The sequence below is a fragment of the Lagenorhynchus albirostris genome, chromosome 9, assembly GCF_949774975.1.
Source record: "Lagenorhynchus albirostris chromosome 9, mLagAlb1.1, whole genome shotgun sequence".
NCBI lineage: Eukaryota > Metazoa > Chordata > Mammalia > Artiodactyla > Delphinidae > Lagenorhynchus > Lagenorhynchus albirostris.
Window position 1 is genome coordinate 33,572,555 of NC_083103.1, and position 288,358 is coordinate 33,860,912.

Genomic DNA, 288,358 nt, shown 5'->3' on the forward strand with positions numbered 1-288,358 from the left:
TATGGTTAATTCAAAAGTGTGACTTTATCTTGTCCCTTTATGTGTGATCGTCCCTAATAGGACAAAAGTTCTATCAGTTAGACCCTTCTGTGTTATCTTTCTTGAGACTCTAGGATCTTGTGACTACTATCAGAATGAGTCTTAACTAGGATAACCTAAATGGTTTAATATTCTCCTTTTTTTAATGTAACATGTGATACATACACAAGGATATATGTAGCATACGTAACTTTACAGCAGGGTAACAAAATATACCTCCAATTTAAGAAAACATGAGTATCCTTGAACTCATCTAGGAGCCGCTTCCTTACTCAACCTCCCTGTGTCTCTCCCAGAGGTAACCACTACCTTGAATTTTATTTTTATCAAGCTAATCTCTTTCTTTAATAGTTTATCACCTATGTGCTTCTAAAAGGATATTGTTTTTCCTGGTTTTGAACTTTATAAACATAAGATCACACAAAATTCATTGTATGATTTATTCTTCCTTTTTTAAAAAAAATAAATTTATTTATTTATTTTTAGCTACGTTGGGTCTTTGTCGCTGTGTGCGGGCTTTCTCTAGTTGTGGCGAGCGGGGGCTACTCTTTGTTGCGGTGCGTGGGCTTCTCACGCGGTGACTCCTCTTGTTGCGGAGCACAGGCTCCATCGCTCGGGCTTCAGTAGTTGTGGCACGTGGGCTCAGTAGTTGTGGCGCACTGGCTTAGTTGCTCCGCAGCATGTGGGATCTTCCTGGACCAGGGCTCGAACCCATGTCCCCTGCATTGGCAGGCGGACTCTCAACCACTGCACAACCAGGGAAGTCCTATTCTTCCTTCTTAACATTGTTTTCTATTGTCCATATTGTGCACTATTGTGCACAGTTAATGAAGTGGAAATAAAGAGTAAATAGTTTCATTTGAAAACTCTACTGAGGTGGGACTTCCCTGGTGGTCCAGTGGTAAAGAATCTGTTCTGCAATGCAAGGGACGCGGGTTCGATCCTCGGTTGGGGAACTAAGATCCCACATGCCATAGGGCAACTAAGCCCGCGCACGCCATGACACTGAGCCCACGCATCTCAACTAGAGAGCCTGCATGCCGCAAACTACAGAGCCCACATGTCCTGGAGCCCGTGCGCCACAACTAGAGAAGAGAAAATCCGCACGCCACAACTTAGAGAAGAGATAAAACCCTCGCACCACTACTACAGAGAAGCTCACGCGCCGCAAGGAATGATCCCGCCTGCCGCAACGAAGATCCCATGTGCCCCAACTAAGACCACAAAAAAAAGAATACTGAGGCTCCAAAATGTTTTCTTCATCTATAAATCACACATTTGCAAAAAGTTTTTTTCCTATTTCTATGTAGCTATGTAAGCTGTATGCACTGATTGTGTTTATCTTTTTTTATGGACACAAACCAAAAATGTTGTCAGCATGCTATGCTGTTAACATTGTAAATGTCTTCTTTCCTTTTAATTTTCCCAAAGTCCACAGATAAACGTATTGAGTGTATGCAAAACCTAAGGAAACAGAAGAGGAAATTTAGTAAACGTTTTTCAAGGCCTGCCCCTGTTCCAGAACCAGGACTCCTAGTAAATGTGGAGACTCCACTAAAATGAACAGATCCTTAAATGCAAGAGGCATCCTCAATTTTTCATTTATGGAACACTCTAAATTTTGTTTCTTTCCTTTCCTTTGAGAAATCAGTAACTGCAGTCTGGGAAGATACCTTAAAACTCCTCTAATCAAATTCTCATCTGTTATTTAAATCTCTTTTGTAGTTGTCTCCTGGAGATGATGTGGTTTAATGGAAAGAGTGTGGTCTTTGAAACCTCAGTGCTCTGGATTCCAGTTTTTCCTTTGCGTATATTATCTGACTCCCTAAAGTTATTCACTTAAATCTTCTGGGTTGTATTATTTGGACAATAAATCACAAAACCTCCTGCCAAATAGGTTTTCAGCCTAGGCTTGAACCCTTGGCAACATCAGAAAACTCTACCATAGCTTATATTCCATCTTTGCATACCTTTGACAAGGATTTAAAAGTTCTTCCACAGAACATGGTTATATTGCCTCCATGAGCCTTTTACATGTGGTACCAATTACACGTCTAATAGCCAGTCATAAATCCAATGGCCCTTCCACTGGAAAGTCTTTCAGATATTTGAAGAAAGCTGTTACCTCCCTTCATATGCAGACTTTTCTTCAGGGTGAAAATCCCCAAATTTCCTCATCCATTCCTCTTCCACCTTAGTAGTGAGCCCTGGCCTTATTCAGGCAACTTCCAGGATCAGGATTATATTTCATTATAGAAAGATTACAGAAAGATTTGGGAAAAGTTATATTTCTGATCATTAAGATTTTTTTTCTGTTGGTTTTCTTTTTGAAAGAAAATATTTTATAAGCCCAGCTAATGGATAGCTATGTCAGTTAGGAATTTCTAACTTCATCTCCTTATGAGAGAAACTCAACTGCAATCATTTAACCAAATAGGAGTATTTTTTCTTCCAAAGGAGAACTCCTGACCTAGGTGGTCTAGGGTTGATAGGGTGGTTTCAAAAATCATCGAAGAAGTCTCAGGTTCCTTCTGTCTTTTTGATCCTTCACACTTTTCACATGATTTTTATTCTCATTGTCTCATAAAAGCTTCTACATAGGTAGAGATTGTGTCCACATTCCAAAAGAAAAAGATACAGGACAAAGGGCGAAAAGTATACACCTGCTGAATCGGTTCTTTTTGATCAGGAAAATAGCCTCTTTATATGTATGTATGTATTATCTTGTTTGTGGTGATGGTTTCATGGGTGTACACGTGTCAGAACATTTAAAAGTGTACACTTCAAATAAATATGTACAGTTTATTGCAAGTCAACTATACTTCAATAAAGCTGATAGACACTCCCCCACACAAACATATATATGTGTATATATATATATATATATATATATACACACACACATTTTATATACTATTACAATATTATACAGGAGATTGTTTACTGCCCTAAATATCTCCTGTGCTCTATATATTCATCCCTTCCCTCTTCCCTCACCCCTCTCAAGCCCCTGGCAATCACTGATCTTTTTGCTATCTCTATAGTTTTGCTTTTCCCAGAATGTCATATGGTTGGAATCATACAGTATGTAGTCTTTCAGACTGGCTTCTTTCACTTAGTAATACGCACTGAAGTTTCCTTCATATCTTTTCATGACTTGATAACATTTTTTTAATCCATTGTATGGATTCATTCACCTATTGAAAAACATCTTGGTTGCTTCCAATTTTTGGCAATCATCGATAAAGCTGCCATAAACCTTCATGAGCAGGTTTTTGTGTGGACATAAGCTTTCAACTCATTTGGGGAAGTACCTAGGAGCGCAATTGCTGGCTCATATGGTAAAACTATGTTTAGCTTTGGAAAAAAACTGGCAAAACTGTCTTCCAAAGTAGCAGTATCATTTTGCATTCCCACCAGCAATGAATGAGAGTTCTCTGTGGCTTCTCATCCTTGGCAACATTTGTTATCAGTGTTTGGGGATTGTAGCCATTTAGACAGTTGTGTAGTGATATCTCATTGTTTTAACTTGCAATTCCCTGATGATATGTACTCTTGACAATCTTTTCATATGTTTATCTGCATCTGTATAACTTTTTTGGAAAGGTGTCTGTTCAGACCTTTTGCCCACTTTTAAATTTTTTGTTGTTGTTGTTGAGTTTTGAGTCATTTGTATATTTTGGATACCAGTTCTTTATGTGTTTTGCAAATATTTTCTCCCAATCTGTGCTTTGTGTTTTTTTTTTTTTTTTTTTCTTTTTTTGCGGTACGCGGGCCTCTCACTGCTGTGGCCTCTCCCGTTGTGGAGCACAGGCTCCGGAGGCGCAGGCTCCGGACGCGCAGGCTCCGGACGCGCAGGCTCAGCGGCCATGGCTCACGGGCCCAGCCGCTCCGCGGCATGTGGGATCTTCCCGGACCGGGGCACGAACCTGTGTCCGCTACATCGGCAGGCGGACTCTCAACCACTGCGCCACCAGGGAAGCTCTAGTTTGGTTAATCTTTCTATCCCTTTTCCAGTGCTGATATCTTGTGTCATTGATCTCCTCCTTTTGTGCCTTGCTCTCAATACCAAACCATTTAGGGCATTCCATTAAAAAGCTCCTTTTTCTTTCTTGAGCTACCAGATGTGTCTTATAGAAATATCTACAAAATGTTCTTTATCAATTATCCCACCAACTCACTTGAGCTTTCAGAGACAACTGAAATGTCTCACAAATAAATACAAATATAAAAAATAAAATGCATGATCCATGAAAAACCTGAGCTCAGTCTGGTACTTAGTTTTCATTGTCATTAATACAAAAATTCTGGAGTTATCTTCAGAACATCCAGATATTTTCTTTTGGCAGTACTAGGCAGTCATGAAAGTTCTGATATTCTGTAAAGGAAAAAATACACGCTTTTCCCGAAAAAAAGAACGTCAGGGGCTCAAAGGTCCAAAGTATACACTATCCTAGTGTTTCTTCTATATATTGACCAAAATATATAATACCTCCTATTTAAGCTCAGGCTCTCCCTGCTTCTCAAATGTGGACTAAGATAAATTTTGTTTGGTTTAATTTCCAAACCATTGTGGACTGATCATTCTGTAACATACAATCTTGTTGCAAAGTAGTAATGTGTACTAATCTTGTTGCAAAGTAGTAATGAATTTAAGATTAGCACCAAAACCAGACCACACAGAATAACACTACTTTGTACATCTTAAATGGTTTGGGATGAAAATAAAGGTCTGAGTCCATACGTACAAGTCCTTTATTAACATGGAGTGTGCCCAGTAGAACAGAAGATGCAGGATGAGGCTAGAGCACTCAGTTGTGTTGTGAAAAGTTTGAAAAGGTAGTTTTTGTTTTCATTTTGTCTGTTTAAAATCTCTATAACAAAAGTTTTCTCCTAATTATATAATTATAATATTCATGCATATTAAAATTATCCTGAAATATTATTTTAAGGTTCAGTTCTTCCTAATAGTGATATACATAATCTTTCCATTTTCACTTATTTGTCCCTCTTGTTCACTTCATTTTGGGTCATTTCAAGACTTCAAACACTCAATAGATGCGTATAACATACCTTCTCAGTCAATCATATACCATAAGACTTGGGAAGAAAAATCCTTATGCTTAACATCTCTGTCAAATCCATTATGTTCAGAAATGCCTTTACCTTTTCTCCTGATCGTTAGTTTTGGTTTCTGCAAATTCTTTTTACTTGTAGCATTTGTTGCTTGACTTGTAGAAAAAAATGTTCATGTCATATTTATTCCCAGATATGATTTATTTGATAATAGTGCTTCTCATATCTGGCTTCTATCTGAATGTGACCTTGTTTTAATTTAGAATAGCATTTCTAGCTCTTTATACAATTCTTTTTGTATAAGAAAGGCTTCTCTCTCTGAGACATTTCCCAGAGGACTTACAGTTTGTATAAACTTTTCCTTATGTATATTTTGATTGAAGTTATTTTTCTTTGTGTATTTTAATCTCTTCTAGTGGACATAAAGCTGAAGTCTGTATGGAAGAAATCATGCCAGAACAAAATATGCAGATTTCTAACATCAAGTGGCATTTTGTGATTTGACTTCGTTTGAAAAATAAAGACAATGCTCTGCCATTTCCGCAAAATAAACAGTGCAACCGTTTAACATCCAAGCTACAGGGTCTAGACTTTTATTAAATACCATATCTTACTACCACTTTCTTTTCTGTGGTAATTTGAGATTTGCTTCTTTTCAACAAATAATAATATGCATAAGCCTTTGAAAATGATGTATTCATGTTTAAATTTTTACAATTGGATTTACAACTTATTTAGAGATTTAGAGTTATGATTTAATAATAGGGGGAAATAAATTTCCTCTGCTGTATATTTATAATGACTTGTGTTTAAACAAAATGTTTAAAATCTTTAAACAGTCCTAGGAGAGAGTTTTGTTTTGTTCTGTTTTGTTTTTTATTGAAGTATAGTTGATTAACAATATTAGTTTCAGGTGTGCAATGTAGTGATTCAATATTTTTAAAGATTATACTCCATTTAAAGTTACTATAACATATTGCCTATATTCTCTGTCCACATAGTGGAAACTATGTGTCTGTGTGTATATATTTATATATGTGTGTTGTAGAGGTGTGGTATTGCCAATATTAATTTGTAAAAGGACTCTATTTAATTGGCTTAAAGGAAATTAAGTGCTTATATAAATACTCAAATATAAAAGAAAGTAACCCAAATGAATTTTAGGATCACATGATCTAGAATTAATAGATTAAATGAAATAGATTTAATTTAAATGAATGAAAACAAGTTTCAGTTTGTTGGTTTAATTAATACAGACATTTCTTTAGGGTCATCAACATTAAGTATAATATTTTTATTGTACCTAGGTTTACTAGAAATCAAATAAGATCTTATCCCCATTACAAAATTTGTCAGCAAGAAAAATAACTTGATATGATGAAACTTTTAAGTAAATTAAATGTAAATAAGAGTTTTAAGCAAACTCTTTAGGAATAATTATGTTTTAAGTATATCTATCGAAAATAGGTCCTCCAGATTTTTTTTTTGTAACTTGAAACTGCTAAATTAAGTTCAATGATGGCAATTCATTGACTATCCAGATCATTTCCAAATAAGATACTGAAATATTAATTACCGAACATAGGTTTCCTTTTACAGAGAAACTAAAGATATTTAGGACTATTGATAAATATGTAATATCGTATACTAACGCACATATGTGGAACCTAGAAAAATGGTACAGATGAACCAGTTTGCAGGGCAGAAATAGACACAGATGTAGAGAACAAATGTATGGACACCAAGGGGGGAAAGTGGCGCGGGGGTGGTGGTGGTGGTGGTGGGATGAACTGGGAGATTGGGATTGACATGTATACACTGATGTGTATAAAATAGATAACTAAAAAGAACCTGATGCATAAACAAATAAATAAAATAAAATTCACAATAAATAAATAAATGTTTGGTGTCACACTGAGACATTTTCTTTAAGGAATCACCTATTTTTAGAAACTACAAATAGTATTCACAAGTTTGCCTATCTACAAAATGCTAATGTACAAGTTCATAAATTGCTTACTCCTTAGTTTTCACTAGAAACTAAGTTTTTTGAGGTTAAGAATTATAATAATTAAAATATGTAATTAAAACTAGTAAAAATTAATAAGGAAAACATCTTTGTATGGGAAAAAGAAGGTATAAAGAATGGAAATGCGTTTTGTTAAGGGAAAAGAAAGTAATTTTGTCCTAAAGCTGGTTATTCCTAAATGGGAAAGAAAATAAGGGACAAATTAATGTGGATATAGAAAGTTGTAGAAGATCGTGAGGGGAAAAAAAATGAATCTTTAGAAAGCCATTCTATGTGTGGTCAGGAGTGATAAAGATTAGAATCAATTTAATTGAGTAAATTAATTTTATTATGAAAGGTAAAGTGGTACAAAACCTGAATTTGGCTTTCTCTCTATTAAGAAGACAAAGTTTTCTTAAAATATTGATTTGCTTTGGATAACTGACTGCAAAGTTTCTTTACCTTTAACCAGTAATCTGTTACAACTTTTGACATTTGCTTTTGAAATCTTTTATTGTCACTGGTTAAGCAATTAAGTATTGTTCCACTGTGACATACAATCCTATGTGACCAAGTATTTTGAAACCTTTTTGATATTTTTGAAAAACTTCCCAAATATCAAATTCTAATCGAAGTTATTTTGACTTCTAGCTAACTCTAGGATGCTTCAGAGAGGATACCTGAAGCATCTGAGAAAGAGAAATATTAAACAAATTAGGCTTATTTGGTATGTTAAATTACATGGGAAGCATTATCAAATGAGTGCTGATAAACCTTCTTATTTTATATTGTATGGGTAAATGTTATTAATATAGATATACTGGAAATTATATGGAGCTCCTAAAAATCTGGTTATGTCTTAGTAAAATGTTAACAGCCATAATGTTAGTAATTATCTTGAATTGTTGTATGTCACAGCAGTAACCAAGTTTTTTTGTCAATTGCACTGTAATCAGATCTTCAATCATGTCTTTTTAAGTCCTTTGTCATTTACATATGGTCACTATTTCACTCGCATGCTCTTGCAAAAAATGCTTCATCTTCAAGAGGAGTCATAGAAAGGATTTTTTTGACAGGTGCAGGCTTCTGATAATTTTTAGACCATAGCACTGAACTGGGTAAGAAATTATAGAATTCTAAAGGAAAACTTTGTGGCTTCATAAAACTGTTAACAGAAGATTAAGATCAAGAACCCTGCACGCTTGCATCAATTTTCCAATGATACATCCATTTGGCTGTGAAATTTGTTAACTCATATGTTAATTCATTTAAGTAGATGCCCAGGTGATTCTTATGCCTATTAAAATTTGAGAAGCATTCAATGTAAATATTTCTGAATATATCAAACATTATTATTACTCTTGAATGGATAAATGAATCCAAAGCACCAGAAACTAATAGGAAACTCAACTAAAGGTGCATTCATGAGGCTCAATTCTAAAACACAGTGATGGATTTCACGTTCTGCCCTCTTAACTGAAGTAGTACTGAGTGGCACTTACAAAAAGGGGGCTGACATCAACTTGAAATCTTGGCTTTAATTTCTTGGAGGTCAGAGTCCCTTCTCACAAAAGGGGTAGCATAAACTATCCAGAGTCTTGTCACTCACTTATACAGGGCTAGCCAACTGGGCTAGCTTTGAGGCCATAGCCAAGCTTTTCCACCTCTCCTCTGCATGTCGCCCTCAGCAGGTGTTTCCTGGGATCAAGGCCCCGTCCTAGCAGAGCCTCTGGAAGTGTGGGTGGGGCGGCTACTCAGTGGGGCGGAGGCTAGCTTCAGGGGTGGGGTCCAGGCACGACCAGGCTGGAGGCTGGCATCAGGGGGGCGGAGCCGAGCCCCAGAGGAATGGTGGGGCGGGGGTGGAGCCGCGGGGCAGTGGTGGGGCGCTGCGGCAGAGGAGCGGGGCGGAGCCGAGCCACCCAGTCACCAAGCCGCCCGCTGAGGGCGGAGCGAGCACCGCATAACTGGGACTCGGGTCTGATCGCGCAGTTCGCACGGCCTGGTCTGGGGCGGACCCAGGAGGAGAATTCCCCAGCCGCGATCCCCATGGGGCTGTGTTTTCCCTGTCCCACGGAGGCCGCGCCTCCTTCGCCGGACCTGGTAAGTAAGACCACCTCCCAGCGTCCCCGCGTCCGCCCGCCGGCGCCGCGAGCACCTGTTCCCGGAGGGGCGCGCCGGAGGCCCTGAGCTGCGGCCCCAGGACTGGCCGTTGGAAGCGGCGGCATGGGCCGTGGAGCCCGTCGACGGGGACCTTGGTGGCGGAGATGGTGGCCGTGCTCCGAGGGACCTTGAGGTCCTGCCTGCCGGACCTGGGCTGCTGCCGCCGCGTCGGTGTCTTTCTAAAGGCGGCTCCAGCGTCTCTTTACCTTCAGCCGGGTGGCAGAATTGGCAGTTCGTAGGACGCAGGCGCACGTGGACGGTGCGATGTGGCGGCCATTCCTGGCGATGCGGTAGATGGAGTTAGGGTGCGAAAAGAAATCCTTCTTTCTCCGGGAACTGAAGTGTTTAATCTTGTAGGAGATGTGCATCTTCCTGTTTGTACCAGCTGTTTAAAGAAGGTGATCAATAAAGTCTCGTATATTTCTGCGCTTTATTGGACATTGTATTAATGATTTACCTTTAGTCTTTATCACTTTTAAGGGTTTTTTTTGAAGTATTTTATGTAGTACCGAGTGTACAGTTTGTAAAGTTGCCACGTTTAGCAAATAAAAATATAGGGCGCCCAGTTAACTTTGAAGTTTCAGATAAATAATATATTTAAAAGATACGTAGGTTTGTTCCATGCAATATTTGGGACATACTTGTACTAGAAAGTATTCGTTATTTATCTGGATAATTTCAGATTTAACTAGGTGGTTTGTGGTATAATACATTTATACTTTTTGTAGCTTTCTAATTTTTAACAGCATTTTTACCTTAATAATCCTTACAGGAAGTTGATAACGGAACACCTAAATTCCTCTCTTGTATCTGGCTAAAAATTCGTTGAAGGAAATGAGTTGTTTAGGGAAGTACATTAACTCTTCAGCTATTTGATCATAAATACTAAAAATGACCTGGAAGTTGATATGAGAAAGTTCACCTTGTCTTTCTTGCTACTGTTGCTTTTAAATGTTCTTAATTTTGTTTATCTAGCTATTGATAAAATACCAATCTGCCAGCATTTGTTAAGCCCTTCCTCCCCTCCCCCGCCCCAGATAACCACATTGCTTACTGCTTGAATGTCACTTTATCTTTGAGGCTTTTCTTCACCACCCTACATAAAGTAGATCCTCCACGCTACCATCCACCCATCCTTCCATTTCTTATTGACCATACTTTTCTTTATATTTCCCTAAAGCACTTACTTCAGTCTGACAGATGTATATTTATTTGATTATATGTGACTGTCCTCATTGGAATGTAAATTCCATGTGGGTGGAAACATTTATCTGTATTATTTCACTGCTGTATCTTCAGCATCTAGAAAAGTTCCTGAGGCATGATAGTTGCTCAATAAGTATTTATCCAATGGATGAAATGAATGAATGAATGTATTGTGGTATGGAAAATGGGGGAATTATTAACACAGCTCCCAAGAGAATGCTACTTACTGTCATATATTTACATAATTTATAACTTATTATTATGAATAATATAGATATAGAAAAATAATATTCACGTTTTCCCAACATGGAACAGTACATCTCATAAATTTCCTCTAGTCCTTCCTGTCCTACTCAATAAGATTCACTCACTTCATTCATGAACTTCTTCTGAAAATACCAGCCTGCTTCAAACTCCTTTTTTTTTTTTTTTTTTTTTCCAGTACGCGGGCCTCTCACTGTTGTGGCCTCTCCCGTTGCGGAGCGCAGGCTCAGCGGCCATGGCTCACGGGCCCAGCCACTCCGCGGCATGTGGGATCTTCCCAGACCGGGGCATGAACCCGTGTCCCCTGCGTTGGCAGGCGGACTCTCAACCACTGTGCCACCAGGGAAGCCCCAAACTCCTTTTTAATTGGCAGTACCAAACCGTGTATTTCCCTGCTTGTATTATTAAATGTCATTTGTTTTATTATTGCCCTGACTAGCTTGTAAGCTCTTTTTTTTTGAAAAAGCAAATAGATTATTTTATAGGCCACTCTGTGTGTGTATGTGTATGTGTGTATGAGATATATAATGTATATATAGATATAGATGTAGGTGTATGTCTCATCATGTGCTTATTTGGAGGGTTTTAAATTTGTTTTTAATTTTTATAAATTTATTTATTTTATTTATTTTTGGCTGTGTTGGGTCTTCGTTGCTGTGCGCGGGCTTTCTCTAGTTGCAGCGAGCAGGGGCTACTCTTCGTTGAGGTATGCGGGCTTCTCATTGCGGTGGCTTCTCGTTGCAGAGCACTGGCTCTAGGCATGTGGGCTTCAGTAGTTGTGGCATGCAGGTTCAGTAGTTGTGGCACGCGGGCTCTAGAGCACAGGCTCAGTAGTTGTGGCGCACGGGCTTTGTTGCTCCGTGGCGTGTGTGATCTTCCTGGACCAGGGCTTGAACCCATGTCCCCTGCATTGGCAGGTGGATTCTTAACCATGTGCCACCAGGGAAGTCCTTGAAGGTTTATTGATTGGGAGAATGAAATTCAGAAAGTTGAGTATTTTATAAATGTTATAAATAATGGCATTCTTAATAGGACATTTGGGGCCAGTACTATTTTTGTAAACTGCTATATTACCTATAAGATAAAAGTATAAAATATCAAGGATAATGTTTGGTTTTGTTTTAAACCATATTTCTTACACATTTTTCCTAGGAAGAAAAAAGAGCAAAGCTTGCAGAGGCTGCAGAAAGAAGACAGAAGGAGGTGAGAGTAAAAATAAAATTCTACCTTAGATAATCTACCTTAGATAATTAATCTACCTTAGATAATTATCTACCTTAGATAATTAAATTAGATAATTAAAAATAAAATTCTACCTTAGAAGAAAAAAGAGCAAAGCTTGCAGAGGCTGCAGAAAGAAGACAGAAGGAGGTGAGAGTAAAAATAAAATTCTACCTTAGATAATTAAATTTGCGTTTTGTTCTCTATAGATATCTATTACTAGTAGTATTCTCTAATGAAAATGGTATCTGATATCTTAGAAATTTAAATTAAAGGAAAACATTTTCAAAATGATTTCTGTTTCTATAAATTGGTTTAATGCATTTATGTCATTTAATGTATGAAAATTTCTATACACGTCTTCTGTTATGGGAGATGCCAAGGAAGAAACTTAATAACGTTCTTCCTTGAGATGAAATGACTGTGCCTTATAAAACACTGACAGATGTGAAGTAACTTTAGGGGGGAAATGTGTATGGTTGCAAAATACCCAATGAAGAAATCATATGTTGTATGTAAAGCTGTTGTAGAAATAATCTAATTCTTTGTTGCCAAAAATAGACCAACCCCATCCCCTACCCCCCAACTCCAAAGAAAAACCTAAAAGGCAGAAAACAAACAACACCTTTTGGTAACAGGAAATTAATTTTTGTTCTTTTTCTACACTCCTTAATAATTTTCCTGAAGGCTGCATCTCGGGGCATTCTGAACGTTCAGTCTGTGGAAGAAAAGAGAAAGAAAAAGGAAAAAATAGAAAAAGAAATGGCTGCATCTGGACCCCCACCAGAAGGTGGCCTTAGGGTAAGTATTAAAATTTACTTAAGGTTTTATTTACCTGGAATTTTTCAAAACTCCAGTAGCAATCCGTTCAATAATTTCCTCAGGAACTGGATTGTCAGAAAATTGTGAATTAATTTAAAAGCATGAACAATATAGATTGGAAGAAGTGTCAGCTTATTTGGACATTCCAACATTCATTGGAATAGATTTGCTTTCTTTTTCCCAAAATGAAAATAGACTTTTCCTGTTTATCTCAACCCTATATCATAATACTTCATACTTATATGATTAATGGCAATCTTAAATGTGTAGAAAACTTAAGCAAAATGGAAGGACACAAAGAAGAAAGTAAAAATCACCCCAATTCAGTGTCATTTTGACAGACATCATTTCTAATCTCATTTTATACTTCAATCTTAGAAAATTGGATTATACTGTAAACTACTTCAAACTCTTTGAGTTTTTTTCACTAAATGATTTGAGATTTTGAGCTTCCCATTGTCACTCATTATCATAGTTACGTTAATGTTAATTTGGACAATAGGGTGTACACAGGTGAGTCTGACACATGCCCATCCCAATAGCAGCAGTTGTAGCTCTTGACACTAGAAATATAATGATGGACAAGTTAAACAACGTCCCTGAACTTGGGGATCTTTACAGTCTATCAGGATTATAAAGGTTTTCTTTTACATGTTAAAGCTCAGGAGGCGAATGGTTCAGATATTAAGATTTTCTTCTTCCATTTTTAAAGGAAATACATTTCTCAAGGGTATTTGTGAAAAGGACAATGTCCTGAGTTTCATTTATATTTAATTTGTCAGTGATTTATGAGCACTTGTTTAGCTGATTCTCTGTCTTCTCCATTTGGTTTGGTTTTTGCTCTCAAAACTATCTGTATAAATACATATATGTACGTACCACCCCAAGTTGTGGGGCAGGCAGTTCAGGAGCATCCTGAGCAGACATGATTCTGACTCAGGAATTTCACATAGCAATAAGATTTATCTGTGTGCATTTTATCGTTATATGTTACTTCATCTAATCTCATTTAATAAATGAAATTAAAAGAAAATAATTTTTTATAGTTAACTTTTAACAATATATAAAATAATTGGTTTTGATATTAAGGTAAATAACTGACCATTGTGTTTGTTTGTTTGTTTATTTATTTATTTTTTAATATACCCCCATAATAGAATAGAATAAATGTAAAGTAAAACAGTTGGAAGATACAAGGTCAGATATTTATCAGAAGTATAGATGCTTACTTTCAATATTCTGTTGAGATGAAGATCTGTGTCACCAGGTTTACTTCATATAGAGTTCTCAAAGACAAAGAATTTGTGAAAATTAAATTATGGAACTGAAAATGATGCTGAGATCAACTATTTCATAGTAGAAGAAAAAGAAGTTCTGAATGACTTGAAGTCACATATAATGTTACAAAAGGGATACTTGATGTATAGTCAGAAGGTACTTATTTAACATGTTGTAACCTAACAAATTTAACCTCAGCTTTTGAACTCTTAAGGGAGAAAGGGGCTTTCTTAATTAAACCCAAAGCTTCTGTGCCCTGAAGCCTATAGATTAAAAATAAATTAGGCCCTATATTTCTTCTGGTCCCTTCAGAAGTGCTCAAAATGAAAAACATCTCAGTGTTAAATTTAGTACCTTTTTTCTTTGACCACCTGCATTGCTCATTGAGAGCATAAAGTGAAGTTCAAAATAAATTTTTGGAGTAACTTTAAAGAGTAACTTTAATGCTCAAACCCTTTGGCCTAGGCTCTTTTAGGGGCTGCTGTCAGGCCTGTTCTACAGGCTGGCCTTGAGTGTTCTGTGGTATAGCTAGATTCTTCCTAACCCGACTTCATAGTATGAGGAAAACATGTCCTTCCCTGTGTTCATGCCCTCCACATATTCATCTCCTGACTAGCTGCCTCTTCCTGGGACACCTGGCATTGGCCATGCTCACTGTGTTCTGGAAAGGCAGAACTTATTTTACGAAGTCAGTGTGATGATAGCATCAGGACACAAACTAGCATCCGTTCAGGATATACTAGTAGAGGAGTGGTGGCAGATGTCTAGAGCAGTGGCTCATGAGGAGCTTTCAAAAAAGACTGAACCTTGGGTCTGACCTTATATCATCAGAATCTCTGAGAGTGGGACTTAGCCATCAGGATTTTTAAGCTCCCCAAGGAGTCTGATGTCAAACCAGATTGAGAATCACTGCTCTAGTGTTTGTAACACTAGTCCTAAGAGATATTTTGTGGAAAATAGAATCCCATGGTAAAAATGTTTAAAAATCCTGAATATTGTGTTATATATTGAATTCCTTTCTTAGAGATTAAAAAAGGCACACCATTTAAGTCTGTAAGAAGTTCTAAAATAAAGAAAAGCAAGTTTACTTGGATTAATCCTTAATTTTCAAACTTTAAGTAAAGATTTTTTAAAAATATGTTAAAAAAAATTCCTTGAATGTACTTGGAAAACACTACTTTAGAGACTGGTAAATATCTCTGGTAATATCCCAATGGCTTTTTCAGAACTTACTATTGCAGATTTAATAAACTTGATTAAACAGAACACCAAATGGAATAGTTTCTCAAGTTAAGCAAGGAAAAGACTTTGCCAGACCATTATTTAATAATTTCTACCGTTTCTTCGCTCCCCTGCCTCAAACAAGAATTTCTTTATTTTTATTTTGTAGTTTCATTGTTGTTCTTGTTTTGTGATGTTTTGTTTTTCTTTTACTGATTATCAGGTATTTGGGAATCTAGCTACCACTCATTAATCTGCCCAGATAGTTTGTTTTATTTCTTTATATTTTTATACCATCATGTATCTTATTTCATACTATAATGTAAAATTTTACTAATCACTGCTACTCACAAAGATCATTTTACATTTGTATAGCCTATATTTCTCTCTTATCTGTTTGTTCACTAGAGTATAGTAACATAACTTTAAACAAAATTTACTTTTCTCTATATTTTTATCTTTTCTAGTGGACAGTTTCATAAAGCATAACATGAGTGGAAGAGTCTACTGCCAATAATTAATATCTGCAGTCAAGCGGACATCCTCAATTTAATTTCTTCTCTTTGAATAAATGAAGATTCAGACTTTGTAATTTTAGTGCTCTTAAATGCAGTGCTTTTTCAAAATTGAATATTGAAAATGCTTTTGATTGTTAGACTTAGAAAATGGCCAGACCTTTCATTAAATATTTATTTTCCCTACATTTGCTCTTCTGCAGACAGTGGGTGATTTGCCGTTTTTTAGTAGTTAAAACATGGGCCTAAATAGTGAATATATATTTATATATTGTATGGAAAAATTCTGCATACATCTCAGATATTAAAGTTTGCACTTGTATTTTCCCTCCTTTATAAAATGACCTAGCTATTTATAGTTTACCGATTAACCTTATATCTCTTTATTTCATTATATGTGAAGACTTTTGCTTAAACTTATGGACTTAGTGCCTTTAAACTGATCAGGGAAAATCTTGAAAAATCATTTGAAGGGCTTATATGAAGGAACACTGTAAATTTTTATAACTTACTAAGAAATTAATATTTGTAGAAAACATTGAATTTCCCCTAATTTATTTTCTACTTCTGTAGCTTATAAAATTAACATACTGTGTTTTACATTATAATATTTTTTGGATTTTTTTTGCTTGCTGAGTTTAAAATTATATATTAGTGGTACCATCAGAGGGCAGTGATGTACTATTATACAGTATCAGATTCAGCTCTATAAAGATCTTTGCAGTAATTGAATGAGTTAAACTAAGAATCTGGATGGGTTAAATATAACAACGTATAGTGGGAATGTGTTTGTCCAAATTTCATAGGTGTTTTTATTCTTTTGTATTTATTAAAGAATGATCATAAGATTTATATAGATGTCAAATTACCAAGGCAAGTATGAATATATGAAAGAGGAATATGTAAGTACTGTATTTAAAAAGGTCTACTTTAAACATAAAAATATTGTGAGGTAATTCTATATGGTACATTTCCATAAACTGTGTAGATTTTTGTTCATTTGTAACATGTATTATAATATATTTGGTTTTTTGAGTTTTTTAATATATAATAAGCTAAAATAGAAGAATTGCTGTGTCTTTTAATTTGGTTGCTCTTTTGGATGACAAGGCCACAGTCTGAGCCCTAAATTAGAATTTTCAAATATCAAGTACAATAGGGGCTGCAAATTAAATAGACCAGCTCATTTGATTTACAGAAAGGAAACTGAACCACTATCTCGCTCTTCCTTCCCACAAATCTTGTGTTATGTTGCAGTATGTTATATATGTTAATTTTAAAGAGTTTGAAGTAGAATATAGATCTCTTGACTCCTCACTGGAAACATCACTTCCTTCTATTACAGAATGAAATATCTGTGACTATCCAGGTAAGATATGTAGTTATAGACAGGTTCAATTTTAAGTTTTAGAGAATTAGTGGTATGTTTGTTCATAAAGGGTAGTGAAGCCATTGAATTATATTTTAGAAATATAATTTTTGACTTTTTCAACATGATTAATTTTTCCAAGGCAGAAAAGAAAAGGAACATTAATAGATGAATGGATATAGAACCAGAGCATACTATCCTAGAACTGTGCACGTCCTTGCTTCTGTTTTAGTATGGAAAGAACAATTTTATCTGTATTACAGCTTAGAGAATTACAGCTTGGGTTAGTGTAAACAAAAGGTTTGCATCTAGGGGATAATGCTCTATTTCTAATAGCAGTTTATATCCAAATACCATGCTTATTTCCTGTTGAACCAAGAATGCTGTGCTGATGAATTGCTTTCTAGGAACAGTGGGATACGCCATTCCCGCCAATCATGGCCTGCCTCCATGGGTGTGATCGTGTTTCCTCAAAACCACATGGGTTGCATGGGCTAAGGGGTGATACTCAATGTTAGGAATAGTGTTAGGAAGGGGAAGGAAAAAGGAGAGACTGGATGCGTGATAGGAAACCAATAAGTGACTACTTAAAAAAAAAAATGTATACACACATACACATATTCCAGGAATCTTCCTCAAAGTTATGAATCAGTTCCTGATGAAAACTTAGCCTAGAGCCAGTTTCCCATAATTCATAATTTAAATAGGAAAGCATTATAATGATTGATACGTCACCCAAACTCCCCAACCAAATTACTAAAATAAAACCAAACAGTAAAATGCTTATATGTAACTATCATGTTGAGATATAAAATGCTGAAATCACTACATCTTCATTCTAATCATTAAACTATTACTATGGTAACAAAGAGTTGTATATTACCACACAGCCCCTTTGCTAACGTGCTGCATGTTTTTTAAAACATCTGTATGTGATACTTTTGTTCCACTGATTGGAATGTAATTAATAGTTTTGTTATAAATGCTGTACTGCCTTACAGGGTACAAATATACATTTTCCTACATAAGAAATTGGCTTTGGCCATCTGTTTAACAAAAATTTATCTTTACTACATCTTAAATAATTTATAGGTAAGCATGTTTCTTTTCCAAAAAGAAATGCTATTGGGCTTCCTTGGTGGTGCAGTGGTTGAGAGTCCGCCTGCCGATGCAGGGGACATGGGTTCGTGCCCTGGTCTGGGAGGATCCCACATGCCGCGGAGCGGCTGGGCCCGTGAGCCATGGCCACTGAGCCTGCACGTCTGGCGCCTGTGCTCCTCAGCGGGAGAGGCCACAGCAGTGAGAGGCCCGCGTACCGCAAAAAAAAAAAAAAAATGCTATTATTAGTCTGGATTTTTCTTAGAGAAATACTATAGTAAAGGTTCTAACTATCATCCTTGGTACCTCAGAAGAATTGGCATAAGATATGAATTTTCTTTTTCTGCTCCAACATTTCAACTTGTTTATTTTCACTGATAAGAATTATGCTCTGCCCTTAGAAGAAAAGGTAACCCTTGTCAGTTTTAGATTTGAATAATATCTGCATAAACAGATCAGTAAGAGGTAGGTAGATATGTGTACCTATCTGGGTTGATATTTAAGGTATTTAAGGTATTCCTTTAACATCTCCAAGCAAGCATGTCAAATGCCCATGATTACTGTATGTACTTTAAGTTGATTGAGATGTGGTAGTTTTCTCTTTCTCAAAAGCCACTGAAACTGTCCATTTGCATATATAGCAGACTTTGAAACTAAGGTGATTAGCAAGGTTGCAGAATACCAAATCATTATATGGAAAAAATCATTTCTGTCTTCATATGCAAGTAATGAACAATCTGAAAATTAAAACAATATCAATCATACAGTATCATCACATAGGATAAAATACTTAGGAAAAAAGAAAAAGGTAAAAGATCTGAAGTAAAAACCACAAAACTGCTGAGAAAAATTTTTTTTTAAATATATGAATGGTGAGACATTCATGTTCATGGATTGGTGGACACAGTGTTGTCAAGATGGCATTCTCAAATTGATCAATAAATTAAATGAAACATCCTAGCAAACTCTGGCAGAGAAATTGACAAAACAATCTAAAATTTATATGGGAAATGCAAGATGTAGGATAGCCAAAACAAGTTTGAAAAAAGAACCTAGTGATTTTCACTAAGTCAATGAGTAAGAGCCATCTACACTTAGTCCTTTCCTTCTGAATATAGTCTCACTTTTCCATATTCTTTTTCAGTGCCATTCAGCTAGCAGCTAGACCCCAATGTCAATTGTGACCATGTCCTTAGCTCCATTTAAAAAGGCCATCATAGGGCTTCCCTGGTGGCGCAGTGGTTAAGAATCCGCCTGCCAATGCAGGGGACACGGGTTCAAGCCCTGGTCCAGGAAGATCCCACATGACGCGGAGCAAGTAGGCCCATGCACCACAACGGGAGAGGCCACCACAGTGAGAAGCCCGTGCACCGCAACGGGGAGTGGCCCCTGCTCGCTGCAACTGGAGAAAGCCCATGCGCAGCAACTAAGACCCAACACAGCCAAAGGTAATAAATAAATAAATAAATTTTAAAAAGACCATCATAAGATGTGTAGGCAGAAAGAATAACGCCACCCTCCCCAAAAGGTGGTCCCATCCTAATCCCTGGAATCTGGGAATATGTTATATAACACAGCAAAAGGTATTTTGCAAATGTGATTCAGTTAATGACATTAAAATGGGGAGATTATACTGGATTATCCAGGTGGACCCAATCTAACCATATGGATCTTAAAAGCAAAAAACCTTTCCAACCTGTGGTCAAAGAAATGTAAACAAAGAAGTAGCATCACTGCAGTACTCTATTGCTGGCTTTGAAGATAGAGGAAGGGAGGACATGTACCAAGGAGATCAGACAGCCTCTAGAAGGTGGAAAAGGCAAAGGAACGGATTCTCTCCTAGACTCCTCAGAAGGGAACATAGCCCTGCTGACATATTGATTTTACCCCATTGAGATCATCTCAAACTTCTGACCTACAAAACTATAACATAATAAATTTGTGTTGTTTAAGCTACTAAGTTTCTGGTAAGTTGTTACATCAGGAATAGAAAACTAAAATAGTAACTAAATTAATTAAATTAACTTTAATTATTAAAGACATAAATGTTTAGGAGAAAAATTTAAGCACAGTAAAAGTTTTGATGGAAATACTGCTGATTACTATACAGAGAAATTCAGTGTTAATATTAGTTGAGGAACATAAAAGCCAAGTCACTCGGGACTTTCCTGGGGGTACAGTGGTAAAGAATCCACACTGCAATGCAGGATGGGGTTCGATCCCTGGTCAGGGAACTAAGATCCCACATGGCAACTGTGTGCCACAACTACTAAGCTCAACTACAGAGCCCACGCACCCTGGAGCCTGTGCACCACAACTAGAGGAAATCCACAGGCCACCACTAGAGACAAGCCCACGCACCACAATGAAGATCCCATGTGCCTCAACAAAGATCCCATGAGCTGCAACTAAGACCCAAAGCAGCCAAAAACAAATTAAATAAATAAATCTTTTAAAAAAATCAAATCACTTGTATTTTAAAAGATATAACAATAGGGCTTCCCCGGTGGCACAGTGGTTAAGAATCCGCCTGCCAATGCAGGGGACATGGGTTTGAGCCGTGGTCCAGGAAGATCCCACGTGCCGAGGAACAACTAAGCCCGTGCGCCACAACTACTGTGCGTGCGCTCTAGAGCCCGCGAGCCACAACTACTGAGCCGACGTGCCACAACTACTGAAGCCTGCGTGCCTAGAGCCCGTGCTCCACAAGAAGAGAAGCCACTGCAATGATAAGCCCATGCACCACAAGAAGAGTAGTCCCTGCTCGCCACAACTAGAGAAAGCCTGCGCACAGCAACAAAGACCCAATGCAGCCAAAAATAAAATTAATTAATAAATAAAAAGATATAACAATAATCACTATTCCAAGATGATTTTATTTTCTACAAAACTTTAGTTTTTTTCCATAATGATTATCATGACTTCCAGCACCACCAAATTATACCAGGCCTGTTGTTTTTAAAAGGTTATGTCTGAGATTGGTTCAAGATTATGGAGTAGAAGGACATGCACTCACTCCCTTGTGAGAGCACCGGAATTACAACTAACTGCTGAACAATCATTGACAGGAAGACACTGGAACTCACCAAAAAAGATATCCCACATCCAAAGACAAAGGAGAAGCCGCAATGAGATGGTAGGAGGGGCGCAATCACAATAAAATCAAATCCCATAACCGCTGGGTGGGTGACTCACAAACTGGAGAACAATTATATCACAGAAGCCCACCCACTGGAGTGAAAGTTCTGAGCACAACATCAGGCTTCCCAACCTGGGGGTCTGGCAATGGTAGGACGAATTCCCATAGAATCAGACTTTGAAGGCTAGCAGGATTTGATTGCAGGATTTTGGCAGGACTGGGGGAAACAGAGACTACACTCTTGGAGGGCACACACAAAGTAGTGTGCACATCAGGACCCGGGGAAAGGAACAGTGACCCCATAGGAGACTGAAACAGACCTACCTGCTAGTGTTGGAGGGTCTCCTGCAGAGGTGGGGGCAGTTTGGGCTCACTGTGGGGACAAGGACACTGGCAGCAGAAGTTCTGGGATGTACTCCTTGGCATGAGCCCTCCCAGAGTCCGACATTAGCCCCACCAAAGAGCCCGTAGCCTTCAGTGCTGGGTTGCCTCAGGCCAAACACCAAACAGGGAGGGAACTCAGCCCCACCCATCAGGAGACAAAAAGATTAAAGTTTTACTGAGCTCTGCCCACCAGAGCAATACCCAGCTCTACCCACCACCAGTCCCTCCCATCAGGAAACTTGCACAAGCCTCTTAGATAGCCTTATCCACCAGAGGGCAGACAGCAGAAGCAAGAAGAATTACAATCCTGCAGCCTGTGGAATAAAAAACACATTCACAGAAAGATAGATAAAATGAAAAGGCAGAGGACTATGTATCAGATGAAGGAACAAAATAAAACCCCAGAAAAACAACTCCATGAAGTGGAGATAGGAAACCTTCCAGAGAAAGAATTCAGAATAATGATAGTGAAGATGATCCAAGACCTCGGAAAATGAATGGAGGCAAAGATGGAGAAGATGCAAGAAATGTTTAACAAAGACCTAGAAGAATTAAAGAATAAACACCTAGAAGAATTAAAGAACAAATAAACAGAGATAAACAATACAATAACTGAAATGAAAAATACACAAGAAGGAATCAATAGCAGAATAACTGAGGCAGAAGAACGGATAAGTGACCAGGAAGAGAGAAGGGTGGAATTCACTGCCACAGAACAGAATAAAGAAAAAAGAATGAAAATAAATGAAGACACCCTAAGAGACCTCTGGTACAATGTTAAAAGCACTAACATTCGCATTATAGGGGTCCCAGAAGGAGAAGAGAGGGAGAAAGGATATGAGAAAATATTTGAAGGGATAATAGTCAAAAATTTCCCTAACATGGGAAAGGAAATAGCCACCCAAATGCAGGAAGCACAGAGAGTCCCATACAGGATAAACCCAAGGAGAAATATGCCAAGACACATAGTAATCAAGTTGACAAAAATTAAAGACAAAGAAAAATTATCAAAAACAACAGGGATAAATGACAAATAACATACAAGGGAACTCCCATAAGGTTAACAACTGATTTCTCAGCAGAAACTCTACAAGCCAGAAGGGAGTGGCACAGTATATTTAAAATGATGAAAGGGCAGAACCTACAACAAAGATTGCTCTACAGGCAAGGATCTCATTCAAATTTGACAGAGAAATCAAAAGCTTTACAGACAAACAAAAGCTAAGAGAATTCAGCACCACAAAACCAGCTCTACAACAAATGCTAAAGGAACTTCTATAAGTGGGAAACACAAGAGAAGAAAAGGACCTACAAAAACAAACCCAAAACAATTAAGAAAATGGTCATAGAAACATACATATCGATAATTACCTTAAATATGAATGGATTAAATGCTCCAACCAAAAGACACAGGCTTGCTGAATGGATACAAAAATAAGACCCATATATATGCTGTCTACAACAGACCCACTTCAGACCTAGGGACACATACAGACTGAAAGTGAGGGGATGGAAAAAGATATTCCATGCAAATGGAAATCAAAAGAAAGCTGGAGTAGCAATACTCATATCAGATAAAATACACTTTAAAATAAAAGAATGGGGTGATCCCACATGCTGTGGAGTGGCTGGGCCCGTGAGCCATGGCCACTGAGTCTGCACGTCCGGAGCCTGTGCACCGCAACAGGAGAGGCCACGAGAGTGAGAAGCCCGTGCAAGGCAAAAAAAAAAAAAAAAAAAAAAAAAAAAAAAGTTACAAGAGACAAGGAAGGACACTACATAATGATCAAGGGATCAATCCAAGAAGAAAATATAACAATTCTAAGTATATATGCACCCAACATAGGAGCACCACAACACATAAGGCAAAGGCTAACAGCTATAAAAGAGGAAATTGACAATAACTCAATAATAGTGGGGGACATTAACATGTCACTTACACCAAACGACAGATCATCCAAACAGAAAATTAATAAGGAAACACAAGGTTTAAATGACACAATAGACCAGATAGATTTAATTGATATTTACAGGACATTCCAACTGAAAACAGCAGATTACACTTTCTTCTCAAGTGCACATGGAACGTTCTCCAGGATAGATCACATCTTGGGTCACAAATCAAGCCTTGGTAAATTTAAGAAAATTGAAATCATATCAAGCATCTTTTCTGACCAGAACGCTATGAGATTAGAAATAAACTACAGGGGAAAAAAACATAAAAAACAGACACATGGAGGCTAAATAATATATTAGTAAATAACCAAGATATCACTGAAGAAATCAAAGAGGAAATCAAAAAATACCTAGAGACAAATGACACAAAAACACAATGATCCAAAACCTATGGGATGCAGCAAAAGCAGTTCTAAGAGGGAAGTTTATAGCAATACAACTCTACCTCAAGAAACAAGAAAAATCTCAAATAAATAATCTAACCTCCCACCTAAAGGAATGAGAGAAAGAAGAACAAACAAAACCCAAAGTTAGTAGAAGGAAAGAAATCATAAAGATTAGATCAGAAATAAATGAAATAGAAACAAAGAAAACAATAGCAAAGGTCAATAAAACTAAAAGCTGGTTCTTTGGGAAGATATACAAAATTGATAAACCTTTAGCCAGACTCATCAAGAAAAATAGGGAGAGGATTCAAATCAATAAAATTAGAAACAAAAAAGAAGTTACAACAGACTCCGCAGAAATACAAAGCATCCTAAGAGACTACTACAAGCAACTCTATGCCAATAAAATGGACAACCTGGAAGAAATGGACAAATTTTTAGAAAGGTATAACCTTCCAACACTGAACCAGGAAGAAATAGAAAATATGAACTGACCAATTACAGGTAATGAAACTGAAACTGTGACCTAAAAATCTTCCAACAAAGTCCAGGACCAGATGGCTTCACAGGTGAATTCTATCGAACATTTAGAAAAGAGCTAACACACAACCTTCTCAAATGCTTCTAAAAAACTGCAGAGGAAAGAACACTCCCATACCATTCTATGAGGCCACCATCACCCTGATACCAAAACCAGACAAAGATACTACAAAAAAGAAAAAAAATTACAGACCAATATCACTGATGAACAAAGATGCAAAAATCCTCAACAAAATACTAGCAAACAGAATCTAACAACACATTAAAAGGATCATACACCATGATCAAGTGGGATTTATTCCAGGGATGCAAGGATTCTTCAATATATGCAAATCAATCAGTGTGATACACCATATTAACAAATTGAAGAATAAAAACCATATGATCATCTCGATAGATGCAGAAAATGCTTTTGACAAAATTCAACACCCATTTATGATAAAAACTCTCCAGAAAGTGGGCATAGAGAGAACCTATCTCAACATACTAAAAGCCATATATGACAAACCCACAGCAAACATCATTCTCAATGGTGAAAAAATGAAAGCATTTCCTTTAAGATAAGGAACAACACAGGATGTCCACTCTCGCCACTATTTTTCAACATAGTTTTGGAAGTCCTAGTCATGGCAATCAAAGAAGAAAAAGAAATAAAAGGAATACAAATTGGAAAAGAAGAAGTAAAACTGTCACTGTTTGCAGGTGACATGATACTATACATATATAATCCTAAAGATGACACCAGGAAACTACTAGAGCTAATCAATGAATTTGGTAAAGTAGCAGGATACAAAATTAATGCACAGAAATTTCTTGCATTCCTATACACTAACATCAAACAATCAGAAAGAGAAATTAAGGAAACAATCCCATTCACCATTGCAACAAAAAGAATACAATACCTAGGAATAAACCTACCTAAGGAGGTAAAAGACCTGTACTCAGAAAACTATAAGATATTGATGAAAGAAATCAAAGATGATACAAACAGATGGAGAGATATACCATGTTCTTGGATTGGAAGAATCAATATTGTGAAAATGACTATACTACCCAAAGCAATCTACAGATTCAATGTAATCCCTATCACACTACCAATGGTATTTTTCACAGAACTAGAACAAAGAATCTTAAAATTTCTATGGAGACACAAAAGACTCTGAATAGCCAAAGCAACCTTGAGGGTAAAAAACAGAGCTGGAAGAATCAGACTCCCTGACTTTAGACTATACTACAAAGATAAGTCATCATGACAATATGGTACCAGCATAAAAACAGAACTATAGATCAATGGAACAGGATAGAAAGCCCAGAGATAAACCTATGCACCTTTGGTCAACTAATCTATGACAAAGGAGGCAAGGACATACAATGGAGAAAGACAGTCTCTTCAATAAGTGGTGATGGAAAACTGGACAGCTACATGTAAAAGAATGAAATTTGAACACTCCTTAGCACCGTACACAAAAATAAACTCAAATGGATTAAACACCTAAATGTAAGACTGGATACTATTAAACTCTTAGAGGAAAACACAGGAAGAACACTCCTTGACATAAATCACAGCAAGATCCTTTTTGACCCACCTCCTAGGGTAATGGAAATAAAAACAAAAATAAACAAATGGGACCTAATGAAACTTCAAAGCTTTTGCACAGCAAAGGAAACTATAAACAAGACGAAAAGACAACCAACAGAATGGGAGAAATTATTTGCAAACGAATCAACGGACAAAGGATTAATCTCCTAAATGTATAAACAGCTGATGCAGCTCAATATTAAAAAAACAAACAACCTAATCAAAAAATGGGCAGAAGACCTAAACAGACATTTCTCCAAAGAAGACATACAGATGACCAAGAGACACATGAAAATCAGCTCAACATCACTAATTATTATAGAAATGCAAATCAAAACTACAATGAGCTATCAACTGACACCAGTTAGAATGGGCATCATCAGAAAATCTACAAACAACAAATGCTGGAGAGGGTGTGGAGAAAAGGGAACCCTCTTGCACTGTTGGTGGGAATGTAAATTGATACAGCCACTATGGAGAACAGTATGGAGGTTCCTTAAAAAACTAAAAATAGAATTACCATATGATCCAGCAATCCCACTACTGGGCATATACCCTGAGAAAACCATAATTCAGAAAGACACATGCACTCCAATGTTCATTGCAGGGCTGTTTACAATAGCTAGGTCATGGAAGCAATCTAAGTGCCCATCGACAGACGAATGGATAAAGAAGATGTAGTGCATATATACAATGGAATATTACTCAGCCATAAAAAGGAAAGATATTGGGTCATTTGTAGAGACGTGGATGGACCTAGAGACTGTCATACAGAGTGCAGGAAGTCAGAAAAACAAATATCGTATATTAACGCATATATGTGGAACCTAGAAAAATGGTACAGATGAACCGGTTTGCAGGGCAGAAACTGAGACACAGATGTAGAAAACAAATGTATGGACACCAAGGGGGGAAAGCGGCGGGTGGTGGGGGTGGGGGTGGGGGTGTGATGAATTGGGAGGTTGGGATTGACATGTATACACTGAGGTGTATAAAATTGATGACCAATAAGAACCTGCTGTATAAAAACAATAAATAAAATTCAATAAATACCAAAAGCAAAAAAAAAAGGTTGTGTCTGCTTTGATTAAATCATTCATGTGACAAACTGAAATACTTCCTCCCTGACTTTCTGGAGCAAGAAAGGTGGATTTTGTCTTTGTTGAAAAATGAGGAAATGACAAATTAATTTCGCCTATACTTTTTATTTCAGGGCAGCCCTTAAAGTACTGTTTATGATAAAACCTAGACTCTCTGCTAAGGAAAACAAACACCAGCACCACTCAGCTATCCAAAGTGAAGAAGTGCTAGGTAACCATGATTTGACTCTTCCTTTAACTCCCAGGGGACGTTGCCATTTGAATATGATCTTTATTTCAGAATGAAGCATTGATATAGAGACAGGTAAAATTTTTTAACATCTTTTTAATTCTTCAATCAGTGAGGACAATATTTTGCTGTTTATGGGTACAAAACAGCCCTGTCCTAGGTATACAAGGGTATACATAAGTCTGTAACATCATTAGCTACAGTGAAATTACTTTACTAGACAGCACAGCAAAGTTGGATTAACTAAAGATATAATAAGAAAATGCTTTGAAATAACATGAAGTCAATGGACATTTGACTGTACAATTTACTCTTTCAAAATATAAACGTATGTCAGCTTATGTGTGTGAATTACACTCAGTCTCAACACAGCCACGTGTCAAGGAATGTGTAATCAACTCATAAGCCATTCTCCAAGGGGTGCAGTGAAAACTTCCAAAAGTGCCCCAGGTGTTTGTTCAGAGATAAGGGATAAACTTTAAGGCATTCTTCCAAGTGAATGTAAACTTTTCTGAAGTGGCCTTTCCAGTAACGTATTACTGTCGTAGATACACTGTACTTTAATTTATAGTGCTGTTGGATATTTTTAGTAGCACATCATCACACTAATTGTCATTTTTAAAAAATCAGCTTAAAAATCCTGCAATTATAAAAAATGTCTGGGGTGTTGTTATTCTGTACACATTAGGCAGGCACTTTCTGTTGACTTAACTGTAAATCCTATTTTCTTCTAATAATTTTTATCTTTAGCTAGAATTGTATTGCTAGTATTGTGTTCTAAATACCATGTTCACATATTGAGAAACAATGATTTGCCTACAATTTGTCTAATTTAAATCTGAGTTGATAATTTCTTTTAATAGGTCATTTTCTACAGAAGCGTTCAAAATAAATAGTGCTACTCTTTGAGCATGTTTCAACATGATGACGTCTTTCTATCTGTTATGTCTTTTTCCAAAGTAATTTTCAGAGCATGTGAACTAAACTGACTACTGGAGATGTGGATACAGGCCATTATGAGAGTCCCCTTGTAGTGACCAACTAGTTTCATTTAATTTCCTTCTTTCCCTTATAATTGGCAGAGACCACCAGGTAATTATCTGGATTCATGTCCTTGAGGGTTGGAGATTTGCTCTGGATGGGGGATGTCTTGCCATCCACACGGGAGATCTGCAGCATCCGGCAGGGGTCGTGTTTCAACAAATACCCTGCAAAAGTTTCCCAACCTCCTCCCACACGGACCATGACATGCTTGTTGTGCAGCATCTGGAATGAAAAGAGAGCAAAAGAGTTAAATTCTGAGAATTCTTGCAGTATCTCAAATCAGCTTCCAGCTCTAGCGTTATTGTTTTCTGTTTTGTTTTTCAAGCCCCTATTGTCCTTCCACTTCTTGCACAGTGTCTGAGTTAGCATACAGTTTATGAGAGAAGCTTTGTTTTTCCCATGCAAGTGGATCATGCATGGTACATATCCCCAGGATCCTGCTTTGCCCTGCTGTGGGAATCAGGGTGTAGGTACAATCCCTTGCTTGGTTCAGCGAGTCTAGAGGCTCCTTGCTGACACTGACACCTGATTTTGCATCACAGCCTCATCATTGCCCAATTTCCTGCTTGCTGCCTCAGATCAGAGCTCTGTTCTCCCCACTGGGTTATTCCCCTCTGAACCAGGACTTAAAAGACCATGGAAATGCCTGCTATGGAATATAGCTTTTTTTAATTGAAGTATAGTTGATTTACAATATTGTTAGTTTCAGGTGTGCAGCAAAGTGATTCGTTTATACATATATATGTATATATATTCTTTTTTTTCAATTCTATCCCATTATAGTTTATTACAAGATACTGAGTGTAGTCCCTGTGCTATACAGTAAATCCTTGTTGTTTATCTATTTTTGGAATATAAAGTTAATAATCACACAAATAGTCAATGCAAAATAGAATTGAAAATGCACTCAGAAAAATTGAAATCTTCCCTAGTCACTGTCTGAGGCTTTCAAGGAAAGATATTATGGAATGGCCAAACATTTATGTTGTCTTTACTCTCATTCTTCTTAATTACGATAGAATACTTCTTTAGAAACAAAACAAAAACAAAAAAAAACAAAACCCTTACCTTCAGGGCCATGAACCATCTAGAGCTCCAGGGTTAACAAGGCTACAGATTGAAAAGGTGAAGAATATGTGGTTCTTTCTACCTAGTAAAAACATGTCCGAGTTGTGGAGGATTGGCACAGGGAGCCAAAGATTTGATCTTGGCTTCTTTCAAATATCACAAAATGTAAGAATAAGGGGGAATGTCGCACCTTCACCAAAGACCTCTCCACTGCCCGAAATACGATGAACACAGAGTGGCAATGTAATCTTGGGAAGGGAATATAGGTTTGGGAGGGGTTTGGTAAGTACTTTTCATGGTAGAGCCTATGAAATCTCTCTGAATTTCTCTCACTCTGTGTTACCTTCAGATCTGGATTTTTTTGACTCCTATCCAGTGGGGGAAGACTTTGCCCTTAGCTGTTGAGATTCTGATGAAAGTTTTGGATTCTCTTTCTGTATGCCTGTACCCACAAAATATTGCATATATATTTAGGGCTTTCACAGACTCCCCAAAATCCATCCATAGGCTCAAGGTATGAAATCCTGAAACATGGGGTTGACATAAGGCAGTTTTCAAAATCAAATATCGTGGAAAGTAATAAAAATGTGCTGAATAACAATAATTAAAACTATTAGACTCATGAGAATTAAGTGTAACTATACTGGTAATTCTCACTTAGAATATTAGAATTTTAGAATAGAAAGGATCTGGGGAGACATTTTCTAACAAGAAGGCTTCAAACTTATGTTAGCACCAGCATCTACTCATTAAATAAAATCTCAGTGGGAACCCATGAAATATAAAGCATATAAGAGGAGTCAGGATTTAGCTTATAACCATTCTGCCTCCCCAGGTCCGCCAGTGGTCCCATGTTCCTGTTGTTTAGGATGGAGATACTGAGGCCCAGATCTTTAATGTGATTTCCTGACTCCCAGTCTAGTACTCTTCCCACAACGGTTCCTCCTTATAAAATCCATCAAGTCTTTTATAATTTTACGGGCCTATTTTCATTGCCACAAGTTCCTGGGTGTGCCTCTACTTCCTGTTTTCAAAACTTGGGAGTTACTGGGACAAAAACTGCAAAGGCCAGGGTCAAAATAGCACTTTGACCCTTTCTCCCATTGTTCCAAGAGCACTGCTTTTGCCTATTATTGAAGTTCTGGTACCTCCTAGCCCTGTAAATTACATTTAAGAATTGTCTCTAAACGTCCTTGGTATGAATGTCCCTGGCAGAATGCCCAAGTTCACTTGACTGTAAGCAGGCTGTTTCAACCAGAAAGAACCGCCAGCCAGAAGCGTCTTTAAACAATTAGTGAACTCTGGGAAACAGTGACAGAAATGCTTTTCAGCCTGGAGTATATGATCATGAAGGTAAAAACTCTGCTTGCGGATTCTTTAATGAATCCATAGGACAATGCAAAGGGGATTCAACATGAGACAGAGTCATTCTGAATGTGAGTAACATAGGAATTAAATTTCTGCTCATCTCGTCTTCCAGAATCTTCCTATAGCTAATCAGCAACATATAACTTCCCAAAGAAAGCCAATGGTCAAACTGGACAAGTTTCAAGCATGGGATTAAGGTATCAGAGCTACAGGTATTCCTATAGCCTGATTGTAGAGATTTAAATTCCATGCCTTTTCTTAGAACATGCTCAGTCTCAAGAAAAAAAAAGGAAGAAACGAATGCCAACCTCATGTCCATAAACAAAATCCCTATTGTTTAACCTAAAAGCAAATCAACCTGCTATAAACTAAATTGCTCTCAACCCCTCCTTCCCTTCACAGTATTTACCGTGTCAAACTCCAACCTTGGATTAAGTGTATAATCTTCTTCCTAAATCAGGGCTGAGCTGCTGAGCTCTTCGGGAGGAACTCCTTCCACCTCAGAGATTAGTGACATTAGACCAAGTGCAATTAATTGAGCCTTTTATTTTTTGTTTTGGTCAGTCCCATTCCTTATTCCTCTCTATTATTCTCAAGTACACTACCCATTTCATCCTCATCAGTCTACCATGACTTCATCTTTGTCAGGCATGGCTTCCTCTCTCTTGGTACCTCCACCGACTAATTCACTCCAACCTATATTTATCCTTTACGCTGCCTTTCTTGTCACATAAATAAGTCCTTCTGTTCAAGGTCAAGTCCTCCCCCCCCCACCCCATCCTAATCCCCATTTCCGCTCATGAAGAACCCAGCTACATCAAACATCTCATCCCTCTTCTCTCTCTTTCCAATTTAGTGTATAATGGTCCTTACCCTTTAGGAAATAAACGTATCCAAGCCCCTCCCACTCTTGTGCAAAGAAAACTCTTCTTTCATCCCAGTCTACTTTGCTCTCATACCTTCTCCTTACACCTGAGCTTCCTGACAGTTAAGTTTACACTCAATGTTTTCACTTCTAATTTCCTATTTACTGTCCAACCAACAGTAGGCATTGCTTCTGCTTAACTGACTGCATGAGAAAGAAAACCAGATGACTTCTAGAATTATCAAATCCAGTGGACTGTCCCTAATCCTTGTCTTCTTTGATCATTCAATAAGGTATCTGATAGTACTGACACTCCTTCCTTGAAACTCCCTACTCTTTTACTCTCCATGACAAGACTCTCTTTCCTGGATGCCCTGCTACCTACCTGAGGGTTCTCTCTCTGCTTCCTTCACAAGTTGTATTTCTTCTACTTATTTTTAAGTTTTGCTTTTCCAGAGGATTCTGAAGTTATCTGTCCTTTCTCTACTGCTTTTCTCAGTCTAACCACTCTCTATTTGCAACCTCATGGTTTTCACTGCCATCTACTTTTGTGTCCCCAAACTATAACTCTAGCCCTTGTTTCTTCCTGGAGCTTCCAAATGCAAAGGCAACCTGCCCTTTTCCTTCCACTAGGGCCCCACAGGTCTTTCATCATAGGGTTGGTGACATGAGCAACCTCCGTACCTAGTCAGATACCAAAAACATTCATTTCCCACTAAATGTTTCTCAGGATTTTTGCTACCATTGCCACTACTTAGTTCAGGAATTCATCTTTCCCTGGTCTATTGTAGAGGGCTCACTGCCTCCAGGCTTGCTGTGTCCAATCCATTTAGTAAACTGCCACCAAATGGAATTCCATAAGTGCAAGTGTGATGGTGTCCTGCCTAAATACTCTCACGACCTCCCTCTCTCCTGTAGGGTGAGTCACTTTATTTGCATATGTTACTCTCCGTGACCACTCCTGCCAGCCTCATCCCTTCCCTGAGCCCTGGGACCCATGAATACTTGTAGTTCTATATTCCCAGATAACATACTCTTTCTTTCATGCTTTTTGCACATTTGCCCCTAAATGTGGAACGTCCTTTCTGTTCTTCCCTCCCTGCTCACCAGGACCATAAACATTTCCCCAATTCAAACATCACCTCCACCTGAAAAAATCTTCCAGGGTCATACCCCTCATGGATAAGGGAATCCTTCCTTGACATGTGCTGTTTAGTTTACACATGATTTCACTGCTTTGCTCATTCTACCGAATTGTAACTATTAATTTACCTGTATGCCCCTTTTAATAATATGGAGCTCTCTGAAAAGAGTGATGATGTACCTCTCATGTTTGGGCTCTCACATATGTGATCTCAGAACAGTGTCAATAGTATAACCATATAGTACTCCTTTTCATGCATCTTTCCATACTACTTACTTTGCCTAATGTAAGATATCAGTATCAGTATTACTCCCATTTTATAGATAGTAAAACTGATGCTCTTAGAAGAACTGATGCTCTTAAACAACTTGTGCAAGATCACACAACAAATCAGTGGCAGAACTGGGACAAGAATCCTTTTGTTTTTGTCTATTATACCATATCCACTTATTCTGTAAAGCTCCTAGATTTAGATTTTCATACCTGCTTAGTTACTTACAAGTGATAATTTAGCACAGGCAAGGAATTATCAATGTCAGGAATAGTTATAAGTTGCTTAAGCAGATTAAATGCTCACATAAAATGATTTATAGTTTTATGTCCTAATAAACTTTAAATAAATATTGCATTTAATTTAAGAAGGTTATCCTCTAAGTGGCCCTAATTATTTCAGAAATAAATATGTGTCAAGTACAGGTAATACAATAAAATATATTTATAGGTATCTGTTGGCATAAGGAGAGCTGGGCTTTGATTCTCTGTTCAGTGTGCATTTTACAGTTCCTTTATGTTTAATGCTTCACAATGTTGAACAATTTTGTGTTCTCCATTCCAAAAGATAACTCATTTTGGCTAATAGGGCTAATATACATGTGAATTGAGTATTCAGTGTAGTTTTCTATGTTGTTTGTTGCATTTTTCTCTTTTTTAAATATCTTTATTGGAGTATAATTACTTTACAATGTTGTGTTAGTTTCTGCTGCACAACAAAGTGAATCAGCTATGTGTATACATATATCCCCATCTCCCCTCCGTCTTGAGCCTCCCTCCCACCCTCCCTATCCCACCTGTCTAGGTCATCACAAAGCATCAAGCTGATCTCCCTGTGCTAGTTGCACTTCTCTTGAGTAAAGAAAAATAAGTTAGAGTTGCTACAAATATTCCCCAACACTGCACATTGCAAAGCAGTAGTTTTTGCGTATTAGGCTTATTCTAACATTGCTATTTTCTACAGTTGACCTCATTCCTCACCATGCCCCTGATTCTAACAAAGGGAAAAAGATTCTTTACCAATTTAGCAACATTTCTCAATGCTGAAGGGGAAAAGAACAAAATAACAAAAATCTTGTCTCAACATTTCTCCCAAAGGCCTTAATGAAGTTTCATAAGCAGATCTGGGTTATTGTAAACGTTTTTTTTTTGATGTCTTTGAGTGACATACATACTTTGCCCAGGGAAAAGAATCAGTAGGTCTCAAAGTTATGTTTTTTAATAATTTCTTCTAATATTGGGAAAAAGAACTCCCATTCTTACCAAGGGCATTTTGATTTCTGCCTTTGTTCTATTATGATATTTAACTACACGCTGTTTTCTTAGTAGGTCTCTTCTCTTGTGCCAGCAAAAGGGAAACTTTTTTCTTAGTTGACACAGAGTCATAATATTAGAGCACCTACTATGTGCCAGATAATCTACAAATATGCCTTCTTGAATTAAGGAGGATAAAAAAATTGAGGTCATTGGCAATGCTGTCATTTCACAGATGTACAAACTGGCAGACACAGGGTCACACAGGGGGTTCCCAGAGCCAGGCTAGAAATCACACCTCCTTTACTCCCAATCTAGTACATGGCCTTACAATTGAACAGCTATACTCTTCCAAAAATTATTATTCTAAAAATGAATCCAATCTTGAAAGGTGGATGAATCACTTAATATATTGACCCAGTAGTGGTTTATAACATGTCAGATAAGTCTTTTGATTTACTGGATTCAGTGCACATCCTGTCAGGCTACACTATGTTTACCTAAAGCCCACTTTCTAGTACCACCTTTCAATCTTATTTTCCTAACATAGTAAGGTAACAAACTATCCCATAAACAACAAATTCTGTTACTCATCCAGATACTTAATTTAAAGAAACAAATGGGTTGAAAGGAAATAAGTTAATTCTCTTATATCAACTTACAACATAATGGAAAATCCAAAATGTTGTAGAAATGATTAATCAATAGCTTCCTACAAATTCTGAGATCACTGCGGTATCAGGGGGTCTAGTGGTCTGGCTCTTATGCTGTGTGATAACAGGACTTCAGGAAGAAGATTTTTTTTTCCTTTCTAATTATTGGAGAGACAGACTGCAATCACATTATGTGCAGTTGTTAAGAACTTAAAGCAAGAAAAAATATGTAAAAAAAAAAAAAGAAAAAATATGTATTTTTCTTCTTCTTGGGCACATTAATCAGAATTACGTCGACTCACTTTTTGTTGACAAGGCAGAGCTGATATTTATGTATGGATCACAGAAAATCATATGTTTTACTAAATGAAAAAAATGGTCACATAAGAGAGCCAGGAAATATTATGGATTTCCTGGTAATGTATTTGGTTTTTAAGGTGACCAGGTTGTATAAATTTATATTATACAAACAAAAAACAAGCAAAATACCACCAACAAAAATAACTAACTAACAGGAAATGTCTTTTAGGTATGCAGAATTTAAAGTTAAATGCTTTAGGTCCATATTTGATAGCTTTATTTTATTAATTCCCCAGCACAGATCTGCTTGCATGTTCACATCTGTCCTAAATCATAATTCCTATGAAATGCTTCAGGTATCGCCACCTTCTCAGCAAAACACTGACACATCTCTTTCATTCTGATTTGAGTCTTTTGCCGGTGAACTTGAAAATGCAGGGAAGCAGGAGTGTCTCTCAAGTGCTCTGAATACAAATGTCATTAGACCCGGAGGATGTGAAAGCTTTCCAGCAGGATGCCCTCATCATCTCTCACACTTCACTAATCCACCCTCCACTCCAGTGCCAGAGTGATCTTTGAAAAAGGAAAATCTGATCAGGCTACTGCCTTGCAGTGGACCTGTGAGTGGTTCTCCATTGTCTGCAGTGTTCCTCAGCCATTTTTAGTTCCAGTCCATCTGAGGAATATGACTCTTTCTCATCAGAACAAAAGCCCATGGCAAAGATTCTGGGAAAGCAAGGGTGTGAGCATGCGAGCATGCATGGGTATGTGTGCTTGTGCGTGTAGGGATGGGGCAGGATCTGCATCTCTAGGGTGGGCAGAAGAACACATAATTTGAGGAAACAATTTGCCAGTGTTTCTGATATCCCTTCCCCTACCTCTGTCCCTCTCCTGCCCCCATGAGAACAACCACCCTGAGACACCAAGCACTTCACAGTCCAGTTCCTTTCCCACCTTCTTTCTCATTATGCCTTAATGATCACATACTGTTGTGCAGGTTGCACACTGCACAACTATGCGCTATACTGTGGCCCTACCTTTCTGTACCCATGACCACCTTCCAAATTATTTACCCAACAAATATTCTGAACTCCTTAGAATCCCCTGAAAGTTTCATCCCTTTCTACATGCAGAGAATTGTTCCACATTCACCAGGTGAATTAAAGTGAGTCTCTTCCATTGGCCATTCAACAAATATTTGTTGAGTGCCAGACAAGGTTATTCCTTGCTAAATTTTATGCCCTGAGGGCCTAGGGCAGTGAAAAGTACATAATAGGCACTCAATAAATGCTCATTAAATGGATGAATGAACAATGTTAACACCTACTAATGCTCCACCCAGGCATCACTGCCTTTATGGAAATATTTTTGCACTCTCTGACATTTAGATTACCTTCTTTGGACCTTGAGATTTTCCTGCACAGACCTCAAGCAAAGCACCTACAATACTTTGTTGCCTTATTTCTTGTCCATCTTTCTGACCTCTCTAAAGGGTACCTGGCAACTATTACCATGTGTGCTATGTAAAACATCACATATGGAAAGATAAGAAAAAAGAAAAGATGAAATGCTTTGTCTTTAGAAGGAAGAGTCTAAAAAAAAAAAAAAAACCAGGATGTGAATGATAATCCACATCAAACATTGTTTAAAGAATTCCTTTGAGAGAGACAGATTTTGGGTCAGAGAAGGAAGCTTTAACAGGGATCATATTTAAAAGGGGGAGATTGTATTGAGAATCAATAGAGCAATGGACAGAAGAGAGAGAAAGGAGAAGGGGAAAGGAGAGAAGAAAAAAGCGTCCTGAATGAATCCAAAAGTAAGTATATTATTCTCTTCGTTATCTCCCTTCACAAATTCTCATAACACCAGGAATGCATATTTTTTAAAAATATAGTTCACTATAGTAACAAATAACTTGATAAAAATTTCACCCCCTCCTCTTTCTCTTTCAGTGCTTAAGTGTTTGGGGCCACTCTCATTAAGCCCTTCCCCACTTAACTGACCACAGTGGCTCATATTTCTGCCCAATCTGTGAACTGCTCTCCACCTGAGCCATCCTTCTAAGAGGCAACCATCTCTGACACGGACTGAGGAGAGGAGACAACCCACCTAAATTTAGATCAGTTTGGCTTCCTGGGACATCATATGTTTCCAACCCTGCTCTCTGTATGCTTTTACAAGCCCTCATAACTTGAGTGAAAATATTGTTTTTAGAATGCAGTCATCCAGAGAAAGAGTGTTAAATTAATTTATAGGACAACAGACTCTGTCATCATCTAATGTTATATTGAAATGGCATACGCTGAAAATTGGGCAACTGGGAATTCAGCTCTCTGCCTAAGGTACCCTGACACCTGGAGGAGTAAGATGGCAGGTGTTCAATCCCTAGTTGAAAGGCTGAAACCTGCATTTTCAAGATACGTGTTGAGGTCGCCTGTGAATAGGGCAGCGGAGGCTCTGTTAACCACAGGTGACATAGGAAGGCTCCTTTTTGTCAAAGGTTGGGGATTCATCTCAACATCTCTAGCTACTTGAAATTATAAAGGGTTAAATACTACCCAAATAAACAAGCTTCTGGAATTATTGTTTACAAAGAATTTTTCATGTTTATTGTCTCATTTTTATCTACCGAACCATCCTTTTGTTCATTACGCCCTTTTCCTAAATAACGCTTCAGAGATTTGAACTACAGTCACCAGAGCAGAAGCTACCATCTGTTTTGTCTTTACCAGACTGCCTAGGTATGGTTAACACTAACTAGCTGTACAACCCTAAGACATTTATTGAATCTCTCTGTGCTTCAGTTTCGCAACTGTAAAATGATTATAGAGTTTTTTGGATAAAGATATTAATATGTGCAAGCGTTTAGCCACGTTGCCTGGGGCATGATACTCAATAGCAACCTGCCGTTATCATAATTATTATTAAAAGAATAATACTGTTATTGTGATAATGATGATAAGCTTCTTATGGATTTTATTTCAGTTACTTCTTGTAGCAACTCTAAGTGGCTTGCATTATTATTGACATTTACAGATGACAAAATGATAGCTCAGAAAGGTGAAGTAAATTGCCCAAAGTCACTTAGCTAGGAAGTGACAAAGTTTAGATTTGCACTTGAGTTTCTCTGACCTCGAAGGCAATACTCAGTACCCCTTAACTGTACATTCTAAAGGGGCTTCACCAGGAGTCATGGTTGCCTGAGTTCTTACCTAGACTCTTCCCACGGACAAACCTCTTTTCTTTAGGAATAGGTGTTGTCAACTTATGATGTCTCCATTTATGATCCTATCGCCCAGCTCTCAATGTACCCAGACCCAGAACATAAAGGAACTTAATACATGCTTGGAAGGATTTGTTTAAATTTGAACCTGATTGTTTAACCCATACAAAAATACTGAAAATTAGGTATACCCAGAGTGCTGTGCCCTGGGCCCCATACTCTGAAAGGAAACTGTAGAGCAGAAATCTCTGACAGCCTGCAGAATACTTTCACTTAAATCATTTCATTTTGTTATCACACCTGCTCAGTGGTTTGGCAGGTTAATATTTGTTCCCATTGCACAAATGGGGAAAAAGAGGTTAGGTGGGTAGCTCATGGACACACAGCAAGAACACAGACCTAGTCTCCTGATTCCCAGTTTTGTGATTTGCTGTCTTCAGTAATAAATTACAGCAGGGGGAATGTAATCCTCGAACCCTCATTTGAAGGGTGAACTGTTGCAGTGTCCTAATGATGAGAGCCAATCCTCCAGCATGAGCAGGGCCTTGAATCAGAAACCTTCTGGCTGTTGAGGCTGGCCAGAAAAATATTCCTGGCCTGCTTTTGTTGTTTCCCTCTGGAGGGGTAAAAAGTTTAATTCCCAGGCTCAATGTAGACAAATGACTCTCAGTAGCTTCTTTCTGGAAGCAAACATGAGAAGAGCAGCTAGCAGACGAATGTAACCATTGACTGGTAAAAAGTTCCCTTTGCATCTGCCTTGAAATATGTGCAGGAGCCCTTACTGCCAACTGTCTGTCAGTTCTCATCTCCTCGTTATGTAAGGTCTGCATTTTCCCAGTTCTGCACCAAAGGAAATGAAGAAGCCTTAGCCACAATCTAATTACCAGTCCATGGCAACATTTCAGACAGGGAAGGCAAAGTTACCATAAATATTTAATAGAATACTCAGCATAGTGAAAGCAGCGAGCTGGAAAATGATGGTGCCGGAAAGGGAACAGTTGTCTAGAGGAAGGATTTGTAGCTGGTATATACCCAACTGAAACTAGAATTCATCTACCCCAAAGATGCAACATCTATTCAGGAAGGGGAGCTGAGCTCCAAGAGGCAATGAAAGCCCAACCCTTCCACTAATCAAACAGGGCCATGTTTGTCTGACTCAATCTGAACTCCATTCTCTTCTACGTACTGATAACAAAACCCAACAGACTGGAATCAGTACTGGGAGAGCCAAAGGTTAACATTGCCAAAGGTGGCAATTCAGGTCCTGAAAAGTAACAACAGTGTCTGGAATCCAGACACTGGAAAAATTACTGCTTTGCCCCTGTTTTTAATGTATCTTTAGTATATTGGTAGACCCATTAAAGTGGAAAACCAAGTATTACTAAATATATTCAGAACTTTTATATTGACAAAATATTTGAAAACCTGAGTCTCCTTTTTCTCAAAGCCCCATTCAAATGAAAGGCAAGGAATAAAGATGTTATAAAGCTACCAGGGCAAAGAGAAATTAAGAGGATATAACAGTAGACAAAAAAGGTCAAACACAGTTTTAGAAGATGGAAAAAAGATAAATGAGTCATAACTGACTGAAGGTAGAGAGAGCTGAAACTAAAAACTTGAAATGACAGCTGACAAAGTGAAGCAAGTCAGATCAGGCCTTGAAACTATAGGAAACTCAGGTACTTCCATCAGGTAAGGAGAGAAATATAGCTGAAAAAAAAGAGAAATGGCTGAAAATCAGTATAAGGATCAGTTAGCCCCCAGATTTTTACTGCACCCCACTCCAGAGTTGCTATGCCTGTGACTATCTCCATGGTGCCAATGACCACATCATCACAGCAGGAGACTGAAGGTTTCTCTTTGTAGAAATTGAATCAGAGATGCTCCAGACTAGGGCTCAGGAACAGGATGAAAAGATGGACAGATACATGATAAAGCAAGTCCAGCAAAGTGTTCATTGTAGAACCAGATGGTAGTTCTATGGGTATTGACTTCTCTCTGAAATATTTTCACAATAAAGTGTTAGAGGAAAAATTCATCCCAAATCCGAATCCAATCTGTTCTCACCGTCTCCACTGCTATCTCCCTCATCCCAAGGTTCCTTCGTCTCACCTGGATTTACCACAATAACCTCCCAACTGTTTTTCCTGCTCCTGTTCTGCCCCTCGGTACACTCTCAACAGAGAAACTAGAGGGATCTTGTTCAAACAGAAGTTACCTTGGGTCACAGCTCCACTCGAGACACTGCCTGGCTTCCCATTTCACCGGGAACACACTACAGGGTCCTTCCAACAGCCTCCAAGTTCCTCCGTGACCTGAACTCCTGTTACTTCTCTGACTTTATGCGCTACCACGGGGCCCTTCATATGCTCTGATGCAGCCACATTGGCCTCCTTGCTATTTCTCAGACACTCCAGGGCTACTCCAGGCGCATTCTTGACCTGGTGTTCCTTCTGTCTAGAAAACATTTCCCCTAGACAACTGGAGAGCTAACTCTGCACCTCTTTCATGCCCTTGCTAATCTCTCATCTCCTCAGTAAGTTGAGCTTAACGACTCTTAAAACTGCAGTCTCTGCTCCCGGCACTCCCAGTCTACCTTACCCTGCTCTACTTTTCCTTTCCCACTCCAACACAAAACTTATCACTTCTAGCAAGCTCTATAATTTTCATATTTATTATATTTATGGTTTAGACAGTAGAATCCGTCCCAACTAGGGTTGCCAGATTTATCATATAAAAATACAGGGCACCCAGTTCAGTCTGAATTTCAAATAAGCAACAAACACTCAGTATAAGTATGTCCCCTGCAATATTTAGAACAAACTCATTCTAAAAGGTATCTGTTGTTTATCTGAAATTCAACTATAATTGAGCATCCTGTATTTAATCTGACGACCCTACACACACACACACGCACGCACACTCACAGGAATACAAGGTCCTCAAGGGGGCCAGGGATCATCTGTTTTGTTCTCTGATATATCCTCAGCTCCCAGAACACGGCATGTTTCAGAGTATATGTTGAATAAATATATGTTGGGTGAATGAATGATTACATTTTCTCAGGTGTGCTCTAAGAGTACAAGGGAGTAATCCCCAGAAGACACGTGATCCAGGAAATAGGGAATCCACCATCAAAGCAAGTTTAAAAAACATCAAAGCAAGTTAAAAAAAAAAGTCTCAGATGACACTGTGAGGCCAATCTGGGGGAGGAGGACACATGTGGAGAGGCCAGAAATGAAACCAACAGATGAACTGGTGCTTCTGCCTGTGACATGATCATAGTGATGGGCTTCACAGTTTTTTCAGGGCATCTGATAGGGGTTCTTAGTCATACTTAGGACCCAAAACAAGACATTATTGACTTCAAGGAAAATAAAAATGGTTACAAAAAATAAAAGTAATCATGGCACACTACAATATTTACGTGACCATTATAAAGTAAATACTGACTACAGTACTGATTTGACCAACATTGTGGTACCACCAATGATGCTCGGCAAATAGGAGGAAGGAAAGTGTATGTGTGTTGGGGGGTTAGGCGGAAGCATCAGATTGCTAAATTGTCATCTTCCTGCTCTTGCTACCTTGGGTTTATAAGCAGACCATAGAAAACGTCTAAAATTTAGAAACTAAGGAAGAACAGCATGATTACATAACTTAGAAATTTGGAGACAAATGAAAGAAGAAACAGCTTCCAGAGGTGAAACTAGCTGCCTCTAGGGAAAATTTGGGAGAAGAAGAATGGAAAAGGGTAGAAAGGGAAGGGGCAGGTTTGCTGTTTTAGGACATAAATCTTACAGCACCACCTTATTAACTATATATATATATATATATATATATATATATATATATTTACAAAAATTAAAATTTAATTTAAAACCCTCAGTTCTGCTACTTAAGGAAACAAAACTAAAAGGGGAAAAATAGAATTTCTAAAACATCAACATAGAAAACATATTTTATTATCCACAAAATTATATTTTTGCTATAAAAACTTTATTCTTCTTTTGCAAACTCGCTGGCAGGCTCTCATACACTTCACTATATAAGGATGCAATGTTACCTGAAATTACTACACATTTAATGATGAATCTTTTTTCCTCTTTGACATACTTCAGGAGTAGTAGATAATGGAAGAGTATTCAGACCTGAGTTCCAACCTGGCTACCTAATCTCAAATGTTTACTAACATTTTATTAAGACTTTTTGGTTTACAAAATCCTTTATACCACCATTTTGTTTGATCCTCTAATGTTACTTTAAAAGTTATTTTCATATTATACATATTTGGATTTCTCCCAACATTAAACAAAAACATCACAATTTCCTCAGATAAGATGGCTACATGAACTTAGGAGGGCAAAGCTTTGCTACTTGCATTGTTTCCTTATAGTTTGTTTTATCCTCCCCTGTTCTTTCTGACTCTTGAACAATTATAAGTCTACAATTAAAGCCTTAGCATTTCTTTTCCAGAAACTTTCCTTCCAAGATCACGCTTCCTGGTTCTTCCTATTTCTCCCTCCATGCTAATTAAATGCCAGTCACTGCTTTCCTTGTAAACTTCATTGTCTCCAAAAACCTTCTCTGAGGCACAAAGTATTGCTTTTCCTTTCAGTTTTTCATGCTATTAAAACAGTTCAAGAGCATAGAAGAAGAATATACACCAATCTCACTTACCAATATATATGTAAAAATATTACTTTTGCATATGGCTTTTAAAAAAATCTTTATCTTCCACACAGTTACTCTTTGCTACATCTTTTAAATAGATTGTACTATTTTGAACTCAAAAATCTTTCTTTATTGAATACTCTATTTCCAGCCTTCATTTTCCAATATGAGGAGGTGAAGTTTGGAGCTCACTTTCAAATTATTCAGTCTTCCTAAAGACCAAGTGCAGAACAATTAAACAATTCATCACTGACTGTGTCTACCCACCCTTGCTTCAGGGACTGGTCATATGTTCACTTATAAATGAGCCTACTGTTCCATGGGGCCACCCAGAGGTTCCCATAGGGAGGATGACACACACTCTCTTGATAAAAGCCACACCTAACTAATACCCTAGGAAACGATCACCTGAAACTGCTCAAATTCACCATTTTCAGACAAGAACTTCCAAAGCTCGCATATTGATTTTCTTTGCTCTTAAATTCACTTTTGTCTCCAAGAATTCAGGTATCTCTTTGTCTGTCCAAGTTTCCATGAAAGTTTTCAGCAGTCTATCTTTTCTTTTTATGTTTCCATAATTTTATATTTCTATTCTCTCATTTCTGTAATTTTACTCATGATTTTTTAAAGTCTTTCATACATGCATGCATGTGTGTGTGTGAGAGGTGTGTGTACAGGTATGCTATAGCAATAAAAGTTAGAGCAATAATTTTTATAAATGTATTCCAGCTGATATAAATATATATACATCCATCCCCATTACCATGTCTTTTCTTCCTTCAACTATTGTTGGAGGGATGTTGTTTGTCTAACTAGGGCCTGGCTGGAGCAATGGAAGACTTTCTTTCTGGTTTAGTCCATCTGTCTTAAATAATGTGAATTTTCTCATCACAAAATCCACAGAACCATTCCTCAGTCATGTGGGTTCCACTTCATTTTCTCTCCTCAACAACCCACTGCACATGATGACATGTTTCTGTTTACACAAGTGTCCTCACATATTTCAGGAACCTACCTGCACAGCTATACCTCTTCATGTCAATGAGAAATCGTGGTTTTTCTGATAAACACTTTCCTGTGTCCTTTTATTCCAAGTCAAATTATGATGTTGAAGGAGCAGCAATGCCCACTCCTCAGTGACAAATCTAGTCTGTACTTCCTAGTGCTTTGTTTCCAATTCAGCTAAGCCTCTGGTAATATGTGTGTTAATATAAGGGCCTCAGATACAGACTCTGTCCCTAGCTTGCTAATAAAAATGTCACCACTGTAGACAGGTTGAGGCCATCCCCTTATCTGCAGTGTAGGTCTACAAGAGGGAAAGCCACCAATGATGTAAGTCGCTCTGATTCTGCTCTTTCCTTCTTCAGTCTTAAATGTCCTCTTTTGTTTGTTCTAATAACTTTTAAGGCCACTCAAAGTTCTTTCCTGTCACTTTGTGATTCATGCCCCCTAGCATCTAACCAGCTTATGTTGCAAGATCAAAACCAAAAATTTTGTAATTAATGTTAGAGTCACATCAGTGGCCTTCAGAAATGGATACTCCATATTTTGCCCATTAAGTAGTTATTAAAAGCATGACTGTCTGAGATCTTGAAGACTTCAGCACTGAGGCCTACAAGCTGAGATGTACTTTCCATCTACATCAGCCTGGCAGTGGTCTTTGAAGTGTGACATCTTCACCTAATGCCCTCCTCTCCGTGCTTTGCCTAATTTTCCATTTAGAGAGCTCTCCCTGCCCTCTATACCTTTACAAGCTCTTTGTGCAATTTCATAAAACTCCATTAACCAGTCTCAGCACATTCACCATCTATTCATTCTTTTTTTTTTTTTTTTAAATTCAAACTCCACTTTTTTTTTTTTTTTTTTTGTGGTACGCGGGCCTCTCACCGCTGTGGCCCCTCCCGTTGCGGAGCACAGGCTCCGGACGCGCAGGCTTAGCGGCCATGGCTCACAGGCCCAGCCGCTCTGCGGCATGTGGGATTTTCCCAGACCGGGGCACGAACCCGTGTCGCCTGCATCGGCAGGCGGACTCTCAACCACTGCGCCACCAGGGAAGCCCTCATCTATTCATTCTTAACTCTCAAGTCTACCACCCTTTCTTCCCTGTCTCTCCCATATCCTAAGAGGTCTTCAGGAGGGTATTTAATCTTGCCTGACTTATCTTTTTTTTCTTTCCATTTTGAGCCTATTTGATCCTTTTATTCTAACATAATTTAAATTATCTCCCACATAGCTTTGTCAAGCTTATGCTGATAAAGGTTTGCAAAGGATGTTATGAAAGAATCTTAGAGATACCTTCAGCTTAGTCTTGAGGGGCAAGAGTTCTTGAGAATATTTCTTGGAGGAAATGATCTGAGTCTCAAAGAGAAGTAGGATTTCACTGGATATAGAAGGGCTAGAAGGGCATCCCGGGTTGGGGGAAAAGCACATGCAGAGGGACAGAAATATAAAGCAGCACAATCTGAACATAACACCAAGTAGTTCACTGCTACCATGGCTAAAATGTGAGAGGGATGAGGAGAGACTGTTAGGAGATGCAGCTAGTGAGGTAAAGAGTGATCAAGAATAAGATGACCCTCATGGAAGCAACCTACATGCCCATCGACAGACGAATGGATAAAGAAGATGTGGTACATATATACAATAGAATATTACTCAGCCATAAAAAGGAACGAAATTGTAGAGACGTGGATGGACCTAGAGACTGTCACACAGAGTGAAGTAAGTTAGAAAGAGAAAAACAAATATCGTATATTAATGCATATATGTGGAACCTAGAAAAATGGTACAGATGAACTGGTTTGCTGGGCAGAAATAGAGACACAGATGTAGAGAACAAATGTATGGACACCAAGGGGGGAAGTGGTGGGTGGTGGTGGTGGTGGTGGGATGAATTGGGAGATTGGGATTGACAGGTATACACTAACATGTATAAAATACATAACTAATAAGAACCTGCTGTATAATAAATTAATAAAATTAAATTAAAAAAAGAATAAGATGACCTTGAATTCTGTACACATGGGACAGGGAGGGCCACTCATGGGTTTAAAGCAAGGGATTGGCATTGCAAGATTTCTATTGCTCAAAGATCTCCAGCAGATCCATAGAAAAGTCAAAGCTTGAAGGAAGAGAGATTGGATAAGAGGTTTTTACAGTATTTAGGAAAGAGGTGAAATGACTGAGACTTGGATCGAGGTGAAGAGAAAGGGACAACTCAACTGATCTTGCTGGTGCTTTCTCAGCTTCGAGTAACTTCATAAGTTATCTCTTCCATCCTTGGACCTTTATTTTGATTCATAAGAGACAACATAAAATTATGAGCATTATGTTTCAACTCCTAATCTTGAAATCTCTTCTAGCCTGGGGTTAGGACACCAGGAGGTCACGGGATTTCAGGATTTGAAAGGGTTTATTCTTGGGAATGAGCTAGAAGAAACCTCAATGAGGAGTAAAGGAAGCTTTGGGGAATGTCTCAGAGAACATGGCTTTGGACAGGGGATGAGCAGTACAGACTCAAAACAAGACAGATAGCTGATAAGCCAGCCCACACTAAGAAGTTAAGACGTTGCCAAGCTCAATAGGCTTTAATTTCTGATATCTCTCAAATCAGTTCCATACTTTCTTACTTCCATCAACCATTATCAGATTTTTGTTCTCTTTTTGAACAAATAATTGCTTTCAGTTTCTCTGCCCTTCTTCTTAGGGCCACCGTACACACCGCTATGCGACTGAACTTACTGTGTACTGAGAAATCTTTGATACGTATATTCCAGGTTCTTAAAATATGGCCTGAACTCAACTCTTCAGCTTTCTTCCCCATATATACCTACCTTACGTAGACATTAGCCAAACTGTATCACTCACTGTTTCCTGAATACTGTCATTTTCTTTGAATAGGATACGTTCTCCCTGATGACATATAGATAGTCATCCTCAATTTACTTCTTATCTGGATGCTTTCATGGCTTTCATACTTTCCTATCTCCAAATCAGATACCATCTGTCCCTCCTTTGAATTGCCCTCTTGAAATTTTTTTTTAAATTATAATGACTTGTTTATTTGCCTTATCTCTTGTAAAATGCTTACTGTGAGCACCGAGTCTCACTCAACATTTTATCTTCCATGGTGCTAACTAGGTCCTTTGCACTCTTTATTCTTTCTTTCCAAAGATATTTATTAAGCAACTACTAGGTGGCAGATAATATATTAACCACTACAGAAAGCATATAGAATAAATCCAATACATCCTTGCCTTCATGAAGCTTAGAGTCTACTGAGGAAACAGACATTGAACCAATAAAGGTAAATATGAGTACCATCAAGGATCATTCCAGGGGGCTAAGGGATCGAAAATCATGTTTTGAAAGTCAATTTAGGTTAACGGACTCAGCAGCCATTCTCAATCTCCTTCTTTCTTTTTGCTTCTTTGCTAGAGACTGAGAAATCAAAACACCCACTTTCTCAGCTTTCCTTGCAGTGGGGGTGACTATATAACTCTACTGGCCAACAAGGGATGAGAAGATCTCCAGAAGGAAGTCATTACCAGTACCACTTCTTCCACCTTCCTCCTGTCTTAAACTCAGAACCACTGGCCCCAGCCATCTTACAACCACAGGGAAGAAACATGAACATGGAAGCCAATACACTCATGGCAGCAGAGCAGAAGATGTAAAAAGCCCATGTCCTTAGTGGGATATCGTGTTGGTGAAGAAGCAGCAGTGGTGATCTCTGAACTTCACTGTCTATGAAGTTTAAGGCACCATCAACGCATTTCTTTTGTTACATGTAATCAAGTGAAATCCAAATGCATCCAAAGGAAAACTAACAGTGTTGGGAAGTCTAAGAAGGCTGCCTGGAAGATGAACCTTTTGTGCTGAACCGTGAAAAATGTGTATATGTTAATCTGTCAAAGGAAGTTGGGGGCAGTAGTAGACAGAGAACATTGCAGACATAGGAATCAAGTTGGTCCCCGATGTGGGGCACTCGACTCACTGAAGATGCTACAGAGTGTATGTGGCGATGACATTGCAGAAAACAAAGGGAATAGTGTCATCATACCACCCTGAAGAACCAGGCAGGAGCCCTGTAGAGCCATTTAAGGCTTCTGGTCTCCAACTTCAGCGAAAAGCCTTCTACAGACTCTGAGGGGGGAAATAATGTGTTTGCATTTTTACAAGCACTCTCTAGCGGCACTGTGATGACTACATAGAAAGAAGGATGGAGTAGATGTAGTGGGCCAGCTTGGAGACTGTTGCAGCAGTCCAGGCTAAAGACGGTGGCCTGGGCCAGCAGGCTGTGCCTCATAGAATATTTTTCATAGTGTCCCAATTACCTCATTCCCTCACCCCCCAGGATTGATGTTATCTTCTTCCCAGAATGCACCCTGGATTCCCAGGTGGGAATCATGACATGATGTAAAGCAGATGAAATGGGGAGGGTATACATTCCCTATTTGACAGCAGAGAAAAGTTAGACACAGAAGGCAAACTGCCTTGGCAAACATTTCATCCCTTTAGAGCGACTTCCAGGACAGGTTCTGAGGTCCATGCTTGTATATCATGCCAAGTTAGAAGAACACTTTGTCATAATTAATGTGTTATAATAAACCTTCACTCTGAACTCTTATTTTATAACTCAGCATAAAACTGAGTTACAAACATAGGTAAAACATATTTCAGAGGTAAAACATATAGCTTTTCTGCTAATTAATTTCAGAGTGTATAAGGTGGTATAGGTTTTTTAGTCTAGGGGCCATGAGAAGGCTCCAGGAAGTAGGATTTTTCTCTACTTCAGTTGATTGATTATTGACTAGCAGTTGATTCTCTAAAAGCATCTCTGTCATGTTAGTATCATTCCCAGTAAAATGACACCTAATAGGGTCATGTTCTTCTCCTTCTTCTATCACAATAGCAATCAAAATAATTATGTAAATCTTTATTTAATTTCGTTCTCCACCACAACGTTAATCTATTTTGGAAAAATAGGTTAACCAGCATTATCTCTCTAGTGACTGGCATCATCCCTGGCACAGAGCATTTACTAAAAATATATGTGAAACAATAACCAACAATTATTGAGCAATTACTAATTAGTAGATACTGTGTTAAGGACTTTAAAGGCAACATCTCATTTATTTTCATGCTAATTTTATGAAGTAGATATAACTACTCTCTCCAGTTTAGAGTTGAAGAAAATGGAACCTAGAGATATCAAGTTGTTTAATCACAAAATTTAGTAAGTGGCAGAGCTGGATTCAAACTCAGACCACTTATTAATATATGATACTGCCTTTCTTGAATATATGAGTGAGTGAGTGACTAAATCAATGAATATTGACTGAATTTTCTGACAATGCACCAGGCATCATACAATCTGTTTCCAACTAGTACAAACCCTAGACTTAACTAAAAAGTATAAAAATCACCTGTTCGTATGTAATTACCATAACATGCTGTCACATTTGTGTTTCTCAACCCAGGAGACATTCGGCAATTTCTGGAGATGTATTTGGTTTTCACAGCTAGAAGGGGGAGTTGCCCTGGCATCTAGTGGGCAGAGGTCACAGATGCTTCCAAACCTCCTACAATGCACAGGACAGCCCCCCACGACAAGAAACTGTTCGGGGGCTTCTCTGGTCCCGCAGGGTTAAGAATCCATCTGCCAGTGCGGGGGACACAGGTTCAAGCCCTGGTCCAGGAAGATCCCACATGCCGCGGAGCAACTAAGCCAGTGCACCACAACTACTGAGCCTGCACTCTAGAGCCCGCGAGCCACAACTACTGAGCCTGAGAGCCACAACTACTGAGCCTGCGCACCTAGAGCCTGTGCTCTGCAACAAGAGAAGCCACCGCAATAAGAAGCCCGCACACCGCAACGAAGAGTAGCCCCCACTCGCCCCAACTAGAGAAAGCCCACGCACAGCAACGAAGACCCAATGCAGCCAAAAATAAAAATAAATCAATCAGAATATATCACTAAAAAAAAAGGAACTGTCTGGTTCACTATGTCAATTGTGCCAAAGTTGAGAAACCTTGTTCTATTATCATATGACTGTTCATATGAAGTTAGATTAAAATCATATTTAAACCACTCCTGTAAAAAAAAAAATTCTCATCAGATTAAATAACATGCAAGACTCTCACAAAATAACACTTTCCTATAGGAATAATAAGAGTGATAATAGAGGAAAAGTGGTGGGGACATTCCTTTTTCTTGTAGGTCAGCAGTGCCTTGCTAAAATGCAGAGCTGAGGAGGAAATGTACACCATTTCACTTTGTAGATACACCTTGACACCTTAAAGGCAGACAAGCCACATGACCAGCAAGGAGCCAGTAACCCATTCTGCTTGGGCCTGAAGCTATCAGCTATTACATACTTAAAAAGGGAAGGGGAACAAATAAATTCCCACAGACACATCTCAACGTTATTTAACATCTGTTTCAAAATAATTAACAAGGTACCAAGCTGTTTTACAACCTTGAAAAACCTGTCAAAGAAAGGAACGCGTAGCAAAATTGCAGTTGTTGAATCTAGGCACTAGGGGGAAGCAGCACATAAGAGCGTGGGTTCATCCCTGAAGAAAAATTTAGTGCTGCATTGCTTAAATTCTCTTGGAACAAAAGAAGTAAACATGCTTTTCCCCAACATTTCTCACCATTGCCCTGTATTTTTTTTTTATTGGACTTAAAATTATTAAGCTGCTTTTGTTTTCTAAATAAATCTTTTATTCTCGAATATTTGTTTCTCTGTGACAAATATGTAGTGTGTATGTGGGTATGTAGACATACAATTATGCATATTATATGAACATAAATTGCGTATATTGTATGTAATTATATAAATTATACATATGCCATTTATAATAATAATGCTGGTGAACAGAATCCAATAATATCTGTCACTCTCTGTTGAGCATTTTATCTCACTTAATAATTTTAACAATCTTATGGGGAAAGTATTAGTTTTTTCCTTTTGTAGTTTAATTTCCAAGGATCAGAGGGATCAAACAACTTGGCCAGGGTACCACAGCATAATGAACTACAGGAGTGGGATTCATGTTACACATTTCAGAGAACCCAAAGTCTGCGAGCATTTTGAGATCAGGGGTCTTGTCTTAATTTCTATTCTTCCTCACCAAAGTTAAGTGCTACAAATGTATCAGTTGTAATAACAGCTTGTGCCCATTTCATGGCATTAAAGAAAAGTAATTCATATGGGAAAATGAAGGAAATTACTAGGATGCATGTTAAAATGCAGATGACCAGGCTCACTCTGGACTAATTAAATCAGAATTTCTCATGAAGGGTATTTTCCTTAAAGGTCTCCAGGTGATTCTAATACATAACTATTACTGAGAATCCATAGGGTAGTGACTATGAGAGTCAAATTTTGAGTAGTTTGAGAAGCATTTTCTCACTTTTTGGTAAGTCCTCAAAGACAGAACTGAAAATGACAAATAGCTGTGGAGAAGGTTATGAAGGTGATGTTTGCCACTGAAGGAGACACAAGTTTGCAGCCCACCAACACTGCTAATGTCCCACTCAATTGTGTTCTAGTCCATTTGTGGTCAATTTTGTGACTTCAGTGACAGAGGCAGGAACCTATTCTTGTCTATTTCCATAAACAGCATTTCCATGCAAGGCCAACAACATTCATAGAAGTTCGTGGTAGATACAATTAGAATCATTTCTGTCCTACATCACTGATTATCTTCTAGAACTTCAGCAGAATGTCCAAGATACATCTCGAGATGTGATTTATCATTAATACTAACTCTAAATTACTATTATTGAACACAGATCCTTGTTCATTATGAACACATAATGAACAAGTGACAAGCTTTTGCTGTGTGGGTAAGTGGATAAATGGACTGACAGTGACTTATTAATTGATGAGATCCCTTGCTGGTCTTATTAGTTAATCTTCAAAAACCCACCACAAGGCTACTTAGTTATCTCTACCAGTACTTCTATCTACCCAATTGCTTAAAAAATACAAATCGATGTTGACAGCTCAGATAAGTTCTCCTTTTCCCATTTTTTTTAAACTCAACTGAGGTAAACGTAGATCTGAATTTAGAAATGAAGGAAGGTCTGAAAAGCTTTGTGATTGTTTTAACATAACTATGAGATACAATTAGGAACATTTTAAACTATTCTGAGGTGGCACAAGAAAAGTGGCTTGCCTTTGGGAAGACGAGAGGGTGGGGTTTTTTTTGTTGTTGGTTTCTGTTGGGTTTTAACCAAACCTCCCCATGAAAAAACGAAGTCATTCTACAGGACTTTTTCAAGAAGCCTCACTCCTATGTGTTGTACTCATTGTGTTCAGAATCCATTCAAATCACTACATATAACTAACTCATAGTCAGTATCAGCATGAAAGCAATTCCTGGATGTGCTAACATGTTGATATCTTCCAGAATTATCATGCCAATTCCCACATAAAAGTAAAACCGTCTATGCCAATTGTTTGTCTGTTGCTTTGTTTTGTCATTTATATTCCAATAGGCACATCATTCTGAAGAGTGGTACTCAGGAAGCTAACAACCCTTCCAGTGAAGGTGGCATAATATCCAGTACCTTGAATGGCAGAGAGCTCAGAGCAAAAACTCCAAGTGTTGCAATGTAGTAACAAAAAGTAAAGGTGGAGACACACTTAGCAGAGTTCCCAAAGAACCTTGTAATCCATACAAAGTGTCAAGGCACAGCTGTGGAGGTGACTGGGGCGTTCCCTGGTTCCCAAGACACCAGCAAAGTTCTTTAATCAGCACGAATACTGTTCTGTTCTGTGTGTAATATTGTTCTTAAATATTAAGCAGCTGCCACTTGGCAGCTCTGATACAGTAGGAACGTGTCAGGAGCAAGGAAGAACAGTTTCCAATGAGAATACTAGGTCAGAGTGAATCAGAGACTAAGTGAGTGTGTGAGAGAGGACAGACTACACACCCACCCAGGATTAATAGAAAAAGAGGGGGTGGGAGGGCACGAGATGCCTCATGCCACTGACCTTCTTTGTCCACCCAGCCTGCAAGGATGTACTTTCTGAGTATGTGGGTTGTTTGGCTTTCTTTTTCCATCAGCAAGGATGTTGTGCAGTGTTGAGTCTGTGATACACAGAGTAGGTTGGGTTTAGATGATAAAACAGCCACGACTCTCGCGGGCCAAACAAGCTGTCCTTGTCATTCAGAATTCTGAAGATGAATCATTGAGAGTGTGACAGAAGAATTTTAGAGTTTTTTCAATCCCCCCTGCCCTTTTTGTTCTCCAAGAGGAAAGATGTCCTTGCAATTTAACCACAGGCTTTTGCCTGTCTCAGGTTTACTGGAGCCTTCTGTGGCCAGGCCAGACGATGGAATATGGTCTGCCAATGACTCTAACCCATGATCTCAGACCTCACAGTTAGAGGCAACAACCAGTTGAGAAATAGTGTCAAGAGAGATGTCTCAGAAATGAAGCTTAAATGCCCTTACAGGAGAGTGGAGATCGAAGGTAGGCAGAGGACCTAGACCCCTTCTGAGAACATGTGTGCAGGACTGGGTCTGATTCCCAGGCATAGTGGGGGAAGGATAAAGCCCGCTTCAAGTGTGCCCAGAGGATGGCCAGGAAGGTGAAGAGCCTAGGAAACCTTGGTTGTGAGAAGGGCTGAGTGGACTCCTTAGAGCGATCAGCCTCCACTTACAGTTCAAGCAATTTCTACTATATGCCAGGCTCTTAATATGCAACAAATCCAGAAGGCACATGTTTCTATATCCATTTTGTAGATAAGGAAACTTAGGCTCATTGAGGAGCAGTTACCTGCAAGAAATCACTGTCCACGTAAGGCAGAGCTGGGGAGGGGAAGTCTTGGTTGGGCGGTGAGGAATATAAACTACCTAAGCTACAAAGTACCTTATAGATCAGCATCCAATACTTTCCTTTTCACAGATGGTGACCAGGAGCCCTTTAACAACATCATGACTTGCTCAAGCTGGCTTTGCCCACATCAGCTGAGTCTTATCTTTGTTGGGTCTTCAAACAGTGCTACCCAATAGGTTCTCAACTAAGGAAGTGATTTACTTTAATTTTCTTTTAAACCCCCATGTGTTGATGGAATGAGATAACTTTGAGGATGATGATGATGGTGATGATAACCATCCTTTAATGAAGTGACTACTATGTGCCCGTTGCTGGGCTAGCTTTCCTCTCTAGCTCCCACAATGACTCTGTCATAGATATCACTAATCCCCTTTGCATAGTTGAGAAAATTCATTCTCACCGTAGTTGCCTGATTCACTCAAAGTGACCAAACAGTATCAGGTCTCCATCTTATATTTTATTCTAAAATCTGCATTCTTTTTACATATCATGCTGAGAGAATTTGTCTGCAAAAATTATTCATTAAGAAATAACTTAGTCCCCATTTAAACTAATCAAAAACAAACAAAAATGCTATGTAGAACATCCATTGATTAGTATAAAGAAACGATTATTATACTGATTTGACCTAAAGCCTAATGCTTTGGTGAGCTCATGCACCCTTGCCTTTGATGAAGGTACAAGTTCCACTTTGCTTTTTGAGATACTAAAATTAGCCTATGAAGCCCCATTTCTGCAAGTACCAGACACAGGGAATCTAGATATCTCAAGCTGAGAACCACTTTGTTACAAAATATTAAAAATAATTCCTGCTGATTTTACACTTTTGGACTTTGTATTACACTGAATTAAATGATAAACCTCAAGGCGTTTACTCACACATTTTTGGCTAAAAGCACAGACCAGCATTGTGATTTGATTTCCATTAAGGTTACCAATGAAAATCTATGAGTTGCTAAAGGGTTACAAATCTCTTCCTGTAGCAACAAAAGCACTATAAATCCTCAAGAGCTTTTCCCTCTGAGGGAGAAAAATTGCAAAAGAGAAATGATAGATGGGGCTTGCTAGAAATTTTAATTAAAGGTGTGAGTGAAACATTCTGAATCAGGCCAGCGGCAGCTGCACTCAGACATGACCTGCCACCACAGCAGAGGCGGGGACACGTGTCGGGAAATAGCTATCCTGTGAGAACAGCCATAATACCCTTGAATTTCATTTCATATGGCTCTCCATAAAGCCTAGCTCTGAAAGGCCTTGTGTGAGACCTCCCTAGCTCAGAGAATAAGTCAGAATACAAAGAAATTGGCTCTTGGTTGCTCAGTGAAACCAGAGTGTAGACCACAGCATGTCTTTAGTGTGTGTGTGCTGTCCCTTGTTTGTCAAAGGACAGTATGCCCTGCCACCGTGCACTGCTTGCTGCAGTAATTAAGTAGTTAAAAGCCCTGGCCATGGAAGGTTCCGTATGAAACTTCTTTAAGAACTAGGATTGAAGAATATCAGCTACCCATATAAATATTGTAATGTCCTCCTCTTCTATTGCAGGCTTTACCAACAGGGCATTTAGGAGATGCATCGTTTCTTATCCATACTTCCACATGTTCACTCACCAGGTTTTGACATGCTTTGGGGGACAGGAAGAAGAACTTGAACTTAATATCACATGAACATGGTTCCATCTCGACTCCATCACTTATAAATTGTCCGACTCCGGTCTGTTAATTTCTCAGGTTCTCATCTATAAATCTCACTAGCCTTGAGGGCTATTTGTTATAAGGTCATATGCCCTTAATTCAAAGTGCTTGGTAAATAGTCAAGCATTAAATAAATATAAGATGCTGTGACTATTCTTTCCTTTATTTCTAAATCACACTTACTCTCCTTTACCATACTTATTGAAAGTTAAAGACTTCTACGGCTGATTGAATTTAATTTTGACTTTAAGTTAGAATCAGACCGCTTACAAGTCAATACATTTCATGAGAAAAGCATGCTACTCCTTATTACAATCATCCTCATCGTTAGTCTCCTGTATGGATTCCCCCAAAATAACAAAGCAAACACAAAAACCACTATTCAAAAGAACAGATCATTTTAGTAACAGTAATAAGTAACTCTTATGCCTTTAATTTTTGTTACAAATTATAGAATCAAAGCCTTAAATCCAAGGGCACAGGATGATCTGCTAAGTGGTCACTCAGATATGCCTGATCTCTGTGATGTGTACCCTGACCTCCTGGGAAAGACATGGTGGATCCCTAGACCCTCATATTTTCCTCCAGAGCAGGAGAAGTCTTAGTTGGGCACACAGCTGACTAGAATAAAGGCTACTTTCCTAGTCTCCCATGCAGGTAGATATGGCCACATATCTAAGTTATAGCCAATGAGATGTAAGTAGAACAATCAAGTGAATCAGGAACTCTCCTTAAGTGTCCCTTCTTCATCCTTCCCTCCATGTTTCTGCCTGGGACACAGAGCCACCCTGGACCATGTGTCTGAGATCCACCACTAGTGATGGTAGAGTGTTGAGCTGGAGCAACCGAGTCTCTGAGAACTTTGAGGAGCAGAGTCATGAAACCAGTGCTGGACTTTCATGATGGAGAAATAAACATCTATATTCTTTAAGACACTGATGTTTTTCTTGTTTCTGTCACTCACAGCCAACTTATGATGTTACTTTTCCACAGCTTTGTTTCCAGAGTCCCTCAACTTTCAAAAATCCTGCGTTATGCCTTAACATTTGTTTATTTCAGCGCAATACATTTGACAAATATTTATTAGGCAACTTTCATATGCAAGACCAAGTACTGGAGAGTATGTTGTACTGAGAGAATCAGTGAGCAACTCCAACACAAGTCACACCCCTAAGATCCTTAATAGTGAAAGAAGAAGAAGTTATAGGGTGCCTAGGATCAGTACCTCTTAACAGAGAAACCTAATCTATCAGGGGCCCAATGTGCGGAAGGAAGGTTTGTTGGAGGATGAAACATTAGGAGTGACAACTTAAAAATGAGATGTTAGGCAATGGGCAGTGAGTGGAGGTGCATTCCAGGAAAAGGAACAGTATTTCCAAAGGCCTTTGAGCAGGAAACAACATAGTGTGTTGAAAGAGGAGAAGTCAATATAGTTAGAGCAGAACAAGGGAGACACCAGATTAAGTGTAGAGGGAGTCAAGGTCGAAAACCTCTCACTCTATTCCTTTTTGTCTCTCTGTCACCTTCTAAACTATGAGAATGGACCGAACAATGAAAAAAAATGACTACAGTTCATAAAGAACAAAATTCTAGGGCCTGTTTTTCAGAATTTTCTCGTGGGTGAGGAGATGATAGAATGTAAACCCACACCAATCAAAGTATTTCCTGATTCTAGTGTTTGATTTTTTTTCCCCAAAAGGAAAAACACTGAAGTAAGCAAAGATAACACTTAATGGGGTCATTGTTTTGCCCTAGTTTATATAAGAATGAACAGACCAAACTGAAACATGCAAGTCATCCCTCAACAGAACACTGTTTGTTTCCCTCTGTTTCCAGTCCTTCTCATTTGCAAAAATAAATAAACAAATGGAACTCTCTTCTTTGACAGAAGCTGGCCTCTCAGAATTTTTTGTTTCCTACGTAAGAAAATATTAATGCATTTCACTGAACCAATGTGTGCATACATCCTTTTCTCCATGGTACTGAGAAGAGTTGGGGAAAGCCTATTACAAGGATTAAAATGATCCATGGAGCACACTAGAGGGCAGGTATCCCTTTTAAATCTGCTGTAATGTCCACCCACGGACTACACAGCCAACCACTACCATTGTAGATAGCGCTCCTAGAATGGCCCCATTTTCCCAGAATTGTTCAAATATAAGGTAAAAAATTTGCTACCTTGCTTCTCAAATAAGCCAAGCTTTGCTCTTGTTCCTCCTGTCACCTCTAAACTGTTTTCCCTGAATTCCTCAAGCCTGGCTCCTTCTCAACATCTAAGTCTCACTTCCGAAATCACCTCCTAGGAGAGGCCATCCCTTAGAGCTTTTCCTGAAATAACCCCTCCTGCTTTATGTTACATCACATGTTTCCTTCTAACATTTACCAACTTCCAAATTGCCTTGTTATATGTGCTTACTTAAAATGCATCTGTCTCTTCTAGAAAGTTACTCCTTAAAGGCAGTGACCTTGCCTTACTCACTACTCTATTTTCAGGAGGCAGAAAAAACTTTGTAGAGTATCTGGTGAATGAGTGAAACAATGGTCAGTCCTTTAAAATGAATATTATCATAATTCTCATTACAGATAACTCACAAAGATTTGAAATAACTTGATCAAGGTTATAGAGCAAGTTGATGGCAGAATCACTTGACCTCAGGGACTCTTTTAAGCTATCAATGTTTCTTCTCTTAAATTTTTTGGGAAAAAATAATGTACCTTAAGAAAATCTTCATTTTCAAAATTCTAGTCTCTTCTTTGCCTTTCCCTCTATTCTATTAATATCCAATCAAATCTACTTTCAAACTACTATTTACATTGTCCATCCTTTTTCTTTCTACTCTCTGCCACCATTTTAATTAATAGTCATATCCTATGAACAATTGGAATAGCCTCCTAATTAGTTGCATTGCCTTTAGTTTCTTCCTGCTCCTGTCTATAATTCTATATATGTCTCTCCCAGATTAATTGCCTTAAACTTCAATTTTATCATGCTATTGATCAGCATCTCCAGTTGTTGTCTGTTGCCATCAGGTTAAAATGTAAATTTTTTGGCTTACATTCAAGGCCCTTCACAGCTGCCCCCAACCTACCTTTCTCACATTATCCTCTCCTTAAACTCTCTACATGATCTCCAGCTAAACTGGCCCACTCACTATTCAAACATCTCTTGAGTTCTTCCTATTCTTCAACCACACTTACCCTATTATTCTCCAAAAAATGTCTCACCACATTCAAATTACATTTATTTCTCAAGACACTGGAGAATTTCCACCTTCTCTTGGAAAGTTTTCCAGATAACTCCAATGTACATGGATCCACCTGTCTCTAAATTCATCAGTACCTAGAACAGTGCCCAGCTCATTGTAGGTATGCAGCAAATTTTTGTCCAGTGAATTACTGAATCTGTGGTTGAAATCATGTTCTGTCTTATGGCAGCTTTTATTTTGTCTTATTTTATTTTACTTGTATGATTAAACCTCGGGTCCCTTTCCAACTGGGTCTTTGAGATATGAGGCCATGATTCCTATTCATCTCCTTACACACAAGAAGTAATGCCTCTTGTCTAACAGATTACTCCACATGCTTTAACCAAGTGAGCCAAATGTCACATTGTATTACTGATAAACGTACACTCTCTGATTTGTTTTATGGCTCAGGATTTAACAACTACTACACATAAAACAACCGACCCTACAGATTTTATCAGAGAGGCACTTGAGATTCAAAGTGTACCTCTCCTTTTTCTTCCGTGAGTATTTTACCATCATTGATACATTATGAAAGCAAATTCTCAATCTGAGCCATTTCTTGTTGGAATTCTAGCTGCATTCTTTTTTTAACTTTTCTGATCCTCATGAAATGATAACCCACAGTTATGGTGTGCCAACAATGTAAGGACACCAAAACACACTATAGGATAGGTACCTATAGCTATCTACCTATAGGATAGATAACTATTTCTATCCTATTCTATACTAGGATAGAAACTAGTATAAAACAGGGTCCATACACTTCTGGGCAGCACACACAAAAGGCAGCATATACAAAAGACATACTGACCAATATCACTTCTTCTCAATACTATGTGAGTATCGTCAGTTAATAAATGTCATGGAAATTCGAAGGAAGTATGAATTAATGAAGGCTGGGGCATTACAAGAAGATACCTGAAATTCTCTTCAACAACAGTGCAGTTATTTTTGAGTCCATGTACTTGTCAACCTGCTCTATACAGTCTCTACCTCCTATAAATATGTAATCTGCAATTTAACTTTACTACCTTCACGTATGTTTTTAAGAGAAAGAAAAGTAGATGATATTGACAACTTGCTCTTTAATCGCTTGGACATTGATTTAACGCAATCACAAAGAGGTCTTGCATCCACTGTAGCCAAAGCAGCTACACCCCATATATCTCTTCCACATTATCCTATTCTGTTCCATTTCTTACTAGTACATGAGAACAGCTAATTTATTTATTGACCTATGTCAGGGGCTGCCAAAATATAGCCCATAAAACAAATATGACCCTCATTCTACTTTTATAAATAAAACTTTATTGGAACACAGTCATGTTTACTCATTACATATTGCCTAAGGCTGCACTTGTGCTAACACAACAAGGTTGAGTAGTTGTGACTGAAACCGTATGGCCCACAAAGCCTAAAATATTTATATCTGGCTTTTTCCTATCTTACCCTTGGCCTATGAATCTCTTGTCTGTCTCCTCACTCTCAGAACTTGAAAAGAGACTTTTTTGTTTACTGCTTTGACCATGACATTTGTACCTGGGACATAATAGATGCTTCATTCCTGTTGCTGACCACTCTTGGGGACTTAACAGGAGGAGTGTAAATTGTGTTAACATGGACCCAAAGCTCTGAACTCAGCTGCACATCTGGAATCACTGCTTTCTGGGTATATATGTAATGAACTCATGTAAAGAAATTTTTAAATGGCCAAAGAATACTCTGGGGAGGATTCTTGGCCCAAGAAACAGTTTTATAGAAAATGTCTTGGCCTCACTGCTGGGCTTACTGGGAGCAGAGCACTGTATTTTTCATAGCCCTGCTATGCTAAACAAAACATGTACCAAATCACCAGGCAGGCCTGGAGCTGAGAATCTGGGTAATATTTGGAGAATAAGAGTTTAGGGTAACACATTTCTAAAAACTTGTTGATAGGAGCACCAGCCTGTGCCTTTTAATTAATTTATTTGACTCTTGTCAATTGATATTACCCAGAGGTTTTAAGAAAAACACACACACACACACAACAGTTGTAAAATATAAAAACACCACTTCCCATCATTCTCTTCTAGTTTCTAGGAGTAACTTACAATTTTATTCTATGCAACATTCTCACCAAAGAAACTCCTTATTAACAAGTGCAAAGTCTGACCTATTGAAACCCAGCCAATTCCTCTATGCCAGGCAGATGTGTCAGAACAAGTCAACACCAGCATGTCGATTTTTCGATACTCTATTTAAGGGACAAAGATGAACGTAACAGTGTCTCAACGTTAAATAACCTATACACCAAGATAGAGAGCCTTGCCCAGTAGATCAGAATATGTATTACATCTGGAAGTTTTATCAGATAGGTCTCCGGGTTGAGCTGCCCCTATCATGACCCATACACTCCTCAAGGCAATATGGGTGGACGGCATTCCTCCAATTTTACATCATTTCAATCCATTCTCCACTCTATAGCCTTAGCAATTTAAAATGTAGTCTACTCACATCTCTCCCCTTCAAAAAATTCTTATCTCCACACTGCCTTCAGGAGCTAAAGCTCTCATAATACAATATTATGGACATAATACATAATACTCATGAACTCATGGTTCATGAGTTAGCTCTGTGCGTCTGCCTGCCTGTCTCCCCTTTGCTACAAGCCTCTCTCCACCCACTCCCTCCCTTGTCCTCTGCTCTGAAGGCTGCACTTCTAAGAGTTTTGATAATGTCTCATTCTATCTCTGGCCCCCATTCCTCCCTTTCTATCTTTTTCCCTATCCCTTTTTCTCTGGCGCTTCTGAGCCTTTGTGTATGCTGTTTCTTTTCTGATTCTGATTGAAACACTCTCCTTTCTACTCTTTTTTGGCTAACCTAGACTTATTATTTTAGTCTCATTTCAGATTATTCTTTCTCCTGATAGCTCTTCCTGATTCCTGAAGTCCACATTAATAGAAAAACCCCATGATAGGTAACACTTTATTTGGAATTCCACCCCCAAATCTAACCCCCAAAAATGTTTTACCTGAAAAGACTAATGAAAGGTAGAGCTCTAACTTAACTGTGATGTCTCCCCCAACATGATCTAAATTCTTCATATCAATGTACTAAGTACAGCTTTAAGTACTCTCCCAGCTCTCCCAAGCAATTTAACTATGCATCTCTTGGATAAATCTTTAAATGCTTTGCTATTTAAAAAAAAACAAAACCACAGAGATTGTTCTATTAAAATATGGAAAAAGTGCTCTGTTTAAAATGACACACTAAATGTATTCTAATCAAGGACATAAGACTTGTTTTGAAAGCCTTTCACTTTAAGGAAATCAAAGACAGAACACAGATGAAGGCAAGCCACTTGTAATAAAAAGCTCCAATACCTATAGTAATATGAGAAAACACCTGTTATCCTGGAGACGTACTTGTAACAGAGTAAGTAGGCTTGCAGATAACAATATGAAGTTGCATGTAAAATAAAAATGGAGTGTTAATGTTTTTAACTGGACACGTCCGGGCAGCAAACACTGCGTGGAGGCATTTTAAGTACATCAACAGCTCCCTCACTAGCTTCTGGTTATGTGGATATTGCTGTAATCTAAGTGGTTAAAATGATGCTTGCCATCTTTCTTATAACCTGCTGTGGGTAGAGGGTCAAAAAGTGGTATCTTGGGAGTGAAGAAAATTGATCTCAGAAGTGCCAACAACAGTAGGCAGAAGAGGTAATCTTGCTTCAGAGAGAACCAAACAAATCCCAAAGCAGGCACCCAACTCTAGGCCTATACAGACCTGGCCAGATCCGAAGCTGGTGTAGATTTCAGAAACTAAGGTTGAGGTGTGGCATTGGGTATAAGGAGCAAAGATGACTAGAGCATAAGTCCCACCTGTGGAAAGGGGTTTGAAGGAGGCAGGGAGAACTGAAAACTGGGAACAGAACTGGGTGATGAGACTCGGGAATGAAGATAGCTTGGCAAGCCTCCCTGGCAAAAGTTGGAGGGGCCACAGGGCTGAGATTCCTGCAGGGAATAGTGTGAGAGCAAAGTGAGACAACAAGCAGCAGACTGCAGCCCCCAGGAGGAGGAAGGACTAGGGGCTTGGCCTCAGCTGGCCAAGCTGGTATTTCAGCCTGCAGGTCCAATGTACAGCAAAGTTTTCTAAACTGTGCTCGTCACAGCCTAGGAAGCTCTTACTGTTCTTCCAGAACCTCCTGCGTTCACGGGTGAAAGGAGAGGTAACTCCCAAGAGGGGCTGTACCCACCAAATGATAAAGCTCAGCTCCAAACTCTTGCTTTGGGCATCATAGGGTCTCTGAGAAATGCCTCCAGGAAGCAAGTCTGATTTTAGTGCATTTCACTTCAATTAAGACAATGTCCCTGTTGTCATTCTATGTCTGTATTTGAAAGAAAACCAAGAGACCAGAATGGGGATCCCACCCCCAAAACTTAGCAAAGTATGCTCTCTTCCTCTACTCATCTTCTTAGGGAAAAAAGGGAAGGTAAAGAAAAGGAGAGAAGAGAATTCTGCACCGTTTTTAGCCTTCCCAAAGGAGATGTTAACTGCCTGCAAAAGAACTAGCCTGCCAGCTCCATTGCAAACCTCCCCTATAAAATCCACGATGCCTACTGAAATGATACCAACTTCAAATATAGAGATCCACCCTAAAATGTGAAGAACTGTGATGAGGGTTATCAGATAACTATATTCCTGACTTTCTAGTTCAATACCCATGCCCTTTTAAAAGACATGTATGAAAAATTTTTTAAAAAAGAGAAAAGCAAAGAGAGGTGTGGCAATTTTAAGTCGTGAAAAGAACACAGACGTTCATGTTCTTTGAACAAAGAAAACCTGTCAGGCAACATCTTCCTCTTTAACCAAGTGACATCTGAAAAGTCAAAAGGGAAACTTCACACCCAGCTAGGAAGAGTGGTTCAGTCAATTTTGGTGATCGATGGGGGTCAAGGCTGTCGTAGTCAGATCAGAGCAACGGATTTAGGTTTCATGTTCATTTAGCAGTAAGTTGCTTCACAGGTCATTATGCAACGACTTTCAACAGGTCCAAGGAAAGTTCTGTGTGGTGTTTTTCTGCCACCCAAAACAGTCATGTGCTCTGTTGTTCTATAACATTTTCAGGTTCAGTGAGGAGATTTTAGAAGTGCTTCTAAGGGAACTCATCTCCTTCTCCTGCTTGTCAATTACTAATGTGGATAACCGGTTAAGTTATACTTCATTGTCAGAATTATCAGTAGTGTGTGACCAATTATTTATATAATTAAGCATGATCTTTATAAGGAAACACAGCTTACAGAGGAACTATATCCTTGAAATTTCTAAAAGTTCTTTGCACATGCCTCATACTCGTGCATTTGGTGAATGAGTGCAGAAATAAATTACACATAAGTAGATGCATTCAACAACACTTCTTCTGAAATCTAAACTAGTTCTCATAAAGTAGTTTCAAGATATATTCATCCTGTTTAAAGAAGAATTGACAAAATGAATCTTTTCTAACAGTTATTTGTTTATGTGAAATAGACAAGACTTACTCAAGTAAGCTATTCTTTCTAGATCATAATTATTAATACTTAAAAACTAAAAATGAGCTAATGTTTCTGTCTACACTGGAAACCTCAGGGCCTCAAATTCGAGTCCTATCCCATTCCTATCCCCTGTAACTTTTCTTATACTGAAGTAATAAATCACACGTGTTAATTTAAAGTACTACTGATATATCTGGAAGTTAGATATGGTGTCAGGAGCAGAAATTTGGCAAAGGTCCGTGGGGTTCCATGTGTTAAACCACACAGGGCAATTTGTGCTATGGGAGTAGAATGAAATTATAATTTCAGAATTAAATATTCTGAAATTATATGGTGTTTCATTTTTATTCCACAAGTGTATTATTTTAAATGTTTTAAAGTAAAGGCTAAAATGATATTGCATACAGAAGCTAAACTCAGGTTTATACTTTCAAATAATTTAAATAATAAGCTCAAGGAGGGAACACACTGGAGTATGGGAATTACACTAAGAAAAGACAAAAATTACTAGGTTACTGCCTACCACCTATCCACAATAAGCTCCAGATTGCCATTTTTACAAACTGCTACAGGAATACTAAAGGAGAAGCAGCATTTTAATACCTCACCAAAAAGAATAAAAAACTGGAAAAAGATTCACTTTTGGATGCCCAACTTCCCTCATTTGATGGGAGGCCAAGGCTCCACAGTGAAAGCAAAGTGGAGAGGTTTTCCCTTAAGGTTTTAAATTACTAAATCATTACTTAAATTATCTAAGTAATTACCTTAAACGTCTGCTTTGCTTTGGCTGTGGAGACATAGTCACAACCATGAAGACCCTACTGAAACAAGAAGATATGAAGTTCATAAAATGTTCTCCGTCTCCACTGCAGAAAGGAACACGAACGTTACCTGAAAATGCAAACTGTGATCTTTTGTGATGAGATTCAAGAAAACCTTTACTTTCAAGTTATAATGACTATTCCTATATTTCTTCATATCCTAGAGTCAAGGGAAATTTTATTGCCTATTTATCTACATTAAGTGATAACTAAAGCATACATAGTCTGAGAATTGTAGACTGTGTTAGTCATTCACATTTTAAAACATAAATGTTTAGAACTATCCATTTTCTGGGGTCCTTTGGTCTCTTGTTCCTTTCTGAGTTCTTACTATAACAATAAGAGATACATGTAAGGAAATAATTTTTCCCAAAAAATAACATCAAGTCTGTGTCTCGATTCCACAAGTGAAATATACCAGGCTCTAGAGAATGTTTCATGAAACTGTAGAGAAAATTGTTAAGTAAATGAAGTGTTTATTTTCTGTATGAAACTTCCTGTTTTAGGGGAATATCCTGCCATCTTGATCTTACTTCCCCACTTACTTGGTCTATTGCTTTTATTCAAGGCCTTACCATTGTATTTCCACTCAGAAAATTGTGACACGTGGGTACACTACCATTTCCTTCTGTTGTAATTAAAAAGGTATTTATGCAGTGTTCTAATCTCACAATGGTCACATACTCACACCGAGATGCCTAGTTTATTTGAAAGGTCATTGGTTGAAAGTCCTTCAGTCAGAATTGAAGGACAGGTCCCAGATTCTCAGCTTAAGCGTCAGGGTTCCAAAGTAAAGTTATCCTTGGGAAACATTCATTTCCCTTCCCATGATTAGATAGTATTATGTCTGTAACTTATTATTCAAGGCTATTTTCCATTTTATCCTTAGAATATTTCATCTTTACCTTTCCTCTAGCTGATATATATAATTGTGTTATCCACCAGTTCTATGGATGCTGTACGTGAAGAAAGACCTTACTCAATCCTTGGTGCCAGGATGTCAGTTTAAAAACCCAGGCTTCTTTGGAATTCTTTCAGTGCTCATTGGAGGATTTCTCTTTGTTATAAGACGTTGAGTAAATACAGGAGATAGATGAGCTTTCCAAGGTTGGATATGAGACACACTCCGCTCTTGGCTTCTGAGAACACTTTGGCTCCTTGTCATGTTGGTTGTAGATTGTTAGGGAACTTAGAAGAAGGTAGAAAGACATTTTGTAAACATCACCATGAGAGAGGGATTTTTTGACATATACATTTTGGTCCAAAGTTCCTCTCTGTGCAAGGCTGAAGCCTACCTTAGCCTTCGGTAGACAGGCTAATAAAACTCCTAAGGTTCTGTGTGCCACATGACTTTCCATAATTTTTCTATTAGCCCAGGACTTCTAAAGACCATGATTATCTAAAGAGTCCTAGACCGGGTGACATTATCATGGCTAACACACTGGTGGATGATGACAAATTAATGTGTTACTATTTGTCTGGGTGTTGCAGTTAGGGAATGGGATCCTTGGAGACGTTATGCCTAATGCCAAAGTTAGAAGTGAATTTGAAATCCCAGGTCTTCCCTTTACCTGCCTTCAAATGAGGCCTCAGAGAGACTATCCAATCATCTCTGCCCCACATGTTCTATGAGGCTGGATTTCAAGAAAAATACAAGTGACCATGTTTAGAGTAAAAGTTAAAGACTGTTAACTAAGGTGTCAGTTTCTGTGAAAATGAACCCCCAAAAATTATAGAGTTAGTTTAGAAAAAAGAGAGAGAATGAGAAAGCCCTTTACATGGTGATAGCTCAAATAATTATAATTTTTCCATGGAGTTTATAGTGCCCTAAAATGTAGCTGTATTACAAGTTAGGTTATAAAACCTCTGGACTAGAGAGAAGGCATTTCTCCATAATAGCCAAGAGCTCTGGAAGAACAAGTTGTGAGTATAGTGCAGGAGACTTAGAAGTTGGCAAGAGAAGCTAGTATGTGAAAGGAAATGAATATAAGAGAAAGCTGCAGCTAGAAGAAGAGTGATTTCTTGCTGATGTTCCTTTTAGAGAAACAGGGCAAATATCTCTAAATAACTCACTGTGATTTAAAATTTTTTTGGTAACATCAGGATTTTCATTATAGTAAAGCAAACTGAGTATATATTCTATTGAGTATATATCCTAAGGCCAATATTAAACCCAAATTCTTATACCTTGTTCCTCCCAAAATCTACAAAACGATTTCCTCAAGATCTTAGTATGCTTCTAACAAGATGGCAGGAAATGGCAGAATATATCCTAAACAACATACAACCAAGCTTCAGATGAAAATGTTAATACTGATAAGAGCGGAACACACCATTCCAGCGAATGAAAAGTTGACATGAATCAGTAAGATTCCTGAAATAAAAGTCTTGGCAGTTAGGTGGTGAAGGCACCTGCTGGGTCCAGAACCAAGATTCCATGTTTTTACTGAGGAACTGAAATTCAAAATGTCAAGTATTAGAAGATAAAGACAAAGCAAGGTCTAACATGACCAAGTCTGCAGAAATTTAACTCATTGATTTTATGAAAAAGATACCACTAAATAAATGAGCTCTAATTTATTATAGTCAATGTTGTAATGACAAAATTGCTACCATGCTTGACTACATTCAGTACAAACTCAAGATGGCCACAGTTGCAAAGTATGTTTCTTAATGAATCTGGCTGAATCCTGTTTATGCAACTTGAGCCCTTGGAAGGATTACATACAATTTATAATGACAGACATTTCCCAGGTTTGTTCTCTGGCTGCTAGAAGACTCATCAATAATTCAAGAACACAATACCCTTTGTGTATAATTGTTCCATTTCTTTTCCTTTTGCAAAAAATCATTCAGATTTCAATCATTAAAAAATCATTCCCATTTATACCAGCATAGAACATGTAAACCAAGAAATGTTCTTGTTGGGAAGACTACAAAAGGAAGAAAGAAAGATCTTATAAACTTTACAGTTTCATATTATTATGTAACACAATGATTCTTAAATCAAAAACATAAGGAACAACAAAGGGTTTTCAGTTATGTTAAAATTTATAAAAATTAAAACTTCAAAGGGAAATTTTATTGTGTGACATTTTAAATGTATGAATTTAGTATATAAAAATTATAATATGATTTAATCCTGGATCAACCACTTACTAGCTGGATTACCTTGGGAAAGTTCTTAAATCTCTATTATCTGCAGTTTCCTCATCAATAAGATATGTAGATTAACAATCACACTGATTTTTTTAAAGAGTAGTGATAAAAAAATGACATAATGTATAAGTAAGTGTACTTTACAAACCATATAAAAGTAAGAAATACTCTAGCTTCCATCAAGTAACACGATAAGGAAAAAATGTTATTTAAAAATTACTCAAAACTTATTTTTAGGAAACTTGCTTCAAAAACATTAATTGCCATGCCAAAAATTTTCAGTTCATACTTCGTCATAAGTCTAATTTAATCCCTTTAACAAAAATATTAAAAGGTACAAAAGGCAATTTCACCTCCCTACTCCACCACAGTATGTTCAGAAAATCCTTTCATATATAATCAAATTAAGGGGATTTAATCTTAATAACATAAAAGCAAACTGGAAATGGAAATATATAATTGCAGTAAATTGAGAATATTCCTTAGTTTGTTCATTCATCAAATAAATTGTTGCTTTGGGAAGACTTTTCAAGTATGGTCAATATATGAAAAAAAAATCAATAACTATGTTGAACAATGTGAAAGCTATCCTGGTTTTTCTGAATTGTTTGGGGGGGGGATGGTTTGCTATTGTTTTATAAGACTGTTTCCTGGGTACTCTCTTCTGTCTCTCTAACAGGGACTGGCTATTAAATTCCATGTTTTACCAAACCACATCAGCAAAGGAATAAGCAAATTAGGAGCTGCACATTAAGTACAGGTCAATCATTAGTGGATGTTGAAACGCTGAACAGCAATATTCACACCACCACATGCCAAATGACTAGATAGTCTGAAATAGAATGAATAGCATATAGTTAAGATCATGGGCTCTGAAATCAGATATATTGAATTCAAAGAAAGGTTTTGACTCCTACAGCTGCGTGACATTTGGCAAGTAATTAACTTCCTAATACTGGTTTCCTTATTGTTAAAATGGAGATAATAATTGCACCTATCTCAAAGAGTTGTGAGGGCTAAATAAAAGAATCCAAGGAAAGTACTTAGAAAAGCACCTGACACACAGAAAACAATCCATGAGTGTTAAATCGTATATGTAAAGAAATGTAGACAAAATAAAAGATTAATTTTTCTCACAAACTTCTTGATAAGGAATTCAAATCTCTGGCACAGAAAATCAACCTGAGATCTCTTTTAAAATAAAAAATGCCAAATCATTGGACTTATTTAACTCCCTAAATTGTGCTTTTTCACTACACACACGCGCATGTGTACATACACACACATACATATACCACTATATAAGATGCATATAGATGTGGGCTTCCCTGGTGGCGCAATGGTTGGGACTCCGCCTGCCGATACAGGGGACACGGGTTCGTGCGTTCGTGCCCCGGTCCGGGAGAATCCCACATGCCGCCGAGCGGCTGGGCCCGTGAGCCATGGCCACTGAGTCTGCGCTTCCGGGGCCTGTGCTCCAACGCAGGAGAGGCCACAGCAGTGGGAGGCCCGCGTGCCGCAAAAAAAAAAAAAAAAAAAAAAAAAAAAGATGTATATACATGCAACAAATTTATCTTAATGTCAGGAAGGGTATAGCAATGCAGAAATTGGGAATGCAGATCAGAGGACCTGTGCATTTCCTCAATGAAGCCATTTAATTTTTCAATGCTTCCATAAGTTTAAATAATTTTGATTTGTGGCTAGTGAAAAAAAATTGTCCATTTATTCCAGAGGCAGTGTACTGGCAAAAGAAAATGATTTAAGGTGGAATAGAGTCACACGTGTATTGTACAACTTAAAGGCATGCTAAACCTTGCTAATTCAGTTGGAGATGAATAAAAATGCTTATCAGTTCAGGTAAAAGGAAGACACAAAATTTAAAAAATCTACTCATTACTAAGTGGCTAATAATGGTAAATTCTCAGGGAAAAAGGATTTTTGGTTTTGAGCTCTCATTTATTTATTTTTCTTCACACTTGATGTACTTCCTAACAATTCAACAGGAAGAGAATAAGTGAATTCCCTAACTTAAATAGGAATATGGAAAATGGCCCAGATACACTACTCTTTCCATTCTTGTAAGAGATATCAAATTGCATTTTTTCTTGCTTTCAAATTTGGTGTCAAATGTAGTGTTGGGTGTAATCTTAGACAAAGTCTGGTATAAATTTTTCTATGTTTAAAGGTTTTCATTCTCAAGGAATAAATCTCAGAAGGGCAACATACCATCAGCTGATTTTTTTTTACAGCGGTGGTTGATCACTTTGTTTATTTTGCACTCATCCAAGATATATGCCTTTCTCCGAAAGAAGAGGTTAAGAAGACATTAACATTTGCGAAGTCCTTTGAGAGATGTGTTACCAAAGTGTAAATTATATCCTATTAGACCAGCCTTATTGAACATGAATAAATTACAGAGAAATGAGTGTCTTTAATAGAGCAAAGATATTATTAAAAAGAAATCTGAATTTAAAGAGTTTGAATATATTTAAAATTTTGAATATGCTTGCTTTTCCTGAATTAGTGTTCAGTTTTGAGGCAGCTGGGCAAAGAAAGGTACTAAGTCTGGAAATATTCATGTGCTAGTAACAGCCATGTTTCTCTCATCATGGATTAGAACACTTATAAATGTTTTGAGATTTTACATATATCAGAGGCAAACATAGCCATATTTTTTCCTAGAAATTAATATAAGCCATAGATAGTTTTGAAATCATAATCACTGCTCCCATAAATTGCTAAATTAGATGAAATATTTATATCCTTGTTATTCAAAAAAAGTGAATTTTCAACATTCAGCTGCTGAGTAATGGCTGTTTGTGCAATGTTTCCAGTAAGATAAATGAAAGTTTTACTCCCTGCTACTAGTTTAAAACTCCTTTGCATTTTTACACAAGAGCCCATTTTTCATTACCAGGAAAGGTATGCAATTTGAACCATGCTACTTTTTATTCACAGTAAATCAATATGTGTCATAAGAGCAGAAAAGAAAGTAATATTACTCGCTATCATTGGACCTTCCCTTACAGCAAGCCCTAGAAGACATCGCCAGGTTGGGTTGCTATAGCAACAGAGCTCTGGTACCTCTCTTGCTTGGCTTGTTATAGTGAGTTGATTTCTACCACACAGATATAACCCAGAAGAATTTTTATGGTAAAGAAGTAATTACAAAGAATCAACAGCAATGTGTGTGACTTTTCCATTGATCTGCGATGATTTAATTCAGAACTAGTATAATGACTCTATAACATTTCAAAGCCCTTTGCTGACTTCCAATTAAATTATTCATTGCCTTTTCTTTAGGCTTCTTAAGTAGTCAGATTTCTTAAAATGTGAAGGAAAAAAGAATACCGAGACCCTTTAGAGTGTTAGCATGAAACCTGATATGGTTTTACCCAACTATGAAAATCTGCTATTAAAATGTCTTGAAATAATATTAATCCACTTAAAAATATCAACAATTAGTGAGAAGACTCAAGAAGACTATACTGGCAATATAAAAAATTATCTTTTGACTTCTTCTAAAAAGATATCAAGACAGAAAAGAATATATCTTATTTTCTTATATAGGCCATATAAGCCATTTTGAAGAGTGTCTGACATACATGTAAACACCTAATAAATATTGTTATAATTTTATTACTATCCCAATACAGTCAAGCAAACAAATTCCTTACATTACATAGCACTACTGATTATGCAATTGTAATGCCCTTTGTATTCTGAATATATGTAAAGTAAAAATGATATAAGGAATACACTACTATACAGCTGAGCCTTAAACATATTGTAAAAAGTTGCAAGTCCTTTTTAGAGGACTAACTAACCTTGTGAATAAAAATCTGCATCTGATGGACATTCCATAGGGAAGCTGCTTGGAATGGAGTGTGTTACGGGTTTGGGAGACAGGATCTAGATTTTGTGTATCATACTATTTACTTGAGACCTTAACCTAAGTCTTTGTCTTTTTACTGTAACAAAAGGATAAAAACATTTTCCCAGCTGAGTGGTAGAGGATTCAGTGAGACAATGTATATAAAGCACCTGTTACAATGCCTGGCACAAATGATACTTTTAAAATTTTAGCTGCCTTTCCTTTAAAGTTTTCCAGTCATTTCCTTGAATCATAATTTCCAAATGGAACTTATAGGTAAAACTGAGTATAAATTCAGTATTTCTTAGAAGTACTTTGATATACATGGATTTTAGTTCTGGAAAATGTAGAAAACTTTCATTTCCGTATAATTCTATGTTACAAATTATTTTTTAATTGATTTGACTGATAATGTCTTTCCCAAAGTATGTTTTCATGACCCCCTAGCCCAGGATAATGCTCTGGGGAAAAAAAAAAAAAAGGGGCAGAGGGACCATTTCTACAGTCAGATACATTTGGAAAATGCTACATAATACATCTCATTCTAATGATTAATAGATCACATTAGTATATTCAGCCCTACAAGAAATCCCAGATAAATAAATCAGTCTTGCTTAGTGGTAAAGAGTGTAAATTCAGGAGTTAGGCTTTTGAACCTCACTTTCATCACTTATTCCCTTATAACCTGGGAAGTTACTTAACCTCTATGTTTCTCAGCTGTAAAATGGGAATGGCAACAGTGCTTCCCACACTGCAATGAGAGGTTAAAGTGAGATATATCATACCTGCTCAGACAGAGGCTGAGTCAATTATCAATAATAAGAGTTATTAAAGAAGCCTGTTTAAACCCATTACTATGGCCCTTCTTCTTTATGAATTATATTTTTGAACATCTTCTGGAACTATAATTCCTTGGAACACGCTTTGAACAATGCTAAAATTAGGGTAGTGGTAAATTGTAATTAAGTAAAAAATTATTCATCATATTAGTGCCCAAAGCAAGTAGCACCAAAAAAGTCAGCTACTTCACAACATGTGACCCCACTGGCTTGCTCTCATGCTTCTACTATCAGAACACTAGAGCAACTGTGTTAAGTGTAAAGATCCTACCCCCATGGATGTTCTACTCATTAGAGCCATTTACACCCATTTCATGCATTATCACAGATCAGTTTATTGCATAACATTAGATTATTTGCATGTCACTAAAAATTGAGCCTTAAAGGAAAGAGATATCAAATGATTAAAGCCTTAATGACTAGCAGAGAGAAAACTAAGCATATGGCTTACTCATGGGGTCTGCAAAGAGAAGGGACATTATTAAGATGTTTACACATTTCCTAGTGCTAACGGAAAACAACTTGAGTGAATTTTCAAAATGGAGAAATAAAATAGTACAGAACAATAAGGAAAGGTAAGAGGTTCATCCCAGGAAAAATATGGTACAAGTGCACAACAAAATGCAAAGCCCTCCCTGGTCTAGACAACATCATGTCTCCAATGAACTTCCTTACCCTTGTCCAGAAGATCGGAAGCTTAGGCAAAGGACCAAAAAAAACCAGCAGTCAGCTGATTAATCTGACACCTTTTAGAAATCCTTTTATTTATTCTCACATTTGCAACTGTATCAGGTTGCTGACTTCTCTTCTTTTAAAGAGTTCTTATTTTTCATCATCAGAAATAAATGCAAAACAGAAAAAAATAATCACTCATAATTTAATGACCTCTGAAAATTAAAAACCATTTTCAATTATTCCTGTTCACTTCAAGTCTTAATCATAATTATACATCATTTCTACACGGGTATTTTTATATGTAAACACAATTTCAAAGCCTGGGTTTTTTTCCACTTAACATTATATCTTCAGTTTTTTTCTCACAATGATACAGAGAAGTCTTCAAAACAATCCTTCCTAGTACCTGAATGGTTATATTCTTCCATGATCAAACATGCAAGTGATTGCCAATTGTGCTGTTATATTGATACAACAAATCTCTTCCTTCATATAGTTAGTTCTTTCTTTTAGATTAGTGGTTTCAAACTTTAGTATGCATCAGAATCACCTAGAAGGCTTGTTAAAGCACGGGTGTCTGGACCCCACCCTCAGAGCTTCTGATTCAATAGGTCTGGGGTGAGGCCTAGGAATTTGCATTTCTAACAAGTTCCCAGGTTTTTCTGGGAACCACTTTTAAAAATTACTGTTAGATTGTTTACATGGTCTATTATCATTGTTGCATTGGGGTTGACAAATCAAATAGTATAGACATTTTCATGGCATCTAACACATATTTCTGAAAACCTTCCTACAAGCTTATTCAGCTTTATATTGTCAAGTGACTTCTCAATACTTGAAGCCCGGGTAGATACCAACTAACTGAATGAACAAAAGAACAAAGGAAAATTCTTACTTCTCTCCTCCTCAAAATCATAACATTAGGCTGAGATTCATCTATTTACATTTCAAAGATACACAGCATATCTAAATAGTAATATCTAAATCTCTGTTACTACAGACATCAGCAAGGAGGTTTTATCATCACTCAAAAGTCAGTGAAAAATAGCTGTTATATTTAAACCTTGGAAGAGAGTAAATCTGTATCTGTACCACACAGTTAGAAATTAGCTGCATTTAGTTTTGTCCACTAGATAGTTCAAAAGCAGTGTTGTTCATTGCAAGGTGCAGGGCAAAAATCTGGCTATGAGAAATTGTGTTTGATAAACTAGAAACAAGAGAATTCCCACTTTAGCAGGGGATTATTGGCATATTTGCCTAAAAGCCACTGTCAGAAACCTTGGAGGCTTCCCCTTGTACTAAAGGATTCTTTATATTATATATAATATATTATATATATTCTTTATATTGAGATTACTTCTTCACCTTTAAGTGGAGACCTGTGCATATAAACAAACATGTCTACGTGAGAATATAGATGCATCTACATAAGTAACATTAGATAGCCATGTATGCAAAGTATCTATTCATACATTGGTTTCTAGAAACCCACAGATAAAACATATGCTTAGCAAAGATATCATCTGCAGAAATGTCTTCTGCACTCTTTCTCTGTAATCTGCACACATTCTTAATTTTTTCATTCTTTTGTGTTGTTATTGTGTTGATTTGAATGCATAATGAGAAAATGTGTTCATATATATGATAACCATAAAACCATACATAAGTCAAGTCATTGGGTGTTGTCAACAAACTTTGGAATTTGGTTAGACATAAAATTGTTAACTCTGGCTCACGTTAAGAAGAGTAAATCAGGAGTAATTGTGTTAGATAGAGACTTATTAATAGAATCATGTATTTATGACTTTCTAAGGGATAGTGTTTTCTATGTCAGTGTTTTTTGGTGATTGTGCTCTCTTTATTTTATTTTTTTTTAAACAGTAAGCAATTTATTATAATGTTAAAAATAAACCTGCCATACAAATCAGGCTTTGCATTCCTAGGTATTTACCCAACAAAAATTAAAGCATATGTCCATACAAAGATTTATACATAAATGCTCATAGCAGCTCTATTTGTAATAATCTCTAACTGGAAACCACCCAAATGTCTCATTGATATAAGTGAATGCATGGACAAATTTTAGTGTATCCATATAATGGAATGCTACTTAGCAATAACAATAAATTATTAACACAGGCAACAACATTGATGAATCTTAAAATAATTATGCTGAGTGAAAAAAAGCCAGAAAATAGAGTGTATATTGTAGAATCCCATTTATATATATATATAAACCTTGGTAAAATGCAAACTAGTGTGTTCTCTTTAACTAAAAGTAAGTCAACATTCTTAATAGCTTGAAAGGAACCTAAATTGTTTTTTTTGCATGGATAGGTTCATTATGACCACAGGAAGACATGGCTGCTCTCAGGACAGACAGAAAACTAGGAGACAGATGCTAAGATACCATATATATTTCATGTTATGAAATAATATGCATAAATGTATCCACTTACTATGTACTATGTCGTAAATATGACTATATTTGGAAGCCTCAGCAAAGAGGACAAAGTTTAAAATACACCAATGTTAAAAATGTGAACTTAAGAAACCCAGAACAGCAACGCAGATACCATGAGGCAATCATTCCCCTAGTGTGTCTGAGAATTTGACCAAAGGCACTCTCTACTTAATTCGGGTGTTCAAAGAAACTTAAAGTTAAGATATTAGCGGCAACAACCATCTAACTATCATTTGAAAATCAATACCTCTGAGCTTTTTTTGACTAATAACTGCCAACTCCTTATAATGTGTTAGTGCAGAATGACAATCAATTAAATATAGCCCCTGCCACAAATCCAAAAGTACTGGCCAAAGTGCGCACACATCAATGAGACATTTCTAGTTCATCCATTCAGTGCAGAGAAAGAAATAGGGAAAAATATATGTTGAAAGGTGCATATGGCCTGCCTGTGAAATTTCAATTCCTGAACTCCAGGGAATGAGAGGTAAAAAGTCTCTAGGGATAACCAGATACAAGAAAAGTTTTGGTAGAATCCCTTTACTCCATCAGGGTAGAAATGGACCCCTGACAAGCCAAAAGATAAGAATTGAAATGAAAATATATTAATGGATATTTTCCTTTTTTGACAAGTAGTTTCTTTTGCAATTTAGGCAGTAATAGATTCTTTCTTTTTAAAAAGTTAAGATTAAAAAAAAATGGGTCAGGGCTTCCCTGGTGGCGCAGTGGTTGAGAGTCCGCCTGCCGATGCAGGGGACACGGGTTCGTGCCCCGGTCCGGGAGGGTCCCATGTGCCACGGAGCGGCTGGGCCCGTGAGCCATGGCCGCTGAGCCTGAGCGTCTGGAGCCTGTGCTCCGCAATGGGAGAGGCCACAGCAGTGAGAGGCCCGCGAACAGCAAAAAAAAAAAAAAATAGTACAAATTAAAAAAAAAAAAATTTTATTGTGGTAAAAGTCACATAATATAAAACATACTAGTTTAACCATATGTAACTGTACGGTTCAGTGGCACTAAGTACATAAAAAATAAAATAAATAAAATAAAAAAGAAAAGCTGATGGGGCCTGAACTAAGGCTGTGGCTTTGGAGAAGAGGTAATTAGAATGGTTGCTTCACTCAAAACTGATGAGGTTAAAAAAAAAAAAAAAAAAAAAAACTGATGAGGTTACAAGAAGGTAGGAGGGTTTAAAAAAAGAACCAAAGGAGAACAATAAAAGAAAGTGTTGTTATTCCACAGGCAAGGTCATGCTCCTCTGAGATCTTTAGCCCTTTGTTGGGGGAAATGACTGAATGGGCCCTTTGGTTACACAAATATAAAATAAAGGTATGGTCTCTCCACCAAATGGGGAAGTTTCCACGAAAAAAAGAAAAAAAAGTACAGATTATATGTGGATGGAGCAAAATGAGAAAAAGTGAATGACTAAAATTCACTAAAACACTGTTTTAAAACATCTATCACAGCAACATGATGCTATAACTTGCTGGGCCAATCAGTGAATAACCACATTACAGTCAGTTCTCTTACTGCAGGCTCTCCTGGAACTATAGGAGCATGAAACTGCACATTATGTTCTACTGTGGTAACTGATATTAAATTCAAATGCTATCACTAAGGAATTTGATGAAATTTTCTTCACTAAAGTGAGTCTCAATTCCTTTACAAACAATACATGCATAGGCTTCACCAAAAGGAAACTATTTACTGAAAAGAAAAATGGAACATCAAAAAATATTTTAAATGTTAAATATGATACACTTATGTTATTCACAAATATAGACATCAAATTCTTTGAGAGTTGACTAAATATGGAAGACCAGATACAAATAAATGTATGTAATATATATATTTTTGCCTAAAGATATTAGGTTACATTAGAGGGAAAAACATCTAATTTATTAATCATGTGTTTTGTCAACACTTTCATTATAAAAAAGAATAATTGTTTAAATAAATAAAACCCTATGTTTTGATTCTAAACTTCAGGACTTAATAGTCTCAAGAAGTCTCAAGCTTCAGTTGAGAAAGGCCAACTTAGTAAAATTTAAACACATCTGTGGAGGTACTACTAAATCACCATTTACTAATGTGTTAAAGCAAAAGCAGGCTGGTTGGCTAAAATAAACATGTTATCCTTGTAACAAAAAACAATAAGTGATGACTGGGCCAATTGTCTACTCTAGGGAGGCCAATCTCCTAAACTGGTTCTCAAGCCCCTAATAATAACATATCATTATATCCCTTTCATTGCCTTTCCAAAGCAAAATAGCAATTATTACCTGAACATTTTTGTTAGATCAATAAACACTGACCTAATGTTAGATTAAAATACAAAATGATTGACATTATTTTTGAAGGCTAATTATAATTAAACTTTTCTTTAAATTACATCCTGTAGAGCCTTAAAAAATTGTCGTACAAATAACTTTCAGTCAAAAGTGGTCATTAAAAAGAAAACTTTACACTGGAAAAAATTTCTACTGGGTCATCACTGATTGGAGTATGTTAAGAATGTTCATTGATTGTATTAGATGTACACATCCAAATTATTCAGCTCTACAAAATAAAATAAAAAGGAAAATATTTTAACTTATTCAAATGACAAGACAATATAGCTTCTCAGAATCATAACCTCTATTCTTTAGGAAATGACTAAAAATAAGATAGAAGGACTCATACTTATTAACTGCAGATTTCTAGGAGTATATCAGTGCTTTATTTTTCACTTTCTTATTTTTGAAAAGAAGAATTCTTGGTCTCAGGAAAAGCAGCAAATGTAATTTGAGAGATTAAATTCTCTTGATTATTAACAAAACAGATCACAGCCTGAAATGCTACTTTATTGAGCCAATAATTACAGTCAAGAATTGTTCATGACATCTAGTCAGATTTTTCATTAGGATGATTGTAAAATGGATAGAGGCCACCAAATCATTCATTGGCACAGGCCCATGTTTCTTTATTCTAACCCAGAAAACCAGTAAAAAAATGGCAGTCATCATTTAACCATGCCGTTGTAATGAGTTTTGACTGTCTTCACTCTGGTTTACAACACAAACTTTTTGAAAAGTCATGTTCAAATAATTTGAAAGTTATCAGGACCTATAGGTTAATCATTTCCCAAACTTGAGATATGGAAAACCAGGGCAGAATACTGTTTTTATTACCCATTGAGGTGGATTTTCTTCCTTTGAAACTAAATGCATAGACAAAAAAGGAATTTGTTTTCTCTTCTTTTCCTCATTCTATTTGATTTCTATGACCTGTTTGGGGTATATGTTTGTGTATACATACAAAAAGATAAAGTTCTATTTATTTAGCTTTCAGTGATAATTATGTATGATAATAAAAAATTTTCATACCTCATGTCTTCAAATCCAATCGTAAGCACCATAAGGGAAGTTCCTGCTGAGTTACTGGTCATATTTTCCCTGTAACCTGCAACTTAAGTCCTGTATATGCTCTGAAAGGACAAGCTGTCAAGTGAAAAGTAAAACTTTACCCTAATGAAGAGGATCTTCTCTCCCACTCGGTATCTTCCTTGCGAGAGCCTCTCCACACAGAACTTGCTCGGGCATTTGCAAGGAGGATCTTCAGAAATCCGTTTCACCTGAAATAGAAGAGCAGGCAAGTTCATTCTCCTTAATCAGGTTGCCTTTAGATTAATTTGTTCCATGGGTTCAAAGGCCCCTGAACCATTAATGCTTTTAAATTTGTTCTATATCAGACTATGGACACGATGTGAGCATAGACATATCACATTAAATCTTAACTATGTAAAGGTCAGGCCCTGAAGGCACTTTGTGAAGGTCAATAGCTGCACTAAGGCATAAGCTGGATGATGACAATGATAATGATGCTGGAGGATAATCACAAGCAAATCAACTGGCAGTGTAGGGATGACGAGCTGGGTTCTCACGTTTAGAGGATTAAAAAGATCGTGTACATTGGATTGTCAAGATAAATATATTGAGAACTAGAATACAAGGCATGTTAACATAGTCCATTATGATGAGGAAACATATAGACGTAGTCTATATGTTTCCTCGTCATAACTTTAATATTAATTTTACTCATTTTCAAAATAAATGAGAATTTTAAAAGTATTATTATTTAAAAATGAGACTATTTAACCTTATTTTGAATCCTGAGACTTTCTTTAAGAAGTCATCTCTAATTCATCCAGACTAATCCAGCAATTCACTCCTCAGTAATTCCCACCTGCCAAAACCTATTTCTGTAGCAGCATCTTACAATTTGTATGTATTTTATAGAATCCATGTCTGAATATCAGATTTTCCCTATTTTATCTATCTCTGTACTCTTTACAAAACACATACACTAAATGATAAGTGCATAATGCTTATAGACAGTTGTGACTATTAAAGACAATGTATAGTGCTTGATTTTAGGAATAAGGTTTATTTATTTATGTTTTCCTTGGTTGGGAACCTGCCATGCTGTGTCTCATAACTGTCCTCTCTTCAACTAACCAACCAACCAAAAACCCAAAAGAATAATAGGTTGTGTTTTGAGTCAAAGTTTCCAGAGAAGACAGATCTAAATAATGTACAGCCTACATTTGAGAAGCTAGGCTGAACAAATTTAAATTCTGAAGGGATTGGCTTGGACACCCCTCACCCAAATTCTTGCTTCCACAAAGATATGATTCCTAGAGTTTTGTCATCAAAGCAATTCAATCATTTCATCAAATAATTCAAGGTCTGACTTCAATCAGTCTTCCACTAAGAAAAACTGTGGGAAGAGTCATGCAGGAACTCACTTTCCTGTTGGAGTAAAGGACTTAAGCATCTCGGTTTCCCTAGAATAAGCAAGGTTCCAGAAAGTATGGAAGCATAAGACACTAGAGGGGAAAGCTAGAAAGAGTGGGGGAATCCTGAAGCAAAACTTATATTGAGATAAGTTTGGATAAATAAATAAATAATAAATGGATAAATAAACACAGGGACCTAAAAAGGACGCAGGAGGAAATTAGTGTGACAGATTAAGCCTGGATTCAAAGAATCTTAGAGATGGCTTTCATTCAAACAGTGAGGGAACTGTCTAACATCGTTATGTGAGCGATTAGGCCCATGTCTTTGAGTTCTGAATTTCTCATACCATATGATACTTGGGCCATAGATATATCCACCCACTCCCCCAGTATTAATAGAATCCTACCCCTAGGGATTCCCTTCTATAATGCAGACCCACATTCTGGGGTGGGGGTGAGGTCACAGGACCAATGAATGTGTGCTGTCTTAAGTGTTGTAAGTGTTCCTCTATGTGTATCTCCTTCAATATGTATTTATAGACATGTTTTAAAAATATAAATGTGAGGAGATATGGGGATATATGTATATGTATAGCTGATTCACTTTGTTATACAGCAGAAACTAACATACCATTGTAAAGCAATTATACTCCAATAAAGATGTTAAAAAAAATAAATAAATGCTAAAAAAATATAAATGTGTGTATATATATATATATATATATACATATATATAAATTGTGTTTATTGCATACTATTGCTAGAAGCAGTACAGTTTTCCTTTGTACCACAATAATTCCATGAGAAAAGAAGGAAAGGAGGGAGGGAGGGTGGGAGAAGGACTTTGGCCACCCTGAAAAAAATCCAACAGTCAGCAACATAAAAGCACATGGCCCAGACTTTAGGAGAGTCACGCCTGGCACAGCTTTACCGTGATGTAGTAACTGAGCAGACAGTAAATTGGTGTTCAAGTGGTTCCTCTGCTAAGAAATGACAATCACAAGTATGGATGGAAAGTATTTCCATCTTGAAGTGTTTTTAGACAAAATACAGAAACTATTGGTACCAAATGAAATAAAATACAAGAAACACTTTCTCAAGTGGCCTGTCCTTCTCTAATGCCTTCCTAAGCTTTGAAAATATACTTGCTTTTTAAGATCAAGGGCTTTTGTGTGGCTGTGTGAGAGCTGGAAGCAGAAATGGAAGAGACAAGGCCAGGCTGTGGGGAGTTAAGTAAACAGTGACTGATGACATCTTGCTTCTTACATTACCTTGGGGTAAGTCAGTCTGGCAGGTGTTCTGGTTTTGGCCAGGAACCCAGCCAGCTTTTGTTGAAATGGGATTTCAAGAGGAGCCTGATTACTCAGAATTATACTATCTCTCATCCCCAGACTGAGGAAGTTGATGGAGAAGAGGAAGAAAGTAAGAATGGCTTCTTAGAACTGTATTCAACTCATTGTGTGGGAACAGGCTCAACACGAGGGCACTAAACCTGACCCCATCATTTTATCACAGCCGAATCACTCTATCAGGACATCAGGGGAATAAATTAATCCGAATGGACTCCACTGTGTTTCTCTTACGATGTCTGGCTTGATTAAAGAAGTTGGGATGTATTATCCACATAAAAGGTCACCTATTTTGTTTTTCAATTTTCCACAATTCTCCTAAGTAGCAAACAAAGAAATGTGAGGACACATTGAAAGTTTCAAAACTGGCAGTCATTGAAACTGTTCACTGGAATATGACATCTTAGCACAGGTCTGCGTCTCTTTCTTTTTCTTTTTTCTTTACTCTTTTCTCCTTTTTTTTTTACTCCCCTTCTTTATTCTCCTTCTTTTTTTTTTCTCTTTTTTTTTGATGTAAATAATAACTTTGCCAGAGTAGAAATAGCCAATAGTATTAACTAAACACAGGAACTTTGCAAGCAATATTTTATATCCCTATTCTAAAGAACATGTAGGAGTATATGAACTTCAACTCCCCAATGGCTATATATGCCTCATATGCAGTGAAGCAGTTGCCATAGGAACTATTTCCTTTTTATATCTGACATATGAAGCTCTGATTTAAGCCATTAGTGAGGTTCATATGTTTTTTCTCTCTGTTCCACTGTCCCTGAAATAAAACACTCAATGAGAAACTATCACTTAAACAGAATGCAAATATTTCAATGCAATTTCCCCAATGTAGAATGAAGAAGACTGTAAGAGGCTTCTGTGGCCAAATAAGCATGGAAAATTCCAGGTTAAACAAGATCTTATTACGGAACGCACTAGTGCCTTTGATATGCCAGAATGCATTGCCAAACTCTAGGTAGGGACTATAGTAAGCTGTATTTCTCAAACTAACCTAAGCATGGAATTCTTTTTCCACGGGTCATCTGGTGGTGTGAGTGTTTGATTAAACATTCAAACTAGCATGAGAAATGCTAGTTTGAAGACTGTGAACATAGTATTCTAGCTGGCAACAGTATAGAAATATATGCTTAGAACATTTCCTACATTCAATGAAAACCCCTTCACTATACAGATGGTCATGTTCCCAAACCCTGACAAACTTTAAAGCTTCTCTGAAACCCCCTTCATTGTTTCCAGCTAAGAGAACAGAACTTGGAGTAGGGAAGAACAACCACAGAGCGACAGTCTTGCCATTTTGAAGAGAGTCCCTATCTCATCTACCTCTTCTGGAGTATAGGTAAAACTTTTCCAAAATCCCTTTCATAGTTGTTTCACCACCTTCTCCCTCCTGTCCTTCTTCTCCGCTTCTCAAGGATGAGGGATGGCCACTTGTGAGACAAGCTGGTGAAGAAAGGGAACCATTCTAACTACTTTTCCCAGGCTCATGGAAATGGTTTCAAGGGGCAACATCTCCTTGCTCTGCAAAGCTACAGCAGAGCTGAGAAGTGCACATATTTCCAGAGCACATGGCCATTCCAGATAAATAGAAAAAGGGAGAGGCTTTTTTAAACTTTGATTACCCACATTAATAATTTATCCAATAAGCATGGTACTAGATCTAGCTGAATAAAATATGGTCCTTGTCTTTGAGAGCAAGGACCATACCTAGAGAAGAATAGGTATTTATGCCCAATAAGGTAAACACTTCATTAAATATATAAAAGAACTTGAGGTACCAAGGACAAATTTGTCAATTTTACCTGGGATGAGAGATGCCAAGAAAAGCTTTCTATAGAAGGCCACACAACCTGAATTTTAGAAGATGAAAAGGTGTCTAAAAGTAGATTTCAAAGATGAGCAGTGTGAGGAAGCCAAGTGAGGAAAAACACGGTATAAAAAATCCTTGGGAGTTTGGGATTAGAGTATAGGTTTACAACAGATACATCAGAATGCAAGAATGAATCCATAGGGCAAAAAAGTCTGGGAAAGACAAAATGGGCCAGAACATGGAGGGCTTATGTGACACATACCTGAGTCTGGGCTTTACCCTGGATGTTATAGAGCCCTTATACAATTTTAATCAATTCTGAGTTGCGTTTAGGTTGATCATTCTGGTAGCAATAAAGTTCATGGAGAAGAATTTCAAGAACAGAGTGCTCAACAGTGTCAAACACCAGAAAGTGGTCTCATAATTTGAGGACTAAGAAGTTCATTTGATTCAGTAATTCATTCATTAGGAGGTTAAGGGTCAGACCTCTGACTCTAATGCACTAAAGGAAGTGAATGGAGGTAAGAGCTGAGAGGAAAAGGCCTAAGATCAAGCATAGTAACCCCAGAAAAACACTTTTATGAGAGAAAGACTAAAAGGAAGCTCTTACTCTAAAGTAAGTCTAATCAAAAAAGTATAACTGAGAGAGAAGAAAAAATTGTTCTCATCAATATATAAATAATGTGCCATTATCTACTATTAGTACAATGTTATTCAATTACCTTACAAAATAAAAATGAAACAGCAGGATTCAAGACATGTGGCTGATCATTAAAAACATTCCTGTGATTTTAAAGTCCTTTTAGGTGTATTATTAAAATGCCCTGCCTATCCTTTCATTTCTGAGTGGACTGAACAAAGGAAAACTAAATTAAACTGGTATTGGATAAGATACCTTGATGGGCTAAGTTTATGTGTGCTACCCTTAGCAGAAATAGGAATTCTCAATCGGTCAGACAAATTGTTATATTTCTGCTCATTTAAATCTGCAGTATAGGTTATAGTGTCACATGGAAGAAAGAAAAGATGGGGGAATCTTTCTTTCTGCATCCTACAGCACCAATCAGCCATTTCCCCTGCTCTTTTCAGCTCAGACCCTTGGGAAGGAAACTCTCAGCTACAGGCTAGCTGTCCTTTTCAATCCTGCCTATTCCTTATAACTGGCATTATGGTTGGTGCTAGTTTCTAAGAACTCTCCTTGTGTATGTGAGACATACTTCAGTCTGACATCACCGAGGTTTCCATTTTTTATAAAACCCATAGGTTTTTGACATTTACGCTCAAAACATATGTGCTGGGAAGTAAATGCACACACATGACACACTACTTAAGACACAACAGAAGTAGCCAGAGAATTTTATTTCATCCTGTTTACGGTTACACCCAGAATCTGTTTTCTGTAATTATGAGGGTATAATGAAAATATCTCCTAATCTGCCAAAGATGGTATCTCAAGAACTCTGAGGGTTGGTGACCTCAGAGAGTTAGACAAAATTAGGTTGGAATCTAAGCTCCTCTCTTCCTCTCAGCAGGTATTTCAACTTCAAGTCTCAGGTTCCTCAATAAGAAACCTGCCCTAAAGATAACAAGAGCACTTGAAGAATACTGGCAGAACCCGGCCCATAGCAGGCAGTCAATAAAGGGCAGTTATCTTCTCCATGGTATTTTGCTTTTCCTTCTTTAAAGATCCTCAAGTCCCATGCCTCAGGCTTCTTATCAGTGAATAAGGAAACAGGAACCAATAGTATCAAGGCTTAAGTGTTTTCAAAGACAATTTTCGGGAGGATGACTTATCCTAAAATTTTAGATACTACTCAGCAGAATTAAGTGACGCTTTATTTTAAATAAGTGGCTCAGTTTTGAATCTCAAAATGAATTGCAGGACTATAAACTTCCTCATAGGATTTTTTTTTTTTTTTTTTTGCAGTACGCGGGCCTCTCACTGTTGTGGCCTCTCCCCGTTGAGGAGCACAGGCTCCAGACGCTCAGGCTCAGCGGCCATGGCTCACGGGCCCAGCCGCTCTGCGGCATGTGGGATCTTCCCGGACCGAGGCACGAACCTGTGTCCCCTGCATCGGCAGGCGGACTCTCAATCACTGTGCCACCAGGGAAGCCCCCCTCATAGGATTTTAAAATAAATTTCAATAACATTGGAATAGGTAAAGGTTAGACTGATCGAAGATTGTACAGAATAAGTTTTGAAGTTCAAAAAAGACCAAGTGTTGATAAGAAACTTGATAAGAAACTTGACCAATTTTACTTACTGCATCATCCAGTAAGTTTCCCGTACTCTTTTTTCCAGAAGACTTTGATGAAGGCGAAGGTGAAGGAGAAGGGGCAGAGAGTGTTTCTTCTTGTTCAATTTCTTTTTCCAACTTTATCAAACCAGGAGGCTCCACACCATACCTTTTTAAAAGACACCAGATCAATACACATGCATAAGTTGTAATAATGATACACTTAGCCGTATGTTGCATCCAATTATACCATAGGACCAAACTGCTAACTTTTCAAAACAACATTAACTTTTCTCTGGCATTGAAATAGTATGTTCTTAAATTGGCATACTTTTAAGCAGGGAAAAACATGCACACCCCCATACATATATATTTATAGTTACATATACATATGCATATATGTTTATATCTATATATGAACATATAAATGAATAGATGCATAACATACTAAAAATAAATTAAAATACTCCATAGATTAATGAGTCAATAACATGAATTACCATATTAATTTAGTCTTCAGCTTTCAGATTTACTAGCTTTAATGATATTAGTGCTATAATTGAATTCCTATTTTGAATATAAGCTTGTTAAAAATGGAAATAAAATCAGAGAGTCAGAGTCAAGTTGAAAACAGCAATTTCCCCAAATAAATGTCCTTAAATGAATTAACAGAGAAGAAATTCACTCTTATGTGTATATCTTTATGGACCCAGATCAAGGTAGAATGGGTAATACAGTACATTGGTTATGCTTTTAAGACCAACATAATGAAAGCATGTACAGTATTACTGAGGAAGAAAATGAATAAAGAAACAAAAAATAATTTAGACTAACAATATGTTAAAAATTATGTGTTGTAAATTGTAAATGCCACAGCAGTTCAAAGACAGAGATGTAGTTGTTAACAGCATTCTAATCTCCCATATTTTTCTTAGGCTAAGTTTAAATTTGGTTTGGTTTCCTAGATGCATATCAATTGTACCTAAGTGAAGGAGGCAAAGATAATTCCAGAATTTAAGAATTGGGAAGGATCTTTGGGTTCATGTAGTTATACCCTTTCATTTTTACAGAATAAATAAAACAGATCCAGAGGAAATATAGAACGAGCTAGGAACAGAATAAAGATGCAAATCTAGGTTTTCTTACTTCAGGTTTTCTCTGACATTTTAGTCAGGTGATCACGTGTTAGAAAGAAGAGGAAAAAGCCACTTGGAAATTTTTTCAAAATAGGCTGTGGACTACCTACAAAGTAAATAACCTATATAGAGAGAATAAATATGTTGGCAATATGTCTAATACCTTAGAGTGAGTGAATAGTATATTACACCATCATTAAATGTAAAAGCTTAGGCTATCGTCATCCTGTTCTAATGGCTTGTTATTTTAACTGACATCATCACACACGTCAGGTGGCCTTTGAGAGCTGGAAAACTTGTATCAGAATTCAGTACAAAACAGTGTGAGCCGGCACAACTCAAATAATAATTGCTGTTTTGCTAACTGCCTCCAGTGAACAGAGTAATTTTTAGTTACATAAATCATTAGCTAAAAGACTTTAGGCACTATTTATCACATTTCAAACCTTTTATACAGATTAGCCAGTTAACAGGACATTTGTAGAAACATGCAATAGACCGCAGATTCTGTAACAGTAGAGACTGTCTGATTCACAGCATACCTAGCAGCCAGTGTAGATCATGGCACACAATAGATACTTAATAGCTACTTTTTTTGAATGCAAAAAATTTCCATATTCTCATATAACAATGAGTTCAGGCTCCAAAGATGAATTAGATTTCATTGTTTTGGCCCTTTAAATGCATATCACTTTAATAAAACATATCGACATTAAATGTAAATAAGTGTTTTACCCCCCAAGAATGTTCTTCTAGAAAACTCTAAACCCTATTCAAAACTGAAATACATTTTTAACTTTCTAGCACTCATTAATAACACTTAACTCAACCCAGCATCTCATTACTGTTGACAAGTACCAGTAATATTCACTTGAAGATTTGGGTATCATTCTTCCCTGAGGCAGACTTGAGCTAACTATGCCATTAACTACTCTTTAAATTTAGCAAATCACTTAACCTCTAAGAGTCTGTTTTCTCTCAGGAAAACACAGATGAAAGTGGCCTGTCCTAGAGGTCTGATGTAGCAGGAGAGAGAGAGAGGGAGGGAGGGGAGGAGGGAGGAAGAAGAAAGTTAAAAGAGCAACTGTTACTGAACGTCTTCCATGTGTCTGGAACTTTTGGGCATCTTGACGTACATTATTTCTGAGCCTCAGTTTTAGTTCACTGTAAAATGCAAGTTCTAATTCCTGTGTTTTAATACAGTTAGAAGGAATTAAAACAGTATCCATTACACTCCCAGTACAGTGTCTGACACATGGCACCATCTCTGAGACGGCTGTTGATAACTGATGTATCAAAGCTTGCACAACCAGGAAACTGCAGCATTGAGGTCCTTTTGCCAAAGTTTTAACTTTTTAAAATATACCACCCAATGAAATTATGTAACAGCCTCAAAATTAAGATGTAGTGTTATTACTATTGTTATATTATTACTATTGTTGGTATCCTTTACAAAAAAACTCACCATAGGCTTTCTTTAAATTAATTTTCCTAGAATTGTAGGATGGCAGGAATATGTTGGTGCTGGAGCATAGCAGAACAAGTTATAAATTCATTTTTGCTGCTAACTCGCTGGATGAACTTCAACAGGCAACCCTTTTTAATCCCTCTAGACTTATGTGAATTCTTAGTTCCAACAAGGTATAACATTTTGCTACATTTAATGTTCTCAAGATAATAACATAAACTGGGCAGTGAAGCTAGAGGAATTTAACATGCTAGAATTCACAGCCAATTAAAAGTCAATCATAAATGAAAACATCATATTGGAAAGTATAAATTGGGTCAATTGGAAAATATGATTTCATTTGTAATTGTAGGTAGATTCGTGCCACCTTTCAGGAGCAGGCTGGTTGGGTTGCACAATTTTTTCTTTTTCTTTTTTTTTTTAACAAAGTGAAATAATAAGAAATATGTTATTAAAGTAACAACAAGCTCCACTCCATGTTGAATACAAAACAAAATTTGAATAAAGTTGGTAACAAAGTCATACATGGAAAACTTTGCCCTGGAGATTTTTCTTTATCTGGGAATGCTGAAAATTAGCTATGCCACTGCATAGAAAATCAACACTAAGCCCCAAATTTCTGCTTATATTGGCTTTTGAATACTTCAAGCTGCTTAAGGTACAGTCAGCCAGTCCTGAAATACACACTTCAATATGATTCATTGGCTTCCTGTCTGTCTGGAGGTGTCAACAGTCTGTAAATCACGAAATTCCCCTTGGGTTGGGGGCCTGCACCTGAAGCCAGCTTAGTCACCAGTAGGTCTTTTTTCTGCTCTCCAAAAGGCTGCTTCATTCTGGTTTCCATGATTAACTGCATACCACTCTACATTTTGATTTTGTTTATAAGGTTTTCAAAAATTTATAGTGTTTTCTATTCTTGTCCAACTACAAGATTTCAAAGCTTTGCGGGAGAAGGGGCAACTGTTGCTTTCAAACTGAATAAGGGTAAACTAAAGATAGCAAGAAGGCTGAATCCACTAAAACCAAATCTTTGCATCTGTATACCCCAGTGATGTGAAAGTAGGGGGGATACTGAAAGGGCAATATCATATTATAAATTTTTGGTCTCATTTCAAAAATGCATAGTGCTAGGGAAATGGTCTTATGGTTAATAACTTTATGATGAGATCTTAGAAAAGGACTTTTTAGTTTTCTGGCACAGGATATAGCTTTTGAGATTGGTCTAGATGAAATAATTGAGCCCCTAAACTAAGCCCTGAACTAGAAAATTTACTCAAACTATTTACTAGACTATAATTTTCAAAGAAAAGACATCTGGAGCCTATTTTACTAGAGTTGGAGGGATAAAGTTTAGAAACTCCCCCTTCTTAAGGCATACAACAGATAGTTTATAGATTCTTACAAGATGGTTTTTGCCCCATTTTCTATTCTGTTTTAAAGTTATTTAAAGATAGATTTAAATTTGGATGGAAATTTCACTCATATGAAAACAAATTTTATTCTTAGCAGTCAGAGTCAAGCTCTTTAAATAGGATGAGTTAATTAATAAGCCTTGTATAAGAATATTTTAAGTAACATTTCATTAAGGCATGGATTAAAATAGGAGACTAACAAAAATATTCACAAAGTACATTTCTTTTGAATGGTCATAAATTTTGTTGAAAATGAAGAAAACACTCAAAAATAAAAATATAAAAAGCTTCCCTCTGATGTTGACTATTCATCACAGCCCCAAACCAAAATATCAAAAGGTTTTTTTAGTTTTATCATAAAGCTAATCTTAATTCTGCAGTCTTAAAAAAGGTTGAATTCATAGTAACCTTTTTTAAACAATGAATATCAAAGCACCCTCATTAAAAAGATCTTTTTATTGACCTGTTTTTGCTGAATGTTTTATTTCGCAGAAGACAAACATGCATATTTTACACACAGAAACTGACATGGTTTCTGAAATATTAACAGAGGGATTTCACTCTCCAGTGATGACAGCTCTGTTTAGTTGAAAATAAAAGCAAGTTTCACCCATGAGAACAAAAATAAGTGGTCTCATTCTCCCACCCCACAGCTCTCAAAGGAGCTTCACGGAGTGTTCCCAGGCAAAAGAATACAGCAGGGAATTGGAAATATTTAGTGAATCATTTCTAAAGTGATGTTGATGCTTTTAAGATGACATCTATGTAAATTTGAGAAATAAATGTTTAGAATCAAGTGTAAAGAAACATCATCTATCAGTGGAAAAAACACAAAACTTGCAAGGTTGTATTAGGATTTTGTTATGGTCAAACTTCATCTGCTGTGTGTACAAATTAATGTGATTCTTGAGAGCTCTCCAAATACCACTTCTGGTTTTGTCTCATGCTGTCTTAATTCAATAATTCAATAACTCTGTCTTAATTCAACTCCATAGAGGAGTACAGGGAGGAGGAAGCACACATACAATGATCTAGATAAAGGTTTAATATATCTAAAGAAAAAATCAGGAGTAAAATAAGATGGAATGATGAATTTCCCTTTTTTCCTTCAACGATTATGCTTCAACACAGGGCTAAGGTAGTGATGTTTGGGTTTATTGGGTTACTGTTTTTAAAGCACAATTGAACTTCCATTAAAATTTTGATAAAATCTTCAAATGTGTACAGAGAGAAACTTAAATCGATTTATACTTAAATGTTCAATCTATCCATTTGGCATTCAGCTGTTTAACCTTATGCTGCACACAAAAGTGATGCCCTGAATAATCTGTTAGCATATTTTTTTCTTTTTCATGGTAAGTGTGCAATACTTGACATCACTTAAGTAGGTGAAGAAGATAAAAGGCAAAATTTACAAATTGAATATTGTAATGTATTGTCTTAATCCTTAGATCACTGCATTGTGAAATTAGTAATTTTCTTTTGTAATGTGAATAATCTCTGCTTTTATCACATGGTCATAAAGTGAGGTCAGAAATGTAGCCACCCATTCTTATTAATAATAATAATAATAATGATGATGATGATGATAATAAAGAAGGCAGCGGAAACTTTTGGAGGTGATACATATATTTATGGCATAGATTGTGGTGATGGTTTCATAAATGTATACTTATATCCAAACTCATCAAGTGGTTTGTATTAAATATGTACAGCGTTTTTTGTATGTCAACCGTATCTCAATAAAGTGGCTTAAAAAAAAAAATCGGGCTTCCCTGGTGGTGCAGTGGTTGAGAGTCCGCCTGCCGACGCAGGGGACACGGGTTCGTGCCCCGGTCCGCGAAGATCCCACATGTCGCGGAGCGGCTGGGCCCATGAGCCATGGCCGCTGAGCCTGCGCGTCTGGAGCCTGTGCTCCGCAACGGGAGAGGCCACAACAGTGAGAGGCCCGCGTACCACAAAAAAAAAAAAGAAAAGAAATGGAGCAACCCAGAATCTCAGTTTTAAAATATTTGGGGAAAAACACACACAAAGCACTTCATATAATGCTTCATCTTCAAACTGACCAGGCCATTATGATTCCCTTTCATTAACCAAGATATTAATTTGTTTTATATACGATGGCAAGGGGCAATTCATGACAGACTCAGTAGCTGGAGGAAAGGTGATTCCTAAGGGAATTTTGTCATTGGATAGCATGCCTTCTTCTTTGATGACTTGTCATAGTTAAAATGTTTAGTTCAGCAAGATTCCTAACAGTGTTCAGATAATAAAGAGTATAATTACAAAAAATAAAATAAATCCAGAAAATAGGTAAATAATGTACACCAAGCAAGAGGAAATGACAACTCCCAGCTAATTCTGTAGATAGCGCCACTCCTTTTTACCTCTATCACAACTTTCAGAATCATGATGCCTGTTTGATCCACATATTTAGGTTATCAAAGCACCAAAAGAGAATCTGGCATTTCAGAATATTCTAATGATATAATTTAAATAACCAAGTAAACAAAAAGTTTTCTGCCTAATCTCCTATTACCCAGGAACTCTAGACAATCTTTCTTTTACTCTAGCATTTCAGGGGCAGCAGCTCATTTACTGAGATTTTACTTTGTGTGTATTCCTCCCTCCTGTATTTTTAATATCACCTTTCTTAGGGGATATCTGCTGAGCCCAAGGACTCAAGGCTGAGTCCTTTGACTCATAGCTGTTTGTCCTGCAGGTCAGAAGGCTTAAGCATGGTAGAGGAGTGGCTTAGCGGAGTCCTAAAAGCAATAGGTACCTTTGTCTCGCTCCCTCTCAGAACCCAAGAAAGTGACAGCATTGAAGGGGAATGGGGTCCTAAGAAACAGTCAGATACTATGAACTATCCCTGAGTAGTAGAGACCTGAGTGGTCAGAAGACAAGGGGACCCTCTCCAGAGGCTGTCACACAATATAGCTGGGAAAGGTGTGGGAGAAAGTAGGGACATCCCTAAATGTCTCAAATTGATTTTTTTCACTCCTTATTGAGTGGAGCCTCATTCTTATTTAATTCAAATTTTTAAAAATTAAAACAATCTCTCTCATCCATGATAAAGTAAAATCCATACCCGATGAACAATTTGTTAAGATTATGTTGACTATGATGTTTTAAAGAACTTGGGGTTACTTCTGATTACAGTGAATTTTCCACTGGCTCAAAAAAAGGGCTATTCATTGGCAACAAGTTTTCTACCCATTGCTGTAATTTGCTGATGTGCTCACCTTGTCTTTTCTTTTCTTTATAGCTCTCCCTTTGAGAATTAACACCCAGAGCAAACTCTTACTTTGTCTTATTGGTTCATCTGATCTCAATGCTAGAAGTATAATCAGATCTGGATGAGAAATGAATTCTAATTAATTCTGAAGTTTTATTTTGCATCAAGATCTATTGAAACATTTATATCTTCATTTATAATTCTTTGGGCTTTATAAAACTGTCAGAAGCCTTGTTTGAGGATTTGCAATGTAATAAGGAGAAGACATGAAACCAAATCAAGTCAGCTGAGCTAATAAAGTCCCTTCTGCTTATTTAGCTACAGTTATGATTTCTACAATTACTTCTTGTTTTTCTTTTCTAGAAAAAAAAGATTCCAAAGATATCTCTACATATGAAGGATAATATTCTATCTTTTTCCAATCAAATTATGGAGAATAATTTTAAAACTATCCATCCACTCAGGAGTAGAAACCAAAAGAGTTGAGGGATGAGATGTTAAATGGGGAAAATGAGGAAAAAGGAACAAAAGAAGAGGCTGAAAATTATTAAAGAGTAAACAGGAAGAGAGGGGTGAAGGAGCTGAGAAAGAGAGAGAGTAATGGGAATAGACTTTCCACTAAGGAAAGCATAATTGTCACATACAGTTTCATGTACAAGATCCTCCCCAGCCTCCCAAGAAAGAGTTGCAAGGAAAATGTACTCAATTAAAGGATATTTAGAAAATGCTTAAACACAGTGACTTTGACGATAAGGCCACGATGTTAAGAATATTGGTGGTCCACTTTTTTAGTTTGAACAATTGCCCTCAAGATGTTTATACTGATCATATTTGAAGGAGTTGCTTCTCAACACCTAGGTTAAACATCAGCGATGAAAAGGCAGCAAGCTTCTCAGCTGCTTGGATGCTGAGATGGTCAAGTCTTAAGTAGCGGCAGTAGTATGACCTACCTGGCTGCAATCCGGCCAAGCTCCAGCAAACAGAGACACACTTCTCTGGGTTGCTTGTGGAGGACTGAAAGACAAGACAAAGGTGGACACTTTTACAATAGAAAGGACAGTAAAGCAGCTCAATGGGGAGCAGGATGGACTCCCTCATCGCTCATGGTCCCAGTAAATGAGCTAGTCTTCATTCTGATATTCATAGAAACCATCCTATCCCACAGTACAGTTAGCTTTACTAAAGTCCTAAAGCAGTTTTCAAAACTCTTTGCCCAACTTCCTCCCTAAAAGCCATGAGTCTCAGGAATCCCACCCTGAAAATATTTTCTTCAATTAGTTAATATTTGTAAGTCAATATTGGAAACAAATGTAGCTATAATTATGATATAAATAGTTGATGGATTACTTAAAAACAGACAGCAAACATAAGACTATGAAGCAAAGTCTGGTCTTTTAAAAATCCTAACTCTATCTTCACCAGTGATTTTAGCAGAAATAATGCAATGAATAAGGATTAAAAATGACACATCACGGTCCTTTGTTATCCTCCAAACAATAATGTCAAGTGAGCCCTCTGAAACTTGATGTCTTCTCCTAATGAAATTTGATTAAATGATACTTTAGAAAGAAACTTTCAACAGACTGAATTTTGTAAATATGTACAAATATATACCATCAGCCAGTTTTGCCCATAAAATGAGCAAATTAGAAGATGGTTCTTTGCATTGATATTTCTTTTCTAATATAATATGATTACTTAATAAAGCTGCTTTATCAATTGCTCTGGACACATTCAGTAATGTTGGCAAATCATACTTGCATTTGTCGAGCCTACCAGAGGAGTATGTACTGCTTATACTATTTTCTTTTTAAACTAAGATTAGAGAATTTTTAAAATGTTATTATATACAGCACCTAACAACAGATATTGGGGGGAAAAGATTGAATTGAGAATGGTCTTTACATAGACACAATATCCTGATAAAAGAAAATACTAGCTTATTGATAAACATTAAGAAAAATAGCAATATTGCTTCAATTCTTAAACATAGAATTTTATAGTAATTTAATTTCCCAGCTTTATTCTATTCCCCCCACTTAAATATCTAATTCCTTCTCTCCACAGGTTATGGCGATGGCAATATTTGCCACTGACGGCAGAATGGAATTTGTTGGGAGTGTGTGGTGAATAGAAAAATACATTTACTTAGATTATAAAAGTATATGATTTCACTTGGCTTTAAACAAACAAACATTTATTATCTTGCTATAAAATGTCATCTTTAAACCTTGTAAAATAAGTTCTAATATCATCAGCAATGTTCATTAAAATAGAATTGATTATGGGGAATCTGAATTACATTATCTTTCCATTCTTGGTAATATAAATTTGAGTTTCAGCTAACGCTTAGTGAATTGTCATAAAATCCAGGTTGGGGAAGTCTAAAATTACTTTTAACTAAAGGACCTTAAAGCAAAGATATTTACTACCTCCAATTTCAAGTGCGCCATTAGCTGACTCTGGCTAAATAATACAACTTTTGATATATTAAATCGACTTCAGTGCAATGAAATGTACGGACTGTAATATCACATAGGCACCAAATTCAAACAGAGAACAATAACAAAAATCATAAAACAAAAGCAAACAAATGAAAATCAATCTTCTTGTCTAGATAATCAGTTTCTTCTGATTTGGACTTTTTTTATCCTGTCCATGGTACAAAATAACAAACAGGAAAAAGGAATACATGAAAGCTGAAGTGAAGATGTTTAAGGCCCTGCTAATACCCTCATCTTCAGTGAAAGCTGTGTGAAGCAAGTAGCTAAAGCTCAAGGAGACTTGGATACAATCTCATGCATTTTGTGATGGAAAGTGTTAAAATATGAAAATTATTAGTGAACTGACCAAACTGTGCCAATATACAGTCAACACCAACTCTAAAAAGCAACACCTGACTCAACTATCATGATTCTTTAATCAACGTATTGTACTTAATTTGAGAGTATGTAAGAATTGGAAGTAAATACCAATAGATACATTCAATGGAAAATAAAATTCATTCTGAAGAAAAACAGTAATGTGGGTAATGTAAGAAAGACAATGTGATATGTAGGATGCATTGCTATTGTGTATTCAGCTATCAATTTAAAACAGCCTTTGCATGCCAACACTAAAATATTGAATCTACCATGGACTCATTAGAAAATCAATTTGGCAAACCGAAAAGTAACTGCATGATTCTCCTTTTTATATCCTTAACAGAACCAGCTTATAAAATTTAAGACAAATAAACATCTCACTCAGCATCATTCCTTAGGAAAATGATAATAGAAAGATGATGTTTTACTTCCCAGTTTTCTTGGAAGTGTTATCTTTAATAAAGCAATTGCTTTGTTGCTTCAAAACACACCTATAATATTGTCTCACTTGTTAATGGCATTTTGAATATTGGGCATATCATGCCTGATCCATAATGGCCAAAAATGTCATGTTTGATGACTTGTAAGCAATGAATGAGTTAAATCTGCAGAGAGGCATAACAGCACAATGACAAGAACAGAACAGAGTAATTACTCAGTAAACACCATGTCTCAAATTATCAAGGATGATGACAATTATGTCGTGATGATAATGGTTGTGACAATAAACTGAATAAAGGCTAAAATCTTACCTAGCATATTTAGAAAAGGCAAGAATTTAAATTATGTCAAAGTTTATTTAATTGTAAAAGCAAACACTCTTACCTTAGTCTATAAAATTAAATTCAAGTGTCTTTAAGTAGTATCTACATTATACCAAAGATGTGACACTGTTTCGTTTTTGCACTCAAGAAAGTTCTAAACTAAAGTTAACAGGTGGAAAGAGAATAGTGACCATGGGATTTGAGCCACAAAGATCTGGGTCTGAGTGTGAGCTCTAACATTTACTAGTTTGTTATTTTGGGAGATTATAAAATCTCAGTTTTCTGAGGGAAAATAATGGTGTGTATCTTGCAATATTTTTGTGCGGATTTAACACAATATTATTCATGTTATTCCTAGCCAATGTTTGGCACATAGAAAAGAATTCCCAAGGTTACTTTTCTTTCTTTATTATTATTTTTGTTGTAAATTATTTGCTTAAAGATTATCTTCATTTAGCTTAGTTAATATTAATACACTCTTTTTTTTTCCTATAAGCATTTTTTTGTCTGTGCACCTGTCATATGTAAGCCACCATACTAAGCAGTGGAAGAAACTTCAGAATTAAAAAAACTACTATGGATAGATGTGTATAATTTAAAGCGGTTATTATAATGAGTGTATTTTGAATATTTTGTCATTTATATTATATCAGAAATAGTTAATTCTAAATTTAATCAAATTTAAGGTTAAGTAGGTCAATTTGGCCGGCATATATAGACAGATATAAAGGAGAGAGCCTATCATTATTATGGGTTTGTGCTAAGCATAAAACTTAAGTAACAATTACATTAGAACATGTCATTTTATAAAACACTAAACATCTTACTGTCAATTTTTCTGCATCTCTGGGAATAAAATATATTTAGATGAACCCATTTTCAATAAGTTACCTAAGTTGATTATATATTGTATATATGTATGCATGTTTTTGTCAGGATGATTAGAAAGACAATTTTTAGTATATTGCATTTGAACTAAAGCCTTCATGTTGAGTTGTATGTACTACTCATTTTAAAGACATTTTACTGATTTGTCTTTTCAAAAATATAAGGAAATATATACTTATATTGAGGTTTATGGTAGGAAACATTTTTTCACTCTATCATTACAATATTAATATGGTCTTTTGCTTTGAGTTATGGTTAGAAGGGGGGATCACTATGGCTTTCTTTCCTCTGAACAAATTATCTTTAAAACAAAAAGCTGTCTAGTCACTGGTGATTATTATGCAAAAGGTCTTATCATTGGAGGCTTCTTTTTAAATAATCAAAACTGTTTCGAAGAAAAGTATAAGGCAGAACACCTCTGGGAAAAGTAACATAGATCCCTGTTCAAAATATGTGGCAATCTTATAACCTAGATTCTGTTAAAATCTCATGGGCATCAAATGTCAAATGGAATGCTGCTAGCTCCAGGAATAGAAAATGAGACCTTCTGCTAAGGCAAGGGGTAGAGTTTTAATGTCACAGAATCTGCAAGGATAAAATGCATTAGACCATGAATGTATAGTTTTCCTATATATATTAAGTTTCAACAGATGGACAAAAAATGAAAATAAGAAAATTTCATTATTTGGTTTATATACATTAGAGGCAATAGTATTCATTTTGGTTTTAAAGGAAACTATATTTTAGATTTATATTCAAGAAAATATTTGCAAAACTTTTATTTTTGACTGAATATTAAATTGTGAAAATATCATAAATTTAATAGCTTCCCACCTCCCCAGAGCAGAGAACAGATTCTCATACTCGGAAAGAGTGACATAGTAGAAGACATTAAACTAGATGTCAGAAGAACTGGTTTTACTCCTTTGCTACTTAAGTGATGGTCCACAGACCAGCAGCATTGGTATCAGCTGGGAGCCTGATAAAAATGCAAATTATTGGGTCCCACCCCAGATATATTGAGCAAAATTTACATTTAAGCAAGGTTTCCAGGTGATGAATATGCACATTAAAGTTTGAGAATCATTATATTAATCGTTATGATTATTACAATAAATGTCAATTATAATTCTATATCTATTTTGGTTAAAATATTAAAATGTGATTTGATATATGGAACATGTTCTAGAAATGTTTAAGATAACGGTGATGATGATGATGATGATTATGATGATGAAGATGATGATGAATGGAGGAAAAAATAATTTGTGAATTGGATTAGCCCTTAATGGGTATTATGGGCATTTATCACCTACCAGGATCTATAAGGTACAAAAGATGCCTCCCAAGAAAGTAAAGGGATGGCTGTCTACATCATGTCACTCCCAGAAAGTCACACGCAGAAATCCTTGAGTTTAAAGGTAGGGAGCAATTAGGAATAGCAAAGAAATTTAGGTGCCTTAAAACTGATCTGAGGGAAGCTAAAGAGAAGAAAAGGCAAACAAGAATAAACCTCACAAACTCAAGAATGCTGAGTGTGTGTGTATCCAAATTTCTCAGAATCACTGTTCGCATTTAAAACAGGATACAGCAGCCATACAATTCACATAAACAAAGAGAATTCATTCATAATCTCATCAGTGATGGAAGATATACAGAATAAAATATAGTTAATTGCCTTTGCCACTAAGTCAAAAAATGTCCCAGAGCAAGGAGTGCCCTTTCTGTCTCTAGCACCCAGACCTTATGTGAAATTAATGGATTATGTCACTATCACTCAGAGCAGCAATAGGAGTCAAGAGTCTCTTCTAATTTGGTTTTTATTTATATTTTACTTTTCCTTTTACTTGAAATCATCATATGAACTTCTAAAATTAACTCATACGAAGCATAACTTTCTGTAACACAGGGATATGATCTTTGAAAGTTAATGAAGCTGAATTCAAATCCTAGCTGGGTCACTGAGAAGTTGTTAATATTGGGCAAGTTATTTAATTCTCTTGGTCCTAACCTAGTATTTTCATTATAAAATGGTGGTTGTTGGGAAAGTAGATATGATAGCACATGTGCACTGCTAGGCTACCCTTATTGAGAATATAACTATTGTTATTTAATATCGCACAGTGAAAATTTGATTCTGGGAAAGCTAAAAGGCTGTCCCCTTTCCTAATTCAACCCTGACTCCATCAAATCCTTGATACTGGGAGACATTTTGTTCTCTCAAGGCGTGAGCCATGGCCGCTGGGCCTGCGCGTCCGGAGCCCGTGCTCCGCGGCGGGAGAGGCCACAACGGTGAGAGGCCCACGCACCGCAAAAAAAAAAAACAAAAAAACCCCAAGATGCTAATAAAGTACTTTATAAGAACAGGTGTCAAAAAATCCAAAGTCTAAAATAAATTGTTCCTGGGGAAGAAATAATGTGAATATAAATGATCCAGAGCTAATTTGGTATCCTGAAGTTGTTATTCTACATTAATATTAATAAAAGTAATATAACTTTTTTTCTACAGAAATACTCATAGTCCTCAATAGAGACAACAACACCACCAAGGGATGCTTTATCAAACACTGGAAGGCAGGCATAGATTCTTTTTCTGATGCAATATGTATAAAACAGAAAATGTTAATGTTTAAAAATCGACACACAATCCTTTTCACTTTTGTGCAACATCAGACCAATACTGTAGGTAGGTCAGTGCTTGACCAGTGTTCAATAGAACAAAGAATTGTATAAAACTACTCTTCAGAGTCATGCATCAAAAGAAGACAGTGCCACACAGCAAACACAAATACAAAAAATAAAAAACAAACCACACACATTTGCATGCTAGCACAGCAGATAGCAAACCCTTTTCTTGCTGAGTAGATTCTTTCTCAGAGAAATAGATGAAGAATAGTCACTGGCCTCCAAATCCTATAATCATCCAATAACATAATAATATTGACACAATTACAGCAAGCAAAAAAATGTGCATTTTTCAAATATTCCCTCCCCCATCCTTTTATCTTTTTCCATCTTCCAGCTCACCGGAATGTACATAAGTAAAGCAAAATAAACAAAGCTCTGAGGAAAAAATTAAGCTAACTTAACAATTTCTAAATCAGTGGGCTAAAGTAAATTACAAATAATAAATCCTCCATGCAAGAGTATCATTAATTTAAGGAAATAGTTTCTACTTAAAATATCCTAGAAAAAAATCATATAGGAGCATCAATTTTAGGGCTCATAACTTAAAATTTTTTTAAATTGAGAAAAAGTCATAGATATTTGGTCCTAATATAAAATAGCCCTTATAATACATTGATATATAAAATATACTGATGTATAATATACTGATGTCAATAAATCTCTACGCAACTTGGTTCAAATTATCTTAATATAAATAAAATTGTTCACGTTTCAGATTACATGCCACACCTGTTTACGGTCTAAAGTGTGTTAATAGAGAACTGAAGAAGAAAATGATATTACTTACAACCTAATTACTATTTATCTTACTTTCAGATTCTGAATATAGTATTTTTTTTGATATTTACTAATGTAAATGCTGAGACCTCATGTTCATATTATATCATAATTTTCCCATATTCTTAGTCTCAAAAATATTATGAATATTATTTTTGCTTGGTATCTATGAATGACTACAGTTTAAGCTACCACCAAATAGATTCATTTCATCCCCTTTTTTACTCTTATAAAAAATGTTTCAATGGACATTCTATTGCTTATCTGTACTTACTTCCTTCAAATAATCTTTTAGAAGTAGAACAACTTGATAAAAAGATATGAGCACTGACCTTACATAATGTCAAACTGCCCTCCAAAGAAGGCATGCCAACTTCCAGTTTTTTTTCAGCAATGTATAGAAGATCCCACTTTCCTCTATACTCAGCACTAAATATAAAATTGTTAATCCTCACTAATTTTTCATAGTTTTTATTTGCATTTGCCTTATTACTAAGGTGTCAAACATTTTTATCTCTGTTTTGGGCTTTTATAAGTCTTATATGAATAAGCTGTTCATGATATTTATCCATTTTTCTATTGTCTCACTTCTGAAACACTATTCTGAGATATTAGTAAACTTATAATCCAAGAACTGACGTTTGACAGAGGAAAAATTCTCTCTCAAGAATGTCTTAGAAGGTAAATGGAAGGTTACACCCTGTATGTGATTGCGTCATGTGGCATAGAAAGTTATCTGCCGAGAATCAAAACGACAAGCACGAGAGAAGCATATGGAATAAGATGCTGTCTATACTCCCTAGTTCATCCCTGGCATCCCTTCCCCACCCACTGAGATTTCTTGTCATTAGCTGTTGCGGAAAGAGAACAGATAGAGTGAGTCATGAATTAAGATCCTCCCGCAAATAATCGTACAAAAAAAGCACTGCAACAGAGGGTAACGTATCAGTTGCCACAAAGATAAGAATGCTTTATGCAGGCGAAGACCTTTGAAGAGCTAAAGACAGAAGCCTCTTGATACACATTCAGTACAATGATCTACTTTATCATTCATTCAAACAGATTTTTCCCCTTCATCAGGGCATCTTGTCCTTTTATTTGGTGTTCAAAACACTAGGACACAAAGGATGCTTTTCATCTTGTGTGCTACTGAAATGAAATCTTGAGGTAGGGAAAAAAGAAAACACCCTTGCCCTAAATTCCCTTTCAAAAGTGAAGTGTGAAAAGACATCAAGCAGAGTACACAGTATTATTGTTGCAAGAAAGTCAATTCTGCAAGTGCAGCGGCTCAATCACTTCCTCACTCACAAGCCAATAATAAGGAAAATCCAAGGAGAATGGGTTCCACCTGGGGAAATGGAATTTCTCATTGGGCTTCCTCCTGATTATCATTAACATCTATGGGTACAGCTGTTTCCTTTCTCTGAATAATCCTGAAGTCAATGCTATAGTATTGGCTCCCTTCTTCCATCTCCACAGAGCCTATTGTACATCACCTCATGCCCTATTCTGAGCAGCAGATATTTCAAATTTATCTTTTCATTGAGCAGCAAACTAGAAAGTCTAACTATTTGATTTGGTTTGGTACTGAGAGGATTCAAAATTATTTTAAAAATTTATAGCCTTGAAAATTTGGTCTTACTAAACCTTCTTGGCTATATAAATACATTTTAATTGCAAGGTATAAGTGAAGTTATACTGTAGAAGGTAACCAGAATCAAAGATATTTTAACAAACTACTCAACAGTTATGACATATAAATTATCATGTATTTAATTTTTATATAAAAATTTCTTGTTTATAAAGTCAGCTTTTTTCAAACAGGGTGAAGAACTCGACCATCTAAAAATTCTTCATGACATAATTTTATAAGCTACAGAGTATGTATTTATATACCAGGACCATTGTTACATGAGCTGCTTTATGCTTTATTGTTTCAAAATAAAATGTATTATTTATTACCTGAATGGGGTTTTAAAAAGCCATCCAAGCTTCTTGGAGTCCAACTGAAAGTTTGGTTAGTTCAATTAACAAAAGAACTCATGAATAGTAAGAAAATTGAGACAAGACCATATTTACATTCAGAGCTCCTAGTAGTCCACTTGGCCTACAGTAGTCACTGAAAAAATGCTTTTTTTAATGGAAACCTGTGTAGTAAACAAATTAACAAAAAATAAAGCAGTTTCCCCATGTGGCAGTTCTTCAGCAATGCAGGGGCACTCCAGAATTTTAAATCATGATGTTATTTGTCCACACATAAAGAGTGTGCTTCTTGTGACTAAGATTTGAGTTTTTTAAATTTATATATATAAAAATGTGTGTGTGTAGACACACACTCAGACATTTACTAGATCTTTCAAGGGTTTTTTTCACAACTCATCCACGTGCATAAACCTATAAACATGAAAGTTAAAATCTATTTGTAAAATTACCACTGCACTGAAAAAGAATTATATCCATACATATCCTCCACCAACTTCTTTTTACTTTGACATGAGGAAATGGTAAGAATACTCAAAGCTCACATATACAATGAGCATTCATAGAGCACACTGTTGTATACAGTATGCTTCTGTGCAATTTTTCTGGTTAAATTTTTCTTTCAGGTACAAAATGTTCTCCTAGTCTAAGTTCATGTTATTCTCTTCTCTGTTGGGAGACTTCTCAGAAATTTGATGACAGTATTTCCATATCACATCAACTCCTCTTAGTACAAATACAAGTTTCCTTAACCACATAAAATGAGTAAGACTTTAGCTGCTCTACCATCAATTTCCTAGGTTCAGCAGGGGAATGCTGTTTTGTGAGGTCTCAGGGCAAAGTGTATTCTCATTGTTCAGAAGGCAGTTTGTATACTTGTTCTCTCTGAAGGATGCTCAGCTTACTGTGATGTTAATATTTGTATTACGTGATTTTGTGAATTGATTTTTTAAAGCCTCAGGTAAAAGAACCAAAGCATTTTCCCCCCCTAAATGTCTCCTTTCTTCACTTAGTTCCACTTTACTAGAATTGGACTTTAATTCCAATACTTTCCATAGTAGAGTTCTACTGGGGTAGATCTTATATCGAAGGTTTGAACATTTAAGGGTATCAAGTAATGTCAAAACACTGAATGATCCAATGTATGTTTTCTCCCAAGGAAATACAAAACTATGGTATGGAAGTGGACTTGCCAAAATTCAATCATAAAACAAAACAAAAACCCCACAATTATCTGGGTAGGCCTAGGCACTAACGTATCTGTCTCTTGTTCCATCGTCTCCAATGATCCTAACCTCTTGCTTGTTTGCCTAATTTTTAACTAGCTAAAAAATAAGTTTCATTAACTAAAAATAAGCTTAACTAACTAAAAAAATCAGTTTCAAGAAAGATAGAACTTATGAGAGATGGTGTTTTCATACTTTTGTAGAGGTGAAAAGACGAAAATGCTCTTGATGGAGGGCTGGAACATATATAGCTACCCTTCTAGTCCTGGTAAGAGCCTGGTGGTAAAACTTAACCCTACATTTTCCAAATATCCCCCAATTTTGCATTGTATGTACTTATTTTTAACCAGGAAAGGATTCTGCTACTTAACGTTCCTGTTATTTTATGCACAAGGTGACCAAGATTAAGAGGGTGAATTTTTCTACCTTCAAAGACTCAAGTTTACAAAAAAACTGCAAGTTTACAACAAACTACAATTTTTTTTTAAAGTTAACAAAGCATGAAATGACATCACACAAAAAAAGTTAGGCTTGAGAGTTATACAGACAAACAATAATTTTAATATTATATCAGCTAAAATTCTGAAGGAAATGTACATACCCAAACCTTCCGATTCAAACAGACATGTTTCATCTACCCCTAAATCTCGGCACCAGGATAAGAAGTTTGCTGTATTGTCTCTGGCAAAAAAGGATCCTGAGGGTGCACTGGCCTTGCATGGAATCTTCTTTAAGGGCAGCTTCTGAAAAACAAAGAAATCTCACTCTGGTGGAATATCTGGCAGTCATCACAGTGACACGTTAAGTGTACATTTATGATTTCAACAAAACGCTTTGGTACAATCTTATGTCAATAAATAGGTTTGTAAAGAACTATAGGAAAGGACATGAAACTCAAATGAAACTTAGTTCTTAATTAAGAGACTAGGAAAATCTGTGCCTGTAAACATATACTTACCTTTTTAGTATCTAGAAGTAAACATACATAAATCCCTTCCCTGGCTCAGATTGCCTCTTTTCTTTCTCTTCTACTATTTTTTTTTTTGGCCTTCTCTTTCATCTAAGTATTCTGTCAGTATTTCTCATAAAGTATGTATAAATGAATTTCTCACTTGTGAAAGAAGAATGAAACACAAATGCAGTATATGAATATAGATAAAATGTAACACACACACCTGCATTTTTATGTGTATACATACGCACACACAATAAAAATTACAATAGAATTATAAAGTCAAAAGAAAGCAGCAGAATTGTCTAACATCCATAATTCTCTATCACCAATATAAGAAAAGGAAATATTAAAATTTTTTATCTTTCAACAATAACATTTTACCATCATTCTTCCAGACTATTTCCTTTTAAACCATAGATTATTGCTCTCTTATGTAATATAAAAATAATTCTGGTTGGATTTCTGCTATCTGACCTTGAAACATGTTTACATTCTGCATCATTTCTCTTCCAGGATAAGAAAATGCTTAAGAAAAGGGAGTGTGTGAACCCGGATAGACTTTTCTATTATCAGCCTCATAAAATTTTAGCCCTGGAAATCTCCCTTACCATACCAAATGTTATAAAGAGTTGTGTGAGGTTTTTTCCTTTAATAGAATATAACCAGTTTTCACGGCATTCCATGAAGTCACAGAATGTGATTCTATGTGATGTGAAAGATTGAGCCAAGTGTTTGGATGATCTGGGCTAAACAGAGCTTTGCCTCTGAGAGCAAAAAGATCAAGGGAGAAGCATTTTGTGATTTCAATTCACAGATAGGTTATTTCCTCTATTCTCTGTGAACAAGAAAATATAAACAAAATGTTGTGGATTGTTGAGGTCATTTACAAAGATGGTTATCAAAAAATGAAATAGTGGTCTTGGTGTACTGGTGAAGCCTACTATCATCAAACTATTACTAGGGCTTTTTCTGTCCAGGGATTTTATGGCTACATAACTAAAATATTCAGTTACTACATCACTCAAAGACTGTGTCTGTCCAATAGCAAAGGTCCATCTCTTTGTTGCTGACTGAATTTGTTTTAGGCTTAGACATAAAAAAATTTTTGCATGAATACACATATATTTATATATACATATAACAATACCCCTTAACCAATTTGGTTAAGTAGTGGTTTTCAAAGAAATGCTTTCCTATATGAATTGTAAAAAACAATAAGAAATAGCATAGTTTAATGTCCCCTTTATAAAATATTCATGAACATCAATTAGTCAATATTTATTAAACTTAAAAATCATATATCCCTAAATCTAGCAATTTACTCCTAAAAATATATCTTGCAATATAATAGTATTATTACTTCAAAACATATGGACAAGTATATTTGTTGCAACACTGAATAGGAAAAAAATAGACATAGAATGTGTCAAGAAAGGGCTGGTTGAATAATATAAAGTATACAAATACAGTGGAACTCTGTGCAATAATTTAAAAAGAATAAGATAAATATATATGTGTTGGACCATAAAAATGTGCAGTATATACTCTTAAGCAGAAACCAATAATTTGCAAACACATATGTACACTACAATTTCATTTTATGATGTGTGTGTATGCACATACATACTGGTGCATGTATATGTACATACACACACAGTATAGATGGTCATATATAAAGTTAAATTGCATATAAATATGTTGTATTATAAATATGAATATTGTATTTATTTATATAACATTCATTTAGGAAGAATTCAAGGAGGACATCCATCAGATTGATAGTAATTACCTTTGAGGAAGGTGATTGATGCATAGAGAATCATTTATATCTTAATCTACATAATTCCAAAATATGTAGTAGGATTTTGAGTGACTTTTACATTTTATCAATATTTTCCAATTAAATAATCAAATAAGGTAAATCATGTCAGCCAAAACATAACAAAAAGATCTGCTGAAAAAAAGTCTTCAAGAGGTGACTGTAAAGCTTCTTTATGATGCAAATAGGAAAAGAACATAAACAGAGTCAAACACTAAGCCATTTTAAAATCTACCACCTCTATCCCTGGGTGGGGGAAAAAAACCTTCTGAAACCACTTCAAACTGATGAATGAGTTTGCACACTTGCATACAGGAACTATAACCTAGGAACTATAAAATACTTGACATATATAAGGGCATGCCAAAGGACATGAGGTGCATGGGTTTCATGGCAAAAAGGAATACAATATCCAGATTGCACCAGAGAAGCTAGATTGATTTGACACTTAATCCACCAAAGGACATAGCTCATAGCTTGTAGAATCTAATATTATTCCTGGCTGCATACCAACCAAAAATCAAAGGGTCAACAGTCTTCCCAAGGTTGCTGTGCCATTTATACATAAGAGTCTTAGAGCAGATGTCATATTTCACTTGAATTAAAGAATAAATGATTCGATAATATCAGTACTCAATACCTTTGGAACTTATAAATATTTTTGACATATTTTACACAAAAATATTCATAAAGTTCCAAAAACCTTAGCAATTACTGTATAGCTCGCCAAGTTCTGTTATTTTTAAAAAATTATTAATTTCTCTAGGTTCTCATGAAAATCCTAGGAAAAATGACAGCTCTGAATCTCTTCTTTAATATCAGTAAATAAAATAAAAGCAAATTGATGTATTGAATAAAATCAGCTTTCACCTTGCCACAAAAATCTTGAAGAATAGAGAGCTGTCTTAAGTAATTATGACAGTGTCTACTTGAATAGCTAAAAAATTGACCACAGATAAGGAGACGAATACTTCAGATGTAAAGAACTAGGGATTCAAAAGAGAACCTCCACATATAGCTCCTCTTCCATATTAGTTTTCCCTTTACTGCTTAACTCTCCAAAGAACTCCTATGGAATTTAAATACCATCTCTAATTATTTACTCAGATGAGTTTTTCCAGACAATGCTGCTATATATTATGTCCTCAGAACCTGATTGATGAATACACGAATGAATGGTTAGATTTGACCCCTCACACTAGATCATAATCAACGTGAGGGCAGGAGCAAACACTCTGCCTTAGAGATTTTACATCTCCAAGGGACATGTTTCCAGGGCCTTCAAAATTCACTAAATTTATAGTACACATAAAATGCTTCCCATAAATTAAGAAAAGTATAACTGAAAAATAGAATAAAACCTTTGAACATTTTTTGAAAGTTACTGAATATGGAATGAGTTGAGAATAGTTGCCAAGCTGAGCTGAGATCCGGTAGAAATTTAGGCTCGCTTCCTCACTAGCAAAAGTCATGCTACCGTCCTCCAGCCTCCATGCTATAGGTTTCAATATTTTGTGTTAGCAAAAGGAGAAATGACTACCAATAAAACATTAGAATCATGTACAAGTAGGATACATGTTAATTTTTCTTTCTTTTTTTAAAAATGAAATGTAGTTGATTTACAATGTTGTTAGTTTCAAGTGATTCAGTTATCACACACACACACACACACACACATATTCTTTTTCAGATTCTTTTCCCTTATAGGCTATTACAAAATGCTAAGTATATCTCCCTATGCTATCCAGCAGGTTGGTTATCTGCTCTATGTATAGCAGTGTGTATATGCTAATCGCAAATTCCCAATTCATCCCTCTCCCCTCTTCCCCCCTGGTAATCACAGGTTTGTTTTCTATGTCTGTGGGTCTATTTCTGTCTTGCAAACAAGTTCATTCGTATTATTTCTTTTTAGATTTCATGTTAATTTTTCTAATATTGATAGTCTAATGTTTATCCTTTTATCTCTCAGCGGGATTAACCTAAATTATATATTCTCAGCCTCTATACTAATACTTGTGAACTGAATGATGAACATACAAGAGAATGGATGGTTTGAAATCTGAAAGTGTCCTCCCCATTCCCTCAAAGCAACAACCAAATTATGTTGAAATAAAAAGAAAGATTTTTAATTTACTTCTAAAATCTTTTAATTCAATCCATTACCTCTTAGGTTAATCACCTGCTAGCGTTTGGAATTCAATTACCTCAGTTCAAACTCAGCTATGTCACCTTCTTGCTATGGTACTTTGGACAGATTACTTAATGTTTCTGTGCCTCAGTCTCATACTTAATGTTTCTGTGCCTCACTCTCAGCTTCTATTCAACACACATAGAAAAAAAAAATGCATCTCATCGACTATGTGTGAGTGCAAATTAAATAATATAATTCAAGTGTAGAAGTAAGTGTTCAATAAAGTTATCATCACTGCCATCAATGCAAGTAAAAATATATTGAATTGCCTATGATTTCCTTCTCTCATATTTTCTTGAAAACATTTCATTTTTTCTTCTGTTACAGGTACAAGAATTCAGAAAAAGATTGGCAAACAATTTATTTCTATCTTTGCCCTAAACTTAAACGTCACTTTTAAAATAGCTTTCCGATAGAACTTTCTGTGATAATAGAAATGTTCCATATCTGTGCTACCCATTATAGTAACCACTAGTGGCATGTGGCTATTGAGCATTTGAACTGTGGTGAGTGTGACTGGAGACTAATTTTTAAACTTTATTTCTTTTTAATCAGTTTACACTTAAATAGCCACATGTGGCTTGTGGCTATCATATTAGGGCATTCATAACAGGGAAAGTAAAGCCATTATTTGGGGGTTTAGAGAGTCCAATACTTAACCCCTTGACTACTTTGTCTCTAACTAATAGTGTCCCCATGTCTTTCAAGTCCCTCAAATCCAATAGTTCCCCTGGATATAGTTACTGAGATGCATAACTATGTTGGTCATTTAGAAAGAGTTTACTTATGTGCTGCAGAGTACAGCATGTGTATGTCCTAGTTATGGTGTTGTGGGTGTTACAGCTTCAGAAGGGCAGTAGTGACTAATTCTATTTATATTACTTAAAATAATCTACACCTAGAGAACCACGATATTATTTATCATTATACTGCCACAGTGTCAAATACAGTGCTTCACACATAAGCAGTCCTGACTTCTTGTTTTCTGAATCTTATGGTAGATGGGGAAGGAATGAATTAACATTGTGAGTGCTTACCGCACTCTAGGCACACAAAACATATACTTTCAGATAGATTATCCTCTTTAATTCTCAAAAAATAATGCCATGAATTAGGTAGATAATAGTATCTCCATTTTCCAAGATGAAAAAACTGAGCTCACACATAGTTGAAATCGAATCATTCAGTCTCTTACACCCGTACACTTCTAACTGCTCCATGAAAGCTCACCATTGCCTGGAATTTAATATATTTCAGCATTTGATTTATTTCCCAAGGTTTTAGCCAGGTAACATTACAATAAAGAAATACGTATTTTCTTTCACCTATTAAACCTAGAAAAAAATGGAGAGAATGGCATCTTTAGTTCTCCATAGGCAGTGAACTGAAAATTTAATGTTAGTAGTTTATTTTTTTTACTTTACTAGTAGTTTAAATAATCCATTCTTCACAAAAGTTTGAGATAAAATACTCCCCTTGACTACATCAAGTAGACATTTCAGCTATGAAACAGAAGAGATATATAAAAGAAGAAATGGAAATTGGCAGGAACTAATATCTTCCCTTTTCCAAAGGGTATATAGAATGTACTTTCAAATATGCAGGCAATGGGCTTCCCTGGTGGCGCAGTGGTTTGAAGTCCGCCTGCCGATGCAGCGGACACGGGTTCGTGCCCCGGTGCGGGAGGATCCCACATGCCTCGGAGCGGCTGGGCCCGTGAGCCATGGCCTCTGAGCCTGCGCGTCTGGAGCCTGTGCTCCGCAACGGGAGAGGCCACAACAGCGGGAGGCCCACGTAACGCAAGAAATAAATAAATAAAAAGAATTACTAATATTGTAATGTCAACCAGGAGTTACAAACTCAAAGGCCCAGAAGTCAGGCAGATTAAATAACAGAACAAAGTGGCTAGCACTAGGGGACTATAAGAAATGGTGGCAATTGTGGAAAACTAAAGAGCTCATGCCATGTCCAGGAGGGGCAGCCATATTTATTTAGTTCTAACTCAATGTTTCCATAAAGAAATGCAGTTCCAGTGTTGCTGGATCTTCCAGTTTCTCAGAAGAATTTGGAAATCTGGATATTTTAATGTGAAAGTCCCCTGAGTTTGAACAATTGGATCTATAGGCAGCTCTATGTGGTTGCCAGTTTACAATCTCAGTGTTCATATGGGGAATAATAAAAAACAAAAATAACATTTTAAACTAAGAAGTAGTTTAAATTACATGCACACTTTGGAAAAATAGGTCATTTGTTGTAGAAGGTGTAAAGGAATAAAAATTTTTTAGATAATTCTACAGAAGTAAAAACCAGTGACTTCTTTTTCTTCTGTCACTTCTGTTTTAATTGGAACACCTCTAAATCACAGCTATAGTAGGCAGACTTGAAAGAATGAGGTTTGAATGGAAGGAAGAGAAACATTCTGTGAATATGAAAGATTTCTTAGAGGAAGCAAGTGTTGGATACCAGGTGTGACAGTCCCTCAGAGTCTTAACAAAATTAATGATAATTGTTAATTAGTAATTAATTATAGGAACTCAAACAAATGATGATAGTTGATGATAATTAAAAAAAAATGTTTTTGAGAATGTATGTCAGTTTTCTGTGACCTTTCTACAAATCAAGAAATTACCTTAAGGAAATAGTCAGGAAAATTCTTTTAAAATGTATCTTGAAATTTTCCTTTCCAACAACATTTTATACATTCTAAGGTGTAATAACTTATGATTACTGGCAGCAAATTTTGAGTTCACAGGGTCACTGATTCTAATATTTTAGTTAAAACTACTTTTAGTACCCATCTGTATAATATCCAATAAAGAAAAGCATTTTCAAAGGTCCAAAGATTGCCTTATGGATGGATTCCAGGAAACTCAATTTATTTTAGTGACTAACTGATTTCTAAACACTTTTTAAGCAGACTTTTTCTTTTGTAACTCCATGGGACTGCAGATTTGAGGCACCTTGTAGATGCCCATCAATTGACTAATGATAGCTCCATAGATGCTCAGTAGTTTGAAACACAGGGATGTTAAACTTTTAGTAATTCAGAGAAAAGGCTTAAGCCTTGAAACTGCAAATCACCAGCAGTAAGGCCGTGACAAAAAATGGCTATTTATTTAACCTTTTGGAACCTCAGGTCCATCATTTGTAACTTTTTACGAGAATTAAATGTTTGGGAAAGTGCCTAATACCAATCCTAGACCATAGTTTATCTCCAATTACTGTTACTTTTTTTTCAAATACATGTCTACTTTCAGTCTATTTACAAGAAATACCCTGATGAGAGTTGAAAAACAGATACATCATCACATCTGTACTTACTATAATAAGCTCACAAATACATAGGAAAAAATAAAAGACATGCTTTATATTTATATGGTGATTTAATTGCAATTTGTTTTTATCCATCCTCTAATTTTGTTCATCATGCTGTGTGTTCATCTTCGTACTCCATACTCTAGTCACAGTGGATGTTCCGAAAGGCAAATTTAGCTTCCCAGTGCTTTCAGGATAAAGACAAAGCTCCTTATAATATGGCTTCCACAGGTTGTATTAGCCTGGTTCCTCCCTACCGACCTAGCACCATGGTCCTTCCCTATCTTCTGTAGCCATACGAGCTTCTGTTCCCACTCCTGCATTCTCCCGATGCTCCCTCCCACTGCACAGCCCTTACAGAGAACTGTCCTCTCTGCCCTTCCCACACCTGTTTGCCCAAATACCTCCCAATCCCAGATGACAGATCACTTACACCCAAACACCACCCCTCAACACTTCTTTATAATTGCTTAAAATCCACAATGTTCAAGGGCTCCTGCTGCCATGTTCCTGTGTGAGATTAACTGATTAGCAACTATCTCCCTCAGGACAGTTTAGTTCCATGAGGAATGGAACAGTGTCTGGTTTTGTTCACCATTTTATCCCCAGCACCTACTGAACAGTATTTACGGAATATTTGTTGGATAAATACAAGTCTGAGTGTAGCTAAGGCATATATTATGTCCAGAGAGGAGCAGCAGAATGGAGTGGTTACAAGCACAAACTTTGGAGCTAGACTGCCTGTGTTTGAATCCTGGACCTTGATTTACTAGTTATGTGACTTCAGGCACGTAAATCAACTTCACCTGTGAAATAATACTAGTGTCTACATCATAGGGTTGCTGTGAGGGATGTATGAGTTTATATGAACAGTTCCTGAAATAATGCCTGACATGTAGTAAGGTTTTCTGTTTTGTTTTGTTTTCTCACAAGATCAACTGTTTATTGATTTTTTTCTAAAATACTATACATTTAAAGAAACTCCTAATCTGAAAAGACTTGACAATTTTTGGTACATCTGTAGCAAAGGAATAAGGATTTCTGCTGGTAAGTTTTCATGACAAGCAGACACACATCCATTTTCCAAGCAAGACATGAATCTCACCGGAAACATTGAATAAAATGCATAGCTTGTGATAGCGGCAGCCATTTCTCCAATGTCTGAGTTACACAAAATAAAGGCTTTCCCTCCCTCCCCTGCCCAGTGATTACAGTGTAGCTTCCTGCCCCTACACGTCTGCTCCCTGATGACTAAGGATGCTCAGAAGAGACCCTTGTGCTACAGGGTGAGACCCAGCTTTTGTTTGCTCATGAGGAATAAATAGATGTTTGTTAGAAAACTGAAACAAAGAGAAGTTTTAAAAAAATGATATAAAATTCAGCCTGCAGCTTCAATGACCTGGTGGGGATTTTAATGATCACTGAAACACATTGGCAGTCTCAAAAATATTCCTCATTTCCATTTTCATACCTTGCCATCTGGGATAACTATCAAGTTCTTATATTTCTCCCACAAACAGAACTTCCTTCTTTTAGTTCTCTCCCCTCATAATTGTAGTTTTTCAAACTTCAAAAAGCATAGTATAGCTTTTATTCTTTCCTCACCTCTTCCTACTTTGGCCAATAAGTCACCAAACCAGCTCACTGTTATTTTCTAATAAATATGTATTGAAATGTCCTGCCCCTTTCAACGTAGTATTGACACTCTTACTTTAAATCCTTTAATATCTCATGTATGAACAAATGCAGAAACTTCACAAAATATTCTTCCTATCTTTAACCTCAGATCTTTCTAACACAATCTGCACATCATCATCATATTAATCTTTCTAAATTTAATGGTTTCAGTCTCCAGCTCACTGTCTACCAAACAAGGATTCAAATGCTTAAGCCTTGCAGCTATCAACTTAATCTGTCCATCTACAAAAAGTTCTCCCCATATACTCTTCACATCAATCAAGTTGGTCTATTCACCATCCCTAGAATATCCTTACATGTTTCCAACTTCAATATTTGGTTCATTAACCATGAATTTACATTGTATTTGCTTTTTCTCTGTGTTCATCTATTTGCACCAGGTCTGGGCAATTCAAATTCTAGTGCTTCCATGGAAACTTCTCTAAGCACTCCGACAAACTGACTTTTTTTCTGAGCCCCTATAGAATCTACTGTCTATATCAGTAGATGTCCATGTACAATGATGTGTTTCAATTGCTTACGAGTTAAGTCTCCAGATGTTTGTGATTTTAAAAAAAAACAAAAAACTACTGATCTAACAGTTTAAAACTGAAAACCTTTTAAGGACTTATGGCAATTAAGGCAGCCCCCCTGGCCCCTTATTCATTTGCTTATATTTTTTCTTGAGCAGAAATGAAAGGATTGGTGTGACAGGGAGCCCACAGCACCCATAACCCTTGGGCACCCATGGGGGTATATTGCACAGTATGTAGGAACCCATGATCTTTCCTCAGTCTGACTCTTCCCCTGCCTTTTCAGCTGTAAAATAAAGCACGATCATCTACCCATTTCTTCATGTACAAAATCCTGGCCATTCTGTCTAATTCATCACCAAATTCTATCTAATTCATCACCAAATCCTGCCAAGCCTGCCAAGTGTATATCCTAAAACCACTTACTTGTTTCTAGTACTACTGCTACCATCCTAGGCTAAATTGTCATAATTTGTCACCTGACCTGGACAATAGCTTCCTAAGTGGGTCCTTAGTTCCATTTTCACCTTTCCTAATCCATTCTCCACACTGCTAATGTTATCTTTCCAAAAGACTTGATCATGTTCCTGTTCAATGGTATAATATTGTTCTTAAAATAGATGACAACAGGGCTTCCCTGGTGGCGCAGTGGTTGAGAGTCTGCCTGCCGATGCAGGGGACGCGGGTTCGTGCCCCGGTCCGGGAGGATCCCACATGCCGCGGAGTGGCTGGGCCCGTGGGCCATGGCCGCTGAGCCTGAGCGTCCGGAGCCTGTGCTCCGCAATGGGAGAGGCCACAGCAGTGGGAGGCCCGCGTACCGCAAAAAAAAAAAAAAAAAAAAATAGATGACAACATCCAACAAAACTTAGCGCTGGTCTCACCTCTTGATGCTCTAGTATTACATTCTAGTATCCAGACACTCATTTTCCTTTAGTTCCTCAAAGTCATCCTGCACCTCCACATTTAAGGGTTTTCATATGTGCTATTTTCTGTATTTAAAACACTCAGTGTTCCCTCTCTACCTGGCTAATGCCCATTCCTACCTCAGAATTATAGAAAAATCTTTCTACAAGACTAAGTTAGGTCTTCCTCTTACTTACTCATGTACTTAGACTTTCCCATACTTAGTCATAACACAGCTGTAATTCACTGTTGACTGCATCATTAGCTTAAAGTTATTCTCCCTTCCCTGCTACTCCACAAGTTACCTTGTCCTGCATATTTTAGGTGTCCAATAAATATTTATTGAATAATTGATAAAATGTCATCAATGTAATATATGTTATGATGATAAAAGTTTGAGAACCATTGGTATATATCATTTATTGAGCACTTACCATTGATATCTGTATTTTTATATGTTCATATTTTATTTTCTTAACTAGACTGTAAGCCCTTTGAGAGGTGACAGTAATGCTTTAATCTTCTTCTTTTTAGTTATCAGCATCTTGAACACAGTTATCACTCAGTAAATATCTATTTGTTGAAAAATCTAGAAGAGCATCTTTAAATGATACTTTATATAGGGTGGTTAGGAATGGCCTCAGCCAAGGGATGACATCTGAACAGAGATGTAAAGGGAGTGAGGAACAAGTCATACATGCATGTGAGGAAGGACTACCCTAAGAAGCTAGAAAAGCAAGTGCAAAGGCCCTGTGGTGGGTGGAACCTGCTTGTTGGGTTCAAAGAACAGCAGAGAAGCTAGTATGGCTGCAGCAAAGTGGGGTGAGGGGAAAGTCATAGGAAATTGTATCAGATAGACAGCTGGGGAACAGAGTACATAGTGCTTATAGACTTAGAAAGATTTCAGACTTTTCCTGCAAGTGAGTCAAGGTGCCATTGAAGAATTTTGAGCTAGGAGTTGACATGATATGACTTAAGTTTTAAATTATCTGATGATTTAATCCATGTAAAAAACTTACTTACTGACCTAGAGTAAGTACTTAGTAAATGGTTGCTTTATTATCATATCACATGGTATTCATTTAGTCTGAGAAAAAAGATCAGACATTTACGTTTCAATCTTTAAACAATGCTTAAATATAGCAAATATGACAAATAGAATAAAATGTGGTATTGTTTCTCTTATTAAATTATTAACATAATAAATAAATAAATAAAATTATATTATAACAATATAAATTATAATAATTTATAATATAATTGATGCATGTATATTTATACATATGTAAATGTACATATGAATTGCTACATTATTTCTTATATGGAGCAGTGATGCTAGCAAGGCATTCTTTAGACAAGCAGCCTAAACTGGCGTGAAATTAGACATGACTAGCAAAGTAATATAAACATCAAATACATACTAGACAGCTTCATGCATGATATGTAATGCATTTTCAAACTGCTAAGTGAAACAATAGAAGGTATTCATGTAGTTAGCCCCTAAAAGCTTAAGATACAGTTGAAAAGCTCTATATACTGTAAACTCAATTACCTCATCTAAAAAACATTATGCCATTAGCCTGTAATATACCAGTACCACATACCTTGGACCACACACACATCAATATGGTGAGCACTTATATTTTAAATCACCAAGCAATCCCTAGACATGTTTAAATTAAAAAGAAACTCTTTTCCCCTGATTTTCAGTCCCTTAAAAAAGGCTCTTGTTATAAAATCTGTGAATGTTCTTCATTAAGAAATGGCATGCATAATCATTATTGATTTGTTAAAATGACCAGAATTTCTCCAAAGCATTTAGTAACAGCTCATTTTAAAATGATTAATTTTCTATTTTCCATGTGGTGAGAGTGACTTTTCTTGACATAATATTCTATACCCACAGAGCTTCGAAACAGCAGTGACCACAATTAGTGCTATCAAATATCATGAAAACACTTCCCCAGTTATACTCCTTTTACAATCTTGTCTTGCCCATGTGCCTGCATGCAGTTAAATGCAGTATGTAAGCGTGTAAGGGGAAGAGATGATGTCATCATGGAAAAATTTGATCAGGTTTGCTTTTATGCTCAGGGGGCAATGTTCTGCTGGTGCTATGAAATCATGTAGATGAAAAATGTGTGTGTGTGTGTGAACCTCCTTCTTCTAATCCAAAATTTGTTTTAATTTTTTTCACATTTTCTGGAATTTCAATTCAACATGTTTTATTTTTAGTCTTATGTTTCATATGTCTTTTTTTTTGGCGGTACGCGGGCCTCTCACTGTTGTGGCCTCTCCCATTGCAGAGCACAGGCTCCGGACGCGCAGGCTCAGCGGCCATGGTTCACGGGCCCAGCCGCTCCGCGGCACGTGGGATCTTCACGGACCGGGGCACGAACCCGTGTCCCCTGCATCGGCAGGCAGACTCTCAACTACTGCGCCACCAGGGAAGCCCTCATATGTCATTAATGCAGCCAACATTTACACTACTAAACAATAGCTTACACTTTGAACTTTTGAAACACTTTTCAAAAACACTTTTGAAGGAGAGTCCTTTATCAGCAGGTCCACATAAACTTGTAGGCTCTGAAACTTTTCAAATTTCTAGATTAAATGCTGCCACCTGGCCTTTCTCCTTCTCTCCCCTCACTCTGGATTTTGGGGATTCTCAGCAGAGCATTAGAATAGGGCTAGAAATACCCTCTCTCACATCTCTTAGCACAAAGAGCTCATCAGAAACAAACTCCAATGTGAAAAGAACATTAGAACTTGGGGAAAAAAATGACTTGCTTTTGCTCATGTTAAAAAGGTCAGCAGCTACTGGTCTACAACAAGTAAGAAAGAAGGTAAACATAATAGTAATAAAATTTATTTTACTCTCTTGCAATTTGAGGGAAATTCTGAAATGATTCTGATTCTTGTCATTTGCTTCTTTTATGTAAAAACCTTACTCAAACATGAGCGCTTGTCACAAAGGTTAATTATATGCTTTGCACATGGTTATTTTCCATTTGGCTATACAAGGATCTATACACTTGTCCAAATAATTATAAATATGTAAAGCCAAAATGTAGTTGAACTTCTAATTCCATCTACAGATAATTGAACAAACTTTATACTGTTTTTAGTAATTTTCCCAAAGAACCTCAGCCTGCCTTTCTAGACAATGGCTTTCTCCACCACCCACCAAAAGAATTATACAATAAGAGGAAGATTGACAATTCTTCTATGATTCATTGAGAACAATCAAATGAGAATAACTTAGATTCTGACTTTGTAGTAATAAAAAGTAAGATTAAACAACGTAATAATGTATGGGTACTAGACATGGTCAAATGAATGTACTAAAATCCAGTTAAAAACCATTGCAATAGGCCCATATAAGTGCACACTGGGCATTCAAGTGTGTGTACAGCCATTATTTTACAAAGCAGGTATTATTATTTTTAATTTGTATACCTTTGATCTAGGAATTAGATGAGACATACTCAAAATAATGTTTTTAAAACGATGTGTATGAAAACTTTTCAGTATATATTACTATATGTTTTAAGTTCTATTCTAAATTTAGCCACATAATAAAATATTGCCTTTCTCTTTTTTAATCTGTGACTGCTTAAAATCCCTTTCTTCCAAATCATTTTGTATGCTTGATCTGAACATCTATGTACTACCACCTACATATATTCTCCCTGATAGAGAGTAAACTCCTTGAGTAGACTGTGTCTTTGTCACACCCATTCTCACCACCAACAGGCAGGCACATGAATATACAGAGCAAATAACATCACCTCCTGCTCCTAGCATATACTCATCAATCATCTAACAAATGTCAAAATGACATGTACAAGTAGGACTCAATTATTATGAAATATTTGTAGTTCATAATATTCTATATTATTAAAGATTGATAAAATGATGAACTTGTTACCCTTTAATGACTTTTATATTTTCTTTTTGAGCTATCCACTGGTGAATAAAATAACACGTTTTTTGGAAAGCTAATAGCAGTATTTATTGCTCATGTTCCTAAACACTGCAATTTTCTGATTCCCTCCTGCAGTTTTACAGAAACTGTACTTTTACCTTGGTCGTTAAATAGTGTTTTGGTAGATGACTAATTAGGGGCTGAGAAGAAACAATAGTTCTTCTATTCTCATTTCACTCACCAACTATTTTATTGGGCAAAAGAGTCAGTTACTGGGAAAAAGATGTAAAAAAAGAAAAGAAAGAAACATGGTGATTCCATCTTTACGGCTCCTTCAGTAATTGAAAAACACAACCCTTAATTGCTGTAACAATACCTCATTTCAGGTCAGAACTATCTCTTGAGAACCTATTCCATGAAAGGCCCTACAATTATTCTTCTTCCTAATTCTCAATGGTGAGCAAATTCATAAAACTACTGGTTATCACTCATCTCATCCTTATTTTACAGGAACTGTGGCAAACATTACAAACAGGCCTTGAAAAGTAATCCCGAAACTAAATAAAACATTTGGATATTAATATGATCATTTCTATCATCATTTTTTTTACCTTTAGATAATGCTCTGAACTCAAATAATAAATATATCATGTGACTATCTAATAACATCTACAATTACCTAAATGACCGACCTCCTCCAGCATTTATTTACTAACTAGTTTAGACCTCCACGGTCTATTGCTTCAGCCAGTCTCTTGTCAGTACTTTTAATGTCCTCAGATCCTTGTTCTTCCCCTGCACCACCCTAAAATTCTCTAATCTGTTTTCTCCATTACTTAAAAAGTCAACTTTGTTCCATATGATTTTGCACATCAAAGACTTCTGAGCTAAGCAGAACCAGCAGAGGGAGGAATTTTCAAGTCGGTAAGAATAAAAGTCTTCAGGATTAAAAATCGTTTCATAACAACATCTGGATCTACAAGTAAATGTCTGCATTGGTCCATTTATTCACTCATTCATTTATTTATTCATCCAAAACACGTCAACTGAGCACCTATATGCCAGTTATTATGATGGACTTATATGTGAATAGAACACAAACCATGTCCTCAAGGATCTTAGAGTCTAGTAAAGGAATAAAGAAAGAATAAGACAAGAAAACAACTAAATATAACAATAGGGTACAGGTGTTCTGACAGATGAGAGCCAATTTGTAGACCCTGAGCCCAGTGAATGAAAGGAGTGCTGATCTCAAGTCTTTACTGTAAAGCTTCCTTCTTATAACAGAGACCTCAACTGTTTACTATGCATTAGGGAAAGGGAAATGCCTTGTGGGGACCAGGTGATAGATGGATATATGACCTTAGTCCACATTACACTATGACTATTGTGCCTTCCAGAATGTGTATTTGGCATGGATATTCTCAGCAACTGTCAGAATTTTTATTACCTGATACAGGGAATAAATTCATATTTGACAGAAGGACCAAATAAAATATCACAATTTTGAAAAAATCAGAGATTCACACTACTATCAATGACTCGAACATTGCAAAGAAAGTAATTTCCGTCATATCTCCATTCGATTCAAGGCCATATATAAGACAGATGGGATGCAAAGAACAGTGGGGAAATTATAATGAAGTAACAGTTTCAATCATAGTTGTTCCAGATGTGGTCTTTTCATTGAAGTATATGAACAAATATCCTGGTACTTGGCATGCATCTACTGATATGGAAGATGCAATTTTCTTAATCCTAATAAATAGAAAAATCCAGAAGCAGTTTACATACACTTGACAAAAATAACAGAACACTTACTATCCTGCATCTCAAGCTCCAGCTCTGTGACATAGCCTACAGGGACTATGGGGATTTCAACATCCCACAAAATACCAAACTCTTCTACTATATCATGATATTTTGCTGATTTGATATTGAAGAACAGGAATAGTAGGCAAACTAGATGAGTTCATAAAATACACGCATTCTAGTGGTGTAAGATAAACCCTATGAGAATCCAGGAAGGGGGCTTTGCCAACTAAGTAAAGTTTCTGGGGCCAGTAGTGGAGGCCATGTAGGAACATTGCCTTTTTTGTAAAGGATATCTTGTAATATATATCCTAGCTTGCTATGGTTGTTTGATGGAGGTTGAATCCCTGTCTCGGGATACTAATGACCATGAAACTTGAACAGTTTATAATGAACTTAGCTCCAGATAATTAACTTGACCATATTTTTAGTTGTGCCCAGCGACACTCTATCATGGAGTAGAAGTGTAACATATAGAATTAGTTCAATCAGTCCTGAAGATCCAGGTAAATTCCACAAGCACATCATTCACTTCCTATCCTGCTCACTTTTCACACTACTTTTTTTTCTCAGCCTGCACATAGAGTCCATATCAAGTCCCCTATGACTAGCTGACAAAGGGTGAAAAAAAGTCAAGAAGCTTTTTATATCATTCTACATTTTATGTATGCTATTCTATAAATGTTATTATTCTATAACATTTACTGCTATAGCGTTTAAGCCCCATTTAGGCATATCCCTGTAATATGGTATAAAACAGAAGAAACTGCCAATGATAAAAACATTAACCAAGACATTTCATTGTCTCTGAGCTAGAGAAGTCGGGACAAGAGAATTTAATTTTATAATGGGGAATGATTTATTTTAATATATTTAAAACTTGAAGATATTTATTTCTTTTAATTCCTAGGAATTGGACTTTATCACTAACTTTCCTATTTTTTTCATCTCTCCTCAATCCCAGGCCGAGAAATAACCCATCAAAAAAATCATTTATTTCCATATCATTCCACCTATATTCCCTCCCTCTCATCATGATTCACTCTGTTGGTTTAATCTTGGCAATACATTTGCATTTCAAAATCATGGATTTCTTAAGGAATATACGATTATTTTAGTTGCACGGCTAGATACAAACACCTGTAGATTAATCACAGCTGAGATTTTCTTTTCAAGAAAAACCTTTTACCACTTCTACCATACTTGTTCTGTCAGAGACACCAGCAGTACACACAAATTTCTGGATTTCTCTGAATTCAATCTTGGTAAGACGTTCTCTCAACAGAATGTGCTATTGATTTTTGAGGGGAAAAACTCTGATCGTTATGTCTTATTTAATTCCTGGATGGCACAACATCCTGAGGTATTGCTATCTCACAGCTCAGAGAACTAGGTTTTCTTGATGGGCAAACATACTATGGGCCTTCTATCTGACTAGGATGTTCTTTCCCACAAACAAGGGCTGGATTCTACATTTAGATGGTGAATGTTCAGTTCCTTCCTTAGAGCATAATGTAGCATTCTACTAAGTAACAGAACTTCTTTTTTTTTTTTCTTTTCCCTTCATGTACTTCAAACCTGATCTAACCACCCAGAGCTCTTTGAAGTCAAAGGAAACTCTGAACCCAGGGAAACTCTGATGTCTGGGGCAGAGACTCTTAAGATAAATGAGACAAACAGGAGTGTTAGGAGAAAAAAAGAGGTTGAATCCTTTGAGTATTTTGCACCATGTTGATGCCCCAGTGGTTCAGAAAATCGTGTACACAAATCAGCAAGTCATGATTGGGAAAAAGAACAGAGTAATTATACAATAGCAAGTGAACTCTCTAGACCAGGATATGAAAGTTCATACAACAATGTAACAATTATTTTGCCTTGATTGGAGACGCCAAGTAACTAAGGGTCAAAAGGCATAAAACCTAACCTTGAACTTATCACTTGTTTTGGTTTTCTCATCCCAATAGGATATTGGAAAGATTAATAGTTTAGATTTTTGCCTTTAAAGTTCCTCAGCTCTGGGAATATTAACATTTATATTTATAATAAATTGATTGTATTATGGTACATATAAAGTAATCAAAATCAAACTACACATTAAATTGCTGCACCCTGGTCTCAAATACTTGTAACCCAACTATGGCGTAACTCTGTGAAATCTCTGCATTGCTTCCATGCAAAATGAGAAAGTGCACAGGCTAAGATTAACTACTTAAAGCTAAAACCATAGAGAGGCTATTTTTAAAATTGATCCATTGATGCTTGGAAAGAAAGAATCATAGGATATAATTTATTTTAATTCAGGGTATTTTATCAAGTCAGAATAGGCTATGAGTCATGCATTTATAAATAAAATATTAAATATGTAAACTGTCTAACATATTTATTAAATTTACTTGCAAATATTAATAGTGTTTAAATCACTCTTAACACAGACATACTTCACACATACCAGACATAACTTACTCGCTCTAAAGTATTTACACAGCTGTAAAATCCCCAAATTAACTATCAATCAGGAAAAGTAAAAATATTGCTATGAGAACAAGAATATGAGATTTAAGCAGCTGGAAAAGAATTACAAAGGACTTCCTATAACGTGACTTTAGATGAGATCAAGTTTGCCGTTGATTTTTTTTTAAGTAATATTGTTTTAACATCTTTCTAAACATAACAGTTTCACTAATTCAGCAAAGTAATTGGCCAACTCATCTATCTTCACCACTATTGTCCCTAAATTTCAAAACGCCCAGGTGGAAAATAATTACTTACATACACACATAAGCAAACAATATTGTGATCTTAATATTGTAACCTCCAATTTGAAAGTCTCCTTTTTTCCTAAAGGAAACAGTCAATGTAAACTCAACTACGTGGGTCTTAGAAAATCTATTCTGGTTTAAATTTAGATTTAATAATAACAAAATATTGTCGAATATCATATAACAGCTATTTCTGTTTATAGACAAAGGTGGACTGAAGACCATGACTCTTGAGAAAATTATATTTATGAACAATAATAGCCATGAAGATATTAGCCATTTGGCTTTTCATCTTTTGAAAAATTTCTCATAAAATGCAAAAAGAAAAACTAGCTGTCTTTGCATTTTTCATAAAGTTAAGCACATGCTATTTTGATTTAAGCTGCACTGGAAGTAAGTTGTGAAATATATGAATTTTGCCAAGGACACAGAAGGCAATTTAGTCAAGAGTAATTGTGTCAACTTCTAACTCAGAGTAAATTTGATTTTTTGAGCATTGAAAGTTAGGTCATAGTGGGTTTTTTAAAACCTACACTTGTTTAATAATGATGGTTGAATTTTTATACTAAAACATTTATCATAGTCAAAATATTACTTGAGTTTTTTATTCAATTAAACAAATGGCTTAAGGTCAATAAATGAAAGGAAAATTTCTTTTGTTTCTTTTTATGTTTTACAGTTTTATTATAAAACTAATATAATTTGAAATAAATGTTTCAAAGGAAACAGCTAGCAAACTCCTGACTCATACCTATCCTCAATATTACATATTACTATGGAGATTTGGGTCAAATGTATCAATACATATATTTGCATAGAGTAGCTATCACATTAACTATAAACTTTTACAAGGTACTTATTTTTTTCTTCTAGTTTCCTCTAGTTAATCTAAAATTCTCATCAGGGTCTCTTAACTCAAATGCATGAGAGGTAATATTTACCAATAGTCTTTTTTGTGTAATGCTCTTTGGCAGGCATAGATGCATAATTATTAATCCTATTTTAAAGATAAGAAAACTAAGGCTCAGACACATCCACTCAATAGATAGTAAAACTAGAACCCAAGCAAAATGTGTTCAACATCAAAGCATTTATGCAATAGACTAGTGCTTTGTGGGCTGTCTTACACTTGACAGTCTTATAATTCTCTTCAGGGATCTTAACTTCTGTTTTAAAAAGCAAAAGTTGACAAAATAAACAAAATCAGAAAACTGTGCCTTAGTAGAGTTGCTTATTCTTTGTTACTAGGAAGGATTCAAGATCTTAATATGGAGGCAATGAGCTCTCTTTCCTCAACAATAAATAATACAAATAGAGGTTGCAGGACCTATACAAGCATTATTAAGATAATGCTTTCAAAAATCTGGGCACAACCCCTTTTTTTCCCCTCTGTTAATTATTTTAGAGTGAATTTTCTATGCAGATTGTCCTCCTACTATGCATTATGTTTTCTCATTAGTGAACTGAAGTAAAAGCCAGTTACATTACAATGGAGGACACAGCAGAAGAAAAATCAGTTTCCTAACAGTCCTAACATTGTCTGCATTTTCATAAGCGATCTCTTCGTGTCTAAGCTACGCATAGTGAACCAAAGTGAGAGAGCATTAGACTTGGAAAGAGGACGTCTACATCAAGTTCTTGCTCTGTCACTTACTAGCTGCGTGATCGTTCATAAATCATTTAGTCTGCATCTAAACGCAGGAAAACAAAAAATGAACTCAATTGTTCCCAAACTTTGCTGCACATTAGATTCACCTGCAGAGCTTTTTAGAGCTCCCAATCCCCAGGTCCTTCTCCATGGGGATTAAATCAGAATGTTCAGGTAAAGGAGCCAGGCCTCATAGTTTTTAAAGATCTTCAGGTGATTCCTCTGCACAGCAAGGTTTGGGAGCCAATGAGTTAATAAACATTTTCACAGAGCTTCTTTTATTTTTTAAATTTTTAAATTAAAAAAAAATTTTAAACATCTCTATTGGAGTATAATTGCTTTACAATGGTGTGTTAGTTTCTGCTTTATAACAAAGTGAATCAGTTATACTTATACATATGTTCCCATATCTCTTCCCTCTTGCATCTCCCTCCCTCCCACCCTCCCTATCCCACCCCTCTAGGTGGTCACAAAGCACCGAGCTGATCTCCCTGTGCTATGCGGCTGCTTCCCACTGGCTATCTATTTTACATTTGGTAGTGTATATATGTCCATGCCACTCTCTCACTTTGTCCCAGTTTACCCTTCCCCCTCCCCGTGTCCTCAAGTCCATTCTCTATGTCTGCGTCATTATTCCTGTCCTGCTTTTAAGATGGAAAAAAAAATGAAGAGGCTTTGTATGTTATGTAATACTTTACAGAGCAATATAAAATATTATCCCCAAACTAACTACAGCGCTATAAAAAGAAACCCATTGTTTCAGGGAGCTTTATCTTTTGTTTAGATTTTAGTTCAGTAATCATAAAGAAATTTGACATAAATAATAAGTTTTACTTTTCTTTTGCCAGAGTTGCAGAAAGTTTAACAGCTTTTCCTTTTACTTTTAAGCTGTCTTCAACAATATTTTAACCTCATTTTTTCTTACCTCTTTTTCTTCTGTCTAAAATTAAGGAAAGTAAAAAAAAAATAAAATTAAGAAAAGTGTCATCTACCTTGTTCCTTTCCAAAAATATCAAACACCACACTTTTATTATGTGTTTATAATAACCAGGAAAAATATTAGAACAATGTGTGGAAAGGAAATATGAGCAGTCAGAAAGAAAATAATTTGTTCAAAGTTACTTAGTACTTAAGTACTTAATACTTAATACTACTTACTTAAAAAGAGCAAAATATTACACACTCCAGATATTTTGTTCCAGTATTCAGTCTTAATCTATCTGGAAACAAAGACCTATTCAGTATATCTTTCTTGACCAGATTTTGTTCATTGCCTGATGACATAAATTATTTCTCTGTTAAAATTTTAATCAATAGATCAGATTCAACCAGTTTATATACAGCATTTGTTTTGTATTAATACCATCAACTTCCATAACCTTCTATTTAATTAGACTTATTGAAAGGATTATGTAATTTATGTAATTAGAGTGCAAACAACACGTTACCTAATTAAAAAGCACCCTCTGTGTTTCATTGTTAATAGAGGACTTAATGCATCCATTCACAACAAAATCCTCAAACTCAATTCATAAGCTACTACAAGTGTAATCCACCATCTGACAGCAACTGATTTTGCCTTGGGACCTTTTACCTTGGCGGGCTTGTTAGCATCCATGCTCTCTTTGAATTTCTCCTGCACAGTTTCTACAAGTTGACAGAGCAAGGCACCATTATCCAATTTCTCCATAAAAGTTTCTGCCGTAATCTCCTTCCCTGAAATAACAAAAAGAAGCATTATAAAAACACAATCATTCCCCAACCCAAATGTGACATTCATGCCAACATATGCAGTTTTTATCACCAAAATTCCAATTCTAGCTGAGTTACATATCTGAGATAGGAAATCACTGGAAAGAATGGTTTCTTTGGAATTTTACGTTTTTCAGTTACTTTGGCCTGTAAGGCAAGAGCATAAAGCGAAACTGGTATTTTGTGTTGTGTATACGTCTTTCATCACAAGAACTCCATAGCTCCCCTTTAATATAAAATAGAGCCATAGTATATCAAAAATCAACCACCACTGGCAATTTTAAGAGTGTGGCCAATGCATAAAACCACATCTCTATGGGCTTCCCTGGTGGCGCAGTGGTTGAGAATCTGCCTGCCAGTGTAGGGGACATGGGTTCGAGCCCTGGTCTGGGAAGATCCCACATGCCGCGGAGCAACTAGGCCCGTGAGCCACAACTACTGAGCCTGCGCGTCTGGAGCCTGTGCTCCGCAACAAGAGAGGCTGCAACAGTGAGAGGCCCGCGCACTGCGATGAAGAGTGGCCCCCGCTCGCCGCAACTAGAGAAAGCCCTCACACAGAAAGGAAGACCCAACACAGCCAAAAAAAAATAAATAAAATTAAAAAACAAAAAAACACATCTCTAAATTCCATTGAGTTTGTTTTCCTGATGAAGATAATACAGGTAAAATTAATGCAAGTAAGAAACTCTCTATAAGAAAACACTGCCCCTCTAACCACTCTTCCCCTTCCTGATGCAGTGCTTGAACTGTGGAATTATTAGGTTCAGATCTCTCTGCTTTTTTTTTTGTCTCCTCACAACCACTCACAGCTTCAATTACTGCTCTTATGAACATGATTCACAGTTGTCCATCCCTGCCATTTTATTGGTTAAAAGTTATTTTTCTTTCTTATATGCTCCCAAAGTATATTTTCTTTCTTCTTTTTTTCTTTTACTTTGTAACAGCTTTATTGGGATATAATTCACATCCCTTACAATTCACCTCTTTCAAGTGCATAATTCAATGACATTTAGTATATTCACAGAGTTGTGCAATTACCACCACAGTCAATGTTAGTACATTTTTATCACTCCCCAAAGAAACTGTACCCTTTAAATATCACTCCCGATGGCTCCATTCCCCACCCCCCCAGGCTCTATAAAATCATTAATTTCTTTTTTGTATGTTCCTCAAAACCCCTTTCCCTAAGCTCTCTCCTTTTCCTGGTGTTGTAATTCTCTAAGTTTCAGAATATTTTATTTCCCTGTTTTAATTTCCTATAACTTATTAGTCACAAGTCCTATAGATTCATGCTTCCTTCTGTTTCTAGAACCATAATCTTAATTTAAAAAATGCATGGGGGCTTCCCTGGTGGCACAGTGGTTGAGAGTCCGCCTGCCGATGCAGGGGACACGGGTTCGTGCCCTGGTCCGGGAAGATCCCACATGCCGCGGAGCGGCTGGGCCCGTGAGCCATGGCCGCTGAGCCTGCGCGTCCAGAGCCTGTGCTCCGCAACGGGAGAGGCCACAAGAGTGAGAGGCCCGCGTACCGCAAAAAAAAAAAAAAAAAAAAAAAAAAAAAAAAAAAAATTCATGGTCTGATACCTAAACTCTAGCAGCAAGAACAATGGTTAGTCCTCGTATCCTCAAGGTCTGCCTCCAGAACATACCATAATCACTGCTAAAATTAATATTGCTAAACACCACCCTCACTGAGCCAATCTTCGTCTTTACTGCATAGTCCCTAATCTTCTCCTCTACGTAAAAGATGAAACAAACCCGCTTTAACCCAATATCCAAAGTCCTCTCATATGCCGCTAATCCACCTTTCTATTCTACCTTGCTTACACCCTGCTCCTTGGTCTGCACCCTGCCTTCCTAGTTCCATGGGCAGATCTTCCCGTTTCCACTCCCATGCCTTGGTGCAGGCATGGCCCCTTCTATAACAGCCCCCTATCTTCTATCTGCCTGGCCACATTCTACTTTCCCTTTAATCAGAAATCCAGAAAGAGATTCTCCCAGTGTACATCAATCTCCTTCCTATATGGTCATACTCGGGAGTATCACTCACTCTGGCACTCATCAAACTTCTTCTGTGGCTAATAACATGCTTTGTACAAAGTTCCTGTCATCACCAGTACATTAGAAACCTCTTGAGGTATATTGTTTTTTGTGTGTGTTACTACAGAGGTAAGCATAATGTTACTTACATAGAAGGTACCTAGTAAAACATGTTCAGTGAGTACGTGAATTGACAAATGAAGAAACAAACTCTTGGAAAACTTTGAGAAAATGTTGGGTATTATTTCTGTGAAAAGTAGTTGTTAAAGAAAAAAGAAAAAAGGAGGTATTTTAAAGTTTTATACTGAGAGTCATAGGATTACCTTTTATCTTAAGAAAAATGCATGCAGCTCAATTCCATGAACACTTAAGATAAATGTAAACCAACTGGAACAACAGATATACTACTGGCTTAAAGTTAAACTCACACTACCTAATATATTTGGTTTTCAAGAAACATCTGTTTGAAATGATTTTTTTACAGTTTGGGGGGAAGGGCAGGTGAAGGAGGAAAAAGAATTACTTTTTTTATGTTCTTTTTTTCCCTACTGGATAGTTCACATTTTAGCCCTCAGTTAGGATAATGACTTCTGCAGGTGGCAAAACAGCAGTAGCTCTAAGTACTCACCACAGAGGTAGCCTATACAGAGCTATTAGTATTTCAAAATTGTATGCAGCTCAGCTCAATTAAGGAATGAAAGTAATAGTCTCAAGATACAAAAAAGCCAGCACAACAGAATTTGTATTATGCATTCACCATATTGGCTTTCATTTTCTAATGATAATAAGAGAGTTATGTACGAACAAGCATAAAAATAAATATTAGAAATATTTTTAAAATTATCAATTACATTTCAAGGTAAAGAAGGTAAACTTTACCTAAACTGTTGAATGATTCCTTTATAAATTACTTATAAGATTTTCTACATTTGGAAGAGGTCTTTAGGCATTATTTCATTAAGCTACTTGAAAATTTAAAGATTCTATTCATAATGTCAAGTGATGAGATGATTACAATAAATTTACAAGAACTTGTAAATTATGAAAAGAAAAATGGCTTTCATTGAAAAGTCATTAGCAATTTACCAAAAGGAATGATTTTTACTTTTTCTGCATTATACCTGAACAATTTTTTGTTATCCTCCTTTTCATGAATACTTGAGGAATTTAATATTGAACATCTGTACCTAATGAAAAATATATTAGGTCTCAGCTTTCAATTCTGTATATTTTATAGCTCCAAAAGGTGGGATTTTTTTTTTTTTTTGGCTAAAGCAGACACTATTACATACTTTATGGTTGAAATGTACTGACTCAAATGAAGGAAAAATGCAAGACAGAGAATTTTTTTTAAACCTTCATATGTAACATTTTCCATCCAATGATTAAGAATCATAAAATATACATTTTAAATGTACTGTATAATTTTAAGAAATCAGTTATAATCCTTATATGGGGTGATATATTATCATACTCTTTATTCTATTAATATTACCAAAAGTATATAAAAAACTGAATATAAAGTTGGCTGAATTTAATCATGACGAATCCATCAGAATAGGCTATTAATTACTAATTACAGTTTCTCAAGTAAAAGCTATACACAGTTCAATCTCTGTCAGACAGAACCAGATCTTCTTTAATATAAATTGTGTAGCTGGTTTGAGACATTAGACTATAAATGCTAGAAACAGTAGGATTCTAGTAGCATAGAATCATTTCTTCCCCAATCCCATCTTTCCACGTTTTTGGTATATTTAGTGAAAGAAGGGGCAATGAACAGACACAATTAAATCACCTTGGAATGCCGATACATACTGGGTTGTCTTTATTATTGACTTGAAGGTCAACCCAAAATAGCCAAGTCTAGAAAGAATATCTTTACTTACTGGGTTCATAATTGTGAACTTAGATCTTCACATCATCAATTCAGTCATGATTTGCCAGTAGACAGAGATCAGGTGGTTTGGTTAAATATTGTGATTAGTCATTTCCTCTTAAAATATGAGGATACAATGATATGAAATAATCATGTACCTGAAATATTTTGTCAGGTAACTAAAATCAACACACATACTTGTACATACAAGTGTATTCCTCCCAGAAATGTAGGCTTGCCATAATTTCCATAAAGATTATCCCTTTTATCTTCTATTTTGCTAGGAAAGAATGTTTTCCTCCTAGTAAGTTAGCAGTACTACACTCAGTTCCCTAATAATATATAATATCTAATAATGATATTTAACATTTGAGTTCTTACTATATGCCAAGCACTTTACATGTATTCATGTTTTTAATATTTTTACAAAACTGCGAAGTGAGTGCTTCTATTATATCCATTTTACAGATGATGAAATTGATGTATTTAGGTTAAATAACTTGCTTAAGCTCACACAGTGAATCTGACTCTTTAACCCAAGAAGTCTAGGTTTAGAGTCTATGTTTTTAGCCACCACTCTTAGTTAGTTAAATCAATATTTGCTGGATACACAAATGACTATTTTCTATAACAATGCATTCTCTTGAATGCAGTTGTCTTTTTCTTTTTAGAAAATCTACAGATTTTTTCTCTCTAGAAACTCCTTCAGAAAAAAACAAAACAGTGTAGGGCTGAAGACAGTGGTGCTGAGAAATGAATAGCAAGCCACCTTGCTGATGATTGGAGAATGACCGAGAATAGCATTCAGGCATGCTCTGTTATGTAGCCTGATTCATTGCATAAGAAAACTAGTATGTTTTATCTATAAGGGTGATCTAGATATGATCAAACTCTACTCCAATCTCCACTGTACCTCTCAATCACAGTCTATTGCTCCAATTAGAGAACTCGAAGCAACTCATCTGCTATCTTAACTCAAATTAGTCAGTGTTTTAAGACTGAAATATAAATGTTGTGAGATAGGAAATGATTGATTATATCCAGAAACCCTAGATCAGCACCTGCTCCACACTGATTCAGAGTCTACCCTGTATTTGTATCAACAAAAGACAAAGTCGGTTCTGTTGGAAAAGTTGAGTAAAAAACATTAGGGTGTAACTGCTCTGAAAGGTGTCAATTTGTGAACATAGACTTGATTCTTTAAACTTTTGAACTAGCATAAGACACCACCTTTCCTAAGAAATTTTTATTGACTACATCAAGAATATGAGAAGTCTGCAGGACAAGTATCCAGTAAAAGAACTTTAAGAAAAAAGAAAAGAGAGCTGTTCCAAACTCATTAGACAGCAGCAACTCCAGTAAATAGGTGCTTAACTTTCTAATGCTAAAAATAGGTTTTTTCAGAAATAACTGAAATAAGGAAAACATTACCTATTGATCATACTACGCATATAACAACTGAATTTTCCTTTATGTGCATGTAGGAAAGTCAGAGAAAGGGACAATCATCATAACATCAACTGTCATAATGCATTTCTAAATATTAGTAAAATCAATTTAGCTTAACTTGATTTGTAATACATTTTTTGATTTATTCAAACTCCCTGCATATATCCAAACACATATGCCTACATCTTAACGATCTAAAATCCTTAAGAGCAATATCAATTTCTGTGATGCTTAACAACTACAGTCTTTTCTCAAAATTATACTCCCATGTGATTCATGTAGTGTTATTAAACAAATACTAATTGAAGATAAAGGTCATTTTCAAATGATTAAAGAAACACAAAATAAATAAACAATCTGAGAACATCTATGTTAGTATATTCATTTTAAAATTAAACCAACAACAGTCTTCAATAGTCTTTCAACAATCATGAAATCTGTAGAATGTGCCTCATCTATCTGAATGATGGGTAGTTGCTATAATCTGGGACTGTTAATTTAATTACATGCTGTTTATTCAAAGTAACAAGTTTTTCTCCAAGACTTATTTGTATAATCATTTGATGTTCAAATATGTCCTAAGGACATAGTTAATTAACATATGAGCAATAGCTAGTTCATGAACAAAAATAACAGAACAGAAAACCTAAAATAAAAATTACATGTGTATATTTAATGTACAGCAGGGGACAATGGCCAGAGAAATGTTTTAGAGGCAAGATTCTCTTGATTCAGGTTTCTTTTGCTGTCTTTTCTGAGTGTTGGTCATAAAACTCCATAGTGTCAACTATTATCAATAGAAAACATACTTGGACTACAAAGATATGTAAGTAGTCTGTAAATATCACAGGATGATTTTCTCATGAATCAGTCTGGTATGCTACCACATAAACAAATCCCAACCATCATGACAATTTATTTAACTCAACTAGTTAACTTATAAAATAGTTTTTTATATTCTAATATATAAATTTTAGTTAGTCTAAAAATTTGCTATTGCAAATTTGCTATTGCTGCTTTAATTTTATGCTGAGGAATCTAAAGCGCTATTATTGTTACTGATTAAGTAAATATATAGTACTTGAAAATTACAGTATTATGCCTTCATATTTGGCAAGAATGTGAATATTGGTCTATGAACCAATGAAATAATTTTCTTCTCTATCAAATAATTTTTATCCACCAAAAAACCTGAATGCAAAGTGAGCATTCTTTAAAAAATTCCACCTTTCAATTGACATTTTATATGTAGGATCAGAAATACCTGAATTTAGAATATCATTACTACTTTTTTTGAAAGGCAAAAAAGGAAAAAAAGTTACATTTTAGTCAAGTATTGCTAGAAAGAAATAGGAAATCTTTCCACAAGTAAGGTCCACACTACAATGGCAAAGTCTAGTCAGAAGCTTTAATTTAGTATGTGAATTTCCACCTCACCAAAAAATTCAGATACTTTATCTAGAGACCAGATCAACTTTGAAACTACCTTCAAGATATCTCTAACCTTCAAGTAGATAAAAATGGAGAATTGAAATAGAGCTGTATAATATAAATTTGCAAATATTTCTGAGGCAACAAAATGACCAGTAAAATTTTAAAATTTACTTTAATGACTCCATTTCTAAAATACGTGAATACTAAATGTATCTATTATGTCTAGTAAAAATATCTTGTCACATAGCCATACATTTTTTCTCTCTTCCTTATTATCACCATTCTAGTACATAACATATTTTCTTACCTCTGAATGTTTTACCACTTTAAATAACCTCAAGCTATTGGTCTACTTTCCAAGTTACCATGAGGATATTTACTTGAAATCTATCATCTACCTACTTTTATGAATTCAAGTTAACAGAAAGTGGCACTTTACTATATTTTAAGATTCTTTTTTTTTTGAGATTCTTTTAAGATTTCTTTTCTGAGAAAATTTCACAAGCCATCAGTTGCTTCTGTGTTACCAATAACTGGCATTAAGAACATTAGCCTTTTTATTCTTTAAAAGAAAGATTATTCATTTACGTAAACTGTTTTCTCCTTGTTTATACATATTGATGATTTCAAACTGGGTCTCAAGAGCTGGATTTCTTGGAAACTTAGACTTTTGGAACTGGAATGGACATTAGAGATCATCTACTCCAACCCCTTCATTTTATGGTGAGGACACTGAGCCCAGAAAAGATAGCTGAGTGACTTTGGGCAAGTTTACCAAGTGAGAGAGCCAGAATCAGAAGCCAGGTCTCCTGACACCAGTTAGGAGCCAGGTCTCCTGACTTTTAGTCCAAGGATATTTCCATTACACATACACTGACTCTCTATTCTTTGAGGCTGTCTTGGGGCTGCTCACACTGCTCAAGCTACTTTGTAAATGATCACATTCACCAAATAAAATGCTTTTGATGACAAGTCATGGGACCTTGGAACACACCTGTGTAATCAGGCTATACTCATAATCATGATTTCCCCCTGCCTGGAACATCTCAGGGACTCCTCGTGGAGCATGCAATAAATTATAAGCTCCTCAACATGGTATTCAAAGCAGTATACGCTCTAGCCCCAACAAATCTCATGAAAGTCTCCCCCTCTTGATCTACGCTGTTGACACTAGCTTTTGTTCAGTTCTTCTAAGGCGCCAAACTCCTTCCTATCCCGCACATGCCATTCTTTCCACACAGGCTTTTTTCCCCACACTTTGTCTGGCTAGCTATTAATTATTCTTCAGATCTCAGTTTTAAATATAAGACCCCTTAAAAAGGATTTCCCCAAGCCCTCTGATCATCTGCCCCATTCCCATCTCCTTGTTTTTACATTCTTATTGCAACCTATATCTTTTAGTGTTTATACCAAGTCCAATTAATGAATCATTTATTCAGTCACTTATTTATATTAATTTCTTGTTCAATCTACTCCAAGCTCTATACGAACAGGCACTCTGTCTATTCTTAGTCACCACTCTACCCTCTAGCACTTAGCAGACTGTGCTGAAACACAATAAACACAATAGCTAGTATATTTACTATAGCTAGTTGATTACTATGTGCCAGACCTTGTTCTAAAGCTGACGATCTTACTTGACGCTCCAACAATCCCATGAGGTTGGTACTAGTGTTATATGTATTTCACAGATGACGAAACCCAGGCACAGTGCATTCAGAAAATTGCCCAGTATCACAGAGCTAGTAAGTGATGGCACTGAGATTTGAATTCAAGCATTCTGATCCCAGAGTCCATTTTATTCAAATAATTATTATGCTGATGTACACTCAAATATTTGTTGAATAAATGAATGAACTTACCCACCAAATCAAATTAATCATATCACTGAACTATATAAATGGAATAACACCACCACATATAGAGTTATAATATTTCAGGCACTAAGTAGTATACATATTTTAATTATTTAATCTCACAGCAATCCTACTGTCATTACCACTTCATAGATGAGGAAACTAAAGAACAGAAAGATTAAATAACTTGCTCAAGATCATATTGCCAGTTAAGTGGCACATCTGGTGTTCAAACACAGGCAGTTCATTCCAAGTCTGTGCCTTAACTTCTATACTGCCATGCTGTGACAGCCCATATCTGAAAACAGCTCTAAGTTAATAAAATACTAATATAACAATAATTAGTGAACACACAAAAGAGGGAGGAAACCCATCTGTTTAGGCTAAATTGACATCCTCTCTATAATGGAGATAAATAAAAATGCTCTCCCCTTGTATAAATGAAAGGTAGCCCTTCCTTCTGGTGGATATCACTCCATAGCACAGTGAAGGGTCTTTCTGGGGAGTGATGGATGTGAAGGATGCCTTCTGCATTTCTTCTCTTACCCTTTAACTGGGCTCCCTTGCAAAGGGCACCACCTGCATTTCCATATGCGGTAGCCCTGGTTAGACTACATAGAATTGTCAAAAGCATGTGCACACAGTAAGGAAAAAGGAAAGATCTAACTCTAGGATAAAGGCTTAAAAAATGCAAAAGCAATGTAAAAATCCAGAGCCATGGTGAGCAAAAAGAAAAATCTTGCTCAAATGTGCTAAAACCTTGTCAAACCTTGCTAAAATTACAGATGCCCTATGCTCTTCACTAAACTCTTCAGTTTCAGCAGCTAGAAAGTGACGATAACAACACTTACCTTGAAGGAATCCTTTCAATAATAAAATAATATTGGTGAAATCCTTTCTGTAAATGATAAAGCACCATGCAAATTCTATGTTTACTCAATATTCAAATCTTATAGACTCTATAAGGATCCTTTTTTCAGGTCTTAAAACAATTTTGTTCTCTGTGAAAAATTACTAGTGAAAAAGCATTGCTTTATATGATGATCCTTTGAATGTATGATTCCACTTTGCACATGGTTGAAATTGTATACTCTGAATATGCCAGCACAACAGAAACAAAAAAAGAGGCAGCCTTAGCATGAGGTAGCATTTTTCTCTAAGATCGTCCTTTTGGAAGAATACTTAAAAACAAAAGTGTAATGAAAAGAAAAATTTTAGTTCAAGGTTGGATGACTCCAGTCAGCTCATTTGGACAAAGGATAGATGTTATTGTTCCAGAGTCTGGGTATTCAGCAGTTTTAGAAGGTGTGCTATAAAAGTAGGGCAACGAAATCTAGCTTTAGAAGCCAGATCTCACAGACTGTGGCCCGTGTGCAGTGTCAAAAGAATAGACCAAACTGGTCAGTTGCATGAAAGAAAAGTAAAAATAAATCAGATCAGCAAGGGTGTAGATGAAATGAGCAATTTGACCACACAGTTACAATGCATGATACTGGAATTACTAAGCACAGTTAATGTGAGAGGCGTTGGGAAATTCATTTAAGTTCTCTATATGCTTCAGGTCTCCCAGATGCAAAATGCAAATAATGAAAGTCTTTCTTTCTAAAGTGGTGTCACATGCTTAGGAGAAGGACACTACATGAGCAGGGAGAATAAACCTGTTATCTTTGATGACAAAATGAGATCTTATAACCTTACCTAACAGATTGGTTAACCACAAGGCCAGATCTTCTTTCATCGGTAGCAAATTAGCTTCATGTCTGCTGGCCAGCCACTGGCTATACTGATGCATATCAGAGAGGCCAGGTCCACTGCGTACCTTTGGGCTCAGAGCAGTGCACATTATTTATCCACTTGTAATACCTGTTTTGGAAACAAAAGAGCAATTGCTTTTTATACAGACTTCTCTTGTTAAAATCTCACTGCCAATGACACAGTAAGGAACAGGATCTGTGGAAGTTCGGATGACAAGTCAGGTTATTAATTATTAAACCCTCATGAAACACTGTTTGCTTTACTTGTACTGGCCCTGTCACTTTTGACCAACTACTTGGTAGGAAGCAGCAGCTGTCAAAGGTCAAATAGAAAAATCAAACAGTAAGCTCTCTGCTTGTGTAAAACATCATATTTGGAAAAATGACAGTTTCTAAGGAAAGAAATTCTACTTATTCAAAAACAATAAAAAGTGGTTGATTAAAATTTTGGTATCCAAATTGTAAACTCCCATTGTTTGGGTTAATTTTTGAAGCCATCGATTTCCACAGAATTTTAGGACTGAATACTAGCAATGACAGTATTTGCAAAATTTCTTATAAACATATGACCACTACTCTTAAAACTATTACCTATGAGATTAAGCACAGCCCTTGGTTCTTTGCAGATGGCCAAGTAATCATGCACTTCTACTTTAGAGAATTGGGTGGGACATGGGGGAGTGCATCCTTTTAGAGTCCCTACTACACTTCTCTTATTTTACAGTTAATGAAAACAAAATCAAAGAGGAAGGGTGACTCAACCAAGATCATATAGCTAGATCACGGCAGAGTCAGGCTTGAACTTGGGTCTTTACTCTAAGACCATTACTGTTTTCAGAATGACACATTTTACAAAATAGTGTCATCAGGAACCCACGTTATAACCCAGGAATTACACCGTAATTCTAATAAATATCATCACAGGTTTTCTTTTGTCATACTTTGTACCTTCTCACTTCGTATGTTTTGCATACTAGGGTTTGTTTGTATTCATGTTTAGCAAAAAAGTAATTACATTACATATCTTATATCTACACAGTAAGGGATGATTTCACTAACCTATGAGTAACACAATCTTCTATGTGGGTTGCAGAAAAGATGTATGAATATATACTTGGCCTTAAATGTAGTACTATTGTATGCATTATTTATAGGACCTAAGACTACAGATGTAATATTGGAGCAGGAAGGTAATAAACTCATAAGTTTATGTGTAGAACTCCATTCTGTATGCAAATAGTGACTATAAAATAACCAAATGCATTATGACTGAATGAAATGAAAGTGAAGATGTTTGCAAATGACAAAAGTAAGATTTATATGATATAATGGGGTTTTCAGCTATATTTATTACTAATGGTATTTTAAGTTCACCAGTATAAGTTGATATATCCTTGTCAGTTTTATCATTTGAAACGTTACATAGCATTCTTTTCCAATTAATCTCAAACTAATTCTCTTAGCCTCGGTTAATTTTTGTCTTTTAAAGACAGCTTTTAAACAAAATAAGACATTGGTGTTCAGAAAACTGTAAAATGTGACAGTCTCACAAACATTTTGCTGTAGCATTAGAAAAGACTGCTGGGAGCATGGTTAAACACCTAAAAAGTGTCATAAATATATAATTTAAAAGCACAGACAATTTAATTTCCAGAGAAATTATGCTTTGAAGTAATTTTTGCAGAAAAAAATTACTGTAAGTTTTCTTTGAAAACACCTTCCATAAATCTCTGTATATCTAGTCATCTAAAGTAATAACTAGTGAAAATGTGAAACATTTTAATATACCTTGTCATATGCTACTAAATTGTCATTACAGGGACCAGAAGATCACAATTGTCTATTTTCTTTTGCAGTTAATCATGACATTATTCATATAAAGTCCTAAAGATTCTCCAAACCCTGTGACTAAACCAGAAGGCTAAAACATTTTTTGCCCCAGTTCTTTAAAAAATAGGTCCAACCCCAGGAAAACAAAACATTTCCCAGTAGTTGGTTAGGATTCCTACAGGCTAGCTAGCCTCAGAAACAAACATTTAAGCAATAATACATTTAAGCACATGATTCATACATTTAAATAACTAATTGAAATCTTAAAAGGGTTACCTCTAAAATGCCTTTCTTCTCAAGACACAATATCTCCCGCTACTTTCCTGAAAGTGAGATGTGGTAGTTCAGTAACTTTACCTACATCCTATTATGTTCTCTGCAACTTCCATTTAAGCATCAGAGTCCTATTTTGCTTTGTAAAAGCAAGAAGACACCTCAGATTCGTAAGCTCATTGTCCAGCAAAGAATTCATCAAGGGATGGTTTACAGTAAGCCTAATGGCATGTAACAGTTTCAGTGAGCCAGAGGGACACAATCTGTCCCCTCAATGCTTCTAAACAGTGAAGTTTTTATTTTCCTTGACAGTGGCACATTTATTTCTCATGTAGTCTGTCCTGTATTTTGCCAGAAATGTAATTTAAACTATCTTCTAATATTTACAGATGATCATTAAGTTAAAACAATAAGAATAACTAAGCAATGTTTCTTACGCTGCTTTGTATATAATCAAAATTATATGTAAAGTGAAAAAAAAGAAAGAACAGAGTTATATTTTCCCAGGAGGCAAAGGTAGGAGAAAGAAGGCTTAGTGGGTAATTAGCATCTGATAGTAGTTAAACAATGAAACATATGCCAAATATGTAGACACCTAAGTCACTGTCATAGATAGGGACTCTTCTGTTTAAGGGACTCTTCTGTTTAAGTCCCTTTTGAAAAAGATTAGGATTTTGATCCAAATTCTTCTGATCCTTTTTTCACATTTTAAATCACCATCAAACTTGGCATGACTCTATGGTTTAGCTGAAAGTCATTACATGGTGGTCTTGGATTTAAATATAGCTGAGATATGAATAGAAAAGATGAAAATGGACCCAGCTAGCCGGATCAAAATTTGGAGTGTGAATTACCCCATGTTGAAGCAGTTTCCAAATGAAATGATTAAATTGCAGTGAACAAAGGTCAAATAAATTTATATTACCCAGATAAAAAGATCACTACAGGATTATAAACCTTTTATAATTTTCAACAAATGTTTAATCCATCTGAATGAGTTGAATTAGATCACAAAGAACAAATTACAAGACAAAGGTCATTTCTGATCTTTTGAATTCATTCAAACATTTTTGAAAACCACCAGAGATACCAAGGGGTAGCTTTTAAGACAGGAAATGAAATGATACACTGACTTGAAGAAAAAAAATAGGTTTTGGAGAAAGAGAAACTTCTTTTTTTGTATAACATATCTAAATACTGAAAGATGTTACTATTAAAATTCATACAACCTAAATATTTAAAAAGCTTGATAAGTAACTTCAGTAATTACTAAGCAAAGCCAATCGCTTTGAAAAAAGGAGTAAGGATTCAAATGCTTGTATGCCTTCTTCAGACTATGGCTTCTCCAAGCTTTATGGGTCTATCTAAAAATGGATAACTCAACCCTCAGGATTTGGAATTCAGAAAAATAAAACTTAAAGGGAAAAACATGCAGAAACTTAATACAGAATTCTTCAAAGAATGTGTGTGCGTGTATTTTTTTCTTTCTTTCCATAGAAGTGATTCTGGAATAACCATTATGAATATGATGAGACTTGAACCAGCCCAGGGGAAGAAGAAAAAATTAATGACTCCATAAGTACAATATCACATGTTTTAAAGATTCTGTTTAGTCTGTTGTTCCAGAATCCCAGTTGAAGACATAGTTTTGACTCTGAGGAAAAAGTATTCTTTTTCACCACCTAGAGGTGTGCTTCGATTACGACCAAGATGGTTTCTGGTTTATCTCTAGTCTTCGTTGCCATATTATAAAAAAAGTATCGCAATATTGCATGGAAAATAAATTGGAAAGACAGAAAAATAAGAATAAAATGATAAACATTATATCACTACTGTCTGATATGAAATTCTGCTAAGAAGCGTGAATAATAGAATATTAGAGCTGGAATCAGGAGTCCTGGGGTCAAATACTGGCTCTACTACCTGGCCATTTAGTAGTTGTTCTATCCTAGTTATATGACTTTTTCTCTTTGTACTTGAGTTCTCCAGTATGTATAATGGAGGTTAACACCTCACATATACGTGTGAAGATGAAATATTTGTGTCAGTATTTGGCATATATTTTACATTCAACAAACACTAGCTAAATTGAAATCATCACCATAGGAAATATGCAAAAATAAAGCTTCCACTGACTTATTTTAAAAAGAAAAGAAATTCTGTAACAAAAATAGGAATATTTTGTAGAACTCCAGATAACGAAGAAATGGCAAAGGCCAGGGGGAGAAATGAAAACAGATAAAGAATTGATGAAATAAAACCATAAATAATGGAAAATCCCAAGTTTTCTTCATATTGAGAGGGATGAAACTCCCAGGATGATGAGTGAAATGCTGAACTCCAAGATGGGTAGTTTACATGTTTTTAAAAACAAATTTTGGTAACATATTATACTTCATTTTGGCATCAAAGACTCATAAGCTATTAAGAAAGGGGAATGCCATGCCTCTCAAAATAAATGTGAAAGGATGTCACCACACCCTTCCCCCCCACAAAGACACCTAACTGTGGCCATTTAAAACAGAGTGCTAATGAACCCACAGTCAAGGGTCCCTGCACTAAAGGTCACCTTTGTTCTGATTTAGAGCATCGACCTCCCCTCTGTCTAGTCAGTTTTGTGTGCTATGGGTGTGAAACAACTAAGAAAACAAAGTTTATAGGCCAATAACACTGTCTTTTACAATTAAAAAAAAAAAAACACCTTAAGCCAAACACCCTTCCATAATCTGGAAGGAGAAAATGCTATCTTTAAACTAGACTCAAAGAATTAACAACCAAGGATAGCTCTAGATGGCTCTTTCACCATTCTGAGTTCTTTACGCCTATGTGATTCACTTTGGCTGGCCGATAATATATCTACAAAGCTATATATTCTCAACCAATGTCATGAATGTAAAATCTTAACCTAAGAATCTGAACAGAAAATAAAAGTCCAAAATGTAATCAGAAAGGTAATTCTAGATCTTGTAAATGGACCTCTGCTTCTGGCTAAGGGGAGCAACTTGTCCGAAATTAAAAAGCGCCAAGTGTAAAGGCAAAATGACACTCGTTACTAGTTTTTCTAATTATATAATAAAATCTTTAAACTCAAATGGACCTTAGAAGATTTACCAGCCAAATTTCTGGTTATTAATAAGGGACTGGAAGCCTAAGACATTTTGGCCTAAGTAACAAGTCTAGTTAGTCATTAAAAGTACCCTACTCAGCCCTTCTGGTGCCCAAACTCAAGGAATGCTAACTCTCTTCCAGGAATCTTTTTCTTATTTTGCAGCCCCATGATGAGTTGTCTTGAACCAAATGATGGTATACCTACAATAATAATTCCTTCTCAAATCATGACCAAAATATTAAGACTGAGTGGGAACTAATTTCTTATATTTTCTTGGCATTAGAGATTTTTAAGTTTTTTTTTTTAATTATACTATTCTTCCAAACAATTTAGCTCAGGTTTCTAGACCCCTACCAGATTAATTTCAAACTTAATTTGAATAGAAAATCACCTGAAAGCCATTAATTGATTAGGATGTTTGAGGACTTACATCAAAATTTAACCTAAGTTGATTAAGTAAATCTTAATTCATAAGAAGATGTTGTTGTGTGTGTGTCCATGTGTGTGTTGTTTGCAATAAAAAGATTTCTGTTTTACGTAACTATAGTGTAGTTGAGAGCTAGCAGAGTTCTACATTCTGTTGAATGTATATGTACTCTCATGTAAGGGGAGAGCATTAGCAAAAACTCAGTTGCTTTGACTCTGAAAACATTTAGGACAGAAAAATTACACAAGCATCTTACTCTTTTTGCCAAGAGATATTTTCTACCTTTACTCCAATTCTTTTCTCTAGTCAGAAAACACTGAGTGGAAAATCTTGATAGTCGTCCAGGAGAAATTAAAAGAAACAGCGGGATCTCTGTGCCACCATATCAAAACCACAAAGATACCAAAATTACCTTAACATCAGCTCCAGTTTTAACAACTCCCTCTGCAAACAAACTGTTAGAGCCTCATTATTTGGTTTCAACCAAGGTAACTTTGGCCTTCCAAAGGCTCCCGAAGTCTATAAATATAAAGCAGGCTTGAAGCAAAATTCTAAAATTATGCATAACATACTTAGGATTAATATAAGACCTGACATTCTTCCATACCTGCAAGTTTAACTAAAATTTCTTACCAAGATACTAGGACACTCAGTGGCAATCACAGTACCTTTTGCACCAGATGAAATAAATTTTGCCTTGTGAGTTTATTTCCCAGCAAAGCACAGTCCACATCACAAAAGTATGGTGTGTAACACTAAAATGAAGAACTAAGCCCCAAGTTCAGTAGCACACAGGCTGAAATACAAGCTACCTTTCCCTTTCAGAGCCCACTCAGGGAACCGTGTACTAAAGCTGCAAGGTGCATTGCAAAGGCTGCCTGTCCCATGCCTCAGATATCTGTCCCTTACCTTGTCTTAGGCACTGAGAACCAAGATGCCCATGCTGGAGAGGACTGCCACAGTCACCACCTCCTCCTCCACAGTTAGGGGGGAGCATTCCTCGAGAAGGAACTCATTGATCAATTTCAAAGACAGGCTGGGCAAACCAGATCCAGCTGGAGTTAATCAGCATCCACACTGCTAAGATGTTAGGGAAGAAAACCAGTGAGCAGAGGCCTCCTCAGCCTTGTCTCTGTGAATCTCAGGGGGTAGGTGAGGAGAAAAGGTGGATTTCCTCTGCCTGGCTGGCACCTCCGACCTGTCTGAGCCTTTATTTAACACTAGGAGGCCTAATGGGTGTTCCTGTGCACATGCAGATCTTATTTCCTGGGCATAAGATCTCCCATAGTTGATCTAGCTTTGTAGGAGAGGGTGCTTGGGGAGAGGGAGGAGTTTACAAGAGAGACAGTAAAGTTTTGCAAACTCGTCACTGTAAGAGGATGAAGATGAAGAAGGTGGGAGAGAGGAAAGGTTTTGATTTGCAAAAAGGTTAACTGGAGGAAAGTGGACAATCCCCCCGCCCCACACACACACCCCAATTGTACTGAAAGGTAGAAGACAGAATCTGTTAACCCCTGCTTTTGCTTCCCCTCTATTCATGACAGTAGAAACTTCGGATGTCTGGACTAGGCTAATGGCAATTTATTAGGCTGATAGAATTTAATCTTGCCAGAATAGTTAATGCCTCCAAAGCCAAGTTGGCTCCTGTGCTCCCCAAATAATTTCAGATTCCAAAACCTTGCTCTTTGGACGAGAAGAACAATACCAGGCAAAAAAAATCGCCCCAAAGGGGGTTGATTCATAGGCTAGCCTAGCGTTTGTTTATTCACGTAGCAAAAGCTCGACTCTGTCAAACTCATCAGTGGAAGACAGCATCACCCCAAATCACGCGTGTCGTGCTCTTTCCCCCCCTCCCGGCCTCCTTGACTCAAGTAAAGCAATAAGGATCAATCCATTAAGACCATCCCCCCTCCGCTTTCCTCTCCTCAATAAGGGACAACGCTGAGCATGCAGACAGAGACCCTCTGCACGAAATGCATATGTGTGTCTTTACAATCGTTGTGCTAATGAGAAATCCTCACTCCTGTCCCCGGTTGGCTGAGCCGCCCCAGCGGGTTTCTTCGTTGCGGCGGTCATTTGGACTGTTCCACAATAGGGATGAGGAACACATGGTCGCTTCCAGGGAGTCAGAGAGTCACCCACTGCAGTGACCACACACCGAGCGCCACAGCCCGTCCGGCTGTCCGAGGCTCTCCACCCTTCCCAGCCGCGTGCCCGACGTTACTGGCAACGACGGCCCCCCTCCCCTGCCGCCAGCCGTGCAGCAGAGGCCGGGGCTCCGCAAGCCGGGCTGCAGAGCGCTCACGCCGCGGCAACGGCGGCGGAGAGCGGGGCCCGCCCGCCTGCTCACCCCCGCGTCCGGAGCTGGGCTGCTGGCGGCTCTCAGGGGCACCGGGGCTCCCGGCTCGGCTCCTGCAGCGTCTCGGGGCCGGCCCCCTCCCGGCGCGGGTCCTGCGGCAGCCGCTCTCCGCACCCCACCAGCCCGGCGGCAGCGGCAGCAGCTCCAGCCGCGCTGCCCCTCTTCATACTTCTCTGATGGCTCCTCTCGGTGCTGTTTGGGAAAACGATTTTTTCCCCCTGCCAGAAACAGATTTCCTACATTTCATCAGTCCACATAGACCAAGCGGAAGTAAAATGCTTACTTTTTCTGGTGGACAGCAAACGCAATTGACACTGATTTACCCTTCAAACGGGGAGAGATTGTATTACAAGCCCTTGGCAGCAATTCCGAGGTTGGGGCCAAGCTCCGGCCCCCTCCCGGTCCCCCAAACACTAACCTAAAGGGCGGGGGAGAGCGGTGGGGAGGGGATCATATTTAACTCGGAGGTTTTAACAAAGTCAGTGGCTTTAGCACAATATTAAAATTGGGTGTTGGGAAGGTTTTGCTTTCCTGGTCAGTGATTTTGCAGACTCGGAGGCGTGAGCTTGCCAGTAACTTGGGCCACTCTTCGTTAAAATTTAACAATTTGATTTCTTACAACTCCCTTTAAATATCAGACTTTAGAAGAGGCTGTATTTCACGGCTGTTTTCGCTTTACAAAAGGAAATACAGTTCCACCCTTCCGTCTCTCAGCCTCAGCTCAGTATTATGTTGAATGTCATAGACAATTTTCTCCAACTGTTGTTTATTAGGGTATGTATTCTGAGACGAAAAGTCTCCCCATGAAGCAGACAGATGTTCAAGTGTCTGCTTCACCTCTAATAGACATGTGACCTCTTGTTGAGTGTCCTAATCGCCTCAGGTTACTACTTTCCGTGGAGTGTAGGTGAAAATGATCATACTTTTTTGTTGTTGTCGTTTCCATGTTCATCAGTTTCACAAGCATTTCTATCCAATGATCGTGTGGCACAGGTATTCTAGTCCTCTCTTGGATATCATGTTTAAGATGGTGAGCAATGTACCAACACACCCAGCCCAGCCTCCCCCCAACCCCGCCCCCAAAATAGAAACTACCTGTGGATGGATAATAGCAAACTGATGTGGGTAATTTTAGATATAACTGAAAAAATGCATTTTGTACTTATTGCTTTCATCTGGAAATGGTTATTTGCTCTAAAACAGCTAGAAACTGCATCAGTTCTTTGGTTGTAGTAGCGGTGCAAATAATGAAGAAGGGAAGAAAACAGATGGAAAAGTTTGCTGGCGCTGAACTCCAAGCTTTTTATTTTAGTTCAGTTGGGTACTGCAGTTAGCTCCATATTCCTCCTTAGGCTTCCCGGAAGAAAGGGAAAAGAGCCATTCCTCATTTTAAGGAGAAACAGCATTATAAAAAGGCCTATCTTACTGCTTAGATATACATCAACGAGAACAACAAAACATACAGAACAGGTTACTGATGAATTTGAGCAATCATTCTGATAATAAAAATTTTCAAAATTTAACCAGATAGATCTGAGTGTTACTACAGGCCCAACAAAGAACTCTTAGATTCTGAACCTATAAAATTTAAGTAAAATCAAACATCCTTGATAATTCTTCATGATCAAAATATCATCAGCCAATAAATGTTAATTTCAATATCTTCAGGGTATAAGAGTTCAAAAAGTTTAACACCTAGATTTTCAAAAGCTCATAGTCTCCTCTTCTTTCTATATAAATATTCTTGTCACATTATTCAATATTGACATTATAAAAAGCAAAGTGTAAAGACTATTTTTGTTGATTAAGGGACAATGTTAAACCCAGTTTGGGAAAATAAGAAGGCTTCCAGAAGCTTTGGGAGAACATAATCATTCAAATTACTCCCTGTCATGCCCCTTTCTTCCAGGTATTTTTAATTTTAAATTCTGCCTTATATCAGATCCTCTTTCCTTTTTAGCAAAAGCCAAAAGGATAACACTAGGAGAAATATGTATTTTCTCCCTTAGCATCTATGAGTTGTGCTGAGTATTCTTTTGGTGACAAAAGAGAAGTAATACAAAAGATTTCTGAAGAGGCAGCAAAGTAGTGTTTTCATTTAAATTTTTTTCAGCATTTGTAACAATTTCCATTTGATCTTTATTTTGTGTTTTTGAAAATCAAATTTATACTTATGTATTCCAATCAGTCACTTATAAAAATTTGTCAGAAAATCTTTTCATCCAAGAATTTTCTTGCCTTGGTCTCAACCTAAACATATTTGTCTTAGGAAACCATAGTGCAACTGACTCAATGATAACCTCCCTGATGTGAGGTGAAGGAAGCGAATGCCTCACCTAATGGGGTGAAAAATGTCTAAATACATTCTTGAAACATAATGGCATAAAAAGGAAAAGTCAAGCCAAATTTAAAGAAAACATAGTATTGTTTTCCTTTTTAAGTTATCACAGTTTTGAAGACTTTATATTAAGAATTCCTGGGTTACTATGTTTTTCAGTGTTCTAAACCTTCAACATTGTCTTCAATATGAACTGTGCCTTTTTCTAAATGTAAATATATATATGTGTGTATATATATGAATATATATGTTTAAAATGAGCAATAAAAGTATTTTTTTCCTCATTTATAGGTTAGCCTCTCCTCACCCTCACCCCTCACCCCCCACTCATGGAAATAATATAAATGCACTTATTCTGAAAAGTGGGACAAACCTTCAATAGATGATGGAGATTATCAGGAATTTTGAAATAAATTATGTGGGAAGAGACACTAGATTAAAGTAAAATAAATTTCCAAGGGTGACCAAGACATTCTTATATCCCTAAATAGCTTTGAAAGGGCACTTAAAGATGGCAAGTGATAGCTTTAGAAGCAAGTGAGAAAAATGCTACAGAAAGCAGCATGAAGACATGTAATGGTGCTGAAGAAATGCATAAAGCAATGTAATAAGTGAAAACATTTATTTATGTTTTATTGAAATAGTTTATCAGTGATGTAAAATATGTTGGTATTTCCCTACCTAGCTAGCATCTTGGCCCATGATACAGGCCTTCAGCTGACTTACACTGAAATAAATTTTTTTAAATCTCATAAGGCAAACAAAATGGATTTTATAAGTCCTAGTATGGAAATTACAAATACTGTTAGGGATAAAAAGTCAATGCTATTACTTTTTATCAGTATTCATGTATAAAACTCCAAAGAATGAATTAAATGGGAGAAATTTCACGGGAAAATTCAAGATATACTCTCAGTTTGATATGCAACTTTAAAAAATCTATTGCTTTACTCTCAACGGAGAACTTTAAACTTTATAAGTACAACACAACAGTAGCACAGATATCTGTTCCCTACTGGGAAGACGCATATTTTTGCAAACTGTGTGTTATATATGACCATATGTCTTCTAATTTTTATACAGGGGATAGATTGAAATCATTTTATGAAATATGCCATCTATCTTGTCTAGTTTTAAAATATCCTATGAAATATATCCTGTTATGTGATTTTTCTTGTGTAGGTTGGAGTGCTTTTTATTTTTCCAAATATTTGTGTGGCTTGTTTTAAAATCTTTTATTAAAATATCATGCCATCCTATATCATGCAAGAAGCTCGAACTTAATATGAATGTTTAAGATAAAATATTTTTACTTTTATAACCTTCTCTTTCTTTTACACGACTGTCATCTCCAGTATCTAAAATACCATTGAGCATAGAGTAGGCACTCAGTAAATAATTGTTGAATGAACAAATGACCATTATAGAAGAAGCCAATCTCTTAAGAAGCTTACTGCTAATTGGTTAGATTTTTATATATTGTCTTTAATTTAATAGTTTGGAACTTGGAATAGAAAAATAATGTTAAAATAACATTATAAATGATGGTTTCATCCCCAAGTTAGAATAATTTCATCTGGTTAAATGCAACTAGAGTTCAGTAAAACAGATGCTTGCCTGTGTGCCAGGCTTATAAATGAGGTCAGTCTGTGTCACTTGTCACTTCATTAAAAATCAAGGTTGACTTGGACTCAAGGTTTAATCATAACCGATACTATGAGTGCAATGAAAAGTAATAGAAAATATTACTACTTCAGTGGCTTTCAAACTTTTTTTATTGTGACCCACAATAAGAAATACATTATGGAACAGACACATAAAAACACACTCAGACACACAACCAAAACATGGTTCACAAAACAGTACTTACCTTCCTCAGTTAATGCACTCTGTTATTTTTCTGTTTGGCTTTATTCTAGTCTTTTCTATGCCATTCAGTTGAAAAGAAATGTTGTTGGGGAATTGCTAAATTTATTTCAAAGCCCAAAATTTGAAAAAGAAATCTGACTTAGAAACTAAGCTAAGGAGAAGATCCATCAAAATGGAGGTAGGGCATCAATGAACAGATGGTTTCATTATAAAGAACAAAACAGACGTGCATATATATTCTCAGAGGTAGATGATGTGATGTCCGTCCCAATATCCCAAACATTGTACACCTCATACCTCCATGTCTTTGCTCATGCTGACTTGAACGATCTTCACCTTTAACTTTCTCCCTTTGAAGAAATCAGATGCATTCTCCCAGGACCAGCTTAATCGTCATCCTCTTTGTGGTTCTCTTGATCTCCCTGACAAAATATTGCTATGCCTCTGGGTCCAGTGCTCTGGGAATTTTTCCATTTCTTTTATATCTCATTTAGGACATAGTATCACAATTATTTTCGTATGCATGTATCTCCTCTACTAAACTGTGAGTCCCTGGAAAGCAGAAACTAGTTACCTATCAAGTGCTCAGCACAGCACCAAACCCAAGGGTGTTGAATGATTGAATGAGTAAGTAAATGAACCATAAAACCACTGAATATCTGAAAGGGAAAAATCGGGTGTCACTGGGTGATGGGACAGATACAGGAAGGAAGGACTATGCCCATCAAAAGGGAACTAAATGGAAATTCCTCTGTAAAGATGGCACCAGCTATTAATTTTGCATCATTGTGAATAGAAAAATTTACATTATAGGCGAAATTTTACTGTCACATTTCTTGGGACTCTATTGCAGGTAGACCGCGGTCCAGTTATCCATTTATTTTTAATCCTGATAATGATAAATTTAGGATTACAGCTCTTCCTCCGCTTATGGTGGGGTTACATCCCGATAAACACATCATTGTAAGTTGAAAATGTCATAAGTCAAAAATACATGTAATATACCTAACCTACATTAAACATGCTCAGAACACTTACCTTAGCCTACAGTTGGACAAAATCATCTAACACAAAGCCTATTTTATAATAAAGTATTTAATATTTCATGAAATTGATTGAATACTGTGCTGAAAGTGAAAAACAGAATGGCTGTATGGGTAAAGAATGGTTGTAAAAGTATTGATTGCTTACAGTAGTGATCACATGGCTGTCTGGGAGCTGCGGCTGCCCGGCATCATGAGAGAGTAACGTACTGCATATCACTAGTCTGGGAAAAGATAAAAATTCAAAATTTGAAGTCTGGTTTCTACTGAATGCATTTCACTTTGGCACCATCTTAAAGTCAAAAAATCATAATTTGAACCATCATAAGCTGAGGATCATCTGTATTTTGTTGAAGGATGAGAAAACTTGCTGAAATTTCCATTACTGAAACTATAACTTAGTTCACAAATATGGAATCTTTGCCATTGCTGATTTATATGAAGCATTTAGAGAAATGGCTCTTAAATTTATCTCATCAAAGGGCTTTTCTAGTACCAAATAGTAGACCAGGCAATATGCCAAGAAAGGTAGCACACCTAACTCAAAGTGAGAGATGTGGAGAGATACTCTGACACCAGGAAGGGGTCAGGGTCGGTGGGGCTTCTCTTGGCAGAAGGAAGTGTTGCCATCCTGCTGCTGTCGCCAAAGCCACTTGGACTCTAGAGCCATTTGCAAAGAGATTTCACCAGCCATTATTCCCACCAAAGCTGCCAAGGAAGAGACATATTAAATTGTACTAATAATAGTTACCGCAGTTGAAATAATAACTAAGAGTCCAGATTTGGAGACAGATAAAACCAGGGTCAAGTTCTAGCTTCTCCACTTACTTGCTGAAAATTATAGGCAAATTACTTAACCTTTCTAACTATAAGTTTCCACAACTGTGAAGTGGGGTTAACAAATAGCCCCTCTCATAGGCATGTCTTGAGCATTATATAAAATAATACATGTAAAATATTTAGTTTACTGTCTGACATACAAGTGTGAAATTAAGGTTAGGTATTTTATTATTAATTGACGGCCTAAATCATCTTATTTACTCATTATAATAATCCCCTGGGATAAGGAAATTCTCATTAAAAATACAGAAGATCAGCGAATTTTATGTGTCCTTTCTCTGAATCTTTCTCTCCTCCCCACTTTATGACATTCCATTTTATACCCTTTTAGATATCCATGTTTTTTTCATTCGTTATTTAATCATTCATTCTCCACTTCCTCTGTGTAATTTTTTTTGATTTGTTACTCCTTTTATTTAAGAGGCAATTTCAAATTATGAATGGGAAATTAATTACAAAATACTACTGATGATTTACAAAGACATCTTGGCTATTGCCTAATACTTTGTCCTTATCTTTATAGAGATTGGTTTTTTAAAATAAATATTCTGATCCTATGAAAAGCATTTCAAATACCATGTATTTCTATGTAATAGTCATCCTATTTAAATGTTAATAAAATCTGTTTGCATGCAGATTAAAAAAATCAAAACATGAAAATATCAAAATGCCAAGTTATAATACAGTGTTACAAGTGGATTAAAGTATAAAATGAAATCATAATACCAAGGCTTTTTTCCTAGTTTATGAAATCTTCAGTTTAGTGAAGCTTAAATCAAGACCTAAAAATATTTGGAATTGTAACTAAGTTACAAACAAATAAATGGTCTGCTCCCAGAGATCAGGAGTCTAATTGGAATTATTGACTCTCCATGGAGAGTCATTCTGAACCTCTGTGTAATTTTTTTTTTTTTTTTTTTTTTTTTGCGGTACACGAGCCTCCCACTGCTGTGGCCTCTCCCGTTGCGGAGCACAGGCTCCGGACGCGCAGGCTCAGCGGCCATGGCTCACGGGCCCAGCTGCTCCGCGGCATGCGGGATCTTCCCGGTCCGGGGCACGAACCCGTGTCCCCTGCATCGGCAGGCGGACTCTCAACCACTGCGCCACCAGGGAAGCCCTGTGTAATTTTTATATAAAGATGAAGTTGCAGGAGCAGATCATAGGTTAATAGGAAAAATGAACTATTAAACTGCACAGGTTAAGAGTCAGATTCATGTCTGAGTTTGACTGATTTGAAAGTCTGTGTTCATTTCCCTCCTTCCGCTCTTCCTTCTTTCCTTCCTTCCTTCCATCCTTGCTTTCTTTTTTCCTTTTTTTAAGGAGGGGGGAGAGTCTACACATTAAATAAATGTATGCTAAAATGTTTAAATGTAATAATAAAATACTCTGACAAAAAAGTTAAATCATGTTTGAAAAGAGGAGACTGTTTCCGTCAGGTACCCTAACTCAACCGGATGAGCTGCCCCTGGTGCTGAGGGTTCCACATCACATAGAATTACGTTAAATCCCTTACAGCAGTGTGAAAAAGAACTCACACTAAGAACACAGCAGAAGACATTGAGAAAAAGCTTCTGAGCAGGAAAAGTCAAGAGAAGGTTTCAAACTCTACGTGAAATTACCTCTTTTCTTTTGGCTTTAGCTGCAGGAGAGGACAGACGAGAGTCAAGGAAGGCATCTTCCTAATTGGCTCCTGCAGCCTGAGCAAACTGAATAGCCCAGAGACTGAAAGATGTTTATTATACAGAATTGGCTCATGTGATTATGGATGCCAACAGGTCCCAAGATCTGCAGGGTGAGCAGGCAACCTGGAGTCCCAGATCTGATGATGTAGTTCCACTTGGAAGGCAAGCAGGTTCAAGAACCAGGAAGAGGCAAGGTTTCAGTCTGAATCTGAAGGCAGGAAAAGGGTAATGTTCCACTTCAAAGTCAGTCAGGTAGGAGAAATTCTCTCTTACTCTGGGGAGATTCAGCCTTTTTATTCTAATAAAGTCCTCAACTGATTGGATGAGGCCCATTCACATTAGGGAGGTCAATCTGCTTTACTCAGTCTACCAATTTAAATGTTAATCTCATCCAAAAACATTCTCACAGAGACACACAGAATAATGTTTTACCAAATATCTAGGAACCCTGAGGCCCGGTCAAAATGACACATAAAATTAACCATCACAGGAGAAATAGGTGAAAAGAAGCATTGGTGCTGATTTAAACGCTCCGTAATCCTTAAGACTTTCAGCGACATTGTGGAGAGGAGGAACCAAGACAGTGGAGTAGAAGGACGTGCTCTCACTCCCTCTTGCGAGAACACCAGAATCACAACTAGCTGCTGGACAATCATCGACAGGAAGACACTGGAACTCACCAAAAAAAGATACTCCACATCCAAAGACACAGGAAAAGCCACAATGAGATGGTAGGAGGGGTCTAATCACAGTAAAATAAAATCCCATAACTCGTGGGTGGGTGGCTTACAGACTGGCGAACACTTATACAACAGAAGTCCACCCACTGGCGTGAAGATTCTGAGCCCCACGTAAGGCTTCTCAACCTGGGGGTCCAGCAATGGGAGGAGGAATTCTTAGAGAATCAGACTTTGAAGCCTAGTGGGAATTGATTGTAGGACTTCGATAGGTAGGATTGGGGGAAACAGAGACTCCACTCTTGGAGGGCACACAAAAAGTAGTGTGCACATCAGGACCCAGGGAAAGGAGCAGTGACCGCGGCGGAGACTGAACCAGACCTACCTGCTAGTTTTGGAAGGTCTCCTGCAGAGGCGGGGGGTGGCTCTGTTTCACCATGGGGACAAGGACACTGGCAGCAGAAGTTCTGGGAAGTACTCCTTGGTGTGAGCCCTCCCAGAGTCTGTCATTAGCCCCACCAAAGAGCCAAGGTAGGCTCCAGTGTTGGGTTGCCTCAGGCCAAACAACCAACAGGGAGGGAACCCAGCCCCACCCATCAACAGTCAAGTGGATTAAAGTTTTACTGGGTTCTGCCCACCAGAGCAACAGTCAGCTCTACCCACCACCAGTCCCTTGCATCAAGCCTTTTAGGTAGCCTCATCCACCACAGGGCAGACAACAGAAGCAAGAAAAACTACAATCCTGCAGCCTGTGGAACAAAAACCACATTCACAGAAAGATAGACAACATGAAAGGGCAGAGGGCTATATACCAGATGAAGGAACAAGATAAAACCCCAGAAAAACAACTAAATGAAGTGGAGATAGGGAGCCTTCCAGAAAAAGAATTCAGAATAATAATAGTGAAGATGATCCAGGACCTTGCACAAAGAATGGAGGCAAAGATCGAGAAGATGCAAGAAATGTTTAACAAACACCTAGAAGAATTAAACAGCAAACAAACAGAGATGAAAAATACAATAATTGAAATGAAAACTAAACGAGAAGGAATCAATAGCAGAATAACTGAGGCAGAAGAATGAATAAGTGACCTGGAAGACAGAATGGTGGAATTCACTGCTGTGGAACAGAATAAAGAAAAAAGAATGAGAAGAAATGAAGACAGCCTAAGAGACCTCTGGGACAACATTAAATGCAACAACATTCACATTATAGGGGTCCCAGAAGGAGAAGAGAGAGAGAAAGGACCAGAGAAAATATTTGAAGAGATTACAGTCGAAAACTTCCCTCACATGGGAAAGAAAATAGCCACCCAAGTCCAGGAAGTACAGAGAGTCCCATACAGGATAAACCCAAGGAGAAGCATGCCAATACACATAGTAATCAAATTGGCAAAAATTAAAGATAAGAAAAATTATTGAAAGCAAGGGAAAAATGACAAATAACATACAAGGGAATTCCCATAAGGTTAACAGCTGATTTCTCAGCAGAAACTCTACAAGCCAAAAGGGAGGGGCATGATATACTTAAAGTGATGAAAGGGAAGAACCTACAACCAAGATTATTCTACTCGGCAAGGATCTCATTCAGATTCGATGGAAAATCAAAAACTTTACAAACAAGCAAAAGCTAAGAGAATTCAGCACCACTAAACCAGCTCTACAACAAATGTTAAAGGAACTTCTCTAAGTGGGAAACACAAGAGAAGAAAAGGACCTACAAAAACAAACCCAAAACAATTAAGAAAATGGTCATAGGAACATACATATCGATAATTACCTTAAACATGAATGGATTAAATGCTCTAACCAAAAGACACAGGCTTGCTGAATGGATACAAAGAGAAGACTCATATATATGCTGTCTACAAGAGACCCACTTCAGACCTAGGGACACATACAGACTGAAAGTGAGGGGATGGAAAGATATTCCATGCAAATGGAAATCAAAAGAAAGCAGGAGTAGCTATACTCATATCAGATAAAATAGACTTTAAAATAAAGAATGTTACAAGAGACAAGGAAGGACACTACATAATGATCAAGGGATCAATCCAAGAAAAAAAATGTAACAATTATAAATATACATGCACCCAACACAGAAGCACCTCAATACATAAGGCAACTGCTAACAGCTATAAAAGAGGAAATCAACAGTGACAAAATTAGAGTGGGGGACTTTAACACTCACTTACACCAATGGACAGATCATCCAAAATGAAAATAAATAAGGAAAGAGAAGCTTTAAATAACACAATAGACCAGATAGATTTAATTGATATTTATAGGACATTCCATCCAAAAACAGCAGATTACACTTTCTTCTCAAGTGTGCATGCAACATTGTCCAGGATAGATCACATCTTGGGTCACAAATCAAGCCTCAGTAAATTTAAGAAAATTGAAATCATATCAAGCATCTTTTCTGACCACAACGCTATGACATTAGAAATCAATTACAGGGAAAAAACGTAAAAAACACAAACACATGGCTGCTAAACAATACGATACTAAATAACCAAGACATCACTGAAGAAATCAAAGAGAAAATCAAAAAATACCTAGAGACAAATGACAATGAAAACACGATGATCCAAAACCTATGGGATGCAGGAAAAGCAGTTCTAAGAGGGAATTTTATAGCTATACAAGCCTACCTCAAGAAACAAGAACAATCTCAAGTAAACATTCTAAACTTACACCTTAAGGAACTAGAGAAAGAAGAACAAACAAAACCCAAAGTTAGCAGAAGGAAAGAAATCATAAAGATCAAAGCAGAGAAATGAAATAGAAACAAAGAAAACACTAGCAAAGATCAATAAAACTAAAAGCTGGTTCTTTGTTAAAACATTATCCAGACTCAACAAAAAAAAGAGAGGGGGAGGACTCAAATCAATAAAATTATAAATGGAAAGGGAGAAGTTACAACAGACACCGCAGAAATACAAATCATCCTTAGAGACTACTACAAGCAACTCTATGCCAATAAAATGGACAACCTGGAAGAAATGGACAAATTCTTAGAAAGGTATAACCTTCCAAGACTGAACTAGGAAGAAACAGAAAATATGAACAGACAAATCACAAGTAATGAAATTGAAACTGTGATTAAAAATCTTCCAACAAACAAAAGTCCAGGACCAGATGGCTTCACAGGTGAATTCTATCAAAGATTTAGAGAAGAGCTAACACCCATCCTTCTCAAACTCTTCCAAAAAATTGCAGAGGAAGGAACACTCCCAAACTCATTCTATGAGGCCACCATCACCCTGACACCAAAAGCAGACAAAGATACTACAAAAAAAGAAAATTACAGAACAATATCATTGATGAATATAGATGCAAAAATCCTCAACAAAATACTAGCCAGCAGAATCCAACAACACATTAAAATGTTCATACACCACGATCAAGTGGGATTTATCCCAGGGATGCAAAGCTTCTTCAATATATGCAAATCAATCAATGTGATACACCATATTAACAAATTGAAGAATAAAAACCATATGATCAGATCAATAGATGCATAAAAAGCTTTTGACAAAATTGAACACTCATTTATGTTAAAAACTCTCCAGAAAGTGAGCATAGAGGGAAACTAACTCAACATAATAAAGGCCATATACGACAAGCCCACAGCAAACATCATTCTCAATGGTGAAAAACTGAAAGCATTTCCTTTAAGATCAGGAACGAGACAAGGATGTCCACTCTCACCACTATTATACAACATAGTTTTGGAAGTCCTAGCCATTACAATCAGAGAAGAAAAAGAAATAAAAGGATTACAAATTGGAAAAGAAGTAAAGGTGTCACTGTTTGCTGATGACATGATACTATACATAGAGAATCCTAAAAATGGCAGCAGAAAACTACTAGAGCTAATCAATGAATTTGGTAAAGTTGCAGGATATGAAATTAATGCACAGAAATCTCTTGCATTCCTATACACTAATGACGAAATATCTGAAAGAGAAATAATGGAAACACTCCCATTTACCATTGCAATAAAAACAGTAAAATACCTAGGAATAAACCTACCTAGGGAGACAAAAGACCTGTATGTAGAAAAGTATAAGATACTGATGAAAGAAATTAAAGATGATACCAACAGATGGAGAGATATACCATGTTCTTGGATTGGTAGAATCAGTATTGTGAAAGTGACTATACTACCCAAAGCAATCTACAGATTCGATGCAATCCCTATCAAATTACCAATGGCATTTTTTACAGAACTAGAACAAATCATCTTAAAATTTGTATGGAGACATGAAAGACCCCAAATAGCCAAAGCAGTCTTGGGGGCAAAAAACGGTGCTGGAGGAATCAGACTCCCTGACTTCAAACTATACTCAAAGCTACAGTAATCAAGACAATATGGTACTGGCACAAAAACAGAAATATAGATCAACAGAACAGGATAGAAAGCCCGGAGATAAACCCACGCACCTTCGGTCAACTAATCTATGACAAAGTAGATAAGGTTATACAATGGATAAAAGACACTCTCTTCAATAAGTGGTGCTGGGAAAACTGGACAGCCCCATGTAAAAGAATGAAATTAGAACACTCCCTAACACCATACACAAAAATAAACTGAAACTGGATTCGAGACCTAAATGTAAGGCTAGACACTATAAAACTCTTAGAGGAAAACATAGGAAGAATACTCTTCGACATAAATCACAGCAAGATCTTTTTTGATCCACCTCCTAGAGGAATGGAAATAAAAACAAAAATAAACAAATGGGACCTAATGAAACTTAAAAGCTTTTGCACAGCAAAGGAAACCATAAAGAAGATGAAAAGATAACCCTCAGAATGGGAGAAAATATTTGCCAACAAATCAACAAAGGATTAATCTCCAAAATATATAAACAGCTCATGCATCTCAATATTAAAGAAACAAACAATCCAATCCAAAAATGGGCAGAAGACCTAAATAGACATTTCTCCAAAGAAGACATACAGATGGCCAAGAAGCACATGAAAAGCCGCTCAACATCACTAATTATTAGAGAAATACAAATCAAAACTACAATGAGGTATCACGTCACACCAGTTAGAATGGGCATCGTTAGAAAATCTACAAACAATAAATGCTGGAGAGGGTGTGGAGAAAGGGGAACCCTCTTGCACTGTTGTTGGGAATGTAAACTGATACAGCCACTATGGAGAACAGTATGGAGGTTCCTTAAAAAACTAAAAATAGAATTACCATATGATCCAGCAATCCCACAACTGGGCATATAGCCAGAGAAAACCATAATTTAAAAAGACACATGCACCCCAATGTTCATTGCAGCACTATTTACAATAGCCAGGTCATGGAAGCAACCTAAATGCCCATTGACAGACGAATGGATAAAGCAGATGTGGTACATATATACAGTGGAATATTACTCAGCCATAAAAAGGAACGAAGTTGGGTAATTTGTAGAGACATGGATGGATCTAGAGACTGTCATACAGAGTGAAGTAAGTCAGAAAGACAAAAACAAGTATCGTATATTAATGTATATATGTGGAACCTAGAAAAATGGTACAGATGAGCCAGTTTGCAGGGCAGAGGTTGAGACACAGATGTAGAGAACAAACGTATAGACACCAAGGAGGGAATACCACAGTGGCGTGGGGATGGTGGTGTGATGAATTGGGCGATTGGGATTGACATGTATACACTGATGTGTATAAAATTGATGACTGATAAGAACCTGCAGTACAAAAAAACAAAGAAAAAAAACAATACTAAACTTTCTTTGGGTTATTTGTATGGAAATATGTTAATATAAATGTTTCAGACATTACATGAAATTTCTAAAAATCTTATATGTTCTGGTATAATCTCATAAGTCATAATTGTAGTTATTACTTTAAAATATATATCTCAGAAATAACTAAATTTTCTTGTCAATTGCATTACTATGAACTTTCATCAAATCTTTAACCATGGTTATTTTTAAGTCTTTTGTCATTTACAGACAGTTCTGGGTGTACTTTGATGCTTTTGCAAAAATGTTCCTATAAAAGGGTTTCATCTTCAAGGAATTCATGGAAAAGACTCTGACAAGTACAGGTTTCTGGTAACTGACTATACTGATGAACTGAATGAATAAGCATTTTCAGAACTCAAATGGAAAACTGATGAATTCATAAAAGTGCTAACAAAAGATCAAGATAAAAAAATTAATTACATGGGACTAAGTGAACTGAGGAGGATGCTTATAATTTTTGTGACTTTCTGTTTGAATGAAAAAAAAAAATCCCACAAGGACCCAGAGGCAAAAAGTATACAAATCAATTTTCACTGCAAAGTAAAGGAGCTGTTACAGTGGAGGATTACTGGACTGAATGTCAATATTATGACATAGTGTGAGTGTGTTTCGTGTTTGGTAATTGCAATCATTGTTGCTTTTGTTGTGGTCATCCATTTACAATGCTTGGTGTCAGTTTATTTATCTCTTGTAAAAATAAAATATAGTGTGTGTGTCCGAAAAAAAAAAAAAAGACTCTGAGCAAATCTAAGTTTCATCATGTTCCATGCTAACTAAGATGCTAGGATGAAAATAAACATGTATTAGCTTAAAAATAAAAATAAAAATTGAAAGTAGGAAGGGTTTGCACTGTATTCCAGTTGAAATAAAGTATAATGACTGAGATTCTGACATGCTCTTTTAGTACCAGAATAGCATTTATGCATCAAAATCTGCTTATGAATACACAGTAAATGTAAATGTTCAACTAATCTTGTATAACAAATGTAGCCACTAACTGTTCCTTTACATATATTGAATAGGATCTTTATCTCTTTACATATATTGAATAGAAAATCAAAAGAATCTTTTTTCTAGAAACTTCTTTCCCATTAAAGTACAATTTATTCTGCTAGCAATAAATTAATAAAATGAGGCATGCCTTGTTCTTTCCAAGTCAAAGTCCCTAACTTCATGGAACTTATATTTCACCAAGGTGAGACAGAAATTAAACAAATAATCCAATGAAATTAATCCACAATATATCAAGTGATAATAAATGGGTTCTGCAGAAAAATAAAATAAGGGTAAACGTGATAGAAAGGGCTGAGAGATGGCAGATGTTATAGGTGGTCATGGAAGGCCTTGCCAGTAAAGTGACAACTGAGCAGAAACCCAAAGGAAGTAAGTGCACTCTGCAGAATCCCTAAGGACCATTGCAGACAGGGCAACAACTAGTGCAAAGTCACTGAGGCAGGGAAATGCCACAAATCAGATGTTCCAGAAAATCAAAAAGGCTCCTATGGCAGAGATGAGTAAAGGGGGAGTAGGAGATAAAATCAGAGAGATTGGGGGGGAGGGAGGAGTTCAGATCCCATAGGGCCTTGTAAGCCTTTGTAACTTGCTTTTCCCTCAAGTTTGAGCAGAGGGGTGACGTGATCAGATTTAGAGTTTAAAGCTGTCACTCCGATTCCTAGGTAGACAGTAGACTGCAGGACATTGATTACGTACAGGGAAAACAGTTCAATGGTTATTGTAATAATGCAGATGAGAGGTGCGAGTGACTTGGATGAGAGGGATAGCAATGGAATTAGAGAAAGGAATCGGATTCTGGATATCTTTTGAATGGTTATTCTCTTTGATTCACACTCTTTTCCCCCAGTTATTCATTTTGTAATAAGGCAGATGACTTACGTGAGCATCAAATCTAGTCTACACTATAACATCATCCATGACATATTTCACTATGATTTTTATTTTAAATTATGATTTAAATTTTATCACTGATGGCTAGGTAGGCAGTGTGAGAAACAGACAAGGCGAGCCTAAGATTTTTTTGTGTAAGAAATGCTGCAGTTTACTGAAATGGAAAAGACTTTGGGAAGAAGTTGTCTTGTTTTATTTTGCCTTATCTTGTTTTGTGTGGCGTGGAAATTAGGTTTCTAGTTTTGCATAAGTTAAGTTTGATGTGACTATTTGGTATCCAAGGGAAGCTCTCGTGTGGTCAGTGGAGCCCAGTAAAGGGTGAATCAAAAATAACTGAGTCTACGGTGCTTTGTGTCCACCTAGAGGGGTGGGATAGGGAGGGTGGGAGAGAGGTGCAAGAGGGAGGAGATATGGGGATGTATGTATATGTATAGCTGATTCAGTTTATTATACAGTAGAAACTAACACACCATTGTAAAGCAATTATACTCCAATAAAGACATTAAAAAATATTTTTTAAATAAAAGAAAATGAAAAAAAAAATGGAGCTCTGCACAGACGTGACCCTCAGGGCAAAGAGCCCTGGCATCAACAGTAACAAACACTCTCAAAGCTTCTTATGCACGTTAAAATTTGAAAACCTTTGCCAGAGATTAAAAATAATAATAACTGAGTCTTTAAAAAGCAAATCTTATGTGTACACACAAGTATTCAGTTGTCTCCATTCCTCTTCCCCACAAACACATCGGATTACTTAAAGTCTCTCACCTTAAACACTGCGGAATAAAAGTAGAAATATTAATTGTCATTTCTAATTGTTTAGCTACCAGTTGTTATAGAACTCTGGGGGAGACCCAGCTCATTACTAAATTGTTCATTTAAATCCTAATAAAATGTATTAGGAGTAATGGATGATTATGGGCCAAGATACGATGCTCACATAATTGAGCTGCCCCGTTTGACAACCAATGCCCGGGGTAGAAAGAGTGTAAGGAAACAGTTGTCATGACCCTGAAGGTTAAGAAAGAAAATTAGCTCATAACAAATCTCTGGTTCAGGAGATAACCTACTGTTTTTTCCTTCCCTGCTATTAATATTTTCTCTGTTTTTCTTTGCCTTCTTTATATTTAGAGTTTAATTCACTCTCTTTGTGTGTTTGTGTGTGTGTCCAGGTAAGTATAATAAAGTGGCGTTTGATTGTTTTTATGCTGTCTTGACCTGGTTTCCAGGTCCTGGGTAGAGTCTGGTCAGTTCCCCTTCTGAAGCAACCAATTAAGTCTGCACCCTGACCACTTCCCTTATTGAGGTTTCATACTCTGAACCACAGTGCACTTACCCTAATCTCCATGGGGCCAGGAAACAGAACCAGGGAGAACCCTCCACCTCGTAATGCCCTGGGGGGTCCACAGAAGATTTCAAATTAGCCAGTTCACAGGGACTAAAAATTAACCCAGAAGTTCGCCATACAGAGGCTGCCCCTACAGCTCCAGCTTGCTGTTACCCTGTCCCAGGATAAAAGTGCTTATGTGGCTCTGCCTGACAGTCTTCTTTCATTTGGAGCTGTAAGAAAGAGTTCTGACTTTCATCTATCCAACTGTCAGTGTATTTTGATGTGTCCTGCCCTGAAAAGAAACCTTACGTTTTATAAAAACAGAAAGGAAGGAAGGGATGGAGAACTCTGTTTTTATCCTACTTCCCTTTCTTCATCTCATTCACACTCCTAGAATTCTCTCCTCTTGTATAATTTCTAGATTTTTTCTGCTCCCTTGTCCTTCTCTCTTAAAATGTTCCTTCCTTCTCACTATCTCCTCTCTATAGAAATACAATGATCATAATTCCCTGTGCTCATGAATTTCTGTAAGTTATCTCAAAAGACTTTATAAAAGTTAAAACTAAAAAAAAAATGAGTAAAAAATACTAAAACTTTAATAGAGTAAAAGTGAAAATGTCAGGTATAGAGTGTAAAAGCTTGGAAGTGCTATAACACACACACACACAAAATAATAACAGACACCATAAGTGGGAGAGTAATAAGCAATACCTTTGCATGATATCCATTTTAACTTGAACTACCTTTGACTATTTCTAACATCAGCAATTTTCTCTAGCTCATACATCTTATGGCTTATGAATAAAGTGTGGAGATGGTTTTCATTTGTTAATACTGCTTTACCACTTGGTTGTAGATTTGTCAAAGCGTAAAGTTTACTTCTCGATACTTTTTATTTAAGTTTTCTTAAATTCCAGTAACTCTTTAGAGTTTACCTGCATTATACATTGTTCTTTTTTCCTCCAATATGTGAACACTCTTTTTACATTAAATTTCTCCTTTACACAATTCTTTTTTTTTTTTCCACATCAATCCTCTTTGTGTCATCAGATATTATTTTCAACGTTCTATGCCTTAGGCAGATCTTCCTAATTGCTGCCCGTGTCTGTCATATGCTGAATTAAGAATAATAGCAAGGGAGGTTACCCAATTCTCTTCATTAATGACATGTGTTGGTGCAACTCATAAGGAGATGATTAAAAGCTTCAAGTTTCAGAAAATAACAGCCAAGTTTAAGACCCCAAAAATCTAAGCCAAGAATCAGAAGAGACATCAGCAACTAGTATATGCTATGGTTTTACAGTTTGTGGAAATTATAGGTGTGATGAAATAAAAAAGTTCCAATTTGTTTTGGAACATTTTTAGTTCCTTGTTCATGAATAACTTTAATCTGCAGTTTATTCAGATAATGATACTACATAAAGATATTTTTACTTTTTAGTAAATAAGAACATTTTTACGAAACAACAAGAATAAAGTATGATACAAGAAGCACAGGAAAGATATGCAACAGACATAATGTTTATTTAATATTTTTCCTCAGAATTTTAAAATAATTTATAACATCTCATATACTCAGTCTTAAATATTGCACTAATTTTGCTAATTAAATTTTAACACTTAGTCTTAAATATATAAGCTAGAGACATAGAAGGTAAAGAAATAAGGCTAGGCTCTGTACCAAGAAAGTATATGATTTATATCTTATGGTTTGGTTTAATTTCTTTGCTGAGCCAGCAGAGGAGACATTTATGAGGGCTGCCAGAACATACATTAATTTTTTTCACTGAGGCAGAGTTTACAAGTGGAACCAAATTACGTATGGGAATTATACAGAAGTTCTCACAAATAGAGACACTAATTTTTTCCAAAACAAATTGGTGATTTTCACAGTCTGGGGAGTTTATGATTTCAAAAAGTACAGTCATTTTTGGTTTGGTCTTGTTTTTCAATTTTGGAATTAAAGAGTGGATGGAGACTCTGATAATGTTTTTGGAATGCTTCTTGCTGTATCACAAACTTATCTCAGAGAGTTTCCTATATATATATATTTTTTAACTATTAGGAAATCTTTATTAAGTACCTAAGCTGGGACCATGGGAATACAAAGATGAATTAGAACGACTATTTCCTCTGAAGAATTTTCTATTGGTGAAGGAAAGAGACAAATGCAGAATTAGCTTAATGCAGAGTAAGTGTTAACTATAGATATTAACAATGTAGAGAAGAGAAAACAGAAGCAATGTCAGCCTGTCTCTGGAATCAGGGTAGGTGAGGTTGTGGGGTGAGCCCACCCATTTGGGTGACCCCAATATAAGGTAAGGGAGTTGAGCCTAGGCATGGAGGTGTGAAAATGTACAGTCTTCAGGGAATGAGAGGCAGTCTGGAGAGGCTGGGGATTCAGGTGACAGAGGATAGTAGTGGGGATGAGGCCCTGATCAGAGTTTAGATGGTCTTGAATACCATATTAAGAAGTTTAGACTCTGAATAGCATAACTCAAGTTTCAAGTCAATTAATTTTCTAACAGATTTGGTTATTAATTCAGGGGTATACATCACACAACTACACTTTTTCCTCTGGTGAAAATTTTCATTTTCTGACCACCAGAAATAGTTATATAGCTCTACATTAACCATAACTCTTTATGGTCTATATTTTAGTTTCATAATAAAGATGCAGGGATGCACTTCACATTAGGAAGGAATCTCCTTTATCAGAAAAAAATAGGTAAATTTTCTATTATTTATTAATTATTTCTCATCACTTGGACCTACGAGTTCTTACAGGTTATTTTACACTTATTTAGAAAGAAAACTATTTAAATAATTTCAACCAGAGGGGTTTAAAATATTATTGGACCATTAAGTGATAATGACCTCATAGTATTTGGCCAGGTTTTGAATTAAGCACCTTCACCCAGGTATCACCTAATGCTCCAGTTACTATTGCTGTGTAACAAACCACTCCAGATTTAGTGATGTAAAACAACCACCATGTAATTTTGCTAACGAACTCTATGGAAAATATCAGAGCACTGCAGGGATGGCTCATCTCTGTCCCACGATGTCTGAGGATTCAGGTAGGAAAACTCAAACAGTTAAGGACTGGAATAATCTGTATGCTTTGTCAGTCTCATATCTGGGCTTGGATGACTGAAGGCTTCTCCTTGTGAACTGGCCTTCTCAAAGCATGATGACCAGATTCCTAAAGGGAGTGTTGTTAGAGCAATACCCTGAGAGCAAGCAGTCTAAGAGAACCAGGTGGAAGATGCATGGCCTTTTAGGATCTAGCCTCAGGATTCACACCGCATCCCTTCTGTCATGTCAAATTGGCCACAAGTCCATCCTTTCAATAGGAGGACTGTCAAATATTTCTGGGCTGTGTTTAAAACTGCCATACCTAGTATCTTAATCCTAACTCACTATTGACTATTTGAAGATTTCTTCTCTCTTAGACTGGGTCTTGCTGATGCAGATTCCATTATATTCATTATTTTATCCCTAGGACATAATATGCCACATAGCATGGGTTCAAAAAGTATTAGTTGGAAATATAAACTATTTCCCAAATGCATCTTGCTTGCCTCATTTTTTTTGTCTTGCCGGTCCTGATAGGTAGAATATCCCTTTCATTCCTCTATGAATTCATATATATATATATATATATATACATATATATATGTATATATATATACATATAATATTTGAATGAGAAAGAAGAACTGTCTAATATCAATTGTATATAGTAGCTGTTCTAGGTGCCTTGCAAACATGATTTTATTGAGTCCTCATAACAACTTTATGGCAAATGTTATTATCTCCTGTTTATGAATGAAGGAATAGACTCAAAAGTTTAAGTAACTGCCTGAGGTGAACTTAAAAGCAACAGAAGTATTAAGCCCAGGTGTGTTTGATTCCAAAATTTTGCTGAGCTTAACAAACACTTACTAAACACCAACCATGTATTCGTGGTTATGTTAGGAACCAAAGGTACAAAAACTTAGCCCCTCCTTTTTAGGAGCTCAGAGTCTAATGAAAAGAAGTCTCACCATCAAAGAAAGTGCATAATTTTTTCCACTCCATCACCTTGCATCCCTCTATCCTGTAAGGTACTGTAGAAAGTACTGTGTACATTAAAAATACCATTAAGAGGCAGTCATCCCAATTTCGTTCCTTTTTATGGCTGAGTATTATTCTATTGTATATATGTACCATATCTTTTTTATCCATTCATCTGTCAATGGACATTTAGGTTGCTTCCATGTCTTGGATATTGTAAATAGTGCTACAATGAACATTGTTCTGAATTATGGTTTTCTCAGGGTATATGCCCAGTAGTGGGACTGTTGGGTCATATGGTAGTTGTCAGTCATACAGAGTGAAGTCAGAAAGAGAAAATCAAATATCATATATTAACACATATATGTGGAATCTAGAAAAATGGTACAGATGAACCTATCTGCAGGGCAGGAATAGAGACGCAGCTGTAGAGAAGGGACATGTGGACGTGGTGGGGGGGGGGCAAAGGGGGATGGGATGAATTGGGAGATTGGGATTGACATATATACACTACCATGTGTAAAACTGATATCTAGTGGGAACCCGCTGTATAGCGCAGGGAGCTCAGTTCGGTGCTCTATGGTGACCTAGATGGGTGGGATGTGGGGGGAGGGAGGTCCAAGAGGTAGGGGATATATGTATACATACAGCTGAACCTTCATTGTACAGCAGAAACTAATACAACATTGTAAAGCAACTATACCCCAATAAAACAAACAAACAAAAACAAAACCAACAAACAAAAAAGAGACAGTCATCTCATTCAAAATGGTTAAGCTGGAGCTAAGATGCACAAAACCACTTGAAATGTAATTGGCCTGCGTATTCTTGCCCTTTCTGTGGAGGAGGGACCCTGCACAATGAACCCAGACTACTGAATTCAATCCTTGCGGTAGCAATATACCCAGCTTGGGGATGGATCCAGTTGGTTCATGTCATTAAACATTTGCATCATAAAAGGAACCTAACTTCTACTGAAATGCAGTAAATAGTAAATGACAAATTAACAATCCAACCACAAGTGTTAAAAGAATCTAGAAGTGAAACAGATTACTTTCAGCTGGAATTATCAGGAAAGGCTCATAAAAGAGGTAGGATTTGACTTGCATTTTGTAGCATAGAAGAATGTGTTTCATGTGAAGTACAAGGGAAGACAATGATTCCAGGTACAAGAAACATTAGCCACAGCAGTTGAGAAAGGAAAGAACAAGACTGTTCTGGGCTAGAAATAAGACTAGTTTAGTAAAATTAGAGGTAAGGTGCAGTTTTAAAGGAAACATCATAAAATAAAGCCTGCATATATTTGTGACTATTTTTGAGCTCCTATACTACACAAAATAATATTAGCTCCCTTTCACTGAGTGCTTTGTATTATGCAAAGCTGGTGAGTCTTATTCTGGCCATATATAGAAACAAATGAGTGAGCAGAAATGAAAAAAATAAAAAACAAAGAAAAAAGGAAGGAAGATAGACAAAAGGAAGGAAGGAGGGAATGAAGGAAGGAAGGGAGGGGGAAGGGAGGGGGGAGGGAGAGAGGGAGGAAGGGGGGAAGGGAAATTTTAGAATTAGAAAGCAAACTTGGCAGTGTGCAAATACTACTTAACTAAGCCACGTACCATGGGTAGTGCATAAAGTAGTTTTTGATTTCTGGATTACTGTCTAAAAGAGATGCCATATAAAAACAATTTAGCAAAGTTAGTCAAACGTCTTATGACCCGTTTCCAAATACCCCACCTTTCACAAAATAGAATTTTCCTTTGGCAGTTTCGATTGCCTATGTCTTTTAATGCTGTGCTGACAGTCTTTCCAATGTTCTATCATCTGGGTATCTGATTAGTGTTCATACTTTATGTTCCTCAACCATCTACCTAATGAGATTACAAAATTCAAGAACACATAGATTTAAAGTTGAAAATACTTGGACTACTAGAAGTTGAGTGCTAGATTTAGTGTCCTTTAGGCTATAAAATGTAGAGAAAAATAGGGGAAATCTGGCTGCTAGTACAGGCAATAAAATGTCAATTGATCTTAAAGCACACTGTAGAGGTATTCAGTCATCCTGTTAAAATTAAATTAAGCTCCCCCCCTTTTAATTAAAATCTGTAAATAAACTAAGTAAAATTATCACATCAGAGAGCTAGAGAAGAACATGCTGTCCACTTTAATCACTTCTCATTTTGCAGATTTGCAGATATTAACTGATATTCTGGTTGGGCAGAGGATAAAACACCAAACTTTTTTCTCACTAATGAATACAATAGAATGAATACTGTTTTTAACAACCCAAAACACTAGGAACAGAAAATTTTATTTGAACTAGAAAAAGTTAAGAATGTTATCCTTTAAAAATTATAATTTTACTAACAAAATTTTTTACTATAAAGTTTGGCATTCTTGACTTGCTTAAATTATATTATTGATTGCCATCCCTAACTTTATAATATTTCAATAACATTATTTAGGAAAATATTTATCTGAACATTTTCTCAATACTTCCCATTACACAGTCAAATTTAATCTGCTACATATATATACATGTGTGTATATATATATATGTTTTTTTTTAATCTTGACTTGAATATTATCGCTACCTTCCTCTTTCTACCCTACAATCCTCTCTGTAATTTTATCTTGTTCTGAACTCTTGGCATTTAGCATTTTCTAACGTGCTGAATTGTCCATGGGATACTGAAATGTCTTCAAATGGATCCAGGTTCTACCAATATCCTGATAACAGAGATGTTGCTCGGTTGTATACAGTCCCTCCTCTATGTCCAGCATCAATAAAACAGATGAACACAAAAATTATACCAACTAGGGGAAAGGTGAAGATACACCATATTCTAAGATAACCAGAAACAGGGGTTTTTACCCACTGGATCTGTTTAAGTAGAGATATGCAAACTGTTAGAAAATTACAACATTCATTAATCCACTCAAAAGAAAAAAGGGAAAAGAAATACTAACTATAGCACTTTTGCTTTAAACACCCCTCTTGACCCTTAAGTGGAGTATTTCGCTCAAACCTGATGGAATATTCCCTTTAAAGCTTTCCTTTATGCTTAAAATTTGGTAACTAACTGATAAAAACATTACCAAAAGAATTTTTACATACCCATAAAATGTTCTGTGATATTATGAATTTTGTTTTAATCACTTATTTGGCTTATTTCAGGCAGTTTATTTTGAAATGTTAGGAATCTTTGGGGAAAATACTTGACATTAATGGTATTAACAGACTAGCCCAATCTAAGAACTTAGATTAGGTCTGGAAGTTATTAAAAACAAAAAAAGTTTCTTGATAATTTTTCCACTATATTTGTTACTCAGAGAATATTAATTAGGAAAATCAATTCATCTATTACTTTTTTAAGGAAAGTTTAAAATGAGTTTACATGTGCATATGCATGTATTACACATGCCTATTTTTCTTTGCTTTCCATTTCCTTAGCTTTATTTTTTTATATATTAATTCTCTTAGGACATTTCTGGTTATATGTCTGGAAACTTCAGCCACCTAGAAAAAAAGAAGGTTGGGAAATAATGAAAAAAATGTGGTGAAAGAATTCACATAAAAGTTTTGGAGACTTGAAAATGGGAACAACAGACTCAAAAAATTACTGAACTAGAAAAAAATAGGCCTTCCTGGCAGGTGCTTATATAGCAATATACTGATAACTGTGGGATAAAAATAAAGGCACCCAGACATTATTACAGAGTTCTCCTCCAAGAAATCAAACTTCTAATTCAAAGGTAAAGAGAGATTGTGATTCATATTTTTTCTTTCTGCTTTAGACATTAGAAAAAAATTACCAGTTGTAAAAGAAAAATGAAATCTTAAAAATAAATTTAGTTCAATTATTTACTTCAAGTATCTTCTTAGGAATTTCATCCCATTTACTTTTATACAAATACACACATATACACAGAGGAGGATGTATAATCTGTGTATTGATATATAATGTCAAAACTATATATTATATATTCAATTTATGTCAGTAAGAATCTCATCATTGTCCCTTATATATAGATTTTTTTTCAATAGGTGTCCAAGCAGTGGAAAAAATATAAAAACGACAAGTCAGAGGAGTTTCTTCCAGTGGGACTAATTCAAGTATTTAAGTAGTTTCTGAATATTAGCAATCCAAGAAGTATTAAGTTAAATGTTAAGATTCTGGGAATTGAATTAGAGATTATTTAAGGAAGAGGAGAAATTCTTGTTTAAATTCTTCCCTTTGAATAATTCAATCCATGTTTTTAATAATTCTCATGCAACCAAGATGTCTTCTGGAGTTACCACTAGTATTCACTGATTACTAATTACTAATAAAATATTCTATTACCTAATTTGCTAGTCCAGGGGATCCTGAAGAGTGTGAAGAAAAACAGTAATTTGGGATTAAGAAACAAATGCATAAGAGTTTCCACTGAGCCGTGATTTGCTCTGAGATTTTTTTCCCTCTTTCAATTACAGGCATTAGCTAAAATCAATACCAATCCACGTTCCATTCCAAAGGTAAAGAGACTGCACTCAATCACTTCAATGAGAATATGCACAGTAATTTTGATTCTTTTCTCCATTAAGATCTAATGATTCTTCTTCAGAAGGAATTTTCAAGTCTGAGCACCACTCACTCCCCACCACTTCTTAGTGTTTCCTCTGCTACTTCCTTAGTGAAACTCATTTTGTGCACCTGGACTATTGCAATATTTCTCTAGGGGACCTCCATCTCTAGCCATTTGTCTCAGCTGGCTACAACCAATTCTCCACATTGCTTTATAACATATATGATCATGTCATTCTTGTGCTCCAAAACTGTCAATAGCATCTGAAAGCCAATTGAACACAGACCCTATTCCTTACTAAAGTATTCCAAGGTCTTCACAAGCTGGGTCTATCTAACAAACACTCCTACCATTTTCCACACATGAGACGGGAGATTTTCAGAATTCTAGATCTCACAGATTTATATTCTATCTTTTATCTAGCTATAGATATATGTATATATCTATATATGTGGACCCATAAACACATAGTTTCTAAAATAGGTGTCTAAGATAATTGCAAACTTTAAAATTTTTCCAAATTAAGAAAACACAAAATTGACATTTAACATCACCTTTACTTTACAAAAAAAAAAAAAACTTTTTCCCTTCACTTAAATTAACTATGTTTATGAAAGCACTTCACATTGTTATGTCATTTATTTTTCATATATCACTGTAATAATGATGACTTTGTCATAGATTGGCAGGAGTGTCTGGCAATGACAGGTATTTGGGAATCACTGCACTAGACTAGTCATCATTCCCTAAAAACATACTGATTGATAATATTATGACTCATAGACTTATATTAATTATGAGAATGGTTGAAAACTCAGACGACTGTGTCAGTTAAGGTCTTGGCAGGAAACCAGCACAGTCAGCAGGGATTTTGAAATAACAGGGATGTTTGCAGAAGCAAGGCCAGGGTTAAGGAAATCGACAAGGTATGTTAGGGCATCCAGGGATTAGCAACAGCAGGAAGGGCTGCAGAGAATAATAGGTGGTATCAGAGGCTCAGGGAGGCCTCATGGCATTTTAAAATGAAAGAACCAGAATCCTGATGCCTTAGCAGAGAGCAGAGGAAGAAAACCCTACATCCCTCTCCTCTTTCTGATTGCTAATGCCTCTCATTGGTCGATTCAGTGGCAAGTCAGAGGGCAAGGGAATAAGGCTGACAGAGTCAATAAGGATCAAGCCAGTCCTCTGCACAGAATAGGGAAAGAAAGGAGAAAATGGATGGGGTGACATGGGAAGGACAAACAGAGAATAACTAACCAACTAATTTTCTTCCTGTCCTATTTGTAGAAATTTAAGGCAAGCTTCATTTGAATTGCAGTGCCCTCTATTTTGCCATTTTTCTTTAGCTAATTGTGTTAGAGTGCCTATGTTAGAGCAGTGCTTTCCAATTTTTTTTTACGTTATGGCACTTGTCAGTCAATCAGAGGATTTGGGATGCATACAAACAATTCTGAATTTACAATGGTTCTACTTATGATTGTTTGACTTTAAAATGGTGCAAAAGTGATATGCATTCAGTAGATTCATACTTTGAATTTTGATCTTTTCATGGGCTAGAGATATGTGGTCTGATACTCTCTTATGATGCTGGGCAGCAGCAGCGAGTGACACCTCCCGGTCAGCCATGCAATCATGAGGGTCAACCACCAATACACTGACAACCACTCTGTACCCATACAACCACTCTGGGTTTTCTTTAGTATAGTACAGTGTTCAATAAATGTCACGAGATAGTCAATGCTTTACTATAAAATAGGTTTTGTGTTATATGACTTGCTCAACTGGCTAATGTAAGTGGCCTGAGCACATTTAAGGTAGGTGAGGCTAAGCCATAATGTTTGGCAGTTTAGGAGTATTAAATTCATTTTTGATGAACTTAAGATATTTTTAGCTTATGATGGGTTTAATGGGACAACTCCATCGTAAGTTGAGGAAGATCTATAGGTAAAAGTCTTGGTGAAAAAAATATTTTTTTGCACTCTCTTTGTACTATGAATAGACATGATTCTACATATTAAATTTATATGAAACTTCCCAACAATTAATACTGAATTTTTTAAATTGGAAAATTAAGCTTGCTTTCGTAATTTTTTTTAGTATTGTTTTTTATGCTTGAAATGGTCAGTCACAATTCCTGATCAAGACCTTAACAAAGTTCTCTTCATAATCTTGAGTCACCATTGACTAGAAATGTTGTTGATAAAATAGGTAAAACCATTTTTATAGGCTTTTAAAATTTATAAGGAATGAGATTATATTTAAAGAAAAGCTCTTTTTTCTTTTCTTATGAAGGCAATATGTGAAACGTATACTATGATGATGAAAATGAATTTCAAGTCCAAAAAACAATTCAAATCACTTGTTCCAAAGTTTTAATGAAGTTCTAATTTTCAGAGTACACATGCATTGTCAGGGCAGTCCTTCTACTGCTAGCTTTGAGGCCACTTAAAGTCACATCCACTGCAAATGGAAAGGAGTGTCTCAAATTTGTGAAAACAGACATTTGGAGCCATCATCCAGATCTGTGCCCACAAGGAGATCTCATCCTCTAACCCTTCCTCCAACACCTTCCTCTGAACTCACTAGGGTTTGCCCTGTCCTTGTGGACATCTAGAACTCCTCCATTAACTTCTTGATGGGCTGCACTCTAGACACTGAGTAGATGCCCAGGTGGCAGAGCATGTCCAAAGAAGGACTGAAGAATGGTTATCAGATCTCTCATTATGTCAGTAATGACTCCAGCCTTCCAGACTTCATTCATATGCCCCAAGGCCAAAGGAGATTAATATTTCAGACATACGATTGTAACCTTTACTACTGTACACTGATTGGGAAGCTCAAGACCCAGAAAAAACATTTGCTTAGTTATAGTCAGTTACCTTTATGAAAACAATTCCAAAGGGTAAAAAGATCAACATTGTTGGGTTTTTTCTTTCTTATCAGGTATACAAACTTAATATTTTTGAGATTTGGTATGAGGTTCTACAATCTGATCAGGGACTAGTTATAATAACATAGGATGCAGGACAAGGCCATTTGTTCCTGGAAACTTGTCAGATTACCCTATACCTGTCTAACATCCTCTGTCCATTATAATTCATTTGATGATTTCTCCCCTTCGTAAGGGAAATAAGTAAAACAAAGAAATTTTGATTTTGTAGAAGGAACACCCAATAAGATCTATAGTCACCTCTAAGAAATATAGTTTGCATTGTCACAAAAAAATGGCAAATATGTTTGCAAAGTTCCTATAAGAAATCTCTCTTCAAAAGTTGTGCCAGCTTGCTATTTATTGTTGCTACTAAAGAACATAGAGAGACCTACTCTTACTCCAGTCTTGAATGAAGTAACAGAGTTAGGATCAGGTGTAATCATTGCCCATAGTATTTGCCCTCGGAGTGACTGTAAAAAAGTCAAAGCACTTTCCTTCCATGAAAAAGATTCTGGAATGAGACAAAAACCCTTCAGGTCCACCCTGCCTGAAGATGCAGAGTCCAGGTCTGCTTGTTCATATAGAAAAATATTATTTCAACAAGCAGAGGGCTGAAATAAGTGTGTCAATATAATATTGAAATAAGTGTGTGAATATAATATTGTTCAAAGTAAAATAAAGGGACATCAGAATACTTTGTTTTCATTGGTCTCCCAGCTCCATAGTGTCCTATAATTTCCGACTTAATGCATATCTTAAAATAACTAAAAAATTAGACCTAAACTAGAGCATGGAATGAACTCGATTTTTCAAGTCTTAATACTCCATTGGAAAAGACTGCAATAAAAACGTCTCAGGACCAACAGTGAATATTGCAGCATCAAGCTGTACGTTTCTTTGCTAAAATTTTCTCTACCTCTGACCATAGGGTGTTGGTGGTTGCTCTTTTATATTAGGGAGGAGTACAATTTGGAGAAGACATGGGAAGATGTACACTTTGGAGGCTTATATAACATTAACAACAATAGCCAATGTTTACTGAGTGTTTATATGCACCACATACCACACAATGTTCTAAAGGGCTGGTATTAGTTGGGTGCATTTAGTTGAAAGCAATAGAAAATGAAACTTGCAAGAAAAAAAATTGGTAATATATAGGGTTATAATCTTAAACAGGGTTAGTTTGAGAGTTGTCTTAATACAATGTATTCCTTGTGATTATGAGATTCTATTGGCTCAGGGAAGAAGAGGGCTATGGTAGCTTTGGGCCTCATATAAATATACAACATCAAGAGGAAGAAACAATCTCTTAAGCATGCTTGATACCCAGCTTGTATACAACTACATTGTCTAATATGACTATCTCTTCATATTGGTGAATGTGCATGATCTACCAACTCTGAAAAGAAAAGTAATCATCTAGGCCTAACTGATTGGAATTGATTCATCTGGCCACTTCTGAACAAATGTGTCATTAGAAAATGCTGAAGATTGGTTCAAGATGGCGGAGTACAAGGACATGCTCTCACTCCCTCTTGCGAGAGCACTGGAATCACAACTAACTGCTGAACAATCATCAACAGAAAGACACTGGAATTCACCAAAAAAGATACCCAACAACCAAAGACAAAGGAGAAGTCACAGTGAAATGGTAGGAGGGGTGCAATCACAATAAAATCAAATCCCGTAACTATTGGGTGGGTGACTCACAAACTGGAGAACACTTATACCACAGAAGTCCACCCACTGGAGTGAAGGTTCTGAGCCCCACGTCAGGCTTCCCAACCTGGTTCTGAGCTCCACGTCAGGCTTCCCAACGGGAGAAGGAATTCCTAGAGAATAAGACTTTGAAGGCTAGTGGGATTTGACTACAGGACGTTGACAGGACTGGGGGAAACAGACTCTCCACTCTTGGAGGGCACGCACAAAGTAGTGTGTGCATTGGGACCCAGGGGAAGGAGCAGTGACCCCATAGGAGATAGAACCAGACCTACCTGCTAGTGTTGGAGGGTTTCCGGCAGAAGCAGGGGGTGGATGTGTCTCACCATGAGGACAAGGACTGGCAGCAGAAATTCTTGTAAGTACTTCTTGGCATGAACCCTCCCAGAGTCCGCCATTAGCCCCACCAAAGAGCCCAGATAGGCTCCAGTGTTGGGTCACCTCAGGCCAAACAACCAACAAGGAAGGAACCTAGCCAAACCCATCAGCAGACAAGTGGATTAAAGTTTTACTGAGCTCTGCCCACCAGAGCAACAGCCAGCTCTACTCACCACCAGTCCCTGCCATCAGGAAACTTGTACAAGCCTCTTAGAGAGCCTCATCCATCAGAAGGCAGACAGCAGAAGCAAGAACAACAATCCTGCAGCCTGCGGTACAAAAACCACATTCACAGAAAGATAGACAGGATGAAAAAGCAGAGGGCTATGTACCAGATGAAGGAACAAGATAACACCCCAGGAAAACAACTAAATGAAGTGGAGATAGGGAACCATCCAGAAAAAGAATTCATAATAATAATAGTGAAGATGATCCAGGACCTGGCAAAAAGAATGGAGGCAAAGATCGAGAAGATGCAAGAAATGTTTAACAAACACCTAGAAGGATCACAGAACAAACAAAGAGAGATGAACAATGCAATAACTGAAATGAAAAATACACTAGAAGCAATCAATAGCAGAATAACTCAGGCAGAAGAACGGATAAGTGACCTGGAAGACAGAATGGTGGAATTCACTGGTGCAGAGCAGAATAAAGAAAAAAGAATGAAAAGAAATGAAGACAGCATAAGAGACATCTGGGAAAACATTAAATGGAAAAATATTCACATTATAGGGGTCCCAGAAGGAGAAGAGAGAGAGAAAGGACCAGAGAAAATATTTGAAGAGATTATAGTTGAAAGCTTCCCTCACATGGAAAAGGAAATAGCCACCCAAGTCCAGGAAGGGCAGAGAGTCCCATACAGGATAAACCCAAGGAGAAACATGCCGAGACACATAGTATTCAAACTGGCAAAAATTAAAGACAAAGAAAAATTACTGAAAGCAGCAAGGGAAAAACAACAAATAACATACAAGGAAACTCCCATAAGGTTAACAGCTGATTTCTCAGCAGAAACTCTACAAGCCAGAAGGGAGGGGCATGACATATTTAAAGTGATGAAAGGGAAAAACCTACAATCAAGATTACTCTACCCAGCAAGGAACACATTCAGATTTGATGGAGAAATCAAAAGCTTTACAGACAAGCAAAAGCTAAGAGAATTCAGCACCACAAAACCAGCTCTACAACAAATGCTAAAGGAACTTCTCTAAGTGGGAAGCACAAGAGAAGAAAAGGACCTACAAAAACAAACTTAAAACAATTAAGAATATTGTCATAGGAACATACATATCGATAATTACCTTAAATGTGAATGGATTAAATGCTCCAACCAAAAGACACAGGCTCGCGGAATGGATACAAAAACAGGACCAATATATATGCTGTCTGAAGTGGGTCAAGAGACCCACTTCAGACCTAGGGACACATACAGACTGAAAGTGAGGGGATGGAAAAAGATATTCCATGCAAATGGAAATCAAAAGAAAGCTGGAGTAGCAATACGCATATCAGATAAAATAGACTTTAAAGAATGTTACAAAAGACAAGGAAGGACACTACATAATGATCAAGGGATCAATCCAAGAAGAAGATGTAACAATTTTAAATATATATGCACCCAACAAAGGAGCACCTCAATACATAAGGCAACTGCTAACAGCTATAAAAGAAGAAATCGACAGTAACACAATAATAGTGGGGGACTTTAACACCTCACTTACACCAATGGACAGATCATTCAAAATGAAAATAAATAAGGAAAGAGAAGCTTTAATAGACACAATAGACCAGATAGATTTAATTGATATTTATAGGACATTCCATCCAAAAACAGCAGATTACACTTTCTTCTCAAGTGCGCACGGAACATTGTCCAGGATAGATCACATCTTGGGTCACAAATCAAGCCTCAGTAAATTTAAGGAAATTGAAATCATATCAAGCATCTTTTCTGACCACAACGCTATGAGATTAGAAATCAATTACAGGGAAAAAAACACAAACACATGGAGGCTAAACAACACATTACTAAATAACCAAGAGATCACTGAAGAACTCAAACAGGAAATCAAAAAATACCTCGAGAAAAATGACAATGAAAACATGACGATCAAAACCTATGGATGCAGCAAAAGCAGTTCTAAGAGGGAAGTTTATAGCAATACAAGCCTACCTCAAGAAAAAAGAAAACTATCAAATAAACAACCTAACCTTACACCTAAAGGAACTAGAGAAAGAAGAACAAACAAAACCCAAAGTTAGCAGAACGAAAGGAATCATAAAGATCAGAGCAGAAATAAATGAAATAGAAACAAAGAAAACAATAGCAAAGATCAATAAAACTAAAAGCTGGTTCTTTGAGAAGACAAACAAAACTGATAAACCATTAGCCAAACTCATCAAGAAAAAGAGGGAGAGGACTCAAATCAATAAAATTATAAATGAAAACGGAGAAGTTACAACAGACACCGCAGAAATAAAAAGCATACTAAGAGACTAACTACTACAAGCAACTCTATGCCAATAAAATGGACAACCTGGAAGAAATGGACAAATTCTTAGAAAGGTATAACCTTCCAAGACTGAACTAGGAAGAAATAGAAAATATGAACAGACCAATTACAAGTAATGAAATTGAAACTGTGATTAAAAATCTTCCAACAAACAAAAGTCCAGGACCAGATGGCTTAAAAGGTGAATTCTATCAAACATTTAGAGAAGAGCTAACACCCATCCTTCTCAAACTCTTCCAAAAAATTGCAGAGGAAGGAACACTCCCAAACTGATTCTATGAGGCCACCATCACCCTGATACCAAAACCAGACAAAGATACTACAGAAAAAGAAAATTACAGACCAATATCACTGAAGAATATGGATGCAAAAATCCTCAACAAAATACTAGCAAACAGAATCCAACAACACATTAAAAGGATCATACACCATGATCAAGGGGGATTTATGCCAGGGATGCAAGGATTCTTCAATATATGCAAAGCAATCAACGTGATACACTATATTAACAAATTAAGGAGTAAAAACCATACAATCATCTCAATAGGTGCAGGTAAAGCTTCTTAGAAAATTCAACACACATTTATGGTAAAAACTCTCCAGAAAGTGGGCATAGAGGGAACCTAACTCAACATAATAAAGGCCACATATGACAAACCCACAGCAAACATCATTCTCAATGGTGAAAAACTGAAAGCATTTCCTCTAAGATCAGGAACAAGACAAGCATGTCCACTCTCACCACTGTTATTCAACATAATTTTGGAAGTCCTAGTCACAGCAATCAGAGAAGAAAAAGAAATAAAAGGAATACAAATTGGAAAAGAAGAAGTAAAACTGTCACTGTCTGCAGATGACATGATACTATACATAGAGAATCCTAAAGCTGCCACCAGAAAAGTACTAGAGCTAATCAATGGATTTCGTAAAGTAGCAGGATACAAAATGAATGCACAAAAATCTCTTGCATTCCTATACACTAATGATGAAAAAATCTGAAATAGAAATTATGGAAACACTCCCATTTACCATTGCAACCAAAAGAATAAAATACCTAGGAATAAACCCACCTAGGGAGACAAAAGACCTGTATGCAGAAAAGTATAAGATACTGATGAAAGAAATTAAAGATGATACCAACAGATGGAGAGATATACCATGTTCTTGGATTGGAAGAATCAATATTGTGAAAATGACTATACTACGCAAAGCAATCTACAGATTCAATGCAATCCCTGTCAAATTACCAATGGCAATTTTTACAGAACTAGAACAAAAAATCTTAAAATTTCTATGGAGACACAAAAGACCCCAAATAGCCAAAGCAGTCTTGAGGGAAAAAAACGAAGCTGGAGGAATCAGACTCCATGACTTCAGACTATACTACAAAGCTACAGTAATCAAGACAATATGGTACTGGCACAAAAACAGAAATATAGATCAATGGAACAGGATAGAAAGCCCAGAGATAAACCCATGCACCTATGGTCAACTAATCTATGACAAAGGAGGCAAAGATATATAATGGAGAAAAGACAGTCTCTTCAATAAATCTCACTAGGAAAACTGGACACCTCCATGTAAAACAATGAAATTAGAACATTCCCTAACACCATACACAAAAATAAATTCAAAATGATTAGAGACCTAAATGTAAGACTAGACACTATAAAACTCTTAGAGGAAAACATAGGAAGAATACTCTTTGACATAAATCACAGCAAGATCTTTTTTGATCCACCTCCTAGACATGGAAATAAAAACAAAAATAAACAAATGGGGCTTAATGAAACTTAAAAGCTTTTGCAAAGCAAAGGAAACTACAAACAAGACAAAAAGACAATGTCAGAATGGGAGAAGATATTTGCAAATGAATCAATGGACAAATGATTAATCTCCAAAATATATAAACAGCTCATGCATCTCAATATTAAAAAAACAAACAACCCAATCCAAAAATGGGCAGAAGACCTAAATAGACATTTCTCCAAAGAAGACATACAGATGGCCAAGAAGCACATGAAAAGCTGCTCAACGTCACTAATTATTAGAGAAATGTAAATTAAAACTACAATGACGTGTCACCTCACACCAGTTAGAATGGGCATCGTTAGAAAATCTACAAATAACAAATATTGGACAGGGTGTGGAGAAAGGGGAACCCTCTTGCACTGTTGGTGGGAATGTAAATTGATACAGCCACTATGAAGAACAGTATGGAAGTTCCTTAAAAAACTAAAAATAGAACTACCATATGACCCAGCAATCCCACCACTGGGCATATACCCAGAGAAAACCATAATTCAAAAAGACACATGCACCCCAATGTTCATTGCAGCACTATTTACAATAGCCCGGTCATGGAAGCAACCTAAATGTCCATCAACAGACAAATGGATAAAGCAGATGTGGTACATATATACAATGGAATATTACTCAGCCATAAAAAAGAATGAAATTGGGTCATTTGTAGAGATGTGGATGGATCTAGAGACTGTCATACAGAGTGAAGTAAGTCAGAAAGAGAAAAACAAATATTGTATATTAACGCATATATGTGAAACCTAGAAAAATGGTACAAGTGAACCAGTTTTTATGGCAGAAGTTGAGACACGGATGTAGAACACAAACTTATGGACACCAAGGGAGGAAAGCAGCGGCGGCGGGGCGGGAGGGTTGGTAAGATGAATTGGGAGATTGGGATTGACATACATACACTAATATGTATAAAAGGGATAACTAATAAGAACCTGCTGTATAAAAAAATAAAATAAAATTCAAAAAAAATTTAAAAAATGAAGGACAAAAAAATAAAATAAATAAACATCCAAGATATATTTTATAGCACAGGGAATTTTAGTCATTATCTTGTAATAATAGTTAATGAAGTATAAACTATAAAAATAGCTGAATCACTATGCTGAAACTAATATAATATTGTAAATCAAGTATACTTCAATAAAAAGAAAACCATTATTGAGACAACTGTATAAGTTTGAACAGGGTCTGATGATTAAATTATAATAATACATTGATGTTAATTTCCTGACATTGATGGTTATATTTAGCTATGTAGGAAAATTTTCATATTTATAATAAACACAGTATTCAGGGTAATGTTTTATTATGTCACTGGCAACTACTTCTCAGTGTTTCAGAAAAATAAAAGTTCTATATTGTCTCTGAAAAAAAAAAAAAGAAAATGCTATACATCGATAGGCTCAAGGCTGGGTTCCTAAATTAATTACTGAATTAAGAGAGGGGTGGATTAACATGATTGGCTCAAATTGGCCTACCCCTTGAGCTGAGCTGGAGTCAGTACTCCAAATTGCATCTTTATTATGCAAAGAGGGTGGGGGTAATAATAGAATGAATATTAAAAGACAGCCAAAATACCAAGGATGGCATTTCACATTTATTATTTCATTTAATCCTCACCAGAACCCTATGAGGTAAACTTTTTGTGAATGTCTCTTTTTCTGATGCTTAGTTGTTTATGATGCTTAACTCTCATGGTTTGATTGATGTATTTTAATGAAATCTCCCGAAATCTGGCCTTTCAGTCTCTGTCCTAATTTACTGTATCCCAGAAATTTAGGAATCATAATGAAGATATGGGAGATTCGTACTAGTATTTGTAGCACACACTATACACGTTAACATCCTTATGTTATTTTTCTCACTTGCATTTTCCTGTATTTCACGATAGTTTAAGGCCTAACTGAAGTATCAGTCCTTTGTAAAGCCTTCCTTGAACTCTCCTGTCAATTTATATCTGGTCTCTCATAGCATCATTCTTAGAATTTTTTAAACACATAAAATCTGAATTGCACTATAGTTCAGTGTTTTTGTGCCCCTTCCACCCCTGCCTCAAGAATGTAGTTTTCTTGAAGCAAAGGACCTTGTCAAAATCATTTTTTCAATCCCTAATACTTTACATGTAGTAGAAGCTTAATAAATGATCATTGAATTTTGTTGATTAAATGGAACATTGAGGAGAAGCTCCAAACCCTAGGCTTTTCTTTCTTCTAAAGGGGAAAATTTCACAGACATTGTGTTCATTTAATGAAAATAAGCGAATGTGAAATATGCATAAATTTACATATTATAATGCCCAAGCAGGGATTTTAGCTAAAATTTTTTTTTTTTAGCTAAAATTTTTAAAAAGTGGAAAGATCTGAAACTAATCTGCACAATTCCTGCCATAAGGTCTCACTCCCATCCCGACCTGAAGGCAGATTTTTTGGACTTTTTCACCTCCTTGAACGGATTGGGCTCTCTCAACTCAGGTACCTGTAAATTAACTGTTCCCTTGACCTTGAAAACGTTTTTCAACATTCATCTTTGGGCTTTCAGGAGAAAGTCAGTTTCTTACAGAGGGAGGCCTTCCCCATCACCTAAGTCTTGGAGATCCACCTTCGTTATAGCCTCCTATCACATTTGAGGTTATTTGTTTAATTTTGCTCTTAAATGCTAGGAAATGAACTTCTCCACCAGGACAAGGACAACATCTATTTATTTACAAATAAATCCCTAGTACCTTACACTATGTGACATAATAAGTGCTCAATTTAAGAATAAATTGGTGAAGCCTGTGCATTTGCTAAAAGTAGACTGCACATTTGGCTCAAAGTTTCTAGTATCCAACACAAAGATAAAATCAAGTAACCGCTACAGACCAACTGAGAGTTTAGGCTAAGTGATAAATATCAGATCTTAAAACTGAATTAACAGCATGAACACCACTGCTTTATTCATTTTTTAAAAAAAGTTAATAAATGAAAAATGACTCTTCCTGTTAAATTTGTTTCTCTTCTCCTTTTTGTTAAAGCAAAACAAAACAAAACACCAGTTTCGACTACTCATTAGAATACTTTTGCTTGGTGTCTTTAGACTGGAAACAAACTCAGCTCAAATGACTTATTGTGTCATCAACTTCAGTAGATTAGAAATTGTTGTAGGTTTCTGAACAAAACCCCTACAGGTTGGCAGATAAACATCTGTAGAACACATAAATTTGTGAATAATCCAGATAACATTCCAGAAGTGGATTCTTCTTCCCCCTCCCCCTTCCCACAATCTTTAGACAAGCATTTGTTTTTGTTATATGCTGTTAAATGCCACTTAGTTCCATTAGTTGTGTGAAATAAGAGTCAATTAAGTTATTCTGCCTTGAGAATTACAAAACAAAAAACAATAATGAAACTTTGAAATAAAATTTAAGTTCCTTTACTATTTTAATAAAGTATTAATCTTTAAGTTTCAGGATTCAAGTTCTAAAGGATTCAAGTCTAATAATGAAAGGATAAGGTCAAGGCCCAGACTTTAGCATAGTGTCTGGTATTAATTAATTGAAGGTCAGTACCTTTCTACTAAACTGAATTGAACCAAAATTTTTATTTAACTACATTTTGTTATATGTAACAGACCGTGTCTGGCTTTCCCCAATTATGATAAACCTTAACACAGATTCACTCACGCAAAACTCAGGAAACTTCTACTAGAGATGTTTATAAAGCGAAAGGAAGCACGGAGACCTCCGTAACTAACAGCATCTCCCACGTGGCTCCGGGAATTCTCTAATCCTAGCCCTCCCTTTATTCTCCCTCCCGTATGAGCCTCCTCAATATCTACGGCAAAAGTAAAACCAAAAGCACTTTCCCGGGGCTTACATTTCTCGGAGTGCAGGTACCCGGATTAAAGCCGCTGTCAGATTGACAGGGATTTTACCCAATAGCGTTGCAGAGAGGCGTATCGTTTCACCAACACGCCAATCAAGCACGCAGAGAGTAGCCGGCTCCAAGGTGAAGGCGGAAGTAAGGCCCTAGCGCGCTCAATGGAACCGCTCTTGCAGCACCTGGAGCGGTTCTCCGAGGTTCTGGCTGTCTCCCGCACGACCCACGTCAGCACCTGGGACCCCGTGACCGTGCGCAGGGCCCTACAGTGGGCTCGCTACCTGCGCCACATCCACAAGCGCTTTGGCCGCCATGCCCGCATTAGCAAGGCGCTGGAGCGGCGACTGCAAAACCGGTGGAAGCAGCAGGGCGACTCTGGGCCTGCTCCAGCCCCGGGGTTGGCGAACTTCCAGGCCTTGGGGCTCTGCGACCAGCTGCTGTCCCTGCGACTGCTGGCGAACCCGGCCCTCGGGGATGCCTCCTTTCACTACCTGCTGCAGCAGCTCTTTCCGGGCCCTGGCGTCCCGGACGCCGAGGAGGAGTCGCTCCAAGGCAGCCTGGCCCGCCTCGCCCGCCGCCGGGCCGCTCTTCACATGCTGCGCTTCAACGCCTATGGAGAGAACCCGGCCCTTCAGGAGGACCCACTGATGAAGACCCAGGCGGAGCTGCTGCTGAGGCGTCTGCAGGAGGTGGGGGAGGCCGATGCAGGGGGCCCTGGTAGGCTTCTCAGCAGCCTGTGGGAGCGCTCGCCCCAGAACAACTTCCTGAAGGTGGTAGCGGCCGCGCTGTTGCTGCCGCCGTCGTCTCCCCGGCCCCAAGAAGAGGAATTGAAACTAGGCAGCCCCAAAACTCCGGGAGAGGAGGGTCAAGAGCTGCTTCGCTGGCTTCTGGGGAAATCGGATGTCATGGTTGCTTTTTGCCGCAGCCTCCCAGCCGGGCTTTTAACTTTGGTGGCGGGGCGCCATCCAGAGCTCTCCCGGGTCTATCTGGGCCTGCTAACAGACTGGGGTCGACAGCTGCACTACAGCCTTCAGAAAGGCCTTTGGATTGGAACTGAATCCCAGGATGTGCCCTGGGAGGAGTTGTTGAGCAGGTTTCAAAGCCTCTGTCAGGCCCCTCCACCTCTGAAAGATGAAGTTTTTACTGCCCTGAAGTCCTGTAAGGCTCAAGATGGAGATTTCGAAGTCCCTGGTCTTAGCATCTGGACAGACCTGTTGCTGTCTCTTGGGAGTAGTGCGTGATATTGCATTTGGGCAGAGACAAGTTCTCAGCCCAGGCCCCAGTTCTCTATGGGCAACGTTCTGTAACTGAGCAATCGAATATACGGTTTACAAAATTAAAATCCCAGTGTTCTCGCCAAATGTCTTGTACTTTGATGTGTCCAAAATATTATTGTAGGTCCTAATATATAATAGGTGTAATTGTAACTTAATTACAGATATGTAAGTAACTGGCTTGTAGTGCCATGGATTTTCTGTTTAGAGGAGGTAACATTGGAAGTATCCTACCTAAACCCATGGAGTTAATAGTTTGCATTCTAGAAGGCGCATTTCTAATAACGTTGAAAAGATATGTGCTTGTCAAAGAAAATGCAGCTTTAAAGTGACAAACAAGACACCTTTTTTAATATTATTAATGCCTTACTTTTGCAGGTTTTTCTTGGTTTTTTTTTTAAATCCCCAGAAGTGATTTCTCTAACCAACAACATGTGCTGCCAGAAATGGTTTGGAAAGCCAACTGGCCTAGTTGGACTTTAAACCCTGGACTTTGGCCTTGTTAACCTAACGTTCTAACCAATTAACCAGCGTCAACATGTATTAAAATTGTGTTATTCAGAAATTTTGTTTCTCATTTCTGTGCATTGAAAGATCATACAGTAATTTAAAGCATTGACTTAAGAAAAAATTTTACAGCATGGTAAATACAAATATATGCCTTTGGATATTAATTTAGCATTTGATGGTAAAAGAAAACAAACTTCTGAATTAGTGCTGCTTCTGCCATTGACTAGGTTAATAAATCACAACCTTGGTGTTACAGTTGCCTCATGTTGAATGAAGTGTTGAGACTAAAATAGTCAAATTCTCCCACTTTGTCCTTGTTAGCTGCCCTATGGGGACAGTTTAGAATATTTGTTTAGTGTGTGTAGGAACCTAATTTTGTGAGTTTACCCAGATGCTCCACTACCAGCAGAGTGATTGCCAATCACCAAACTTAAGAATGATTTATTCATTTTTATTAGGGGGAATATAACTTTCTGTTCATCAAGATTTTTTTTTCCATAACCAAGTTAGTTGGTTGCAAGATTCTTCTAATTCCAGAAATGGAATTAGAGCAAAAGGAGTTGTATAATCTTGTAGAATTTTTTATTCTATAGTGAAACCTGGAGTAAACTACTGTTCTGCTAGCAAGTACACTTTTCCAGATGATCCTGGGTTAACACAAGCAAGTTTGTATTTCCTGTGGTTTGATTCCTTTTTCTAGCTCTAATCCATGTAGACCATCTTTTAGATTTAATTTGCCATTAATGCAGGAAGAAAGGCAATTCCTTCTGTTAGTTACCTGAAAGTCTTTTTTCAGGAAGCATAACCCAATGAAGAGTTCTGCCCACACAAGTCATAATATTGACCCATAAACCTAAGTCCCATAACCCTAACCTTTAGCTTTAAAGAATGACAGTTTGTAAACTTATTTCCCTATTTCTGCTGCAACATTGCACACTCTTTTTCAAGATAAAATGGTAAAAATTGTTATAGACTTCAGTAAAAAAAAATTTTTAATCTATTTTTATACTCACCATATCTTATTTTAGGCTCCATGCTATGTTCATTGCACAGATAACCATATTTAATCTTCACATCAAGACTGTATTGTTATAAATCAAGATACAAGCTAAAGAAGATTAACTACAATGCCCAAGGGCACACAGAAAATAAGCAACATGAGAGCAGAAGCCAATCTGTTACGTTTTTCCCCCAGAGCCTAGCACAGTGCCTGGCATGTGGTAGATACTCCAAATGTTTGAATAAATGAAGCCAGGATTAGAACCTTAATCTATATTCTTAACAACAGTAAAATTTTTTTTTTTTTGACCATGCCACATGGCTTGTGGGATCTTAATTCCCAGAGGAGGGATCGAACCTGGGCCCAGCAGTGAAAGTCCCGAGTCCTAACTACTGGACCAGCAGGGAATTCCTCTTAATCTGTATTCTTTATCTTGTTTTAAACAAAGTTAAAGGCTTGAAGAGGTGTTATTGAATATAGAAATCTTACTATCACTCTGAATCTATAGGAAGAGAGAAAAAATGAGAGGAAGAATGGGAAATTGAATAAATAAATTCAAGATTCTTATGAGCCAGCAGATAAAATGACTGCATGTGCCTGTTGTTTTTTGTTAGTATTAGTTGAGGACAAATATCTCAATGCTTTCTGAAAACTTCCCTTGGACTGAGTGTATATTTATTGAGTATATTAGAATGTTTTAAATCTAAATGCTGTTGTCCATGTGCTGGCTGCTTATTAAGGTTCTGATTCCAATGGAAAATGTGTAAGATTTGGCTTTGAGTACATGAATAAGGCTATGCATTTGTATGGTGTCATACAGTATACAAAGTTTTGCAATTAAATCATCTTAGCAGAACCTCTTAATATAACTGTAAGACAGGATAATGTGCTGTGAACTTCAAGTTTTATTAAGGAGTTGTGACTACAGGTAGTGATTTGTCCAGTATTTATATGACTCTTGAGTGGTAAGGTCACCAAGGATATGGATCTTTTCTAACTTACATTCACTCCACAAATCTTTTCTAGGGAGGTAGATTGCTGATTTGAAAACCAATACTGTATTAAAAAATTTTAAATGTCTGTATCATCAATGTATACTCTAACAGGGACTGGCACATGGGAGAAATTATATTTATCAAATATGGTTTAAATTTGGGTTATTATCTACTACTATAACTTTTACCTAGTTATTTCACTGTAGGAATCAGAGTTCATTTATCTATGAAACAGAAAAATTCCACCCTTTTGAACTGCTTAGCACAATTAAAAGATAAAATGATAATGCATATGAAAATGATGTCAGAAATTATAAACAGGCCGATTCATCTATTTTCTCTTCTTTAAATTGATAAACATATAAATAAATGTAAAATATGATTCACACAATGAATTAGTATTTATGAAAAGCAACCATACCTGAAGGTGTAATAAGAACTGAGACTCATCATTAAGATTTGACCATTAAAATAAATTTGAAATAAAATGAGGAGTTTAATATTTTAATACACTTTTATTGGATAAATAATATGGTAACAATATTAAAGGAATACCCTATCGCATTGGCACTATTTTCATTTTTGTGTATTCCTATCCATCTTTTGGTCACGTGTCTGCTATTTCCATACCTGTAATTAATGTATATAACATCTCTAGATTTTATCAAGTTATCAAATATTTTTATGTTTAGTCTTTAAAAATAAAGGAAAATATGTACTTATTAGAAAGTAAGTCCTCAATAAATGCTAGTTAAATGCTTTTCCTATGTTTAATGAGATGAAAATGTTGAGGTCTTTTTTCTTTTCTTTTTCTTTTTTATTATTTTTTTTTTGCCCACACACGTGGCTTGCAGGATCTTAGTTCCCTGACCAGGGATAGAATCCAGGCCCGTGGTAGTGAAAGTGCCAAGTCCTAACCACTGGACAACCAGGGAATTCCCTCTTTTTCTTTTATTATGTTAACTTTTCTAATGATAATTTGTCGTTGCTTTTCAGAGATGCTCAGTCAAATGTATTAAATTTTTAATATTCTGTTCAATTCAGCTTATATTTTATTTAGATTTTTGATTCTGAGTTCATGAGTGAGATTGACCTGTAATTTTTTATTCTTATATACTTTTGTTTGAATTCAGTATTTTACTGGCCATATAGAATGAATTAGAGACTACTCTTTTTCTTATTGTCTGTGAGAGTTTTATAAAATTGGAATGAACAATTCCTTGGGAGTCTTATAGAATTATTCTGTAATACAATCCAAACCTGATTTTTTTTTAATTGAATGACTTAACTACATTTTCAATTTCTTTATGGCTATTGGAACAAAATTGTTTCTTACCTTTTTTATCACTAGTGTTTTCCTACCTTTTTATCACTAACACACCTACAATTCTGTTTCATTTTTATTCCTTTTTTTCCTCTTTGTCTTAGCTTTTCTTGATTTGTCTTCCCAAGTGTTATCTATTACATAATTTTTCCCAGTGAATTAAGTTTATTATATCACTTTTTCTATTTCAAAAATTTATGTTCTTATTTTATCTATTTTCTTCTTTGCTTTTATTCTGCTGTTCCTTCCTTAGTTCTTAAACAAAGTCATTTAGCTCATTTGTAACTTTTTTTATTATGTAAGTATTTAAATTGCCCTTTAAATTTTGCTTTCACTGCAAGTCTCTTGTTTTGATATTTAACATTTTCATTATCATTCAGTTCTAAGTATTTATAGCTTAGTTTCCACAATGATTTCTTCTATAATCTATGGATTACTTAAAATTGTTTTTTAAATTCCTCAATGGATAAATATTCTTAAAATTATCTTTTTGTTATTCTTTTCCAAATTAATTTATTTTTGTCAGAAAATGTAGTTTATATGATACTGAATCTTTGATATTTATTGATACTTGGTTTATTGTCCAAATAAGTGGTCAGTTTTTATAAATGTGCTGCATGTACTTGAAAAGAATGTGTTTTCTCTAATTTGGGGACACACATTTCTACATATATATTTTAAATTAACTTTGTAAACTTTAAAAAAAATTATTCTGCATATTTACTACTCCTTTTCTGTTTGTCCTATCAAATAAGTGAGGGAGCAGTGCTGAAATTCCCCACTATGTTGGGAAAGTTGGACAGCTGCATGTAAATCAATGAAAGTAGAACACACCTTCTCACCATACACAAAAATAAACTCAAAGTGGCTTAAAGACTTACATATAAGACATGACACCATAAAACTCCTAGAATAGAACATAGGCAAGACATTCTCTGACATAAATTATACCAGTGTTTTCTTAGGTCAGTCTCCCAAGGCAATAGAAACAAAAGCAAAAATTAGCAAATGAGACCTAATCAAACTTACAAGCTTTTGCACATCGAAGGAAACCATAAACAAAATGAAAAGAGAACCTACGGACTGGGAGAAAATATTTGCAAACTATGTGACTGACAAGGGCTTAATTTCCAAATTATACAAATAGCTCATAAAACTCAATAACAAAAAACCAAATCAAAAAATGGGCAGAATGGGCTTCCCTGGTGGCACAGCGGTTGAGAGTCTGCCTGCCGATGCAGGGGACACGGGTTCGTGCCCCAGTCTGGGAAGATCCCACATGCCGCGGAGCGGCTAGGTCCGTGAACCATGGCCGCTGAGCCTGTGTGGCCGGAGCCTGTACTCCACAACGGGAAAGGCCACAACAGTGAGAGGCTCGCGTACCGCAAAAAAAAAAAAAAAAAAAATAAAGTGGGCAGAAGACCTAAACAGACATTTCTCCAAAGAAGACATACAGATGGCCAATAGGTACATGAAAAGATACTCAATATTATTAAAGAAACGCAAATCAAAACTACAGTGAGGCCCCACTTCACACTGGTCAGAATGGCCAACATTAAAAAGGCTACAAATAACAAATGCTGGGGATGGTGTGGAGAAAAGGGAACCCTCCTACACTGCTGGTGGGAATGTAAACTGGTGCAGCCACTGTGGATAACACTATGGAGGTTCCTCAAAAAACTAAAAACAGAGTTGCCATATGATCCAGCAATCCAAGTCCTGGGCATATATCCAGACAAAACTACAATTTGAAAAGATGTATGCACCCCTATGTTCATAGCAGCACTATTTACAATAGCCAAGACATGGAAACAACCTAAATGTTCATCAACAGATGAATGAATAAAGAAGACGAGATGGAATATTACTCAGCTATAAAAAAAAGAAATAATGCCTTTTGCAACTACATGGGTGGACCTAGAGATTATCATACTAAGTGAAGTAAGTCAGAAGGAGAAAGACAAATACCACATGATATCACTTATATGTGAAATCTAAAATACGACACGAGCATATCTATGAAACAGAAGCAGACTCATAGACATAGAGAAGAGACTTGTGGTTGTGGGGTGGGGAGGGTTGGATTGGTATGTTTGAGACTAGAATGTATAAACAACAAGGTCCCCTATCATATAGCACAGGGAACTATATTCCATATCCTGTAATAAACCATAATGGAAAAGAATATGAAAAAGAATATGAAAAAGAATATGTATATGTATAACTGAATCACTGCTGAACACCAGAAACTAATACATTGTGAATCAACTATACTGCAATTTAAGAAAATTCCCCACTATGATCTTGGTTCAAGAAACTTTATCAATTATCGTTTTATATATTTTGAGCAATTTCATGATATGCAGGCAAATTCAGAATTGTTATATCATCTTAATGAATTGAACTTTTTATTTTGTAATGACATTTTCTGCTTTAAAATCTTTTTTCTATTATTATTATCATTATTAATATGACTGGACTTTTTTCTGCTACCCTACTTTGTGCTTTCTATTGATATTTGTCTTGACTTTTCTGCTTAATTTTCTTTCTCAGTTCTTTTTAATTTCCTGAATTTTTTTTTGTCTTCCTATTCCATTTCTCCCTCTGCTAATTGAGATGCTATATTCTATACCTAAGCTTTTCCTCTTGAAACTTTTACCACATTTAACTTAAAAATATCTAAAATTAGTTCGAAATCTTTATTTCCCTTTCTAACAATACAGTGGGCCTTAGAAACCTTTAACCCTGATCTCATCTCCCAACTCACAAGTTATTAATTTATTCATTTTTAGTTTTGTTCTTTACAAGAAAATTTCCAACAAATTAGAACACTTTAATTAATATTTTATACAGACAAGTGTGTTTTTTTTGTTTTTTGGGGTTTTTTTTTGACAAGTGTGTTTTTTTTTGCTGTTGTTGTTTTCGGTACGCGGGCCTCTCACTGTTGTGGTCTCTCCCGTTGCGGAGCACAGGCTCCGGACGCACAGGCTCAGCGGCCGTGGCTCACGGGCCCAGCTGTTCCGCGGCATGTGGGATCTTCCCAGACTGGGGCACGAACCCGTGTCCCCTGCATCGGCAGGCGGACTCTCAACCACTGAGCCACCAGGGAAGCCCAACAAGTGTGTTTTGATTTACCTACATGTTTAAAATTTTTGTTTCCCATTGCTCCTCAGACATTTCCCCTGGGATCAGTTTATTATTTTTTTTTAGAAGTTCCCCTGAAGAAGGTCTCTAAATGGTCTCTTAGTTTTTATCTAAAAATATTTTTATTTTGTCAATGTTCTTAGAAGATAATTTTGCTGTGTACAGGATTCTAGGTTAACATGTTAAAGATAGTAATTCACTCTTTTCTGTTTTCCATTGCTGATATTTCAGAAAGCTGTTGTCAGTCTTCTCATGTTTTTTTCTAAGTGATCTCTTTCTGGTTTCTTTTGAGATAGTCCTTGCTTCAGTATCTGCAGCCACTATAACATATCTAATTGTGAATTTCTCTTTTTTTCTTACTTGTTATGTGTTGTATTTCATTTATCTGTGGAGTTGTGTTTTTCTCTGTCCAGTTTTATTCTAATGTTTCCTTTCCTCCACTTTTTCTAATGTCTCCTGTGACTCTGATCAGGCCTGTATTAGATCTTCTCATACTACCCTTATATCCTACAACCTCTCTTTCATAGTTTTTATCTCCTTACCACTCTATGCTGGTGTGGAAACTGCTGTTACCTCCTAGGATATATTTCCCTATCTTCATTTTAGTAATAATATCTCAGCCCCAAATTTCAGCTAGAAGTGGCCACCCAGCTAGAGAGTAAATTTCCCTGTCTCTCTTGCAGTTGTTTACATGTGGCCATAACACTAGATTTTGACCATTTGTGAATAAGAGGAATTGATATGCACAACTGACATATGAAATCATTTTCCCTTAATGCTCTGTTTGTCTCTTGAAATTAGCTGGAAAGTCATTGTGGTGCTGAAGACTACCTTGAATCACACCGCTGAGAAAGATTGGAACAACTGCTGCAGACAAAAAGATGTGGCCACATGTTCAGGGTGGCAGAACAGAGCCCACTTGCCTCATTTGTCTTATTATATGGGATAGAAATACTTCTCTCTCTACCCTACTCTCTAATCCAAATCACTGTTTTGAGGCGTAGTTGTCACATCAACTTTGCCTATATCCTTAGTAAATGTATTGGTATATTCTTGTTAATTCCCTCTTATTTATCTGGTGTTTAAGCAATCCATTAGGTTTTTAATTTCAACAATATTTTTTTCCTAAAAGTTTTATTTGTTTTTTGTTCCCCTCAAGCCTGCCTGATCATCTTTTATAATCTCATATTATATGTTTATTTTTTGTGATTGCATTTTTTTACATTGTTATTTTATATTCTGTAGTAATAACTTCAAAACCTGAAGTCCTTGGGGATTTAAAACTGTTTGCTGTTTCTGTGATTCTCACTCATGGTGATTTGTTTCTTTACATACTTCTGTACATATATTGTGAGTTCCCATTTATTTGATTTAATCTATGGAAACCTAGATATCTAAATAGGGTATTCTTTCCCCGTGATGGCATTTTCAATAGTTCCTGTCAGAAATAGTGAACACCTGTAACCTAGGCCACTTTGGCAAGATTCCTGGCTTAATGCAAGAGGTTTGGCTTCAATTTCCCTACCTTGTGGCTTGCTCAAAGCATAGTTTCCAAATCTGATTTGCATAATACTCACACCTCTCTGTTTTTGGAGAGATATATGTTTGGTGGTGAAAGATAGCCTGGAAATTTCCTTTATTTCCTAAAATTTCAACAAAGCATTAGAAGCATATATTATTGAGAATCTAAATGTTTACAGCAGTTGGGTCTTACTGAACATACAGTCACAGCTTTGCCGAAAGTAGAAGTCCTCATTTTCCCTTTAACCCAGACAGACCTAACTTTTGCCCTCAATACTCCCCTTTAAGAAGTCTTGTCAAGGTCACAAATCATCCCTATGATCCCATATTCGAAGGACACCTTTCTGATCTCAAGTTACTTGACCTCTCAGTAACATTAGACATTTTGACCACTTTCTTCTTTTTGAAACTAGGCTTGAACTTCGATTCTCAGAACTTGGGTGACACTGCTCTATCCTGGTTTCCTCTTACATTTCTAGCTATTTTTTCTCAGTCTGATTTTCTGGTTCCTCCTCCCCTAATCAATCTTTCCTAGGATTTCTCAGAGTTTAATAGTCTGCCTTATCTTTCATGTGTGCTCTCATCCCAGGTGATCTCATCCCTTTTCCACAGTTTTAAATACTACCTGTATGCTTTCAACCGCCCAATTTACATCTGCAACCCAGAGCTCTCATCAGAGCTTCAGGAGGAATATCCTCACTTAAATGTTTCACAAGCCTCTCAAACAAAATATATGCAAAACAGAATTCTTCATATCCCCCAAAAGCCTGCTTATCCCCCTATATTTCTCCATAAATAGCCAGAAGCCTGGGAGTTATTCTTGAATACTTTCTCTCTCCTAACCCTCATATCCAATTTACCAGTACATTTCCCCTTATCTAAATTTGTACTCATTACCCTAATATAGGATAGGGTGACCACAGATTCTTGTTTTCCCAGGACAGATTTGGGTTATGCCTGTTGTCCTGGCATAATTAATACAAGTACAGTATCCTTTTTCATTCTCTAAAATGCCCTAGTTTGGCTGATAATTCGTATATTCACCCATCTATCACATCTCTGCCATTAGCTGGTTTCTCTGCTTGCTTTTTTGCACCTCTTACAATCCATACTCCACCTAACAGCTCAAGTAGTCAACTCTCAGTCATGTTCTCTGAGAAATTTAAAGTCAATGGCAGAGAACTTACACAGACTTTTACTACTACATCTACCTATACTAGCATCTATACCCACATATTTCACCTTCTGTTTGTTTTCAGTCATAAGCTCTTCTATATTAAGCCAATTTCTATACACTCCAGCAGTACAGGAATTCTTTCAGTTCTTGGAGTAGATAGGCTGATCTTTTTCCTGTCTTAGAAACTTTGCTTACATTATTCCTTCAGACAAGAATGTTCTCACCCAGTCCTTCATTTCTCAGCTTAATTTCATTCTCTCACCATAATGTCTCTATCTAGATATGTTTCACTCTGTTATTTTCCTTCAGACCACCCATTTTCCTATTAAATATAGTTGTGTTGTTCATGTGTGTCTGTCTTTTCTACTAGAGTATAAGTTCAGTAAGGACAAAGCTGTTTTGCTTGAACGTCCAAGGCCCTCACAGTATACTGGCATATATTATGTAGTGGGTACCTATTTATGAATGTATAGGACTGGAGCAAACATTTGATTAGAGCATCACCCTTTGGGTCATATGTTTAAGAAGTATACATAAATTTAGTAGTGGCTACATGAAGTACAATATAAATCCAAACAATGAGAGTGGGTTCCCCAATATATGGTAACATTTCCAAACTACAATCAATCAAACGGAAGAATCTTCCAAAACTTCTTTGCTGCATATGAGTTGGATCAACATTCATCAAGGTCAAGATTTAGTTGCTGTGGTTAAGTTACCCAGTTATAGCTCTTTTGTGCATTTTTTTTGAGCTCTGAAATAGTATACTGAAGCTCTAAAGTAGTAACCAGTTTATAAATAGAATGGCCAATCTTCCCTAGCAAATTGTGGATATAAGGTATTCATATTAACATAAATTAGTTAATGCAAATGCTCTAGGAAGAAACCATTGATTTCTCTCAGAACTTAATTGGAAATGATCAATCTCTACATTAGAAGTGTGGCAGTAGCATCATTTATCAGATGCTAATTGTCATGGTGGACCAAGAATACACTTTTGGCTTAGAAATATGGTAGCCCTAAGGGAAAGTAGCTTGAATAATTACAATAATTAATGTGTATACAACTGTCTCTTGAAGCTTCATTACTCTTAATATTGGGGTAAAGGTTTGAGTTCAAAAGAGCTTGCAGTGTTTTAAAGTCTTATTGTGGTTTTATCCTTTTATATCATGAATGACCAGGACTTAAATCTAGGAACATTTTAGATGCAGTAATTCAGAAGTATAAGCATAGGGATATAAAATGTGAATAATCAGTTTATATTTTATATTTATACATATAATACAAATAGCATTATCACATTCTGAATGAAGTCTATAATAATCTCAATGTCAGGCATATATTTGATATTTGGGTTTTACACATCAATATTTAAAATAAATTTATTTTAGAGGCAAATTTGTTTATCACTACAAAAATGTTCCTCACTTTTTATATATATCCTTTTAGTTTGATATTTGTGTTGCAAAATTTTACTCATTTATTTATTCAGTAAGCTACTAATATGTCAGACTATGATTTAATGCACTAAAATGATACAAACCAATTTATTTAACGTATATATTTTTATGTTATGAACCAAATTTCATATTTCTTAAAAAATACATCTGGAAAGCAATATGTGAGGTATAGAGATATATGTGTAGATCGATATTGGATATTTTATCCTCCTTAATTGTTCAAAGCTCTGTGGGATAGCTGTTGAAATAATCATTATTATACCAAGCATTTGACACATTATCAATACTTATTTGGTAAGATATTCTGCTTGAGGCTATGCATGTATCTATGAGCATTGACGATGCGCCAAAATGGAATAAGAATATAGCATACTGTTAGCTTTCACTGAATACAGAAGCACCATGGACAAGAATGGGGAAATGTTCTTTGCTAATCTCAAACACTTTAGGTACCTTAAAAAATGTTAACTGAATTTGAATCCACAATGAATGTTGAGATCAGATTTCAAATAATCTATCACTAATAAATTGTCTACTAAAATGCAGATAGGAAAAAAATGCAGATTATAAATTATAGTTTTTTCTAGAGATAAAGAGACCTCAAAATTCTGTAATAAATATTCTTGGCAGAAAGAGTATGTTTTCTTACCTTGTATTTAAAAAATATTATGTTGACAATCTTTGATGAGCTTCAAAAATATTCAGTAGTCTATGTAAACATTAATAGCCAAGAGTGGGATGAGGTTGGAGGTACACATTCTCTGGTTTGTTTTTCCAATAATTGCAAAAACATGTGTTCCTGACACTGCTGGTTTGAAATTGCTGTTGGAAACATAAAATAAATTACAAGTGACTAACAAGAGCAATTTACAGAAGATACACGATCTAGTTCACTAGTCAGCAGGCATATGGAATTACTATAGTAACCAAAACTAATGGAGAGCAGGCGCCATTTTCTAATTATAGCTAGAAGCACTGGACCTTGTGCACTGTACCAGTAAATTGGTCCCAGTAGATTCAAAATGATTTCACTGTTTGTCATTATAGACGTTAGCAAAGGCAGGATATTTGAAGAATATGGTTTCTGCAATTTGTTAAAGGTATTATACCCATTTTATAGTCTAGTTCTGTGAATGGAATATTACACTTACTATTACAATATTACAATTAAAAGGCGTTTATAATTCCATTTAACAGTTAAAGAAGTTAAAAAAACTATGATTTTTTTTTATGATGGGGGAACTAAAGTATAAATGAGGAGACAAAGGTGGGAAATACAGAAAAAACCTTGTTAAATGGCTTTGTTTTATGATTAATTTTTATAATACAACACTATCTCTGGACAACCTTGAATAAATTCTTTCATAGCTCTAAGCTTTCGTGTTCTTATTTGCAGAATTTTGATGAGAATAATAACTATATCTTTCTTTAGTAAAACAATTAAGACCATGAATATTCAAGAACTTTTAGTAATTCTTTTAGAATAGGTTTACTGGTGTCACATTCTCCTAATTTTCCTTCATCTGAGAATGTCTTGATTTCATTCCTGAAGGATAATTTAGCCACATATAGAATTTGGGCTGACATATCTTTTCTTTCTGCATTTGAGAATGTGCCATTTCCCTCTGGCATTCAGGGTTTATGATGACAAATCTGTCATTTGAATGTTTTTTTACCCTGTAGGCAAAATGTCATTTCTCTTTTTCTGGTTTAAGATTTTTCTCCCTGTCTATAGTTTCCAGAAGTTTAATTATGATGTATCTTGGTGTAGATTTCTTTGGGTTTATCCCTCTTGGGAACTGATCAGCTTCTTGAATCTATAGACTTATGTCTTCAGCCAAATTTGGAGAATTTTCAGCCATTACTTCTTAGAATATTTTTCAGCCCTCTCTCCTTCTCCTCTCTTCCTTAGAGTCCCATGACATGTTAAATATTTTGTTTTAGTCCAACAAGTCACTGAGTTTCTGTCATACTTTTTCCCCAGTCTATTTTCTTTTGTTCACATTGGGTAATTTCTACTGTCCTATCTTTGAGTTCATTGATTTTTGCCTCTGTCCTCTCCATTCTATTATTGTGTCTTTCCACTGAATTTTCATTTCTGTTATTATATTTTTCAATTCTAAAATTTTCACTTTTTTTTTCTTTATGTCTTTTATTTCTTTACTGAAACTTTGCATTTCTTTTTCATTTGTTTCAAGTGTGTAATTGCTCGTTAAATCATTTATATGACAGTTGCTTTAAAATCCTTGTCAGATAATTCCAACATCTGTGTCGTTTCTGTGTTAGTGTCTGTTGATTGTCTTTTCTCATTCTCCAAGAAAAATTTTTGATGGGATGATTTTATTTTATTTTTTTAATCAAAAATGAGAAGAAAAACCTAGCTTCTTGAAGATTTAGTGCCATAGTAGAAAGGAGTATTTCAAAGGTTAAGACCAAGGGCTTTCAGCATAGGGTCTGCCAAACTTTAGAGGCTCAAAGAATGGCCCTGAGTTATCTTTGAAATCCTGAAGTTATATGCCAAATTTGGTGTCCACATGTTCACTTTTATGGAGAATATCATCAGATTCTCAGATGGGTAAATGATACCAAAAGCTTTCTAACTCATGCTGCCCTAGGCAGTACCAGGATGTATAAAACAAATTTCTGTGTCAAAATCAACTTAATCCTGGACATAATCAGTAATTATAATAAAATAGCTAATACTCTTTAATTATTCCTTTTGCAAATACTAATGCATTCAATCTTCATAACAACTCTCTGAGGTGGGATACTATTATTTTCTTACTTTTGAAATAAGAGTTTCTATGGAAATTATGAAGCTTTTTTTTTCTTGAATAAATGCCCTGGTAGTGTAGCCTTTAAAATTTCACATTACACCATAGTATATTTAGAATTATAGTTTTAGTTTCCTATTGAACTTAGCTTTCAAATCCTAATTTCTGCTGATGTCAGAAATTTTGATTTTGCCAGTTTAAGATAATAAAATTTCATGTGATTTAAATCTCAGTCTTCTTTAGATAAATATTCCCCCTTCTGTCCCTGTATTCTGTAGGTGATCTCAGCTCAGGAGGGCCTTTTATGTCATTCTGGCATCTTTCAGAGAAGAGCTTCTGACCTGTGAGCACTGCTCTACTGATATAGCTTTTCTGTTCTTTCCACATGGGTAGTGGTTAGATAACTTCACGGTCACTATTTGATGACTATGTCCACACCTCAGCTGCCTCTGGCAGTACTAATGTCACGAAAAGTAGTCATATCTTCCATCCAGACTGCAGTTTGGGCTTTCCATTTCCCAGCTGATACTAGTGGTTCCTCATGAACCTGCCACCTCATTAGGTTTAAGTACAGGCTTTCAATTATCAGGCATGCAAATAATTTTCACATCTGGTCAATGTCCTGTGGAAGCTAAGTAAAACTCAAGGGGCAGAGAGATGAACAACCTGAAGTCCTTATTCTTTTGGGACCTTCCATACATATATGATCGCATGGGTGCACTCTGCATGACTGTCTCAACTCTGTCTCCAGAGTTCAAGATGGAAAGTGCTGCAAAAGTTCACAAGTAAGTTCCTTCAGCTTTTATTTAGCCAAATCTATTGAGAGATTCCCATGATTTTTCTACTGTTTTGACTGCATGTGGGTGTGAAGGGGGAGGTAAAGTTGGGAGCAAATTTCCACACTCTTCCACACTTACATTTAAATTCCCTTACTCTGTCTTCCAAATCCTCTCCAAATTCCTATGCCTATCCCAGAAAATAATTTTAATCTCTTTTCTATGGAAAGACTTGTCTACGTTCATTCCATAACCTTCCTTCATTATGTAGCTCATTGTATAATCCTATGGTCTGAGTCCTCCAGACATGCACTCTTAATATGCAGGTTCTCAGAATTCAAAAACAGACAAAAACCCACAATAATAGTTTTGAAAAATATGTTTTGGATCCTACTTGATATCATTGTTCAAAGTTGTATCCTCCCTTTCCCCAAGGAAACAAGCATTTCTTGCTCACTGGTGGATAATGTAAATGAGGTCACAAGGAGTATTGGCTATCAAAATATTATAGTGTCATAGTAGGATAGAGTTAGGTTAAAAATAAATAAATAAAGAGGTTTTAGAGTGTATCTTTTAAGAACAAAAAAAAATCCCATATAGATTTATTTTTGATGGCAAGGGGAAGAGAAGGGAAAGAAAGTATAGTTATTCTTGGAATTGAGATTAAAACTCAGCATTCTTCATAACTTCTTGTGTCTCATACATTCACCAAATACTTCTTTCTTAAAAGAGTGACAATACTTCTATGGAAATAGCAGTTTCTAGTTAAATGAACAAAGCATTTAGTAATGAGTAGGGAGTTCTGGGACCCTCAGGGAGAGAGATTCACATTTACTGAGCTTCTATTCTTTGCCAGATACTTTGTTAGGCTTTTTGCTTACATTATTTTATTTAATCACCACCATAACCCTGCAAAATAAATAACATTGTTATTTGTTAATTTTATAAATAAGGAAATGGAAGTTCAAGTAGGTTAAATCAATTTTCTAAGTTCATTAAATTAGTAAGTGAGAGTATTATAACTCCATTCTTTCCAAACTTAGTTTTTTTCTCTGCTACACTGATTTACAACACTTGGACCAATTATCCAGAGTTCATAGAAGAACATTTATAGAGTCTTTGAATTTATATTTCCTTATATATATTCCTAATTAATGGATTCTAATAAGACTCATTAATGAATGCAAGCAGAAAGTCTAGACAGAGATGCCTGTATTAAGCAGGAATAAGATGAAAAGATGTGGTTTGGACAATATACAAAGACACAACAACAAAAGGAAAAGAGAAAAAAAAGAGAGAGAAACAAAGAAAGGGAGGAGAGAGAAAGGAAGGAAGAAAGAAAGAAAGAAGGAAAAAAGAAGGAAGGAAAAGAGAAAGGCATGTAATAAACAAGGGCAGAATTATTCTTGAAGAAAACTCAAGGAAAAAGGGAAATCTTCCAGTGATTCTTCATGCTACAGAAAAACATAATGAGCTGATGAGTTCAAAGAAAACAGAGCTCAAAGACAAAAGATGGAAATGAAGAGAGATGCAAAACTGAAGAAATAATTTGTGAACCAAATAAATCTACTACTATAGAAGTAACAGTAGATTACTATTAATAAGAAAATAAAATTCTACTAAAGAAAATTTTAATTTACTGACATAGAGAAATGTTTGAGATGTGAGATAAAAATATTAATGAAATAAGAGAGAAGATAAATGTGGAGGATATGGATGGTTTAATAAAAGGGTATTTGATGTCCTTGGACTGTCAAATTATTTTGGGATCTCCCCAAAATAAAACAAATAAAGATATGTCAATATTGCCACCATCCAATTGATTTGGTAACCACTGTCAATGTGACTGGACACATTAATTTTTATACTCATCAGCATTGATTTGATTACTTTAAAAGGTGGATCTGTAGACCCTATGGAACTGATTTATGTCTACTTTGAGAGCAATTGCACAGCAATCAGAGACATTTTCTCCCTTGACTATTAATATATATTATAACAGCAGAAGGCACAAAGATGAGAAAAGCCAAAAAACAACAAAAAAAACCAGACAACTGGATGAATGATAAAAACAAAATCTACATATGTTGTTATTAACAATTATATATAATTGACAACCAAACTTTCTTATATATACACACACACACGCATACACATCTAGTTATTTATTTTGTTAGAAGTTGTTTTTCTTAAGTTTAGAAGAAATGACATACTTTTTAATAATTAGATCTATAATTGAAAATGAATTGTCTGTGACTTTGAGATGGAAGTACCAAACCAAGTTCCTTTCAAATATTCTTTTGAGTCAGGAAAGACTGATAGAAAGTAGAAATGACTGTGGCCTTTCTGCAACTGGAAGTTGTAGACTACTGGCTTGTCTTTGAAGATTACATATTGGTTAACATTTTCTATTAGTCATCAAGTAAATCTTTACATTTCCTGGTGTCCAAATTATGGTTAAATACATAAAAATACACAGTGTTAAGGTTAGAAGAAAGAAATAAAAGTGTAACAATTACTGAAATGTCCTATTTTGCATTAAATTAAATACATAGAAATCTGTTTGTTATACTTAAATATTATATTCAGAAACTCTGATGTGAACAAAAATATCTGATTTACAATAGCTTCTTGGAGATATAATTACACATAGTGAATAATTTAAACAGTAACAGTTGCAGAATAACTTTCAAGAAATGGTCACTCATAACATTTTGAAGATAGGATATTATTTCAGTGTTTGTCCCCATAACCATTTCTTCAGGCTGTTCCAAAGGAGATATACAGCTAAGCTTTAACGGAGTCCAGAAATTGCTAAGGGAGAATTAAAAAAAAAAAATCTTTGGCAATACTGCCATTCATGCACTTCATAGCCAGTCACCATTCTTTTTGGGTTTCTTTGTTTTTAATTTTTCATTTGGCTTCACCTCACGGCTTTTGGGGTCTTAGTTCCCCGATCAGGGATCAAACCCATACCCCCCTAACAACTGGACCACCTGGGAATTCCCTTGTTTTTAATTTTGATCCCATACCATGTCAGAGAGAAAGTAACACCTAAAATGGGTGACTTCAAGTTGACCAAGACTCTCCCTTCCACTAAACTTTAGTTAAGTTCCTTTGAACTCTCTTGTCAACCAATGCTCAATCTTGGCTGCTGTCCAGTCCTGTCTTTGGCCTGTTCATCCCTGTCTTAGCAAATAATCCTGCTAAGTCATCTCCCCACCCTTGCTATTTGATCACCCTTGATATCTGATCAATTTCTTCATCCCCCCACTTTTGATGTCTAAGTCCTTGGCTTGCCTATAGCAAGAATCTTATAAGGCCAGTTTAGCAAAGATCCCCTTGTCTTTGATGCCTCCTCTTTGTAATTATCCATTCACTTCCCCCTCACTCTTCTAACTGGCTATGAATTCCCAGCTGTCTTTGCTGTATTCAAAGTTGAATCTGCTCTCTCTCCCCAATGCAATATCCCTATTGTGATAGCCTTGAATAAAGTGTTCCTTACCATTTTAACAAATATCAGAATAAGTTTTTCTTTGAGTCATAACAGCAAGATAAAACTTAAAGAAGTAACTTTCCAGGGTTTTCTATATAATCTGAGCACAGGTAGAAGAATATAGAAAACAAGTATTATGCTATCTACTTTAAATTTCATAAGCAGTCACTGAACAGATGCTTTGGTGAGCACTTGCAAAAGGACAAAGTAATCAGTGGCAGCCAACAAAGATTCACTAAGAACATGTCATGAAAAAAAGATTATCTCATTTATGTGAGGTTTACTAGGCTAATATTCTTGGCAATGCCATTGACAAAACTTATGATTTGGGCAAGATACTTGACAAAATATTTCATAGTATTTTTGTGTGCCAGATGGAGGAATATGAGCTGGGTGATTGTTGGTTGGGCTGCTGATTGTATGAAGTAGACCTCCCTCCACGACCTACCCTCTGCACACTAGATTAACTCTGCTATATGTCTGTTTTACTTTAATAATAGCATTTATCAGCCCGCCAGAGCAAGCTCTACCCACCACCAGTCCCTCCAACCAAGCTTCTTAGATAGCCTCATCCACCAGAGGGCAGACAGGAGAAGCAAGAAGAATTACAATCCTGCAGCCTGTGGAACAAAAACCACATTCACAGAAAGATAGACAAGATGAAAAGGCAGAGGGCTATGTACCAGATGAAGGAACGAGATAAAACCCCAGAGAAACAACTAAATGAAGTAGAGATAGGCAACCTTCCAGAAAAAGAATTCAGAATAATGATAGTGAAGATGATACAGGACCTGGCAAAAAGAATGGAGGCAAAGATCAAGAAGATGCAAGAAATGTTTAACAAAGACCTAGGAGAATCACAGAACAAACAAACAGAGATGAACTATACAATAATTGAAATGAAAACTACACTAGAAGGAATCAATAGCAGAATGACTGAGGCAGAAGAACGGATAAGTGACCTGGAAGACAGAATGGTGGAATTCACTGCTGTGGAACAGAAAAGGAAAAAAGAATGAAAAGAAATGAAGGCAGCCTAAGAGACCTCTGGGACAACATTAAACACAACAACATTTGCATTACAGTGGTCCCAGAAGGAGAAGAGAGAGAGAAAGGACCAGAGAAAATATTTGAAGAGATTATAGTCAAAAACTTCCCTCACATGGGAAAGGAAATAGCCACCCAAGTCCAGGAAGGACAGAGAGTCCCATACAGGATAAACCCAAGGAGAAACACACTGAGACACATAGTATTCAAATTGGCAAAAATTAAAGACAAAGAAAAATTATTGAAAGCAGCAAGGGAAAAACAATAAATAATATACAAGGGGACTCCCATAAAGTTAACAGCTGGTTTCTCAGCAGAAACTCTACAATCCAGAAGGGAGTGGCATGATATACTTAAAGTGATGAAAGGGAAGAACCTACAACCAAGATCACTCTACCTGGCAAGGATCTCATTCAGATTTGATGGAGAAATCAAAAGCTTTACAGACAAGCAAAAACTAAGAGATTTCAGCACCACAAAACCAGCTCTACAACATATGCTAAAGGAACTTCTCTAAGTGGAAAACACAAGAGAAGAAAAGAACCTACAAAAACAAACCGAAAACAATTAAGAAAATGTTCAGAGGAACATACATATTGATAATTACCTTAAACACGAAAGGATTAAATGCTCCAACCAAAAGACACAGGCTTGCTGAATGGATACAAACACTAGACCCATATATATGCTGTCTACAACAGATCCACTTCAGACCTAGGGACATATACAGACTGAAAGTGAGGGGATGGAAAAAGATATTCCATGCAAATGGAAATCAAAAGAAAGCAGGAGTAGCAGTATGCATATCAGATAAAATAGACTTTAAAATAAAGAATGTTACAAAAGACAAGGAAGGACACTACATAATGATCAAGGGATCAATCCAAGAAGAAGATGTAACAATTATAAATATATATGCACCCAACATAGGAGCACCTCAATACATAAGGCAACTGCTAACAGCTATAAAAGAGGAAATCGACAGTAACACAATTATAGTGGGGGATTTTAACACCTCACTTACACCAATGGGCAGATCATCCAAAATGAAAATAAATATGGAAAGAGAAGCTTTAAATGACACAATAGACCAGAGAGATTTAATTGATATTTATAGGACATTCCATCCAAAAAGAGCAGATTACATTTTCTTCTCAAGTGCGCACGGAACATTGTCCAGGATAGATCACACCTTGGGTCACAAATCAAGCCTCAGTAAATTTAAGGAAATTGAAATCATATCAAGTATCTTTTCTGACCACAACGCTATAAGATTAGAAATCAATTACAGCGAAAAACACATAAAAAACACAAACACATGGAGGCTAAACAATAAGTTACTAAGTAACCAAGAGATCACTGAAGAACTCAAACAGGAAATCAAAAAATACCTCGAGACAAATGACAATGAAAACACGACGATCCAAAACCTATGGGATGCATCAAAAGCAGTTCTAAGAGGGAAGTTTATAGCTATACAAGCCTACCTCAAGAAAAAAGAAAAATCTCAAGTAAACAATCTAACGTTACACCTAAAGGAACTAGAGAAAGAAGAACAAACAAAACCCAAAGTTCGTACAAGGAAAGAAATCATAAAGATCAGAGCAGAAATAAATGAAACAGAAGCAAAGAAAACAATAGCAAAGATCAATAAAACAAAAAGCTGGTTCTTTGTGAAGACAAACAAAAAAATTGATAAACCATTAGCCAGTCTCATCAAGAAAAAGAGGGAGAGGATTCAAATCAATAAAATTAGAAATGAAAAAGGAGAAGTGAAAACAGAAACTGCAGAAATACAAAGCATCCTAAGAGACTACTACAAGCAACTCTATGCCAATAAAATGGAAAACCTGGAAGAAATGGACAAATTCTTAGAAAGGTGTAACCTTCCAAGACTGAACCAGGAAGAAATAGAAAATATGAACAGAAAAATCACAAGTAATGAAATTGAAACTATGATTAAAAATCTTCCAACAAACAAAAGTCCAGGACCAGATGGCTTCACAGGTGAATTCTATCAAAGATTTAGAGAAGAGCTAACACCCATCCTTCTCAAACTCTTCCAAAAAATTGCAGAGGAAGGAACACTCCCAAACTGATTCTATGAGGCCACCATCACCCTGATACCAAAACCAGACAAAGATACTACAAAAAATGAAAATTACAGACCAATATCATTGATGAATATAGATGCGAAAATGATCAACAAAATACTAGGAAACAGAATCCAACAACACATTAAAAGGATCATACACCAAAAAAAAAAAAAAAAAAAAAAAAAAAAGGATCATACACCATGATGAAGTGGGATTTATCCCAGGGATGCAAGGATTCTTCAATATATGCAAATCAATCAATGTGATACCCCATATTAACAAATTGAAGAATAAAGACCATATTATCATCTCAATAGATGCAGTAAAAGTTTTGACAAAATTCAACAAGGATTTATGATAAATACTCTCCAGAAACTAGGCATAGAGGGAAACTACCTCAACATAATAAAGGCCATATATGACAAACCCACAGTAAACATCATTCTCAATGGTGAAAAAATGAAAGCATTTTCTCTAAGATCAGGAATGAGACAAGGATGTCCACTCTCACCACTGTTATTCAACATAGTTTTGGAAGTCCTAGCCACGGCAATCAGAGAAGAAAAAATAATAAAAAGAATCCAAATTGGAAAAGAAGAAGTAAACATGTCACTGTTTGCTGATGACTTGATACTATACATAGAGAATCCTAGAAATGCCACCAGAAAACTACTAGAGCTAATCAATGAATTTGGAAAAGTTGCAGGATACAAAATGAATGCACAGAAATCTCTTGCATTCCTATACACTAATGATGAAAAATCTGAAAGAGAAAATATGGAAACACTCTCATTTACTATTGCAACAACAAAAAAATAAAATACCTAGGAATAAGCCTACCTAGGGAGACAAAAGACCTGTATGCAGAAAAGTATAAGATACTGATGAAAGAAATTAAAGATGATACCAACAGATGGAGAGATATACCATGTTCTTGGATTGGAAGAATCAATATTGTGAAAATGACTATACTATGCAAAGCAATCTACAGATTCAATGCAACCCCTTCAAATTACCAATGTCATATTTTACGGAACTAGAACAAATCATCTTAAAATTTGTATGGAGACACAAAAGACCCCAAATAGCCAAAGCAGTCTTGAGGGAAAAAAAACAGAGCTGGAGGAATCAGACTCCCTGACTTCAGACTATACTACAAAGCTATAGTAATCAAGACAATATGGTACTGGCACAAAAACAGAAACATTGATCAATGGAACAAGAAAGAAAGCCCAGAGATAAACCCACACACCTATGGTCAACTAATCTATGAAAAAGGAGGCAAAGATACACAATGGAGAAAAGACAGTCTCTTCAATAAGTGGTGCTGGGAAAACTGGACAGCTACATGTGAAAAATGAAATTAGAACACTCCCTAACACCATACACAAAAATAAACTCAAAATGGATTTGAGACCTAAATGTAAGACTGGACACAATAAAACTCTTAGAGGAAAACTTAGGAAGAATACTCTTTGACATAAATCACAGCAAGATCTTTTTTTAATCCACCTCCTAGAGGAATGGAAATAAAAACAAAAATAAACAAATGAGACCTAGTGAAACTTCAAAGCTTTTGCACAGCAAAGGAAACCATAAACAAGACGAACAGAGAACCCTCAGAATGGGAGAAAATATTTGCAAACGAATCAATGGACAAAGGATTAATCTCCAAAATATATAAACAGATCATGCAGCTCAATATTAAAGAAACAAACAACCCAATCCAAAAATCGGCAGAAGACCTAAATAGACATTTCTCTAAAGAAGACATACAGATGACCAAGAAGCACATGAAAAGCTGCTCAACATCACTAATTATTAGAGAAATGCAAATCAAAACTACAATGAGGTATCACCTCACACCAGTTAGAATGGGCATCAACAGATAATCTACAAACAACAAATGCTGGAGAGGGTGTGGAGAAAAGGGAACCCTCTTGCACTGTTGGTGGGAATGTAAATTGATACAGCCACTATGTAGAACAGTATGAAGGTCCCTTAAAAAACTAAAAATAGAATTACCATATGATCCAACAATCCCATTACCGGGCATATACCCAGAGAAAACCATAATTCAAAAAGACACATGCACCCCAGTGTTCATTGCAGCACTATTTACAATAGCCCGGTCATGGAAGCAACCTAAATGTCCATCGACAGAGGAATGGATAAAGCAGATGTGGTACATATATACAATGGAATATTACTCAGCCATAAAAAGGAACGAAACTGAGTCATTTGTTCAGACATGGATGGATCTAGAGACTGTCATACAGAGTGAAGTAAGTCAGAAAGAGAAAAACAAATATCGTATATTAACGCATGTATGTGGAACCTAGAAATATGGTACAGATGAACCGGTTTGCAGGGTAGAAGTTGAGACACAGATGTAGAGAACAAACGTATGGACACCAAGGGGGGGAAACTGCGGTGGGGTAGGGTTGGTGGTGTGCTGAATTGGGCGATTGGGACTGACATGTATACACTGATGTGTATAAAGTTGATGACTAATAAGGACCTGCAGAATAAAAAAACAAACAAGAAAAACAACTAATACTGAACTTTCTTTGGGTTATTTGTATGGAAATATGTTAATATAAATGTTTCAGACATTACATGAAATTTCTAAAAATCTTAAAAAAAATAGCACTTATCACTATTTGAGATTACTTTTTCATTTATTTAATTATCCACTTTTTATTTTTTCACAGCACTACATAAAATAGGTACCATTATCCTCCTCATTTTATGGATAAAAAACTGAGGAACAGAAGGTTAAATAACTTAGTCAAGGTTATACATCTATGCTTGCTGCATGGTACCACCCTCCTTACCAGGGATTAAAGATGATGAGTTTTTATGGACATATAGGTCGATGTTCATGACTCAAAACGTCATACCAGACACTGGTCTTATGACTGTTAAATTCTCTTCTAAGCTCCACTCAATGGTAAGGATTTGCTGGGTGAGCAAGCTGAGCCAAGTATACTGTTTAGACATATTCAGTCCTGGGGATCAGAGTGACTGGGGAAAATCTAGGACTAATATTAATTAAACAATCATCATTCCATTATTTAAAAGGCAATTTCAATGATCTAGGTAAAATTCATGAAATAATTTAAAGAGTTGACATGATTTAGTGGCTAATCATACTAATATAGATATATTCCAAAAGGCAGTCAACTAAGATATATTTTATCTATAAGTTTGTGAGGTTAATATTCTGCAGACAGCTGAAAATATGAAATTAGAATTTAAAGAGCTAGAAATAGATATATAGCGTTTGACATAATTAGCGCTGAGAAATGATGGGTATAAGACTGGATTAACTCTCTAAGAAAGTTGGCATAAAAGTTCTGTCCTTGGCCTTGGGCTTTTGGTCTTCAGCTCTTATATCTTGCATGCTGAGAAACTCTGTAAGAGTTATGATACAAAAGAAAGAAGAAAGATCTTAGGAGTTGATGTATAGAAAGATGAGAGGACAAAAAGGGCATGATGTCATGAAAACTGGAAAGAGTATTTTAAGAAGAGGATGATCCATGCTGTCATCTGGAAACAGAAGGATGAAAGGAATGGAAACTGCCTTGGATATGACTAAAAGAAGGTTTTTGATAAACTGAGAAGCAGTAGTTTCTCAGGGATTGAGAGGAACATAAGATAGTTTTTAGAAGACTAAAGAGAATGTGTCAACGAAACAAAAATGTAGGAAACAGACCACAGATCACTGACTGACTTATTAAAAACAGAAATATTACAGATTATTTGCTAAGAACCCAGTATTTGGAATCAGGCAGGTACAGATTGGAACAGATTGGAACACTACTGGAACAGACTTGATTTCTTCATCTGAAAAAAATAAGGATTATAATAGTACCTACCAACAGAATCTTGTAAGGGTAAATAGTATAGTGTATGTAAAATATTTAGAACAGTGTTTACTTATGATAAATGCTCAGTGAATGATATATATTATCATGGAACCAAAGTTGTAGGAGGCAAGCGTTAGTATTTTAGCATGTGTATTTGTGTATTTAAAATGGTTTTCTGCATATTTGAATGAGGAGAGTAATGTAGATTTGTAGTTTATGCCTTCTAGAATGCAGAATCTCGTCCAGTAATAGCACCCTGTTTTTGCTTTAGGAAAATTACACTTACCCTTTGTACAAAATCCAGTGGGGCTCTGGTTAAGGTACTCTGTTCTCCTCTAGGCCAAAATATGAAAAAAATATCTGGAGTCAATTCACCTTAATCATAGTGTCCTGACAGACTTGAGCTCATCGTCTGGATCTTTAGAGCTTCCCTAGTTTTTGGCCCTTTCTTGTTTTTCTCCAACTATTTCTGTAAGTCTGTGAGAAATTCATATGCTTCCAATAAGTTTTCTTTTTCATAGTCTGACCAGGGACAATCTCTGTTGTTTGTGACCATATAATCCTATCTGATATGAAGAGGAACCAGGAAAGAGAGATTTAAGATGTTAGGGAAAGAATAAGAGTGGAGAGAATTCAAGGCAGTGGATGGAAAAGTTATTTTGGAGAAGATAAGCTCTCTTTCATCTAAAATTACTACATCAGGGAGGGCAGAGCACAGAGACAAGAATGACAGAAGACAAGAAGAGAGAACAGAAGACAAGAACGTGTTGAAGCAAAAGGTATTAGAGAACTTATATGTGAAAGCACAGGTAGATGACTTTGATCCCAGTAAACTTTACACAGCCATACACTCTAAATGAGGATGGTGGGAAAGAAGTGGGACCTTAAGAAGAAAAAAGGTATGAAATAACCATAATGAGGGGTCATCTGCAAAGAGAAATCATAAAACCAGAAGGATTTTTCAGGCCTTGGCAGAACAACTTCATTTAAATTATAGGGGAAAGAGCACTGAGTATGCAAATATATATATTTTTTCTCATGATAAAACCATCCAATATCAGTAAGCCTTATCTAATGCAGGTTCCTTGTTCTTTGGCAGCAAGTAATGATGAAATGTAATTACTTCACATTCAAACAAGTTGAAAAATTAGGTTTTCAGTTACAGTGAAATGTTTGTGTCTAAAAGAGTGATGGAATCATGGGAATTAGTGGCATAGTCCCACAGTGAACTCACGGCATGTTGTGCCCTAAAGAAACAGAAAGATAATCACATCCATGTCACATCTGTCAAAAGGGTGCTGGAAACATTATTTATTATCTAATGGCTGTCTCTGTCATTGAAATATCAAGGAGATTGAAAAGAAAAACTTGAATTATTTATATGCAACACTGTGACTTCAGGAAAAATATCTTTTTGTTCTTATACCTGATTTTATCTCAACTCTCTAGTCCAGAATTGAGCAATAGAACTTTTGTGATGATGAAATGTTTTATAGTGACAAAGATAATTATAACCCAAATAATCTGTGCTATCCAATATGGTAGCCACATGTGCCAAGTAAGTACTTGAAATATACTAGTGTACCTGAGGAACTGAATTTTTAATTTTGTTAAAGTTAATTATAATTCAGTTAAATTTAAATAGTCACACATGACTAAGTGGCTATTGTATTGAACAGCACAGCTCTAAACCATATATATCTTATTCATCTACTGATATTCTAAAATCATATATGCAATAGTCAAGAATAATCCAAATGGATGGTATAGGTAATAATCAAGAACAGCTAAAATAGCTCGGATTTGATTATAGTTTCAATTGTTTGTAAAAGGAGTACTAATTTTTGTCACATATGCTAATGCTATCATGTATTTCCAGTTTAAGCTGAAAAGAAAATACATCTCTAAATTCTAAATTAAAGAAGTTAACTACTATCAAAAGCATTATAATCACAAAAGATAAATTTAAGCCAAATATAATATTTTCTGAAAATTGTACAGTATATATCAATGTTTAAGGAATAGTTCCAGTAAAAAATATCAGGGATCTGAGGACATTATTCAGATATTTCTATCCTATTTCATATACCTAGCAATGCAACTACAGCCTTTGAGATTGATTTCTCTGCTTTCAGAAATACACAAATGAGGGAGATAGCATAAGTAATTTTAAGGCAGAATAGTAAAGGACATACATGAAAGTATAAAGGAAGAGAGATTAAATCAATCTGGGACATCCTAATAGAATTTTAAGTGGTGTACAGAAAGATCTGTTCCTGACCACATAGGTATTACATGAATTATTGTGCTAGAATTATGAAATATGGGAAATAAGAATTCATATCTTCTGAGATTCCTATGCACAAGGACTATTTAAGTAGTCCATTAACTTCCAATTTCTTAGAGTTACACAAAAAGATAAGCATCAAAGATGTAATTTCTTACGAGAGCCTTCACAATGCATAAATAAGTAGCTTATCAACATGCAAAATACATATTTTCCGCATCTATAATACTTTTCATGCAAGTGGAAACTTTTTAAAGTTACAAGAGAATATTTTTAAACTGAGTTTTACTTAACTTACATATATTGATTTTGGGGGGAAATGATTGACGCATCTTTGGAAGATTTACTGATTTGACTGACATATCCACTGAATATATTTTGATGAAATGTTGAAATTATATTTTGCTTTATCACTAAGAATTTTACTCCTAGAATTTATACCTTAAGGAGCACAAATACATATTTTTATTACTATTGGTAGTTTAGGCTATAACAATAACAGAAAAATATATAAAAGGCACATGCAGGTGTAGAAAATTAGAAGGCAAAATATTATATATATTATATACATTATATAATATATATATAAATTATATATATTATATAATATATCTAAATTATATATATATATATAATTTATTTGGAATGCCTTTACCTCAAAGTCTAGAAGATTAAGCCTGTGACTGAAGCTACGTAAAAACACGTTGTCAAGTGAAAAGTGTAACTTTCTTCAAAAATATGGATGTGTTAACTTTATAAAAGAAAGCTATCATCATATCTATTTATCAGTTATCATATAGATGCTACTAATATCATAGGAGAGCATAGTACTTAATGTGGCTCATGTTGAATTTAGATATACCTTAGGTTAACATATGTATGAGAAAAATACGTAAGTAAAGAATAGTACTAAGGTAGTACTTTACTCATTTATAAGTAGCAATACGTGTATGGGATTCAAATAACTAAAAACTAAGTTAAATCCTCCAATGTTATAACCATATTCAGCAAAGCTTGCTTAATGCCTACATAGATTACAAAATGAGTTCTGCCCTAAAAATATATTTGATTTGGATATCTATCCTCACAGCCATTTTTTTCTACTTTTACCTTTATATTTCATATTGACTACATTAGTTGGAAAGCTGCATTTAGTTTAGCATTTCAATTCTTCAAAATGAATTCCACTAATACCAATTTCAAAGGAGGTCAACAACTTACAAAATATAAAAATTTAAAAATTAAATAGTTTTCTATATGAAGAACTGAAAAACATTTTAATTCTATTAAAATTTAAGAAGAAGGTGTTGCTGAGGGCTCACTCTTTGTTATGCTATAGAAAAAATTATTCACGGCATTTGCTAAAGACAGTCAGCAGACTTTATTCAGCACCGTCATGATAGGTATAGGGACCACTGCAATGGACTTTTTGTAGGAGGAGAGACAGATTGGACTCAGCTCTGAATACAACAAGGAAAAGGGAGGATTTTATAGTCAAGAAGCAGGATGGGGGGTTGGTAGATGACAAATTACTATGAGTAAACATCAAGGGTAAGGTGGTTTCTGGCTAACCAAGAAGTAGGCTTCTGAATTTGTGATCATACATCACCTGAGCAATGGTAGGAAGATGAGGAACCATACCAGATATTGTGGGTGATTAGATATCAAGACTGGGATATTCCGGTTAAACTGACTTAACAGGATCTTTGCTAAAATTGAACTATGCAGAGACAAACAAGAAGACCTAAAAGTCAGGGCCAAGTTGAGAAGAGAGTTCAGAGGAGCCTGATTAAACTTGGGCAAGGAGAGAATATTTATCAGTTTGGCTGAATGTAATAAGCATGAATACCATCATCATGAAATTTATAGACTAATGGGGAAGACAGATATGAAATGAACACACAAACACACATATGTAGGCAAGCATATATAGAAGCAAAAGATACACAAAAAGAAAATGTGGTATTTTCCCCAAATAAGACTACGTGACCATTTTTTGCTTAGAGCATTTCACAACACCAGTATTATTAGGGACACAAGGGTAGATTTTGATAACAAATTTCCTAATCTGATCGTTTTTCTTTACATGATTCAACACATTTGCCTTTTGTAACTGATAAGTAACATCTTCTTAAATATAATTCCTTTTTTAATTGGGCAATGATTTCTGTGTTCTGATTGCTCTGATATTTTTGTGGTCACATGAAACAACTGTGGTAAAGGACTTGAGAACTTTGAGATATAAGGTTTTTTCCTTTTTGGTTTCTAGCTGTCATAAAGTAGCATTTTACTAAAGTCATGAGTAAATTCCAACAATAAAAATAATGCAATATTCTGTGTAGTTTTGTTAGAATTTATTAATATGTATTATAGATTTTACTATGCAGACTGTATATAACAAATATATTAACTCAATAATAATTGAATCAAATCACATTTCTCTAGGCCATTTTCAAGACAAGTAATGACAGATTCTCCAGTCCTTTAGTGAATATGTTTATTAATTAACATTTTTGTTTATCTTAATATGATAAATATCCTAGATTACATCTGAAGCACATATTTGTAGCTTGATATATTATCTTTTAAACTTTACCTTTGATAACACTTTTACTTAAATTAATGGCAGTGAATTTCCACAGCATTGGTTTAATTGTGCTCCTAATGTACCTATAAGTCTGGAAAAGCTCACCAAGCAATTTAGCAATGCAAATAATAACATTTAAAATGAAACCTGAGTGCACATTAAAATATACTCAACATAATAGATTATTTGGGCTATATGTTCTAATTTTTAAAGATATAATTAACAAAACTTGTTTTTCTATTCTACACATATTTTGCTTTTGAGTCATTATTCTGGTCAATACATCTATTTTTCTAGGGAAGAACAATGATTATGTGAGAGATGACATATTTCTACTGAGTACATATGAGTAATACAGAGTGTAGAATTTAAGAAAACTTTCTGGTCCCAAATTTCCAGTGTTGTATGCCACTTGTCAAATCTCTTCATATTTTAACTGCTGAGACAGCTTTTTGGCCATGCAGACCATTCATCACTATCATTCAATGTTGAGTGTGAATGTTGTTTTCATGTAATTCTGGCTACATCTTCATGTTTCTAGAATAAAGAGGTGGCTAGAGAAGAGTCTGTGAGGACCGTTTAAGTTAGAGGCAGGTTCTACAACTACTCTATTTCCTGAACTACACGAAGCCAGATATTGAAAAGTTTACTACCCCATTAAACATGGCCAACATGTGACTTTAAATCAAGGAAATACAGTTAGCACTTCCTGGAATATATTTATAATTAACTTTATTATAGTATATTTTCACTAGTAAAATGGTTAAGAGTTTTTTAAATGTTGAGCATCTGTGTGGTAACACAGAATCAAAACAGAGTATGAGTCCATTATAAATAAGCCCAACAAGTACACACAATATATTTTATAAATCAGTGCATAATATGCTACAATTAATCATCCTTTAAATAACTACATCAATACATAACATCTATTTGTCAAAAGAACCCAGTCTTCCTTATTCATTTTGTCATTCATGCATTTAGTTCTTCATTCAGTCAGTCAATACCTTACCAAAACTCTTACTATGTAGGGCTCTGAACATAACAAGAAATTAGCAAATGCATAAGATAAACACTTTCATTGTATAGTTTAAGACATTTACTTATAAAAACTATGTTAACACTTAAATTACATTAAATTCCAACAATGGAATACAAAATTATAAAATTTAGAGTTTCCTGTTATGGAAAGTTATAAAAAGCAATTTCATCCATTTGTAACTATGAGGCTTTAAAACTAAGCAGGTTAACAGAAATTAATAAATAATTTGTTTTGACAGTGGAAATTTAACCAGGACCCTAAGCTATATATTTGCTAAGTGTTTGTTTTATGTCAAGTAAGCTTTTACTTATTTGATTGATTTCTTTTCTTAAAATTCTATTTATTAATATATTTGTATAATAAATAGATAATAAATAGAATGCATGGAAATATTAATCAAGTTATTTTTTCCTATCTGTAAGTACTGAAAATAAAAGAAAAGCAAACCAAAAAAGAATAAAAAAGAACTTAAAAGCTGGCTCTGAAATGATAAAAGCCAGAAGAGGATGAAACCTCATGTTAAACTTTTCCTTTTGTACTGAAGTATTTGTGAATCATGTTTCCCTGTCAAGAGCCTTGGAAAGAAGATGATCTTATATGCTAAATATTTACTAATGACTAGTTTCAATATAGTGAGAAAAAGACTGATCTTTCTGGCTTTGAAAGTATAAATCAAAAAAAAATTTTAATTAACTTAAAATTAAGATAAATTTTTTTTAACGTAGAATACTAAAAAAATACTGGGTGAATTGTTAGGTTCTTTACATTCCATTTAACTCATAGTATGTAAGTATAAGAACAAAAAATCATGTGAGGATTGCAATGAAAGTATTTCTCTATTGAATGTGATTCTCTCATTACTCTCATAAACTATCAAAAGTAACAAAACTATTAAACTCTCAAAATCAACAACAGAACCAAATATCTTGATCTACAGGAAGTATTGTAATGGAAAAATTGAAATAGAAAACTGTATTTTTTGACTTTCACCTGGATTGGTGATAATTCTCGTTGATTGATAGTAACAACTGCCTGCAGGGCTGAGCTGAGGATTTTGACACTACCTCAGGGCTCCATATTTGCTGATTAACTACTCCACTGGGATGACAGAGTAGGAGCATGTACACAGGTGTTTAACACAGGCTACGTCTAAATTTTCACTAATATTTCTGTGACGATTAAATCAGTGACAGAAAGTCCCAGTCCTTAGCTTAGTTCCACTGATTCACATCATAAGTAAAGATCACTCTATATCATTACATAAAATGGATGGTATGGTTGGGCTAGAGTTCTGTGACTGAGCGGGAGCAATGATTCAGAAACAACATTGGTGGATGTGATTATTTTACTTTTTACCTGGCATATGGTTCTTTTATTGAGGGAAAGAAATCCCTCCTGCTGATTTAGTTATTTTTCACATTTATAAGGTGTAAGTATGGGCTCATATGGTAGATCCATAAAAGCAGTCAATTGCAAAAAACTTATAAAACATGATTTATTTATATTAGTTCCACATTTTCCTTTTTATATAAAATGGATTTTATATGTTTTGCCAAAGTTATCACATTTTATCATTTAAAGATTCAAAAACTGTGGCTATGCTTTCTTTGTTTTTTAGTTTAATATGAGATTTATTACTTTTAGCTGAAAAGGCACTTTCGCAATGGAGATACCATATGTCCCACCGAAGGCAGGCTGTGTTCCTGCTCGTGCTGGCCTTGGCTGTCATTCCTGTTGACACACCTTTTCATCCACTGCAATAGGCAATCTCCACCTTAGGGTCTCAGAGTGTGGCCACGCATAGGATTTCAGAGGCTGACCTTTTCTAGAGAGTTCACGTAGGTCCCTGCCTCTCACATCTCAGATGGTGTTCTTAATATTTTTATTTTTTAATTTCAAAAATAATTTAAATCCATACAAACAGCAAAGATAATAAAAGTTCCCTTCACATTGCTCCATCACCTGTACCCAGTCTCTCTTCATTTTTCAGGGATAGCCCCATTTAACAATTTAGTGTGTACCCTTTCATACATAAAAGATGTCTTTTTTTTAAACATAAATCATGTGATACATATTGTCCAGTCATTTGCTTTTTTCAGTTAATTATATATGTCTTGGAGATATTTCCATCTTTGTTTATATGGACCTTACTCATTCCTTCTAATCACTGCATGGTATTCTGTAATGTGAATATATCATTATATTATATATATTTTATAAATATATAAAATCATTCCCATAGTAAGGACATTTAGATTTTCAGTTTATTGCTATCAAAATACTGCAATATGCATCCTTTTGCAGACATTATTTTGTAATATTAAAAGTACTTCTGCAGGATAGCACCTGGGTCCCAAGGCATAACAATTTAAAATTTTAAAGCTCTCTCTAAAATTCTTCCTCAAAAGGTTATACCCATTTACAAATGTACAGGTATCATTTGATCCAGCAATTCTACTCCTAGGAATTTATGCTACAGATATAGTCACATCTATGTGATACAACTTATGTATAGTATTTTTTATTGTACCATTATAATCAACCTATATATCCATCAGTTATGTCACATCTATACAATGGAATACTATAAAGTCATAAAAAAGAATGAGAACGCTCTCTGTGTGTTTGTGTGAAAATTAAAGTGCTGAGCATTATGTATTTGCTTGTAAATGCATAAAATATTCTTGTAAAAATTCATAGAAGATTCATCAAATTAATTGCCTGTAAAAGGTAAACTGTTGGCAGGGAACTGGGTGGGAAGTTTTATTATATAGTATTTTGACCCATGTGAATATAATACTTATTCAAAAGTTAAATAAAAATGCAAAAATTGACTTATCAAATTTTATATGAATTATTCATATCTTACATGCTAACTACTCACTTTAAAATGTATTTCCCTGATTATCGGTGACATTGAGCACCTCTTATATGGTAATTACCCATAGGTATTTCTTCTTTAGTGAAATATCTTATCCTCTACCCTATTTTTATCTTACAGATTTTAAACCTCCTTCTTTATTTGAGATGCTAGTATTTTATGTGTTAAAAATGTTCCAAATACTTTCTCTCCAAACTGACTAATATTTTAACTGTTCTTATAGCATCTTTCATCGTAATGATGTTTTAAGTATTTAAAAGCCAGTTCTGCTTTTTCTTTACAGTCTCTGATTGCTTACTTATGGAAACTTCCCCTACCTTATCAAAGCTATCTTTCTTTACTTTCAAAATTTTATAGTTTTTGGTTTTTATGTTTCTTATGTATATTTTTGTTTATATTTAACCTAAAGTTGATCTTTATTCTAACTGTAATTTATTTTTTACTTTAGTGGGTACAAATGGAGCTCTCATTATCCAACCACTACTCAACAAGTAGTATATATTTTCCCCATGGATTTGCAATGTTAATTTTTTTATATACTAAAATTCTCATGCACATGCTCCAAGACTCTCTATTCTGCTTGACTATTTTTTTTTACTAAAATTACTCTGTTTTAATTTTTATATCTTTATAATGTGAGTTGATATCTGGTAAGATGTTTCCTTGCATTATTTTTATCAAGAATTTCTTAGCTATTCTGTTACATTTTCTAATTCTTTTATTTGAAAAATATGATTTTATATATATGTATATACACCAAATATATATATTATACACATGTACATACACACAGAGACACACATACTTATGTTTGTTGGTTTCTTAAAAGCTTCAGCTATTTGAGGGTTAATCTAAAGCTTGCCTTACCCAACTGAAGTATCAACATTTCAGGGGAAAATATTCTATATTTCTTGTCCTTGGGAAAAGGCAACTTCTCCTTTTCTTTCAATTTCAGTATTTTTGGTAACAAGTACCAAAACCATATTCAAGTATGTCTAGTTTTTCACTTCAGATTCAGTTTGTGGGCAATGTGAAATATGGGGCTAAAGCTGAGTGCTTGAATTAACAGAACATTTCAGTTTATTTTTACCCTAAGACAGTTCTTTCTACCCTCAGCCTCTAAGTTTCTGCCAGTCAAGTTATGCAATTTAAATTTCCATAGCTATTTAAATTCATTCATTAGATCACTAACTCAGCTCTATGCTTTCCATGATAGTTCATTCATTTCATAAAGTGGGAATGCAAACAAAGGAGGGAAACAATTTTTAAAGTCATATAGATTAACCATATTTTTGATATAATACTTTGTTTCATTACTGCATGTCATTTTGGACATTCTCCATTCTGATCTAAAATATTAGGTTTTAAGCAACTTGGCTACAGCTACTGTTCACCCCAATTTCTATATGTGTGTGCTACTGACATGTCTCTCATCTTGTTTACTTTCACTACTCCTCTAGTAAGGAATGATTTAAAAAAATGAAACAAAAGTAAAACAACATAAAAACTCATGCTGAAAAATCATCCCGACTTTCAGGAACCATTGGCATTTCTGTTTAACATCTCACAGTAAGAAGCCGTAAGCACTGGAAGAATCACAGAGATGAATACTTTCATTATTAGCAATTGTCCTGGGAAGGCATAAACAATAAAGTTCCCCTTGTAATCTAATATCTCAGAGTCTGGCATCTATCATTTTTGTGTCCTTTCCCTTCCTTCTGTATGGTTTGGCTTTAAGCCTCTCAGACCTGTGGCTCTTTATTGGAAGATTGCTTTCAGGCACTGGGGCCTGCTTTGCCAGCACTTGTGGAGAATTAGAAGTGTGTGGGGATTTAAATTTATGTCTCTCCCACTTCTCTGGGGTAGCCTGAAACCAATGGATAAAACTCCAGCTCTCTCTCCTCAAATCAGGACACCTTTGAGGCAAATTTACACTCCGGGAATTCCCTGAAGTTTCCTTTGGTGAGACTGCCTGAGAGCCAGCCCACTTTTGTTTGGCTTTCTCCCTTTCCCCAGTCAGTTCCCACCCTCTTATGTGTCTTCCTGAGAACACCTCCTTACTAAGCCACTTACAGTGAATCCTTGACTCAAGGTCTTTCTTGCGGGCAACCTGACTTAAGACATGACAAACAGAAGCATTTTTTTAAAAATGGAATTTAATTATTTTATTTTTTATACAGCAAGTTCTTATTAGTTATCGATTTTATACATATTAGTGTATATATGTCAACAGAAGCATTTTGAATTCAGTTTTTAAATTTTGTGCTCATTTTCCCCATTAAACAGATTGGCTCTCTATATGTTCTTCTTTAGCCTTTTTCCTTCTTGTTCACGGTAAAACTGCTTTTTTTCAGTAATTACCCCTACATTTCTATCTGGGATCTTTAGGTCTTTGTTTCTTGCCTTTTCGCTCAGACCTACCTCACAACTCTGGGTTTCCTGCATTTGCTAGCAGTTTCTGCAGGGGGGTTGGGGGGAAGCAAATTTGGCAAGATTACGCTTGAGGTTTAACTTCACTCAGCCTACAAAGAGTTTTGTGAACGTATAACCTTAGGCAGAGGCGGGGAAAAAATAAGGAGAATGCATAGGTACCAATTACTGAGTGCTTGCCATATGTCAGGTACTCTGCTAAATACTTTCATATGTAATTTTATTTAAAGATGATACCCATATAAAATCTTGACACTGTTATCAAAATTTTATGTATAAATTATGGCACAAAGAGATTAATAATTTTCCTGTATTTACTCCAATAATTACAGGAGAAGAATTTGAGCTTGTGTCTCCCTGACTCCAATTCATTGTTTTAATCACTATGCAGCATTGTCTCACACAAATAAACCCCTTAGGAGTTAGACCCTTGATTCTGAAAGTATAGTCCAAGGAACAGCAACATCTAAATCACTTGGGAGCTTATTAGAACTGCAGAATCTCGCGTCCCACCTAGATCTCCTCAATCAGAATCTGAATTTTAACAAAATTCTCAGGTAATTATATTCACGTTTGTTTGAGAAGCACTTGGTTAGAGCTCTTGATGTCATCAACCTAGATGGAAATCAAACTGACAGCTAGTTCATTCATTCCACAAACTCTCCTTGAAATTTGACTATGAGCAAGCACTTGGGAGAAGTGCTAAAATTGATTCCTGCCTTTAAGGTGTTTAGAGCTGAGTTGGGATTCAGATGAATCAACCAATGAAAATTTTCAAGATTCTCAGCCAGACTGTCACTGTGTAAACCACTGTAAACCATAGAGTCAGTCACACAAGAAGTAGAGAAATGTACCATTTAGAAAAGTTAGATCTGATTTTCATTAATCTCAGTTTCTTACTCAGATCTACCTCACATCCTGGATCTCTTGCATTTGCTATCATTCACTGCAAGGGGTCGGAAGACTCTAACTGGGCAACATGAGTCTTGGCCTTTAGCCTCACTTAGCCTCTATCTATCTACCTATGTACCTATCTACCTATCTATCTATGTATCTATCTATCTATTTATCATCTATCTATCTCTCTATAAAATATTGTAAAACAGACAATGAATGGTATATCTGACCTTGGATCTCAGACCAAAATTACTCATGTTTTAAAGGACACTAGCATTTTAGCATTTGTTTACAGTTGATAAAAGGTACTGGGCTGATCAGGTATGTACCACAGGTAAACAGTAGGAGGTCTTGATTTTACCTTGATGTACCTGCTCGAAATGGAAACTCGATGTCTATTTTAAAGGGAGAACAGCATTAAAAATAATGAGAACTCGATTATTTCAAGAAGTAATGGAGTCCTATTCATTTCTGTACTTGCTTTTACTAAACTCCCCTGTGGTTTGAGCACAATACCTGACAGCTCTAAAACTATCTTTACACAAGTAGGTCAAGGATTCATGCAAATATTATCTTGCTAAGTGTGAATATTTATCTTGGACGCAGCTAGACTATTTCTTTCCATTTTATAGTTTTAAGGCTTAGGTTGTCAGATGTCCATAAAACTACTTGATTACCGAAAGAGTAATGAAAAGAACTCTATTCCCCACTCCTCAGTCTAGAACCCAAGGTGAAGTTTTTGATAATACGGTTACTGAGAACTCAAGAATAACTGACTATTTCCTTGTCCATGACCCAAGAAGTCCCCCAGGAAGCTCCACATTCAAACAATAGCAGAATAGGCATTGCTTTTTTATTACATGTGAAATGCCTGGCATTACTTAAGGTAGCATTCTGATAAAACTCAGTTGGAAAATCAGCTTAGATTTGTGATCTAAATAGTCTTCATCTTTTGTCTTAGCCCAATCGAAAACTTACCTCTAGCTGGTCTCTGAGTCAGAAGAAATGCAGTACTGTAGCATACAGAGAAGAAATGGGGAGCCAAGAGTGAGATGAATCTGCTTGGAAGAAATAAGACTTAGTTTACCTATTCAGCATCATAGCATGCACATGGGTGCAATTAACTCTGTCAGTAGCCAGTAAGCCAATAAGGCCCAATCAGTATCTGTAATCCAGGCATTCTAATATATATACTTTTTTTCTCATTTGGGAAGAGCAGGAGTTCTTCTTGGCATGGGAGGACAAATGAGAGCTCCCTCCCAGGATTATGAGAGCCTTTTTCAAGTAGAATTTTTGGCATCTCAGTCTGAAGTACTTTCATTTGATTAACTCCACCAAAATCAGGGGCTGAATGGAAGATATTGAGTAGGAACTTAACCATGAAATTTATAAAGTTATCCCTCTTAAAATTTAAAAAAAAATTGAGTAAAAAGAAAAATTTCTCTTTCTATCTTTAAAGTCATAAACATTTACCAGCTTTAGAATTTAATCTCTGCTTTTATTCTTTAAAAGTTTAGAAAAAATGAGTTTAATTTAAGCTAACAGACTTAAATAGAGCCTTCATCTCTTATCTCAGCCCAAATTGAAAACTTACCCTTATTTGGTCGCTGAGCAGAAAGAGATTTAAAACAGCATATTAGGTGCTTATAGAATCACTAGGAGGGCTAGAGGAGCAAGCTCTAGCCTTGGTTTCCTAGGAAAGACTCCCAGAATAAACTGCAAGAATTACTTACTATGGGAACTACTATCTCTTCCACAATAAGGAAGCTGGGGAATCAGGAAATCGTTATACCAACTACTGGATCTGGTACCATATTACCTCATCTACAATCCAATCAGGAAGCTGTTACTTCTAATACATCATTGCCTCCAGAAAATCATTGCTTAGCAGTGATATGGAGGTCAGGAGGAAACTACAGGAAAGGTTGGCTTTAGATCCATGTTTTACCTGCAGATCTGCACCTGTAAAATGAAAGCCTGAGATCTTGACTGTCTCCTTAAGAATCAAGAATCTCCTTAATTCTCTCCTCTTCCATACCAATATCATGTCTGGAACTCTAGCTTCAAATGAGTCTAGGAAATTCCATTTTCACCTTTCCAGACTCTGTGTACAGAAATGCACTATAATCGGAAGACTGGAAAAGATGTTGAGCAAGTCAATCAAGAGAGTAGGATATGGCCCACTCTAGTCTTAGAGAACCTTGCTACAAAACCAAGAATGTTTTAATAATTAAGAAATAACAGGGCTTCCCTGGTGGCGCAGTGGTTGAGAGTCCGCCTGCCGATGCAGGGGACACGAGTTCGTGCCCCGGTCTGGGAAGATCCCAGATGCCGTGGAGCGGCTGGGCCCGTGAGCCATGGCCGCTGAGCCTGCGCGTGTGGAGCCTGCTGCGCGTCTGGACCCTGTGCTCCGCAATGGGAGAGGCCACAACAGTGAGAGGCCTGCGTACCGCAAAAAAAAAAAAAAAAAAGGACATTTATACAACTATTGTTTTCTTATTTCATTTTCTATAAAGGAAATTAAAATGTTAAATTCTTAAGTTAGAGTTCAGATACCTGGCAAAAATAAATAACTTGGGAAGTTTAAGTACCAAAATGAAAACTACAGAAAAGGTCAGTGACAAAATTACAGAAACCAGGAATAGGAAATATGTTTCAATTTCTAAGTATACTACTTCCTTAGTCATTATAGAAAAGTGTATGAATGATTAATGAAAATATCTTCTATTCATTATATGTTCCATGATGAGTTCTGGGCATTTGGGAACATCTTTTAATTTTTCATGGTTTAATGATTTATCTAATAACTATTTGAGCAGGAATTTCAACTATGTTAATGACTGGCAATGCTGGATAAACCAGTGTAATATTTTAAGATGCAAATCTGAGTCATGAATCTGTTTTCTCACATAAGACACAATATTAGACTGTTTGGCTAACCCCCCTACTCCACAATTTTGAAATATATAGGGTAGCTGTGAATATCTCAGCTGAATTAATTAATAAAATTATTCATGCCCTCACTTTTCCCATTAGTCTTTGATTTTGCCTTTGATTAAGAATTCTTTGTACCATATGCAGACTATTTAAGGAAGTAAACCAATGGATTTACAATACCCTTGGGTAAAATGGCATCAATATTCCACTGTTTGAAAAATTGGAGTGCTCTTCTGTTCATACAAGTTAATCTGTCATTCCTCAACCTTTTAGAGAAACTGCACAATATTTTCTACAACTTTATATTCACTATAAGCTTAGTATCATACCAAGGCAAAAATATCATATTCCCAAAAGGATATAATTAAAACCTTATCAACCCACACAATCAGGTAGTCACACTCTAAGACGTGTACTGCCTGGAAGATTTGAGGAGACCTTCATTCTTTGAGGTGGCTTGTTAGATGTGGAGCTTCACTATAGGGATGCATCTAACTATTAAGAAGGAGAATTAGAAAGGATGACGAGATCCATGCATTGTGAAGTTTTAAGATTCAGACCTAGATAGTCATACAAGATCACTTGAAAAAAATTTTTAAAAGGCCAACACAAAACCAGAGGTGGATCAAAAGGAAATAAGCACGATGTATCAGGCATATCTGATACATCAGGCATATCTGGCTTTTTTTTAAATTGGGATATTGTTGTTTTACAATGTTGTGTTAGTTTCTACTGTACAGTGAAATGGAGTTCCCTGTGCTATACAGAAGGGTCTCATTAGTTATTTATTTTATACATATTAGTGCATATATGTCAATCCCAATCTCCCAATTCATCCCAGTTCCTCTTTCCCCCTTTGGTGTCCATTTGTTTGTTCTCTACGTCTGTGTCTCTTTTTTGACAGTTAGATCTCAACACGGCCTTCACTAAAATTGGCTCTTCCAGAAATAAGCTACCTATATGTTGAGACCAGTTACTTCCTATTGCATCATTCTGTTATATTTTTTCATACATCTTCCCATTTATTGTTTAATTGTATATCGCCTTCCAGTAGAATATTATCTCTACAAGCACAGATTTCTTGTCTCTCTTGTTCCTTGTTTGTCTCTCTGGGCCTTAGAACAAGGTCTGGTATACAGTAGTCACTCAATAAATATTCCATGAAAGAATTAATAAATGGATTCTTAGCCAGGTGCTCTCACTTTCTCTGTGGAAGCTTTATACATACACCCTTATACACATGAATTATAATATGCAGTTTCCGGTATTATCTACAGTTGAGTGTCAATTGAAAATTCCATAAGGTTGTTCCAATACCAACTTATATCCCTTGGCTATATTGAGTCTACTAAAACCAGTCTATAAATTTCAAAACTAATAACTTGACAATTCTGGTGAGAGCCAATGTTACAAGCAAAATTTGCCTCATGATTAGATGCTCTGAGAGGGTTTGTGTCACAGCTGTTATTTATTGGATATTGCTAATGAATCAGGTCTTTGTATTGTCACCCTCGATCTATTTTCAGAACATATATTTATATAGAAAATAATAGTAACATTATAGGCCTTGGCTTAAGCCCTTGGAAAATTCTCTCCCAGGGATTTGCTTTTCCCATAACAGTAATTATTTTTCCTGCACAATGGTTCAGGCCCAAAAAACGAACATTCCATCTTACCAAGCATTGATTCTCCATTGTTGAGCTTGGGTGTACATAGCTTTCTCTGACTATCCATTTCCAGATTTCGTCCTTATTGTTACTCATCCTTTTATTAAATTTCTAGTAGGATAGTTATGCTTTTCAAATTAACAGATGCTTCCAATAGGTGGATTTTATTTTTGATAGAGGGTTACTTTCACAAGAGTGGGAGTATCATTTAATATTTGATGGTGGTAATTTTATAGTTCTGAAAGTCATCAGTCTGAACATTGACTGCCAGTTAAAGCAACTTAGATGCAGAAGGAAAGGATCTGTAGACTTCCATGAAAGGAATTTTTAAATTCATACCTCAGAAAAAGGGTAAATGACAGATGGAATACTTAATTTCTTAGAAAAATAGAGAGTAGGAGAAAAATCTGATTAATTAAAATATGGTCACTTTGTAATCTAAAGTATTGATATTTTTTATAAAACCAAATTATTTTAAAGATCTGTAGTAAATTTTGGAGAAAAAATTGTTCTTAACATTTATTCAGAGACATTCACATTATTAAAACATTTTAAATAATTCATAAACATCTTTAAAATTCATTTATAAAACAGACTATTATTCCCCTCATATTGTGGGACGTATGAGAATCAGAAGTGTTTATCTGAGTACTCTATCTAAAAACTACATATTGCCTGTGCAGGCTCACAGTAGGAAAGTGAGAGAGGTATCTATTATGTTTTGAGAGCTCAGAGCTTATAGAAAGTTTTTAAGAGCTTAGTTTTGTAGCTGGATTAACCTGGCTTCAAATCCTGGTCCTGAAAATCAGATTTTGGGCAAGTTGTTTAACTCTGAGTTTCCTCATTTGTAAAATAAGAAAAACTATAATATCTACTTCATAAGGTGCTGTTAGGATTGAATGAGAAACTACTAGCACAGTAACTGAAACAGAATGAACTATCTCATATTAACTATTATGACTGTTGGTTTTATCATTCCTTGAATCCAGAAAAAGTTGCTCCTAAACTACTCTGCCTTGTAAAAGTCAATAATCAAAATCATTATGATGCATTATAAGATCTTTGGATGAGGGACTAAATATATGAACCTTAAGCTAACCTTAGCAGTTTAAGATTTATTGATTGGTACAAACTAGTGACCTATCAACTACCTATCCCTACGAATTTGTTTTGTTTATCTTATACCTGTCCTGAGTCACTCACTTGTATTACCTACCAGCATTCTGTAGGCATTTGAGTTTTGACCCTGGGTGTATAAAGTAAAATACATGCACTTAAAAATGTAATATATGCTCTTAGAATATATATATATACACACACACATATATACATATATGTAGGAGTGTACATATGTATATATATACATACTCTAAGAAACTCTAAGTCACATGCATGTATTATTTTTATTTTTAAAAATGTCAACGTAAGTTATGTGGGCTTGGTAGGTAGTGGGATTATGTTTACTGTTTGTTTGTTTTTATTTTTCTGAGATAACAAAATTTTACAGGGAGTTCCCTGGCGGTCCAGTGGTTAGGACTCTGTTTTCACTGCCGATGGCCCAGGTTCAATCCCTGGTCGGGGAGCTAAAATCCCACAAGCCACTTGGCGCGGCCATAAAAAGAAAAAAAGAAAACGTTTACAAACAGAACACTTAAGAGACTTATTAAAGTGGTGTCTCTCTTCCCATCTCTTCCTATTTCATTCTCCTGGTCTCAAGTGCGCGGTCTAGTCATAAATTATGGGAAGAAAAGTATGAAAACTTTTGTCTCCTATTATCTCAATTCCTTCATTGGTTTAACAAAATTCTCCTTATGAAATTGGAGATAAACAATGCTAATTGTACAACCATGTATTCATTCATGAAAGCCACAGCCAACTGTTAATTGCCATGGGTTTGCAGATACTAGTTTAGTTACAGTTTTGCACAGGAGAGGGTTTGTGAATGTTATAAACCTCATTCCACACGGGATGCATAACTCGCCCTTGGAAACTTTGTGTGCACAGATTGAGGGTGCTAGGGTTTCTTTAGTGGAATCTGGCTCAGTGATGGTGGCTGAGTCAAGAAAACACCCAGAAACTTGACCTAGTTCTCACTCATTTAACACAGAAACTATGTGGAAATGCTTTGAAATATGTCTGCTAATCTATAAATTGCAACAAATCAACTTCAGAGGCCATCTGGAACAAACTTCCAGAGCACAATATCATCAAAGGTGAAGACATGTATCATTTTAAGACATTTGACAAGAACAGATTTTCAATAGGGAAGAAACTTGAACTATATCTAATTAACCATCTAGTTTTAGCTTCTTTCAAAAGAATAGTATGATGGAGTGATAGACATTTCTTTGGTTTAAGGTACACTTCAATATGGGCTATAAATGAACTCAATATGGTTTCCTAAACTGCACCATAAAACATTTCAGTACCCTATGCTATACGGGGATCTATTGGAAAGGTATTCATCTAATGAGAAAGGTAAAAGGATAACAGGCTTTTTTTACTTGTGAAAAAGTGAGCCAGGTAAATTGTTAAGCTGACATAAGAGCTCGTTGCTCTCACAGCATTAAATCTCTTGGGACTTCAATGGTTAAGACTTGTTGAGTTTTTCTTTGTGCCAGGAAATGTGCTGAGTAATTAACATGTATCATCATATTTACTCCCCTTAAAAACCTGTGAAGAAGGTACTATTACTATCTTCATTTCAAACACACACACACACACACACACACACACACACACACACACACACAAACACACACTTGAGTTTCAGAAAAGTAAAGCAACTTATCATGATGTAAGTGGCCAAGCTGGGATTTGAAGCTAGGAAGTCAAACTCCATAACATATGCCCTTAACCAGAAAGCTATTCCGATTTTAACAAATGTAGAGCATTTAGCTGAAGGACATATTACATAGTTTTATGGACTCTTTGAGGAGTCTTTTAACGTGTAAGTAACCTTCTTAATTGATTTATACAGACCTCAAATTAGGACCACTGCAGGTGCCTTACCTGGGATTCCCAACTGTTTAACTGAAACAATCACCTTATTTTCTAAAAAGACTTTAATCATTCTAAAATGAATAAAAGGTAAAACCTTTGCATGTGGAGGGGCAATTAAGGAGAAATGTACACTGCTTTGAGTCATGGTAGGAATTCTTTTAATAATTGCTGCCATTCATTTGTGGAGTATCCTAGACTAACTTTAAATCTTGTCATCATTACAAACCTACAATGGTAAGCATTATTTTCCTGATGAGAAATTAAAGCTGAGAGAGGTTAATCAACTTGCACAGAGTCACACAGGACTCTGATAATTTGCCTCCTGTGGTTTTTCTCTGTACCATACTGACTACTTATGATCAATCAGGTAAAAGTTAGTGATTAAAGAACTCTTAGGGCATCTTAGTTGTCTTTCCAGGAACTTTCAGCCTTTGAACATCCTAACCATGCAAGGAGTATGTGGAAAATTGATGTATGATCCATTCTAAGAGGATTATTGGTATGATCTAAAACTAATAAATAAGAAATAATTGAGGCCAATAAATAAGCACAGAGTTCTTTCTGACCCATGCTGGAGAATCTCATGACCTTAAGGGATGGATAAAGAATCACAAATCAAACGTGCAAAAGCCCTGGCGTAATATATCCCCCTCCTTCATCTACTTTGATGTGCTCATGAAAGACACTCTGATTAAAATGATGGCTGGTGAGATATATGTTTCATGCAAATATGACTCAAGAAAGGCTGGGTAGTGAAAAGGATATGGATAGAATATGATGCTGAAAATTTAATCCACCTAATCAGTATAAAAAGAAAGAAGAACAGAGCTAAGAATCAAAGTGACTTAGAAGTATTAGCAGCAAGATCCAGCAGAAACCTGATGAACATATTGTGTTAACTGGAAATATTCTAAGATACTTAAGTATCGTTGACTAAGCGGTCAAAGATCTTTCAAGAAATGGAGGTTCTTCTGGCAGAAAGTACTAAGGAGCACAAAGACTGAGGTAAGAGACTATGGCTGGGATCAATTCCCCTCGTCTGTATTGGTTATCAATAACACATCACGTCACTAAGTACCTTAAAGCAATGATAATCATTTATTTACCTTGAAGTTTCTGTAGGTGGTATATTCAGGAGCACCTCAGTAAGTTCTGGCTAAGGGTCTGTTATGAGATTATAGTCAGATGTCAGTTGGGGCTACAGAATTTGAAGGTTTAATTGTTGGAAGATTCACTTAAGGTGAATTATTTCAAGGTGGATTTATTGCCTGGCAAGTCAGTGCTGGCTGTTGGCAGGAAGCCTTAGTTTCTATCCTTGCAGGCATCTCCACAGGACTGCTTGAGTGCCCTCATTGCATGGCAGCAGAGCAAGAATTCCAAGAGACCAAGGCAGAAGCTGTCCTTTTTATGACTTAGCCTTGCAAGTCACTCACCACGACAACTTCTGTATTCTACTGACCACACATACATGCCTTGATTCTTTATGAAAGAGAAATACATAAGGATGTGAATATGAGGAAGTGAGGATTATTGGAGGCTGTAGGAGGCTAACTACCCTATTTTCCAACCTCCTCCCCACATCCTTGAAAAATGGCTTGTGAAATATTGCTGACTACCAATGTGAGAAAAGTTTGTGGATTTAAGCCAAGTTCAGAGTTACAAAAACGTAGTGTAGGGGCTTCCCTGGTGGCGCAGTGGTTGAGAGTCCGCCTGCTGATGCAGGGGACACGGGTTCGTGCCCCGGTCCGGGAAGATCCCACATGCTGCGGAGCGGCTGGGCCCATGAGCCATGGCCGCTGAGCCTGCGCGTCCAGAGCCTGTGCTCCGCAACGGGAGAGGCCACAACAGTGAGAGGCCCGCGTACCGCAAAAAAAAAATAAATAAATAAATAAATAAATAACGTAGTGTAAGAGATCTATAATTAGTTGCATATGTCTGATTTAAATATTCAGCAAATCTTATCATTATTTTATCCACATTGTATGTTATTTTTATTTAATACTTTTTATTATTAAGAAAGTTATCATGTTATTTCATTAAAAATATCTGAATAATATTTACCAGGAGTACCATTTATTAAGTTCTTAGCTATGTACCAGTCATATGCCAAAGCTGTAGAAGTATTACCTAATTTAAGTCTCACAGTAACAGTACTATCTTCACTTTGCAAGTAAAGAAGCTGAAGCAAGAGAATTTAAGGAAGGTGTGCATGGCACTGGAGCTGAGATTTGAACTTATACTGATCTGAATCCAAAAATTGTTCCTATTAACCACTATGCTATTCTTCTGAGATCCTATAGCACTCTATCACCAAACTTTGTGTCCTAACATTAGTAGCAGGAAAGGGGTAACAAAGTTAACATCAAAAGAGGGAGAGTTACAAGTTATAAGCAATAAAAAGAGAGACCAAAGTATACTGGGGCATTGGAAAAAATGTAATGAAGCTAGAGAGAGTACAGCAATGGTGGAGGATATCAAGAAGGAAAATATGCTGTAGAGGAAAGCATGGTAAGTATGATGATCAGATCCACAGCCCCTTGAAACTTCCAGACAGAAAGAAGAGAAGATAGGAATACCTGGGCTGTATTAAGTGCTAAGGAGATAGTGAGGGTAAAGTGTGTAATAGGAAAGGTAGGCATGTACTTGGGATTCAGGTTGACCAAGGTTCAGATCTTGGCTGCACTACTAATAGTTTCTTGGTGACCTTAAACCAGTTACTTGAATTCTTTGAGCCTTAGTGTTCTAGTCATTAAAATGGGAATGATAATGATAATATCCACCTAACTGGGTAGATGTAAGAAAGAAAATACCATTATTAATGCACCTAGGAGAAGGCTTGGCACATAAACATCCAATAAGATCAACATTTACTCTATTCCAGGAACTCTGCTAAGTACTTTATACTATGATTATAATACGATGATTATTTTATTTAATCATTAATACAAGTTTTTATTCTCCACTTTATAACATAAGATCTTGAGGGACATAAGGGGAGGTGCCTATAATGTCAGAACAATTTAAAGTTGAGCTTAGTTAACCTAAATGTAACAGCAGATAGCCATTCTCCATAAGAACTCTTTCATTAGAAATGAATATAAATATTCTTTTTTTAAATTAAAGACTCAAATTTTCTCCTTTAGCATTCTGTAATTCCAAAATTATAGCATTTTATTTGCTCTTTTATGAATATTTGTTAATTAACCCACATTCCCTCTGTTTACCCCACTGAGTCATAAACTCTGTGAGGGCAGACACTTCTCTCCCTGATTCATTCTGGAATCCTCAGCACTTGATACAGTGCAGAGTGAGGCCTCAAATGTTTAAATCAAATAAAAGGAGTTTAACGGCTTATGCTGAAGAATAGGCATAAATTAGTTTTGTTATTATAAAACAACACACATTTACATGAGGTTTTATTATAATGAATTTTTTACATTATTTTATTCAGGTATCACTTCAACTTTAATCCAAGCTTATAAAATGGATTTGGGCTGTTCTCCAGAGGAACACCAGGCAAAAGTCAGAACATAAATACTATCTTTCATAAATAAAATCAAGTTTTTTTCTTTTTAAAACTGGTATTCTTTTATTTAAAAACATTTTTCCAGCTTTACTGAGGTACACTTGACAAATAAAATTGGAAGATATTAAAGTGTACATTGTGATGATTTGATATATGTATACAAGCCAATTGTGTTTTACCAGTCATAACAATGTATTACATTCAGTGCAGAAATGGTGAGTATGAAAAATTGATCCAGAAGCCTGATATATTTAAGCAGACACTGGAGAAGATTGTTGTACATCTTCTAGTCCTTGAATGCCTCCATAGACTAGACAAAAAAAAAATGGATTATGGTTCTTTTTTCACTCTCAATAAACCCACCATGTTAGTCACTGTGACGGGGCATTGTGCTAAACCAAGGGATACAAAGATGAATACATAGGCCTTGCCTGCCCTCGGGGAACTTAAAATCTAGTGGGAGAGAAAGCACTACTGTAATTCAGGTTAGACCATAATAAGTAATATATTCAAATACTATGAGGCCTGTTAGGGGGCACATATTTTGAAATAAAGGATTGAAAGTAGCCTAGAGGATAACTAGGATGTTGAACAACAGAAGAGGGACAAGGAAAAAGCATATATTTTTATGTTTATTGATTGTTTTCTTATTTTACATAAAATAATCCTTACTCAGTGCTGAGCAATTGACACAGAAAGTAGACCTGGAGACTACTCTCCAGGCTTTCAGCATTGAGAGGCCATGCATGTCTCCAAACCCTCAAAATAGGATGTGTCATTGTATCTTACTAGAACAGCATGTTTTAAGTTAATGTTGCAATATTTACTTTTAGTTACAGAAAAATTAGCCTGGTATATTATTAGCCTGTATTACAGTTTGGTTTTCAACAATTGCTGAAGATTGTTACAAGATTCACAGTGTAAATGGTATTTTTTAAAAAATACCATTTGTATTTCTGACTACAAAAGCAGTATATGCATTCGCTCATTACTCATTTTCTGAAGACTGACTATGTGGCTTCTACCAGAAGCAGCAAAGTAAACAAAACCACCAGGAATGCTTACAGTAGAAAGGAGTGATAGCAGCAGAATAAGTATCTGGTTCATCAGTAAGAAAAGAGGGCATTCACGAGGTGGGGTATCAAGATAACCATGGACATCCCAGGTTATGCAGTGGGACAGACACCCTAGACATCATCTGAAAAGGAAGAATGGGAGGAAAGAAGGCAAAGGCCAGGGCTTTAGAATATTTTACTGATAAGAAAATGAGCTTAAATATTTTTTCTTTCCATCATTGGGACCCACATTTTTTTTTTTTTTTTTAGCGGTACGCCGCCCTCTCACTGCTGTGGCCTCTCCCGTAGCGGAAGCACAGGCTCCGGACGCGCAGGCTCAGCGGCCATGGCTCACGGGCCCAGCCGCTCCAAGGCATGCGGGATCTTCCCGGACCGGGTCATGAGCCCGTGTCCCCTGCATCGGCAGGCGGACTCTCAACCACTGCGCTACCAGGGAAGCCCGGGACCCACATTTTTTAACTGAAAACTTATTCTGGTATGGCCAGGATAAAGTGTTTTCCATATTGCTTTACTTGTTTCACTGTGCTTATACAGTACTACCCATCTTTTGCTGCCAATTATGTATTACATATTAAACAAATACTCATAGAACGCCTACCATACATGAGTGCCATGGAAACACAGTGGTAATCAAGAAAAAGTGCCTCTTTCATGGAATTTACAGTTATTAAATTTACAAAGAGTGACATATTTCAAGTTTGAAATAATGCTTTTGACATGAGAGATTTCAAAGGAAAAATATGTTCAGTTATGCTGGGTCTTTCTAGAGATAGCAATGAGTGTAACTTTTATTTAAGTTTAATTCCATTAATCTGTAGAACTACTATGTAGAATTCTATGTACTATTCTACTATATAGAATTCTACTATGTAGAATTACTATGAGTATTTTTACTAAGGTGACTTTTTATTTCCCTTGTAGACCTTGTAAATTAATGTTGAACAATAACCAGCATCAAGGCTGCAAGGAACAAATGCTCTATTTGGGGTCTTAGAAACTGCAGTACAGGAGACACAGATTCAGGTAATACCAAAAGAGTATTCTGGGGAAGAGAAAGAATCAGGGGCTTATAAAGGCAAAAGCCATGAGGCTGTTCTCTGACACAAGAAAGGAAATATTTGTCTTTAAGCGATGGCTGTCATGATTTTTTCTAAATGAGGGTCTGATATGTATCTTGAGATTCTGGAACATTTGGAAAATATTTTGGAGCCCATGTTAAGACAAGGAGTGGTTGAAGTTCATATTCCCTCCAGGCTGAGACGTGCATAAGTCATACTTCCTCAATGGCCTTGCAGCTCCTTTCCAGAGAGCTCTCCTAAAAATACCAACTCCATTTTTATTTTCCTTTCACATTAGTTTTCATCTAATATAGTTAAGTAATGGCAAAATGATATTTTTAAAATTATTTTTTTCTATCAGCCTCCTGACAAACAAGTATTTAAGGTGGGATTTAAATGTAAACCTTAAACCCACTACTCAGCATGGAGGCATCTCTGATGTGCTTGCATTCTTATAAAGCTATAGGAAAGTAAGGCACGGAGAGTTATTGTAATACATGATTTGGTGATGAGAAGAAAGTGAAACAGCTGGGGCAAGATGAAGCCATGGACTCCAGGGAAAATCAAATTCATGTCCACACTAATGCTCTTATTAGCTGACTCAGAAAACAAATACAATTTATTAGATAAATTTGCTGCAGTGAAAGTGATTTTTTTTTTGAAGAATCGCTGGTGTACCACTACTCAATATTATAACAATAAACAGAATAAAGATTTTTAATCATGTTGATTACTGATTTTTTTCATTAACTTCAAAAGCTGTTAAAAAAGAAGTGATTAACAACTGTTTCATTCGTATTGATGAAAAAGTGAAACCCAATATCTAAAAAAACCATGAGTTTCTTTTCTTTCTTTTTGTGGTGCAGGCTTTCAGCACATAATAATTTATAATGCATTTCCTTCTAATTAAACTTAACTAAAATTTCAGCTAAAGTAGGCATGGGTGCTCTATTGTTTTATTTAAATCATGACTGGACAGAAACCCAACTTTTCATTCAAGGCAGAATGGAAAGCAGGTCTAGAAGGTTGCCATTGAGAGGAGCAATGACCTTTTTTATTTAAATGGAAAATTCTAATTTGGTGACCTTGCTGTATGATGTGATATATTTTTTTTATGTGTGCATGAGATTTTTCTTTTTTCACAGGGAGGTGAGACCGTGTGCTGTGGGGTTTTCTCGGGAGGCCTATTCTCCTGGCTGGATGTGTATGACAGGTTTAGACATTAAATGGCTTTAAGCTTGTCAAAGAAAGGTTATTAAAAATGTCCCTGGCTTTCAGGCTTCGTGCTCAGTAGGAGCCCAAATGCAATCCTATGGGGCTGTCTTTCTATTTAGTCATGTCATTTGGCTCTTTGCCTATAGCAAAAAATGAGACACCATCTGTTATTTCTCACTAATGGCTGTCGGTTCTGAGCTTGCCTGGCTCACTATGCCTTTTCTTTTCTCACTGGTGGCTGGACACAGCTTCGCTAACATGGCTCTATTGAGAAGTGTGCTTTCTCATCAAATGGGCTTAGAGATGTGGAAGCACTCACACACACTAAAACACTATTCCAGTCTAAGGTGTTGTCGTTATTTTATTAGCACTGTGAAATCTATGTAATTTTTTTGTGTTAGGGTGATCCAGGTTATATGTGGAAACCTCCTTTTCGTTAACAACAATAGCTCATATTAATTGAAGGCTTATATGAGTTATCCCTTTAATTTTCCCAAAACCCTAGAGCTAGACATTATTCCCTCCATTTTATAGGTTAGAAAGTAAGACAAGTTTATGAAACTTGCTCAGTTCCACAACAATAAAGAGCAGAATTAGAATTCAACGGGTTCAAGCCTTCCTCCAGAGCTGTACCTCTCAACCACTGTACTCTTGCTTCTCCAGGTAGCATGCTGGGCTCTTTGGAGTTATCAATGGAAAATTGAACCTTAAAACCACTACAAATTGGAAACAAATTATTTTCCCTTGGGTCATTTTCTGTGTTTGCATTTATTTATGAGAGAAGAAACACCTTCTGTTTAGCTTCAGGAACCATTGTGGAGTTTTCAGCTTTGCAGTTGGCTTCACTAAAAATTCTCCTCAGTTTACAGATGGGGATTCAGAACCCAGAGAACACCTACGAGTCAGCCTGTTGTCAGGCTCTCATAAGCAGTACTCACTTGGAAAACATTGGCTGAAACATTACTTGTCATCAGGGCCGTGATGTTTTTCCATTTCAAAGCCTCAATAAGAGGCAGTGCTCTGGGGACTAACATTTGCTATATAGCAGCAGATAACTATTGTATCAGACTAAAAGCTGGGTAAATTTTTCAGCTAGATACATTTTGTCCTCCAAGGTACAAAGATTTTTGGCATGGTTTTAAAAACTTTATTGTGTATTGGTTTCAATAGAGGGAACTGCAAATATTGAAATATCCAAAAGAATAAACACCAATGTGATTCTTTTTGTAAATCCAAATCAAGATTAGTTCCTGAAGACTTGACTATGATTAATGTGAAGCTAAAAAAAATGGTTAACTACCTCGTTGCAATGTCATTTCTGGCAATTTCTTAATGGACATTTAGTGTTGAATTAGGCCAACTGTAGATTATTACAAAGTGTTCATTGTTACCCAGAATGCTCGAATTGTAGTATGTTAATAGAGATTGAGCAAAAGAAAGGTTCCATTATCAAATATGTTTGGGAAAATTATCTTGCAAATATATGGGTCTCTTCACTGGAAAAAAACAATAAAAGAACTTTGATCTTTAATATATTGATGTGTATTGTCATCTCCAACAGTATAAGATTCACAGTATTGTCTAAACGAGTATATCCACGGAAACTTACTTTTTGAAGTTTTCACATGAGTATTTTCCCATTGAACATGCATTGGAAAATGCATATCAGACATCTCAACTCATATGGATGCTTTATCCTCTCCCCAGTTACAGCCTCTTCTAGCTCTCACTTCAGTTGTCGAAAGCTCCTGAGCTTCATTCATGTCTTATTTTCTCTCATTTCCCAAATCAATTCATTTCCAATTCCTATACATTTTACCTCCTAACAAACCCTTGGAAATTATCTCTTTCCATTTCCACCGTTCCTGCCTCTCTGCTCATGTCACTGTTGTGTCTTGTCTCCATACGCATGTAATAGCTTCCCAACCGATTGCTCTGCTTTCCATCTCCACGTTATGGCCAGAAAAATCTTCCTAAAATATAAATTGGGTTTTGTAGATCAGTCAGTTTTTCCATGGCTTCACACGTTCTCCACAGTGAAGGATAAAAGTCACCCTCCTCGGTATGGCTTTTAAAGTCTCCCGTGATCTGAAACAGACTCACATTTCTCACTCTTCATAGGCTTTAGCCCCTTTGGGCCTCTTGTGGTTTTGCAAATACAAGGTGACTTCTTTTCATGTGTGTGTGCTTTTCCTGTTTTATCTGCCTGGAGTGTCTGCTTGCCTGTCTACCCTACTCACCGATGAAATTATCACTCTTTCTGCAAGGCTGTGATTAAACTTATCTCTTTTGTTAAAACTCTCTGGCTTCTTCAGGAACAGTTATGCATTTGGCCTTCTATTGGTACAGGGTTTCTTAGACATGGCTCTATGGTGCATTTCTCTGGGAAGAGGTCCATGGAGAATGTAGTAGTTGACTCTAAAGATGGCACCCGAAGACCCCTGCCTCCTGGTGTTCATGCTCTTGTGTAGTCTTCTTCTACCATTTATCAAGGTTGATCTGTGTGACCAATAGAATACTGCATAAGTAATCGTGTATCACTTCTGGTGCTAGGTCATGAGCAGCATCAAGACTTTCTCCTCTGTCTTTTCCAAAGATCAATTGTTCTGAAGACAGCCAACTGCCATGTTGTGATCAGTCCTACAAGTGACTCACGAGGCTGGGAACTGAGTGTTTCTGCCACAGCTTATAGGGAACTCCCTGAGGCCTCCTTCCAGTAGCCACACAGTGTGAGCTACGTTGGAAACATATCCTGCAGCCCCAGTCAAGCTTTCAGCTGACAGCAGCCCCCAACAGATAGCTTGACTGCAACCTCATCAGAGACCCTAATCTAGAACCATCCAGCTAAGCCTCTTTCAGATTCTTGACCTTTAGTAATTGTGTGAGATAATAAATGTTTGTTGTTTTAAGCTGCTAAGTATTCAGGCAAATATTTGTTCATAGCAACAATACAAACCATCATGTTCTCAAAAGAGTCCATGGCCCAAAAAGGATTAAGAAACTCTGACATGCACATTGTTCTAGCTACTATTAGCATTTGTCATTAGGTATCATTTAATTTTTGTGTGTTTACCAGGTTCTTCTTACTGTAAGCTACCTGAAAACAACAAAATTGCATTTATCATTATATCTTCAGTACCTACCTCATAGCTGGAAATATAATAGACAGTTTTAAAATAGATTTGCTTAATTAAATGAAAGTTTGACTTTCATGTGGAGCTTAAAGCAAATGCTGACTTTTAGGAAAGATTCAAGTCACTGGAAGGCCATCTTAAGGGCTTTTGATGCTGTGGCATGTTTGCTGGAAGGGCTAGAGAATTCCAAGGTATCTGAGACCTTTAAATGAGTTCTCTCAGTAAAAGAGATGAACAAAAACGCGTATATGTAGATGAAAAACGTTGGCATGGAAAAGGACTACAGCACTTTTCCTTGTCTCTAAACAGAATTTGAACCTATGTCTTCTATGATGTTAGAGTCAGGGGAAAATAAATCTCCCAGTCATTTTGAGCTGATTGGGCCAACAATGAATAAGGACATTATAAACCAGGTATGTCCTCAGGCTAGTCCGTGTGTGTGTGTGTGTGTGTGTGTGTGTGTGTGTGTGTGTGTGTGTGTATTTGTGTACTTCAGATATGTGTGGCTAGGAGGCAATTAGAAAATGTTACGTTTCTATAAAACCCGACATCTGACTTGAAGGAATTTTTCTGGGATTCTATAAAAGGCACACAGAGCTCTTGCATGGGATTAACTAAAGCACATATGCACAAAAAGAGAAGATACTTTATAATTCTCAATAACCACTGATTAAGATATTTCATATCAACTTTAGTTTATTATTATAAAAAAACCCACTCTTGTTACCTATAATAAAGAAAATTACTTCTTTGTATTCCTTGTTGTTTTTGCAAGAGAAATAACTCTTTTATACACTTGAGTATAATGGCTGAGTTATAATAATGGCTGAGTAAACAGTCTAGCAAGAGTAGATATGCCCTATACCATGCACAAAGAAAATTCTAGAAATTCCAGATAATTGAAAAATATAAAATCAAAAGGAATTAGGAGAAAAGAACGGACTTATCAAAACAGAGCTGACTTACAAACACTTTATGTCCACCTATATTTTTTATTCAACAGTTGAATCAAAGTTTACAATTTTATAGGGAAAAATTGATGCTGCCTGGTTGTCCTCTTGTTTTCTTATCACATTTCAGCTGCAAGCAGGTTACTGACACTAGTCTCATACAATCACCAAGAGTGAGTCAGTGTTTTCCACATTTTTATATCCTTTGGGGAGGAAACAAGCAAAGAAGAAAACAACTTTCCTAAAATGTAAATGCTGTATTCCCAGGACTGTACAACTCTAGCCAGAAATGAGATTTCTGAAAGTCTTTCAATTGCCTGATAAGAAAGGAATCTCTAAGACTTTACTTTGTCCTTGGGGAATTTTTAATGGCATCTTTTCACCAGACATTTGCCCCAGTGGACTAGCTTGCTTTTTGTTGCTATTGTTTGTTTATCTTTAATGGAAAGAAATCGATTCACAAAACCTTATTGAGATGGACTTAAATATTCAACAGGCCCGACACCCTTTTATTATCTCTAAGAAGTTCTAAACAAGTTGTGATCTAGCTTACACTTAAACAGGTTGGGAGGCAGAAGCTCACAGCTTTTGCAGTATTGACTCAAGAAGTTCTTTCTTATTTTAAATTAAAATATTTTCCTACAGCCTTTATCTGGTGGAACTGTAGCAGGCTAGTCCCCCTTCCATAGGACAGGTTATCTGGAAAACTCTCACCCTGCCCAGCTCCACCCCATTCTCATCCCACCACTGTAATCTGCTCCGTTAGACTAAATATGCAACTTCCTTGGCTCAGCTTTTCTTTCAGTTCCTTAATGAGCTCCTCTTTCATGTTTCAAGAGCTTAGTGCACACCCTTTGCCAAGCCTGGAATGTTTACCCTTCCTTCACCCAGTTAACTGTTAACTCACCCTTTAGAGCTCAGCCCAACTGTCACTTCCTTAGAGAAGCAGTCTGGTGCACTGCTCATAGAGTCCCAGTTATACTCTACTACAAGCACACTGTACATGTCTTTCATTGCTCTCACATGGCCAGTAATTTTATATCTGTCTAACTACAAGATAAACGTCTTTGTCCCCTAGCAGACTCTATGTTCTACAGAGCAGAAGATTCTGGATCCTCAATACTGGCACATCTCCTTCAATAAATATTTGCTGAATGGATGAAAGAATCCCTCAGATGTCTTGGGGTTGATCATTTGAACAACCAAAGAGCTTTTCTTTTTAAAGGAAGAGAGTTTCCCAGGATTGTTTTGGCCAGCAGAGCATAGCATGGGTCTGTCACCTCCCTTAGACATCAGGATGATTTTAATGTAACCCATGATCTCATTAGCATCGTGATAGCCACAACACCCTGCATCATCCTGGTGACACGTGGGGAATCGGTTTCCTCCAGTGGTGCTATTATATCTTCACCTTTACTCCTCTCCCCATTTTCTAAATCCAAGCATAGGAACCAACTAAGTCAGACTGCAACCAAAATCAGCAACAGTCTTGTCTTGTGCATATGAGCAATGTTCTCCAAATTGTTCAAGAGCGAGAGGAAGTTAATTTTAGTCACCCCACCCCCACAGGGTTTGGTCAGCATCTTAACTTGGACTACTAGATTTCTAACTACTTAAAGGCAGGTCCCTAGTTCTATAGAACGTTTGAATACTAGGCAGGCTAACTCTCAGAAGCTATGGAGAGACAACCTAGTTAACACTCAGTTCTAAAAATTGGCCCAATCCAGAACTAAGAAAAATCACAGTGTAATGTCCATAGGGGCATCTAAGTCCTACATAATTTTTGTACTAAATTTCCTGCCTGTGTGGAAGCACCTAAAATTCTAAGTGGGAGGTAAATAAAAGGTACAAGGGCACAAGAACCCAGCAGAATTGCTGGGGCCACAGAATTCCATTTCAAACAAGGATGATGATTATTGTGACCATATAACTAAATTTGAGAACAAAGTGTGTGGGGGAGATTATTTAGATTAATGTCAAGACAATAATATAGCCTAGGTAAACTAAGATGTATGATCATTCTAGTGATGGCTTAATTCTCAGTCCAATCACTTCTGACACTGTCTGTTTCCTGCTTAATTTTTCTCATCTGTGAAAAGAGAGCTAATAATATTTTCCTTATGAACAATGCCTAACACACTACTTGACACAGTGTGGATGCTCAGTTGTAATCATTGTTAGTCATTCTCCACACTTTCCTCTGAATCTCCCTAGTACTGACTCAGAAATTGAGAGATTGCTCCTGGAAATGGGGTAGAGAAGGCACCAGCAGACACTGCAGAGTGTCAGTAGAGAGACAGAGAGAAAACTAGGTCTTCCAGGTCAAAGAGATTTTTTTTAGCCTGGGTGTGTGTGGGCTGGGGTGTTGACTTTCCAATTTCCATCCAATTGTACAACACAAGAAATTGTCATTCGCCTACTCAGAATGCCCAGGACTAATCAGAGAGGCTTCAAGTGTTGCAGTAATCCTTGGGGGGAGGTATTTTTAACAACTAACACTAGAGTTCTAAAATAACTATTGTTGCAGCTGTTTGATTTATAAGCCAAGTATTCAGGGAAAACTGCATAGGAAAAGGAGAAAAGAAGAAGGAATGATTGGTCCATAGATTTAGAAGTCCAGGCGCCATCCCAGTGGAATGCTCCCAGGCCATAACACTCAATTCTCCCCAAATCACACTTCATTTTCTTGGTTCATGTATTCAGAATTTTCATTGTTCTTTATTCTCTCTGAATACTTTTTCCAAACATTAGAGTTTTGAAGGCAGGTTTCCAGGGAAGGGAAAGAAAACACAAAATTGACAGTGGCTGATTCCTTTTACTTTTTTTCTTTGAAAGTTTTCAGATAGATTGCCAACTTAAAAAAACAGTGACATGCACAGGATGCAGAAATCAGATGACTATATGAGTCAACCGGCAACAAAAAGTAGCTGTGAGAAATGGGATTGTTAGCATCTTTCCAGGGGAAGTCAGAGAATAAGGGAAGTTTTCAGGACTTGCTTCCAACTCTTCCTCACTCATTATTCATGAGATAAAGCTGATACTAAGGCCCTGTGAGGGTAGAGAGTGTTGGTGATCAAGGCAACTGAATTCACAGGTTCACTGTTCCTCTGGAGGAAAGTGGACGGATTTCTACCTGAGCTTTGGGGAATTGGGAGAGGAGAGAAAACAGTGGAAAACTGCCTGTCTGCTCTCCTCTGTCCCTTGTGGTGAGAAGTGGAATAACATGATGATTAAGAGTGAACTTGAGCTGAGCTGCTGGGTTCCAGTCTCTGCTTTTCCCCTAATTAGCTGTGTGACGTTAAGCATATTATTTCATCTCTTCACATCTCACTTTTCTTATATATAAAGTGGGAGTAGTTCAACCTCAGAGGATTTTTTTGAGGATTAAATGACTTAATACGTGTGAAGTTCTTAGGAAAGGTCTGGCTCAAAGTAAGTACTCTATGAATATGATCTGCTAATATTATTATTTTTGTTATTATTTATCTTTCTCCTTATCCTCACTTCAGATGCATCAAGAGTCCATACACTTTCTCACTGGGTCTAACCTGTCCTACCATTGATTAACCCATCCCACAGGCAAACACATGTCTTATTACCTCTATGTGCCCTCTGTTTAGCACAGTGTCTGAGATATAACATTTTATAAATGTTCGTTGAACTGAACAATTGTACATCCGTGTGTACAATGTAGAAAAAATACACCACTTGGGATCCCAGTCTGGCAGGATCTTAGGTTTACTTAAGATATATAAATAAAAAAAAAATTCAATACAGTGCTTAACTCTGACAACAAGAGATACACCGTGACGTTTTTATTTTACCCTATTTATTTCTCTTATGTCCTGTTCTAGTTTAGTGGGGTTGATTTTATAACTACAATAGGCAGTTTTTAAGCACCCTCCCCCATCCCTGGCATATTGATTTGCCTGTATTGAGTTTCATGGTTCTGATTTTTGGAAATGCAAAGCTTAATCTACATTCAAATGCTTATATGTGGAATCTAAAAAAATGGTACAAATAAACTTACTTACAAAACAGAAACAGAGTCACAGATGTAGAAAACAAACTTAGAGTTACCAAGGGAGAAAAGGGAGGGAGAGATAAACTGGGAGACTGGGATTGACATATACGCAGTACTATATATAAAATAGATAACTAATAAGGACCTACTTTATAGCACAGAGAACTCTACTCAATACTCTGTAATGGCTTATATGGGAAAAGAATCTAAAAAAGAGTGGATATATATATGTATAACTGATTCACTTTGCTGTATGCCTGAAACTAGCATAACATTGTAAATCAACTAAACTCTAATAAAAATTGTTTAAAAAAACCTTTGGTTCAGAAAGATATTAACTTTTCTGGTGAGCTGGAGTGCAAGGAGTTCAATAGAAGCGAGGTTACAAGGGAGATTTACAGCCACCCCCCCCCCCCAGAACAGTCTAGCATGGTGGAAGCATTCTGGCTTAATGGGCTGTTACTTGAACTCTGCCTCCCTACCCAAAAAAGAGGTTAAAACACATTGAGATTAATGGAAGAACCTCAGTAACTTCCACTTAAGAATTCTCAATCTCTGGGAGGTGGTATTAAAATTATCTTGGGGGTTGAAGTCATTACATTTCTGAAATCATGAATTTGAGTGTTAGTACAAGTTTTATATTAAAGTTCTATATAGGTAGATCTCTTACTGCCTTCTCCCTTCGAACCAAAGATTTTATCCATAAATCTGGTAAATGGGTATCTGGAGCCCTGCACGATGATGTCATTGTACCAGAGCCTTTCCTCAGGTTAGTCTTGGAGGTTGGGTTTTGAGGGATAAGTAGATAAAGGGGTAGGTGATCAAATGCAGCAAAAGAGGATTTTGAGTTGGGTGATCTAGTCTGGATTATATGAAGAAGGAGAAATTCATTAATAGGTAGAGCACATCAGAATGAACCATTCATCCATAAAATCCAAACATATGCTAAGAGCCTGCCTTTCCATCTGTACCTCATGGATTTGGTTTTAATATGGTGTTCCATTCTGAAGGATTTGCTCAAATCAGCAGTTCAAAAATGATTCACAAAGGAAAAGCTTGCATGAAGAGTTCTTGTTTATGTTTTATTAATAGCATTTGCCAACACTCCCATAAAAATGAAAAAAGCCCCCTTTCAACATAACAATCTCTTGTTGCTCAGATTGCTTTTGTGGTTGTTGTTGTGGTTTTTATTTTAGGTGCTTGAGATTTTTTAAAATTTGAACACAGTTTTAATAGAATTCATCATTTTTGTCTGCTGACTAAACCCTACCAGGAGGCATCATCTGGCAAATGTCCCCTGTGCCTCTCTAATTGCTTAATTAACATTCAAATCCAAGGTTTAAGGAAAGGGTTGGTATTATTATAAGTTATAAGGTAGTCAGTTGCTGCCATGACACCTTTGAAGCTGTCATATAGTATCTATAAAGAGATTCAATGGAAGATGGGTCTAGCTTGAGGTAAAATGAAAAATCACAAGTGTTTTTTTAAAACTTTGCAAATAATAACTTATAGAATAGTATTCCTCTTCTAGAAAAACTATATCCAACCATGAAATGTATAATTTGGTACTCTTTATTCAATCCAAAAAATGAATAGTTCTTTAAAAATATCCATAGATTTTTAAATTATTTTATTTTGTTTTAGGCGATATTTACACAAAATGGTTAGGTGCCAGTGTATTTAATTTTATTTACAAATTTAAGAGAATTTAATAAACAAGGCAACTTGAAAAAATATGGTAAAAGAGGATTTAGTGATGCGTATTTAGGGTATATGCCCTATAAATGTGTACAACTTTTTTGATCTACTAAAATATTTTGTCGGAAAAATATTATCTCCTAAACATAATTTCAGTTACTTCTATCTCCTGTAGAAATAATTTAATCTGTAATATAATCTTTTAAATTTTGCAACTGAAAAGCAGAGACAACAGCTTAAAGCATTGTTTACACAAACTCAAATCAGAAAAAAAAGTTTTGTTGGAGAAATACAAATCAGTAAAGATCAAGATTACAATGGATAGATGGATAAAGAGCACAAAACATAATTCACAAAGGTGTAAATATTAAACAAGGCTGTGTAAATAACCTTAAACAAATTTGTTTATTATATTTTATATTTTCATTGTAAAGAAATGAAAATTTAAAAACAGAGCAAAGTTCTTTACATCCATTAACTTAACAATTAAAAGCAGAAATATTTAAGGCTACAGAACTGTGGAAAAATTTGTACACTCATCATTGGTCACACAGTAAATTGACATAACACATTTAAAAAATAATTCATCAAGATCTATCGAGACCATAAAGCATTTTGTATAATTTAGCTGACATCTTGTATTTGATCATTTTTCCACTGAAATTTTTCAAAGGCACTAAAATACTAGATGCACAAACATTTTTTTTTGGTATTTTGGTATTACCCATTATTACAAAGAAATTAGAGACAATATTAACATCAGAAAATGGGGGAAAGTCAGTGGTACCAATTGTCAGCCAAGAAATATAATAATTAATAACAGCTTTAATTAATAATATTAAAAAATAATATTAGGTGAATAGTGAAAAATGAAATTACCTTTGTGCCAACTATAAGAAAAATCTGCATATGACAAAAGAGCACAGAGGTATAAAAATGGTTGCTGTGCTGGCGTAGTGGAATTAGAGGTGGTATTCAGGAGACAGCTTACTATACTATAAGAGAAGGAAACATCTCGGCTGGGCTAGTATTTGCAAAATATACTTTTTAATAAAATTATATAGCTTCTCTGAGTCTCAGTTTTCTCTTTTGCAAAATGAGGTTATACCTGCTTCATAAAGTTGTCAGTGTTCAGTGACATAAAGCATGTACAGTGTTTAATGGAGTCTCCAAAACCAAAAACTGTTATCGTGCTATTCATGGCAGTCCTGGTATCAAACAGTATGTGAAAGAAGTTAAATAACAGCACTCATGAATCATTAAAGGAGCTTCTCCTTTACTTTAAATGCTGTGGTTGAACATTAGCATGAGTACAGTAATAGCAAAGCTCTGGAAGATGGAAACAGACACAAAATCAATCTTGTTCAACCCTGAGAGATGGTAGTTACTATTATATCCCTTTCTGTGGTAAACTAAGAGAGGCTAAGAATCTTACTGAAAGTAACACAACTAGTAATAGTCATTAGAGTGAACATTGCTGAAAGCTTATTATATGTAATGAACTGTCAAATCACTTTAGAGCTGTTTAGTCAAGTAATACTCAGAAAACCTCTGTGTTGTAAATACTGTTATTATTCTAACTTTTAAGAAGAGGAACTGAGACAAATAGGAAGTAAATACCTTAATGTAAGTAAGTAAGGTTTTACCACTAGTCAGTTAGCAGAAGCAGGATTTAAATCAAACCACTTATTCCAGCCATATACTTTAATCACAGAGAGCTGACATTCAAACAGGAGTCTGTCTGAATCATGGCACATTTCTTGATAGTTACAAAAATAATGCTTTTTTTGAATAAAAGGCAATTTTAAAAGTGGGTTGTTTATGAAGACCAAGAAAGATGTTTGTTTTGTAAGATTTCTTTCTGCTTGGGATGTGGAATGTGTAGAAAGATGCTTCATTACCTTGACAGAGGAAAGTTACAAGCATCTCCCAGGTAAAATGACTTCCACTGGGCTGCAGGTTTATCATAAAGATTATCCAATTTTGTAAAGATTAACTATGGAATTGAATAACCAAATTTAAAAGTAAGAACAGGGCTTCCCTGGTGGCGCAGTGGTTGAGAGTCCGCCTGCCAATGCAGGGAAGACAGGTTCGTGCCCTAGTCCGGGAAGATCCCACATGCTGCGGAGCGGCTAGGCCCGTGAGCCATGGCCGCTGAGCCTGCGCGTCCGGAGCCTGTGCTTCACAACGGGAGAGGCCACAGCAGTGAGAGGCCCGCGTACCGCAAAAAAACAAAGTAAGAACAAACCAACTGGTATAATAACCTGTGAACCACCGGTCAGAATGGCCACCATCAAAAAATCTACAAACGATAAATGCTGGAGAGGGTGTGGAGAAAAGGGAACCCTCTTGCACTGCTGGTGGGAATGTGAATTGTTACAGCCACTATGGAGAACAGTATGGAAGTTCCTTAAAAAACTAAAAATAGAACTACCATACGACCCAGCAATCCCACGACTGGGCATATACCCTGAGAAAATCATAATTCAAAAAGAGTCATGTACCACAATGTTCATTGCAGCTCTATTTACAATAGCCAGGACATGGAAGCAACCTAAGTGTCCATCGACAGATGAATGGATAAAGAAGATGTGGCACATATATACAGTGGAATATTACTCAGCCATAAAAAGAAACGAAATTGAGTTATTTTTAGTGAGGTGGATGGACCTAGAGTCTTTCATACAGAGTGAAGTAAGTCAGAAAGAGGAAAACAAATACCGTATGCTAACACATATATATGGAATCTAAAAAAAAAAAAAGGTCATGAAGAACCTAGGGTCAAGATGGGAATAAAGATGCAGACCTACTAGAGAATGGACTTGAGGATATGGGGAGGGAGAAGGGTAAGCTGGGACAAAGTGAGAGAGTGGCATGGACATATATACACTACCAAATGTAAACTAGATAGCTAGTGGGAAGCAGCCACATAGCACAGGGAGATCAGCTCGGTGCTTTGTGACCACCTGGAAGGGTGGAATAGGGAGGGTGGGAGGGAGGGAGACGCAAGAGGGAAGAGATATGGGGATATATGTATATGTATAACTGATTCACTTTGTTATAAAACAGAAACTAACACACCATTGTAAAGCAATTATACTCCAATAAAGGCGTTAAAAAAAATAATAACCTGTGATCATGGATCTTCCAGTCTGCAGGGAGACAGATGATAAACAAATAAACAATATGTGAGGAGGTGACAGTACTTTGACCAAAAACAAAACTCACTCACAGTGGTTCTTAACCTATTTTCATTCACTGATGCTGTTAAAAATGTTTGAAAGCTATGGAATTTCTTGAAGAAAAATAAACATTTGTATCACGTTTACAATTTTGTATACATTTGCAAAGGATTGACAATCCCCTGTCCAGAACCCCTCTGAGGGGTCCCTATATCCCATGATAAGAACCACAGGCAGAGGGATGGCAAGTGCTGGGCAGTGACAAGTTAGATAAAGTGCCTATCACAAGGAAGGTCTCTGATGAAATAGTATTTTAGTGAAAACTGAAGGAGGTGAGAGAGGGAGCTATATAGATATTGAGAGAAAAGTTTTCCAGGGAAAGGGAACAGCAAATGTAAATACCCTGGCATGGGAATGTGTATGGCTTTTGTTGAAAATCCCATACATGATAATAGTATCAATCATTATTTAATAATTGTTTGGCTAGCATCTCCTGAGTACTAGGAACTAGGTGTGCACAGATATAAAATAGTCCTCCCCCTTGATGGATTCAAAATGAAGAATTGAAAACATATAAATTTTAATTTATGTATTATAAACACCCCAAATCTCAGTGACTAAAACCCACAATTATTTACTATTATAGTTAATGGGTCAGTGGTTATGTTGGGAGCTGGATTAAGTAAGGTTGGCTGATCTTGACTGGCTTGCTCATGCTCTTGTTAGTTGGCTGGGGGCCCTACGTTAGACTGAGCTTGACTTGGGCACCTATAGTGGGGGAGCTCTGCTTCTCATATCTCTCATATTTCTTCTGGGACCAGTCAGTATGTTCTTTTCATTGTCTTGGAAGAAATTCAAGAGGGAAGCCCAGTAGCTTTTTCAAGCCTCCAGAGCCTGAGACACACCCCTAAGAGTGAATACTGCCTTAAATTTTGCACCCTAGGTACTTCACTCAAACACCTCAGTCCTGGCCTGTCATCCTTTACTTGTACATCCCATTAGCCAAAGCTAGTCATATGGCCAAGCCTGAGGGATTTACACTCTTTCTACACTGGGAGAACCCTATGAAGTTGACAAAGTAAAGGGTATGGATAGAGGGAGGGTGGAGAATTGGGACTATTTAAACAATCCATTATTTCACCACAATAAATACATAATCCAGTGGTTTTCAAACCATGAGATACATTCCATTGGTGATATGAGAAATGATTTTTGATTGTGTTTGAAACGAAAACCATTGTTTTTATGTTAATAGTATATATTTATTTTTCATGTGCTGAATAAAACAATAAGCACCTCAGGCTTTTGATTTGATTTTACAAGTATTGAATAAGATGAAGTTAAATTAAGTAAAAGTAGTGGGTCAACATATGCAAATTATATAGTTATAATGGCATAAGTGTATGGGTCTATAGAAAAAAAACTCAAGAGAGAGATAAGTGAATGAAGTTTGGAAAACATTGCTGGTTGGAATATGAACCAACCAAGTGCTTGGGAACGAGGAGTAGAGGGAAAAAGGAAGGTTCCATGGAGGGGGTAACATTAGAGTAGCACCTTTAACAAGGTGGAATTTATAAGGCAACAAAGGGATGGAAGCATAGTCCCGATGGAGAAAGCAGTATATACAATGGTCCAAAGAGGTAAAGGTACATGATAAATAGTATAATAATGCATCCCATTCATTGGATATCCAATGGGCCAGGCCCGAAGCTAGATTCCTTTTGCACAGTATCTGTAATCCCCTGGATGATTAGAGAGCCTCAACTCTTTTCCTTATACCACAAACAGGGTCATATAGCAAATGACCATAGCAAATAACTGTTGGCTAAAAGATTGACTAATAAACTCTTTCAGAAGACTTATATTCTATTATAAATCCAAAACCCAAGGCTCTCAAAATCGTCTCATTTTCAATATTCCTACTTCTTGGAGGAGCAATTTTATCTTCTTTTAAGGCTGCCTCGATTTGTTTTTCAGGGTGAGCTCTCTGATTCCCAAATGGGTAACTTTACCCAGGGCTATGAGAGTTGAATATACACAGACAAAACAAGCCCAGATTCACAATCTGAGAGAAATATTTATAAACTAAGATACTGGAAACTGTATTCAGAAAAAAATAAATGGAAACTCTTCCTTTAAAATCTGAGCCTGAAGAACAGCTACCATCTGCCTCTCTTGGCCCAGGAGCCTGTGTTTGAATCATGCTGCCGATTTCCCTCGTAAAAATCAGTCAAAACAAGGCTTTCAAGGCAACTGCTCTTTTAAGTACAGTTTTATTCAGTGCGACTGTGCTGTATGTTTCATGCATTATTTACAGTCCTCAAACTGCCCCCTTTCCAGCGTTCACCATAGAAATAAATAATATCACCTGTTATCCAACGGCTCAGAACAAAAACCTTAGAATCACCCTTGACACTCCTTTCTTTCATGCTCCCCATCCAATCCATCAGGAAATACTGTAACTCAACCTAAAAATTTTATCCCCAATGCTATCCCTTCTATCTGTACTGTTGCATCTTTTTTCTCAAGGCACCATCACCTCTCACCCACATTAGAGTAAGAGCTATCTTACAGCTCCTTCTATATGTGGTCACCTTAAATAAAACTGCAGTCTCCATCATTGTCTATCCTGCTTTATTTTTCTTCACAACATTGAATTTATGTTCATACATTACATATTATTAGTCTATTCATTGTTGCTCTCTCTCACTAAAATACAAGTTCCATGAAGGTAGATGTGTGTTTGCCTTGCTCATGGTTTTCTTTATTTTCTGTTTCTAGAAGAATGCTAGGGACATAATAGATGCTCAATAAAATATTTGTTAAGTAATTAACTGGATAAATTCAAATATTTCTCCCAAAGCTGCATCATGATACTTCGAAAAGCCTTATGCCTTTAAATAAAAACAAAACCAAAAACAAACAAATAAACAAAAATCCTTCAGCTCTTAGAGCCTTATTATCTCTGCCAAACACTTCCTATCTGTTGTTTCATTTGAGTCTGTGTATGATGGTTCTATTTGATAAATAAGATACCTGGGACCTACAGATGATCCATTACTTGCTTCAGGCCATGTGGTAAGTTGGTTACAGAGTATCCGTCTCAGTTCTCCAGATTCCTAAACCTGGGGTCTTTCCGCTGGACCACATATAGATGGGTTTTGCCTCCATTTCAGCTTTGATCACACACACACACACACACACACACACACACACACACACACACACACTTTTAATGTAGTAAAATGATATGGACACTGAGTTTTCTGAGTGAATTTTCCCTTCCCTCTTAGGGTATCCCAAGTGAGAATATCATGCTATTTCCTAGGAAGGAAGGAAGGAACTAAGTGTGAAATCAGCTCTTCTTGGCATGGCACCTGGTTTTCAAGGAGACTACAGCTCTGAATAGGTCCAAACTCCCTCCTATCTAGTCTTTGGGACTGAGCCAGGGACTTCAGAGTGTGCAGACCTATGAATATTATCAATCATTATGGTAAGTCTCTAAAACAGCAGATCAGAATGTTCATGAATTTGCTCACTCATCAGATATTTCCAGATGCCCATTATACACTAGGCACTGTGATGGGTGATCTGGCAGTGGCAGGGATGATCAGGCACAGCTGAATCTTCCAGAAATTTACAATTGATGGAGATACAAATTATCAGAAAAGGATTAACAGTGGGAAGGAAGTACAAGAGGCTCCCAAGGAAATTTGAGAGCCAAGAAATGAATAATCAGAGACCTGAGAATTAGAACTTCTTACAGGGAGTAAAAGCCAGGGGTATGATGAGAAGGTAGGACATAACTACAGAAACATCTAGAATGAACATTTATCAATGTATGTGCAAATACATAATTTATATTTATGTCCATTTTTGTTTTATTCACATGTACATACTCTTATCTCTGACAGCTTCAATTGAAAAATACTTTTTTAAAAGAAACACTTCTTATTGTGTTATGAGAAGATAACAATGAACTCCACTCCTGTTAAAAGTAAAATGATCATTGGGGTACATGTGTCTTTTTGCACTATGGTTTTCTCAGGGTAGATGCCCAGTCGTGGGATTGCTGGGTCATATGGTAGTTCTATTTTTAGTTTTTTAAGGAACCTCCATACTGTTCTCCGTAGTGGCTGTATCAATTTACATTCCCACCAACAGTGCAAGAGGGTTCTCTTTTACACTCCAATAAAATATAAATAAAATAAAATAAAGTGATCATAAACCTTCAGCAACACACATTATATTTCTATTTAAACTGAGGTGTTCTACTACTAGAGAAACGCAGTTATTTTCTTCCAGGTATTTTCTGGGTGGAGAGGGGCAAGTTTTTTACGTGAGTTCCACCTTTTACATGAAACATTCCCTTAGTCATGTTTTGAAACCCATGATTGGTGGTACATTTTAAAAAATAACAATGACGACTGCTAATCCTAGTGCACCTCCAGATCTTCTAGCCTATCTTCTTCGACCACTAGAGTGCACCACAATATTTATTACCAGCATGGAGAGCCTAGGGACTGTGGTTCAACTATAGATTCTCATGTTTTCTTTCTATCTGACAATTCTATCACATAAACATTTACATGTCTCTGAGAGATCATGCAGTCTAGGACCACTGGCCGATAGAAAAAAAATCCAGTTGTTTGAATCGGACGAGGATTATGACTTCATTCAGTGGCCAACAATTGTAAAGAATCGCTCTTTTTGGTGTGTGTATTTTGAATTATAAGTTTGTACTGGAAGTGGAAAAGGGAGTCTGTTTGGCAAATGTAATAGAACAGCTTGAAATACACACAATCGTGGTATCAGATTTGGCAAAAGATCTTTTTTCTTTTCAGTACGCGGGCCTCTCACTGCTGCGGCCTCTCCCGTTGTGAAGCACAGGCTCCAGACGCGCAGGCTCAGCGGCCATGGCTCACGGGCCCAGCCGCTCCGCGGCATGTGGGATCCTCCCGGACAGGGGCATGAACCCGTGTCCCCTGCATCGGCAGGCAGACCCCCAACCACTGCGCCACCAGGGAAGCCCAAAAGATCTTTTTAACTTGTGAGTGGTGTTCAACGAATTCCTAGAACATTCTAGGGAATATACAATTTTTAAAATCCAAACTATTATCATTATATTTTGGTAGTATTCCATCTACAAACATTATCTTAGTACGTAGTACATACTGACACTGGATGGGCTAGATTTTAAGGTGGATCTCATATAGAAAATGGCAGAGGTTATTGATTTTGCATTCTGACTGAAGGCTACAAAATACTGTGCTTCCAAAAGTATTTCTCCTGTAATAATTTTCCTGCTAATGTTTGTCTTCACCTTAAAATTCATTATTAGAAAGTCGTTATCTTTGGGTAAAGTATTATTTTCACGATACTTTAATTAAGAAGGAAAATTTACCCCCAAAATTTAACCCATTGAGCCACTGATGATGATGATGCTAGCAGCTAAGATTTATTTAGGGTTAATATAAGTAGAAATTTTTCTAAATTCTTTACATGTATTAACTAATTTATATAAGATAGTTGCTAGCATCATTATCATAGCTTTATAGGTGACAATTCTGAAATCAGATAGGTTAAATAACTTGCCCTAGGCTGCATAGCTAGGAAATTGAAAAGCCAGATGAACTCAGGCAGTCTGGATTCAAAATCATGTTTTTAACTGCTATTTTATGTGATAGCAATCACCAAATTTGTATCTCTAGTCCATATACTTCCTCTAAGTTGCAGACATGTATAGATACCTAACTTGACATTTCCATTTGGATGTCTCAAAGACATCTCAATGATAATGTGTCTAAAATTGATCCCTTTATTTATACAACCATTCCCCAGAAGTCACACATGGATACACCCCAAAACAAATATTCCATCTTCTTTACAACTCTGTAACTCTCTCAGTTCAGTTAAAGTTACCACTATGAGGCATGACCATTAGAAGCATGCCCAACTCTTTCGGGTATCTCACCCCCTACATCCAAAATACCTGCAGGTTCTATTAGTTTTACATCCAAAATGTATTCCAGATTTGTCCACTCTCCCCATCTTAATCCAAGTCACCAGCATCACTCACTGCAGTAGCATCCTATCTGGTGTCTGTGCTTCCTCACCCCATCTCTCCATCATTTCTACATGGAAATCATTATGAATTCTTATACACCTAAGTTCAAAATGTTGTGCCCCTTTGTAAAAACTTTCAATGTTTTACCGCTGGATTTACATACATATTCTTTATCATGACAAAAATGTTCTGCTTTCTCTCTTTCTAGTATTCTCTTTGGACTCTCCAATCCCTTGCTCACAGTGTTCAAGTTAGAGTCTTCTGCAGATCCCAGAGCATGCTAAGTTCATACTGACACAGGACGTCTGTGTGCATTTCTTTTCTGATTTTTTTTTTTTTTTTTTTTGCGATACGCGGGCCTCTCACTGTTGTGGCCTCTCCAGTTGTGGAGCACAGGCTCCGGACGCGCAGGCTCAGTGGCCACGGCTCACGGGCCCAGCCGCTCTACGGCATGTGGGATCTTCCTGGACCGGGGCACGAACCCGCGTCCCCTGCATCGGCAGGCGGACTCTCAACCACTGCGCCACCAGGGAAGCCCTGTGTGCATTTCCCACTCTGGTATGTTTGATTTCCTAGCTCCTTGCATGATTGGCTCTTTCTTATTCTTCAGGTCTTAGATTAAGCATTGCCTTCTTTTAGGTGTCTTCCTTACCCAAACTATCTAAAGTAGTCTGCATCCATTATCCTCTATCCTAGCACTCTGTTTCTGTACCTCATAGTACTAATCACAGTCTATAACCATTTTGTTACTATTTGTGTACATTTTTATTTTATTTCTCCCATGTCAATGTACATTTCATGAGGTCAGGGAACTTATATCTCTTATTCTCCATTAAATCACCAGTACCTAACCAATTAATAAATTACTGCTGAATATTCTATCTACAAGGAACACATCTAAAGATTAAGGACATGAAAAGGCTAAAATTCAAAGTTTAGTACAAGATATACTAAGCAAAGACAAAACGAAAGAGTTAAAGTAACTGTTAACAACAGAAAACACACACATACACAGACTTGATTTAAAGGATACGACCTGATTAAAGGATAAAACATGATCATACTTAATAAATGAAGGAAAAGCCTTTGATAAAAATTGAGTGCTCATTTATGATAAAGACTGCCCTAGCAAACTAGTAATATAAGGCAATTTCTTAATCTGACTAAAGGCATCTTCAATACATTTTCAGCAAACATTATTTTTAATAATAAAAAGTTAGAAGCTTTCTTTTCAAATTCACATACAAAACAAATTTGTCCACCATCACTGCTCTAGACAGTGTGGTAATAATTTTTTTTAAATAGAAATATTAAAATTTGGAAAGAAAAATCTTGTCAATCGTCACAAATAATATGAATGTTTACTTCATAAGTAAGTCAGAAGATCCTGCATTGAACAATTAATACTCATAAGAGTTTAGGAAGCTGTTTGTCTAAGATTAATATATCAAGTTCAATTGCATTTCTATACAAAGAATGTGGACAGTTCCTTAGAGCTTGTTTTAATGTGATTTGACCTATTAAAATGCCATCTTTTTCCCTTTTTACACAACTGACTGAAAACCAAAAGGCTATTTGAGTCCTCATGCTGTTCTCATCTAAGTCAGAGGAAAAGGTTTTGTATTATAGTCATTAATTTTTGTAAAGAAAAGAACTAATACAAAGGAGAATAATTATATTTCCTAAAGATGAATGTGTTCTGCAGAAAGAAAATGAGAGCCTAGTGCCATTATTTAATTTCCCTGCTTCTCCTTACTTTACAAATAACCAAGATTTGAAATATTAATACTTTCCATGATTATAAAACTTGCATAAGAACATATCAAGACAGGAAGACTAAGTACAGGAAATGCACAGACTAAGTCTCTGAAATGCACAGGCAAAATTTTGTTTTGAAATTTCCCAACACAAATCTTTTTCTCAGCTTTTCAACCTGAAATTATTCTGGGGGAACATTTTTAGATGACTTTGAAAATATAATCATTCATGCTTTTTTAGATACAACACCAAAGGCACAATCCAAGGAAGAAATAGTTGATAAGCTGGACTTCATTAAAATTAAAGACTTTTGCTCAATGAAAGACATTGTCAAGAGAATGAGAAGATGAGCTACAGACTGGGAGAAAATGCTAGCAAAAAACACATGTGATAAAAGATTGTTATCGCAAATGTACCAAGAACTCTTAAAATTCAACAATAAGAAAACAAACCACCTGATTAAAAAATGGGCCAAAGACCTTAACAGACACTTCATGAAATATGGTATACAGATGACCAATAAATTCATGAAAAGATGTTTCACACCATACGTCATCAGAGAAATACAAATTAAACAACAATGAGATACCAATACGTATCTATTAAAATGGCCAAAATCCGGAACACTAACCACATCAAATGCTTGCAAGGATGTGAAGCAACAGGAACACTCACTCATTGCCAGTGGGAATGCAAAATGGTACAGCCATTTTTTAAGATAGTTTGGTGTTTTTTTAAAAAAAAACTAAACATACTCTTACCATATGATCCATATGATCATATGATACTTACCATATGATACTCTTTGGTATTTACCCAAAGGAATTGAACAGTTATGTTCACAAAAATCTGCATATATATATATATGCACATAGAATAATGGGTAGCAGGGGTAAAAACAGGTAATAGCAAAAGATGAACATAGAAATGTAGGCAGAATAATGGTTTCAGAAGGTTTGCATGTCATGGTAATTCATCCAGAGAGTAAATTATTATGTAGATCCACTGAAAGATTTTAAGTTGGAGAAAGACAAAATGAGATGTTTATTTGGAAATTCAGGCAGAAAGTGGAAATTCAGGAGGAAGGTAGTAAAGCTGGTCTGGGGACACAGTTAAGTCAGTTCAGAAGCTTTTGTGGGTTGAATTTTGTCCCCCCAAAAGATATATTGAAGTCCTAACCCCTGGTACTTGTGAATGTGACCTTATTTGGTAATAAGGTCTTTGCAGATAAAATCAAGATAGAATGAGGTCACACTGGATTAGTTTGCACTCTAATCCAATGACTGGTGTCCTTATAAAATGAAGAAAATTTATACAAAGCCATGCAAAGGAAAAACACCATGTGACTACATAGGCAGAGAGTGGAGTGATTGCTTACAAGTCAAGGAATGCCAAGATTGCTGGCAACCACCAGAAGTTAGGAAGAGGTAAGGAAGAGAGCTTTTAGAGAGATCAAGCCCCAGCCAACACCTGGATTTCAGACTTCTAACTGTGAGCAAATAAATTTTCATTGCTTAAGCCATCCAGTCTGTGGTATTTGTTATGGCCTCTTTAGCAAGCTGGTATACAAAGTGATAGAGATAATAAAAAGGAACAAAGCCTTGGAATAAAACTGGCTATGGAGATGGAGAAAAGTGCACAGGTTTGAGATTTAGTAACAAGATCGAACTGACAGAATGTGGTGAGTCATTCAGTGTGCTAAGAATGAGAGTGAAGGCAAGGAATTATCCCTGATGAACCCACAGATTCTGATTTTGACCACTGGGTTGCTAGTGGTGTTTTTCCGTGAAAGAGGGAGGAGGAAAATACATAAGGAGGAAAGAGGAAGATACAGACCCCACTGGTAAGCCTGCTGTGAGTCTGAGGTGCTGTGTCTGGATGGAGATGCAGGTCTGGAGGTGGAAAGAGAGATCAGGTCTAGAATTACAGCCGTTAAGGTCATTATTCTATAGAAAGTCCTTGGAATCATGGGAGATAACAGGATCACTTGGAGAGAAAGGAAAGGAGAATTAAGGATCTGAGGAACAATGACACCTATGGAACAGACTGAGGGAGAGGAAGCCCTGAAGGTGGTAGCAGAGTGATGGGAGAATTATGAGTGGGAGAGAGAGAGAGAGAGAAACCATCAGATCTGGCAATCAAGAAAACTCCGGCAGAAGCCAGAACATTTTCATTTGAGTGACAGTGGCAAAAGTAGACTCCAAAGATAGGTTGTGGGGTACACAAGAGAAAAGGAGCGATACACGCAAGTGACTCAAGCAGGGAAATAGGATGAGGTTTTGGCATCTAAGAAATTTTTAGCATCAAGGGATGATTTTTTTTTTTTAAGGTTGGAGACAGCTAAGTACATTTAAATGGTGTTTGAAAGCAGTCAGCAGAGAAGAAGAAGAGAAGGAAGATAACCAGTAGGGAAATATACTTGAAGAAGTGGGTAAGTTTCGAAACCAAGAACATGGTTGAAGAAATTCGCCTTCCAGAGAAGGAGCAACAACTAGTCCATTGGCAGAGCAAAAATGTAAGTATGAATGGGAGGTGGGGGAGTGTTGTCAGGGAAATATGAATAAATTGGTGGATGAGGTTGCAGGAAACTGAGAGTTTCTATTTTAGTTGTGAAATAACAGGGCATGCGATGTATCATAGGTGATGTATAAAGTGAGGGGGAGGATAGAGAAGCAGGAAGTTTAAGGAGAGCTGAGAAGGTTTAAATAGCTGCTGTGATGAAAGGGATGGAGTGCTGCCTAGGGGCAGATAGAAAGTGATCAGGGCTGTGTGAGGGATTGTTTGTTTGCAGCTCCCAAACTCCTCAGAGGTTTAGGACTAGATGCTGAGAAAGCAGCCTGTCCTGGGAATTTAATCAATTTAAGTTAATACTTCAAGTATTTATTAAGTACCTAGTTAGTGCCAGGGAAAGAGATAGGGACTGGGGTACAAAGAACAATGAGGCATGGTCCCAACTCTAAGTACTTTATGATCCCTGAACTATTTAATATGTATCCAGAAGATTAAGTGAAGCACACATAAAACTTTAGAAAATACAAGGATGCAATAAAGGAACAGATGTACAACTATGAGGGTTCAAAGAATACTTCAAAGAAGAGGTGTTGAGAGGCAACTATATGACAACCTCTCAGCCAGGAGTTTTGAATATGTAACTTAATCCTTAGCACAAGTCTGTGTGTTTGGTATTAATATCCCCTTTCTCTGATGAGGAAACATGCTCAGAGAGGAACATAATTTAGGGGGATAAGGAAATTCTTCATGGGCTAGTTGGTATTTAGAACAGTCTTTGGAAGCTGAGTGAGATTTTGCCAGATGAAGATGAGGGACTGGCAATATCAATCCCTGGGTGTATTTGGGGAAAGGCAAATTATTCTTTTTGATTGAATTATAGGAATGAGCGATGAGACTACTTGGGTCTTGGGTACTAACCAAAGAGTTTGGTCTTTTATTTTTCAGGCACTGAGAAAGGATGGAAGCCTTTTGAACAGAGATTGACATCTTCAGAACTTCAGTGGCCTTAGGTAACACAGACTGAAAAAAGGAGAGCTCGGGCATGGCAGACCAGTTGAGAAGACCATACAGATCTTCCTCGACTTATGATGGCGTAATGTCCCCATAAACCCATTATAAGCTGAAAATATTTTTAAGTCAAAATGCATTTAATACACCTTACAAACTGAACATCACAGCTTAGCCTAGCCTACCTTAAAAGTGCTCAGAACACTTACATTAGCCTACAGTCAGGAAAAATCATCTAACACAAAACCTATCTTACAATAAAGTGTTGAATTGATTAAATACTGTACTGAAAGTGAAAAACAGAATGGTTGAATGGGTACAGAATGGTGGTAAGTGTATCAGTTGTTTGCCCTGGTGACCCTGTGGCTGACCGGGAGCTGTGGCTCGCTGCCACTGCTCAGCATCACGAGAGCGTATTATGGCATATTGCTAGCCTGGAAAAAGATAAAATTCAAAGCATGGTTTCTATTGAATGCATTTCACTTTCGCATCATCATGGGAAAAATCATAAGTGGAACCATCAAGTCAGGAACGGTCTGTACAGATATCTGAGAGGGTGGCATGGGGAAATGAGACTAGGGTGCTCATCCTTGCTCCCTATCTGTCTAATTCTGTGGTTTGGAAATGCCACTTAGACTCTTTTAGTCTCAATTTCTCATCATAAAATAGAAGAGATTGGAAGGAATAACCTCAAAGGATACTTCTGAAGAATATAGTTTTATGATTCTGAGGTCCTAAGCAGGAATGGTGGCAGTGAGAAAGGGAAGTATGGGGTAGAGAGGAGAGAATTTACTTAGGGACTTTTGGAACTTCTAGCACAATATAAATATAAATAATTTTACAATTTACCTCCATATATAACCTGCAACTCAGTTCGGTATGTTGATTATCAGGTCTTCTCCTGCATCACAAACATGCACAGACACATATACACAGGCAGCCTCTCCGGCTCAGAAGATGAGATAAAACACTTACTGTTCATCCCTCCTCTGGTGTAGTTTCTACTCATCCTTTCACACCCAGAGGCATCCTCTTTTTTTTAGGAAGTATACTTGTACTCAAGATATTCAAAGATCAACTCACGATTTCAGTATCTTTGGCCCCTCATCAATAAATTGAGTTGTCTTCCAGTATTCCACCTGGGAACTCACTAACATCCACCCAGGTGCTCAAGTCATCATGACTGTCTCCTTCTCCCTCCTGCTTTCATAGCCAATCACCCGTCTCAGAGATTCTGTCTCTGAAAATATTTCCATTCAATCTTTCCCTCTTACACCCCCTAGCGGAGGTTCGCCTCACTTTCCATTTGGATCATTACAGTTGCCACCTAATTCATTTCTGGTTTTCCATCACAACTCATTCTCTTTGGGTTGAAAAACTTATTTCTGATCATTTTACTTTTATGCTTCAAACAGTTCAAATATTTGAATTAGAAGTTCACTCACACTTCACAATGTTATGTATACTTGCATGTATATCCGCTCTCTTCTTCATTCTTTCCAAAAATTACTTTTAAATAGCTTTCATATATATATATATATATGCATACAAACATATGTATATATATATGTGTGTATACACACACATTCATATATCTGTACACACACATGCTAAGATATGGGTAGCAGTTACTTGGAGGTAATACTCTCTAGTAAGGGCCTGGAGTGCAGATAATCTAGGATTCTGATTAAGAGCAATTTCATATATTTCTAATCACCCTAGAACAGGGTAAGGTTTATCTATAAGGAGGAAACTTGAGGATCCTACCTAGCACATTTGGCTATTTTGCCAACATGCTTCTAAACAGAGGTTGCTCAAAAATGCCTAGGAGTGAGGCCCAAATTTTCCTTAGGAAACAGATTTGGCTTCACATAAATAAATGGGTAGCCAAGGCTTAATGTTGTTACCCATTTATTAAATATGACTGGAAATTTTTTGAAACAGGTGTTACTAATCACCATAGTGATTGCATTTCTTCCTGGCAATCTCTCTGAGGTAAATTAATTGTGAAATGTACTTTCTTGGTAACTGAGAGGTTTGAACTGGTGCATCAAATTGTTAAAGGTAAGCCAATTAAATATTGGGAGACTTCTGCCATAAAAAATTTTAGTTTTATAAACTTGAATCTTTCTTTCTGAATATAGAGTGTGTGACCCATTGCTTTCTAAGGCAACCCTTAGTATGAAGCTTCATGTTATTGTCATAGAGAAAAATAGTTATCTTTCTATTCTCCGTGGCAGAATGGTATGCATCTATTTAATCCAGAAATATCAAGCCCTTAATATACAAGCTCAAAAGGAGAATAGGGAAGAAAACACAACGCCGGTTTTTATATTGCTTAAAATTTTCATCTAAGAACTTTGACTCTGTGGTATTAGGGTACATCTGTAAATTAGGGTTAACAGTGAGTTTATACAACTAATTCCTGTACAAAGTCTCCATGGGCTTTTGTCTGTATTAATATGAACAGATAAAATAGTATAAAATACCTAATAAAAGCAACTATTTAAAAAAAGTTTTACTCAGGTATTTACCATAAATATAGGTTGAGTGTAAATGCAGTGGTTGCTTTGATCATATCTTGAGAAATGTACCAAATTAAACACTTATCTTGAGTAATGTGAATTCAGTTCAGTAACCCATATTTTCCAGGTTATCCAGGGTCAAAACTTTGCATAGTATTTAACTCTCTCACACCTTACTTACGTAGCTTCTGCAAATTCTATTTATTCTTTTTTCCTAAAATGTCTTTGTCTTGGGATGGCAAAGTATGCTTTCTGAAGGCATATGCTCTTAGTTTTAGATTTGGGTCTGCCAATTCCCTACTGTGGTCTTAGGCAAGTCACTTAAACTCACTAAATTTCACTTTTATATTTTGTAAAAATTAAAATAGCCACAATACCTATTTCGTGAATTTATTAGGAGGATTCCATAAGATAATGCATGTCGAAAATTTAGTGCAGAGCCTCACAGATAATAAGTGCTTGGTATATGTGAGCTGAATAAATGAGTAAATTAATGAGTGATTAAGAAAAGTCAAACAGATTCCATTTTCTTCTCTTTGACATCTGTGATCTGCACCAACCCTTATTAAAATAGCAAAAGAAAGGAAAAATCATAAAAGTTATAATGAATAATGTGTCCTGTGCACTACTGTGAAAAGTCACTAAGGACAAATTATGCATGAAGAATTCAATAGTTCTCTTTTCACTAAGTGACACATTTATTGAATAAATGGTCATTTAATATCATTTTTGTGTTCTTCAAAAAATGTTGGCTATAGTGCTTAATAATACTACTTTAAACAAGCTATAAAGACATGTTTAATAGTCCCCAAGTCAAAGCAAGGTCCACAAATGACAAAGATAAATTTTAAAAACTTGGAACTTGGAACATTGATTTTACAAATTTAATGATTGTTTTCAAATGGCAATGATGATAGAATTCACTCAATATTTACTGATTACCATTAATGATAAATGTTTTTCAATATCTTTAAAGTATCCTACATAATTTATTTTATTAAATCCTCATAATAGTCCTGCAAAATGGGCATTATAATCCTTTAACAGTTGGATAAATTACGACAGATACATAGACCAGAATTTTCTTTTCCTTTTTTAAAAGTGAAATATAATTGACTTATAACTATGTTAGTTTCAGGCATACAACATAGTGATTCAATATTTTTACACATTACAAAATAATCACCATGGTAAGTCTAGTTGTCATCTGTCACCACACAAAGTTATTACAGTATTATTGACTATATTCCCTATGCTGTACATTATATTCCTGTGACTTATTATTTTATAACTGGAAGTTTGTACCCCCTAATTCCTTTCCCCACATCCCCTTACCCTACTTCTCTCTGACTGAGTCTGTTTCAGTTTTGTTATATTTGTTCATGTGTTTTCTTTTTTTGGATTCCACATATAAGTGAAATCATACAGTATTTGTCATTCTCTGTCTGACTTACTCCAGTTAGCATTATAACCTCTCAGGGAACAGAATTTTCTTGACTGCAATGTTATGATTATTCTTCTATACTTTAGTCTTTAGTGTATATGTTGTTGTAGAACCTATTTTTTTATTATACTGGATTAGACATTTGATTTTTATTTTGAATTTTATTTTATTTATTTTTTTATACAGCAGGTTCTTATTAGTCATCCATTTTATACACATCAGTGTATACATGTCAATCCCAATCTCCCAATTCATCACACCACCATTCCCACCCCCCACCGCTTTCCCCCCTTGGTGTCCATACGTTTGTTCTCTACATCTGTGTCTCAATTTCTGCCCTGCAAACCGGTTCATCTGTACCATTTTTCTAGGTTCCACATATATGCGTTAATATACGATATTTGTTTTTCACTTTCTGACTTACTTCACTCTGTATGACAGTCTCTAGATCCATCCACGTCTCTACAAATGACCCAGTTTCGTTCCTTTTTATGGTTGAGTAATATTCCATTGTTTTTATGTACCACATCTGCTTTACCCATTCGTCTGTCGATGGGCATTTAGGTTGCTTCCATGACCGGGCTATTGTAAATAGTGCTGCAATGAACACTGGGGGGCATGTGTCTTTTTGAACTATGGCTTTCTCTGGGTATATGCCCAGTAGTGGGATTGCTGGGTCATATGTTAATTCTATTTTTAGTTTTATTAGGAACCTCCATACTGTTCTCCATAGTGACTGTATCAATTTATATTCCCACCAACAGTGCAAGAGGGTTCCCTTTTCTCCACACCCTCTCCAGCATTTGTTGTTTGTAGATTTTCTGATGATGCCCATTCTAACTGGTGTAAGGTGATACCTCATTGTAGTTTTGATTTGCATTTCTCTAATAATTAGTGATGTTGACTGGCTTTTCATGTGCTTCTTGGCCATCTGTATGTCTTCTTTGGAGAAATGTCTATTTAGGTCTTCTGCCCATTTTTGGATGGGGTTTTTTTTTCTTTAATATTGAGCTGCATGAGCTGTTTATATATTTTGGAGATTAATCCTTTGTCCATTGGTTCGTTTGCGAATATTTTCTCCATTTTGAGGGTTCTCTTTTCATCCTGTTTATAGTTTCCTTTGCTGTGCAATAGCTTTTAAGTTTCACTAGGTCCCCTTTGTTTATTTTTGTTTTTATTTCCATTACTCTAGGATGTGGATCAAAAAAGACCTTGCTGTGACTTATGTCAAAGAGTGTTCTTCCTATGTTTTCCTCTAAGAGTTTTATAATGTCTAGTCTTACATTTAGATTTCGAATCCATTTTGAGTTTGTTTTTGTGTATGGTGTTAGGGAGTGTTCTAATTTCATTTTTAACATGTAGCTTGTCCAGTTTTCCTAGCACTACTATTGAAGAGACTGTTTTTTCTCCATTGTATATCCTTGCCTCCTTTGTCATATTAGTTGACCATAGATGCGTGGGTTTATCTCTGGGCTTTCTATCTTGTTCTATTGATCTATGTTTCTGTTTTTGTGCCAGGACCATATTGTCTTGATTACTGTAGCTTTGCAGTATAGTCTGAAGTCAGGGAGTCTGACTCCTCCAGCTCCGTTTTTTTCCCTCAAGACTGCTTTGGCTATTCGGAGTCTTTTGTGTCTCCATACAAATTTTAAGATTTTTTGTTCTAGTTCTGTAAAAAATGCCATTGGTAATTTAATAGGAATTGCATTGAATCTGTAGATTGCTTTGGGTAGTATAGTCATTTTCACAATATTGATTCTTCCAATTCAAGAACATGGTATATCTCTCCATCTGTTGGTATCATCTTTAATTTCTTTCATCAGTGTCTTATAGTTTTCTGCATACAGGTCTTTTGTCTCTCTAGGTAGGTTTATTCCTAGGTATTTTATTCTTTTGGTTGCAATGGTAAATGGGAGTGATTCCTTAATTTCTCTTTCAGTTTTTTCATCATTAGTGTATAGGAATGCAAGAGATTTCTGTGCATTCATTTTGTATCCTGCAACATTACCAAATTCATTGATTAGCTCTAGTAGTTTTCTGGTGGCATTTTTAGGATTCTCTATGTATGGTATCATGTCATCTGCAAACAGTGACAGTTTTACTTCTTTTCCAATTTGTATTCCTTTTTCTTCTCTGGTTGCCATGGCTAGGACTTCCAAAATTATGTTGAATAATAGTGGTGAGAGTGGACATGCTTGTCTTGTTCCTGATCTTAGAGGAAATGTTTTCAGTTTTTCACCATTGAGAATGATGTTTGCTGTGGGTTTGTCATATATGGCCTTTATTATGTTGAGGTAGGTTCCCTCTATGCCCCCTTTCTGGAGAGTTTTTATCATAAATGGGTGTTGAATTCTGTCAAAAGTTTTTTCTGCATCTATTGAGATGATCATATGGTTTTTCTTCTTCAATTTGTTAATATGGTGTATCACATTGATGGAGTTGCGTATATTGAAGAATCCTTGCCTCCCTGGGATAAATCCCACTTGATCATGATGCATGATCCATTTAATGTGTTGTTGGATTCTGTTTGCTAGTATTTTGTTGAGGATTTTTGAATATTCATCAGTGGTATTGATCTGTAATTTTCTTTTTTTTTTTAGTATCTTTGTCTGGTTTTGGTATCAGAGTGACGGCCTCATAGAATGAGTTTGGGAGTGTTCCTTCCTCTGCAATTTTTTGGAAGAGTTTGAGAAGGATGGGCGTTAGCTCTTCTCTAAATGTTTGATAGAATTCACCTGTGAAGCCATCTGTTCCTGGACTTTTGTTTATTGGAAGATTTTTAATCACAGTTTCAATTTCAGTGCTTGTGATTGGTCTGTTCATATTTTCTATGTTCATATTTTCTATTTCTTCCTGGTTCAGTCTTGGAAGGTTATACCTTTCTAAGAATTTGTCCATTTCTTCCAGGTTGTCCATTTTATTGGCATAGAGTTGCTTTTAGTAGTCTCTTAGGATTCTTTCTATTTCTGCAGAGTCTGTTGTAACTTCTCCTTTTTCATCTAATTTTAATGATTTGAATCCTCTCCCTCCTTTTCCTTGATGAGTCTGGCTAATGGTTTATCAATTTTGTTTATCATCTCAAAGAACTAGATTTTAGTTTTATTGATCTTTACTATTGTTTTCTTTGTTTCTATTTCATTTATTTCTGCTCTGATCTTTATGATTTCTCTCTTTCTGCTAACTTTGCTTGTTCTTCTTTCTCTAGTTCCTTTAGGTGTAAGGTTAGATTGTATATTTGAGATTTTTCTTGTTTCTTGAGGTAGGATTGTATTGCTATAAACGTCTCTCTTAGAACTGGTTTTGCTGCATCCCATAGGTTTTGGATCATTGTGTTTTCATTGTCATTGCGTCTAGGTATTTTGTGATTTCCTCTTTGATTTCTTCAGTGATCTCTTGGTTATTTAGTAACGTATTGTTTAGCCGCTATGTGTTTTTGTTTTTTCCGTGTTTTTCCCTGTAGTTCATTTCTAATCTCATAGCATTGTGGTCAGAAAAGATGCTTGATATGATTTCAATTTTATTAAATTTACTGAGGCTTGATCTGTGACCCAAGATGTGATCTATCCTGGAGAAAGTTCTGTGTGCACTTGAGAAGAACGTGTAATCTGCTCTTTTTGGATGGAATGTCCTATAAATATCAATTAAGTCTCTCTGGTCTATTGTGTCATTTAAAGCTTGTGTTTCCTTATTAATTTTCTGTTTGGATGATCTGTCCGTTGGTGTAAGTGAGGTGTTAAAGTCCCCCACTATTACTGTGTCACTGTCTATTTCCTCTTTTATAGCTGTTAGCAGTTGCCTTGTGTATTGAGGTGCTCCTATGTTGGGTACATATATAATTGTTATATCTTCTTCTTGGATTGATCCCTTGATCATTATGTAGTGTCCTTCCTTGTCTCTTGTAACATTTTTTATTTTAAAGCCTAGTTTATCTGATATGAGTATTGCTACTCCAGCTTTCTTTTGACTTCCATTTGCATGGAATATCTTTGCCCATCCTCTCACTTTCAGTCTGTATGTGTCCCTACATCTGAAGTGGGTTTCTTGTAGACAACATATATATGGGTCTTGTTTTTGTATCCATTCAGCAAGCCTGTGTGTTTTGGTTGCAGCATTTAATCCATTCACGTTTAAGGTAATCATTGATATGTATGTTGCTATTACCATTTTCTTAATTGTTTTGGGTTTGTTTTTGTAGGTCCTTTTCTTCTCTTGTATTTCGCACTTAGAGTAGTTCCTTAAGCATTTGTTGTAGAGCTGGTTTGGTGGTGTTGAATTCTCTTAGCTTTTGCTTGTCTGTAAAGCTTTTGATTTCTCCATCAAATCCGAATGAGTTCCTTGCCCGGTAGAGTAATCTTAGTTGTAGGTTCTTCCCTTTCATCACTTTAATTATATCATGCCACTCCCTTCTGACTTGTAGAGTTTCTGCTGAGAAATCAGCTGTTAACCTTATGGGAGTTCCCTTGCATGTTATTTTTCCCTTTCTGCTTTCAATAATTTTTCTTTGTCTTTAATTTTTGCCAATTTGATTACTCTGTGTCTTGGTGTGTTTCTCCTTGGGTTTATCCTGTATGGGACTCTCTGCCCTTCCTGGACTTGGGTGGCTATTTCCTTTCCCATGTGAGGGAAGTTTTCGTCTATAATCTCTTCAAATAATTTCTCTGGTGCTTTCTCTCTCTCTTCTCCTTCTGGAACCCCTATAATGCAAATGATGTTTTGTTTATTGTTGTCCCAGAGGTCTCTTAGGCTGCCTTCATTTCTTTTCATTCTTTTGTCTTTATTCTGTTCCACAGCAGTGAATTCTACCATTCTGTCTTCCAGGTCACTTATCCGTTCTTCTGCTTCAGTTATTCTGCTATTGATTCCTTCTAGTGTATTTTTCATTTCAATTATTGTATTATTCATCTCCGTTTGTTTGTTCTTTAATTCTTATAGGTCTTTTTTAAACATTTCTTGCATCTTGTCCATCTTTGCCTCCATTCTTTTTGTGAGGTCCTGGATCATCATAGCATTATTCTGAATTCTTTTTCTGGAAGGTTGCCTATCTCCACTTAATTTAGTTGTTTTTCTGGGGTTTTATCTTGTTCCTTCATCTGGTACATCACCCTCTGCCTTTTCATCTTGTCTATCTTTCTGTGAATGTGGTTTTTGTTCCACAGGCTGCAGGATTGTAGTTCTTCTTGCTTCTGCTGTCTGCCCTCTCTTCTCTTTTATTCTTAAGCAGTAGTTCCAGCACTCACTTTCTGAGTTAAAAGATTTTGAGGTACTTCAAACTATGACTCTTCTGGAAATAATGTCCAAAATTCAATGTTGCCAGCCACTAAGGAGGGCTACCCTTCCCAAGGCATGGAGAGACAGAAGGTCAAGTCAGTATAAGCTTGAGAAATCTTCTGGTTTCTGCTAGTGTTAGAGGGTCTCCTGCAGAGGCGGGGGATGGCTGTGCTGCATTGTGAGGAAAAGGACACTGGCAGCAGAAGTTCTGGGAAGTACTCCTTGGCATGAGCCCTCCCAGAGTCCGCCTTGATATTCTATAGATGATTATGAAATGGATTCCTCCTTTAAAAACAAAGCTATCTGGAAATCACCACTTGCATATGTTATGGTGGAAATGTAAACTGGTAAAACTATTCTGAAGGATAATTTGGTAATGTATTTCTCTCTATGGGATGATTATATTTTTCTTCCTCCTTGAAGTCAGACTTGGCCATGTGAGTTGATTTGGCCAATGGATTTTAGCAAGCTAAAAAGAAACTTGAAAAATCACCATGTGCTTTGCTACTCTCTCCTTACTGCCTTAGTAACCAGCAGGGCCTAAGATAATGACTGCTCTGATGGCCTGGGCCTGGACTGAAGATGACATGGAGAAGAGCCCAAGCAACCACTGATGATCCACTGTCATGAACCATTCTCTTAAGCCTCTGAGATTTTGAGTTGCTGTTAATCCAATATAATCTATCAGAAATTTTTCCACTGTGAATTTACCCTAATGAAATCCCTATATATGTTCACAAAACTTTAGCTAACTTTACCTTCATGACAGTGAAGTTGAAGATAAACTAAATGCTAATTTAAACTTTCCAAAAACTCATAGCATGTCTAAGTACACCTAGAAATTCAAGATGAAAATAAGTTAAAAAGTTCAAACCTTAATTATTATGTAATCATAATTTTAATTATTATATAATCATAGTATTTTTTCAGAAACAATATGCTGCAAGTTATTTACATGGTTATTTCTAGTTTGCATTTGGTTTTAAATCTTTCTTCTTTTTACATTTCCCAATTTTTTGTCAATAAACTTTTTAAGAATAATCATGAGAATATCAGCAACAATAACAAGAAAAAGATCTTATACTTTCTCATCTCAATGGCTGTTCTCTTTGCATTATGCTATGCTACGTCATTAACGGTAAACCTGTGTATTTCTATAATGAATGGAGGAGAATTCATGAAGTCTTGGCTTTGGCCACTAGGGCCAAACAATTGGACACTGCTTTGAAGGAGTCCAATCATAATGATAGCAGTTTTCTCTGGAACCTTTGCAAACTGGAATCTAATGCTCTGGCAAATTAAGCAAAGATTTTGCCTCTCTGTCTTTGTTTATGGGCTGAAAAAAGAAATGCTATGTACGCAGAGTAGAAGCAAACTGTCAGAAACCTGTGTTCTTCAGTACTCCTCAAAATGCAAAGGTCAAGAAAAACAAGGAAAGACTGAGAAATTGTCACAGACTAGAGGAAACTGGGGAGATATGACAATATACAATGTGGTATACTAGATTGGATCTTGAAAGTTGAAAAGGACATTAATGAAAAAAATAGTTACATCAAAATCAGTTCTAAGTTTAATTAATAAAAATGTACCAGTGTAAGTTTCTTAGTTTTGACACATATACCAGACAGGGTAATGTTAAGGAGTTAACAATGGAGGAAATGGGTAACGGATGTGGTAGGCAAAATAATGACTTTCCAAAAAGTTCCTGTTCCAAACTCTGAAACCCGTGTTTATGTTAAATTATAAAATAAATGGAATTAAGTTTGCTAATCAGCTGATCTTATAACAGGGAGATAACCCTGGATTATCCAGGTGGACTTGGTGTAATCACAAGGGTCCTTAAATGAGGAAAAGGCAGGCAGAAGAATCAATGTTAGTTATGCAATAGGAGAAAGACTTAATTGGCCATTGCTGGCTTTGAAGATGCAAAAGGCCTACACATCCAGATGCATGGGAAGCCTCTAAAAGCTGGAAAAGGCAAGGAAATGGATACTTCTCTAGAGCTCTCAGAAGGAACACAGACTCTTCAGCATCTTAATTTTACCCAGGTAACTCCATTTCGGACTACACACCTTCAGAATTGTAAACTTATTTTGTTTTAAGCCACTGAGTTTGTGGTATTTTATTACAACATCTGTAGAATTTGCAACTGCTCTATAATTCTAAAGTCTTTCCAAAACAAAAAGTTTTTTTTTTTTAAAAAGTGTGCCTTTAAGGAAAGTCAGGGTGCATTATAGACCTGCAATCATTCAAAGGATTCCTCAACAGGATACTGAACTCTAAAATATGTTTGGACTTTCTTCTCACAGACTCTGGTTTCTTGGTCTTGCCTCCTGTTCAGTCTCCTCAGTTCTGACACCTCAGTTGGATGCAACTTCAGGTAGCTAGGATTTGGCATCCCTCCCACCTCTCATGGATATCTGACTACCGCGTCTTCCCTAACTGTGGCTTTGTCACACCTGCTCAGGTACTAACAGCTCAAATAGTTGCCACCACCTCCCACAAAGTTGGCAAAAGCAACCATTTTTAAAGTAACACATTTACTAAGGGGTAGAAATTCAGAAAAGAGCTGAGCTGTATTACCATAGCAACTAGGCAGAAATGAATACATGCAGGCAACTCATTTGTTGGGGCTACAGAGTATCAGAAAACTGTGAGATCATCAAACTGGTTTGAACAGTCCTCCTTCCTCACCAGACCCCAGCCAGTCCTTTGATTTTGTATTGATACTATGCTGTCAGTCTGAGATGTTTTTTAAGTGGAAGACAGTATAACCCTTAAAGATACAAAGAATAAATGTACTTTAGAAATAAAAAAAAAAATCACCTTCCAGAAAGAAGACATCCTTAAACAACGGCTTTCCTCAGTTTTTGTTGTTTATTTTTGTTTTTGTTCTTCACACCTCAAACCTGGTTATTTCATATGTACAAGGTCAGCCTTTTAAAAAGTGCCTGTCCACAGATTCCAGGAAGTCTTTTCTGTCCTGAATTATTACTCTTAATTCTATTCCAGGTACCTGAAATGCCATCACTAGTGTTTAGGCATGTGTTAGAATTTAATTTCTACCATGTATATATACTGTGTACAGGTTAGCAAACCTTGCAGAATACTCCTGGGGTATAATCTCTACCTGTAGGCTTTTTGTGAAGTATCAATGCCAGATACCAGGTACTCCAATTATTGGGTTTTTAAAAAATTTTTTTAACATCTTTATTGGAGTACAATTGCTTTACAATGGTGTGTTAGTTTCTGCTGTATAACAAAGTGAATCAGTTATACATATACATATGTTCCCATATCTCTTCCCTCTTGCATCTCCCTCCCACCCTCCCTATCCCACCCCTCTAGGTGGTCATAAAGCACCAAGCTGATCTCCCTGTGCTATGTAGCTGCTTCCTACTAGCTATCTATTTTACATTTGGTAATGTATATATGTCAGTGCTACTCTCTCACTTAGTCAGTTATTGTTAATTCTCTTCTTCTCCTTCCCCTTTTCCTTGGTTTTGATGGTCTTCAAATATACGCTATGAAATGCAGGAGAGATAATCAGGAAAGACAACTAAGTTCATGAACTTTCATAACTCCAAACATCTGTGGGAATACTTTAGTTCAAATCTTCAGCACATAGACGTGGAAACTGAAGCCTGCAGATATTGTGAGCTCTTCCAGAGATCAAAACATCAATTACTGGCTGACTCAGGATCAAAACCTGGGTTTTTCAAAGCTTTATATTTCCTCCTCTAGCAGAGAAGGTACGAACTAACACTGTCAGTATAGGGCATATGGTGGTAATTAGTTGACAAATCCCTAGGAATACACAGAAAGGACATAGCCCAAATGACAGACTGGATCCCTGAAAAGAGAATTAGGAACTCATCAAATATCATGACTTCTTCAAACGTAATCCAGCTCACGGCACCTGAGGAGAACTTGTATGTTTACACCTTGTGCATCACTCATGGTAAATAATTACCATGCCTCTAATTTTCTGGATCCCCTATTACTTTTCATGTACCACAGGAGCAGAAAGCATGGTGATATTGATTATTTTTGTAATACCAATGACTGGCACAATGTCTGTCCCATATTACAAGCAAACATTTTATTTGCATTTTTTCCTGATAATTTAAATGCTTCTATAGTGAAAAACCTCCTTATAAAAGGAATGCAATTACTTATTGTAACTATATATATGTGTATTCATTCATTCAATATTTAATCATACATTTTAAATTCTCTAATATGGAAATTAATGTATGAAATTACATAAGGTGTGTATTAGCATGTATGTAATCAGAAAAATACTCTGAGTGCAATTAATAAAAGAAATATAAAGCAATTGTTTTTTAATAGTTTCCATCATAATTTTTCTTGTTTTCCATGATGTTATGAGATATGTTTTGTCAATTAAAATAACCAGGCTATATCGGTTAACCCTATGAAAGAATAAAAGAATTCCTGGCTGGCATGGTCTAGAATTTGCAGATCTTAAGACACTATAGTGTCTTGAAGGAAGAAATCATTCACCATTCTCTAACTTCATCTCTCTGGATCAACATGAATGGAAAAAATACCAAGAACATTTATTTAATCTTATTATTATTGGAGAAAAAATAAAATATACATGATAAAATGTCCATTGAGAATAGATGACATTTTTTTCCTGGATACAATTTGCAAGAAAAGACTGTGTGTGGTGATCAGTTACCACTTATTCTCCTTTCTAGATAATCAGCTGCATCCTTTAATATGGTTTTATTTGCATGATTATAAAAAAAATCAAGATATGAATCTATGATTTATTTTTCACACGAAAAGCTTTCCTGGAGTATGGGGGATGGAAAAGAAGAAGGAATGGATTTCCACAGCCCCACTCACATTAGTCTAAATCTTAAAATAATATGTCTTTTAGCAATCACTAAATCTTGTTATTGGTTTGAAGCAATAAATCTTCCAAGGTGTTGGAAAAAAGAAAAGAAGAAATGCCATTGTAGTAATGAGATTACTCTGAAAATAAAGCGGTGGATTAGTAAAATCTAATTTGGAAGTGATGAAGTACATGTGATGTCCAAGTAATTATTCCTGCACAGTCTCCATCCGTGGGGAGCTCAGAGTTATTGGACACTGCACTATGTTAATGATGCCACTGCCTGACATTTGGGTGAATGTGCTGACTGTCTGCTGTGTTGCCTCTCCTATTGTTAATACTCACCATTGGGTCCAGCAGCTGCATTCATGATGCTGCCACAGACACAGCCAGACCTGAGCCTCTGTGTGTGTGTGTGTGTTCATGTGTCTTCTCTTTCTTAGGTCAATGTTTATTCCATTTTAAAATCTGGGCTGAGACAAAAGTGCTATATTGAACATGGTTATATGTAGAATCAAGGTCCAATTACATTTCTCTTAGCTTTATTTAATTACTTAGATGAAGCAGGTTATTTGCATTCTCTTTGTACTACTTGTCTTCCAAAAGCATAAACCTAGACGTACACTTGGACAAAAGCAGGTTTTCAGGTATTATACCTCTTGTGGTCAGTAGAATTATTTCTAATAAAATGTTCTACTTTATATTTTGATAATGAAAATCTCTATTATAAGATAATAGAAAAGTGTTCTTTCCGATACAGAATTCTGTAGCTTTAATACATAACTAATCTGTCTCCAGTGTCAAGATCGCTTAGGGAAGTTGAAGGATTGAACAAACTCAAAGTAAAGAAAACACAAATTATGAAAAGCCATTTTCTGTCCAATCCATTAGTAGTTTAATCAAGCTTCCCATGTAAGAGACATCCCAGAAGACTGATATCAGATATGTTCAGGGAGGGCTTCTCAGAGGAGGAGAGACTTGGCTGGGTTGATTACCATAGGCGAAGGCAAAGTCGAAGAGGAAAGGAGGCAGTCTGAGTCATGAGAATGACTTCAGCAAAGGCTTAATGATGACATTTATCTTGGCACGTTCAGAGTTAGACAGATTTTATTTCAGTGATCAAATTTAACTAGAACTACCTAAAATAAAAATAATTTATTATAAATATATGAGATGTCTCAAGATTCCAGTCTTATCAGGGATCTCTCTCTCTCTCTCTCCCCCACCCCCACCATTTTTATATGTCCATTCTTCTCTTTCTCAAAAGACTGGCTTCTTCCTTCTTGTACATAACAAGAAAAATATCCAAGATAGACCCTAAGCATTTTCTTCTTACACTTTAGACCCTAAGTTCAAATATCCTGGAGAAGAGATTCTTTGGCCCACTTTGGGTTAGATTCTCTTTCCTGGGCCAAACAATAGAGGCTGAGGGAAGGAGAAAAGTTAAAAAATTAAAACATAGCTGCTGCCACTGCAAATATAAGTTTGGGTGGAGGAGAAATTCCAAGAAATGGAGTATTAATCAAAAAACCCATGGATGTCTATTATACACATTTTTTTTAATTGCGTCATTCCTAACCACTTGAAAGCCACAGGAACCCTATAAAAAGCCCACTGCTTTCTTTGGAAAGGAATAGCTCAGTTTTCACCTCCCACTCTTTGCAGCAAATCTCTACCACCCCATTCTTAACTGGTCTTCAGAGACCCTGTGATGCTTAGCTTCATGCCCTGATTCTCTCTGTACCCTTCCTCCTTGGGATGCTGACTGATTTGGAAAGTCCCACTTGACACGTCATATGACTAGAAAACAGCCTCTCTGACTGCTCCAACTTTATGATGACCTAGGTCCCAGATTTGGCACCTTTATTCCTTCTATCTTGAGTGATAATCCACTGGAATACATCAAATCTGAATAGAAAGATGCTATTTAATCAGAAGGATATTCAGGATTGACAACTTAGAGAGACGGCAACATTTGGAGCCAAAGGATAAGGCAAGAATGAAATAATAGAAAAGGGGGAAAACTGGCAACTGGAACATGCAAGAAAATGAAGTGAACAGTACAGCATGGAACAGGCATGGAACAAGATAGAGTTTCAAGGGATCAAATATCCAAATATTGCACATATGGTAGAACTGGGATTTTTGCACTAGGTATGTACGATCACTAAATCTAGAAGCCTCAACTATGTAATGCTGAATGCTAATTAAATTCTTATTATGTCTGAGACATAGTGTGGAACTTATCCTAATTATTCTGTAGCAATTCCGTTTGTGTGTGTGTATGTGTATGTATGTGTGTGTGAGAGAGAGAGGGAGAGAGTTTAACCCACCATTTAGGGAGAATCTTTGAAACACTTGTGCCTAAATAATAGAAGTGTATCTTCTTTACTACCTTTGCTGTCTTTCTAAACAAGTTTTCCCAGCTTGCCCTTGGGTATTCATGAAGTTGGAGAAAAATAAGCAAATCCTTTATTCCAGACCAGTTCCTTTATCCTACTTCTCAGGTTGCCAAGGTATAAATTCAGGCAATTGGTATAAGGTTGTTTCTGCTTTCTTTATAGGTTCCTTAAAAGGCAAAAACAGGGCTGGTGGTGTAAGCTACCTCATCATATCACATCCTGACTATGGATCCCTCTTACCCATCTCAGAGTCCAACTGATTTGCACACTGGCTGGTTTTGGAGCCTTGAGCTGGAGTCATATAACCCAAGGCTGTTTGCCAACGGCCAGTCAATTTCCCTTGGCCCCTCCATGTGATCAGGTAAAAAATAGCCCACCTAGACTGAGAAAAGAAAACACACACACACACACACACACACACACACACACCCTACTTTGAGATCAATTTCTTTATTTTTAACAAGATGTACAGATCCTGTGATTATTGTGAAAGACTTTTCATATGTTATCTCATTTAAATCTCATAGCAAGACAGGGAGGAGAAATCATGACCTGCATTTCACTGATAAGGGATGTAAAGCTCAACAAATTTAAGAGGCAGTATGGTGACATAGTTTATATCCTAAATGACCTGGATTTGCATCCAGGTGCCACTTAGAAGTTGTCTTAACTTAAACAAGTTACTTAACTTTTCTAAGTCCCAGTCTAATTCACCTGTGTAATGGAAATAATAAAAATAATTACAAAACAATTTCTTTGCTTCTATTGGGTTGTTTTAAGGATGAATAAAACTGTATACACACACTCTGTGCTTATCATCTTAGTAAAGCTTCCAAATAGAACTAATTTGAGGCAGAGTCAAGAGTTAAATCCAAAGCAATGATCTAATCCCTCTACCCTACTGATTCCCTCTAATTGCTTAACTATTCCAGCAAGATTTTAAAGCAATGGAGTCATTCTGCAAAAAGAATTGGAGGCTGCTCTCCTTTTATAAGTCAGCACCAGATTTCATCCTTCTCAGGGGCCACTGTCTCTACCGCGCCCTTTTGCTCCATGAATTCAGCATAAGCAACTCTAAAGAACATCTCTCAACTAGTCCTGCTAAGCATCCCATTCCTCTCGTCATCCCTTACCTCATTGAATCCTCACCATGCAGCTGAGCCCATTTCATGAGGACCCCAAAGGGTTGAAAACACCTACTGGGTGACATGTGGGGATTAAGCTCTTCCTTTTTCTGTTTGTTACATCACACAGCACATTGCCAGCAAAGATTCTCATTCCTCCATCTGGAAGATTATAAAGTTATCAATCCATGACCCACTAACAAAATATTCCAAGTAATTTAACTGATGATTGTGTATTTTGAAAATGATGGGGGAAATAAGCCACTCTACAAAATCTTATGGTGTTAGACATTCCTGTAGCATGGCCAAGCCAGTAATTATTACAGTGTCTAGCAGCTAATCATGGGGAATGTACCTTAATTAAATCAGATTACTTATAAATATTCCTCTTTAACACATTGAGATGACTGGCCAAACCAATTTTCTGCACAGCAATTTGCTACAAAACACCATAAATCTTCTTAGTCTTGGAATCTCAAACAGCATTTGACTCCATGAATGTCTCTCAGAGCCTCTGCTTTGATAAGCAATGGGAAGATTGTAAGGCTCTGAATAGTTTCTAAGAAACTGAAAAGCTTTCTAAACAACAGCTATGTTTTAGGAAATATACTATATTCTAGGGATGCAGAGGTAACTAAGAAATCTTTGATGCTCTTAAATCTAATATCAGAGACCCACATGTCAATAAATAATTATAAAAGAGTGACATATGCTCTGTAGAAGTCTGTACAGTATGCTTTGCACATATGTGTGCAAAGAGGTAAGTGAGCAATTTTGGGGGAATGAGGAGAGGCAACTATGGAGAACTTACTTCCAGAGCTTGCTCTGGAAAGCTCTGTGAGAACTTACCAGGACAGTGGAAGAGGGAAGGGTGTAATCAAATACGCCAAGACATGACTCAACATGGTATGTTTTAAGAAACTGAAGTATTTGGGGTCTTGGGGTAGGAGAAACAATAGGAGATGAGCCTAAAGAGAGACAGAGGCACACAGACAGAGGCACAGCCTACCCGGGGAACATGTAGGCCATTTAAAGAATCTGCAATTTCCTGTAAATTGCAAAGTCTTTAAAACCAGGGTTCTTCATCTGGTTATCAGGGGTTACATAAATCCTCCAAAATTGCATGAAAGGCTGCATAGGGTACTGCACAGGGGTGCTTGGAGTCCTGAGCAGGGTGACAATGGAAGAGGGCTGATAGCTTCCCTCAACGTCTCAAAGTGTCCATGACTTAAGAAAGGAACTGACAGAATAAGACCTATTTTCTACCCTATACTTTCTTGGGGAGAGCATATTCAAAAGGGATTTGGAGCTGAGGGAACTGCTTTAATCTCTTAAAGCATCCTAGAGTGTTCCAAATTTATCACAGAAAGTAGAGGTGATGCAGTAGGAGCGGTAGATGACACTCTCAACCTTGATTGGCCCAGGAGAGAGGTGGGCGGGGCAAGCACTAGCATCATTTAGGGCCTCAGAACTATTATCACCCCGGGAGTCCATGTTTGGACCCTCGCCATATACACTCAACCTCTTCTGCAACTTGGCTTTTCACAACTTGAGCAATAGGCAGGCTCATTCCTGCTCCACTCAGTGAGGTCAGGTCTGGAAGCAATAAACGAAAACCAAAACAAACAACATACTGCTTAATGACAGTTTTTTAAAACATCAGCTCTGCTTTCTACTCCGTTGATAATCAAAACATATCTGTACCCTGAGTTCCTGCTGGAGAATATAACCTAGAACTCTTTGCTTATCAGTTATAATCAAAAGCTTGTTTGTAAGAGACAATCTTCATAGAGGATTACCTTAGTAATATTCCACCCATTTTTTCTCTCTGGCTTGTTGACATTTTGAACAAAATGTCAGAGAGATGAGTACCTGGACTATGCTGTTTTAACCCTTCTCAATAAAATTGATTTTACTAAATTTCAATTGATATGAAAGTGATTAAACTTCCTTCAGGTGTATTAAAGAATTTGTTATAATATTGATTATAGGCATGTGAATGAGGATGTTGATCCTATAGTCTCACTGAAAATCCTCTTACTGAGGACCCTTAATGTGTAGTTCCAGGAAAAATTTATCTCAGATCTAAGTACCAGGTAAAATATACTGCTGAGAAATTATACAGTTTATAGCTTACATCTATTTTGAAGCTTGCTTTTTAAGTTTTTGCTTTGGCCACTAGGAAATTTAGAATCAAATATATGACATATTTCTAGCAAAGATGTAGAATTCTATAGCATATAGAGAAACTTCTTTATTTCTTACTCTAATTTTTCCGTCACCTCCATTTCTTTGTCTCATATTTACGTCACCCAGTGGCATCATATGTATTTGTGTAAACTGACATTTAGGAACAGGTTGGATGTCACCAATGTATACCACAAATTGATAATTTTTAAAAGTATGTTTTGCTTTAAATTCATGAACTGAATATTAACTAAATAAAACTCCAGGTGTCAGACCTGAGTATTATGTTTCATTTTTAAATTCCAAATACCTTTCATCTGTAATCGCTCCTCAGAGGTGTCTTTCACAGTTCAGTGAAGCACCCAGGGGTCATGGCAAGTGACCTGTGAATTTACATCCCTATAAATAATAATTCACAAACAGGCTATGTCTCCAGTGCTCACCCCAAGCAGAGAGGAGCCTTGCATGGGTTAAATTAACCAGCCAGGAGAACATGTGAGCTGAACATATGGTGAAGTGTTTTGAGGTTTAGAAAAGCAAGTTTCTGGTACAAACAGAGTCTGGCCTCTGAGACCCCACTGTCAGCATGAAAAAAAATCTCCTTGTTTACCAGAGTAAAAAGAGAGGGGAGCTTTCAATTATTTCACCTCTGTAGCTGTACACAGTGAAACGGGAGGAGAAATTGCACATTCATAGAGAGGAGAACAAGTGTAAGTTCCTCAGGGAAGTCAGAGAAGGCGGCCGAAATCATGTAAATAGCAGTTTACAACTCTGATTGGAAGTGAAAAAAGAAGAAATCGGAAGTGAAGCACCACAAATTAAAATTAAAATTGCAATTCCCGTGAGCTCGCTGGTCTCTGCATTCGCAGACCTTCCCCCATGCTGCTCTAATTGTTCCACTTCAAACCTAATGAGCTGGGTTTGGGATGTACTGAGTCCTGTAAATGAAATCGTTTATCATTGTAACACTCTTATTTAATATTTGATTGAGCACTTGTTTTGAAAGTTTAGGAATAAAACATAGAAATAGGCATTGGAAGTATCACCTTCTGTATTTAAAAAAATGAGAAAATATGCTTGCTGTAGAAATAGTGAATTGTTAAAGACATTGTTTGGTTGATTCTTTAATTTGTCTTTAGGAATATTTGAAGCTGTAAATTCTTATTTTGTTAGTTAGGATTGACATTTTAGTTTGGTTGTTGTTTGGTTTCAACATGTGAGAAATAAAGGCAGTTTCCTCCTGAAGCTGAGCAATTAGGCAAATATCTTATTTTCTCTATTACCTATGTTGTAGAGTTGTGGTGATAATTAATGATATAATACGAGAAAAGTGCTTAGGGCAGCGTCTGGTGCATGGTAAATGCTTCTTATGTGGTAGCCGTTATTATTCTTGTGCAGACAGCACTCATGCTCAAACTTCTGGAAGTGGAATCGCAAATCAGCATGTGTTTGATATCACAACATCATTCCATATCCTTCCGAAATGCACAATTAAAGAAAGGTGAATTAAAACAAGGAAGTACAATGCTTGTAACAATGACAAAGATTTGAATATTTGCTGGTACACAGTATCAGTAAAAGTAAAGATACTTTTAATAATTATAGGTAAGGATGTTTATTGAAACCTTTTTTGGAGGGCAATTTGGCAATATCTGTCAAAATGGTAAATGCACATACACCTAAACCCAGGGATTCTATTTCTAGAAATATTAAGAAATAGTTTGTGCCAAAATAATTTGCACAGTGTCAAAAATAAGTTATAGAACAATATATAAAAATGTATAAATTATATTAAAAATTTCTATAGTATGACCATATATAAATCATTCTAACCATCACATTAACAAATTAAAAAGTAAAAACTATAAGATAATCTTGATAGAGTCAGAAAAAGCATTTGACAAAACTCAATATCCATTGATGATTAAAAAAAAAAAACCTCTCAGCAAGCCAGAAATAAAAAATCCTCAATCTGATAAAATATATCTGTGAAAACCCATAACTAACATCGCAACTAATGGTGAAACGACTGAATATTTTTTCTCTAAGGTTATAAATAAGAAAAGACTGTCCTCTCTCAACTTTTATTCAATATCGGATAGGAAGACTTAGACAAAGAAAGAGGAAGACATAAAATTGTATTATATGCAGTGGACACGAATGTTTATATAGAATACCCAACGGAAGCCACCAAAAAAGTTACCAGAATTAATAAGTGAATTTATCAATCTCACTGGATACAAGAAATATATATATATGTACATACATATTTTAATATATATATATATAAATCAATTGTATTTCTACTAGCAAAAAACAGAAATTTTAACTAAAAAACAATAGCATGAAAATTACAAAATACTTAGAAATATATTTAACAAAATATGTGAAAAAGCTATACACTGAAAACTATAAAATATAGCTGAGAGAAATTAAACAAAATCTATGAAAATGAAGAGATACTATTGGACCAGTAGACTCAACATAATTAAATATCTGTTCTCTCCAAGTTGACTTAACAATTCCAATTAAAATCCCTGTAGACTTTCTTTTTTTTTTTTTTCTTTTTGCGATACGCGGGCCTCTCATTGTCACAACAATGCTCCTGTTGCAGAGCACAGGCTATGGACGCGCAGGCTCAGCGGCCATGGCTCAAGGGCCTAGCCGCTCCGCGGCATGTGGGATCTTCCCGGACCGGGGCACGAACCCGTGTCCCCTGCATCGGCAGGTGGACTCACAATCATTGCGCCACCAGGGAAGCCTTAGACTTTTTTTTTTTAACATCTTTACTGGAATATAATAGCTTTACAATGGTGTGTTAGTTTCTGCTTTATAACAAAGTGAATCAGCTATACGTATACATATATCACCATATCCCCTCCCTCTTGCGTCTCCATCCCACCCTCCCTAACCCACCCCTCTAGGATGTCACAAAGCACCGAGCTGATTTCCCTGTGCTATGTGGCTGCTTCCCACTAGATATCTATTTTATATTTGGTAGCGTATATACGTCAGTGCCACTCTCTCACTTCGTCCCAGCTTACCCTTCCCCCACCCTGTGTCCTCAAGTCCATTCTCTACGTCTGAATTTTTATTCCTGTCCTGCCCCTAGGTTCTTCAGAACCATTTTTTTCTTTCTTTTTTTTAAGATTCCATATGTTAGCATATGGTATTTTTTTTTCTCTTTCTGACATACTTCACTCTGTATGACAGACTCTAGGTGCACCCAACCTCACTATGGATAATTCAACTTCGTTTCTTTTTATGGATGAGTAATATTCCATCGTATATATGTGCCACATCTTCTTTATCCATTCTTCTGTTGATGGACACATAGGTTGCTTCCATGTCCTGGCTATTGTAAATAGAGCTGCCATGAACATTGTGGTGCATAACTCTTTTTGAATTATGGTTGTCTCAGGGTATATGCCCAGTAGTGGGATTGCTGGGTCATATGGTAGTTCTATTTTTCGTTTTTTAAGGAACCTCCATACTGTTCTCCATAGTGGCTGTATCAATTTACATTCCCACCAACAGTGCAAGAGGGTTCCCTTTTCTCCACACCATCTCCAGCATTTATTGTTTGTAGATTTTTTGATGATGGTATTCTGACTCGTGTGAGGTGACACCTCACTGTAGTTTTGATTTGCATTTCTCTAATGATTAGTGATGTTGGGCATCCTTTCATGTGTTTGTTGGCAATCTGCATATCTTCTATGGAGAAATGACTATTTAGGTCTTCTGCCCATTTTTGGATTGGGTTGTTTGTTTTTTTGATATTGAGCTGCATGAGCTGCTTGCAAATTATGGAGATTAATCCTTTTTCAGTTGCTTCATTTGCAAATATTTTCTCGCATTCTGAGGGTTGTCTTTTCATCTGGTTTATGGTTTCCTTTGCTGTGCAAAAGCTTTGAAGTTTCATTAGGTCCCATTTGTTTATTTTTGTTTTTATTTCCATTTCTCTAGGAGGTGGGTCAAAAAGGATCTTGCTGTGGTTTATGTCATAGAATGTTCTATGTTTTCCTCTAAGAGTTTTATAGTGTCTGGCCTTACATTTAGGTCTCTAATCCATTTTGAGTTTATTTTTGTGTATGGTGTTAGGAAGGGTTCTAATTTCATTCTTTTACATGTAGCTGTCCAGTTTTCCAAACACCATTTATTGAAGAGGCTGTCTTTTCTCCATTGTATATTCTTGCTTCCTTTATCAAAACTAAGGTGACCATATGTGTGTGGGTTTATCTCTAGGCTTTCTATCCTGTTCCATTTATCTATATTTCTGTTTTTGTGTCAGTACCATACTGTCTTGATTGCTGCAGCTTTGTAGTATAGTCTAAAGTCCAGGAGTGATTCCTCAAGCTCCGTATTTCTTTCTCAAGATTGCTTTGGCTATTCAGGGACTTTTGTGTTTCCATACAAATTGTGAAATTTCTTGTTCTAGTTCTGTGAAAAATGCCATTGGTAGTTTGATAGCGTAATTTGATAGGGATTGCATTGAATCTGCAGATTGCTTTGGGTCGTATAGTCATTTTGGCAATATTGATTCTTCCAATCCAAGAACATGGTATATTTCTCCATCTGTTTGCATCATCTTTAATTTCTTTCATCAGTGTCTTATAGTTTTCTGCTACATGTCTTTTGTCTCCTTAGGTTGGTTTATTCCTAGGTATTTTATTCTTTTTGTTGCAACGGTAAATGGGAATGTTTCTTTAATTTCTCTTTCAGATTTTTCATCGTTAGTGTATAGGAATGCAAGAGATTTCTGTGCATTAATTTTGTATCTTGCTACTTTACCAAATTCATTGATTACCTCTGGTAGTTCTCTGGTAGCATCTTTAGGATTCTCTATGTATAGTATCATGTCATCTGCAAACAGTGACAGTTTTACTTCTTCTTTTCCAATTTGGATTATTTTTATT

The 288,358-nt window shown here is 36.3% G+C and overlaps 4 protein-coding genes across 12 annotated transcripts in view; 3 read left to right on the forward strand and 1 right to left on the reverse strand.

Moving 5' to 3' along the window:
• CCDC179 (coiled-coil domain containing 179) overlaps nucleotides 1-1,602 on the forward strand; it is a 2,263-nt gene extending 661 nt beyond the window's left edge. The window contains exon 3 of the mRNA XM_060159469.1: nucleotides 1,471-1,602. Coding sequence (XP_060015452.1) covers nucleotides 1,471-1,602 — 132 coding nt within the window. The remainder of the gene's footprint in view (nucleotides 1-1,470) is intronic.
• A 7,405-nt stretch (nucleotides 1,603-9,007) lies between these two features.
• On the forward strand, nucleotides 9,008-16,879 carry SVIP (small VCP interacting protein). Its single transcript, XM_060157753.1, has 4 exons — nucleotides 9,008-9,223; nucleotides 11,906-11,956; nucleotides 12,662-12,775; nucleotides 15,763-16,879. Exons 1-4 carry the CDS (start codon nucleotides 9,170-9,172, stop codon nucleotides 15,775-15,777), a joined length of 234 nt encoding a protein of 77 aa, XP_060013736.1. The 5' UTR covers nucleotides 9,008-9,169; the 3' UTR covers nucleotides 15,778-16,879.
• Nucleotides 16,880-27,666: 10,787 nt separating this feature from the next.
• On the reverse strand, nucleotides 27,667-187,160 carry GAS2 (growth arrest specific 2). Of its 9 annotated transcripts, XM_060159505.1 has the most exons (11): nucleotides 186,219-186,235; nucleotides 154,626-154,896; nucleotides 152,315-152,390; nucleotides 138,863-139,027; nucleotides 128,350-128,471; nucleotides 105,817-105,958; nucleotides 94,979-95,042; nucleotides 86,802-86,943; nucleotides 80,098-80,205; nucleotides 65,531-65,584; nucleotides 27,667-28,856 (listed from the first exon to the last, which is right to left on the reverse strand). In XM_060159505.1, exons 4-11 carry the CDS (start codon nucleotides 139,005-139,007, stop codon nucleotides 28,638-28,640), a joined length of 996 nt encoding a protein of 331 aa, XP_060015488.1. In that variant the 5' UTR covers nucleotides 139,008-139,027; nucleotides 152,315-152,390; nucleotides 154,626-154,896; nucleotides 186,219-186,235; the 3' UTR covers nucleotides 27,667-28,637. The 9 variants fall into 9 exon arrangements, with proteins under 9 accessions (XP_060015488.1, XP_060015491.1, XP_060015492.1 ...); XM_060159508.1 differs by lacking the exons at nucleotides 154,626-154,896; nucleotides 186,219-186,235 and adding an exon at nucleotides 186,713-186,730; XM_060159509.1 differs by lacking the exon at nucleotides 154,626-154,896 and having other exon boundaries at nucleotides 105,817-105,955; nucleotides 186,219-186,330.
• FANCF (FA complementation group F) lies at nucleotides 186,352-188,060 on the forward strand. The gene has a single exon (XM_060159503.1). The coding sequence runs from the start codon at nucleotides 186,383-186,385 to the stop codon at nucleotides 187,460-187,462; it is 1,080 nt and encodes a 359-aa protein (XP_060015486.1). The 5' UTR covers nucleotides 186,352-186,382; the 3' UTR covers nucleotides 187,463-188,060.
• Nucleotides 188,061-288,358: the final 100,298 nt, after the last annotated feature.

Bases quoted from the DNA above. Each gene is read 5' to 3' on its own strand.
- SVIP (XM_060157753.1), top strand. From the start codon at position 9,170: ATGGGGCTGTGTTTTCCCTGTCCCACGGAGGCCGCGCCTCCTTCGCCG. The intron at 9,224-11,905 runs GTAAGTAAGACC...CATTTTTCCTAG, and splicing joins CGCCTCCTTCGCCGGACCTG to GAAGAAAAAAGAGCAAAGCT. The intron at 11,957-12,661 runs GTGAGAGTAAAA...ATTTTCCTGAAG, and splicing joins CAGAAAGAAGACAGAAGGAG to GCTGCATCTCGGGGCATTCT.
- GAS2 (XM_060159508.1), bottom strand. From the start codon at position 139,007: ATGTGCACTGCTCTGAGCCCAAAGGTACGCAGTGGACCTGGCCTCTCT. The intron at 80,206-86,801 runs GTAAGTAAAATT...CTTCTATTTCAG, and splicing joins GAAACTTACTGGATGATGCA to GTGAAACGGATTTCTGAAGA. The intron at 65,585-80,097 runs GTAAAGTTTTAC...TTGTTTCAGTAG, and splicing joins AGAAGATCCTCTTCATTAGG to GGTCTTCATGGTTGTGACTA.
- FANCF (XM_060159503.1), top strand. From the start codon at position 186,383: ATGGAACCGCTCTTGCAGCACCTGGAGCGGTTCTCCGAGGTTCTGGCT.